The sequence below is a fragment of the Pongo abelii genome, chromosome 4, assembly GCF_028885655.2.
Source record: "Pongo abelii isolate AG06213 chromosome 4, NHGRI_mPonAbe1-v2.0_pri, whole genome shotgun sequence".
Taxonomy (NCBI): Eukaryota; Metazoa; Chordata; class Mammalia; order Primates; family Hominidae; genus Pongo; species Pongo abelii.
The window spans coordinates 78,177,208-78,424,651 of NC_071989.2; the positions used below are offsets into that span (position 1 = coordinate 78,177,208).

General features: G+C 42.7%; 4 protein-coding genes, 2 long non-coding RNA genes, 2 other non-coding genes and 1 pseudogene across 19 annotated transcripts; 6 read left to right on the top strand and 3 right to left on the bottom strand.

The window, feature by feature from the left end:
• The first annotated feature begins 47,776 nt into the window (after positions 1 to 47,776).
• LOC134761486 (uncharacterized) lies at positions 47,777 to 82,109 on the top strand. 2 transcript variants are annotated; one of them, XR_010140158.1, is made up of 4 exons: positions 47,788 to 47,915; positions 48,353 to 48,420; positions 50,487 to 50,586; positions 81,860 to 82,109. It is a non-coding gene; the product is annotated as an uncharacterized LOC134761486 (long non-coding RNA). The 2 variants fall into 2 exon arrangements; XR_010140159.1 differs by lacking the exon at positions 50,487 to 50,586 and having other exon boundaries at positions 47,777 to 47,915.
• On the bottom strand, positions 71,819 to 75,212 carry LOC100447912 (small ubiquitin-related modifier 2-like; annotated as a pseudogene).
• Positions 82,110 to 97,899: 15,790 nt separating the features above from the next.
• SLC30A5 (solute carrier family 30 member 5) lies at positions 97,900 to 133,938 on the top strand. Of its 9 annotated transcripts, XM_024247481.3 has the most exons (16): positions 97,904 to 98,310; positions 104,708 to 104,830; positions 106,884 to 106,950; positions 108,455 to 108,540; positions 112,144 to 112,231; positions 116,967 to 117,054; positions 118,247 to 118,323; positions 119,051 to 119,221; positions 119,740 to 120,028; positions 120,210 to 120,418; positions 121,046 to 121,203; positions 122,236 to 122,365; positions 125,412 to 125,613; positions 126,909 to 127,135; positions 131,674 to 131,802; positions 133,119 to 133,938. In XM_024247481.3, the coding sequence occupies exons 1-16, from the start codon at positions 98,222 to 98,224 to the stop codon at positions 133,287 to 133,289; spliced, it is 2,304 nt and encodes a 767-aa protein (XP_024103249.1). In that variant the 5' UTR covers positions 97,904 to 98,221; the 3' UTR covers positions 133,290 to 133,938. The 9 variants fall into 9 exon arrangements, with proteins under 9 accessions (XP_063580205.1, XP_024103250.1, XP_063580204.1 ...); XM_063724131.1 differs by lacking the exon at positions 104,708 to 104,830 and having other exon boundaries at positions 97,929 to 98,310; XM_054555607.2 differs by lacking the exon at positions 131,674 to 131,802 and having other exon boundaries at positions 97,932 to 98,310.
• Positions 119,049 to 175,087, bottom strand: LOC129059418 (uncharacterized). 2 transcript variants are annotated; one of them, XR_008525293.2, is made up of 5 exons: positions 174,904 to 175,087; positions 173,977 to 174,312; positions 167,471 to 167,535; positions 134,015 to 134,122; positions 119,049 to 119,216 (listed from the first exon to the last, which is right to left on the bottom strand). It is a non-coding gene; the product is annotated as an uncharacterized LOC129059418 (long non-coding RNA). The 2 variants fall into 2 exon arrangements; XR_008525294.2 differs by having other exon boundaries at positions 119,062 to 119,216; positions 174,840 to 175,087.
• On the top strand, positions 168,862 to 168,993 carry LOC112133631 (small nucleolar RNA SNORA76). The gene has a single exon (XR_002915260.2). It is a non-coding gene; the product is annotated as a small nucleolar RNA SNORA76 (small nucleolar RNA).
• Positions 175,088 to 175,148: 61 nt separating the features above from the next.
• Positions 175,149 to 186,094, top strand: CCNB1 (cyclin B1). 2 transcript variants are annotated; one of them, XM_002815614.5, is made up of 9 exons: positions 175,183 to 175,316; positions 175,941 to 176,111; positions 176,206 to 176,376; positions 179,327 to 179,509; positions 182,288 to 182,446; positions 182,912 to 183,148; positions 183,432 to 183,572; positions 185,278 to 185,388; positions 185,571 to 186,094. In XM_002815614.5, the coding sequence occupies exons 1-9, from the start codon at positions 175,296 to 175,298 to the stop codon at positions 185,676 to 185,678; spliced, it is 1,302 nt and encodes a 433-aa protein (XP_002815660.2). In that variant the 5' UTR covers positions 175,183 to 175,295; the 3' UTR covers positions 185,679 to 186,094. The 2 variants fall into 2 exon arrangements, with proteins under 2 accessions (XP_024102789.1, XP_002815660.2); XM_024247021.3 differs by lacking the exon at positions 182,288 to 182,446 and having other exon boundaries at positions 175,149 to 175,316.
• On the bottom strand, positions 183,863 to 183,966 carry LOC112133645 (small nucleolar RNA U13). Its single transcript, XR_002915272.1, has one exon. It is a non-coding gene; the product is annotated as a small nucleolar RNA U13 (small nucleolar RNA).
• A 6,038-nt stretch (positions 186,095 to 192,132) lies between the features above and the next one.
• Positions 192,133 to 217,056, top strand: CENPH (centromere protein H). Its single transcript, XM_002815617.6, has 9 exons — positions 192,133 to 196,684; positions 198,701 to 198,756; positions 201,554 to 201,602; positions 202,626 to 202,700; positions 203,958 to 204,014; positions 209,390 to 209,453; positions 209,804 to 209,855; positions 214,935 to 215,098; positions 216,410 to 217,056. Exons 1-9 carry the CDS (start codon positions 196,374 to 196,376, stop codon positions 216,500 to 216,502), a joined length of 921 nt encoding a protein of 306 aa, XP_002815663.2. The 5' UTR covers positions 192,133 to 196,373; the 3' UTR covers positions 216,503 to 217,056.
• Positions 217,057 to 228,651: 11,595 nt separating this feature from the next.
• Positions 228,652 to 243,528, top strand: KGD4 (alpha-ketoglutarate dehydrogenase subunit 4). Its single transcript, NM_001198740.1, is given in 4 exon segments — positions 228,652 to 228,777; positions 239,715 to 239,778; positions 241,571 to 241,758; positions 242,578 to 243,528. Coding segments are annotated over 4 exon segments (312 nt in total). The 5' UTR covers positions 228,652 to 228,735; the 3' UTR covers positions 242,596 to 243,528.
• The last annotated feature ends 3,916 nt before the right edge of the window (positions 243,529 to 247,444 follow it).

The window sequence follows — 247,444 nt, forward strand, 5'->3', positions numbered from 1 at the left end:
ACTTAGAACATATTACATTCATTTTGTTCTTCCACTGCCACTTGTCACATAACTGTTTATCTTAGTTTTGACGGGGAGAAAAACAAAATGTTTCAGTGTTCCTGTTTGCTTTTCTGTCTTTTTTGCCCCCAAGGCTCTTGATTACAAATGTGGGCTTCAATCTAATTTAGCAGAAGTTTGCATACATTTTGCAGAGCGAGTTACAACTTCTAGGATGTGGTCCTTTGGGGGTCCTGAAGTCCTATTAATCCAATCTGGAAAATCAGTCCCTTTTTTTTTTTTTTTTTTTTTGAGACAGCATCTCACTCTGTTGCCCAAGCTGGACTGCAGTGGTATGATCTCAGCTCACTGCAACCTCTGCCTCCCAGGCTCAAGCGATTCTCATGCCTCAGCCTGTAGGTGGGACTCATGCCTGTAGCTGGGACTACAGACATGTGCCACCATGCCCTGCTAGTTTTTGTTTGTTTAGTAGAGACAGGGTTTCCCAGTGTTGGCCAAGCTGGTCTCAAACTCCTGGCCTCAAGTGATCTGGCCACCTCAGCCTCCCAAAGTGCTGGGATTACAGACATGAGCCACTGCGCCCGGCAAATTTTTGTATATTTAGTAGAGACGCGGTGTCACCATGTTGGCCAGGCTGGCCCTTTTCTGTCTTTATCTCGATTGATTTATCTGCAACATTTCCCCCTATTGACCACTTCCTCCTCCTTGAACCTCTCTCTTACCATGTCTTATGACATTTTATCTTGATTTTTCTCATATTTCTCTTTCTCAACCTAATAACCTTTCCCTTTTTCCATGAACCTCTAAAACATTGTTAGCTCCCAGATCATTGCTCCCTGATCATCATACTCTCATTTATGGTGATCACATCCATTTCTGTCTATATCAATGTACAGTACTGTAAATGTGCAAAACTAAACTCAACTTTTCCTTTAAATCTGGTACTCAGCCTGTTTCTGATTTCAGCGATGACGCCAGCAACCAGTCACCCAAACCAGAAACCTCACAATTGTTCCTGACTTCTAATTTCCCACTAATCCCCATAAACAATAGCTCAACAAAAAATTCCAGCCTGTTTTACCTTCTTGGTGTGTCCTGAATCTTTCACATCCACTCCCTCTTCACTGACACAGCTTCAGTTCAATCCCTAATGTTTCTCTCATTTCTCTATCAGCTTCCCAACTGGTCTCTGTTTTGTCTTTATTCTTCACACTGATGCCGGAATTACCTTCCTGAAATGACTGCACACACACACATACACACACACACACACACACACACACACACACACACAAAATCTAGGACTTGCTTTCTCCTATAAACACTCACAGCCTTCTGTGCATACCATTATCATGACACTTACGCAGTAGTCTAATGCAGGGGTCCCCAACCCCCAGGCCACACAGCAGGAGGTGAGCAGTGGGTGAGTGAACATTACCACTTGAGCTCCATCTCCTGTCAGATCAGCGGGGGCATTAGATTCTCATAGGAACGTGAACCCTACTGTGAAGTGCGCATGCAAGGAATCTAGCTTGCATGTTCCTTATGAGAATCTATTGTCTGATGATCTGTCACTGTATATATTACATGCAATAACATATCCATATATACACATATACATTATGTATTATAATACAATGTAATAATAATAGAAATAAAGTTCACAATAAATGTAATGTGCTTGAATCATCCCAAAACCATTCCCCCGATCCCCATCCATGGAAAAATTGTCTTCCACAAAACCAATACCTAGTGCAGAAAAAGTTGGGGACTGATGGTCTAATGTGTTACATTATTTGTGGTCTTCCCAACTAGACTATCAGTCGGTTGAGTGCAGCTTCCAGGTCTTAGTGAGCTTTGGTGATACCATGCCTAACGTAGCAGATGCTCACTTAACATTTGTTGAATGAATTAACTAGAAAGCACTACTAATATTAAATAAGAAGACTTGAAGAATTGAAAAGGGGAATTTGGAAAGAAATGTAGAAACAAGGCTGCCTCTCTGGTACTCTCCGACGGAGGGTGGAGGAGAGAATGTAACGCACATCTTCCTAACCTTTGTTGCATCATGCATCCTTTTGAGAATCTGATGAAAATTAAGGGATCTCTCCAAAGGAAAAAATGCATCTAAACACATCATACAAAAATCTGTGCACAATTTCAGGGGGTTCTCTCTACAGATGTTCTAAGGATCTATAATTCCAAGATGTCACAGAGGGTGTACGGGATGTACCAGAGATTGTGTCTGAAAATGATAATTTGTACTAGAAAAAAGGAAAGTTTCACTCTATCACACATTATACAAAACTATATATTGGATACAGTAAAGGATTAAGTAATTTTTTTACCAACAAAGTCTTAGGGAAAATATTTTTTATAATCTGGGAGCAGGAAAATTAAGCCATAAAAGAAAAAAGATGGGCAGATTTGTCTACATACACATCTTTACAATATAAAACGCCATGGACAAAGAAAAATGGCTCAGTTGGTTGGGAACAGTGACTCATGTCTGTAATCCTAGTACTTTGGGAGGCTAAGGTGGACCGCTTGAGCTCAGAAGTTGGAGACCAGCCTGGGCAACATGGTGAAACTCTGATGTCTACAAAAAAATACAAAAATTAGTCAGACATGGTGGCACACACCTGTGGTCTCAGCTACTTGGGAGGCTGAAGTGGGAGGATTGCTTGAGCCCAGGAGATGGAGGCTGCAGTGAGCCAAGATCACACCACTGCACTACAGCCTGGGCAACAGAGCAAGACCCTGTCTCAAAAAAAAAAAAAAGAAAAGAAAAGAAAAATGACAAATGTCTAAAGTGTATAAAATATGGGAAATACATAAAATCCAAGTAATTTGTATTTAGAAAATAGTGACTCTAAGTCAATAAAACAAAAAACAATAGAAAAATGCACAATGAAAAAGAACAGACATTTCACAAACAAATGCAAATGGTCAATTAGTAAGGAAAATATGTTTGACATTTACTAATCAAGGAAATATAAAACAATTAAGTCACTCTTCTTTATCCCCCATATTGACAAAAATTATCAAGATTAAACGTATCCAGGGTTGTCAAGGATGTAGGAAAAACAGATACTCTTACACACTGATGGTGAAAATAAAAATGACTATTTTTTTAGAAGACAATTTGGCAGTATCTGTCAATATTGTAAATATACATACAGTTCTACCCAGAAATTTCACTGCCAAGCCTCTCTTCTAGAGAAATGCTTACACCTTTCACAAAGAAGCACAAACAAGGATCTTCACTGCAGTACTGTTTACAGTAGAGAACGTTAAATGTCCACCGAAAGAAGAATAACACTGTGGTTTAAAGAATGAAGTTGATCTATTTGTACTAAGACATATTGCTAAATAGCAAGTGTGCATTATCATCCCAGTTACTTTCCACACTTAAATGCATAATATTTGGCTATGAAAGGTCGATGTACACAGAAAACAGAAAACAGTGGTTACCTCTGGGGAGGGGAGTAAAATTCAGGGGAGATGAGAAATTAGAAAATGTTTACTTTTTTGGCGGGGGGAGACAAGAGTCTTGCTCTGTCACCCAGGCTGAAGTGCAGTGGCATGATATCGGCTGACTGCAGCCTCCACTTCCCAGGTTCAAGTGATTCTCCTGTCTCAGCCTTCCTAGTAGGGGGGATTACAGGTGCACACCACCACACTCAGCTAACTTTTTGTATTTTTAGTACGATGGGGTTTCGCCGTGTTAGCCAGTCTGGTCTTGAACCCCTGACCTCAAGTGATCCACCCACCTCGGCCTCCCAAAGTGCTGGAATTACAGGCGTGAGCCACCACACCTGGCCCAGAAAATGTTCACTTTTTATTCTATATTCTGTTATGTTGTTTGAACATTTTGCAACCAGGCTAGATGGGGGTGGAGCAATCGTTTGAAGGGAACATTACACCATATTGACCAATTCCTCATTCATTCTGGCCTCTGAAATTTCTCACAGTTTTGTCTAACTTCTATTGTTCACTGACACTTCATGTAATCCACAAATTGTGTGTGCCCTCTCTTGGTTCACACCAGAGCCTGCAGGCTCGTATGGGCAGCCATCTCCAGCCTTGCCTTAGGGTCGGAAAGCCACATCACTGGGCAACTGCAGAGTCCTGGTAGCCTCATCAAGAAGCAGGAGACTTTAATGACACCTGAGAAAGCCCTATGCCCGGCTTCTGCCATCTATGTTGTTCTCTTTGAGGATTTTTCAGAAGAATCCATGATTCTGTAAAAATGGGAAAGGTCAGCGACAGATCCATATTCAGTTGTAAATTAAATGGCATTACTTCATGACTTGGCATGTGAGCTGTGAAATAGTCATGTTTATGAGAATGTTCTCTAACCTAATGGGAAACAGAAATGATAAAATAAACCAAATGATAAAATAAACTACAGGAGAGCACTGTGGTAATCTGCCATTAATCCTCGGCATCCTAGGAATTAGCCATGAACTTCATCTCTGGACTTCCTCAGGATAATCAGCTTCTAATCCATGGGAGTTTTTCCCTCATACTTACTATTGCCAGGTTGAGTTTATGACTCTTAGGATACATTTTACAGAGAATGCTTTAAATGCCTAAATAAATGACATTGTCCTGGTCCACCCCACCTACTAATCAGTTAACACTGCAATCTCCTAATAAATTTAAATATATGTATATCTGCCCCGGTTTGTTCCTGTGATCAGACACTTAGACAAGCGTTTCTGATCTACTATCTCTTTCAGTCAGCCAGATATCCTTAAATATTAATATTTGTTCTTTTTTTTTTTTTTGTGAGACGGAGTTTTGCTCTTGTTGCCCAGGCTGGAGTGCAATGACGCGATCTCGGCTCACTGCAAACTCCGCCTCCCAGGTTCAAGCGATTCTCCTGTCTCAGCCTCCCGAGTAGCTGGGATTACAGGCACATGCCACCATGCCCAGCTAATTTCTGTATTTTTAGTAGAGACGGGGTTTCATCATATTGGTCAGGCTAGTCTCGAACTCCTGACCTCAGGTGATCTGCCCACCTCGGCCTCCCAAAATGCTGTGATTACAGGTGTGAGCCACCACCCCTGGCCAATGATTCTTTTTTAAAATCATATTTCGATTTTTATTATTTTCAAAAACCCAGATATGTTTCATGTAAACAAAAAGTATTACAGTAATATATGTGGGGGGGGGGTTATGTCCCAGCATTTAGGGTAATATCAATGTTAGCGTCTTCATTTTATGAAGAGAAGACAGACATGGAAAGGCTTAGGTTCCTGGAATTCACAGGAAAATGAACTTGGAAATCTTACCAGGTTCATTATTCCCTTTGCCTTGTATAGAAATGTTGGTCACACAGGCCTCAAGTGTATTTCCACGGTAATCACCCCAGATAGCCCACAGGCTCAAGCCAGGCCCTGCACCCATACATAGGTGTTCACCAAGATATGTGCTGGGTGTTGGTAAAGTACAGCTGATGCCCCAGGCTAGGAAAAACATAGAACTCTAGGCCTTTCACCTTTGTTTCTTCTCCCAGACCTGGGCCCTTTCGGGGCAGAACACTGAAGGCAGTGCATTAACATAAAGGCAAACAGAAATGTCCATTTTTCCATGTTTAATGCCAGTTGGACAGTTTATTCACCCAGTCTACCCCTGTAAACACAGCTAAACTGTGCCCTGTGGAGAGGCACCTGTGGGTCAGATGAGCACTCCAGGTCCTGTCATGTGTATCCAGGGCTCTCGGGCTACAGAGTAATTCATTCGAATCAGGATCCATTTTGCATGGTACAGCTTTATGTATGCCTCATTGAAGAAGGCTTCTCTGCGCAGTGTATGTTATTATAAGTAATGCACCCACACACCACAGATTTTAATGCATCCTAGAAAGCAAATTACTGGCAACAATAAGTTATAAGACATCCCTGACCGAATGAGTTGGTTATTCATCTGAAGCCCAACAAACTCAGCCTCTATTGGGCCATGAAGGAAAGGGAAAAACATCGACCAATTACATAGATATTCTATAATTGGGGGTTGGAAAGTGACTATATTGAAATACTTTCCTTAGCATAGCTTAACTGCAAAAGGTCTGGGGAGGTCATTTGGTCCAGCTACTGCCTCATCCCGCTACAGACTCCAGGGATCCATTAGCATAGTCCAGCAGAAAGAAAAAGACAGATACCAAGAAAATGTGTGTCTTGTTGCACATTTGACAGCTACGTTTTTCCTAGGGCTACTCCACTGGAAGTAGAACAAGACGTCAAGAATAACTTAGGAGAAGTTTTTTTAAAAACTGTCCTAGGGATATGTAAGAAAGTTGGCTAAGCCAAGAAAAAAAGAAGGAAAGCAACAGAAGGGCCCCCCTCAACCAGCTCAGATCACCCCTCACCTGGCCAATGCAGGCTGCTCAGCCAGCAGATTCCAATGCAGTAGCTGGCAGATGAAGGAGAAAATGGGGACTGGGAGCTATTTTTCTATTTCCATACTTTTAATTATTCTTAATCCATACTCCCTAGATGGCTCAATCACTAACAGGCTGAAGCTATGGTCTGGCATAATACTGGGTTAATTATGCTCTTTGGGTTACAAAGGACAGAAATAAATTCACTTAGGCTACCTCAGGTAATGAGGGTTCACTGGTCAGTTACACATGACAATATATGTGGCTTCTTCTCTCTACCTACATGCCCCCCAACTCTCACCAACCCCTAACCCCCAATCTAGCTGGCTGATCCTCTCCATATTTCTCAGCTCAAATTCCAGAGTGTCTGTTTCACCAGCGTAATTACCTAATTCCCACTGGTCAGAGCTTTCCCTGCCAGACCACCCTTCAAGCTACTTGCCAGCCTATGAACTGGTTGCCCTCGGGTCAGGTGGCTGCCTCTGGTCCAATCAGCAGGTGCCCACTGCACAACGTACAGTTTAGGGCCACTTCCTTTGGCAAGGGGCTGTGTACCAAGGCAGCTTTCCTTAGAAAAGGGTGGTGGGAATTTCAGGTGCATCTCTATGTCAAGTGGCCACCAAATACTTAAGTACAGATAAACGACTGATTTGGAGGTAAGAGTCTTTGTAGGAGCAGGACCAGCTTTGCAGACTTACCACCTGTGCAGTTACACAGGGTCCCTGTGCTCAAAAGGGCCCACACTTGGGTAAATGCTGTGGCCATCTTTAAATATTACATGATTTTTGAACAGGGGACCTGCATTTTCATTTTGCACAGGGATTTGCAAGTTATGCAACTATTCCTGTATAGGACTTATTATTAAATTATAAAAAGTGAAAGGATTTTCATAGAATCAAATAATTTTGGATCCAGTGATTCTTCTAAGATCATCTACTACAAATATTCATTTAACAAATAAGAAAACTGAGGTCAAAGAAAGGATAATTGGCTTAATTTAGATCCAACAGTGAGTACTAGCAATGTCAGACCAGAAACAGATTCTTACCCCTCCAAGTCCAGACTTCTCATTCTTTCATGGGACAGGCTTTCTCCTGGCGACAACTACCTGATGCTGATCCATTTTGCCAGGATATTTGGTAGACTACTTAGAAATCTCATAAAAGAAAGGCTGATGGGCAGGGCGCAATGGCTCACGCCTGTAATCCCAGCACTTTGGGAGGCTGAGGCGGGCGGATCACAAAGTCAAGAGATCCAGACTATCCTGGCCAACATGCTGAAACCCCATCTCTACTAAAAATACAAAAATTAGCTGGGCGTGGTGGTGCGCGCTTCTAGTCCCAGCTACTCGGGAGGCTGAGACAGGAGAATCACTTGAACCTGGGAGGTAGAGGTTGCAGTGAGCCAAGATCACTCCACTGCACTCCAGCCTGGCGACAGAGCAAGACTCCGTCTCAAATGTAAATACATAAATAAATAAATAAAGACTGATGTTAAAACACAAACGTGGATCTTTTCTTGTTCAATCTTACAGCTTGTTTCTTAACCTTTGACTCCCTCAGAACAAACTCCACTGACAATCCCCAGAATCTAAAACAAAAGCTGAGTGGCAGAATGTAAACTAGTAGAATCTCTATGGAGGATCATTTGTAATAGATATCAAAATTACAGTGTTCATACTCCTCAACCCCACAATCCCATTCTAGATATAGTTGCACATATGCAAAAATATGCATGCCTAAGACTATTCATTTTGATGTTATTCATAATAGCAAAAGATTGGAAACAACCTAGATAACCAGATAACCATCCACCGGAGACTAGTTTTTTTTTGTTTATTTGTTGTTGTTGTTGTTGTTTTGAGACAGAGTCTTACTCTGTCGCCAGGCTGGAGTGCAGTGGCATGATCTCAGCTCACAGCAACCTCTGCCTCCCAGGTTCAAGCGATTCTCCTGCCTCAGCCTCCTGAGTAGCTGGGACTACAGGCACATGCCACCATGCCCAGCTATTTTTTTGTATTTTTAGTAGAGACGGGGTTTTACCAAGTTGGCCAGGATGGTCTCGATCTCTTGGTCTCGATCTCTTGACCTCGTGATCTGCCACCTCGGCCTCCCAAAGTGCTGGGATTATAGGCATGAGCCACCGCGCCCGACTGTTTTTTGTTTTTTTGTTTTTTTTTAAAAAAGAGGATGATGCAATAAAATACTATGTAGCTCTTGGGAAAAAAGAAGTTAATCCAGATTTACTGATACAGAACAATTTCCAGTACATCATTTCATGAAAAAGCAAGGTGCAAACCATATACAGTATGCTTCTGTTTGTGAGGGAAGAAGATACATAACCAAATATCCTACAATTATACATACACATAGAGAGAGTGGATATTTGTATATGTATAGAATTTGTCTGGAAGGGCGGGAGATGGTGGCTCACAGCTGTAATCCCAGCGCTTTGGGAGGCCAAGGTGGGCAGATCTCCTGAGGTCAGGAATTCAAGACCAGCCTGGCCAACATGGCAAAAACCCATCTTTACTAAAAATACAAAAATTAACCAGGCATGGTGGCATGTGCCTGTAGTCCCAGCTACTTGGGAGGCTGAGGCAGGAGAATCGCTTGAACCTGGGAGGCAGAAGTTGCAGTGAACCAACATTGTGCCACTGCATGCCAGCCTGGGCGGCAGAGTGAGACTCCGTCTCGAAAAAAGAAAAAAAAGAGAATTTGTCCGGAAGGATATACAATAAAGAGCAACTGTCTCTGAGGAAGGGACATGAGGGACTCAGGAATGGAAATTGGGCAGGGGGCGGGATTTGTATTTGGTGCCTTGTTGTTCCCTTAAAATTTGTACTATGTGCACAAATTATCTCTTCAAAAACTAGTTAAATGAGTGCCTGAAAGAGGACCCCATGACGCTTCCAGTATTGCATCATATCTGCAATAATAAGCAACACACTATTGCTATCATTTTTGCTAACGATTTTGCTGAAATCTTGTATATCGAACTTAGAGACAAAGGAAATTAAACATAGTTAAATTAGACTTTAAAAACCAATTCTCTCCCCCTCCCTGCTCTGCTATAGACAAAAGGAAAAACCTGAAAAGTTTTCAAAACCTGCATAATCCATTGCTTGTTTAGTCATTGGCACAGCTGCGTGATACAATGGAGAAAACGAGAAATGTTCCCAACTCTTCCTTTGGAAATTTGCCAGTATCATCTCCAAAGTATCCTTCAGACGTTATCCACTTATGTTTTTCCAGTGTACCCACCAGCAGAGTTCCTAAGCACTTTAACAAGAGCTGTATTTTGAATCAAAAGCATGAAACGGGATACAAACCTCAATATTGCCCTAGTTTAGCAAAACATTTGCCTCGGGTGACAGCAGAAAAGGAAACTTAGTCCTTCTGATTCCTAGCTAGGAAAGACAGGAAATGTGTTTCCCCCACATATTTTCTTTGTTGCTTCAGTTCCACACATTCTATAGTTATGCAACCCCCATGTGGTGGATCAAAGATGGCTACAAATTCTTTGACACTCCTCTCCTGTGGAGAAGGGATCTGTTTCCATTATTCTTGATTCTGGGCTGTCCTGTGACTGCTTTGACCAATGGAGTATCACAGAATTGGTGCTATGCCAATTCCAACCCTAGTCTCTAAAATAACCAGCAGAGTCCTAAGTGAGCCGCTATGTAAGAGTCCAACTGGCTTTCTAAAGAGAACATGTAGAGATACTCTAAGACTACATTGAGAGGGAGAAGGGCCCAAAGCCTGTCAGCCATTCCTGTCAAGGCACTAGGCATATGAGGGAAGCCATCTTGGATGCTTCAGCCCACACCAGACTGTTAAGTGACTCCAGTCAATGCCATGTGAAGCAGAAGAATCACCCAACCAAGCACTGAGCAAATTCCTGACCAAGGAACTTGTGAGATAATTAAAATGTGGTTTTAAGACACTAAGTTTTGGGGTAGTATGCTATGCTGCAATACACAACCAAGACACCACACTATCAAAAATTAAACACTAGCATCTGCAAACCTTTTATACTCAAAATTCAATCTTTCCTGAAATACCTTAGATTATTGATAGAACAATCTCATGCCAGGCAGACACAGCTACTGCGAGAAGGGGCCAGGTTCAAGTTAAGACAACAGAAGAATTTTCCAGCACCTCCTTTCCAGCCAGAGATAAGTATCCATTGGCCAGTACTACCAGACAGAACTCCAGAGATCATGGCCAGGGAGCCTGGAGTTTCTCAGCTCACACGGGACCACCATTTCTCAGGGTGTCGTTTGACCAGCCCCAACCACTCCAGTACTCTGCCCATGTCCACCAACACCATGTCCACCACCTCATGGGTGTCACATGTGATTATTCCTGGAGGTAGGTTAAGAACCAGACCCTCAGCCAGGTGTGGTAGCTCACACCTGTAATCCCAGGACTTTGGGAGGCTGAGGGAGGCAGTTCACTTGAGGTCAGGAGTTCGAAGTCAGCCTGGCCAACATGGTGAAATCCTATCTCTACTAAAAATACAAAAAATTAGCCAGGCATGGTGGCCTGAGCCTGTAATCTCAGTACTCGGGAGGCTGAGGCAAGAGAATAGCTTGAACCCAGGAGGCGGAGGTTGCCGTGAGCCGAGATCAAGCCACTGCACTCCAGCCTAGGTGACAGAGCAAAACTCTGTCTCAAAAAAAAAAAAAAAAGAACCAGACCCTCTACTCCAGCCCTTGCCCTTTCAGGCTGGGCTGAGGGAAGGAGGGCTAAGTCTTGGAAGGAGAGATTCCTGGATTAACTTCCTCAGCCCACAACGACTGGCAGTTGCCACCCACTCCAGCCATGTGCCTGTTCTCACCCACCCACAGGGTTGCCAAGGCCTGAGGGAGGTGGCACTGGCAGAAACCATAATTAGGGATTTCATCATATACTTTAGCTAGAATTGAGAACAAATTCTTCCTTACAACATGCAAATCTATTGTTCAACTTTCAAATATCCAACTAACTTTCAAACACATTTTTGGGAACCCATTAGATACGTAAGTAAGACACTACCTCTTCTGAACTGTAGACATGGCCTTGAAATTCAGACAAGAGCATTTCCAGGGTTGACACAATAATGGAAGATTCAAAAAACACATGATGAAAGAGAACAAGGAGGTCAGCAAACATGGTCCAGCAAGGTCCAGGTTGCACCAAGGCAAGCATAGACCCAGAAGCTATGAGGGAAGGAAAGGGGGAAGTACAAAGAGGGCCTTCATCCCTCCTGTGTCCCTGGCTTCAAAGGAGTGAATTCCCATTCAATTTCATAAAAGACGTTTCACCATTGCCTATATAGGCAAATTAAAGCAGCAAGTTGACCATCTGAATAATCTATTGTGATAGATCAATGTCTGGATATTACTGGGGGAGAGAGGTGTTTGAGCTTTGAGCTTTTTCTCAAAGGCTAAAGGAACAAATTTTAGGATTTTCCCAAATTATCTCAATAATTTTTTCAACCCTTCACTTCAGACAAAATATTTAAGGAAATGCTATTTCCATAGTATTCTTGGGTCATACCTATAGCTCCACAGCCAAGGGAGGGGCACAGGAGGGAAGAAGGAGGGGTAGAGTCACCCAGATTACCTGTCTGGTTGCTTAGACTGGTCCAATTTCACTAAGAATCACACAAACCTCTTCATTCCTTCTGCTTTGTTCACCTGACCTTTTTCAATTTCTTTTTCCTTTCTCCATTATCCTAAGGGAGTAATCTAGCCACTCTGGCTTTCTTTGCATGCAAAATGTAACAGTTCCTTCTTTCTTCTTTCAGATAAAGGCAGTCTTGGGGAGGGGAAGAGAAAAGCGCCTGGCTTCTTCAAATTAGCTCTGAAATAAAAGTCACTGCCAGATGTTATATAAAAGGTGACGTAATCCTAAAGTACTTCATTACATATGCAGCTCTGCTCTTCAGCCCAGGAGGAGTTTATTACATTTTGTCGATCCCATTTTCTATACCCACATCATTTTTACATAATTTTTCCTGCCTGACAGACATCTTCACATTTTCACAGCAACCCATCAAGATAGCATTACAACAGCACAGGGAACCAGGTTAGCAGTTTACAAATAATGGTGCTAATAAGTCGGATTTGTCCCTGAGATACAAATCAGGAGTAAATGGTCTATGTGTGTGAGAAGCACATCTATTTCAGAATAACAGGGAAGAAAGCAGAGCACCGTTTCAACTGGCACCGTGTTCTTTCAGAATATGTGCCAAACCTATTCGACAGGTAGGAAAATGGGGAAATGTCAATCTAAAGTTATTCTTGCAATTCTTTTCGTTTTCCTAATAAATTCTTGGCTCAGAGTGAAATAGATGACCATGGCAAATGCATTAAGATCAAACTTCCTGCCTTTTTGGATTGCACAAAATTTAGAAGAAAATACACCATTTGTACCAATGAAGTATCTAGCTACTGAGATGCTTTAAGTGCAAACACTGAGACACACTTCCTCCCACTCGCCAGGTGCTAAGCATCCTTCCCTGTCTCCCTGGGCACTCATGGCCCCACTGCCCCCTGATGGTAAAAAGCAGCAGTGCAGGCTGGACCATTCTTCAAGGAGGATTGACAGACTGGAATGGACGGTTCAAAGGCATTTGCCTTAAGGTCAGTGTGAGAGGCCAAAGACACTGAGCTCCTAGTTACTAGTCAGAAACAAACTTATGCGACTCAGAATTCCAGTGGGATAAGAAAATGCCTGTGACTCCCACCCCAAGGAAACATACATAGAAGGAAATTTCATCTTTAGAACCTCCTTCAGCCTTAAGGAAAGATCCCTGTAAAAATGAACTTTGTTTTTAAACAGTAATTATAAACTTAGAGTAATGGAGGTTTTATTATTTTATAAGAGTGGGACTTGAATACAGGAGAAGGGGAGATGTAAAGGCTTCATGGAGGAATTTCGATCCCCTCTCTCCCACTCCCACCCCCTCACTGCCCAAAAAATAAGAGGTACTAGCGACTAGCCCCAAAATAAATGTATCTAATGTCATACTTTTATCCAAAGTCATCACATTCCATAGTTCTACAAGTAGTTTGTTTCAAAGATTCAAATTTTCTTCTCCTTTTTAAAGCAGTTTTTCTTTATATCAAAGTAATTCATGCACATAGTATAAAGAGTCAGACTGTTCTACAGCAGTCCAAGCAGTCCCTACCTCATGTTTCCCGCTCCCAGAAGGCAGATACTTCCAGCTCTTTTAACTGAACCATTTACTTTTTACCTCTATATCTCTAAATGTCATGTTCATGTTGCTGCCTCTTGATTTTTTAGTTTAAGCTTCATATATTGACTTTGCACTGTGGAAGATGACTTCATAAGTACCCGCACACACACATACACAACCCCACCACACATATATACTTCCCAGTATATTATAATTTTGGTAAGAGCAATAATCAATATTTATAGAACTATAACTATTAAATTCTTGACCACAAAGCCGTGTGGTATATCCTGTTCACATTTCCTTTCCTGAACAAGTTTATATTTTCCCTGGAATTAAAAAAACAGTCTTTTCTTCACATGCTATGTTTTATATGTATTATATTAGTTTCCTAGGACTGCCATAACCAAGTACCGCAAACCGGGTGGCTTTAAACAACAGAATTTTATTGTCTTATAGCTCTGGAGACTAAAAGTCTAAAATTAAGGTATCACCAAGGCCATGCCCTCTCTGCAGGCTCTTCCTGCCCCCTTCAGCTTTTGGCATTTGCCAGCAATCCTCACCAGCCCTTGGCTTGCAGATGTGTCACTCCAATCTCTGCCTTGTTACTTGTTATATGGCCTTTTCCTTTTTGTCTTTTTTCCTTTTTTTTTTTAACAGGGTCTCACTCTGTTGCCCAGACTGGAGTGCAGTGGCACGATCATGGCTAACTGCAGCCTCAATTTCCTGGGTTCAAGCCATCCTCCTCCCACCTCAGCCTCCCAAGTAGCTAGGAGTACAGGTACATGCCACCACTTCTAGCTTTTTTTTTTTTTTTTTTTTTTGGAGAGACAGGGTCTCACTATGTTGCCCGGGCTGGTCTCGAACTCCTGGCCTCAAGCAATCCTCCCACCTCAGCCTCCCAAAGTGCTGGGTTTACAGTTGTGAGCCACTGCACCCAGCCTATGTGGACTTTTTCCATGTGTGTGTGTCTTCACATGGCATCTCTTCTCTATGTGTGTCTGTCTCTGTGTCTCTTCTCTTGTTATAAGGACACCAGTCATCTTGGATTAAGGGCGTACTCTACTCTTGTATGACCTCATTTTTAGCTGACTTGTTAATTATGTCTACAAAGACCCTATTTCCAATAAGTCATGTTCCCAGGTACTCAGAGTTAGAACTTCAACATATCTTTAGTTGGAGGTGGCGGGGAGAATACAATTCAGCTCACATTGATCTTCACTAATTTATCCCCAACTCTGAGCAATTGTCTAAGTCTCCTCTGAGTATATTCAAACATTATCTATTTTCTATCAATCAGGTTTCATCTTCTGTGTTAGTTCACTCTCAAACGGGCTTTCTTTTTATAATTGGCTACAACTACAACACATATCCTTTCAGGTTCAAGTGGAAAAACAGGACATGCTTCTCCCTCAGTAGTCTCATGTGATCCCCAGGATCACATGCCAATCTCCAACCAGTCACTATAGGCAGGAGAAGACTGCACGCATGTGACTTAATCCTGAGTTATATGCTCCCTAGATAGAACTGGGCATAAGACCAGCTTTATTTTACTAAATGACCTGATCCTGGAGAAGAAAGGATTCCACAAAGGGTGAATGGATGGATACTGAACACCAAAACTAAATTAACAACCACTACTGCAACCTGTTAGAAAACACTTTAAGAGGGGTCATGTTCTCCCCGAGACTGGAACACAGATTTTGTCCTTCCAGGGAATTTCATAATAATCTCTTCCTTCCAGGAAGTTTGAGGAAGCAAAAAAGATATTGAACAAAAAATACATTCAGATCTACATTTTCTCCATTTTCTGCTTTTATAGAGATTAATCTGATAATATCTGAGGGAAAAAATACATGTCACTTTAGTACATTTTTTCATCCTAAAATGTTTGGAGAGAAGGTACTTATTATCCCAAGTACAAAATGTCATACACACGGAGGGAAATATCCTCTGGTCAAATCCCCATGATTTCAAATAGAATGACGCAGAAAATAAAAAATTCCAGCCAGGCAGGCAATAACCATCCTGTTCATAAAAACGCTCTCCTGCTGAGATGCCACAAGAAGTTTTCCTCAAATGAGCTTTCACATTGCAATCTAGTTGTCCAACATCATCTCTTGCCATCTGGGAAGAGTTTGGGAAACAATGGCCTCATTCCCCTCTCCACCTGATAGCATCTGCCTCTGTGAAGGAGTTCAGAAATGGTGAACTTTGAGTTTTCTTTCCATCCGTTTTCCTTTTTTTTTTTTTTTTTCTGCTTTTGACCTAATTTTTTACATTTTTGAACTACAGATCACAAACTTTAAACACTAACCTTGTTCACTGGAACAGATTGCTTGAATCTAAGAAAAATTAATGATCTTTTCCTGTCAGAGCACTTCGATCAAAGCAAAACAAAGAACATAAGAGCTAAGATGACAAAATCGAAAAGAAAAATAGGGGAAAATGGGAGAGGATGTAGTCAGAAGGAAGCTAGGAAAAGAGAAAGCCAGAGAAACCAAGGAATAAAAAAAAAAAGTGGATATGACTCAGAACCATCTAAAATAAATTTTTTTAAAGTGGAGGGAATAAAAAAGATGAGAAAAACCCTAACCTAGGCTTGAGGACCTGCACTGTGGCCAACTGCTTCACCCCAACCCTGTGCACCTGTCTGGGTGGCTTCTCTGGGCCTCAGTCTTCCCCCACTGGGTGGAGTGAGCCAACACATCTCCTGAGCCCCTCCAGTTCCAAGACACGTGATCGTGAGACCTCCACAAGGGCTATGGAAGAGGTGGGAGCCAGCTACTCAGTTAACACTCACATGGCGGGTGCCTACCCAGGAGGGGCATCATCTGTGTGAGGATGACAATCGAGCAGCCCATTGTAGGGGCTGGCTTTCACACTGCCTTTGCCGATAGAGCTGTCTTCTGCTCTCTGAGATCAGAGGGAGATCTAAGCGCTCGATGTAAAGCTGCCAAACCAGCAGGCCCAAGAGGGGCACTCTAAGAGGAGTATTTCCTAAAAACGCAGCATTGAAAATGACAAATCTTGACATCCCATTCCCAGTTTAAGAAGCAGTGAGCTGCCTATTCCAGGTGATGGTAACAACAAGGCCTAATTCCCAGAGCAATGCCCTCAACCAAATACACCAAAGCAGAGATATAAGCTCTTCTATAACTTATTCTCTCTTCTATTTGCTGCATGTAAGCTCCTGAAATTTTATAAAGTATTGAGTATTGAGAAATTTGGGCCAGCAGTGATTTTCAACCCTGAGACATTCAACTCAGCTAGAGAGTTGTCTCTGTGTGTGTGTGCGTCTGTGTGTGTGTGTGTGTGTGTGTGTTTTATACGGATGTATAGTCCCCTTCCTTATTTAATTGGTCTGATGGGGGATCCAGGCACCAGCCTTTTTTAACCACTTCCCAGGTGATTCTAACACGAGGCTAGTGTGAGAACCACGGGGCAGAGGGATTGCAGTGTTTCCAGGGGGTTCCAAGTAGCAGGCAGAGCCTCAGACACATCTGCTTTACATTTCCATTGTTAAAAACTAATCATACTTAGCAGAAGGGAAATTCCACCCACAATAGCAGTAGATGCTGTGTACTTCGGTCTGGCTTCTCTATCCCTCATAGAACCTGCAGCTGGTACAGACATTCCCCAAGCAAGCAAGGGTCCCAGAAAGCTACCGAATTCTTGCTAAACCAGTGCCATTTTAAACTTAAAGCTGACTTCATCACATCAGAACTTACGCTAATAATCCATGTACCTCCACATAAGGGAATGTATTTCAATGCCAAGCTCTTCAGGTTCTATAACATATTCATCGACAAAGCTACATCTTAGGGTAGTAGAGAAACTAGAGTCAATGCCCATATGTTCCTGAATATTAATCTTTCTCCAGCATTCCTAAAAGTTTGCCTCTCTGTGAAGTTTAAAAGAGCTATATCCAGCCAGGCACAGTGGCTCATGCCTGTAACCCCAGCACTTTGGGAGGCCAAGGTGGGCAGATCACCTGAGGTCAGGAATTCAAGACCAGCCTGGCCAACATGGTGAAACCCTGTCTCTACTAAACATACAAAAATTAGCCAGGCGTGGTGGCGCGTGCCTGTAATCCCAGCTACTTGGGAGGCCGAGGCAGGAGAATCGCTTGAACTTGGGAATTGGAGGTTGCAGTGAGCCAAGACCACACCACTGCACTCCAGCCTGGGTGACAGAATGAAACTGTCTCAAAAAAAAATAAATAAATAAACAAGCTATATCCATTTCTCCTGAGCACTATCTCACAGTGAATTTTTAAAGTAAATTATCTGGCTTCTGTGGCCATCAATTTTCACTTTTTGAAATTTGGCAATGATAATCCTCACTGTAACCTACCAACCACATATTTGGCCCTTACAATGTATCAGGCACTCTAAGCTCTAGTATCTAGAGATGGACTAACCCTACAAAACAAGCACCATTTTTCCAAGTTCTCAATGAGATACCTCATGGCTAGTAACTGTTAGAACTGGGATTTAAATTCAAATCTGCCTGGCTCCAAAAACAACAATCTTTTCACAATGCTCTACTGCCCACAGAAAATCTGTTGGAAGGTCAGTAACACAATGATAAAAGTAAATATTTGTATAGCAAATAACAGCATCACCCCAATGTTCTTTCCTACCCTAAGCCAAAGAAAGGCATTTTTAAATCCCAGCCTTCACATCCTCAATCACGTCAAAGAAAAGTCCGTAAAGCATCCAAGTCCTTTGAGAATGGAAATACTTCCTGGTTAATTTGTGGGGTGTGTTATAAAGTCACTACTAAATTGTTGTGCAATCAGGTCCTATAGACATTGACTCATTATGACCAGTAGAGTGGGAACTGGAAGGTCCAAGAGACAGATGGACATATTTTGCAGTCAAGTAGGAAAGAAAATTATCACCAAGCAATGCCAATTTCTATGCAGGCCAGGCTCTCTGAGAGGGAAAGGAGATTTTGAGCATATGTCAGGAATATTTATTCAGCCACATTCAAAGCCAGATATGCTCAGTACCTACCCTCGCCAAGCTTTCAGTCTAATGGTGGAGTATTAACCAAATAATCTCACAAACATGATTATGTGAAAAGCGCTAGGAAGGAAAAGCACAGTATTTTTTGACAGCATATAACGGAGCACTTGATCTAAATGGAGGGCAAGGAGCAGGCACATATAGCGAAGAAAGCCTTCCCTGAGGAATTTTTATTTTCTCAGTAAGAGTTAACTGTTCCCAAGTTAGCTGATGCTACATTCTGGGTTATGTAACAATGATGGCCAGACATGATCTACTGCCCTACCTCTATCTTCTTCTTCTTCTTCTTCTTCTTTTTTTTTTTTTTTTTTTTTTTTTGATGGAGTCTCACTCCGTCACCCAGGCTGGAGTGCAGTAGTGCAATCTCAGCTCACTGCAACTTCTGCCTCCCAGATTCAGGCAATTCTCCCACCTCAGCCTCCAGAGTAGGTGGGATTACAGGCGTGCGCCATCACACTCAGCTAATTTTTGTCTGTTTAGTAGAGATGAGGTTTCACCACGTTGCCCAGGCTGGTCTTGAACTCCTGGCTTTGAGTGATCCTCCCGCCTTGGCCTCCCAAAGTGCTGTGATTACAGGCATGAGCCACTGCACCTGGCCCCACCTCTGTCTTCAAAGCCATCAAGCAGGCCCATAAGATAATGGACATGAGCCATTCAAGTTGTCCGTAACTCCTGATTTTTCTGGCCTTCTCCTCTTCAAAGGCTTGAGTTTCTAGGTTTTAGTCTTAATGACATGAATCCACACCCCTCGCTTTTCCTGCCCCCACTGTTCTCCTCTTCCTCACTCTTAACACCCAGCCTAACAACTGCATAGCCATAAGCTAATGGCAATTGTCCCATATCTTCAAAGACAAGAATATTAGGGTTCTTGCCAGCCTTTTTGGAACAAAGAAAGTTGACCACAGCTCTCTACAAGCCAAGTGAATTGACTACGTACCTACAACATTTGGTCAGCTACATCCAGCCAGGCTTGTCTCACATAAGCAAAGAAAAACATCATCATAATGTACAAGCCCCTACCTTATTGGGTATGTTATACAAATGCTGGAGGGATATTGTACTTTGAATATTTAAATCCCAGTAGAGTTGGCCGTTCTCACAGAGACAACCCGGACTTAAAGAAGGACTGTCCTTCTCTTCTCAGTTATTAGAGTTATTAGTAGGCAGCAGCCGCCTCGCCATCCCTTCCAGAGTCAGGAAAGGCTGTTATCTGCCTCATGGATTTAGTGAAGCAAATAGAAGTTTGATTTCTTTTCAGATAAAAGAGATGATGCAAATGAGAATTTTATCTTGCATGGAGGAGTGACAAAGTAGGAGAATGAATCCTACTTGATTACAATCTTCCACCATTCTGATTTTATAATTACTGAATGGAATCAATCAGCTTTCAATTGTTACCTTGGTGAAAGATTAAAACATCATTACTTGTCCTACATATTTCACACTTTAGCAAATTTTAATAAACGGAATGCATAAGAAATGGTTATATTATCTTTCATGATATTGGGATGCTAATGACACTTCTATTGATTTTAATTCACATTTGTTGGTCAAAACGAGTCATTCTCCAGTGAGGCATGGCATCCTATAAGCAACACTAACAAATGGAGACCACTGAACATTGAAATGGCCCAAATGAAATCATTAATCAGAAATACCATAAAATGATTGCCAAAAAACTAGAGAGGTCTTATCTTCCTAATGAACATCTTTTACAGTATATTGATTCGTTTGTAAATTTTGCACATTGGTGATTTCACTATTAAAATATTTTTAAATACATATATATAAATAGCATTTCAAAAAGGCAAAATTGGGAGCACATCAATTTATCGATGGAGGGGATCATAGGCACCTCCATATAAAAGGTGAAAACAACTCCTGAAGATCATAGAGTACAAATAACTCTTCCTTAAAACTATTTGAGTCTGGAAAATTTGTAGGCCAATATGGGAAAAGACCACACAGAATTATCAGATAACGTAATACAGAATAAGAATTAAAGGCGTAGGTCTTGTAGTTAGATATCAGGGCTTCAAATAACTTTGGCCACTTTACTTGTGTGTGCCTCAGTCCTCTCATCTGTAAAATAGGGATAAAATAATAATGCCCACTTCAGAGTGCTGTTCTGGGGATGATATGTGATCACATTTCAGCATACTCCAGTCAAACTGCATTTCCACAATTAAAAACAGCATTACATTTCACATGTGTGAAATTTTGATTCTCCCAAATTCTCTGTTTAAATTTTTTCCAATACTTATTCTTCCCAATAGTTAGTAAATTGGACCATACTTCCTAGGAGGCTAATCAACCGTGGGAGAGTCAGGTATGCAGAGTTGAGACCTGCAAGAGGTAAAGAGTAAGGGTGATAAAGAGATGAGAGAGAGCAAACTGTTAAATGCTTGACAATATGAACCTTTACCCCCACAGCCCCCGTCTTTAATAGTCCTATAAAACTCATGATAGGCCAGGCGCGGTGGCTCACAACTATAATCCCAGCACTTTAGGAGGCTGAGGCAGGCGGATCACCTGACGTCGGGAGTTCGAGACCAGCCTGACCAACATGGAGAAACCCCATCTCTACTAAAAATACAAAATTAGCCAGGCATGGTGGCACATGCCCGTAATCCCAGCTACTCGGGAGGCTGAGGCAGAAGAATCACTTGAACCCAGGAGGCAGATGTTGTGGTGAGCCGAGATCCAGCCTGGGCAACAAGAGCGAAACTCCAGCCTGGGCAACAAAAGCGAAACTCGGTCTCGAAAAAAAAAAAAAAAAAGTCATGATAAATGCCCTCTGTGGAATTCCATTTCTTGTAAAAGGTGGAAAAGGCAATGTTTTGCTCTGAGAGAATAAAATACAGACAGCCCTGGAAATACATGAGACTGGAAACTAGGGATCCCAGCTGTATAAGAGCAAGGATCTGCAGAGAGTTGCTGGAAGGGTGCTGGCGGCATGTGGGCTGAGTCTGCTTGACTCTTCAGGAGACAGGCAGTGGAAGGATGACAATGCAAGTCCCAGGTGACACCACCAGGATTTCAATATGAAATCAATCCCTCAAAAGCCCCATTTTCTCAATTTAAGATTCAATGGACTTCCTTTCCATTTGAGTTTTGAAAGAACCTCATGACACAAATTCAACACACTGTTCTTCAAATTCCAGTTAAATTCATTCTGCCATCCTTTTTAATCAGCTTTTTATTATCCCACATCTTCCTTTAAGATTATTTGAAGCTATCAACTATTGAGTTTTTTTAATCAAAGTGCTAGGTCAAAGCATCCCTTGTATCTGATTTAGAAAAACATTATGTAAGCCATTCATGCTTTGACCACAATGATGACAAGTATAGCGGTTATTGTTTATGGAGCACTCATTATGAACCAGGCATCATGCTAATTGCTTTACTTACATTATTATATTTACCTTCACAACATTCAGACAAAGTAGTTTCCGTTATTACAGATGAGAGAACTAAAGATAAGAGAAGTAATTGTCTGAGGTCATAAAGTTAGTGGTGAAACCAGGATTAGTTCATTCCTTTAGCAACTATACATTAGGGATATAATGTATCAAATAAGCCACTTTAAATATATATAGAGAGAGAGAGAGAGATTAAAGAAAAGAGAAATGCAGTAATATTTTTTAAGTATATTATCCACAAGAGCAATGTTCTCAACTAACTGAGAGCAATCACAAATAAATAGAGAGCTTCATATCAAACACCCTGGAGTAGGTTTTATTTTTCAGAATGAACCACATCCATACTTCCTATCTGACATGCCCTTAATGTAATTTTAACTGTGCTCACATCAAGATATGGTGGTCTAGTTTCCCTTCCTTTTATCTAGGAGGGTTTATGACTCTAATGCACGTGACACTATGTACTTCAAAGACTAGGTCATAAAAGGTTCACAGTTTCTACCACGTTCTCTTGGGATGCTGCTCTTGGAACCCAGCTACCATACTATGGCAAAGCCCAACTACCAAGAAGCCAGCTTTAGATGTTCCAGCTGACATCCCCAGCTGAGGTCTCAGCCAATAGTGAGCATCAACCTGTAGACATATGAATGAAAGAGGCTTTGGATTGCTTTAGACCCCAGCAAACAAGTTGTCCCCCAATCTGCAAGTCTTCCCAACTGAGGCCCCATTCATCATGGATGAGCTGTACCCACTGTGCTGACTCAACTCTTCTGAATTTCTGACCTACAGTATCCATGAGCATGATAAAATAGTTGCTGTTTTACAACAAATTTTGGTCATATGTTACACAGCAATAGGATCTGGAACAGCATTCAACAAATATCATTGGTGTTTAGTAATTAAGCACCAAAGAATAAAAACATAAAATTGCAGATAGCCCAGAGAGTCGTGTCCACCTTTTCCTCAACTTTGGCCAAGTTACCCTTAGGTTCTTCCAAACAGAAGAGCCTCTAAAGCTTAATGGAGAGTTTCTGAAATATTCATTAAAATGATTATGGTGGATACTACATTAAAGTAAGAAAAAGGTTTCCGGTATGATACGAAGTGGAAAGAAAGCAGAATACCAATTTTCCTTCATGTTATGATTACTCTAAATGTTATGTATGCACATGGAAAAAAAGTCTAGAAGCCAATATGGAAGCATTAAGATAATTGATCTGGTATTATAGTAAAATCTTATAAATTTTTTTCTCACGACTGACATATAACTTCTGTATTATAGATGGAAAATATGTTAAAATAAAATCATCAGAGAAAGCCATTGGGCAAAGTTTTACTTTCCTCCTGGAAACTCATTCACATGACTGAAAACAACTTTCTTCATTACATGGCGCCTCTCTGCCTCACTTTCTTTTCCCTTAAAATGATGATGATGATAATAATAATAGCACTTATTTCACATGGTTGTTGTGAGAAGTAAGTTAATTTGGTAAAGCCTTAAACAGTGCTTGCTGGGTGTGGTGGTGCACACCTGTAATCCTTGCTCTCCTGGAGGCTGAGGCAGGAGGATTGCTTGAGCCCAAGAGTTCAAGACCAGCCTGGGCAACATAGCAAGACCTTGTTTCAAAAAAAAGCTAGGGGGTGCTGGGGGTCAGGACACATGGAGATTAATAAACGTTAGCTTGTGTTATTCTCTAATTCAACTTCTAATAATATAGATTGAGGTTATCTCTGTTAATTCTGCCTTTAATTCCCAAACCCTACCATCAACAAGCACAAGAGGACGGGACAACTAGGAATCGGGAAATCTTCGTCCTATGTCAGCTAAGGAAAGGAGCTGTGTGACCTTGATCAAGTCTCTTGGCTTCCACTTCCTCAAGTGTAAAATGAAGTTTATGCCTACTTTTCTGAGTTCTTATGAAAAACAACTGATATAAATGTGTAAGAAAATATTTGGTCAAAGTCCAAAACACATGCTGTTTGTCTTTCTTCTTATTTTATCAACTGTATTAGTTTGCTAGGGCTGCCTAACAAAGTACCACAAACTGAATGCTTACACACAGAAATTAGTTGCCTCACAGTTCTGAAGTTTATAAGTTCAAGATCAAGGTTAACAGGGTTGGTAACTTCTGAAGGCTGTGAGGAAGAATCTGTTTCCTGCCTTCTCTTCTTCTAGTGGTTTGTGACCATTTTTGGCATTCTTTGGCTAGTAGACACATCACTCTGATCTCTGCCTTAATGCTTACCTGATGTTCTCCCTGTGTGCCTATTTATGTCCAAATTTCCCTTGATTCTAAGGACACCAGTCATATTGGATTAGGGCCCACTTTACTGACCTCGTTTTAACTTGATTACCTCTGTAAAGATCCTGTCTCCAAATAAGGTCACATTCTGAGGTACGGGGGGTTAGGACTTCAGTATATGAATCTGGGAGGGACACAACTGAACCCATAACATCAAGGAAGACATGAGGATCTAAAATGGGTAGCGAGGTCATTTAGGGAGAGCAGGACACAAATCCAGCAGACGATGACAACTTGCTTGACGTGTAGAGAGAAATGTGTGAAACACGTGTTCTGAAATCCCAGACTGAGCAACTCTGGCTGGATCACTTTACGAACCTCAAATTCAGCCCAGATTCATAAATCCTTGAAGAAAATTCAAGCCAATTTTGGAGTTTCTGACAAGCTCCAGAGGCTGAATGGATCAGGCACAATTTCACTTGGTATTTAGGATTATTGAGTCTAACCTGAAACTTAATGCAAATTCATGGAATACAAACTCCTTACAAATTGAATAGATGCAAATACAAAGGGCTTCTGAGCCATCTGGACTGCACATGCTGAATGTTGGAGGTTTTTCCATCTCAATAACATGGGGGAGGCAGGGGGAACTAGGCTAGCAAGGTCTCTCCATCACCGACTCTGCAATATGGTACATTTACCACTCCTGTGAATTTGCATTATTTCAAATAGTGCAATACACAAAGTAATAATAATAAAGTTTCACTTTGTGACCAAAATTTAAAACATATGAATCTCCTTAAATGTGGAAATTTGTCAAAATTTGCAAAATTTCAAGGGGGCAGGCTGAGAAGTTTGTAAGCTGTGTTTTTGTTACTGCATTGGAAAGTGTCACTTTAACGGGTTACAGAAATACCTGCCATCGTTAATCAACAAGCACTGTTGTGCATGCACAACCACACTTCGGCCAATGGTCTTAGTGGCCATCAGGGTCTTATTTTGAATTTCACAGTGGTTAAGAATTAAAGTCTTTTGAATAGTCTATAACAGTGTCATCCAACAGCTCATGTAAGTGATGGCCCTACTGCTGAAAAACATGCTGGAAAATCAATAGCTGTGGACTGGAAGTTAGATGTGATAAAAAGTTATGAGGAAGGCCAGATATCAGCCTTGATATGCTCTATTGTTAAATTAAGAGGGAGCAGTGTGTAAATGATGTAAGGCTGAGAAAACAAAGGCAGTTAAAGCAAAAATAGACCACAATAGGTGTGGGGCTTTGCACTTTCAAGACACATCCCTCCTACTTTACTTCTATTTCTATGGGAAAATTAACTTGAAATTGTGCAGGGTTCGAATTAGGCAAGGTGTTTAGGAGCATGTCTTTTGAATTAAAGGCCACCATCCCGTATTTTCTTAATAACTTTACTGAAATATATATGCCATAAATATATATATTTATGGCATAAAAATAAATATATGCCATAAGATTCACTCCTTCTACATGTATAATTCAATGATTTTTTAATAAATTTACTTACTTGTGTAACCATCCACATCGTCTATATTTTTTATTTTTTATTTTTTATTTTTTATTTTTTCCAGTTTTTATTTTTATTACGCCAGTAAGATCTCTCAATGCCCATCTACAATTAATCCTCATTCCTTCCTCCAACCCCAAGCAACTACTAATCAACTTTTTCTCTCCTTAGATTTGCTTTTTTGGACTTTTCACACAAATGGAATCCTACAATACGTGGGTTTTCTGTCTGGCTTCTTTCACTTAGCATGATGTTTTTGAGGTTGAGCATCCATGTTATCGCATGTATCAGTATTTTGTTCCTTTTTGTTACTGAATAGCATTCCATTACATGGATCCTGTAGCAGTTTTTTTGTTTGTTTGGTTGTTTTGGTTTGGTTTTTGGCTTAAATTTAGATGGCCCAAAAGTATAGCCACTTCTTACTGTGTGTCAGATGTCGCTATGAAAATGTGTGGTAGATACTAATCAAATATGGCCTCCGACAATTCTTCCCTTCTCTGTATACAGATTGAGAGGTAGAGTCTATTTCTCCTCCCCTAGAATCTGGGCTGGCCCTATCACTTGTCTTGTCCAAAAGGATGTAGCACCAGCTGGTGGGGTACGGTGGCTCATATCTGTAATCCCAGTACTTTGGGAGGCTGAGGAAGGCAGATAGCTTGAACTCAGGAGTTTGAGACCAGCCTGGGCAACATGACAAAACCTCGTCTCCACAAAAAAATTTAAAGAAATTAGCCGGGTGTGGTGGCATATGCCTGTGGTCCCAGTTCCTTGGGAGGCTGAAGTGGGAGGATGGCTTGAGCCCAGGAGGCAGAGGTTGCAGTGAGCCAAGATTGCACCATTGCACTCCAGCCTGGGCAACAGAGCCAGACTCTGTCAAGGGAAGCGAAGGGGAGGGGAGGGGAAGGGAGGGAAGGGAATGGAATTCTGAGACTTCTAAACCCAGACCTTAAGAGAATTGCAAATTCTGCTTCCTCTTCTTAGAAGCCAGCTGTCATGCTGTAATGAAGCTGGGGCTACCCAAAAAAGATATGTTGAAGTCCTAACCTCTGGCACCTATAAATGTGAGCTTATTTGGAAATAGGCTCTTTGCAGATGGAATCAAGTTAAGATGAGGTCACTAGGGTGGGACCTAATCCAGTTTGACTGGCATCCTTATGAGAAAAGGAAAGTCATGTGAAAACAGAAATGCACGGCAAAAATGTCACATAGTGACAGAGGCAGAGATGAGAGTGACACAGCTGCAAACCAAGGAATGCCAAGGACTGCTGGCCACCACCAAAAGCTGGGAGAGAGGCATGAACCAATTCTCCTCCAGAGCCTTTGGAGGGAGCATGGCTCTGTTGACTCCTTGATTTCAGACTTCTGGCCACCATAACTGTGAAAGAATCAATGTCTGTCATTTTAAGCCATCCAGTTTGTGGTGTTTTGTTAAGGCAGCCCTAGAAATTAATACCCCTGTTCAGGAGCTGGGATTTTACTCCAGGCAAGAGAAATGCCTGGAGCTCCAAGCAGGGGTGTGGCATCATTTGATTTGCACATGGAAAATGTATGTGTGTGGTCTCAAGAAGAGCTGATCAAATAAAACAGGGAAGCCAACTGGAGGTATACAATGTTGGCGACCATAACCAGGGTGGTGACAGTGGCCTTGGTAAAAATGCACAGATTTGGAAGATATTTTGGAGACAGATCAGCATGACTTGCTGGTGGATCAGAAGTGAAGAATGAAGGAAAGAGGCCTCAAGGACACATATAGATTTTTGGATGACATCTAAGGTTTTTGCCAATTCTCAAAGCTTATGGCATCCATGAGAACAGTGTTTCTGTGTCTGGAGATGCCATAGATGAATTCCTGGATGATGCCAGGAGTGAATGTGGGTGCATCAAAAAATTTCACCCACCTTGGCCCCACTATTTGGTTCCCACTGTGAGCCAGTGCTGGCTGGTCTCCCTCAGTCCAGCTGCCCAAAAGTAATAAATAATCCCTTCATGTTTGTCTCATCAATAAATACATTTTTTTTTTTCCCCCAAAAAAAAGAGAAGAAGAAGAAGTTGAGGCTAGACTACTGGATAAGATATCACAGGGAGAAAGCTCTGCACAATATGAGGCCATCTTGGATGTTCCAGCTCCAGCCAAGCTCCCAGCTGAACACAGCTGCATGAATGACCACAGCTCCACCACATGGAGCAGAGAAACCACCAAGCTTAGCCCAGTCAACTCACATAATCCTGAGAAATAATGCATGATAGTTGCTTTGACCCACTCCATTTTGGTTGTGTTTATTTGTTTGAGACGGAGTTTTGCTCTTGTTGCCCAGGCTGGAGTGCAATGGTGTGATCTCGGCTCACTGCAACCTCTGCCTCCTGGGTTCAGGCAATTCTCCTGCCTCAGCCTCCCGAGTAGCTGGGATTACAGGCATGTGCCACCACACCTGGCTAATTTTGTATTTTTAGTAAAGACGAGGTTTCTCCATGTTGGTCAGGCTGGTCTCAAACTCCCAACCTCAGGTAATCTGTCCACCTCGGCCTCCCAAAGTGCTGGGATTACAGATGTGAGCCGCTGCATCTGGCCAGCTTTGGTTTTTTATGGTTTGTTATGCAGCAATTGGTGACTGAAACATCATGATTTCACCAGTCTTTCTCCTTCCCTTAATTCTTGTTAATTATGTTCTCTTCTAATTTTTATAGTTTTATTCCATTCTATGGAGATTTCTAATGAACCCTAAATTTAACATCACTTTCTTGGCTGTTTGTGGTACATTGAAGGGTTTTATGTCAATCTGCTTCCTGATATTCATATGCTGAAATCTTGGGACAACATTTTCTAAATGGTCTGAAGAGAATCGCCTGGAGAGCTTTATAAAAATTGATTCTCCATTCTCCCCTCCACGCCCTCGCCGTGATGGATAAGAAACTGGTATCCAGCTGCTCCCAAAGCAGTGTACAAGTTAATTTCATAATCTCACCAAGGAATCTATTTCAATAACTCAATTAAGTATTTCCTGAATTTTGATTAAAGGAAAAAACAGCATGCTAAACCCTATGCATAAAGATACAAAAACTATCAAAATATAACCCTTACCCTCAAAAAGTTTATAATTAGATTACAAAAAAAATACATGGCAATATGTGATTAACATTCAATCAACCCTTGAAGTTGACTAACAAATCGCCCTTCAAGTTTCACCCTCAGCCGGGCCCTTTGAGTTGTCCAACTCTAGGGGGCACCATTCACAAAGAAAACCACTTGAATGGTGCCTCCCTAGAGCTATTTAACAGACTGCATTCAATTGCAAAGATAAAAAGGGCTATGACTATTCCTGCATATCGTTCAAGCGTTGGAACTTGTGGCTCATCTTTGTTGATTCACATTCTCCGCCCAGCACCTGGCACAACACGGGTGCTCAATAAAGCTAAGTCAGTGAACATCACTGAGATGACAAAATTTCTATGGGTTTTGGTGGTCAAGGAAGCCTTCATGAAGGAGAGGAGAGGAGACTGAAGGAGGAGAAGAAACTGAAGTTGGACACTGAAGAAAGGGATGAAGTGAAAGAGGCATCATAGGAGCTAAACAGGCCTAATGAAGCGTTGCTCCCTTCAATGGAGAAGAAATCCTCAATGTGGAACTAGATGAATACACTGATCAGCAAATACCACCGGATTCATGCTTACCCAGGAGCCTTAAAAACTGCCTTCCTCAATTCCAATCATCTGCATGCACCTCAGATAAGATAAAGATACAAAGAGGAAGAAAGTAAGTGCCACCATAACAACACCCCACATGGAAGGGTCTATCTCCTGCTTTGAATAACATAGTTCTCTAGAATCACAGAGTAGGGGAGTCCAAGGACTCTCTTTACAGTTTTGTGTGTGTGTGTGTTTTTTTTTTTTTTTTTTTTTTTTGAGACGGAGTCTTGCTCTGTTGCCCAGGCTGGAGTGCAGTGGCGCGATCTCGGCTCACTGCAAGCTCCGCCTTCCAGGTTCACACTATTCTCCTGCCTCCGCCTCCCGAGTAGCTGGGACTACAGGCGCCTGCCACCACGCCCGGCTAATTTTTTGTATTTTTAGTAGAGACGGGGTTTCACCGTGTTAGCCAGGATGATCTCCTGACCTCGTAATCTGCCCGCCTTGGCTTCCCAAAGTGCTGGGATTACAGGCGTGAGCCACCGCGCCCAGCCTACAGCTCTTTAAATTGGAGTGGCAAGAACTACAGAGCTGCAATATTGAGCTATGTCTCCATCTCATTGTACCTCTGCTGTATTTGAATGGGAGCTCCCAAAAAATGAGACTAATCCTAATTTCTCATCTTCGGATATCATCAGAGTCTGTAGAGGACTTCAGATGGCTGAGAAGCCAAGCGAAGTCTGAAGAAGACATGTGTTTGAAGCAGGAGGCACCCAAAGACGGTCACACAACTTTAGTTGGAGCCCCCAGCACTCGATGGCAAAATATAATGCTTCCATGCTGGTTTGAGAGGATGCTCAGGCATAGGTCAGAAGAAATGCGTTCTTCAGGAAAATATACTAATTAAAATATAAAATACATCCCCCAACATGAACCCTCTGTCAGCAGGCTGATATAGACTGTTACCACGTCGTATCAGTGGCTAGACTGTTAAGTAGATGGATCTAAAGCAAGGGTATCTTATTGACTCATAGGTCTACAGAGCCTTCCTACAAAACCAACAAGTCCCTGAGAAGGAAAAACAAGCATAACTTTCTATTTGTCTAAGACAAAGTACAACTCAGCCATGGGTGACATTCTGTGCAAATGCCATGGACCAATTTCTACAGTGTTCATGAGTCTAGAGTGGGAGGAGTGGGTGGGAGAAGGTGGGCCCTGTGCAATTTGGATACTTCACAAATGTGAAATATTTATTTGTAATTTATTTATTATTTGTCCCAGACAAATGTGACCAGGCCTAAGGTATTACAAACAAATGTTCTAGAGAAAGTTGTTGTGTTAGGCACAGAGGTTGTGACCAGGACACCCACTGGAAGAAATGAAATGGGAAGAGAGAACCAAGAATGTATGGCTTAGCCTCTTCTGGGGATGGTGTCTTTCTTTCAGAGTGGCCCCTTCTTGGGAAGTAGGCATTGTCTTCCACACACAGTAAGCTGCCACCTTGCTGTACTGGCCCAGCCAGATCTGCCCATGACTCTTTCAGTAAGTTTAAGTTTCATTCCCCAGTTACCTCTATTAGGAACAAAGCTGTTCTTCATCAATCTATTCCATGTTTTATTACCCAGGAAAGAGGGGTGTTGTATATGCTCCTTCCAAAGCCCCTAGAATGACCTTCTGGCCCTCCCATGCCTTCTGAGGAAGAATCAGAGAAAAGACTTTGCTCTGTCTAACTTCTGGAAACTGTTGCAATGATCTCAGTGTTGGGTAAAACGAAAAGCTGGAAGAGCCCAAGAAAGGTCAAATTAATTTACTCATGAGAAAGAGTATGGAGCTCATCTGGAAAGAATATGATAGACCTCGGAGGTGAGAGGGAAAAATCAAAGGGCTAGAGTTTACAGAAAAGAGGCTGCAGAGAGACATTGAGAAGCAGCTAGGGTGCTGAGGTGGCCTTCAGGAAGACAGATCTATAAATATGATCACGGGTGGTGCAGTTATCCTTTGGCTCCCTCTCCAAGAGGCATCTGTCTTGATCAACATACGTTGTTTTTCAAGGTGGGTGATTTTTTTAGCCGGACTTGGATTTCCTTTGGATGTCTCAGTATGCTGAGACAGGCGTATAGGACAGCCCTGTTTCACTCAAGTTATAATACATTGAGACTGGCTAAAAAAGATAAAGGAAAGGGAAACATTTCCCAGAGTGCTTTGCAGAACACTGGTACCCACTTAGAGATTTACAATGGATATTAACATTCCAGTCAAGGTTCTGGAAAAATGGTCAGCAAAAGAGCTTATATGTCTTTAATCAGCAGCTCCCAAATGTAATGTGCCACAGAGCTTTTTTCATGTAAAACACCTTGAGAACCCTGGCACAAAGGACAAAACAATAAGATTCAAAATTACTGCTTGGTGATATGAGGAGAGAGCACATTAGATATTATCAAAAGAAAATTATAACATTCATATGTCTGCCTATGAAGAAACTTTTAACTTCAGCTTCAGTTAAAAGTTAACTGTTGGCCAGGCACGATGGCTCGCACCTATAATCCCAGCACTTTGGGAGGCTGAGGCGGATCACCTGAGGTCAGGAGTTCGAGACCAGCCTGACCAACATGGAGAAACCCTGTCTTTACTTAAAATACAAAATTAGCCGGGCATGGTGGCACATGCCTGTAATTCCAGCTACTTGGGAGGCTAAGGCAGGTGAATCACTTGAACCCGGGAGGCGGAGGTTGCAGTGAGCGAAGATCACGCCATTGCACTCCAGCCTGGGCAACAAGAGTCAAATTCCATCTCAAAAAAAAAACAAAGTTAACTGTTTTAATGTTAACTTCAACCAAGAGGAACTCCTGTCATAAAAGAAATTGGAAGGAGAAAAGGAAGTTGGCGGGGAGGGAGGAGGTGACAAGAAATCATCTGCCATGGCCACAAGAGAACGGGAGAGTGCAGCTCTTGCAGAAAAAGAGCTAAAGACACAAGTCTCCTGCTTCTTGGAGAGAAAAGAAGCTTTGCACAGGCAGGGCCAATGGATGCTGCATTAGAGGGAAGCCTTCCATGAAATCAGTAGAGGAAAACACAATACTTAAAGACTGCATAAGCAAAGATTAGAATTGACTAGTAAGGCCTTGGAAGCAAGAAAAGGCTGAGACAAGAACAAGACAATACCTACAGAAGGAAATCCAGACCAGGCCACAACTAGTCACACAAGTTAAATGCTATCCCCAGTTGCTCAGTGAAGTGATCCTGGAAAATAATATGAATAGCAAGGCTGACCTTAGAACTACTGTGTATCATTATAGTTTATTGTATATTGACTGCTGCAGGTGACTATGTTAAATAACCTACATATTCTTCTCATAACAAAGTGCTTTTCTCAACCCCATAAAGTCCTGAGTTAAATAAACCTATTAGGTGAAAATGTGAATAGATCAAGCACTGTAAAAAAATTTTAAAAATTTTAAAAAAGTTGAAAATGTATTTGGCCTAAGAGAGTCGTATTCAATGAGTTCCACCAAACTTTAAGAAACAGGTGATGTTTGGGTGTTTTTCTATTTCCACAAGGCATCAAAAAAAAATGCAGGTAATCTGAGGACCACCATTGGAGAACCACTGTCTTTGTAGAATGCTGCCTTAATGAAGCTTATTTTGATCCGGGTGTGTTTCAGCTATTAGAAAAGGAGGATTCGAACTCTAAACATGGAAGACAGGTAGTCAGGGCAGCATCACAGAAAGGAATTATATGAGGATCTCCTTATCAAAGCGTCCTGGCAAATAGGGCACAATGAGATGCAACAAAATTAGACAGACCAGTCTTCCTGAACATCCAGCTAAAACCAAAGAAGATAATTTGGAGTTGGGCCAGGGTAAGATCCAGAAATTAAGATTTCTCAGTTATTTATAGAGCAGTCATCATATTTGTAAGATGCATATGAGACATATATATGACAAAGGAAGGAGGTGGCTCAGGTCTGTCTATTAGGGATTCCTTCAGCAAAGTCTCAACTGGGATCAAGTCTTGTTCAAAGTAAAGCCTTCTTTCTAAATCCACCTACCTCTGTTAACTATTGTTTTCTTCTCTCTCTTCTCAACTATGCTCTTATTGAAAATCAGCTCCTGGGACATCTCTTGTCTTGTTTCCCATTTTTGTTCCTACCTATGTTTTGCCAGGATTCAGAGGAGCTGGGTTCTAGCCTTGATTAAAATCTTTTTAATTGTGTCATCTTGTTAACATTTTGTTGGTCATCTGTTTACACCTCTTGAATATCAGATCTAGCCCAGATCTGATCCATTCCCCCATATTCATATTAAAATGCACCCCCACCTTCGCCTGTGGAGGGCCATCCTTGCCCCACTCCACGCATTTAGCTCAGGAGTTATTGTCTCCATCCTGGCTAATCAGAGTTAACCACATACTAGGAAAACAGAACTGAGAGATGTCAAGGGAATCTGGGCTCCGATGGTATCAATCGAACATCTCTTTCAAGGCACATTGAAAGCTCACTCTAGTCCTGAACTTTTCAATTCTGTGAGCCAAAACACAGAGACAGAGACAGACAGAGAGACACATACCTTTTATTGTGTAATCCACTTTGAGTTTTCTGTCGCTTGTAACGCATCTTTCTCGGAAGCATGTTTTTCATCAATAAAACAAGGATAATACTTGCTACCAAGTTTCAGTAGGATGTAAGTATTTTGGAAAGTCTAAAGCCTATTCAAATATAAAGTATTATTCCTACTTCCTCTTTTATGCTCTTGCCTGAGTTCCTTGCATACTAATACTTTTAAAGCATAAAACATAACACTATACCAAAAGAACATTTTCATTACCTGATATTCCTCTTCTGTGTTCAGGGACTTTTGATCCCATCTGTTCTACAGAATTTTTTATATAATAGAATTCTTTGAAACCAGACCAGCAAAGTTCTGTTTCAATGAACCATTTGTTCCCTAAGCCACAAAAATAGCTCCCGCAAATAAACCCTACGTTTAAAATGGTGTTTGTGAAAACCTCATTTTACCTGTGATATATGTGAATGTACTTTGGAAATAAATTTGCCTTGTAAATTTGTTGTTGATGTCTAGTAAATTTTCATTACTACTAATTAGTTAAAGTATTAGTTCCTTCTGATTTCTTGATCTTGGGACTTGCTGCTCAAAAAAGGCACTGCCTTTGGGGATCCAGCAATGAAAGATCTTGGGTCTTTATTCAAACAGCAGACGATTTTCTTTTCAATGCTGCTGATTTTACTTCTGTGGTTCTTTTTTCTTCATTTCTGCTTCTCCCTCCTTTTCATGACTCTTTAATTTGGCTTTGAAATTTGATTCTTTGATTTAATCCATCGGCAATATTTATTCCTCATAGCTATTATCAGTGCCTTTGCAGAAAGTCATCTGTTGCCTGAGGAATTAGAAGACAGGGAGATATTAGGGGTTTGAGTTGCACTCTGAAAAATTAGGGAACAGAAGCAATATATTGGTATGTGAATCCTATCTCAATAAAGCTGTTACTTAAAGAGAAAAAAAGCAATGAGTTAATACTGGCCGACCCCTCAAGAACCCATGCAGAATCACAAACTGATCCTCCCCTGGGTTCATCAGCATGAAGGATGATGGCATTCTTTTCTCGATACCCAAATAAAACCCAGCAAACCCTTCTTCAAGTGTTACCAATAAGGCATGTAGAATCACAGTAAGGAGATTTAACTGATAAAGGCATTTTATTTTCCAGCATTTAAATGTACACTTTAAAGAATAAAATCAATTCCAACGTCCCTATTTATACTCTGGTGGTACACATGTGTATATATAGCAAACCAGCCATTAGGAAAGAAGCTTTGCATCTTTCCACATAATCCAAAATAATGGCAAATTATGATGTGGTGATTAAATCAAGACCTTCCATATCAAAAAATATATTGTGGACCGGATCTATTCAAAGCTACCTTCTTTTTCTATTTTTTATATTTTATTCCATCTTCCCAATGTACTTTCCTTATAATTCATTCTCTAGCTCAGCTGGACTTATTGCTACTTAGAATGGCACATACAACAGTGAAAAGATGATGTCATCCTTTAGCCAAATTGCTCTATTATTCCAGAATTGCATGTACTCTCATTCATTTATCTCTGCTGACATCGCTCCACAGGAAGGTTTTCCAGGGCAGATGTGTGCTCCCTTGGCAACAAAAGTGGTGGAGATTGCGCATCCATTTTAAAATCCTGAAACGTAGATTTTAGTAAATCTCGACTTTTTAAAAATGTATTGTGATTAAAGGAGGCATCAGTTGTTGTCCCCAAACCTGTTCTGATTAAAAACCTCAAAGAATCTTGAATGTGAAACAACCTTCAAAATTTATTCTCATTATACAAATATTTTCTTCATTTAAAGGCACGTTTTAAACGCTGAATTTAAGAAGAATTTTGCAGATTAAAGTGGTCTATTTTGCAAGTATGTGCATATATGCTAAGAAATAACTATACACTTTAGTGAACATTTGATAAGGAGTCGGGGGAAAAATTAGTGAAAGATTATTATGCAGGATTCCATTCAAGTGTGCCAGAACAGCTTTAAAATCAAATGCAAGCATTAGAGATAGGAAGAGACTTTAGGAAGAGGAAGACAAGCAATTGCAGAAATTGTATAAAACAGAAAAGGCAACGGAGGAAGTAAGAGTGAAGAGAAAATCCAGGAAAAATAGGGCTGGATACAGTGGTTCATAGTTGTAATCCCAACACTTTGGGAGACTGAGGCAAGAGGATCGCTTGAGGCCAGGAGTTCAAGACCAGCCTGGGCAACATAGTGAAACCCCAACTCTACAAAAAATTTAAAAATTAGCCAGGTGTGGTGGCACACACCTGTGGTCCCAGCTACTCAGGAGGCTGAGGCAGGAGGATGGCTTGAGCCCAGGAGTTCAAGGCTGCAGTGAGCCATGATCACACCACTGCACTCCAGCCTGGGTGACAGAGCAAGATTCTGTCTCTTTAAAAAAAAAAAAAATGTGGGGAGGTAGTTTTTAAAAATACATTTTCTTATGTTTTAATCTTTTTAGAATGTAATCCATGCACACAGCAAAAATTCCAATAGCACAAAAGGATATACAAAGAATAGGAATCTCTTTCCCACTCCTGACTCCAAACCCCTAGAATTCATCCCCCATCCAAGGCAAACACTGTTACCATTTTCTTGTTCTCTTCATTTTTGTGTGTGTACCACAGACCACTTCAGTATCTGATAAAGCTTATGGATCCCCCTCTCAGAATAATGTTTGAAAATATGTAAGCTAAAGTGCAGAGGATTACAAAAGAAACCAATTTGCCTGTAATACAGTTCTATCTGTGAATCCCTTAGGGATCCATGGACTCCAGGATAAGAGCATCTACTCTTAGATTCCCATGCATGTACAAGCATATATAGTACAGTATCCTTCCTGTAGTATGCCATCTGCAGGGGGTGCTGCTGTAGCTCGGCCTAGATCCCCTGTAGAAGCAAGTGCACCCATCTCTTGGCTGTTATGAGTGTTAGCAGCTAATGGTTCACAGTTGCCCCCTTCTATAGAGAATTCTCCATCCTGCGGCACATTGTAACCAGCACAGGGGTATAAAAGGTTGGACAGCTTTATGGTGCAATTCATGCTCCAGAGCTCCCTGTGGGATGAGGCTAACACTGATATCCACTGAGATCATCTCTTGCTTACCTTTTATCCACTACTCTATGCTGTTCCCACCCCATCTCCTGGGAGCAACCTCTCCTAAAAACACAAGAATCCCTGTCTCAGTCTTTGCTTCCAGAGATCTCAGCCTAAGACATTTACTCACTGTTTCTTACCTTGCTTTTTTTATTTATTAATTTCTTGGAAATAATTCCATATCTGTACATTGGAATTGTTGTATTCTTTTAACTGTTGCATTCTTTTAACAGCCCCAATACTATTGTATTCTTTTAACTATTGCATTCTTTTAACAGCCACATACTATTCCATTAAATGGATTTACCATAATTAATTTAGCTCATCTCCAACAGAGCCATTTCCAATAGTTCCTCTCTGGAAACTTACAAATCTAATTTTTACACATCTAAATGCAATTACCTGTACCACCTTGCCACATTTTAAGTATCTAACTAGTTGCTAAGGACCCTTTCTCTAACCTCATGAGCTACAAAACTTTAGTGATTTGCTTTCTTTTTAGGATAAAGCTTTATTCTCAGAACAATTTATCTTTATATTTGACAAACTGTGAAGACCCAGCTGGCTCTTGGCCCCTGCATCTCTTAATCCCCACAGCCCAAGCCTCGGAGCATCAGATCAAGGATTGAGCAATGGGCCAATCTCCATTCTAAACTGAAGAAAAACAAGGACCTGCAAATGCTTAACTTGGACCCTGAAATCTCTGGGCCTCATCACTTGCCTCCCTGCTGGTAAGAGGAGTAGATGGGCCTCTTGATTCTGCTAGGAAACTGCTAGATCTCTTGCTCTGTCACACACCCCTCCTAATGGCAAACATTAATCCCCAGGGACAGCACAGTATAAACCCATAAAGGGAAGAGAAACAATGTCCTATCTGCCCACACCCTGAAAAGCAGTTTTGGCTGGACGCGGTGGTTCACACCTGTAATCCCAGCACTTTGGAAGGCCCAGGCGGGCAGATCAGTTGAGGTCAGGAGTTGGAGACCAGCCTGGCCAACATGGTGAAACCATGCCTCTACTGAAAATACAAAAAAAAAAAAAATTAGCCAGATGTGGTGGCACATGCCTGTCATCCCAGCTACTTGGGAGGCTGAGGTGGGAGGATCACTTGAACCCAGGAGGCAGAGGTTGCAGTGAGCCGAGATTGCCACTGCACTCCAGCCTGGGAGACAGAGCAAGACTCCATCTCAAAAAAAAAAAAAAAATTAAAAATTTTTTTAAAAAAGCAGTTTCACCCCACCGTATAGTACTTGCCAAAGGTATTTGTTTCAGGCTGGCCCGCACCTTTTGAAAAGCCTTCCTATGTTTAAGAACTTCCCACAGTTTAAATTCCACTTCCCCAATACTGAAATCAGCACTTACCTCCCCTGTCTTGCAGGTGACTCACACTTTGCACAACTATCAAAAAGAGAGGAACACAAATAGGCAGGTGCTGCTTGGAATTCATTTCCTGGCCAAGAAGGAACAGAGTGACCAACGGAGCCTGGGCTGAAGGTAGGGTGTCCACGGAATTGGTCCGATGGTATAAGTTCTGTTACTTGCATCAGAGAACTCAGGCTGAGAACTTCCTACACATTCATTTCTCTTTCCCTCACAGGCTCCTCTCTCCTCCAACCATAAAAAGATACTCAATTTCAATCAAAATCAGAGAAATGCAAAAGAAATCAAGAGAAATATCATTTTCTACCAATAGATTGGCAGAGGAAAACATTTGCTGTAGTGAATGGGGGAGAGATATGAATGATTAATGGGTCCTAAAAAATAGTTTGAATGAATGAATAAGGCCTAGTATTTGATAGCACAACAGGGTGACTATTGGTAATAATAATTTAAGTGCACATTTTAAAACAGCTAAAAGAGTATAATTGGATTGTTTGTAACACAAGGGATAAGTGCCTGAGGGGATGGATATTCCATTTTCCACGATGTGATTATTATGCATTGCATGCCTGCATCAAAACATCTCACGTACCCCATAAATATAGACACCTACTACATACCCACAAAAATTATAATAAATTACTTAAAAATTATTTAAATCATAAGCCAATAAAAAGAAAACATTTGATGTGCTACAACGGTGAGAACATGGTAAAGTATACTGCTAGTGGAAGAATAAAGTAGTACAACCTCTACGAAAAGAATTTGGCCATAACAATCAAGTAGGAAATGCAAAATCCTTGACCCAGCAATTCTACTAATAGGAATTTATCAGCTGGGCGCCGTGGCTCACGCCTGTAATCCCAACACTTTGGAGGCCGAGGTGGGTGGATCACCTGAGGTCAAGAGTTCAAGACCAGCTTAGTCAACATGGTGAAACAGTGTCTCTACTAAAAATACAAAAAAAAAAAAAAATTAGCCACGTGAGGTGGCAAGCACCTGTAATCCCAGCTATGTGAGAGGCTGAGGCAGGAGAATCGTTTGAACACTGGAGGCGGAGGTTGCAGCGAACCGAGACGGCGCCACTGTACTCTAGCCTGGGCAACAGAGTGAGACTCTGTCTCAAAAAAAAAAAAAAAAAAAAAAAAGAATTCATCCTATAGCTCAGAGGCAAGCAAAGTTTTGCAAAAGGACCAAATAGTAAATGTTTTAGGCTTCCAGGCCATACATCACTATTACAACTACTCAACCCTGCTATTGTAGCATGAAAGGAGCCATAGACAACAGGCAAACAAATGGGCATAGCTGTGTTCCAACAAAACTTTATTTTTTTTTAATGGCAGGTTGAATTTGACCCACAGGCTATACTTTGCCAACCTCTGCTAGGTATCCTAGCACATATAAACAAAAACATGTATACATATAATTATTGTATTCAACACAGCAATAGCCTAACAGCGGCAACCATCTTGATGTCCATTAAGAGAGGACTAGACAAGTAAATTATGGCACCTCTATTCAATGGAATACTTGCCGTCACTAAAAAGAAGGAGGTAGCTCTATGTGCACTGATAAGGGTTGGTATTCAAAATACATCAAATTTTTTTAAAAAGCAAGTACAGAACAGGGTACAGTATGCCTCCATTTTTATTGAAAATTTATATGTGCATATGTACATATTTGCTCATCTAAGCATAGCATGTATCTGAAGGACAAAGAGATTGGGGAGGGGAATTGGATGGCTGGGGGACAGAGGCATGAAGGCTTTTTTTTTTCCACTATGCCCTTTTGTGCCGTTTGAATTTTATACCACGTGCTTTACCAATGAATGACAAATAAATATAATTTAATGTTTTAAATGCATATGTTCTTGCAGTAGTGTTTTTAGATTACCAAGTATAGATATAAAAATTAATTGGAGCTCTGGACAGCAGACTATCTATTTCCAAAGTCCTCTCCCATGCCCAGAGGCCATGTGGAATCCATCAAAGAACATCATAGTGGGAATCGGGAGACCTGGCTTCAAGCCCAGGCTGTTACCCACTCTCTGCGCTGCCTGGGGCCAGCCACCTCATCTCTCTGAACATCTCTTTCCTCCTCTGTAAAATGGAGGCAGTAGTACTTGTGAGCTGTGTTATATAAAATAATATTACTGTTATTGGGGAAATCCCAACGCCTCTGGACCTATTTCTTGATCTGCAAAATCAGAAAGTTGGACAAAATGAGACTTTTGACTCCCCTGTCAATAAACAAAATTGTTATTTGTAAGAACTCAGGCAAAATCAAACTTGGTAAGCAAGTAAGGACTCTTTTTGCTTATCTCTAGAAAGTAATCTCCAAGTCCAAAAAGAAAATAGGAGACATGTTTGGACTCAGACATCAAGTCCAACCTGGAGGTGGAGAAAAGCTGCCTTCCTCCAAGGACACCACTTCTTCTTTCCTCAACCCAGCTGACCCAGTGATTGTCAGCCAGGCAACATTTTTTGAGCTACCACTGGGTACAGAACACACTCTGTAGGAAAAAATTTAGGAAATATCACTCATAAAGAGGGATACACTAATAGAGTCAAATAATAGACTCATGAAGGCCAGTGGGACAAATGAATGAAAAGAACGGGTGAGAGGGGCCATTCAGGGAGGGTCCTCTGCCCTGACCTGACTTCTGGTCTCTGCTAAGAGCCATCGTGTGTGTTGTTTCAGGGACTCCAGGGAGATGACAGGACAGTAACAAGGAAAAGCAGTGTTGCACTATTCTCTTCTCTTTTTTTTTCTTTTTCTTTTTTTTTTTCTTTTTCTTTTTTTTTTGGACACAGGGTCCCGCTCTGTTGCCCAGGCTGGAGTGTGGTGTCAAGATCACAGCTCACTGCAGGCTCAACCTCCCCTGGCTCGGGTGATCTTCCCACCTCAGCCTCTTAAGTAGCTGGGATCACAGGTGTGCCACCCTGCCTGGCTAATTTTGTATTTTTTGTAGAGGTGGAGTTTCACCACTTTGCCCAGGCTGGTCTTGAACTCCTGGGCTCAAGGGATCCACCTGCCTCAGCCTCCCAAACTGTCCTCTTATTTCTGAGAATTAACAACAGGAACAGGTTATTGTTAAACAAAAGTTTGGGATGAGTAAAACTGACAGGAAATAGCATACATGTTGAATTATAAGGTGGCAAATGTGAAATCCATTTTCAGACAAAGCCGATTGGATGAGAATGTGCTGATATGACAAGGGGCAGAGCTCTCAGCAACGTGTCCACTGGTGGAAAACTCTTTCCTTTCCTTCCTCACTTCTGTGGGCTTGGGTGTAACTCTCCAGACCCTTTGAAAGTAATGTGGCAAAGACTCTTTGTGTTCCTGGCTCTAAAGAACTTTTTACACCCGAATAAACCGGTTTTGCTCCCTCAATCTTAAAATGAAGGCAGCCAGTCAAATCTAAAATCATAGACTCTCCCTGGCAATACAGAGAGCATGGCAAGGGTATAGTCCCAAAAATGATGGGATGGGGCAAGGGCGGGGAATGCGGTACCCTAAGTAAGCAGAAAAAGAGGGCGGGATTTCAAGTGCGAATTTAAAAATACACTTTCTCGGCCGGGCGCGGTGGCTCACGCCTGTAATCCCAGCACTTTGGGAGGCTGAGGCGGGCGGATCACGAGGGCAGGAGATCAAGACCATCCTGGATAACACGGTGAAACCCCATCTCTACTAAAAATACAAAAAAATAGCCGGGCGTGGTGGCAGGCGCCTGTAGTCCCAGCTACTCAGGAGGCTGAGGCAGGAGAATGGCGTGAACCTGGGAGGCGGAGTTTGCAGTGAGCCAACCAGCCTGGATGACAGAGCAAGACTCCGTCTCAAAAAAAAAAAAAAAAAAAAAAAAAATACACTTTCTCTTTGAGAGGTGGGAGACAAATGTTTATTTAGGATTTGGTAACAATTTTGGTGGAGTATGGGAACAAGAAGAAATAGGATAAAAAAGGGAAGAGAAAAAAAGAAAATGAGGCTGGGTGTGGTGGCTCATGCCTGTAATCCCAGAGCTTTGGGAGGCCAAGGAGGGTGGATCATGGGGTCAGGAGTTCGAGACCAGTGAATCCCTGTCTCTACTAAAAATACAAAAAATTAGCTGGGCGTGGTGGCAGGCGCCTGTAATCCCAGCTACTCAGAAGGCTGAGGCAGGAGAATCACTTGAACCCAGGAAGCAGAGGTTGCAGTGAGCTGAGACTGTGCCACTGCACTCCAGCCTGGGCAACGAAGCGAGACTCCGTCTCAGAAAAAAAAAAAGGAAAATGAATGAGTGAATTCAGTATAAGAAAAATTTGCTACGTGCCCACTCTTTGGGCTGCTTCATGAGAAGGAATCTCCTGAAGGGGAATTTTGTGCTAGAGAAGAACAGGCAAGCCTTGATGGGGCTGGGGCCTGAGGGAGAGCATTTGAAGGACCAGCACCCGAGAGTGTGAGAAGGGGACCCAGTGGGATGGCCTTTTTGTTCCCTCACAGTCTCAGTCCCCTCAGACTCCCTAGGGCAGCAGTCCCCAACCCTTTTGGCACCAGGGACTGGTTTCATGGAAGACAATTTTTCCACAGATGGGGGCAGGGGGGTGGTTTCAGGATAATTCAAGAACATTACATTTATTGTGCGCTTTATTTCTATTATTATTACATTGTAATATATAATGAAATAATTATACAACTCACCATAATGTAGAATCAGTGGGAGCCCTGAGCTTGTTTTCCTGCAACCAGATGGTCCCATCTGGTTGTGATGGGAGACAGTGACAGATCATCAGGCATTCTCACAAGGAGCACACAACCTAGATGTCTCGCATGCATGGTTCACAATAGGGCTCGCACTCCTACGAGAATCTAATGCCACCACTGATCTGACAGGAGGCGGAGCTCAGGAGGTAATGTGTGCAATGGTGAGCGGCTATAAGTACATACAGATGAAGCTTTGCCTGCTTGCCAGACACTCACAACCTGCTGTCCAGCCGGTTCCTAAATTAGCTTATTTCCACCATACCAAACCATGGCCCAGGGGCTGGAGACCCGTGCCCTATGAGGAACTGTTACTATGAATTAGGCTTAGTCTTTTTTTTTGAGACAGAGTTTCACTCTGTCACCCAGGCTGGAGTGCAGTGGTGCAATCTCGGCTCTCTGCAAGCTCTGCCTCCCCTCATGGGTTCACACCATTCTCCTGCCTCAGCCTCCAGAGTAGCTGGGACTACAGGCACCTGCCACCGAGCCTGGCTGATTTTTTGCATTTTTAGTAGAGACAGGGTTTCACTGTGTTAGCCAGGATGGTCTCGATCTCCTGACCTCGTGATCCACCCACCTTGGCCTCCCAAAGTGCTAGGATTACAGGCATGAGCCACTGCGCTCGGCCTAGTCTTAGTCTTTCAGCCTGTGTTTTGCTGCATATATACGTATCTGCAAATAAAAGATACTCTTCTTTGTGTGTTAATTTCTACCCAACTTGGAAAAAATAGTAGCATCTAGTATACATCTTTCTGCAACTTGCTTTTTCAAAAAAAAAAAAAACCTCATTGCCTCCTAATATATATTGATTGAGTTCATTCATTTCAACCACTTTGCATCATTTCATCATATAAACATACCTTGATTATTTATACATTCCCCTTTTCGTGGGCATTAGCGTATTTCTAATTTTCATATTTTGCAAGCAGTGCCATAATGTACATCCTTTTCCATGTCTCTTAGTGCATGTATGCAAAAAGTTCTAGACCAGTGAATACCTAGAACTGGAATTGTTGGATCCTGTGGCATGCTTACTTTCAACTTTACAAAATATTGCCAAATTATTTTCCAAAGTGGTTGCACCATCTAGGCACAGTGGTTCACACCTGTAATCCCAGTGCTTTGGGAGGACAAGGTGGGATGATCACTCGAGGCCGGGAGTTTGAGGCTTGCCTGGGATACATAGCAAGATCCCATCTCAATTTTAAAAATAATAAAAATATAAAATATATGTAAATAAACAAAGTGTATGTACTAATTTACACTTGTACCCACTCCCCAAAGACTATTCTATGACTTTTTTTACTTTTGCCCTTATAATGCATATGAAGTGCTATCTTGTTTTAGTTTGCATTTTCCAGATTACTAGTGAGGTTGTGCATCTTTTCATATACATTTTCCATCTGTGACTTGCCTATTTATACCCTTTGCCCATTTTTCTGCTTTATTTTTTGTCTGTTCCATATTGATTTGTAGGAGTTCCTTATATATTCTAGAAATTATTCCTGTGTTTCATATACCTGTTTTTTGTCCAACAGTTTGGAAACCAAAATATCAGTAATCATTTCTGGAATATAGCATTCAGTTATATAGGCATTAATATCAGAAAAAATACCACTTGGTTTTCTAATCTAAAAAATTCATAAAATAGTTTCTATCTTTGACTCTGATACACCAAAAATTTTACAAAGTGTCAGTTACTGGACCGTCCAAGAATAGTTTATCACATGGTCCAAAAAAAACTTAATACAATAGAAGAACTTTCTCTCACACTTGTTTTAAACTTCCTGTATCAGTCCAGTTCTCTCCACCTCAAGGAACAAAAACAGATGGCACACACGAATTAGGAAAATTGGAGGAGGTTTTATTTACAGAGGGACTTATTACAAAGGGGTGAGTGGGAATAGCAGAGCCATAAGATATAGTGGCAGTAGAACTGTATAGGAATAGGGTAAAAGAGAGCTTGCCAGAACCCAAAAAGAAAATGGCATAGAGCAGGCCACCTAGACAAGAGCAGTGACATTCTGTTGAGAGACACAGCAACTTGTGTCAACCTCACAGGAAGGAACCAAGGAAATATATGCCCTGACCCCATGCTCCTCTCTCTCTCCCTCCCATCTGCGGAAAGCCAGAAGGCATAGGTGCCTTTGCTGTGATCCACACAGGACAGCCTCCCAGAACAGAAAATTATGGATAAAGGTGGAAAATGAATCTAAAAGGTCAAATTGAAGAAATTCAGCAAGCTTGCCTAGCCAAATAACTTCAGATTCTATACCACACAAAAGAAAGTCAGATAAACTTTTAAATGTAAAGAGTGACTTAAAGCACTTTTCTGGGCACGGCGGCTCACCCCTGTAATCCCAGCACTTTGGAAGGCTGAGGTGTATGGATCACCTGAAGTCAGGAGTTTGAGATCAGCCTGGCCAACATGGTGAAACCTCGTCTCTACCAAAAATACAAAAACTATCCCAGCATGGTGGTTCATGCTACTTAGGAGGCTGAGGCAGGAGAATCACTTGAAATCGAGAGGCGGAGGTTGCAGTGAGCCAAGATCATGCCACTGCACTCCAGCCTGGGCAATAGAGCGAGACTCCATCTCAAAAAGAAATTTTTTTAAAAAGAGCACTTTCTGGAATTATACAAGACTAGTGAAAGATGGATAATAGAGGCAGATATCACTTTATATCCTATTTTCTATCTTTCATTTCTGCCAAGGAGAAAGATTACTGGCCAGAAAATAATACAACAAGCATCCAGATGAGAGATCTAAAAATCCAAACTGGTGGAAAGATCATAAGAAAGCATCTGGGTTCTCTACATCAATGCAAACCTCCTGGCCCCAACAAATTACATCCTAGCCTACACCTAGAAGAGATTGGTGACAAAATGAGCTGCTGTTCATTATCACAAAAGAATTCTAGAAACTGGGGCAGGAATCAATAGTGCAATTCTCAGGCAGGTTGTCTAACACCACCTTGAACACGGAGAGAAGAAAGGGGAGCATTTAATTGTGCATAAGATTCAGATAGGGAAAGTCATGACTAATGAATTAACAGGACTTCTGTTTTTATCCAAACTCTGCCAGACTGACAAATCAGAAGAAGCTGTCAAAACGCAGCATCACCATTTGAACTCAGCATTTGACAGAGACTTTTACCTTGTGAACAAGACAGAAGAATGTGGCCCAGATGATCACAAAGGTAGGTGCTAATTATGAATCAATGTCAGCCCAGAGTTTCTAGTGTAAAAGAATTCTGTTTGCAGTCTTGTCCTGTTCATTGAGTAAATAGCTGAGTGTACAGTTGGCTTGCTAATGCACTTCTCTGACTGCTGGGAAAGGTAGCCAATATATTTAATATGGCAGAGTGAAGATCCAAAGGCTCTAACGATAAGCCAAACTTAATAAAAATTTTAACTGAAATAAATGTAAAGCCCTACGCTTACATTTTTTTCATGCATAAGAACAGAATCAGGTCCGGGCGTGGTGGCTCACACCTGTAATCCCAGCACTTTGAGAGGCCGAGGTGGGCGGATCACCTGAGAACGGGAGTTCAAGACCAGCCCAACCAACATGGAGAAACCCCATCTCTACTAAAAATACAAAAAAAAAATTAGCCGGGCATGGTGGCGCATGTGTTTAATCCCGGCTACTCGGGAGGCTGAGGCAGGAGAATCGCTTGAACCCGGGAGGCGGAGGTTGTGGTGAGCCGAGATTGCACCATTGCACTCCAGCCTGGGCAACAAGAGTGGAAACTCCGTCTCAAAAAAAAAAGAACAGAATCAGAAAAACATGACTAGGCCCCTAATTAAACATGGTGGGGTTTATTTCTTTCTTGTTTTATTTCTTCTGTCCTCCCAAACCTATCAAAATGATAATAGATTAACTTTTGACAAAAGTAAAACTCAAAAAAAAAAGAGAATGAGAGAGGAGAAATAGAAGACAGGAGATGTGAGCAATAATTTGAAACACAGAAAGTGCATAGTAACTGATTTAGCAGAGCCTACCGTCAATGGGTCTGCAAAGAGGAATTCCAGTGAAAGTGAAGCCAATTCACTCCCAAGAACCCTGGAAAGACCTAGCACTAGGTTCTGTCCAGGTGCTGCAGAAAGGAGTGGTGAAGCACTGAGTGAAAAGTAATAGTGTGTGAAAGTATTCATACTAATAGAATGAGCTGCTTAGTGAGGGTGTGTTTTCATTCACTGAAGATGTTTGAGCAGAATTAAACACTAATCAAATATGTTATAAAAGTGATTCAAATGTTGGGCACAAACTTGACTCCAATGACTTTTAAAGCCCCATCACTCTGAAATCCTATGATTCTAGAATTCATAGTTACTTATAAAATTGTGTAGACAGGACTTCAACAGGTTTTAGGTACTTCCGGATGTATTTTTATCAGTGTCCAATAGGTGGCGCTGTGGTATAAGATGAGATTCAGCAAATGGCTGCCCTTACTGGATTCTCCTGTGCCCTACCGAGTGTCTAATAACAAGTAACAGCTAGAATGTTTGATTTTTTTTAAATCGGAAATCTAAACCCAGAGATTCAGAACACCTAGGTTTCATAGTTCTTGTGGCGCATGAGCCTTTGTGTGATTTAGTTTGTCATCCTTCTCTGTCCTTCCGTCTTTTTCCTATCCAAGTTGTGGCACTTCAATGTGTTTGTCGTTCTCGGACAGCAAAGTAAGTCAAACGCGAAACAACTCCTCCTTCACATCCCGGATGTCCTGCCTCATTGCGTGTACCCTTTATGTCAGGGGTCTGAGTGTGTGGGGCTCTACAAGCGTTATCTCCCTTGATTTAAAAAATAATAATAAATAAAAACAAGACAAAACAAAGAACTTATTGTTCCAGCACAAGTTTAGATCAGTATCGATCAGGAATACGATTGTCTCCGGCTGTCCTCCCTTTTCTGCTGATTAGGAGATTCATGCTTCGCTTGTTTTTGTTGTTTTTGTTTTCCTTTTGATTTATTAAATGAATTCCTTCATATCATAGCCAAGTCCAATACACTCTGCTTCCTAAAAGCTAATTACTTGATATCTAGCTGTTCTTGACAAATTTTGCCACTCATCAAAGTTGTAAAACTTGGTTTCTTTATTTCCCTTTATCCGCTTCAGATTTACAAGGTTCCTGGGGAATTTCTGATCCTCATCAAGTAATGTCTCCATCAACTCCACATATTCAGGTAATTCTACTCCCACATTCAAGACTCAAATCCAGGAAAATTTCCTAACATGAGGCATCTGTAAAGCTGTCCAATTCACCCTCTTGGCATAACCTGTCCCGCAGGGTTTTTCAACTTAATGATTTTTTTTTTTTTTTCATTTTGGCTAAATGCCATTAGTCCACCCAGAAAGCAAGACTGGCTTTTTTTTTTTTTTTTTTAAACGGAGGTTTCACTCTTGTCGCCCAGGCTGGAGTGCAGTGGCACCATCTCAGCTCGCTGCAACCTCCGCCTTCCGGGTTCAAGCAATTCTCCTCCCTCAGCCTCCCAAGTAGCTGAGATTACAGGCACGTGCCACCACTCATAGCTAATTTTTGTATTTTTAGTAAAGACGGGGTTTCACCATGTTGCGTGTTGGCCAGGCTGGTCTGAAACTCCTGACCTCAAGTGATCTGCCTGCCTCAGCCTCCCAAAGTGCTGGGATTACAGACGTGAGCCATTGCACCAGCCAAGACTGCCTTTTTTAAATACTTGAGTCTAGTCTAACTGACAAGAAATGTTAGTGAGTTGAGTTGGGGGGAAAGGGCCCATACTCACAATGCAAAACAGTAACAAACCCCAAACAACAATAGCAACAACAACAAAAAACCATCATTCTTTCCATGACCAGATTTTCAATAGTAATTGCATCTTTGCACCTTGTGTAAGTACACATCCTAGCAGCCTTGCTCAGTTATATATCTGATTGGCTCTGGTTGTTTTGCTTGGTTTTCTAAAATGTCCTCTGTACTAATCTGATCTGAACTCATATTTTCCATCAGTTCTATACCAACTTTCTAGACTTGATCTTTCTCTCGTTCTCTGGAAAGAACAGAAATATTTAGAGCAGTTAATAAGCACTTGTGGAAATCTCTCTGAGTTGTTTGTCTCACAGAAGGAAGAGTTACACCTGGCTAATTAGTCCTCCAACTACATTGTTTCTATAGTTTCAAAACGTTCTCACATTTCCAACATCATTGGTGTAAGTGAACACCCACCCACCCCAAATCACAAAATAAAAAACTTTCAAAGGAATATTACGCATTTGTCATACAGATTCTCATATGTTTATTTTAAATTTATTATGTTCATAACATATTTAGTCTGTTAAGTAGCTTATAAGGTTGGGTTGGAAGTAGTGCTCTTAGTGGTCCTTGTAATCTCCTATCAGGCAAATTGCAGAGCCTATTGAAAAGGAAAGATTTTCAACTTTGTGGGTTCAAATTCTACATACAAGCCCCTACTCAAGCCACATTCATTTATGTTGTGATGAAGCTGTGTACTTGGAGACCCTGGAACTGCCCAATGGGTTCACCTTGCCCGCTGCCTAGACAGAGCGAATTTATCAAGACAGGGGAATTGCAGTAGAGAAAGAGTAATTCACACAGAGCCGGCTGTGCAGGACACCAGAGTTTTATTATTACTCAAATCAGTCGCCGTGAGCATTCGGGTATCAGAGTTTTTAAGGACAGCTTAGTGAGTTGGGGGAAGCCAGTGAGCCAGGAGTGCTGATTGGTTAAGTAGGAGATGAAATCATAGGGCACTGAAGCTGTCCTCTTGCGCTGAGTCAGTTCCTGGGTGGGGGCCACAAGATCAGATGAACCAGTTTATCGATCTCGGTGGTTCCAGCTGATCCATCAAGTGCAGGATCTGCAAAATGTCTCAAGCACTGGTCTTAGGATCAGTTTAGGAAGGATCAGAATCTTGTAGCCTCCAGCTGCATGACTCCAAAACCATAATTTCTAATCTTGTGGCTCATTTCTTAGTCCTACAGAGGCAGTCTAGTCCCCACACAAGAAAGAGTTTTGTTTTGGGAAAGGGCTATTATTGTCTTTGTTTTAAACTATAAGTTCCTCCCAAAGTTAGTTCAGCCTATGCCCAGGAGGGAGAAAGGACAGCTTAAAGGTTAGAACCAAGATAGAGCCAGTTAGATCTCTTTCACTGTCTGTCATAATTTTGCAAAGGCAGTTTCAAACCTAAGGATGAGGCACACCAGTGTCTCTGTAACTCAAGCATCTTAAACATAGATGTGGTTTGCCTCCCACCAGGACAAAGGAGAAGCTTTCTAAAGCTGATGAAAGAGCTGCTCAAGAGAGCATACAAGTGCAGTGGCTCACACCTGTAATCCCAGCACTTTGGAAGGCCAAGGTGAGCAGATCACTTGAGGTCAGGAGTTTGAGACCAGCCTGGCCAACATAGTAAAACCCCGTCTCCACTAAAAATACAAAATTAGTCGGGCCTAGTGGCACATGCCTGCAATCCGAGGGAGGCCTAAGGCAGGAGAATCACTTGAAGCCAGGAGACAGAGGTTGCTTGCCCCGGGAGACAGAGGTTTCAGTGAGCCAAGATCATGCCACACTGCACTCTAGCCTGGGCGACAAGAGTGAAACTCTATCTCAAAAAAAAAAAAACATACAAGTTTTTGGTTTCTAAAGCAAAACAATAATAATCAACTTGAGCCTATACTTGCTTCAAGAAAATTTTCAGTGAGATTTAAAACAAATAACAGCCACAAAAAAAAAAAAAAAAAAAAAAAAAAAAAAAAAAAAACCCTGACTAGGCGTCTATGAGATTATACCAGCTAAAGTATGCCTTAGCTCAGGCTGCCATAGCAAAATATCATAGGCTGAAGAGAAACAATGGAAATCTACTCTCTCGCAGTTCTGGACACAGTTCCCAGAACTGGAAGGTGCAATGCTGCCGTAGCAACAAATAAACCCAGGTTACCATGCTGACTCTTCAGCTGCTGTGTTCATTGACCCACTACCATCATGGTGACTCAGCAACTTTCTTTCTCTGCTCCTCCAGCTCCACTGCTACCAACCTCTTTGATATCAACTTTGAGTATCTTTTCTCTACCTCACAACCAATATAACTTCTGCTAGTCCATGGCTTTTACAGCCTGTTGCATTTGTGTACTGCATCTCTGGAGAGCCCAGATCTGCTTCCATTACCAATTGTCTGCCTCTTGTCCTTTATTGATCGCCAGTACAAATTCTTAAGAGAGAAAACCTGATTGAGTTAGCAAGTAACTATAGGCTTCCTCACAGGCCTCCAGCCCAGTGGTTCTCAAATGTGAGCATGGAATCACCTGGAAGGCTTCTTAAAACACAGATTGCTGCCAGGAGTGGTGGCTCACGCCTGTAATTCCAGCACTTTGGGAGGCCAAGGCAGGCAGATCACTTGAGGTCAGGAGTTCGAGACCAGCCTGGCCAAGATGGTGAAATCCCATCTTTACTAAAAATACAAAAATTAGCCAGGCATGGTGGTGCGCACCTATAATCCCAGCTACTCGGGAGGCTGATCAGGAGAATCGCTTGAACCTGGGAGGCAGAGGTTGCAGTGGGCCGAGATTGCACCATGGCAGCACTCCAGCCTGGATGACAGAGTGATTCTCTGTCTCAAGAAAAAAAAAAGAAAGAAAGAAAGAAAAAACACACAGATTGCTATGCACTACCCTCAGAAGTTCTAATTCAGCAGATCTCCAGCAGAGTCCGATCACCCATATTGCTATACATTTCCAGGTGATGCCGATGTTTCTGATCTTGAGACCACACTTTGAAAACCACTGCTCTAGCCTGTAGGTGAATGGTCCTCGGGTAAGATGTCCATCAGCCGTAGGCCGGGGAATATGTGATGTGGTTGTGGATGTGGCCACCTATGGATAAGGATAATAAGCCTTCCAGGGGATTCCATGCTCACATTTGAGAATCACTGGGCTGGAGGCCTGTGAGGAAGCCTATAGTTACTTGCTAACTCAATCAGGTTTTCTCTGTCAAGAATTTGCACTGGTGATCAATAAAAGACAAGAGGCAGGAATTGGTAATAGAAGCAGATCTGGGCTCTCCAGAGATACAGCCAACAAATCCAAGAGGCTGTAGAAGTGTCCATTTCCCTCAACAAAAGGCTCTGGACATAAACATTTTAATATGGCCTGTGGACAGGCAAGCTGTTGTCTGACATTTTCCCTATTCTGTCTTTTACTATGAGAGGTCCACCAGGCTTTCACTGAGTGCCTACTACATGCCAAGCTTTCATTGTGCTAAGCATTGGAGATATAAAACTCAGCCATTTTAACTTGTAATCACGGAGGACTTAGCTAGATAAATTTTAATGACTTGTAAAAATTAAGATAAATGTTTTGGTTCCCTTTTAAATAGAAAGACACATCAAAAGATAACTACAGAAATTCTCAAAAGTTTCCACTCAAATCGTGTTGTGATAAAAATAGAAGTGTGAGGGGTGCATAAGTAAGAAAAGCACATTCAAAAAATAATTCAGTTAAAAGAATTAGTTATGAACTACTCAGAATGTTTAACACAGAGCAAACCAACGTATATTATGTTGAAAATAAACTAGCCTCGGTGCTCTCAAAATCCAGATTCATGCAAAGAAGTAAAACCAGCATTTCTGAAAAGGAAGAGGTATTCAGCAGATCTGCTAGAGGCAGGAAATAAGCCAAATGTATACTGAATTTTTAGTAAAGGCTAAAAACCTGCTTCCATCCCTAAGTCATTCAGGTTCCATTGCACACCCTTCCCATCTCTGAATTTTGGCGTTTGCCCTACCTAAATTCAGGGTGGATTGTGTTGTATTATATCGTCCTCTAGTGGTTTCAAAAATTTCTTGTCTCCCTTCTCTACAGGCAGTGCCTATCACAGGGCCACACAGATACTTGATGTGAATGAATGTTAAATGGACTGATGGATGACATAGGTCCTACATCCTACTCGATGACTGAGATTGGGTGACACAACCTATGTCAGCTTCACTAGGAGAATGAGCATACAAGTATTTTAGGCTCAAGCTACTTATGCCATCATTGATTGTTCTTAAAAATAGACAACGAGCCCGGGTGCAGTGGCTCACACCAGTAATCCCAGCACTTTGGGAGGCCTAGGCAGGCGTATCACCTGAGGTCAGGAGTTCAAGACCAGCCTGGCCAACATGGTGAAACCCCGTCTCTATTAAAAATACAAAAAAATTATCTGGGCATGGTGGCAGTTGCCTGTAATCCCAGCTACTCAGGAGGCTGAGGCAGGAGAATTGCTTGACCTGGAAGGCAGATGTTGCAGTGAGCTGAGATCACGCCACTGCACTCCAGCCTGGGCAACAAGAATGAAACTCCATCTTAAAAATATAAATATATATATATATTCTGTGAGCTAATTGTTGTTGTTGTTGTTGCCAGCTTGGTATATTATGCTTTTTGGTTTAGGTGTTTTTTGTGTGTGGATTTTTTTTTCACTTTATGTATTTGTTCAACAAGTGTTTATTGCTTCCACTATGTGCAAGGGACCCTGATGGTGAGTTTGGGGAGCAACTGAGGTGCAAACGGGATATATCCTTGCCCTCAAAGTGCTTACAGCATAGGAAGAAACCAGAGTAAACACAGATTCCACTCCAGCAATGTTTCAGGGTGCCCCAAGAGAGTAATGGTTTTAAAAGTTCAGAGAAGGGAGAGGTTGCCTCTGAAATAATTATCTCTGGACATATGACACCTGTCTCTCTTTCCTAAATGAAGACCACTCAACAGCAAACAAATCACAGGATGTCAGCATGACAGAGCTGATGTCATAGTCTACACTGAAGCTGTAACTAAGTTCAAGAGTCCATTCCTGTTCTTCAAGTAACAAAAATGCTACTAGATTTCAACACAGAAATAATATTCACTCAGTATTTACTGACTTTAAAATACCTTACCAGTTACCATGAGGAAAGAAGAAAAATAGCTAAGATATTGACTCTGACATGAAGGAAATTATTACATAGTGGGAGAAAGTTGCTTAGGATTAGTAATTAAGCAATGTATCAGAACTGAGATCTTATGATTCTCCAATTTAAACTCAGCTATTTGTTAAAGTTTATTGAAATAATTTATAACATATCTAGGTGTTAGTATTGGAACTGGAGGTAGAAAAAAGTTTTATCTTCTTTGCTGGAAAGAAATTTGCAAAACGTTTGTTGATAAAGGAATGGTATAGGCAGAATATAAAGTTTTCCTACAAGTTGGTAATAAAAAGACAAACCACCTAATCAAAAGTTAGATGAAATACTCAAACAGACATTTCTCAAAAGAAGACATAAAAAGGTGAGCACGTTTTCATGTGCTTATTGGCCATTTCTATTAGTCATCAGGGAAATGCAAAGTAAATGAGATACCACTATCCACCTATCAGAATGGCTTACAATTAAAAAGATTGATAGCACCAGCTGTGATGCAGATATAGAAAGTCAGAACTCTCAGACATTGTTGGTAGGCTTGTAAAATGATATGACTATTTTGGGAAAAGGCCTGACATGTTCTTATAAAGCTAAACAGACACCTACGCTGTGATGTCACAATTCTACTCCTAGATATTTAACAAAGGAAAAAAAATACTGTCTAGCCAAATGTGGTGGCTCCTGCCTGTAACCCCAGCTACTTGGGCACCTGAGGCAGGAGGATCCCTGGAGGCCAGGTGTTTAACAGCCTGGGCAACATAGCAAGACCCTATCTCTACAAAAAAAAAATGTTTAATTAGCTGGATGTAGTGGTGCACACCTGCAGTCCTAGATATTCAAGTGGCTGAGGCAGGAGGACTGCTTGAGCCCAGGAGTTCAAGGTCATAGTGAGCTATGATTATGCTACTGCACTCCCGCCTGGATGACAGAGAGTGACCTCATTTCTTTTTTTTTTTTTTTCTTCTGTAAATTATGAATAACCTTGGAAGAGACCTTGTTTATTTAAAAAAAAAAAAAAAAGCCTGTCTTTCCCCTAAACTGTATTCATCAATAAGGGAATAATAAACTGTGCTACATTTACACAGTAAAGAAACAGTAACAAAATACACATCAACAAAAAATAGTAAACTATTGATATAGCAGCATATAGCAGCAACATTGATACATCCCAAAAACATTATGTTGAGTGAAATGAGTCTTACTCAAAAGAGAACACATTATAAGATTCCGTTTATATGAACTTCTAGGACAGTCAAATCTACTCTGTGGTAGAAGAAAAAATGAAAACAGTTGTTTCTTCTTTTGGGTGAGTGCTATCACCTGAATGTGTGTGTTCCCTCAAAATTCATATGTTGAAACCTAATCACCAACGCAATAGTATTAAGAGATGGGGTCTTTGGAAGGTGAGTAGGACAGGAAGGAGGAGCCCTCATCAATAGGATTTGGGCTCTTAGAAAAGAGACCCAGCCTGGCATTGTGGCTCATGCCTGTAATCCTAAAACTTTGGGAGACATGGATCACTTGAGCTCAGGAGTTCGAGACCAGCCTGGGCAACATGACGAAACCCCATCTCTACAAAAAAGTACAAAAATTAGCCAGGTGTGGTGGTGTGCTCCTGTAGTCCCAGCTACTTGGGGACTAGGGCAGGAGAATAGCTTGAACCTGGGAGGTCAAGGCTGCAGTGAGCTGAGATCATGCCACTGCACTCCAGCCTGGGTGACAAAGTGAGACCCTGTCTCAAAAAAAAGAGAGACCCAAGAGAGCTGCCTTGCCCCTTCCACCATGTGAGGTTGCAACAAGAAGTGCCATCTAAGAACCAGGAATCAGGCCCTCATCAGTCACTGAATCTGCCAGAGCCTTGATCTTGGACTTCCCAGCCTCCAGAACTATAAGGGACAAATTTCTGTTGTTTATAAACCTCTAGTTTGTGATATTTTGTTATAGCAGCCTGAATGCACAAGGACAGTAGGGGTGGAGATTGACTGAGATGGGACATGAAGGAACTTTTTGAGTTGATGATAATGTCCCATGTCTTGCTGGGAGTTTGGTTACAAATATATATGTATTTGTCAAAACTTGATAAATGTACACATAAGATAGTGTATTTCATTTTAGATAAATTTTATATCAAAAGAAAAATCTACAAATATTAAACTTCACTTAGTAGTATACATGCTGAAGTATTTAGGGAAAGTGTATTGATATCTACAATTAACTCTGAAATGCATCAGAAAATATAACGGAGTGCTGTGAGTGGGGCTTGTGGGTTAAAAATATACATGATGGAACAATTAATGAGTAGATGAACAGACATGACCAAACAAGCATGATACTATGTTAATAGAATCTGTGTCCTGGGTATGTAGATGGATGTTCATTGTAATTCATCATAAAATTGTAAAATTCTTTTTACTTTGCTGTAGGTTTGGAAATTTTTATAACAAAATGTTGAAAATATATATATAATCAATAGACTTCAAAGTGGAGCATAACGGTATAAATACTGAAATAAGTGTGTCTACAAAAATTTATTTATTTATTTATTTCGAAACAGAGTCTTGCTCTGTGGCCCGGATTGGAGTGCAGTGGCATGATCTTGGCTCACTGCAACCTCCGCCTCCTGGGTTCAAGCAACTTTCCTGCCTCAGCCTCCCAAATAGGTGGGATCACAGGCTCACGCCACCATGTCCGGCTAGTTTTTGTATTTTTTGTAGAGACAGTGTTTCACCATGTTGGCCAGGCTAGTCTTAAACTCCTGACCTCAGGTAATCAACCCGCCTCAGCCTCCCAAAGTGCTGTGATTACAGGCATGAGCCACTGTGCCTGGCCTACAGAAATATTTTTAAAATATGGTTGTAGTCAGCATTATTACCATGATATTCTACTTTTTAAAAAATCTGTCATTATTTTACACTGTTCTATGTTTGTTCATTGTCTTTATATTTATCCTTTTAAATGACTGCATAGTTATACACCAATGTCACTATGCCAAAATCAACTTAACTATGCCTCTACAGTAGATGTTCACTATAGCAGAGGCAGGAGGAAAAGCCCTAGAATAGAGGCCAGATGTTTGGGGTTCCGGTCCTCCTCATCTCAGTCTCTGCTGGTTACTCTCTGTCTGATCCTTGCTGGGCAGGTTCTCTATCTCACCTGTCCTCAGTCTTTTCCTGTGTTAACTGAGGTACCAAGATTAAAAGAAATCTACAGCCCCTGCCAGCTCTGCACTTGGTGCTTTTATAAGGGTGATTTGTAGTTTTTACTTTGTTATGAATAAAACCATTATGAATAATTTTAGAGAGTTACTTGTCAAATTGTAAAAATAATAATATTGGCTGAGTGACATAAGATTCAGAAAAATAAGAAAATGTTTAAAAACTTAAAACAAAAAAAACTAATCACCCATAAGCACTCTACCCAAAGATTATAATTGTCAACATTCCAGTGTATCTTCTTCTACATTAGATTTGCAGTGAGCCATGATTGCACCACTGCACTCCACTGTATGTATTTTCAAACACACAGCAAAGTTCAAAGAACTTTAGAATGAATTACAATGGGGCCGGGTGCGGTGGCTCATGCCTGTAATCCCAGCACTTTGGGAGGCCGAGGAGGGTGGATCATGAGGTCAGGAGTACAAGACCAGCCTGGCCAACATGGTGGCACCCTGTCTCTACTAAAAATATTTTTTAAAAAAATTAGCTAGGCCTGGTGGCGTGCACCTGTAATCCCAGCTACTCGGGAGGCTGAGGCACGAGAATCGCTTGAATCCTGGAGGTGGAGGTTGCAGTGAGCCAAGATCGCGCCTCTGCACTCCAGCCTGGGCAACAGAGCAAGACTCCATCTCAGGGAAAAAAAAAAGAATGAATTACAATAAACATCCATCCACATACCCATGACCTAGATTCTATTAACATAATATTATACTTGTTTTGTCATATCTGTTCATCTACCCATTAATGGCTCCATCATATATATTTTTAACCCAGAAGCCCCACTCACACTGCTACATATTTTTGATGCATTTTAATTTTTGTTTTTCTTTTTGAGACAGGGTCTCATTCTGTCACGGAGGCTGGAGTGCAATGATGCAATAATGGCTCACTGCAGCCTCGAACTCCCGGGCTCAGGTGATCCTCCCACCTCAGCTTCCCAAGTAGCTTGGACTACACTTAGGTGCCACCATACCTGGCTAACTTTTTTTATTTTTTGTAGAGACAGGGATCTCACTCTGTTGCCCAGGCTGATCTTGAACTCTTGGCATCAGTGATCATCCTGCCTTGGCCTCCCAAAGTGTTGGGATTTACAGGTGTGAGCAACTGTGCCCAGCCTGATTTGTCAATTTTTTAATGTGTTAGTTTGAAATTTCTTAGAAAAAATACCTTACACAGGTTGGGTTCTCCAGGAGCACAGTGATTTGGGATCTGCATGCAATATATTTATTCAAAATCAACACCCATAGAAGGAAGGGAGAAGGAAGCAAGATTGGGCAGATGGAAAAGTGGAATGCCAATGCAGGCCTGGTGAAGTCTCAGCCACAGGATGTGCTATGGAGTATGTATGATGGAACAGAATTGCTGTGCATTAAGACAAAATAACCAGGCCTTGTAACATGGCTTCAATCAGTCATTGGTTGTGGGCTACCCCAGGAAGCTGAGGCAAGCCCTGAAGAAGGTGACAGTTGGGGGCTGTGAGCTAACAACCAGACAAGCTCCCCCTGGAAGTGGGATCCATGACACACATCTCTGTGTCCACCATGGCATATTTTGTTTTGATTTGCATTTCTTTCACTATTAGTGAAGTTTTAAAATATTTATAGATTAAAATGCATATTGAATCATGCTTTAAAACACTTTCAATCTAATGTACAACCCCTTCCCCAACAAGGGGCTGTTGAATTATTCCATTCCTTGAAGTGCCTTCAAGCCCTAGTGCAGTTTAGGCAGCAAAGATAGTGATGAGGTTGGATAGGGAGGGAAGGATTGAACCCAATTGAGGAGAGAGGTTGGAACTTTATGTACTGGCAATAAGACAGTCACCTAATGTCGCTGAATAGGGGGATGTCATGATGAAATTCTGGCCTATCACAGTGATTCTAGCAAAAGATGTCAGCACCACAATCCAGCCCTAAACAACACTCAGACAACTCTTCTTGAGCAAGACTTGACCTTTCTGACTTTCTGAGAGTTTGACCTTTCAGAGTTCTTCCATATCCAATTCTCACTGGAAAACCACCCAACCATGGTGAATAAGTTAAGGTTAAAGATTATGGTAAGCAGCGCTGGGCACAGTGGCTCACGCCTGTAATCCCAGCACTTTGGGAGGCTAAGGCAGGCGGACCACGAGGTCAGGAGTTCAAGACCAGCCTTACCAAAATGGTGAAACCCCATCTCTAGTAAAAATACAAAAATTAGCCGGGTGTGATGACGGGCACCTGTAATCCCAGCTACTCAGGAGGCTGAGGCAGGAGAATCACTTGAACCCGGGAGGCGGAGGCTGCAGTGAGCCAAGATCGTGCCATTGCACTCCAGCCTGGGTGCCAGAGTGAGACTCCGTCTCAAAAAAAAAAAAAAAAAAAAAAAAAGATTATGGTAAGCAGCAACAAGTGATGGATCAGAAAATAAATAAGACATGTCTGGGCGTGGCGGCCCACACCTGTAACCCCAGCACTTTGAGAGACCAAGGCAGGCCAATTACCTGAAGTCAGGAGTTCCAGACCACCCTGGCCAACATGGCAAAACCCTGTCTCTACTAAAAATACAAAAATTAGCTGGGCGTGGTGGCAGGTGCCTGTAATCCCAGCTATTCAGGAGGCTGAGGCAGGAGAATCACTTGAATCTGGGAGGCAGAAGTTTCAGTGAACCAAGATCTCAGCATTGCACTCAAGCCTGGGCAATAGAGCAAGACTGTCTCAAAAAAAAAAAAAAGAGAAAAGAAAGAAAAAGGAAAAAGAAGAAAACAGTGTAGAAGCTATACCTGAACATGGTCCAGGCAAGAGCCCCACAGCTGGAATTAGAGTCTAAGGAGGCCGAGTGCAGTGGCTCATGCCTGTAATCCCAGCACTCTGGGAGGCCAAGGCAGGCAGATCACCTGAGGTCAGGAGTTTGAGACCAGCCTGGCCAACATGGCGAAACCCCATCTCTACAAAAATACAAAAATTAGCTGGGCATGATGGCAGGTGCCTGTAATCTCAGCTACTCGGGAGACTGAGGCGGGAGAATCACTTGAACCCAGGAGGTGGAGATTGCAGTGAGCCAAGATTGTGCCATTGCACTCCAGCCTGGGCGACTGAGCAAGACTCTGTCTCAAAAAAAAAAAAAAGTTGTTAATTGTTATAAGTACATAATAGGTATATATTTTTATGGGGTGCATAAGATATTTTGATACAGCATACAATGAGTAATAATCACATTAAAGTAAATGGAGTATCCATCAGCTTGAACATTTATCATTTCTGTATGTTACAAACATTTCAATTATAGCTTTTTAGTTATTTTATTTTATTTTTATGTACTTTTTTTTTTTTTTTTTGAAACGGAGTTTCACTCTTTTTGCCCAGGCTGGAGTGCAATGGCTCGATCTCAGCTCATTGCAACTCCCACCTTCCAGGTTCAAGCAATTCTCCTGCCTCAGCCTCCCGAGTAGCTGGGGGTATAGGCAAGCACCACCACTCCCGGCTAATTTTTTTGTATTTTTAGTAGAGACGGGGTTTCACTATGTTGGTCAGGCTGGTCACAAACTCCTGATCTCAGGTGATCTACCCGCCTCAGCCTCCTAAAGTGCTGGGATTACAGGCTTGAGCCACCGCATCTGGCCCAGTTTTTAGTTATTTAAAATGTACAGGCTGGGCACGGTGGCTCATGCCTGTAATCCCAGCATTTTGGGAGGCTGAGGCAGGTGGATCACCTGTGGTCAGGAGTTTGAGACCAGCCTGACCAACATGGCAAAACCCCGTCTCCACTAAAAATACAAAATTATCCGGGTATGGTGGTACACACCTGTAATCCCAGCTACTCAGGAGGCTGAGGCAGGAGAATCGCCTGAACCCAGGAGAAGGAGGTTGCAGTGAGCCGAGATTGCACCATTGCACTCCAGCCTGGGCAACAAGAGTGAAACTCCATCTCAAAAAAAGTACAATAAATTATTGCTGACTATAGACACCCTGTTGTGCTATCAAATACTAAATATTATATTCATTCTATGTAACTGTATTTTTGTGCCCACTAACCATCTCCACTTCTGCCCACTCCCAACTATCCTTCCCACCCTCTGGTAACCATCCTTCTACTCTCAGTCTCCATGAGTTCAATTTTTTAAATTTTGAGCTCCCACAATTAAGTGAGAACTTGCAAAGTTTGTCTGTCTGTTCCTGGCTTATTTCACTTAAGATAATGTCCTCCAGTTCCATCCATGTTGTTGCAAATGACTAGATCTCATTCTTTTATATGGCTAAATAGTACTCCATTGTGGCCGGGTGCGGTGGCTCACACCTGTAATCCCAGCACTTTGGGAGGCCAAGGCAGGTGGATCACGAGATCAGGAGTTCAAGACCAGCCTGGCGAAGATGGTGAAACCCCGTCTCCACTAAAAATACAAAAAATTAGCCAGGCGTGGTGGTGGGCACCTGTAATCACAGCTACTCAGGAGGCTAAGGCAGAGAATTGCTTGAACCCGGGAGGCGGAGGTTGCAGTGAGCCGAGATCATGCCACTGCACTCCACCCTGGGTGACAGAATGCGACTCTATCTAAAAAAAAAAAAAAAAAAAGGAGGCCGTGCAGTGGTTCACCCCTGTAATCCCAGCACTTTGGGAGGCCAAGGCAGGCATATCACGAGGCCAACAAGGTGAAACCCCGTCTCTACTAAAAATCCAAAAATCAGCTGGGCTTGGTGGCGTGCCCTGGAGTCCCAGCTACTTGGGAGGCTGAGGCAGGAGAATCGCTTGAACCCAGGAGGCAGAGGTTGCAGTGAGTCGAGATCATGCCACTGCACTCCAGCCTCAGTGACAGAGCAAGACTCTCTCTCAAAAAAAAAAAGTACTCCATTGTATATATGTACCACATTTTCTTTATCCATTCATCCATTGATGAACACAGGTTGCTTCCAAATCTTGGCTATTGTAAACAGTGCTGCAATAAACATGGAGTGCAGATACCTCCTCAACATGCTGATTTCATTTCCTTTGGATAAATACCCAGTAGTGGGATTCTTGGATCATATGGTACCTCTATTTTTAGTTTTTCGTTGAACCTCCAAACTCTTCTCCATAATAGCTGCACTAATTTACATTCCCACCAAGAGTTCCTTTTTTTCACATTCTCACCAGCATTCATTATTGCCTGTATATTGCTTAAATACAATTTTTACTGGGGTGAGATGATATCTCATCATAGTTTTGATTTGCATCTCTTTGATGCTCAGTGATGTTGAGAACCTTCTCATATACCCGTTTGCCATTTGTATGTCTTCTTTTGAGAAATGTCTATTCAGATCTTTTGCCCTTTTTTAATCAGATTAATAGATTTTTTTCATGTAGAGTTGTTTGAGCTCCTCATATATTCTGGTTATTAATGCCTTGTCAGATGGATAGTTTGCAAATATTTTCTCCCATTCTGTGGGTTGTCTCTTCACTTTGTTGATTGTTTCCTTTGCTGTGCAAAAGTTTTTAACTTGATGTGATCCCATTTGTCCAGTTTGGCTTTGGTTGCCCCTTGCTTTGGGATATTGCTCAAGAAAGCTGTGCTCAGACCAATGTCCTGCAGTTTCCCTGATGTTTTCTTTTAGTAGTTTCATCATTTGAAGTCTTAGATTTAGGTCTTTAATCCATTTTGATTTTATTTTTTTATATGGTAAGAGATAGGGGTCTAGTTTCATTCTTCTGCATATGGATATCCAGTTTGCCCAGCATCATTTATTAAAAAGACTGTCCTTTTGCCAACATATGGTCTTGGCACCTTTGTCAAAAAAGAGTTCACTGTAGATGCAGGGATTTGTTTCTGAGTTATTTATTCTGTTCCATTGGTCGTGTGTCTGTTTTTATACAACTGCCATGCTGTTTTTATTACTGTAGCTCTGTAGTATAATTTGAAGTCAGATAATGTGAGTCTTCCAGTTTTTCTCAGGATGGCTTTGGCTATTCTGGGTCTTTTGAGGTTCCACATAAATTTTAGGATTAATTTTTCTATTTCTGTGAAGAATGTCATTGGTATTTTGATAGAGATTATATCAAATCTGAGGATTGCTTTGGGTAGTATGAATGTTTTAACCATATTGATTCTTCCAATTCATGAATGTGGAATGTCGTTCCATTTTTTTGTGTCCTGTTCAATTTCTTGCAACAATGTATTATAGTTTTCATTGTAGACATCTTTCTCTGCTTTCATTAAGTTTATGTGTAGGCATCTTATTTTATTTTTAGCTATTGTAAATGGGATTAATTCTTGATTTCTTTTTCAGATTGTCCACTGTTCACATATAGAAGTCCTACTGATTTTTGTGTTGATTTTGTATCCTACAATTTTACTAAATTTATTAGTTCTAATAGTTTAGTGGTGAAGTCTTTAGGTTTTTCCAAATATAAGATTATCTCAGCAAACAAGGATAATTTGACTTCTTCCTTTCCAATTTGGATGCCTTTTATTTCTCTTATCTGACTGCTATAGGTAGGACTTCCAGTACTATGTTAAATAACAGTAGTGAAAGTGGGTACACTGGTCTTATTCCAGATCTTAGAGGAAAGGCTTTCGGTTTTTGCCTGTTCAGTATGATACTAGCTACGGGTCTGTCATATATGGCTTTTACTGTGTTAAGGTATCTTCCTTCTATTCCCAGTTTTTTCTTTTTCTTAGGGATGTTAGATTTTATCAAATGCATTTTCCAGCATCAATGGAAATGATCATATGGTTTTTATCTTTAATTCTGTTGATATGATATATCACATCGATTGATTTGCATATGTTGAATCATCCTTGCTCTCTAGAATAAATCCCACTTGGTCATGATAAATGATCTTTTAAATGCATTGTTGAATTTAATTTGCTGGTATTTTGTTGAGGGTCTTTATATCAATGTTCATCAAGGATATTGGACTGTAGTTTTCTTTTTTTGATGCATCTTTGTCTGATGTTGGTATCGGGGTAATACCAGCCTCATAGGATGAGTATGGACTTATTTTCTCCTCCTCTATTTTTCAGAATAGCTTGAATAAGATTGGTATTAGTCCTTCTTTAAATGTTTGGTAAAATTCATCAGTCAAGCCATCAGGTCCCAGGTTTTTCTTTGCTGGGAAACTTTTTATTACGGCTTCAATCTCATTACTTGTTACTGGTCTCTTCATGTTTGAGATTTCTTCATAGTTCAGTCTTGGTAGGTTGTATGTATCTAGGAATTTATCCATTTCATCTAGGTTTTCCAATTTACTGGCGTATAGTTGCACATAACAGCCTCTAATGATCCTTTGAATTTCTGCAGTAATCCATTCTAATGTCTCCTTTTCATCTCCAATTTTATTTATTTGGGTCTTCTCTCTTTTTTTCTTAGTTAGTCTGGCTAACGGTTTGTCAATTTTCTTGATCTTTTCAAAAAACCAACTTTTTGTTTCATTGATCTTTTGTATTTTCTTCATTTCAATTTCATTTATTTCTGCTCTGATCTTTATTATTTATTTTCTTCTAAATCTTGGGTTTGGTTTGCTCTTGCTTTTCTAATTCTTTAAGACAGTGGTTCCCAACCTTTTTGGCACCAGGGACCAGTTTCATGGAAGACGATTTTTCCGTGGACAGCAGGGGTTGACGGGGGATGGTTTTAGGATGAAACTATTCCACCTCAGAACATCAGGCATTAGATTCTTATAAAAAGCACGCAACCTAGATCTCTTGAATGCACAGTTAACAGTAGGGTTCGTGCTCCTATGAGAAACTAATGCCACCACTGATCTGACAAGAGGTGGAACTCAGGTGGTAGTGTTCACTTACCCACCCGCCACTCACCTCCTGCTGTGCAGCCTGGTTCCTAACAGGCCATGGACCAGTACCAGTCCATGGCCAGGGGGTTGCGGATCCCTGCTTTAAGATGCATTATTTGGTTGTTTATTTGAAGTTTTGCTACTTTTTTATGTAGGTGCTCATTGCTATAAAGTTTTGTCTTAACACTGTACCCCATATGGTTTGCTATGCTGTGTTTCCATTTTCATTTGTTTCAAGAAATTTTTTATTTCTTCATTGACCCACTGGTCATTCAGGAGCATATTGTTTAATTTTCTTTCAAGTGTTTGTACAGTTTCCAAAGTTCCTCCTGTTATTGATTTCTAGTTTTATTCCACAGTGGTCAGAAAAGACACTTGATATGATTTCAATTTTTTTGATTTTTTGAGGACTTGTTTTGTGGCCTAACATATGGTTTATCCTTGAGAACAATCCATGTGCTGAGAAGAATATGTGTTCTGTAGCTATTGTAAGAAATGTTAGGTGAATATCTATTAAGTCCATTTGGTCTATAGTGCAGATTAAGTCTGATATTTGTTGATTTTCTGTCTGGATAATCTGTACAATGCTGAAAGTGGGGTGTTGAAGTCTCCAACTATTATTGTATTGGGGTCTATTTGACTCTCTAGCTCTTGTAATATTTGCTTGTTATATCTGGGTGCTCCAGTGTTGGATGCTTATATATTTGTAATTGTTATATGCTCTTGCTTAATTGACCCTTTGTCATTATATAATGACTTTCTTCATCTCTTTTTATAGTTTTGTCTGGAAATCTATTTTCTCTGATATAAATATAGCTACTCCTGCTTTTTTGGTTTCCATTTGCATAGAATACCTTTTTCTATCCCTTTATTTTCAGTCTATATGTGTCTTCTTAGGTGAAGTATGTTTCTTGTAGACCACAAATCATTGAGTCTTGTTTTTTTATCCATTCAGCCACTCTCTGTCTTTTGATTGGAGAGTTTAGTCCACTTACATTCAATGTTATTATTGATGAGTAAAGATTTACTCCTGCCATTTTGTTATTTGTTTTCTAGTTGTTTTGTGGTCTTCTCTCCCTTCTTTCTTTCCTTACCGTCCTCTTTTTAGTGAAGGTGATTTTTTCTGGTGATGTATCTTAATTTTTTCTTTTTACTTTCTGTGTATGCATTGTGTGTATGTATTTTTAATTTAAGGTTACCATGAGGCTTGCAAGTAATGTCTTATAACCCATTATTTTAAACTAATGGCAACTTAAAACTAATCGTGGCCAGGCGCAATGGCTCATGCCTGTAATCCCAGCACTTTAGGAGGCCGAGGTGGGTGGATCACCTGAGGTCAGGAGTTCCAGACCAGCCTGACCAACATGGAGAAACCCCATCTCTACTAAAAATACAAAATTAGCAAGGTGTGGTGGCGCATGCCTATAATCCCAGCTACTCGGGAGGCTGAGGCAGGAAAATCACTTGAACCTGGGAGGCGGAGTTTGCCGTGAGCTGAGATCGCGCCATTGGACTCCAGCCTGGGCAACAAGAGCAAAACTCTGTCTCAAAAAAAAAAAAAAAAAAAAAAAAGAAAAAAGCTAATTGTATAAACTAACCAACAAGCAAAGAGAAAACAAATAAAAACCTCTAGACTTTTAACTTCTTCCCCCAACTTTTAACTTTTTGTTATTTCTATTCAATTCTTTTTTCTGTCTTTTTTTTTTTTTTTTTTTGAGACAATCTTGTTCTGTTGCCCAGGCTAGAGTGCAGTGGCGCAATCTCGGCTCACTGCAACCTCTGCCTACCAGGTTCAAGTAATTCTCGTGCCTTACCCTCCCATGAAGCTGGGATTACAGGTGCATGCCTCCATGCCCAACTAATTTTTGTATTTTTAGTAGAGATGAGGTTTTGCCATGTTGGCCAGACTGGTCTCAAACTCCTGGGCTCAAGTAATCCAGCTGCCTTGGCCTCCGAAAGTGCTGGAATTACAGGCGTGAGCTACTGTGCCCAGCCTCTATTCGTATCTTTTTTTTTTCTTTGAGACGGAGTCTTGCCCTGTCGCCCAGGCTAGAGTGTAATGGTGTGATCTCAGCTCACTGCAACCTCCGCCTCCCGGGTTTAAGTGATTCTCCTGCCTCAGCCTGCCAAGTAGCTAGGATTACAGGCACGCTGCCACCACGCCCAGCTAATTTTTTGTATCTTTAGTGGAGACCGGGTTTCATCATGTTGGCCAGGCTGGTCTCAAACTCCTGACCCTGTGATCCACCCGCCTCAGCCTCCCAAAGTGCTGGGACTACAGACGTGAGCCACCACATCTGGCCCTCCTCTATTCATATCTTATTGTAATGTCTGTGTCTTGAAAAGTTGCTGTAATTTTTATTTTTGATTGGTTCATCTTTTCATCTTTCTACTTAAGATATGAGTAGCTTATACACCACAATTACAATGTTGCAATACTCTGTGTTCTTCTGCGTACTTACTATTACCAGTTAATTTTGTACCTTCAGATTATTTATTTATTTATTTATTTTTGAGGCGGAGTCTTGCTCTGTCACCCAGGCTGGAATGCAATAGCAGGATCTCGGCCTCACTGCAACCTCCGCCTCCCAGGTTCAAGCAATTCTCATACCTTAGCCTCCCAAGTAGCTGGGATTACAGGTGCGTGCCACCACTCTCGGCTAATTTTTGTGTTTTTAGTAGAGATAGGGTTTTGCCATGTTGCCCAATCTGGTCTTGAACTCATGACCTCAGGTGATCCACCTGCCTTGGCCTCCCAAAGTGCTGGGATTACAGGCCCTTCAGATGATTTCTTATTGCTCACTAACATCCTTTCCTTTCTAATTGAAGAACTCCCTTTAGCATTTCTCTCTTGTGGAACAGGTCTGCTATTGATGAAATCCCTCAGCTTTCATTTGCCTGGAAAAGTCTTTATTTTTCCTTCATGTAAGCTAGTATTAGGCTACATTCTTAAATATGTTTTTTGAGGAATATATATATATATTTGTGTTGGGTATCATAGGAGTAAAATTTTCTGTATTATGGAGTATGTATGTTCAACTTTATCAATACTTTCAAACAGTTTGCAGTGCTATAAGCAATACACAGGAGTTCCAGTTTGTTCCACATCTTAGACAACACTTAGTATTGTCTGGCTTTTAAATTTTACTTGCTTTTGTAGTTGTGATGTCACATTGTAGTTTTAGTTAGCATTTCTTGAATGTCTAATGAACTTGGACAATTTTTTAATATTTTTGTTGGCCATTAGGCTAGTTTCTATGTAAAGTGCCTATTCTTTTGCTCGTTTTTCTATTTTTCTATTGAGTGATTGACTTATATGTTTGTTTTCTTACTGATTCGTGGGGTTTATTTATACACTTTGAATATGAGTCCTTTTGGGGGATTATGTGTTGTAAATATTTTGTCCTACTGTTTGAATTGCCTTTTCACCCTTTTAGTCATGCCCTTAAATGAATAAAAGTTTTTAGTTCTAATATAGCCCAATCTATCATCATTTTTTTTTTTTTGAGATAGAATTTTGCTCTCGTTGCCTAGCCTGGAATGCAATGGCATGATCTCGGCTCACCACAAACTCCGCCTCCCAGGTTCAAGCAATTCTCCTACCTCAGCCTCCCGAGTAGCTGGGATTACAGGTGCCCGCCACCACACCTGGCTAATTTTTTGTATTTTTAGTAGATACCGGGTTTCACTATGTGGCCCAGCCTGGTCTTGAACTCCTGACCTCGTGATCCACCCACCTCAGCCTCCCAAAGTGCTGGGATTACAGGCGTGAGCCACCACACCCGGCCTCCTATTTTTAACTTCTGAAAACCTATTTTGTCTTACATTTCAATTTAGATTGTAATCCTCTAGAATTTGTTTTAATGTAAGGAAATGGTTTATTACTTAAAGTATCTTAGCAAAATAAAAGCATCAATTTTATGCCATAATTAAATTTTTTTTTAATTGACATAACATTTTATGGGTGATTTTTTTTGGGGGGGGGGAACAGAATCTTGCTCTGTCACCCAGGCTGGAGTGCAGTGGCACAATCTTGGCTCACTGCAACCTCTGCCTCCAGGGTTCAAGCGATTCTCATCTCTCAGCCTCCCAAGTAGCTGAGGGATTACAGGCACATGCCACCACACCTGGCTAATTTTTGTATTTTTAGTAGACACAGAGTTTCACTATGTTGGCCAGGCTATTCTCAAACTCCTGGCCTCAACTGATCTACCAGCCATAGCATCCCAAAGTGCTAGGATTACAGGCATGAGCCACCACTCCTGGCCATTCTGTGTTTTATCATGTACAACATGATTAAAATTCTTTTTTAAGGTATGATGTAAGAGTAGGGATCAAGATTCTTTTTTTTCTGAAAGATTTATAATTGCTTCAAAGCAGCTTATATTTTTAAAAAGCTTGTCTTCCACTTTATCATAAGTTAAGTGATCATTCATATGTGATCAATTTCTGGACTCTCAATTCTATGCCTCTGGTCTGTTCATACACACACACACACACACACACACACACACACACACATTTTTTTTTTTTTTTTTTGAGATGAAGTCTCACTCTGTCGCCCAGGCTGGAGTGCAGTGGCGCGATCTCAGCTCACTGCAACCTCCATCTCCCAGGTTTAAGCAATTCTGCCTCAGCCTCCTGAGTAGCTGGAATTACAAGCATGCACCACCATGCCCGGCTAATTTTTTTTTTTTTTTTTTTTTTGTATTTTTAGTAGAAACGGGGTTTTACCATTTTGGCCAGGCTAGTCTCGAACTCCTGACCTCAAGTGATCCGCCCACCTCAGCCTCCCAAAGTTCTGGGATTACAAGTCTGAGCCACCACACCTGGCCTCCATATATTCTTGTAATAATGCCACACTTGTAAATCTAACATTATAATAAGCATTGTGTCTGATAGTGTCAGTCCTATAGCTCTGTTCTTCAAGATTGTTTTCGCTATGCTTGTCCTTTACATTTCCACATGCATTTTATTTTTTTCTGCTAATAGTCATTTATATAACTTTGTTAATCTTTGTTTAGTATCAGTATCAATCTATCAGAAACACCAAGTAGCTTTATTTCCTCCTTGAAATGTTACTTCTAGCAGGACTATTTATGTGTTTTTTTCTAAGTCTCAATTTTCTATTTAATATTTCTCAGAAGAAAGAACACAGCTCATTTTAAATAAGAAGTTTACTTGAACAAGACACTTGAAGAGAAAACTATCTAGAATTCTTTTTTTTTAAGAGTAATTTATCCCTACTTAAAGACAGATTGCCCTATATGTAACTGCTACATACAAAAAAGTTATAAAATTGTCCTTGGTTTTACAATGATAAATGAAAAACATTACAATTCTTTAACTGAACAAGGTATGCCAGGATTTTTTTTCTTTTTTCTCTCTCTTTTTTTTTTTTTTTTTTTTTTTTTTTGAGACAGAGTCTTGCTCTGTCGCCAGGCTGAAGTGCAGTGGCATGATCTCGGCTCACTGCAACCTCCGCCTCCCGGGTTCAAGCAATTCTCCTGCCTCAGCCTCCCAAGTAGCTGGGATTACAGGCGCCCGCCACCATGCCCAGCTAATTTTTGTATTTTTAGTAAAGACGGGGTTTCAGCATGTTGGCCAGGATGGTCTCAATCTCTTGACCTCGTAATCCGCCCGCCTCAGCCTCCCAAAGTGCTGGGATTACAGGCATGAGTCACCAAACCCGGCGAAAGGATTTTTATGTTGTTGTTTTTTGTTAAAATAGTGAGAGGAAAATAACTTACTGGAATATAAAGATAAGAGCTGAATGAGCATGCCACTAATGGAGAAAGGGGATATTTTCACAGAATGAGTATTTCTCCCATCCCATTTCCACTTGATGTCAATCAAAACATACCATTGGCTGTTTAGTTTTAAAAAATGTGATATTCGCCGGGCCTGGTGGCTCATCCCTGTAATCCCAACATTTTGGGAGGCCGAGGCAGGCGGATCACTAGGTCAGGAGATCGAGACCATCCTGGCTAACACGGTGAAACTCCGTCTCTACTAAAAATACAAAAAATTAGCCGGGCGTGGTGGCGGGCGCCTGTAGTCCCAGCTACTCAGGAGGCTGAGGCAGGAGAATGGCGTGAACCCAGGAGGCGGAGTTTGCAGTGAGCCGAGATCGCGCCACTGCACTCCAGCCTGGGTGACAGAGCGAGACTCAGTCTCAAAAAAAAAAGCGATATGCTTGTGCATATATACCAGTTACTTTATGTACAATAAAGGAACAGGGAAGAGGGAAATGAAAGAACAGAGAAAACTATACTGTAGTAGTCAGGATGTGTTGGAAACAAATTGCAGTTTTCTAATTGAGAAAGTAATCTTGATCTTTAAAGAATAGAGTTCTGACTGGGCACAGTGGCTCATGCCTGTGGTCCCAGCACTTTGGGAGGCTGAGGCGGGTGGATCACCTGAGGTCAGGAGTTCAAGACCAGCCTGACCAACATGGTGAAACCCCATCTCTATTCAAAATACAAAAATTAGCCGGGCATGGTAGTGGGCACCTGTAATCCCAACTACTCGGGAGGCTGAGACAGGAGAATCGCTTGAACCCGGGAGGCGGAGGTTGTGGTGAGCCAAGATCACGCCACTGCACTCCAGCCTGGGCAACAGAGCAAGACTCTGTCTCAAAAATAAATAAATAAAATAAAGAACAGAGTTCCAGAGTAAAGAAGCAGTTTCCTTTTTCAGTAGACGCCTCCCATCTGCTGTTGGAACGCATCAATTCTATCTTCATCCCACATTTCCAACTGTGCAGGTGTGTCTACTTCATTGATTGGTTGCCCATCAAATCAGAATCTAATCTGCTTCATTGACAATCCCTGTCATTCACAATAGGCTTTCATTAGTTTACTAAATGGTGTATGCCTCTTAATCTTAAACTGCACCACAGAACCATCCTGCCCCAACACCTTCAAATTAATATGTTCCTTGTTCTCATTCTTGACTCCTTCTTTGGGCTTTCATTAGCCATAGCAAGCACTAGTCTCCTCAGCTGCTGCTTCACAAAAGAGGCACCAAGTCCACACCAAACGAGCACACAAGCAGCCCCAGGAGCAGCAGAAGAAGGAAGCAGCAGTGGTGGATGAGGGCTCCATATGCATTTTAGAGTCAGCTTAACATTCACCAAACACATATTCTCATACAAAACTGCTGGGATTTTACCTTAGCTTTCATTGAATCCATATGTCAATTCAGGGGTTTGTCATCTTTATAATTGTGCTTTCCAATCCATGAAGATGACATATCCCTCCATTTATTTAGGGTTGGTTTTGAAGTTTCGTTTTTTGGTTTTTTGTGTGTGGGTTTTTTTTTTTTTTCATTAGTTTGTTTGTTTGTTTTTGAGATAGGGTCTTGCTCTGTCACCCAGGCTGGAGTGCAGCGGCATGATCTCAACTCACTGCAACCAGCACCTCCCAAGCAAAAGCAATCCTTCTGCTTCAGCCTTTTGAGTAGTTGGGACTACAGGTGTATGCCACCATGCACAGCTAATTTTTGTATTTTTCGTAGATGGGTTCTCATCATGTTGCCCAGGCTGGTCTCAAACTCCTGGCCTCAAGCAATCCGCCTGCCTCAGCCTCCCAAAGTGATGGAATTACAGGCATAAGCCACCATGCCTAGCCTTATTTAGGTTTTGTATAATTTTGTCTCAATAGTGGATATTTTCTAGTTATATTTTTGTTTGTGTTTTTCATTTTTATTTTAGGTTCAGGGGTACCGGTGCAGGTTTTTTATATAGGCAAACTCATGTCATGGGAGTTTGATGTACAGATTATTTCATCATCCAGGTACTAGGTCTAATACCCAACAGACACTTTTTCTTATCCTCTCCCTGCTTCCACCCTCCATCCTTAAATAGGCCCCAGTGTCTGTTGTTCCCCTCTTTGTGTCTGCATCTCTTCATTTTCTTAGTGGTATCCTTTGAAGCATAAGATTTAAATTTTGATGAAGTCTAATTTACCTATTTTTTCTCTTGTTGCTTGTATTTTTGATGTTATATCTAAGAAATCATTGCCTAATCTAAGGCCAAAAATATTTATACCTATGTTTTCTTCTAACAGTTTTATGGTTGGTGTGGTTTGAATGTTTATGTTCCCCCAAAATTTATTTGTTGAAATCCTAGTCTTCAAGGATACACACATAGTCAGCCCTCTGTATCTGTGGGTTCCACATCTGTGGATTCAACCAACCATGGATGAAAAATGTTTAGAAAAAAATTGCCTCTGTACTGAACATGCACACTTTTTTTCTTGTAATTATTCCCTAGACAATACAGTATAACAACTATTTACAGAGCATTTACATTGTATTAGGTATTCTAAGTCATCCAGAGATGAATTAAAGTGTAAGGGAGGGTGTGCATAGGTTATATGCAAATACTATACCACTTTATATCAGCAATTTAAGCATCCATGGATTTTGGTATGCATGGGAGGTCCTAGAACCAATCATCCTGCCAACAGATACCAAAGGATGACTGTATATGTATAAATATATGTACATGTACATGTGCATGCACACATGTACACACACACATAGATGCAATGAGTACACCAGCAGCAATGAGCATACCAGACACTAAGACTTTGGTTTTAAATACTATTCTCCTCAAAAGGAACCAGAACTCCTTGAAGAAATGGCTGACTTCGGGGCTAAAGCAGAGAAAGCATATAATACACCTAGAACATATTGTACCATAAAGTATGGTAATTCTCAAAGGATCATGAGGATGTGTCAAAATGACACAAGAGCCAGCCAAGGGGTTCCCACTGGCTAACTCTGGGATAATTTGAGCGTCAAAATAATGACATAATTATAGCAATTTCTTATAACCCATTAAATAGGAACCTATGAGCCCATACTAATATCAATTAATAGATAAATATTCCTCAGAAGTATTGACAACATAAAATAGAAATTACAAACAAAATATATTTTTTTCCTGGATGACAGAGGGAGACTCCATCTCAAAAAATATAATAAAATAAACAAAAAAAATTTTTAAAGTCAAAAAATTAATAGACAAATAAATGAGAGCAGAGGGATGGAAAAGCTTTCCTTTACAATAGGTCAACTAATAAATGTGGAAGAAATAATAGAAAGAATGATTATCTTTTTTTTTTTTTTTTAGGCTGGGTCTCACTCTGTCACCCAAACTGGAGTGCAGTGGCGCGATCATAGCTCACTGCAACCTCCAACTCCTGGGCTTAAGCAATCCTCCCACCTCAGCCTCCCAAGTAGCTGGGACTACAAGCACATGCCACTGCTCCTGGCTAATTTTTGTATTTTTTGTAGAGACAGGGTTTTGCCATATCGCCCAGGCTGGTCTCAAACTCCTGAGCTCAAGTGACTGCCCTCCTCAGCCTCCCAAAGTGCTGGGATTACAGGTGTGAGCTACCATGCCCAGCCAATGATTATCATTTGATAACATTTACAGTAATAATCGTTTTGGCAAAAGAACAAATAAAATGGTACTTATATAAATAGGTAAAGTCCAGGCAACATTGAGACCCCCATCTCTAAAAAAAAATTAACTTAAATAATTAGCTGAGTGCAATGTGGTGGCTGGCACCTGTAGTCCCAGCTACTTGGGAGACTGAGGCAAGAGAATCGCTTGAGCCCAGGAGTTCAAAGCTGTAGTGAGCTATGATCTCACCACTGAATTCCAGCCTGGGTGACACAGCAAGACCCTGTCTCAAAAAATAAATAAATAGGCTGGCCACGGTGGCTCACGCCTGTAATCCCAGGACTCAGGAATTCAAGACCAGCCTGACAAACATGGAGAAACCCCTACGAAAAATACAAAATTAGCCAGGCATGGTGGCACATGCCTGTAATCCCAGCTACTCGGGAAGCTGAGGCAGGAGAATTGCTTGAACCCAGGAGACAGAGGTTGCGGTGAGCCAAGATTCACCATTGCACTCCAGCCTGGGCAATAAGAGTGAAACTCTGTCTCAAAAAAATAAAAAATAAATAAATAAAATAAATGCATTATCAGTAACAATATTTTTATGTAGTCTCAAAGTATCTCAAGACAAAAATACTTACTAACCTTACATTGCAAAATCTGGCAGACATCATCGTACCAAATGATGACAGTTAATTTCACCAGTGATGAGACAAATCAACATCATATGCCTTCTGAGATGATGCATTAAGAAGAACACAGCTGGCTGAGCTTGGTGGCTCATGCCTGTAATCCCAGCACTTTGGGAGGCCGAGGCAGGTGGATCACTTGAGGTCAGGAGTTAGAGACCAGCCTGGCCAACGTGGTGAAACCTCATCTCTACTAAAAATACAAAAATTAGCTGAGCATGGTGGCACAAGCCTGTAATCCCATCTACTCAGGAGGCTGAGACAGGAGAATCGTTTGAACCCAGGAGACGGAGGTTGCAGTGAGCTGAGATCGCACCACTGCACTCTAGCCTGGGCAACAGTGCGGGACTCCATCTCAAAAAAAAAAAAAAAAAGAACACGACATCACTTCTGCAGTATTTCTGCCAAAATGATTATCCTAAATCCAATCGTGAGGAAACATCAAACACAATCTGATGGACTTTCTGCAAAATAACCGACCTGTCCTCTTCAAAATTCCAGGTCATGAAAGAAAGAAGAGACTAGGAACTGTTGCAGATAGAAGGAAACAAATGAGACACGGCAATTAAATGCAACACGTGATCCTGTATTGGATCCTGAATCTGTAAATAACTTTATTGGGAAAAATCAGTAAAATTTGAATGAAGTTTGTGGATTAGAAGGTGCTATGGTGGCCGGGCACGGTGGCTCACGCCTGTAATCCCAGCACTTTGGGAGGCTGAGGCAGGTGGATCACCTGAGGTCAGGAGTTTGAGACCAGCCTGGCCAACATGGTGAAACCCGGTCTCTACTAAAAATACAAAAAATTAGCCAGGCATGGTGGCAGGCATCTGTAATCCCAGCTACTTGGGAGGCTGAGGCAGGAGAATTGCTTGAACCTTGGAGAAGGAGGTTGCAGTGAGCTAAGATCATGCCATTGCACTCCAGCCCAGGCAACAAGAGTGAAACTCCATCTCAAAAAAAAAAAAAAAAAAAGAAAGTGCTATGGTATCAATGATAATTTCCCGATTTTCATGGGCATTCTGTGATTACATAGAAGAGTATCCTTATTTTTATGAAACAGACACTAAAGTATTTAAGGGTGATTGGCATCATGTCTGTAACTTATTCTCAGATGGTTCTGGAAAAAGAAATAATCTGTATCTATACAGAGAGAAAAAGAATAATAAGGCAGATATGGTAAGTTACTAACGATTAGGGAATCAGGTGGAGGGAACACAGGAGTTCTCTACAGTATTCTTGAAACTGTCTTAAGGTTTTTAATTATGCCCACTTTAATAGCTGTAAATTATTTCTTATAACTCTATTTTATAAATCCCCGGCATCTATTTAATTCAAGATCAGAATAAAATAAGAGCATGAAGGTAATGAGAAATAAGTCAGTCACGAAGAGAACTTATAAAGGTAAATAAGAGCTATTCACTAAATATACTAAGCCCTATGAATCTTAGGTTCAATTCTTTTTTCTTTTTTTTCTTTTTTTTTTTTTTTTTTTTTTTTGAGATGGAGTCTTGCTCTGTTGCCCAGGCTGGAGTGCAGTGGTGAGATCTCAGTTCACTGCAACCTCTGCCTCCTGGGTTCAAGCGATTCTCCTGCCTCAGCCTCCTGGATAGCTGGGACTACAGACGCACGCCACCATGGCCGGCTAATTTTTGTATTTTTAGTAGAGACAGGGTTTCACCATATTGGCCAGGCTGGTCTCGAACTCCTGACCTCGTGATCCGCCTGCCTCGACCTCCCAAAGTGCTGGGATTACAGGAGTGAGTCACCACACCCAGCCCTTGGGTTCTATTTTTTAATTACATATGAAATTTTAGTATTAAAGAGCCAGAAGGCGCTTGAAAAGTCTATTTCCTCAAAAGTCTTTTCGTCATATATGTTTACATTAGGATGAAGAATAGAAAGGGGCTGAGCACTGTGAGAAGCCAGGAAATGAGGTCCCATGAAGAGAGACATGTTTTCCAAGGAAAAGGACAAGGGAAGTCCACTCGCCATGGAAGAAAGTGCCACACGGCATGCTAGAAAGGCCGAGGACAGCAGAGGGATGGATGGAGGTGGGGGATACAGGTTGCTGCCAGGAAGTGGATGTGAGATGGGCCCCACCCTATTTTGTACCTCAGGCCTGCCAAGCCGGGATCCTTCTGCCCAGCCAGGCTCTGGGCAAGGAAGAGGGGTTCTGGGAGGCAGTCCCAAACACGAAGGGTGAAGGAAGATGGCAGTGCCGAGGCTTTGGGAGGGGAGCCACAGGCAGGAATTGGAATTGGGGCCTGGTTTCCCCATGGCAGAGTTCATCCAGGTCCAGGATCTGCCCTCTCTTGGCATTGACTGGCCAAGCCAGTCCTGGGCCCGGAACCACGTGCCAGGAAACCCAACACTGTTCGGCCCCAGCCCGCAACTTCCAGCAGCTAGGAGCAAACAGGACTTGTGGAGGAGGCAGTGGATCTCCAGAGCCCAGCAGCAGGGAGGCTACTTCCCGGGAGAGGGCAGCGGCACAGGAGAAGGCCTGGCCGCCGACAGGGGTCCTACTCCACTCCGGGACCCTGCCCATCTGTGGCCATGCTCCCACCAGCAGCCTGTCACCTCCCATCCCTCCCGCTGGTGACAGGCACCGGGGTACCGTGCCCAGCCCCCGGGCACCTCCCCAGGGCTGCCATGTGGCAGAGGAAGCCGGTGAACTGACGCTCGGCTGCAGCCAGGCAGGCCTAAGCTCTGTTGCCCCGCCGCATCCCAGCTACACCCGCAGGCCTGGATGCCAACCAGCTGGCGTTGGTGCCCGCGGTGCCTTCCAGCTCCTTCCTGTCCTAGAGGAGCTGCATCTGTCCTGTAATATCCTCGCCCGCCTCTTAGGGGCAGCCTTCTCGGTCCTGACGGGCACGGTGCACCACCTCGACCTCTCTGAAAAGCTGGCCTGGGTGCCCGTGGAGGCCTTCGTGGGGCTGCAGATCCAAGTGAACCAATCCGCCAACCCGTGAAACTGGGACTATGCCCTCCAGGGAGTGCTCAGGCTGGTGAGGCTGGCGCCGGGCACCAGGACAGGCATCCTGTGTGACCCCAGAACCCGACCAGACCTCGGTGGGGCGGGAGCTTCTGCTGCTGGCAGGGGAGGAAGAGCTGTGTGGGGTGGGGCATGGCCCAGCGGAGCACCAAGGTGACCCCTGCCGTTGGGGGGTGGCTGACCTGGTGCATTATGTGTGGCAGAACCGAGATGAAACCTGGCGCACCCTCAAGCGTCCCCTGCTGCCAGTGCATCCGGAGGACGACTCCAACCTTAGCACAGTGGTCCGATAACCAAGGGTGTTCCTGGGGCCACACCACACACTCCTCCTCCTGCGCCCTCTCCCTTCCTCTGACCACCCACCTTGTCCCTTCGTCTGACCCCCTCGGCTTCCTGTGCAGCCTCACCCCAGCCCCCTAAATACCTGTCCTCTCTCCTCTCTGTCTCTCTCTCTCACACACACACACACACTCACACACACAGACACACACACACACACCATCTCTGGTGCCTGGATTTATCTGGTGCTCCAACTTACTTAAAAAATGGGAAGGACTTTGGACAGAAAAGAGGGAGGGACCCTAGATGAAAGGTTGTGGAGGCGTCAAGGAAAATATACAACTTGAAATGTCTGGGCAGTGGCAAGACCAGCCTCAGGGCTGGAAGAGAGGATGCAAAGAGGGACGGGGAGGTGGTGAGACCAAGCTGCAGGTGGGGTCCAAAGTCGGGGTGTGGCCAGATTTAAAAGGACACTGTGGGCTCCGCCTCTCTTCTCCCTTTGCCTCTACTGAAAGACTCCTCCTTGCTTCTTGCCTCTGTCTTGCCCACAGGCCCCTCTTCCTGCACTCTGTTGGAGACCTCCCATCTCAGACTCCCTGCTTCCTTCTCCAGACACTCCTTATCTCTCTGCGCCCTCCTTTTTGCACTGACAGAGTTCCTGAGCTCCTTCCTGTGTGGAAAATGTGGTCTCCTCTATGACTGAGGTGGTGACGGGTAACTGGAGAGAGCTGGGGGAAGGGGGTAGACGCCAGAACATCACTGGAGAAATCAATAAAGTCACCTTTATGAAGAAGGAAGAAAGGATCAAGAATAAAGTACTATGGGCCAGGCGCGGTGGCTCACACCTGTAATCCCAGCACTTTGGGAGGTTGAGGCAGGCAGATCACCTGAGGCCAGGAGTTTCAGATCAGCCAGGCCAACATGGCAAAACTCCATCTCTACTAAAAATACAAAAATTAATCAGGCTTAGGGGCACGCGCCTGTAATCCCAACTACTCAGGAGGCTGAGGCAGGAGAATCGCCAGAACCCAGGAGGCAGAGGTTGCAGTGAGGCGAGACTGTGCCACTGCACTCCAGCCTGGGCAACAAAGAGAGAGTCCATCTCAAAAAAAAAAAAAAAAAAATGAATAAAGTACTATGATCCCAAGATGATTATGTATCAGAGTTTTTCTGGAGTTCATGTATATAAGTTTCATTTTATTTCAATTCTTTATAAAACAAATCAAGCAAAAAAAGTCTAGAAAAGACATTATGGGCCGGGCACTGTGGCTCACGCCTGTAATCCCAGCACTTTGGGAGGCCGAGACAGGTGGATCACCTGAGGTCAGGAGTTCAAGACCAGCCTGACCAACATGGAGAAACCCGTCTTTACTAAAAATACAAAAAATTAGCCGGGCATGGTGGTGCATGCCTGTAATCCCAGCTACTTGGGAGGCTGAGGCAGGAGAATCACTTGAACCTGGGAGACAGAGGTTGCGGTGAGCCGAGATCTCTCTATTGCACTCCAGCCTGGGCGACAAGAGTGAAACTCCGTCTCATAGAAAAAGAAAGAAAGAAAATACATTAGGTAGGCCGGGTGCGGTGGCTCACGCCTGCAATCCCAGCACTTTGGGAGGCCGAGACAGGCAGATCACGAGGTCAGGAGATCGAGACCATCCTGGCTAACACGGTGAAACCCCATCGCTACTAAAAATACAAAAAATTAGCCGGGCGTGGTGGCGGGCACCTGTAGTCCCAGCTACTCAGGAGGCTGAGGCAGGAGAATGGCGTGCACCCGGGAGGCGGAGCTTGCAGTGAGCTGAGATTGAGCCACTGCACTCCAGCCTGGACGACAGAGCGAGACTCCGTCTCAAAAAAAAAAAAAAGAAAGAAGGAAAATACATTAGGTAATATAATGAACACCCACTCAGTCTAAAATAAAACATTTCTAAACGCAATAGACTCCCCTCCCTACCACATTCCCAGTACGATATCTTTAATTTAGCATTTGTCATTCTCTTTTATGTATTTACACTTTTACTACACAAGTATCTATTTCTTAACAAAAGACAGTATTGTTTGGCATGATTTCTGACTTTCCAGAAATTGTATAATACTGTATATGTCCTTCCAAGCTTATTTTTCTCACTCAAGTTTTCTTTGGTGGGAAGGGGGGGTTTGTTTGTTTGCTTTCTGAAAATTCCTAAGTCTTATCACTCAAGTTTAATATTTATTTAGCTTAATACACATAATTTTAATTCACTCATTTTATCTGCTATATAGTGTTCCATGATATGAATATATAATTTTTCATCGTGTATCATACTGATGAGCATTTTTTTTTTTTTTTTTAGACAGAGTCTCGCTCTGTCACCCAGGCTGGAGTGCAGTGGTGAGATCTCAGCTCACTGCAAGCTCCGCCTCCTGGGTTCATGCCATTCTCCTGCCTCAGCCTCCCGAGTAGCTGGGACTACAGGCACCTGCCACCACACCCAGCTAACTTTTTGCATTTTTAGTAGAGACGGGGATTCACCATGTTAGCCAGGACAGTCTGGATCTCCTGACCTCATGATCCGCCCGCCTTGGCCTCCCAAAGTGCTGGGATTACAGGCGTGAGCCACCACGCCCGGCCTTGATGAGCATTTAAATTGTTACCCCATCTATTCTATTACCATCAATGCCAAAATGAACCCCAAATCTGACTCCTTGTGTTGATATGCAAGTATTTCTCTAGGCCAGTGGCCCTCAAATTTTAGAAAGCATCAGAATCACCTGAGAGTTTTATTAAACAATAGACTGTTGAATCCTACCCCCAGAGTTTCTAATTCATTTCTAACAAGTCCTTAAGCGATGTTGATGCTGTAGGCCTGAAGAACGCACTTTAGAACAACTGCCCTAGGATGTTCATCCTGGAGTAAAATTGCTATCAAATAATTGTGCATCTTCAACTTTACTAAATGATGCCAAATTGCTCTGCAAAGGAATTTTAATGATGTGCTCTCCCAAAGAAGTCAGTTCGCTTTCTCATGTCTGAAACCACCTTTGCACAATTGTGACTGAGACAGTGAAAGAGATCTAACTTAATCGACTTCATCTTGCTTCTAACCTCCAGGCTGTCCTTGTTCATTCCTGGGCATAAGCTGAACTAACTTTGGGAGAAACTTAGTTTATAGTTTATAGTTTGGAACAAGGACCATAACAGCCCTTTCCCAAAGCAGACCTCCTTCTTGCCTGGGGACTAGACTGCCTTTGTAAGACTAACATTAGCCACAAGATTAGAAATTATGGTTTAGGGGTCATGCAGCTGGAGGCTGAAAGATTCTAAGATTCTGACCCTCCCTAAACTGCTCCTAAGATCAGTACTTGAGATATTTTGCAGACCCTGCACTTGATGGATCAGCTGGCACCACCCAGATCAATAAACTGGCTCATCTGATCTTGTGGCCCCCACCCAGAAACTGACTCAGCTCCAGATGACAGCTTTGACTCCTTATGATTTCATCCTTGACCAATCAGCACTCCTGGCTTACTGGCTTCTCCCCACCAAGTTGTCCTTAAAAACTCTGCTCCTCAAATGCTCAGGAAGACAGCTTTGAATTAATAATAAAATTCCAGTCTCTCGCACAACCAGTTCTGCCTAAATTACTCTTTCTCTATTGCAGTTGCCCTGTCTTGAGAAATCGGCTCTGTCTAGGCAGTGGGCAAAGTCCACGCCACATTTGATGTCATAACACTTCAAAAGTGTTGCCAATCCAAAGAATACGGAATTGTATTTCACTGTGGTTTCCATTTGAAGTTCCCTGTTACTAATGGGATTGAGCATCTTTTTATATGGCTGAAGCCATTCAGGCTAAATTATACTGTCTCTTAACTGTTCATTCCTTTGCCTATTTGCTATTAGGGTGTTTGACTTTAATTTATTTCAAAAGACAAAATTACAGGCTGGGCACAGTGGCTCAGGCCTGTAATCCTAGCACTTTGGGAGGCCAAGGCAGGTGGGTAACCTGAGGTCAGTTTAATACCAGGCTGGCCAACCTAGTGAAACCCCATATCTACTAAAAATACAAAAATTAGCCGAGTGTGGTGGCAGGTGCCTATATTCCCAGCTACCTGGAAGCCTGAGGCAAGAGAATTGCTTGAACCTGGCAGGAGCAGAAGTTACAGTGAGCCGAGATCGCACCACTTCACTCCAGCCCGGGTAACAGAGTGAAACTCCATCTCAAAACAAACCAAAAAAAAGACAAAATTACAACAAATTTAGTTTAAAAATCCAATTGGCTTTTATTTGTGATTGTAGAATCAGGCAACACCTCACTGTATGAAATAGAATGGGTGTTCTGGTAGACAGAGCAGAGGAGATTGGCTTTGTAGGCCAAAAAAGGCTGAAGAAAACAGAAACAGAGACCAAAAGGTAAATTGGCCATTTCATAATTACTTTCCTTCTAGGGTTAAAAACAGAGGGGACTGGCCAGGTGCAGTGGCTCACCCCTGTAATCCCAGCACTTTGGGAGGCTACGGTGGGTGGATCACAATGTCAGGAGATCGAGACCAAACTGGCCAACATGGTAAAACCCCGTCTCTACTAAAAATACAAAAATTAGCTGGGCATGGTGGCACACGCCTGTAGTCCCAGCTACTCGGGAGGCTGAGGCAGGAGAATTGCTTGAACCCAGGAGGTGGAGGTTGCAGTGAGCTGAGATCATGCCACTGCTGCCACTGCATTCCAGCCTGGGCAACAGAGCGAGACTCAGTCTCAAAAAAAAAAAAAACAGAGGGGACTTCCTTATTATGCTGACTCAGGTTGACTGGAATCTCCCGTGTTTTAGAAAACTGGCCCATTTCAAAGTTTGGTTTGATTACGTGGCACTTAGCGTAAGTGACTCCATTCTGGTTTGGGCTGCTGGGGCCTAGGGCAGGAGGCTATCCCAAAACAATGGCCTCCTATAAACCTTACTCAACACTTACATAGTTATAGTTACTAAACCATCATCTTTGGAACATAATGAGGAAAGGCTGGGTGCAGTGACTCACACCTGTAAGCGCAGCACTTTGAGAGGCTGAGGCAGGTGGGTCACCTGAGGTCAAGAGTTCGAGACCAGCCTGGCCAACATGGTGAAACCCTGTCTTTACTAAAAATACAAAAATTAGCCATGCGTGGTGGTACCTGCCTGTAATCCCAGCTACTTGGGAGGCTGAGGCAGGAGGATTGCTTGAACCCAGGAGGCAGAGGTTGCAATGAGCCTAGATTGTGCCATTGTACTCCAGCCTGGGCTTCAGAGAGAGACTGTCTCAAAAAAAAAAAAGAAAGAAAAAAGAAAAAAAGAACATAATGAGGAAAATGCATGTCTAGCACATTTTTCAGAAAATTCAAGATATACATTTATACTGAATTTACTATAATACAGAAATTTTTGTGTTCTGTTAACCTAAAAGGGCAAAGCTGAGGCAAACTTTAGAGAATTAATTTGGGCCAAGGTTGAGGACTGCAGCATGGGGCATACTTCCAGGTTGCTTTGGAGAGTACTCTGGGAAACAAAGGACAGGCTCAAACCCACGTTATCAGGAGGGTGCAATTACTAAAGTTGTTTGTCAGGAAGTCTCCTTGGTTTACAGAAATAACATTGGTTAGCGATCGACTATCCATTGTTGAACTACAGTCTAGCGCCCCACATAGCAAGTGGCTTCAAGAGGGGAGTGACTGCTGTTACAGTTTAAATGCCTCTCTGGGCCTGGATAATTTAAAGAGGCTTGCCTTCCTCAGATTAAAAGATGTTTTTTTCTTTCTCAGTTATAGTAGGAGAAAAAAGAATACAAAATTATACATGTACCACAATATACAAACTAAAATTCCAAAACACTATCCTTAGAAAACAGACTAAAAGGAAATATACTATTATTGCATGAGCAGTTTAGAGATAGATTTCTTATTTTATGGCTTTAAGTGTGTATACTTTCTTCCAATTTTTTATATTTTCAGTTCTTTTATAAAATAATGCAGTTTCATATTCCATGGAGATTCAGTGTCAAGCCAATACAAAAAACAAAAATCATGTATGCAATATTACCCCAAACATCCCTTAAATTGGGCCGTCTCAGCCAGGCACAGTGGCTCATGCCTGTAATCCCAGCACTTTGGGAGTCCAAGGCAGGCAGATCACCTGAGGTCAGGAGTTCTAGACCAGCCTGGACAAAATGGCAAAACCCCATGTCTACTAAAAATACAAAATTAGCTGGTGGTGCAGGCCTGTAATCCCAGCTACTCGGGAGGCTGAGGCAGGAGAATCGCTTGAACCCAGGAGGCGGAGGTTGCAGTGAGCCCAGATTGCACTACTACACTCCAGCCTGGGCAACAGAGCCAGACTCCATCTCAAAAAAAAAAAAAAAAAAAAAAAAAAATTGAGCCATCTTTCAGAAAGTCCAATAGTGATTTAATAAATGTTCAGGGTAATTTTGCAACATGGCCTATTTTTTTCCCCTATCATTGGAATTGTTGCTATTTGTTTGATTGAGCACCAGACAGAACAATAGAAAAGCAACTATCTACATGTATTTCTTTTTAGACTCACACTTAACTCTGGTAAGATGATGTTATCAGAGGCACCCAGGAACTAGGACCAACAAACTAGGGACCAAGGAAAAGCAGATTTACACATCCCATCTCATGCTCAGCCTACAGTTCACTGAGAGGAATGTTAGGTAGAATCATGCACCATTTACATTGCCACTTTCTCCCTCTCTTATTTTTGTGGGGTTGAGTTAATATGGTTGAGTTTGCATATGGTAAATTTGTATGTGATGAGACTCCTTTGTACATAATTCATTTATAATAGAAAAAAACCTCTTTTTTAGAAGGAACAGATTTCTTGAATATATAAAGATCTACACACTTTCTGTTTTCATCATTCATTTACTCTTTCAGCAAGTATTGTATCTGCAATTTTTTTTTTTGAGATGAAGTCTCACTCTGTTGCCCAGGTTGGAGTACAGTGGTGTGATTTTGGCTCACTGCAACCTCCACCTCCCAGGTTCAAGTGATTCCCTAGCCTCAGCCTCCTGAGCAGCTGGGATTAGAGGCCTGCACCACCATGCCATGCTAATTTTGTACTTTTAGTAGAGATGGGGTTTCACCATGTTGGCCAGCCTGGTCTCAAACTCCTGACCTCCAGGGATCCACCCGCCTCAGCCTCCCAAAGTGCTGAGATTACACGCATGAGCTATCACGCCCAGCAATTTTTAATAGAGGAGATAGAAGGAAGAAGTAAAATAGTCTCTGTCCCTACTCTCATGGAGCATAATCAACTGATCTATCAGTAAAATGAATAAAAAACTACCCTGTGATAAAGAAGAAGTACACAGTAGCTTAATAACATATAAAAGTAATATTTTATCTTCATTGAGGGTTTTAGAAAGGCTCCCTGAGAAAGTGATTACCGAGCTGGGTGAGAAGTGTGGTGGATACTGTGATGTGTGACCAGCAATGGTGCTGGAGCCAGATCATATTGCCTTATGGGTGCCAATAGTTGAATTGTTAGGAATTTTGAGACAGGTTTTAAACAACCGTTATTAAATATTATGTAAGGTTATATTAAAAACACAAATCAATAATACTCAAAACTCATCACTTCCTAATTATTTTTTACTACACTTTACTATTATCTATGCTTTCGAGGTTATCTATTGTGCATCTTTTCCCAATTCCACATTCACTGATATCACAGTTGGTAGCTTGAAACTGGCCATGATGGGGGTATGTACACCATGGAAATTGGCAAACACTATAAAATGGGGCTTTTTCTCCCAAAGAGCTGGTTGTTAAACGCTTACCAACATACTACTGAGACAGCCAAGTGTAAAGAGGCTCCTGGAGAAACTCTGACCAGCCTATGCACACTGGAGTAGAGCCACAGAAGTTCACACCCTTTACAACAGGAGGAGCCTGGCCCCTCCTCCTCCTGGGTGGAACCTGGGATTCAATCTGTAAGGTGGGAAGCCTATATACTAGCAGGAGTCTCCCTCTGCTGAGAGTCCCTGTTTCTGTTTTTTTTTTCTTTGTGACCAATGAATTCTACTTTTCTCAGTGTCTGCAAGCCTAACCTTTCATGGTCATGTGACAAGAATCTTGTTTTTAGCTGAACTAAGAAGGAAGTCCTACAACACTACTGTGCACAACCCAAATCCTCCTTCAAAGAAAGATCTCTTGCCCTGCGGGGAATGTGGTCAGCAGATGATCTTTCGCTATAGGTACCTTTAGAGATTCCTTACGTGCAAAGAATCATCCTTCCAAGGTTGATGTACATCTCATGAATGACTGAAGTGGGAGTATAAAGGTCCAGTCATTTCAACCGAATGTAAGATACCTGAAATCATTTTAGCTCCAAAGTTCTCCATGAGGCTTTTGTTGGACTGTGCTACTTCTTGACTTCTCCCTCTGCCAAAATATGCTTTCTTTCCCTCTCTTTCCCAGTTGTTGGTTCCAAAAGTACCCTTTTCCGCACTAAACTCCATGTGAGTCTGCTTCTGGAGAACTCAACCTGCAAGAAAAAGGATAAGGAGGGTGTTAATGAGAAAATGTTACCGTAGGGAGTGTTAAAAGAAAGGCTTTAGCCAAATTAAATTCAGAAGAATTTAATTGAGCAAAGAACGATTCATGAATTGTGCTGCCTCCCGAGCCAGAGTAGGCTCAGAGACTCCAGCACAGCCACGTGGTGGAAGATTTATGGACAGAAAATGGAAAGTGGCACACAGAAAACGGAAGTGAGGCACAGAAAAAGCCAAATTGGTTACAGCTCGGTGTTTGCCTTATTTGAACACAGTTTGAACAGTTGGCCACCTTTGACTGGTCAAAACTTGGCACAAGAGTAGGTTACAATCTGTTTACAACTAACTCCATTTGGGTAATAGTTCGTGATGTACAGAGAAACTTTTAGGCTGACCTTAAAATATGTAAGGAGGCAGCTTTAGGCTAAACTTGATTTAACAGGAGTGTTCTAGGGCATGGAAAACTATCTGAACAATGTCTTGTATTGGAAGACAAAATAGCACAATTGAGGAAAGTACTAAAGGGCTAGTGGAACCCAGAGAGCAGGAAACAGTTTAATGTGAAATGAAACTGAAAAGGTAATTTGGGGCAAAACCATGTAGGATGTTATTGGCCATGATAATGATTTGAGTTTGTCAAAAGGATAATGGAAAGCTACCGGAAGGCTGGGGTGGAGTGTTATGCGGCAGGCAATGCATTGTAAGATTTGCATTTGGAAATATTACTATTACTATGGCAGAATGTGGAGAATAGACTGGATTTAAAGAAAGTGTAAACTTGGAAGGTTAGCTAGGAGATGACTGTAGTGGAAAAGATCATGGCAGCCTAGACTTGATAGTGATGGAGATGAAAATTTTGGGATTGATTTGAGAAACACTTAGAAGGTAAAAAATGATGCAACCTGGTAATAGATTACAAGAAAGGGGAGGTGTTAAGGATAATAACTAAGTTTTTGGCTCTCCTTCTCCCTCTCCCTCTCCCTCTCCCTCTCCCTCTCCCTCTCTGTCTCCCCTTTCTTCAGTCTCCTTCTCCTTCTTTTTTCGGTCTCCCTCTGTTGTCAAAGCTGGACTGTACTGCCGTGATCTCGGCTCGCTGCAACCTCCCTGCCTCGGGCTCCTGTGATTCTCCTGCCTCGGCCTGCCGAGTGCCTGGGATTGCAGGCGTGCGCCGCCACACCTGACTGGTTTTTGTATTTTTGGTGGAGACGGGGTTTCGCCGTGTTGACCGGGCTGGCCTCCAGTGATCTGCCTGCTTCGGCCTCCGGAGGTGCTGGGATTGCAGACGGAGTCTCGCTCACTCAATGCTCAATGTTGCCCAGGCTGGAGTGCAGTGGCATGATCTCGGCTCGCTACAACCTCCACCTCCCAGCCGCCAGCCTTGGCCTCCTGAAGTGCTAAGATTACAGCCTCTGCCCCACCGCCACCCCGTCTAGGAAGTGAGGAACGTCTCTGCCTGGCCGCCCGTCGTCTGGGATGTGAGGAGGCCATCTGCCCAGCCACCCCATCTGGGAAGGGAGGAGCACCTCTGCCCGGTCGCCCCGTCTGGGAAGTGAGGAGCGCCTCTGCCCGGCTGCCCCGTCTGGGAGGTGAGGAGCGCCTCTGCCCGGCCGCCCTGTCTGGGAGGTGTACCCAACAGCTCCGAAGAGACAGCGACCATCGGGAGCGGGCCATGAGGACAATGGCGGTTTTGTTGAAAAGAAGGGGGGGAAGTGTGGGGAAAGGAAGGAGAGATCAGATTGTTGCTGTGTCTGTGTAGAAAGAGGTGGGCATAGGAGACTCCATTTTGTTCTGACTAGGAGAAATTCTTCTGCCTTGGGATGCTGTTGATCTATGACCTTTTCCCCCAGCCCCGTGCTCTCTGAAACATGTGCTGTGTCAACTCAGGGTTAAATGGATTAAGGGCGGTGCAAGATGTGCTTTGTTAAACAGATGCTTGAAGGCAGCATGCTCTTTAAGAGTCATCACCACTCCCTAATCTCAAGTACCCAGGGGCACAAACACTGCAGAAGGCCGCAGGGTCCTCTGCCTAGGAAAACCAGAGACCTTTGTTCATGTGTTTATCTCCTGACCTTCTCTCCACTATTATCCTATGACCCTGCCATATCCCCCTCTCCGAGAAACACCCAAGAATGATCAATAAATACTTCACTAAAAAAAAAGTAAAAAAAATAAAATAAATAACTAAGTTTTTGATTTGCTAAACTGGATAAATGGCACCATCCAATGAGATAGAAGAGGGTTAGGTTTGGAGGAAAGATCATAAGTTTATTTTAGGACACAAAGAACTCGAGTTTCCTTTGAGACAATCAAACGCAGTATTCTGGAAGCCAAGGAAAGAGAATGTTTCAAGCAGGACAGAGAGATCAATTATGTTGAAAGCTGTACAGAAATGAGATAATACACAGCTGAAAGTAGGTAGGCCCCTTATCTACGGTTTTGCTTTCCACAATTTCAGTTACCTGTGATCAACCACAGTCTGAAAATATTAAATGACAAATTCCAGAAATAAACAATTCATAAGAGTTTTTTTCGTTTTTGGTTTGTTGGTTTGTTTGTTTTTGAGACAGAGTCTTGCTCTGTCACCCAGGCTGGAGTGCAACGGCACGATCTTGGCTCACTGCAACCTCCACCTCCAGGGTTCAAGCAATTCTCCTGCCTCAGCCTCCCAAGTAGCTGGGATTACAGGTGCTTGCCACCACACCTGGCTAATTTTTTCTTTTTTTTTTTTTGAGATGGAGTTTTGCCCTTGCTGCCCAGGCTGGAGTGCAATGGCACGATCTCGGCTCACCACAACCTCAGCCTCGTGGGTTCAAGCAATTCTCCTGTCTCAGCCCCCGAGTAGCTGGGATTACAGGCATGTGCCACTACGCCTGGCTAATTTTGTATTTTTAGTAGAGACAGGGTTTCTCCATGTTGGTCAGGCTGGTCTTGAACCCCCAACTCAGGTGATCCACCCTTCTCGGCCTCCCAAAGTGCTGCGATTACAGGTGTAAGCCACTGTGCCTGGCCTGTTTTTGTTTTTTGTTTTTTTTTTTAAGACAGAGTCTTGCTCTGTCACCCAGGCTGGAGTGCAGTGTCATGATCTCAGCTCTCTACAACCTCCGCCTCCTGGACTCAGGTGATCCTCCCACCTCAGCCAGCCTCCCGAGTAACAGGGACTACAGGTGCACACCACCACAACCCCCTGGCTAATTTTTGTATTTCTTGTAAAGACAAGGTTTTGCCATGTTGCCCAGGCTGGTCTCGAACTCCTGGGCTCAAGCGATCTGCCTGCCTCAGCCTCCAAGAGTGCTGGGATTATAAGCATAAGCCACTATGCCCAGACAATTCATAAGCTTTAAATTGAGCACAGTTCCAAGTAGTGTGATGAAATCTGACACTGTACCACTCCAGCCCAGCTGGGACATGAATTCTCCATTTTTCCAGCATAGCTGTACACAGTTCCTGTCCATGAGACACTTATTAGCCCTGTCCGTTATCAGTTTGACTGTCACAGTATTGCAGTGCTTACATTCAAGTCACCCTTACTTTACTTAAAAATGACCCCATTGCACTAGAGTAGTGGTGCTGGCAATTTGGAAATGCCAAAGAGAAGCCATAAAGTGCTTCCTTTAAGTGAAAAGTTGAAAGTTCTCAACTTAATAGGGAAAGAAAAAAATTGTATCTCAAGGTTGCTAAGGTCTACAGTAAGAACAAATCTCTCTGTGAAATTGTGAATGGTATATCATTATAATTATTCCATTATTATTTATTGTTGTTAATCTCTTACTGTGCCTAATTTATAAACTTTATCATAGATATGTACATATAGGAAAAAATATAGTATCTGTAGGGTTTGGTACTCTCCATGGTTTCAGACATCCACTGGGGGCTTGGAACATTTGCCCCACAGATAAGTGAGGACTACTGTGTCCTGCTGCTTCAGGGAAGTGATGAGTATAGAAGCCAGCTTGGAATGGGTTCAGAGTTGAACAGGAAGAAAGAAAAGAGAGGCACTTTTACTTCTACCACAAAAACAACTGTAAGAAATGTACTTATATTTGGCCTAAAAGAAAAATGTACCAGGCCCGGCCGGGAGCAGTAGCTCATGCCTGTAATCCCAGCACTTTGGGAGGCCAAGGCAGGTGGATCACCTGAGGTCAGGAGTTCGAGACCAACCTGACCCACATGGAGAAACTCTGTCTCTACTAAAAATACAAAATTAGCCAGGCTTGGTGGCGCATGCCTGTAATCCCAGCTACTTGGAAAGGCTGAGGCAGGAGAAATACTTGAACCTGAGAGGTGGAGGTTGTGGTGAGCCAAGATTGTGCCATTGCACTCCAGCCTGGGCAACAAGAGCAAAACTCCGTCTCAAAAAAATAAAAAGTTTAAAAAAAGAAAAATGTACCAGGCCCAATGGCTCATGCCTATAATCCCAGGACTTTGGGAGGCCAAGACAGGAGTATTGCTTGAGCCCAGGAGTTCAAGACCAACCTGGGCAACATTGCAAGACCCTGTCTTTACAAAAAAAATACAAAAATTAGCCAGGCATGTGTAGCAGGACGAGCCACAGACAAAACCCCTCAGAGACCAAGTTAAAGAAGGAAGGGCTTTATTCAGCCGGGAGCATCAGCAAGACTCACATCTTAAAAACCGAGGTCAGGCCAGGCACGGTGGCTCATGCCTGTAATCCCAGCACTTTGGGAGGCCAAGGCGTGCAGATCATGAGGTCAGGAGATCAAGACCATCCTGGCTAACACAGTGAAACCCCATCTCTATTAAAAATACAAAAAAAAAATTAGCTGGGCGTGGTGGCAGGCACCTGTAGTCCCAGCTACTCAGGAGGCTGAGGCAGGAGAATGGTGTGAACCCCGGGAGGCAGAGCTTGCAGTGAGCCGAGATCACGCCACTGCACTCCAGCCTGGGCAACAGAGCAGGACTCTGTCTCAAAAAAAAAAAAAAAAAAAACAAGCTCCCCAAGCGAGCAATTCCTGCCCCTTTTAAGGGCTTACAACTCTAAGGGGGTCCATGTGAGAGGATTGTGATCGATTGAGCAAGCAGGGGGTACGTGACTGGGGGCTGCATGCACTGGTAATAAGAATGGAACAGATCAGGACAGGGATTTTCATGATGCTTTTCCATACAATGTCTGAAATCTATAGATAACATAACCGGTTAGGTCAGGGGTCGATCTTTAACCAGGCCCAGGGCGTGGCGCCGGGCTGTCCGCCTGTGGATTTCATTTCTGCCTTTCAGTTTTTACTTCTTTCTTTGGAGGCAGAAATTGGGCATAAGACAATGTGAGGGGTGGTCTCCTCCCTTATTTCTCCCTTTGAGAACCTCACTCATTAGTGGGAGTTTTCACTTTCATCCTCACTACCCATGTCTTCTTGTAAGACAGATCGATAGTAATTCATATAGTACACTTGTGCTGAAGCATTTTGGTGAACTAAGGTAGCGATGAAGCTTTTTATCATTTGAAGAAGTACAGGTAGCAAACAAGGGAGCAGTAAGCAGGTTCCTATTACTATTATAACTCCCATTATAAGAGTTTTAAATCCTCCTAGTGCTGGAAACCATTTTCCAAACATGGCCCCAGGATCAAATCCATGCCACACTTGCATGGGCACATGTGCCAGTTTTGTCATATCTCTAATTATGTCTTTAACTACTTGCTCTTGGTCATCTATGCGTAGACAGCAATTAGTAAGGTTAAATTTCCCACAGACCCCTCCTTCAGCTGCTAGCAAGTAGTCAAGAGCCAATCTATTTTGATAGATAGCATTTCTCATCTGGGTTTCTTGCTGGGCCAGAATAGTCAAGACTCTGCCGATTTTGTTAGTGATTATTTCTAAGACAACTTGTAACTGTATGTTTGGTTAAGTGTGTAAATGGGGGTCCGGTATCCCCACGAGCCATCTTGTGCCCAAGTAGCAGGCCCATAATATTGTATGATTTTCTCAGGGGGCCATTTATCATCTTTTTAATTTCTTACAGCTATGCTTGTCTTTTTGCAGGAAGCATAGATGGGGAAGCCCAGGAGTTCGCCTGTCTTTATGGGCAGTAGGAAGAAAGCTGGTTTAATAGTGCCAATAACACAACTACCTGCCCACTGGTCGGGTAATTTGGCATAAGCTCTATGCCCACATAACCAGTATAATCCAGTGGGGGCTGTCCAGTCCCGGTGGGACTCCAGGTGGGTCCACACAGTTTGCAACTTTGGGAATTTACTAAATAGATTCCTTTCTGTGTGATTTGAACTCCACCAAGTGACTTTTTGTGGTACCATTATACAGTTTCTGTCCCAGACAACTAAGTTGTCCTACAGGGTGAGTGAATTCTTTTCCTTTTCTAGCTATGCAATATTGTCCAATAATTGAGGCTTTTCTGACCCAGAAATTATCAGGGTAATTCTTTTGAGCCTGGAATTTATCAGGAACCGGGTCTGTAGGAACTAATTCTTGGGTTTCCCATGGCCATTGATCTCCCATTACAGTTTCTCTATACACATAACATGAAGTGACATTGAGAGACTGGGCTACATGCTCGGCTAATTGCAAAAACAAATTTCTTGTTTTTCCTGGAATTTCTGGTACTGGCACATTTAGTCCATCATAGAAAGTTTGAAACACTGGCTCAAGAGAGCGTTCGTAAACTTCTCCTCGAACTAAGATATTTACCTGAGGATCCAGTCTGGCCCCATCAATTCCTAAGGTCACATGCTCCCCTTTTTTCCAGCAAGGATCAAGGGGATTGGTTATTACTAGCTCTAGGGGGTTACATTGTCCCTCAGTAAAGTAAGGGCCATTTTTTCCTTTTCGAAGGTGGACTGGATCCTTTTTATTTTTTATCCAAGTGGCCCAAATGACACAAAACCAGTATCCACATTTATTTCCACACAGTCCTAATTCATGACAAATGTACTTATTTTCGGTCATATAGCCTTTTTCCCAATTAAAAGAGCCACATGCCCTCCCTAACTTATTGCTATTAATGACTTCTGGGTGGGGCCACAGAAGTGGTACTTGGATCCAGGTGAAGCTATGGTCCACCTGGACCCATCAGTCTTCAGATATGCCACACACACACAAAAAAAAAACAGAAAAAAAACTGAAAAGATGTCTCAAAAGGCCAATCTCAGGTTCTACAAGAATGATGTTATCTGCAGGAGTAATTAGGTAAGTTGTGGCCTCTGGAATACTGTCTAGCACTCCGTGATGTCTACACCTTAGCAGAATTCAGCCTCCTCTCATTCTCCTAGCCTGAGGGTCTCTCAATAGCTTTACAAAGGTAATTGAGTTTGGGGGAAGGGCCACTATCATTTAAACTATAAATGTCTCCCAAAGTTAACTTGGCCCAAGCCCAAGAATGATTAAGGGCAGTTTGAAAGCTAAAGGCAAGACAGGGTTTGATTAGATCAGATCTCTTTTGCCATAATTTTCTCACTGTTATAATTTTTGCAAAGGTGGTTTCAGTAATAAAGTTCCAGTAGGCAGACTGTGAGACCTCATTTTTTTTTATGCTACTAAAGGTCTTTGTGTGTACTCAAATTAGAGTATTGTAAGTTAATTATAATTTATACTGCTCAAAACCCCATTTTCATCTCCAAATAATCCCCAAATTTCCCAGAGTAATAATAATATTTAACATCTATTGAGTGACATTTTATACTATTCATAGTGCTACAGTAAAGGCATCCAGATCCAGACCTCAAGACAGGGTTCTTGGAGCTCATGAAAGAAAGAATTCAGGGCCAGGCCTGGTGGCTCATGCCTGTAATCCCAGCACTTTGGGAGGCCGAGGCAGGTGGATCACCTGAGATCGGGAGTTCGAGACCAGCCTGACCAACATGGAGAAACCCTGTCTCTACTAAAAATACAAAATTAGCTGGGCGTGGTGGCGCATGCCTGTAGTCCCAGCTACTGGGGGAGCTAAGGCAGGAGAATCGCTTGAACCTGGGAGGTGGAGGTTGCAGTGAGCCAAGATCGTGCCATTGCACTCCAGCCTGGGCAACAAGAGCAAAACTCCGTCTCAAAAAAAAAAAAATTCAGGGCAAGTCCATAAAGTGAAAGCAAGTTATTAGGAAAGTAAAGGAATAAAGAATAAAGAATGGCTACTCCATAGACATCTCTTAGACTGTCTTAACTGTCTGGGAATACAGCCCAGTAGGCCTCAGCCTTATTTTACCCAGCTCCTATTCAAGATGGAGTTGCCCTGGTACAAATGCCTCTGACAACAGTTCTGTTAGTCCAAACTGCACCATTTTGTAAGCTCCCCACTATTTTGCAGACCTTGGTCAAAGTGAAACATTTCATAGGGGTTCAGGGCTGTAAGAAACATCCTGTCTAACCACTTGACCACAAGGCAGACGAAGGCCCAAATAAAGAAACATCCCTATCATATCTTGCTGGGCAAAGTTCCAAGGAACACCACGATGACATCTGCCAGAACAAGGGCCAGAACTGCCTCATCACAGGAACATCTTATCAATATCCTGCTGGGCAGCAATCCATACTGCCCAGACTCCTACCGCCCATACCTATAAATACCCCCAGCCTGTAAGCAGTGGTGGGCTCTGGCATTAGGCTGGTCCCCCACTTCTGTAGGTTTTATGCTGGACATAAAGCCTGCATTTACTGTCGAGCCGCCCTCTTTCTGTGCGTGTGTGTGTGTGTGTGTGTGTCTTTCTTTAACCCTCGTGTTCCCTTCAAAACCTAACAAGTTCTAGAGACTTTTCACTTAACACATGTATAATCCTCCCAATAACCGTACAATATAAATATTACTACTCCTACTTTGCAGATAAGAAAACTGTGGCACAGAAAGGCCAACAAACTGACCCAAGATCCCACAATTACTAAGTGGCAGAGTTGGGATTCAAACCAAGACTGACACAGGAGCCCACATTCCTAAATTTTTAGCAACAGAAAAATAACCTTTATAATACCCAGTCCGACTTGTCAGAGGCGTTTGACCCAGAGTGCCTCCATCTTGAATAGGGGCTGGGTAAAATAAGGCGGAGACTTACTTGGCTGCATTCCCAGGAGGTTGGGCATTATTATTATTATTTTTTTTTTTTTTTGAGACGGAGTTTCACTCTTGTTGCCCAGGCTGGAGTGCAATGGCACGATCTCAGCTCACTGCAACCTCCATCTCCGGGTTCCAGTGATTCTCCTCCTCAGCCTCCCCAGTAGCTGGTAGTACAGGTATGAACCACCGCACCCGACTAATTTCGTATTTTTAGTAGAGACAGGGTTTCGCCATGTTGGTCAGGCTGGTCTCAAACTCCTGACCTCAGGTGATCCACCCGCCTCGGCCTCCCAAGTGCTGGGACTACGGGCATGAGCCACTGCGCCCTCTGCCTATGGAGTAGCCATTCTTTTATTCCTTTACTTTCTTAATAAACTTGCTTTCACTTTATTGTATGGACTTGCCTCGAATTCTTTCTTGCGTGAGATCCAAGCTCTCCTCGGGTCTGGATGGGGACCCCTTTTCAGGTAACACTACCTGACCTGTTTTTACAGATGTGCCTGGATTATACAGTTTCACAGGCAGAATTTAAAGGAAATCAATGCTTTCCTTTTCAAAAAGGAGACAAAACAGTTCGCAGCAACACTTAACAAAATCCTCTTCCTTCTCCTATGTTCTGTCCTCACACACTAGAGGATTCCAGGGCCTCTAGCAACGACGGTTACCAGTACTCCAGGCCCCACACAAAAAGCCACAAAAGCAGTCACCTTCCTCCGTTACTTTATTTGATAGATGACCCCAGGCTCCCTGTGGCAAAGAAGAATCCTTTCTTTTTCTTTTTTTTTTTTTTCCAGAGACGGTCTTGCTCTGTTGCCCAGGCTGGAGCGCAGTAGCATGATCATGCCTTATTGCAACCTTGACCTCCCATGTTCAAGCGATCCTTCCGCCTCTCCCTCCTGAGTGGCTGGGACCACAGGCATATGCCACGCCTGGCTAATTGTTTTTGTATTTTTTGTAGAGACAGGGTTTTGCCATGTTGCCCAGGATAAGAATGTTTCTTTAGAAATCTGGAAATTGCCTTTAGGTTCCCTCAGGAGTAGGAGAGAAGGCCATGAAGGTTCGCACGTGGTCACTCCTAGAAAATTGCCCTGGGATAGTTTGCTGATGAGGCAAATTTTGGTCAATACTAGTTTCTCCTCTCCAAAGTCCATCAAAGGCATTGTTCAAAAGAAATGGCCGTACCACTATTTGTAATCGATTCTCTACAGCTTCAAAAATAGTTATCTCTGGTTGGGGGAAGGGACGTGAACTTTTAAGACTTCGGGCCTTCTCATCACAAAAATGATCCATATTCACAAAAACTTAGAGGCAGAGGGTATGTTAACCTAGATTAAGAATCTCTAGGCCGAGTGCGGTGGCTCACTCCTGTAATCCCAGCACTTTGGGAGGCCGAGGTGGGTGGATCACCTGAGGTCAGGAGTTCGAGACCAGCCTGACTAACATGGAGAAAGCCCCGTCTCTACTAAAAATACAAAATTAGCCAGGTGTGGTGGCACATGCCTGTAATCCCAGCTACTTGAGAGGCTGAGGCAGGAGAATCGCTTGAACCCGGGAGGTGGAAGTTGCGGTGAGCCGAGATCGCGCCATTGCACGCCAGCCTGGGCAACAGGAGCGAAACTCCATCTCAAAAAAAAAAAAAAAAAAAAAGAATCCCTAACGCAGAGGAAAAGATTGGTGAGCTTTGTTTAATCACACACGCTGTACATTTTCCACGCCCTCTCCCTCTGCGCTACAGGAATCCGCTGTACTTCTGACGGCCCATAGGTGGCACTGCAGGGACAGGTAAGTGCACCGGGAGCGCCAACCGGAGAGGCCGATAGGAGGCGGGGCTTCAATGCGACACAACGTGGCGGGAGGAGCCTAAGGGACGAGGAAAGGCGAGTGTTCTGCTTGCGCAGACGCAAGGCTGGGCACTCCCCCGGGAGTGGGGGTTGCTGGGCCTGATGACGTGGCATGGCAACGTCCCTACTGCCGCTGCCTCCCGGGAACCTGGCGCCGCCGGAACTGCTCGCGGCCTAGTCCAGAAGCGCGTGTGCTAGTGAGCAGGAGTGGGCGACGGCGGCCCGGCCTGCAGGAACCCGACGGGGTCTCTGCCATGGGGGAGTGACGCGCCTGCGCCCGCTGTTCCGCGGCAGCGGCGAGACATGAGGAGACCCCGCGGCAGGGGTAGCGGCGGCGGCTCGTGAGCCCTGGGATGGAGGAGAAATACGGCGGGGACGTGCTGGCCGGCCCCGGCGGCGGCGGCGGCGGCGGCCTCGGGCCGGTGGACGTACCCAGCGCTCGGTAAGGGACCGATCTGGAAGGCAGCAACCGGCCGGGTCGCTCAGGATGCAACTTCCCCGGCCTCCCTCCGGTCTCCGCTGACAGGCCGGGACGTCCCGGGGTCGGCGCGCCCTCTCCCTCTGCCTGCCTCCCTGCCCGCAGGCTGCCTCCGGGCTCCCCGGGCTCTTCGGGTGCCCGCTGCAGAATGAAGGCGCTAAAGCCAGAAAGCTTCTGCTTGAATTTCTGGGTTACAAGGCAGACAGTCAGTCTTAGAACTGCCCGCCAGTTCACGTGAGAGGTTTTTCTGATCTGTGAGAAGCCTTTCTCTTGGCTGTTTCTCCCTGAAATAGTCTGGTGACTACTTAACCTTTCTGACGTTTCCCTGCATAAATTAGGGGAAGGTGTCACCATCATCTCTCTTCAGGCGACGAAACCAAAGTACATACGTGAACTTGGATGTTTAGATTAACTGAGCACATCGAGGGTCCAGCCTCATTTTCTTTTTTTATTTTGTTCTTAAATAAGAAATGTGTCCTCGTTGTCAAAAAAATCTAAACAGCACAGCAATTCATAGAGTAAAAAGTGAAAATTCCCACTTCCTCTCTCCAATTCTCCCACCAACCCGAAAAGTAAGGGACCAACAGGTGCAGCGACCACTTTCTAGTGTGTCCTTCCTAAGTTCTGAGATAGTGTCGAAAATGCACAAAATATAGCCCTGCAATTTGGCTGGAACTGGTGTTCATTGCCTCCATTTTTAACGAGTTCTTCCCATTCTGGAATAAATACTTTCTTTGATATTTAAAGAAAGTGATAAATGTGATAAAATCTTTAGAACTGTAGTAGTAGCATTATAACGTAACTTTTTTTTTTTTTTTTTTTTGAGATGGAGTTTCGCTCTTGTTGCCCAGGCTGGAGTGCAATGGTGCGATCTCCGCTCACGACAACCTCCGCCTCCCAGGTTCAAAAGATTCTCCTGCCTCAGCCTCCCGAGGAGCTGGGGTTACAGACATACGCCACCACCCCTGGCTAATGTTTTGTATTTTTAGTAGAGACGAGGTTTCTCCATGTTGGTGTGGCTGGTCTTGAGCTCCCGACCTCGTGATCGGCCTGCCTCAGCCTCCCAAAGTGCTGGGATTACAGGCATGAGCCACCGCACCCGCCCAACATAAGCATTTTTTATGAAAAGGGAAGAACACCACGTAGGACAGAACTTAAACCAACTGCATTTTTGTAGCATAAATTTAATTTTCTAATCTATTTTGAGCATCTCATTTTGTAAATAACAGCATATCAGATGTTAATTCTTGAGACATGACAACTAAATGCAATAGGCAATTCTGGTCTGATTTGGTAGTAGGGGAAAAGTGCTTTAAAGGATGTCACTGGGTCAACTGACAAAATTGGACTATGGACAGTAGATTAGATCAAAGTATCATATCAGGCCGGTCGCAGTGGCTCACGCCTGTAATCCCAACACTTTGGGAGGCCGAGGCAGGTGGATCACCTGAGGTCAGGGGTTCGAGACCAGCCTGGCCAACATGGTGAAACCCCATCTCTACTAAAAATACAAAAAAAAAAAAAAATTAGTTGGACGTGGTATGCGCCTGTAATCCCAGCCACTCAGGAAGCTGAGGCAGGATAACGGGAGAATGGCTTGAACCCAGGAGGCAGAGGTTGCAGTGAGCCGAGATCGCACCACTGCACTCCAGCCTGGGTGACAGAGCGAGACTCCGTCTCAAAAAAAAAGCATATTACTTAAATTTCCTGAAGTAGACAGCTCTGCTGGTTTTATAAGAGAATGTCCATGTTCTTGGGAAAAACAAGTATTTAAGGATAAAGAAGGATGAAGTATGTAACTTACTCTCAAATAGTCCAGGGGAAAAAAATATCTGTGTGTGCATTCAGAGAGAGAGAGAATAATAAATCACACGGGACGATACATTAACAATTACGGGGTCCAGGTAAAGGATATACTACTCTTGTAACTTTTACGTAAACTGGAAATTATTTTTAAATGAGTAGTTTAAAAGTGTTATTTATTCAAGAGTGTAAAGAGTGTATTGTCTCAGGTAGGGAAATGTGGTAAACAATCCTTTGCTATTTTATTTGTACTATTTACTTAGCAGAGTTGCCCTTCTATTGTAGTTTATTGCAGAATCAAATTCAACTCATGACTGGTTGAATTTTGATGGATTCCACATTGCAAGAGTAAAGGAAGGATGAGGTCCTGGCTGGAAAATGTGGAAATTAAAAAGAAGTTTCCCCTCTTAACTCTGCCTACCATTCTCTCATTTAACTCCAGTATCCCAAAAGCCAGGCGTCAACCTTCCGGAAGGACCCTTCTGGAAAACTTACCAAATCTCCAGCAATTGTCTAGGTATAAAGTAAATGTAGGCTAAAGCAGGAGGATCACTTGAGCCCTAGAGTTTGAGACCAGCCCTAGTAACATAGTGAGATCCCTGTCTCTACAAAATATAAAAATTAGCCAGGCACAGTGGCAGTGCCCTGTAGTTCCAGCTACTTGGGAGGCTAAGGCAGAAGGATCACTTGAGCCCAGGTGGTCAAGGCTGCAGTGAGCTATGATCCCATAACTGCACTGCAGCCTGGGTGACAGTGCAAAACCCTGCCCCGCCTTTCCCCTCCAAAAAAACTCCAAAAAAAACCCTACAAAAAAACCAACAACAACAAAAAAATAAAGTAAATGTATATGTACTAGAAAAAAATAGAACACAAAAAACACCCTTAGAGATTTTAGTTGTTTCTTCCCTTCCTTTCTTCTCTTTTTCTTTTTCTTTTTTTTTCTTTGAGACGGAGTCTCGCTATGTCGCCCAGGCTGGAGTGCAGTGGCGCGATCTCGGCTCACTGCAAGCTCCGCCTCCCTGGTTCGCACCATTCTCCTGCCTCAGCCTCCGGAGTAGCTGGGACTACAGACGCCAGCCACTGCACCCGGCTAATTTTTTGTATTTTTAGTAGAGACGGGGTTTCACCGTGGTTAGCCAGGATGGTCTCAATCTCCTGACCTTGTGATCCGCCTGCCTCGGCCTCCCAAGGTGCTGGTATTACAGGCATGAGCCACCGCGCCCCGCTCTTTCTTCTCTCCTTCCCTTCCTTCATTCCTTCCTTTCTTCCCCTTCCCTTTCTTTCTCTTCTTTCTGACAAGTTCAGTTCCTCTGTTGCCCAAGATGGAGTGCAGTAAAATAATCATGGCTCACTGCAGTCTCAAACTCCTGGGCTTAAGCAATCCTTCCACCTCAGCCTCCCCAGTATGTGAGACTGCAGATGTGCACCATCATGCCCAGTTCATTCTTTAATTTGTAGTAGAGATGAGGTCTTGCTGTGTTGCCCAGGTTGATCTCCAACTCCTGGGCTCAAGCAGTCATCCCACTTCAGCCTCCCAAAGTGCTGGCTTTACGGGCGTGAGCTACCATGCCTGGATTCTTTGATTTTTAAAGTTCCAATTAATGAACTGTTGGGCTAAAGATGAAAAACCAGGCTAAGTAACCTATATTGATAAGCCGACATTCCTAGTTCATGTTATGAAGGAAAAACAATGGCGTCGATTTATCAGGAAGTGGAGACGGGAGAGGAGAGGAAAGGGAGGCTAATTTTTAAAAACTTTTTGGAGAGACGGGGTCTCGCTGTATTGCCCAGGTTGGTCTTGAACTCCTGGACTCAAGTAATCATTCTGCCTAGATTTCCCAGGCATGAGCCACCATGCCTGGCCCATCCCCCCACACTCCCAATTTATAAACCATTATTTCCCATTAACTAGTCTTGTCAAAGGTTATCACTGGACTTTTCTGTGAAGGTTTAGAAAATTCCCTGGTTCTCGCCAGGCGCGGTGGCTCATGCCTGTAATCCTAGCACTTTGGGAGGCCAAGGTGGGTGGATCACCTGAGGTCAGAAGTATTAGACCAGCCTGGCCAATCAACATGGTGAAAACCTGTCTACTAAAAATACAAAAATTAGCCTGACATGGTGGCAGCCATCTGTAATCCCAGCTACTCAGGAGGCTGAGGCAGGAGAATTGCTTGAACCCGGGGGTTCAATCAAAGAAAATTCCCTGGTTCTCTAATCCTGGAATTACTGAAATCTGGATTTAGGTTCAAACCTGCCTCTTGGGCTTTGCCTACTGCGGTAGCTCAACAGTTCTCTGGCTAAAAAATAAAAATCAGTGTGTAATTCAAGTTCAATTCATTCAATAAATACTCAAGTATCTACTGTGTAGAAGGCACTAAACATGGGGTTTTAAACAACTCAGACTACCAGCTCATTTATTAGTTGTGTGACCTTGGGCAAATTACTTTTCTATGACTCAGTTTTGTGAAACAAGGATACCACTTCTTAGTTTGTAGGACTGTTCTAAGAATTAAATGAAATGATGTATTCAAAGCACTTGGAACATAGCAGGTGCTCAACAAATGTTAACTGTGACCCTCTGCCCTTCCCCACAAAGAGGACTTAAACCAAAATAAACCTTTGTTTAAAATAATCCATATTTGTGAATTTAGGCATTAAAAATACCCACAATTAAAGGACTTGTCAACTAGTTTTTGTTGCAGATTATAACTAGTATTTGATTTTTGGTCTGTATAAAGTAAAACTCTTGCAACCTGGAATCCATCAAAATTCAACCAGTCCTGAGTTGCATTTGATTGATTCTGCAATAAACTACAATAGAAGGGTAACTCTGCTAAGTAAATAGTACAAATAAAATAGCAAAGGATTGTTTACCACATTTCCCTACCTGAGACAGTACACTCTTGAATAAATAACACTTTTAAACTACTCATTTAAAAATAATTTCCTGTTTACGTAAAAGTCACAAGAGTAGTATATTCTTTGCCTGGACTCCGTAATTGTTAATGTATCGTCCTGTGTAATTTATTATTCTCTCTCTCTCTGAATGCACACACACAGGTATTTTTTTCCCCTGGACTATTTGAGAATAAGTTACATACTTCATGTTTCTTTATCCTTAAATACTTGTTTTTCCTAAAAACATGGACATTCTCTTATAAAGCCAGCAGAGTTGTCTGCTTCATGAAATTTAAGTGACCTCGCCAGAGGCTAAGACTCGTGACTCCTATAGTGGTTGAGGAGAGATAGTTGCCTGCCTGCTGGGTGGGAACCTGGGGATCTGATTACTTGGAAGACTTCCTAGAGATCCTCGTCTTTTCAGCTTCTCATTCCCCTCCTGAGGTGTTTCCAATTCCTGAGCCTTTTTAAAGGACTCTAGGTCCAGTCAATTGACCTTTCAACCACAACTCTCACTGTAGTCACTTAACAAGGCCGAGGAGGCGCAAACCAAAGGCATTTACCATTCTTCCGTTTCTTGCTATATTGTGGTCTTTTCATTTCATAACAGAATTTAGTTTTTATTTTGTTCTCATTTGTTTGGAGGAGTTATTAAGTTAGAAAGCAGATAACAAAATAGTCCAGCAACTCAATCAACAAAATTTTCATTTTTCGTTGGGCATTTTTTGTTAAAGTAAACTGTATCTATACATAATCATTCATATACATTGAAAAGAAACCAGAAGTATGTATACCAAAATGTTGTGGTTGGTTGGTTGGTTTTGAGACAGAGTCTCGCTCTGTTACCTAGGCTGAAGTGCAGTGGTGCAATTTCGACTCACTGCAACCTCTGCCTCCCGGGTTCAAGCGATTCTCTTGCCTCAGCCTCCCAGGTGGCTGGAATTACAGGCACCCGCCACCACGCCCAGCTAATTTTTGTATTTTAGTAGAGGTGACTTTTCGCCATGTTGGCCTGGTCTTGAGTTCCAGACTTCAGGTGATCCACCTACTTCAGCCTCCCAAAGTGCTGGGATTACAGGCATGAGCGCCCAGCCTGTTTGTTTGTATTTTGAGACAGGGTCTCACTCTGTCGCCCAGGCTGGAGTGCAGTGACATAAACACAGCTCACTGCAACCTCAACCTTCCGGGCTCAGGTGATCCTCCCCACCTTAGCCTCCCGAGTGGCTGAGACTGTTGCCACGCGCCATAATGCCCAGCTAATTCTTTGTATTTTTTGTAGAGATAGGCTTTTGCCATGTTGCCAAGGCTGATCTCAAGCTACTGCACCTGGCCCCAAAATGTTAACAGTAGGGCGCGGTGGCTCACACCTGTAATCCTAGCCCTTTGGGAGACCAAGGCTGGAGGATCGCTTGACCGAAGAAGTTCGAGACCAGCCTGGGCAACACATTGAGACCCCGTCTCTATGATTAAAAAAAAAAAAAAAAAAGTCAACAGTAGTTTTCACGTGGATGGTGAGTTGTTTGGGGACTTTGTTTTGTTTCATTTTGTGTTTATGTATATTTCTATGGTTTCTGTAATGACCTCTTGTTTAAAAAACCAGATTGATGAGTTGCTTGTAATTTCAGTGATACTAAAAATTGTTTCTGCTTTTATTTTTCAGATTAACAAAATATATTGTGTTACTATGTTTCACTAAATTTTTGAAGGCTGTGGGACTTTTCGAATCATATGATCTCCTAAAAGCTGTTCACATTGTTCAGTTCATTTTTATATTAAAACTTGGGTGAGTGTGTGGGGGTTTTTTTCTTGATATTTTTTATTTCTTTGAAAATCCTGTTTTAACAGAGTATCTTTAAAAAACTTTACATACAATATTTTGTTTGTTCCTCCTGACAAGTATTTGATAAATTTTTTTAACTGGGAGTATACTTAAGATTAGAGGTACAAAGAGACTGCAAAGAAAACGGATTGTTGTGCTCTAATCACTTGCCTAAACACAGACTTTGATGAGATTTTTGCAAATTTAGTTTTTGGGCTATTTATTATTATTATTATTCACTGCGTAATCCTTTCTTAGTACAGAGTCCTCATACAGTATGAACATTAAATTATTCTACTTATAAGAAATGCTTTTTTTTTTTCTTTTTTGAGACACAGTCTCACTCTGTCACCAGGGTGGAGTGCAGTGACGCGATCTTGGCTCATTGCAAGATCACTGCCTCCTGGGTTCAAGCTATTCTTCTGCCTCAGCCTCCTGAGTAGCTGGGACTACAGGCGCTCACCACCATGCCCAGCTAATTTTTGTATTTTTAATAGAGACAGGGTTTCACCATGTTGGCCAGGATGGTCTCAATCTCTTGACCTTGTGATCTGCCCGCCTCAGCCTCCCAAAGTGCTGGGATTACAGGCATGAGCCACCACACCCAGCCTACATATAAGAAATTCTAAATAAAGATTTCCTGGATCTTGAGATAGTGACCACCCTCTGTGTTAATAAAAACCTGTTAAAGATTCTTGGGAGTCAGCTGGGCACGGTGGCTCACGCCTGTAATCCCAGCATGCCTGAGGTCAGGAGTTGGAGACCAGCCTGGCCAATATGTCGAAACCCCGTCTCTACTAAAAATACAGAAATTAGTGACGCATGGTGTCATGTGCCTGTAATCCCAGCTACAAGGGGGGCTGAGGCAGGAGGATTGCTTGAACCTGGGAGGCAGAGGTTGCAGTGAGCTGAGATCATGCCACTGCACTCCAGCCTGGGCAACAGAGCGAGACTCCATTTAAAAAAAAAAAACACTCTTCAGAGTATAATTTTGGTAAGTTGGGAAAGAGATTATTATTGACTAAGAAATATTAAGCATCAGTTACGTGCTTTTTTTTTTTTTTTTTTTTTTGAGACAGTCTGGCTAGGTTGCCCAGGCTGGAGTGCAGTAGCAATTCTGTCTCAGCCTCCTGAGTAGCTAGGATTACAGGTGTGTCCCACCATGGCCAGCTAATTTTTTTGTGTTTTTTTTAGTAGACACGGGGTTTTGCCGTGTTGGCCAGGCTGGCCTCCAACTCCTGACCTCAGGTGATCCACCCACCTTGGCCACCCAAAGTGCTGGGATTACAAGCTTGAGCCACCATGCCTGGCCAAGTTGTGTGCATTTTTATGTAACTATTTTCGCAATGTGAAAGGTAGGGATATATAATTAGTAATTTCTTCATTTTCATTATACTATTTCAAGATTTATGACTGAATTTTAGAGAAAATAGGAATTCTCTTCTTTGATATTTTAAGATATAAAAAAAAATTGTGACTCCTTTATTTTTGTGGCTTGTTAGCTGGTTCTGAAGACAGTTAGAAAATAAGAGTTCTCGGCCAGGTGTGGTAGCTCATGCCTGTTTTCCCAGCAGTTTGGGAGGCCGAGGCAGGCGGATCACTTGAGGTCAGGAGTTCGAGACCAGCCTGGCCAACATGTTGAAACCCCATCTCTACTAAAAATACGAAAAATTGGCTGGGCGTGGTGGCACATGCCTGTAATCTCTGCTACTGAGGAGGCTGAGGCAGGAGAATCGCTTGAACCCGGGAGGCAGAGGTTGCAGTGAGCCAAGATCGTGCCACTGCACTGCAGCCTGGTGACAGAGCAAGACTCCATCTCAAAAAAAAAAAAAAGTTATCAAAATTTTGCAATAGGAGTTTTACTAAAATATGTATAATTAATTCTCCAGTATGATTTATTCAGAGGATAACACTTCAAGTTCTGGCATATTTGTTTAAAATAAGTGTCTTTACTTAAAACTATATCTTGTGTTTAATGTGGATTAATATTAATATATTAATGTTTCAATATTTACAGGACTGCATTTTTTATGGTTTTGTTTCAAAAGCCATTTTCTTCTGGGAAAACTATTACCAAACACCAGGTAAGATTTTTGCAGAATATTTTATTCCTAGCAGCTTCTCGTTTAGTGGGCCAGGAGGCAATGCTTATTTTTTATAATGGGTACTTAATGAATGATTTAAGTATGCCACAGAACAATTTTAGAGTTAACTTGCTCTTGTCTTTTCAGAATGGAGACTTTAAATCATAAAGTACTAAGATCATGAAATGTTTTTAAAAAAACAAGAGGGTAAAAAAAATTATAAAGCATTCATATAATTGTTTTCTTCAGTACACACTTCTTATTCTGAAAGATTTACAAATTGGACATGAAAGCATGCCCAAGAGCCTAGTACAAATGTCACTGGAAAGCTGACAAAGCATAGGGGTTAAGAGTGTGATTTCTGGAGTCAGACAAAGTCATGTTCTGTCTGTCCTCCTTACTGACCTTTAATTTGGGCAAGTTACTTGATTTCTCTCTACCTTAATTTGCTCACTGTAAAATGGAGATAATAGTAACTTCCTAACAGAACTGTGAGGAAGAAATGAATTAATACTTATGAAGTTCTTAGAATGATGCCTCATCATCATTGTGACAATGTGACACCCTCATGATCATTGTCACTGTTCTCTTTAGGCAGCTGTGATTCAAACTAGAAATGTCCTACATTTTGCATAATCATCTCACATCATCACTTCTTTGGGCAGCAGTTATACCATAGTACATGTTTGCTTTATGCCATGACTTACAAACCTGCATCATAATTTTTTTATTAGAAAGATGAATTTAAGTACTTCTGTTTCAGAGACCAAGAACATTTTTTAAAATAGGATTAATAGTCTAAACCCCATTTTAACTTTTTTCTCTCCTTTCAGATAATTGGATCACTAAAAATTCCTGGTAGAAAAGAATTTAAAGACAAAAAGTTAAATGATCCTAGGAAACTAGTGAGAAACTGAGAAATCATAAAATTGTACTCTGAAGAAAAAGATTTCAAAATCTACCAGCAGACAAGAATATAGATAATGGAAAACAGAATACTGTCCTTTTTTTTTTTTTCTTTTTTTGAGAAAGAGTCTTGCTCCATCGCCCAGGCTGCAGTGCGGTGACATGATTTCGGCTCACTGCAACCTCTGCCTCCCAGGTTCAAGCGATTCTCCTGCCTCAGCCTCCTGAGTAGCTGGGATTACAGGCATCTGCCACCACACCCAGCTCATTTTTGTATTTTTAGTAAAGACGGGGCTTCATTCACCATATTGGCCAGCCTGGTCTTGAACTCCTGACCTCAGGTGATCTGCCCGCCTTGGCCTCACAAAGTGCTAGGATTACAGGCATGAGCCACAGCACCCAGCCCAGAATAAGAATACTGTCTTGGAAATCTAGACTTAGTCAAGGGATCTTATGTTTTCTATTTAATTTCAAAATATGTAATTATTTCACCTTTAAAATATTTGTTATTATTATCTTTCTGTATTTTATTTAAAATTTGGATATATAGCAAAATATATGTGACTGAAATTTTTAATTTTTTTGTTTCCATTTATAGTGGATCAAAATATTTAAACATGCAGTTGCTGGGTGTATTATTTCACTCTTGTGGTTTTTTGGCCTCACTCTTTGTGGACCACTAAGGTAAATAAAAATGCGTATTTTGAATGTGTGTTTGTATTTCTTCATTTTGAATATTATTTTTGTTCCACTGTGTTTTATGTCAAATATTTATCTGTGCAAATGTGTCTAGCACTTTTATAGCATCAGAGAGAATTCAACAAATAGAACAAACCTGTTTAGTTTCTGGACTAGTTCTTTGGTGAATACCATTAATATATTTATTCATGATTTGTCATAGATATTTTACTAGTTAGAATTCCAAGTTTCAGAAAATTTTTAGCATAAATGGCTTTTTAATCATTTATTCGTGATCCCTGTTAACAGCTTAGAAGCTATAATAAAAGGTCTGAAGTGTTAAATAAAATTAGCCAATAAGGAGAACAAAATCTCTAAAAGCATTCATTTTTTGCACAATTTTGCAAATACTCTCATAAATAAATGTCTCAGAAGTAGTATATCAATTATCAGATTAAATGCGTGGTAATAAAGTAAACTACTCCCATTTCATATTTCCCTAGATCTATATAGATTAGTCTTTTTCTGCAAGTGGACTGGTTTGAGGAAATGCTTAGGGGCCATTGATAGGAATTCTATCACACAGCTGTGTATGAGCATTCTTTTAACATTTCCCCATCTGTAAAGGATTTTACTTAGTGAATAAGTATAAGAAAAAATGCCTTGCCGTGAGAATGAGAGGTAAGGAGTGAAATGAAGAATGTTCTTGGCCAGCACTGTGGTTCACGCCTGTAATGCTAGCACTTTGGGAGGCCAAGGGGTGGATCATTTGAAGTTAGGAGTTGGAGACCACCCTAGCCAACATAGCAAAACCCTGCCTTTATTAAAAAATATACAAAAATTAGACAGAAATCACTTGAACTCAGGAGGCGAAGGTTGCAGTGAGCTGAGATCACACCACTGCACTGCAGCCTGGGCAACAGAGCGAGACTCCGTCTCAAAAAAAAAAAAAAAATGTTCTAAAGCAGAGAGATCCCCCACCCCCTGGCTACAGACCAGTATGGGTTCGTAACCCATTAGGAACCAGGCCACAGAGCAGGAGGTGAGCCACGGGGGAGCAAACATTACTGCGTGAGCTCTACCTCCTGTCAGATCAGCAATGGCATTAGATTCTCATAGGAGCACGAACCCTATTGTGAACTGTGCATGGGAGGGATCTAGGTTGCATGCTCCTTATGAGAATCTAATGTCTGATGATCTGAGGTGGAACAGTTTCGTCCTGAAACATCCCCCCACCACTGCTGTCTGGAAAAATTGTCTTCCAGGAAACCAGACCCTGGTGCCAAAAAGGTTGGGGACCACTGTTCTAAAGGATCTCACTCAGAATAGTGGGGTAGACAGAGTGGAAAGTGAAGGGTGAGAAATGTGGAAATGCTTTGTGAAAAGTCCTTTCCCCTCTCATGGCCAATAGAATAGCTTCTGGATTGGGATCCCTTTGACTTGTTTGTCATGTACTTTGTCAGATGCAGAGTAGGTATAATTGGAAATGTCATATCGCTAGCCACAGTAGCAGTTGCAGCTTGGAGGGCTGAGAAAGCTAGCTGAATTTCCTAGCTTGGGAAGAGGTTTTTCACCTTATGCTTGAATATGATTGAATATGATTGAGTGCTGCTATTGCTTATCATCTGCAATATTTTAAATTTGTTATTCATGAAATTATGTTTTGGTTCCTGTGTTACTATATCACTGTCCTTTTGTGTTACAATAAGGAGGGAAAGAGGAAGTACTTACATTTTTACTTGGTTCCCTATTTTGTCATCTTGCTCCTGACCTTATCACTACCAACACTGCCCTCTCATTCTTATACTAAAACCATCATGCAGTTTCTCAATTGCAAAAATTTTAATCCCAGCACTTTGGGAGGCCAAGGTGGGCAGATAGCTTGAGCCCAGAAGTTCGAGACCAGCCTGGACAACATGGCAAAAATGCCATCTCTACAAAAAATTAGCCAGGCATGGTGCTGCGTGCCTGTAATCCCAGCTACCTAGAAGGCTGAGGTGGAAGCTTAACCTTAGCATACTTTACTCTTTTGTAAAAACAGCTTAAAACATAAACACATTGTACAACTGTACAAAAATATTTTCTTTCTTTATATCCTTATTCTATAAGCTTTTTTCTGTTTTTAATTTTTTTTCAACTTTTTTTTTTGGAGACAAGATCTTGCTCTGTCATTCAGGCTAGAGTATATGGCACAATCTTGGCTCACTGCAACCTCCATCTCCTTGGCTCAAGGGATCCTCCCACCTCAGCCTCACCAGTAGCTGGGACTCCAGGTGCCTACCACCACACCTGGCTAACTTTTGTATCTTTTTTGATAGCAGGTTTCGCCATGTTGCCTAGGCTGGTCTCAAACTGCTGGGCTCAAGGATCCACCCTTCTCGCCCTCCCAAAGTGCCGAGATTACAGGCATGAGCCACTGCTCCTAGCACTTTTTTGTTAAAAACCAAGACATGCACACATTAGCCTATACCTACACAGGGTCAGGATTATCAATATTACTGTCTTCCGCCTCCACATCTTGTCCCACTAGAAAGTTTTCAGGGGCAGTAACATGCAAGGAATTGTCATCTCCTATGATAACAATGCCTTCTTCTGGGATACCTGCCTGAAGCTATTTTACAGTTAACCTTTTTTTTGTTTTTGACACCACTATTTGAAGTCAAAGGATATAGTTACCTTTATTTTTAACAAGCAAAAGTACATTCTAAAATAATTAATAGTATAGTATAGTGAATACATAAACCAGTAGCACAGTCATTTATTATCAAGTCTTATGTTCTGTATATAATTGTATGTACTGTATTATATGACTGGCAGTGCAGTAGGCTTGTTTACACCAGCATCACCAGAAACACATGAGTAATGCATTAACGCTAGGTGACTGGAATTTCTCAGCTCCATTATAATCTTATGGGACCACCATCGTATATATGTGGTCTATCATTGACCAAAATAATGTTATGCAGCACATGGGTATATGTTGCCTGTACTTTTTTTTTTTTTTTTTTTTTGAGATGGAGTCTCACTCTGTTGCCAGGCTGGCGTGCAGTGGCCCGATCTTGGCTTACTGCAACCTCGGCCTCCCGAGTTCAAGTGATTCTCCTGCCTCAGCCTCCCGAGTAGCTGGGATTACAGGCGCGTGCCACCACGCCCAGCCAATTTTTGTATTTTTAGTAGAGACAGGGTTTCACCATGTTGGCCAGAGTGGTCTCGATCCCTTGACCTCGTGATCTGCCTGCCTCGGCCTCCCAAAGTGCTGGAATTATAGGCGTGAGCCACCATACCCAGCCACATTGCCTGTATTTTTTTGGCGTACTGCAAACAGTGCTGGTATGAGCAACCTTGTAAGTGTTACCTGATACATACCTGTACAAGAATAAGAAATCTGTATGATGTAATTCTATGAGTGGTATGATTGGATATTTGTAGCTTCAATCTTTCTAAGGTAGATAATGTCAAACTATTTTCTAAAGCAGTTGTACCTATTTATTTTTCTTATGTTTTGTGAAATCAAGGGGAAATGTTTTTCTTTCTCTAACTCTAGTTGAATTCATGCATCTTGATAAAGATAAATTACATTTCATGAATGATAATGTTTTATTTTTGTAGGACTTTGCTGCTGTTTGAACACAGTGATATTGTTGTCATTTCACTACTCAGTGTTTTGTTCACCAGTTCTGGAGGAGGACCAGCAAAGGTAGAATTTTCCATTATCAGTTACTTGGAAATGGAAAGTATGTATGTCATATATTATCCAAAGGAATAAAATCTTATCTTTCACCATTTAAAAGAATGCAGGGAGGCTGAGCGCAATGGCTCACGCCTGTAATCCCAACACTGTGGGAGGCTGAGGCGGGCAGATTACATGAGGTCAGGAGCTTGAGACCAGCCTAGCCAACATAGTGAAATCCCATCTCTACAAAAAATGCAAAAATTAGCTGGGCATGGTGGTGGGCACCTGTGATCCTAGCTACTCTGGAGGCTGAGGCATGAGAACTGCTTGAACCTGGGAGGCGGAGGTTACAGTGAGCTGAGATCACGCCACTACACTCCAACCTGGGCAATAGAGTGAGACTCAGCCTCAAAAAAAAAAAAAAAAAAAAAAAAAATCCAGAGCTTTTTCTGCTAGTTTTACATTTTTCTTACAATTTTTTTTGTTTTTGAAGAATTCTATAAGTTTACAAAAATAGATATTTGTGAAAATATAATCCATAGTTGGAGAAATTTCTTAACATGGAAACAGTGGAAAATGATTTTGAAATGTTTATAGATTCCTAGGAAGTTGCTAAAATAGTACATAGAGGACCCTCACCCTTCATTTAGTTTCCCCCAAAGGTAACTTCTTAACCAACTCAAGTACACTATCAAAACCAGTCAATTAGACCTAGGATTTCACATCACAATAGGGTGACTATGATCAATAATAATTTAATCATACATTTAAAATAACTAAAAGAGTATAATTGAATTATTTGTAACACAAAGGCTAAATGCTCGAGGGGATGGATACCCCAATTTACCTGATGTGATTATATACATTGCATGCCTATATGAAAACACCTCATGTACCCTATAAATACATATACCTACTATGTGCCCACAAAAATTAAAATCAAAAATTAAAAAAAAAAAAAAACACACAGGAAATTGACATTGGTGCAATCCATAGACCTTACTCAGATTTCACCAATTTTACGTACGATAATGTGTGTATGTATGTATGTATGCATGTAGGTCTATGAAATTTTGTCATGTGTAGATTTGTGTAACCATCATTACAAGCAAGATATAGAACTGACGCATCATCACAATGATCTCTTTCATGTTGTACTCATGCACCTTTCCCCCAAACCCCCTACTCATTCTTAACCCCATAAATCATTTTTGAAAAATAACTAAAAACTTGTTAAATTTAAATTATGATGAACATTTATCTAACATTTTGCCACCTAAGCACTCCTATTCATCCTAAGCGATTCAAGTATTATCCTTTTGTTAAATGAGTTACCAATCTACAATTCCAAACTGTTAGAACTATATAGTGTTTCTGTTTTACCAAATTAAACACCTCCTTGCTGGGTCCTACTTGCAGACCCTGGCTGAACGACAAATGCACTCAGACACAGGTATTTAGTGAAGGAGTGGGCTAGGGAACCAGGCCACTTACAGACCCTAAGGAGGGTGCTGTAAAGAGTCAGCAGCTGCGGCCCTGACAAGCTGGCACTGTGGGCATTTATTCAGTATAGATTTAATGACAAAGGCCTTGAATCAACACGCTTTGTGGGTAAATAACATTGCTGACCCCCTACATAGAGAGCAGTCTTGAGTGCAAATGATCAAAGGTCGGTTTTAGGACAACATGAGTAAACGAGCTATTTAGATAAACTCCTCTACATTCCCTTGTATCTACACCTTAAGCTTTTAGGCTTCTGATGAGAGAATCTGGCTGCCTTCAGCCAAAATATCTTTCAAAACTTGCAAAATCCCCCAGCCTTCCAAGAAGGTTTGCTTCTATTCCTATAATTTCTCCCACCACTGTGACTGATCTCCCACACTTCCTGTGCATGGTGCATTTTCCTAGACATAAAGGAAAGGATAAAGACAAATAAGGTATAATAGTCCCTATTCTGAAAGGGACTTTCAAGTAAAGTAATGGAGGGAGATGAATGAAGTAATGAAGTGAACAAAGTAACATGCCAAGTAGAGCAGAGTAAAAGAATACTCTGCCTGTAGACTTCAAACTGGCTCATTAGTATTAAAGCATGGGCCACTATTTAATCCTTCTCCCTCACTAATAGAGTACTCCAAAATAAATTTCAAGTGGATTGAAGAGCTTTGTGAGTTTACAAAATAGACATTTGTAAAAACATAGAATAAAATACATAGATGGAGAAAATTCTGAGCATAAAAACAGTGGAAAAAATCACAAAGGGAAAACTTACTATATTTGGCTTCATAATGATTATAAACTTAACGTATAACAGAAATCAGTGTGTATACAAAAAACTAACAACAAAAATTGCCAGAAATAAGTTTTACATTTCTTTCAAAGTATAAGTCACCCATTTCAGTTTAAAAAATGCTTAAGATCCTTGGCAGGAAATCAGCAAAAAACTGGGAATGACAACTCACAAAAGAAATAAAAATGACTTGAAAACATTTAAAAAAAAAGTTTTCCTCCTTAAGTAACTAGAAATGAGAGTGTTCTCATTAGTCTGAGAAATGGATCAGGGCATCAGTCCAGGACTTGATGATTGTTTTTTCTTTTTTTTTTTGAGATGGAGTCTCACTGGGTTGCCCAGGCTGGAGTGCAGTGGCACCATCTTGGCTCACTGCAGCCTCCACCTCCCAGGTTCAAGCAATTCTCCTGCCACAGCCTCCCGAGTAGCTGAGATTACAGGCACATGCCACTACACTCAGCTAATTTTTGTATTTTTAGTAGAGACAAGGTTTCACTATGTTGGCCAGGCTGGTGTTGAACTCCTGACCTTGTGATCTGCCCGCCTTGGCCTCCAAAAGTGCTGAGATTACAGGCATGAACCACCACACCCGGCCTTTTTTTTCTTTCTTTTTTTTTTTTTTGAGACAGAGTTTCACTCTGTCACCCAGGCTGGCTTGCAGTGGCACGATCTCAGCTCACTGCAACCTCTGCTGCCCAGGTTCAAGCAATTCTCCTGCCTCAGCCTCCTGAGTAGCTGGAATTACAGGCACCTGCCACCGTGCCTGGCTGATTTTTGTACTTTTAGTAGAGACGGGGTTTCACCATATTGGTCAGGCTGGTCTTGAACTCCTGACCTCATGATCTACCCGCCTCGGCCTCCCAAAGTGCTGGGATTACAGGCATGAGCCACCGCGCTCGGCCTTTTTTTCTTAATTATGAGACTGAAGCATTACAAAATTCTCAGTTGCCTTCGTTAACGAAAAGATTATGTTCTCTGTATTTGATTGTTGTTGATGTTGCCATATCCTAACTCAGTGAAAACTTAAGAAATTTAAAAGTACATGGTTTTTCTTATGTGTAGCATATTGAATTTTGTTGTAATACCACACTAACAGAGAATTTATCCATTATAGTGGTAATCATAGAATGAATAGAAGAGTATTCTCACTTTGCATTGTAAACTTTAATAGAAGTATTGTATTATACTTCCATTATAGGTATATATAATACACTTAATGTATCTATATATAATAGGTGTTCTACAAGTATATGTATCATTACAAGACATGTTATACCTGTAAATTTGTAAATATAGAATGTATAGTAATGCTATTTAGCCAGGCACAGTGGCTCATGCCTGTAATCCTAGGACTTTGGGAGACCGAGGCAGGTGGATCACGAGGTCAATAGATCAAGACCACTCTGACCACCCTGACCAACATGGTAAAACCCCGTCTGTACTAAAAATGCAAAAATTAGCCAATCGTGGTGATGTGCACCTGTAATCCCAGCTATTCAGGAGTCTGAGGGAGGAGAGTCACTTGAACCTGGGAGATGGAGGTTGCAGTGAGCTGAGATCATGCCATTGCACTCCAGCCTGGGCAACAGAGTGAGACTCTCCTCAAAAAAAAAAAAAAAAAAAAAAAAAAGGAATGTATAATAATGCTATTTAGATTGCTCTTGAAGCTACCATTCTGAAATATTTACATAAACTAAGCTAATATGTCCTTTCTATAATTTTCTTTTATGAAAACCTTTTTCCTCAGCCCGGACAACATGGCTAGACCTGGTCTCTACAAATAAAAAATTAACCAGGCATGGTGGCACATGCCTGTGGTCCCAGCTATTTGGTAGGCTGAGGCAAGAAGATCACTTGAGCCCAGGAATTGGAGGCTGCAGTGAGCTGTGTTCACGCCACTGTACTCCAGCCTGGGCCACAGCGAGATCTGTCTGAAAAAAAAAAAAAAAAAAAATTTCCCTGGAATGAGAACATAAATTTTAAGTTTATCAGCTTTTTAAGTCCTTCATACTTTACTAGATCTTAGAAATGACTTTGCTGGTTTTACCGTGCCCTCTGGATTATTTTTCTCTAGAGGAGTAGTATCTAGAATATTCTCTATTCCTTGCATATTGTAGAGTGAAATAAGTTCCTACTAGTTATTCTTTAGCTACTTGGGCTTTTCAACCAGAAGTAAAGTAGCATTTAGGAAGGCTGGTTCTGTAAACAGTACCAATTTGTGCATAGTAATATGCCTAGCCATGTTAGCAAAGAGATAATCAGTGTTATCATTAGTTTATATCTCTTTGATATCTTACTGCTAATACTGTAAGCTTATATAAGAGCTTTAATGTCAGATGTTTTTTCAGTTTTTTAATGCATTTTTGTAAATGCTTACTTGAGAAAACGTTTTTCTTTAGTGTTTATGTAGTTACGGTCTTAAAAATCAACCCTTGAAAAAGTCATCCTTGATGTTACTTTCTTTATTTTCAGACAAGGGGAGCTGCTTTTTTCATTATTGCTGTGATCTGTTTATTGCTTTTTGACAATGATGATCTCATGGCTAAAATGGCTGAACACCGTATCCTTTTGGAATAGATCAGAGTTGTTTCAAGTCTTGCGGAAAACTAGAAGGCTGGAACAATGGAAAAAGAAAGGATGAGTGAATTAAACTGATCAATGATGAATTAAACTTTCATAGATTAATGTAGATATTCTAAATCAGTATTCAAATAATGAACAAACTCATTATAAGTTAAATATTTTATAGCATCTCTGTACCACCTACAGTACCCTAAATTTTCAGAAATGTAGGGACATTGAAAGAATATTTTGGAATGTCCTGGTGCTGGGAAAAAAAAAAGGTGATTTGCCACTCAACATAATGTTTGCTCCCTTATGATTTAACAATTAAAAGGCTCATAAATGAAAAACCTTTAGTATCTTCTTGCCTGAAAGAAAAAGTTCAAATTCCCTTACCTAGTATTCATTGTCTTGCTCTAAATTATCTCTAGCTCAGCCCCAACTCTTCTCTTATAGAAATCCAACTTTCTAGTCAAATATATCTACTCATTTTACTCTACAAACATGCCTTTTTTTCTATTTTCTATTCATACATCCTTACCCACTCCATCCAGCAGAACTCCAAGCACCAGTTTTTATTCTTCTATTACTGATACTCACTGCTCTAAAACTTATTAGTAAACAAATAATAATTTTCTTTGTTACAGTGAGGGAGAAGTGTATGACTTTGGAAAAGCTCCAGGTTGCTTGTGATACAACCTCTATTCCCCACCCTCTTTTGCTTGCCACTTACTTTGCTAAGACTTATGTGGTCAGTGACTTAGAAGACAGATTTAGGACTCATTTTACATGTCAGTCTTAAAGGGCAACCTTAATTCCACTGGACAGGAGTGGTCCAGGGAGATTCCTTGCTCTTGTACCTTTGTCGTACTTAAAGTATGTATGCAATATGTCTTTTAGAAGTTAACTACTAAAATCTGGCAAGTTTATCTTAAGCACTATTATAATTGTTTTGGAGACAATAAAAGAAATACAGGCATTCCAATTTATAAATGAGGTCCTGGAATTAAATGTTAGATTGTTTTATTTTGTTTTGTTTTTAAGTGAAACATGTTATTGAAAGTAATTAAGTTTGGGGCCTCCAGATCAGTCTATATGCAATCCAAAATAATGTAACTAAAATTTCAGGAGAACTTCAGGTGTCAAAGAGTGACTTTTGGAATTTTTTTCCTTTACTTCAACTCACTTAGCTGAAGGACATCATGACAGTGCTCTAACTCATATGCTTTACACAGCCATTGCCTTCTTAGGTGTGGCAGATCACAAGGTATGATTTCTTTGTTCCTAACAGGATCAAAAGATTCTGAAAAGTTGTAGCAACTATAACTATAAAGGTACATTTAAAATAAATTATCAGCTGGGCCCAGTGGCTCACACCTGAAATCCCAGCACTTTGGGAGGCTGAGGCAGGTGGATCACCTGAGGTCGGGAGTTCAAGACCAGCCTGACCGACGTAGAAAAACCCCATCTCTACTAAAAATACAAAATTAGCCGGGCATGGTGGCACGTGCCTGCAATCCCAGCTCCTCAGGAGGCTGAGGCAGTAGAATCACTTGAACCCCAGAGGCCGAGGTTGCGGTGAGCCAAGGTCGCGCTATTGCACTCCAGCCTGGGCAACAAAAGCGAAACTCTGTCTCAAAAAAAAATAAAATAAAATAATTATCAGTAAGTTATAACATTGCCTGCCATTTAAGTAGTTAAGTAATTGAGTATATGGGAAAAATATACTAGTTCCATTTCTTTAAATATTATGTTAGCATGGTGTGGTGGTGTGTGCCGGTAGTCCCAGCTACTTGGGAGGCTGAGACAGGAGGATCTCTTTGATCACAGGAGTTTGAGGCTACAGTGAGCTGTGATCATGCCACTATACTTCAGCCTGAGTGACAGAGCAAGACCCCGTCTCTGGGGAAAAAAAAAAAAAAAAATCATGTATTTAACGATTGACTATTGAACTGTGTGTGTTTCTAATGAGACTTATCTAATTTTACTCACAGGGTGGAGTATTATTGCTAGTACTGGCTTTGTGTTGTAAAGTTGGTTTTCATACAGCTTCCAGAAAGCTCTCTATCGACGTTGGTGGAGCTAAACGTCTTCAAGCTTTATCTCATCTTGTTTCTGTGCTTCTCTTGTGCCCATGGGTCATTGTTCTTTCTGTTACAACTGAGGTAAGATAAGAGCAAGAATTTATTGGTATTAAATTGCTAGTAAAATGAATTGCTATTAAATTTTTAGTTCACTATATTCAAAAAATTATATTTTAATTTGAGGTTGAAAGTGGCTTAAATTGTCTTTGCTTTTTCTTTGTAGTTTTTTAAACAAAATTTGGAGTTAATTTTATTGTTTATAGAAAATACAAATTAAATGCTATTACATTTACATATCCCTCACATTCCTATGGCCCAAAGGAATCCTTTGAAGAAGCAGCAATTAACCATGTGTTAGGCTTAAAGATTGTGTGTCGCCTAGTGTTTATCGAATGATTACACAATAGTGCTTTTGTTTTTTAAAACTTTGGAGAATACTGAGAATATGTACCAGTATCTTAATAGCTTTTATATGTTGGCATATTATGAATCATATTGAATCATGCGATTTTTATTTTTTAAAAGATTAACAGAAACATCTTGTAAGATGTGAACTTTATACATGTATAGTCTTGACAATTCTTTTTTTTAATTTCTAGAGTAAAGTCGAGTCTTGGTTTTCTCTCATTATGCCTTTTGCAACGGTTATCTTTTTTGTCATGATCCTGGATTTCTATGTGGATTCCATTTGTTCAGTCAAAATGGAAGTTTCCAAATGTGCTCGTTATGGATCCTTTCCCATTTTTATTAGTGCTCTCCTTTTTGGAAATTTTTGGACACATCCAATAACAGACCAGCTTCGGGCTATGAACAAAGCAGCACACCAGGAGAGCACTGAACACGTCCTGTCTGGAGGAGTGGTAGTGAGTGCTATATTCTTCATTTTGTGTAAGCATTTTCCCCCTTGTTTTTATTTTAACAAATTTCTATTTATGGATTTTGATGGTCACATCATTTACTTAATTTGGGAAATTCTTCAGTGCTTGCATTTAGTGCCGACAGTTACTGTGTTGGTTTTGGTAGCTTAAACTTCTAAAATTTAAACAATATTGTTTTTTTCTCTTTGTAGCTGCCAATATCTTATCATCTCCCTCTAAGAGAGGACAAAAAGGTACCCTTATTGGATATTCTCCTGAAGGAACACCTCTTTATAACTTCATGGGTGATGCTTTTCAGCATAGCTCTCAATCGATCCCTAGGTTTATTAAGGAATCACTAAAACAAATTCTTGAGGAGAGTGACTCTAGGCAGATCTTTTACTTCTTGTGCTTGAATCTGGTAAGATTTTAAATGTTAATTGACATATCCTAAAAGCATAATATTTTAATTTTGACAGTTCTGGTATAAGTTTAGTACTTCCCAAATTTCTGATGATAAGATGGGCTAAAATTTAAATTTTTCATAAGTATAATAGCAAGATTATGAAATCATATTCAGACTCCTTAGGCAATCCTTAAGGCATGTGCCACCATGCCCAGCCACTTAAGCAAACAGTTTGTGAGGCATTTTAGAAGCATTGATTTAGTGTGTTCCTTCAAATCAGTAAATATAGTAGCATTTAAAGAGTTCTAATAACTTATAGGATCTCACTATTAGCAATCGGTGTTATAAATCACCTATTGCTAACATTTTATAACCTAGTTTATTATTATAGACATATAAAAAAAACCATTTTTAAATAGTTTGTAAAATGGATTTGTCTTAGTTTTTTACAATTTAATAGTTTGTAAAATGGATTTCTCTTAGTTTTTACAATTTGTGTGAAATAGGGTTTCTAATGTAAGTGGCAGTTAAATAACTAAACAATTATAGCAGATCTTCAAGTAAATTTGGGTAATTAAGGGTTAAAATCCTCCTAATTGAAACAGTTCCCAACATACTCCTTTTTGTGTGTGACATTTTTAGCTTTTTACCTTTGTGGAATTATTCTACGGCGTGCTGACCAATAGTCTGGGCCTGATCTCGGATGGATTCCACATGCTTTTTGACTGCTCTGCTTTAGTCATGGGACTTTTTGCTGCCCTGATGAGTAGGTGGAAAGCCACTCGGATTTTCTCCTATGGGTAGGTACATTGACTATCGAGGTGGTATATCTTAAGTGCAAATTCCATCTTAAGGAACAGAATTATATTACTTATATTACTTTTAATACAAATAATTTCCAAATCTTCATTTTTAGAAAATGTGAAGTAAATAAGGGGATGTGAATCAGGCATTTGATAAATACTGGATGGAATTAAGCTCAAAGATTATGCTCCCTTGGCCGAGCACGGTGGCTCACGCCTGTAATCCTAGCACTTTGGGAGGCCAAGGCAGGCAGATCACCTGAGGTCAGGCAGCCTGGCCAACATGGTGAAACCTCGTCTCTACTAAAAATACAAAAATTAGCCGGGTATGGTGGCACGCACCTGTAGCCCCAGCTACTCGGGAGGTTGAGGTAGGAGAATCGCTTGAACCTAGAAGGCAGAGGTTGCAGTGAGCCAAGATCGTGCCACTGCACTCCAGCCTGGGCAACAGAGTGAGACTACGTCTCAAAAAAAAAAAAAGAGAGGGCCAGGTGCAGTGGCTCATGCCTGTAATCCCAGCACTTTGGGAGGCCGAGGCGGGCAGATCACAGGGTCAGGAGCTCGAGACCATTCTGGCTAACACGGTGAAACCCCATCTCTACTAAAAATACAAAAAAAATTAGTCGGGCATGGTGGCGGGCACCTCTAGTCCCAGCTACTCGGGAGGCTGAGGCAGGAGAATGGTGTGAACCCGAGAGGCGGAGCTTGCAGTGAGCCAAGATCATGCCACTGCACTCCAGCCTGGGTGACAGAGCGAGACTCCGTCTCAAAAAAAAAAAAAAAAAACACAGAGAGTAAAGAAGGACTTTGATGAATATATAACATTTTAACAAATAGATATATATATATACACACGTGTATATATATGAAGGACCTTCCAGGCATTAATATGATATTTAAAATATTGCTAATTTTCTATTATTAATCACTTAGTAGTATGAAAATTTGGACTTGTTTCCTCATTTATAAAGTTTATACTTTAAAAATATTTGTCATTTTCCTTTTCTGAAAAATGTTCTATGTTTTTAGGTACGGCCGAATAGAAATTCTGTCTGGATTTATTAATGGACTTTTTCTAATAGTAATAGCGTTTTTTGTGTTTATGGAGTCAGTGGCTAGATTGATTGATCCTCCAGAATTAGACACTCACATGTTAACAGTAAGTCTTTTTATTTTCCTATTTGGATTTCTAGTCATACTTACATAGTTTTTTCTATCCTAAAGTTTAACTGTTTGCAGTTATTGCTCTAAGAAGGTTTTATTTTATTTTTTACTTATATCAACATAACTTCCTATCTTGCTGTTTACATTTATACTGCTCCCTCTTAGAAATTCTCTTTTTTTTTTTTTTTTTTGAGACAGAGTCTCTGTTTTCCAGGCTGGAGTGTAGTGGCATGATCTCAGCTCACTGTGGCCTCCACCTCCCAGGCTCAAGCGATTCTCGTGCCTCAGCCTCCCGAGTAGCTGGGATTACAGGCATGTGCCACCATGCCCAGCTAATTTTTGTATATTTTGTAGAGATAGAGTTTCGCCATGTTGGCCAGGCTGGTCTCGAACTACTGACCTCAAGCAATCCTCCCACGTTGGCATCCCAAAGTGCTGGGATTACAGGCATGAGCCACTGGGCCTGGCCAGCTATAGCAACTTTTAATGTTCTCCCTGTACCACCAAAGCTTTACATGTGCTGTTTCTTGTAGTTGGCATTTCCTTTCCTTACTTCAGCCTCCATCAAGATTTTGCTTATGTGAAATACTTTTTTTTTTTTTTTTTTTCCAAGCAAGTCTCCTGTCTCAGCCTCCCGAGTAGCTGGGACTACAGGCGCCTGCTACCACGCCTGGCTAATTTTTGGAAATACTTTTAATCCCCCTCTTCTCTCCACAAGTTTGTTAGATTCCTTTTCTCAGTATTCTCATTATGTTTTGTGCATTCCTCTTTTAGCAACATTGAGTTGCAGTTGTTTAATTTGTCATTCTTCCACAATTAAGATATATAAGTATCTTCAGGACCTGAATTACGTATTATTAACTCTTAAGTTCAGTTCTAGCACCTGGCTTGTCGTAGGAAATCAGTTGTTAAATGACAGAAAGCAGCTCTGGATCTTGCTGGTGGAAGCATACATGAGTAAAAATGTTTCTAGAATACAGTTTGGAAAAATAGACTTTTTTGGATTTTTTAGTGCTTGTATCCTTTGACATTTAATATTTATTATACATGAACATTCACACAAACATATAGAAGTACATGACTCTGGCCGGGTGCGGTGGCTCACGCCTGTAATCCCAGCACTTTGGGAGGCCGAGGTGGTTGGATCACCTGAGGTCAGGAGTTTGAGACCAGTCTGGTCAACATAGTGAAACCCCATCTCTACTAAAAATACAAAAATTAGCCGGGCGTGATGGCGCACACCTGTAATCCCAGCTAGTTGGGAGGCTGAGGCAGGAGAATCACTTCAACCACGAGGCAGAGGCTTTAGTGAGCCCAGGTTGCACCACTGTACTCCAGCCTGGGTGACAGAGAGACTCTGCCTCAAAAAAAAAAAAAAAAAAAAAAAAGTAGTACATGATTCATTGTACCCTTATTTATAATAGTGAAGAAATGGAAACAATTCACTGTCCACCAGTGAAAAAAGTAATTAAATAAATTTGTTATCTATATAATAGAATACTATGGAGCTATTGAAAAGAATGAGATATATCTGTATATACTGGCCTGAAAATATTTACAAGATGTACTAGTGAAAAACAAATTGCAGGCCATGCATGGTGGCGGGCGCCTGTAATCCCAGCTGCTTGGGTGGCTGAGGCAGGAGAATTGCTTGAACCTGGGAGGCGGAGGTTGCAATAAGCCGAGATCATGCCACTGCACTCCAGCCTGGGCAACAGAGCAAAACTCTGTTTCAAAATGAAAAAAAAAAAAATTGTAAAATAGCATTATGATTACATTGTTGGTTTTAAAGGGTGTTCTGTGTATGTATGTTAGTACACAGATGGAAAATACACCATTTTAAGCATGACTAACCCTTGGTGGTAGAATTATAGGGGACTTTCATCTTCTACATTTTTATGTTCCTGATAAAATACACAATATGAAGTATTTTTTTAGTAGGGGAGAAGGAGTACTTATGAGATGATGGAGTCTCTGTAAGCAGTACTTGGTTTCATTCAAAGTCATTAACCATCTACAAGCTTATAAAGCCTAATGAAATTTTAAAATCTGGAGTCAAATGGTCCGAATCAGGAAGAAGTAAATAACCTCCCTACACATTTAATAAAGTAAATCTCTTACTACTTTTGGAAAGTAATTAAAAGTATTTGTCCTTCTCATATTTATATTTTCCTTTTATAAAACAAATGGATTGCTTTAAATTGTAGATGTAGGCAAATTAACACCCTGAGCTACTACTATTCAAGATCATTTTGTAAGAGCAGATAATCAAGGAAAAGTAACTTTGTTTATCCTTTGGAGTATTATTGTGGCACCATTAAATTAAAGTAATTTCATTCACTTTGTTAAGAAAAAAATGAGAGGCCAGGCATAGTGGCTCATGCCTGTAATCCCATAATCCCAACACTTTTGGAGGCCAAGGCGGGAAGATCGCTTGAGCCCAGGAGTTTGAGGACAGCCTGGGCAACATAGACCCTGTCTCTACCAAAGAAAAAAATTTGTTTTTAATTTAAATAAATGCGAGATTACTATTGTATGTTTCCTTTTTATTATACTTGTTTTACTTTGGAAAATTTTACTGTGTTTAAGACATAATAAGACCATATTTGGAATCTGCTCATTAATAAATTATAATTGTTGGCATATAAACTGTTCAAATTTACCTAGTAATATAAAGATTTCAGGTACAGTGTATGCTTGCCCTAGTAAGCAGTACTTTCAAACTCTTCAATAAACAAAACAAAACTTTGCATCATTTATTTATACATAAACCATAAACCAAGTACATACCATTCTTAATTGAAATAAGTCCACATTCCTCTACTTACCAATTCTGCTTGATATTTGAAAGTTAAAATGTTTCTTCTAAAATGTTCTAAAATTCACATTTTTAAAATTTTGGACTTATTGAAACTTAGGTTTTACTGTGAATACTTTCAAAACTGTAAACAGAAAAACATATATAGCTATATAATAACTTTTAAATAACAAGTCTATTTTTAAATTACTAATTTAAAGGTTTTTTTTCTCCCTTTTGCTAGCCAGTCTCAGTTGGAGGGCTGATAGTAAACCTTATTGGTATCTGTGCCTTTAGCCATGCCCATAGCCATGCCCATGGAGCTTCTCAAGGAAGCTGTCACTCATCTGATCACAGCCATTCACATCATATGCATGGACACAGTGACCATGGGCATGGTCACAGCCACGGATCTGCGGGTGGAGGCATGAATGCTAACATGAGGGGTGAGTCCGTGCAAAATATTATCCTACTTTTCGACTGTGTTCTAAATCAACCCTCTGTGTTTATTTGTATTAAGTTTTGGGCTTCTGGTATGATAAGATTTTTAAAAAGCAATCTGTGACTAAAAGAAAGGTCTGAAGCTATCACTATAGAAAATACTCTTACCTGAATACACATAAAATTAAATATTATTCAGCCTTTAAAAAGAGGGACATTCTGGCTGGGAGCATGGTGGTTCACGCCTGTTAATCTCAGCAATTTGGGAGGCTGAGGCAGGAGTACCACCTGAGGACAGGAGTTCAAGACCAGCCTGGCCAATATGGTGAAACCCTGTCTCTACTAAAAATACAAAAATTAGCCGGACATGGTGGCAGGTGCTTGTAATCCCAGCTACTCAGGAGGCCGAGGCAGGAGAATCGCTTACAAGTGTGAGCCACCATGCCTGGCCGTCACAGAAAATTTTTTAAAAAGAAAATGAGGCCGGGAACAGTGGCTCACATCTGTAATCCTAGCACTTTGGGAGGCCAAGGTGGGTGAATCACCTGAGGTCGGGAGTTCAAGACCAGTCTCTCCAACATGGTGAAACCGTGTGTCTACTAGAAATACGTAACTTAGCCGGTTGTGGTGGCAGGCGCCTGTAGTCTCAGCTACTCAGGAGGCTGAGACACGAGAATCACTTGAACCTGGGAGATGGAAGTTGCAGTGAGCCGAGATTATGCCACTTTACTCCAGCCTGGGCAACAGAGTGAGACTCTGTATCCAAAAAAAAAATGAAAATATATTTGTTCTTAAATGTTAGTTTTTAAATGATTATAATTATAGAGTCCTTTTCATAGTGACAGCTGAATAGATATTAGTTGCAAGGTAAACACAGTGTGCTATTATGAACCTTCATTACAAAAAGGAAATTCTTACTCCTTTTTTAGAAATTTTTATTGCACTATAAAAAAAATGGAGGAAGTACTAATCATTTATTATGCTGAATTGTTTATTCTGATTGCTTAATATAAGTAACGTGGGTAATGTCAAAACTTGCCTCAAGTATGATTTTTGGGAAGCCTTTCCAGACAAAGTACACCATAAAATTCGGCACGCTGTGTCGTGAGTGCCTATGTCCTTATATTTTTACCACTGTATTCTGAATTGCTTGAGGGCAGTGACCATGTTTTAGGCATTTTGAAGTACTAGCCAGTAGCAGAGTATGTGGTGCACAGTAGGTATCCAGTAATATTGGTAGAATGTATTAAAAAACTAGACGTGCCTTAATTTTTAATGTTCTTATATATTTTATTTGTAGGTGTATTTCTACATGTTTTGGCAGATACACTTGGCAGCATTGGTGTGATTGTATCCACAATTCTTATAGAGCAGTTTGGATGGTTCATCGCTGACCCACTCTGTTCTCTTTTTATTGCTATATTAATATTTCTCAGTGTTGTTCCACTGATTAAAGATGCCTGCCAGGTTCTACTCTTGAGATTGCCACCAGAATATGAAAAAGAACTACATATTGCTTTAGAAAAGGTACTGTATGTAATTTCTTCACTACTTTCTTCCTTGAAAATCACATTTTTGAAGTCTTTGTTGGAAGTAAAACAGACAACCAAATAAACAATAAAACAAAACAAGGCCAAAAAAGAAATATAAAACAGCATTTAAAATTTAATAAGTTGACCTAACAAGAAATATGCAAGATATAAATGAGAAAAGTACAGTTTTACTTAAAGGACATAAAACAGTGACCGAATAGATGGATGAGATTTTCTTGGATGAGAAGACTCTTTATTATAATGATGTTGATTTTATTTTATTTAGATTTCAATTTAGTTGCCTTCATTGGATATTTTTGTTTATGGTTTGTGATGTTCTAAAATTATTTGGAACTTACTTCGAAGAGTTAGTGCTTGAGAATAAGAAAACATATATAAACTTACAGAATTAATTAATAGGATCCTACTTTGCAATTATAAAGTAACAGAATTAAGTGACAAAACTAACAGTTTGGATCGAGACCATCCTGGCTAACAAGGTGAAACCCCGTCTCTACTAAAAATACAAAAAATTAGCCGGGCGTGGTGGCGGGCACCTGTAGTCCCAGCTACTCAGGAGGCTGAGGCAGGAGAATGGCGTGAACCCAGGAGGCAGAGCTTGCAGTGAGCCGAGACCACACCACTGCACTCCAGCCTGGGTGACAGAGCGAGACTCCATCTCAAAAAAAAAAAAAAACTAACAGTTGGGTCCTTGCACAAGAATAAAGACATAAATCAACTTTTAAAAAAATAATAAGTTCTCGTTCTTGTGACCTAGGATTGTTTCCTGGACAGCACACACACAAAAAAATATATAGTAATAATAATAATAGGTTGTCTGTAAAAGAAGAAATAATAAAAAATGAAAATAAATGAGGAATTATGGTATGTAGTGTAAAAGAAGAAATAAAAATAGGTTGTCCAGAAACAGACCCAGGAGTTTATGGAATTCAGTATATAGCAAAGATGGTATTTTAGATCACTGGAGAGAAATAGTTGACCTAAATAACCAACTTTCGGTTAATTACTTCTTTACTTGGTGGGGAAAAAAAAGCTATATCTCTATACCATGTTATATGAAAATACATTTCCAGTGGATTAAATATGTAAATGACAAAATTATGAAACTACTAAATAGAAAAATATTTTTGTTTGTTTTTTGAGACAGTCTTGCTCTGTTGCCAGGCTGGAGTGGAGGGGCGCAATCCCAGCTCACTGCAACCTCTGCCTCCCAGGTTCAAGCGATTCTCCTGCCTCAGCCTCCCAAGTTGCTGGGATTACAGGCCTACCACACCCAGCTAATTTTTGTATTTTAGTAGAGACGGGGTTTCGCCATGTTGGCCAGGCTGGTCTTGAACTCCTGACCTCAAGCTATCCACCCACCTTGGCCTCCCAAAGTGCTGGGATTACAGGTGTGAGCCACTGCACCCGGCCAGAAAAATATTTTTATAATCACAAAGATAGGGAAAGACTTTTTAATATACTTGAAACCAGAAGCCAAAAAGGGAGGATAAAATTTACAAATTTGACCAGTTGAAAATTGCCAGTTGGTGGAAGATTTCATTAACAAGTATAAAACATAAAAGGCAGACCAGGAAAAAACATTTGCAGCACATATAAACAGGCAAAGGCTTACTGTCCATAATTCTTTAAGTCAAGAAAAAGACAATCTTAGCTGTGCATGGTGGCTCATGCCTATAATCCAGCACTTTGGGAGGCTGAGGTGGGCAGATCACCTGAGGCCAGGAGTTCAAGGTCAGCCTGGCCAACATGGTAAAAGCCCATCTCTACTAAAAATACAAAAATTAGGGTCGGGCGCGGTGGCTCACGCCTGTAATCTCAGCACTTTGGGAGGCTGAGGCAGGCAGATCACAAGGTCAGGCGATTGAGACCATCCTGGCTAACATGGTGAAACCCCATCTCTACTAAAAATATAAAAAATTAGCCGGGCATGGTGGCGGGCACCTGTAATCCAAGCTACTCAGGAGGCTGAGTCAGTAGAATCGCTTGAACCCAGGAGGTGGAGGTTGCAGTGAGCTGAGATCACGCCATGGCACTTCAGCCCGGGCAACAGAGCAAGACTCCGTCCTTCCCCACAAAAAAAAAAAAAAAAAAAAAAAAAAAAAAATTAGGCCTGGCACAGTGGCTCAGGCCTGTAATCCCAGCACTTTGGGAGGCCAAGGCTGGCGGATCACAAGGTCAGGAGATTGAGACCATCCTGGCTAACATGATGAAACCCTGTCTCTACTAAAAAAATACAAAAAATTAGCCAGGCGCGGTGGTGGGCACCTGTAGTTCCAGCTCCTCGGGAGGCTGAGGCAGGAGAGTGGCATGAACCTAGGAAGCGGAGCTTGCAGTGAGCCATGAACCTGGGAGGCGGAGCTTGCAGTGAGCCGAGATCACGCCACTGCACTCCAGCCCGGGCCACAGAGCGAGACTCCATCTTAAAAAAAAAAAAAAAAAAAAATTAGCTGGGTGTAGTAGTAGCGCACACCTGTAATCCCAGCTACCTGAGTGGCTGAAGCATGAGAATCGCTTGAACCCAGGAGGCAGAGGTTGCAGTGAGCCAAAAATCACACCACTGTACTCCAGCCTGGGCGACAGAGCAAGACTGTCTCAAAGGAAAAAACAGTCACGTAGAAAAATAAGATGAGAGTATAAACCAACAATTCCTAGAAATAAACAAATATAAAATAGACTCTCTTTCACCTTGTGGTTTACTACATCATATTAAAGTAATTGGGATCTGCTGATGAAAAGATGGCATCTTGAATATTTAAGTTCTATCATCTTAACCCATTGTTTTCATAAATAAAATTAGTAAAGTTCTCTCACCTCACAGTTAGTGGATAGTAGTACATCATGGGGTTTTTTTAAGTTTTTGTTTGTTTGTTTTGTTTTTAAATAGAGCTGGGGTTTCTCCATGTTGCCCAGGCTGGTCTTGAAATCCTGAGCTCAAGCCTCGGCCTTCCAAAGTGAGGGATTATGGGCGTGAGCCACCGAGCCTGGCCTAAAGTATTTTTTATTTCAATAATAATATATGTCCCTTGCAGGCTGGGTGCGGTGGCTCACACCTGTAATCCCAGCACTTTGGGAGGCCGAGGCGGGTGGATCACAAGGTCAGGAGTTTGAGACCAGCCTGGTCAATATGGTGAAACCCCATCTCTACTAAAACTACAAAAAATACAAAAATTAGCTGGGCGTGGTGGCACGTGCCTGTAGTCCCAGCTATTCAGGAGGCTGAGGCAGAAGAATCCCTTGAACCCAGGAGGCAGAGGTTGCAGTGAGCCGAGATCACACCACTGCACTCCAGCCTGGGCGACAGAGTGAGACTCTGTCTTAAAAAAACAAACAAACAAACAAAAAATATATATATATATCTCCATTGCAGAAAACTTCAAAATACAGAAAAGTGCAGAAAAGAAAAAAAAAATCACATAATTTTACCACCTGGAAAGAAATACTTTTTGTTTCCTTCCCATTCTATAAAAAACCATGTAAAGAAACATTTTTACAAGTTGTTTCCATATTAAAATTTTTGAAAATAAAAATGGCAAAAAACTTTCGTAGTTTTTTATAAATTTTCTTCCCACTTAATAATGTCATGTTGATTAATATTCTAATACATTGTTAATGACTGCATTATTACATTGTATGGGTAGTTGATAATTTATTTAACCAATCCTCTGTTGTTGAACATTGAGGATATCTTTTGAATGTGTTATCTCTATATAACAAATAATGTGTGTATGAATGTATCCGTGTAAAGGAGAACTTGTAGTTCATTGAATGTGTCTAGGTCATGGTTAAAATAGGCAGAGTTGTGCTGTATCAGGGAAAATAAGGGTACTGCTATTGATAAGAGCCCATTTTAGGTATAACAATAACTGTAACAGCTGAGCACAGTGGCTTATGCCTGTAATCCTAGCATTTTGAGAGGCCAAGGTGGGCGGATTGCCTGAACTCAGGAGTTCGAGACCAACCCCATCTCTACTAAAATACAAAAAAAAAAAAAAAAAATTAGGCAGGCATGGTGGCGTGCGCCTGTAGTTCCAGCTACTCGGGAGGCTGAGGCAGGAGAATTGCTTGAACCTGGGAGGCAGAGGTTGCAGTGAGCCGAGATGGTGCCACTGCACTCCAGCCTGCGACAGAGCAAGACTCCGTCTCAAAAAAAAAACAAAAATGAACAAAATAAAGATACCTGTAACACCCATTTGCCTTCCTACTCAGAGCTGCCATACTAGCATCATTCCTAGGTGAGATTTTTTTTTCCCCCCACACATCTGTAGCCTCCAGAAATAGATCAGAATATTTTAGGCACCTTTACTTTAAGCTAATTTCCCATCTCCTATTCCTTCCTGCTTCTGGCGTCTCATTATGGCTGTTTTTTTGTTTGTTTTGTTTTGTATTTTAAAGACCTTAATAGTGATCCTGGACCAAGGAATCTGTGTGTTTACTCTGTCAGAAAGCATCTCCATTGTGTTGTGTAAAGTAGCCTGTATGACCATTTATGTCACCTCTTTTATTTGACAGATACAGAAAATTGAAGGATTAATATCATACCGAGACCCTCATTTTTGGCGTCATTCTGCTAGTATTGTGGCCGGAACAATTCACATACAGGTGACATCTGATGTGCTAGAACAAAGAATAGTACAGCAGGTAATCTTTGTTTTTAAAGTAATTTCAATTGAGATCATTCATACCCAAAATTGTACACCTCATAAGTTATATGGCTCAGTAGTCATTTACTATTCAAAAATATCAATCTTCCAACTCTTTTTTTTTTTTTTTTGAGACAGGGTCTCACTCTGTTGCCCAGGCTGGAGTGCAGTGGCGTGATCTCGGCCCACTGCAACCTCCACCTCCTGGGTTCAAGCAGTCTCCCTGCTTCAGCCTCCCAAGTCGCTGGGATTATAGGCACCCGTCACCATGCCCGCCTATTTTTTTTTTTTTTTGTATTTTTAGTAGAGACGGGGTTTCACCATGTTGGCCAGTCTAGTCTCAAACTCCTGACCTCAGGTGATCCGCCCGCCTCGACCTCCCAAAGTGCTGGGTTTATAGGCAAGCCATCATGCCCGGCCTAATCTTCCAACTCTGTAACGGTAATATAACTTACTTTTTACATCTAGATTTGTTTTATATCTAAAAATTGCTAAAATAAACGAAGTTTTGTGTTTAGAGGATAAGCTTTAATTAATGTAAAAAAATTCATTTATGAATTTGATTCATCTTGGTTCCCAGTAGATTATCAAAAAATAAGTTATTATAAATATATTCCTAAATTAGTAATAATCAACTTGGCAGGGTATATGCTATGTTTGGAGATAGAGGTCAGAACAGTTACTAAAGCCCTGTTCTAGATGTGCCAAATTGGAAACAATGGCTGTTTTCCTTTTCTACTGTGAATGTCAAATCAGTAATTTACTGACCTAAAAGAGTCTAATATTTTAACTAACTAAATGATGAACATTACTTTGAAGATTTATCTTGGACTACTGTAACTGTTTGTTTGTTTGTTTGTTTGTTTATTCATTCATTTTAGAGACAAGATCTCACTATGTTGCCTAGGCTGGTCTCAAACTCCTGGGCTCAAGCGATCCTCCTGCCTCAGCCTCCCTGGGCCACTGTGCCTGCCCTGTAACTATTTTAAAAATGTGACACAGGTTTAATATTCCTTATCTAAAATGCTTGGAACCAGAAGTGTTTTCGATTTGGGATTTTTTTTTTTTTAATACTCGCATTACACTTACCAGTTGAGCATCCCTAATCTGAAAATCCAAATCCAAAATGCTCCAATGAGCATTTCCTTTTAACACCATCTTGGCACTCACAAAGTGTCAGATTTTAGAGCATCTCAGATTTCGTATTTTCAGATTAAAGATACTCAACCCGTATCAACTATGTACAGCATATTAAGACGTGTGTACTAAATGCATTACTCTAAATGCTTCAAAATATCTGGATTTTTATAACAGGTTACAGGAATACTTAAAGATGCTGGAGTAAACAATTTAACAATTCAAGTGGAAAAGGAGGCATACTTTCAACATATGTCTGGCCTAAGTACTGGATTTCATGATGTTCTGGCTATGACAAAACAAATGGAATCCATGAAATACTGCAAAGATGGTACTTACATCATGTGAGATAACTCAAGAATTACCCCTGGAGAATGAACAATGAAGATTAAATGACTCAGTATTTGTAATACTGCCAGAAGGATAAAAATTACACATTAACTGTACAGAAACAGAGTTCCCTACTACTGGATCAAGGAATCTTTCTTAAAGGAAATTTAAATACAGAATGAAGCATTAATGGTACAAGTGGAGTAATTATTTAAATTATGTGTATAAAAGGAATCAAATTTTGAGTAAACATGATGTATTACATCATCTTCAAAAATAGATATGATGGATTCTAGTGAAGACCAAAATTACTTCTGTTTACTTTCTATCAGGAAGCATCTCCATTGTAAATATGTATTTACATGTTTATTACAAAGACCCAAATGAAAAATTTTTAGTCCACTTTTTGCATAGCCTAAGGATAAAATAGGAATAAAAGTTCTATATTTATGAATTTTCTGTATATAAAACTGGTTTCTAATTATAACTTAAGTCCATTAAGTAAAATCTGTATTGCCACTTTAAATGTAAACTAAATTATTTGGGAGAAACTTCAACCACTGATATGAGATAAGCAGTGAGAATAGGGAAGTGTATAACATCACAGTTTTTGATGTATTACAAAAGTCAACCACTCTATAAAATAAATTTTTTTTACTTTTGGTAATATTTGCAAATGAATAATTAATTTATTAGGGTAAAGAACTTATACTAAGTTGTGTCCATGTTATTCATTTACTTACCATGTTTCTTTAAAGTAGAATATTTCCTTTCTTGTTATGTATTTGACATTCCAAGCTGCTTATCAAGCTGGTATCCAAGCAGTGGTAAGCTTTCATCCTTTCTTAGCTCTATAATGTTGTGAAACAGCCAGTTAAGAACATCGTAAATAATTGTCAACTCACAGTTGAATTCTCTGCCTATGTAGGTAACTTTTTTCTAATTTCTGGAACATATAGATTTATAAGAAATATCAAAGAATAGGTAGTTATTTCAAAGTTTAATAAGTAAAACTTATTCATAAATATTTGAGCACCATGAAATCAAAATACCCTATAACTACTTTCTATAGTCATATCTAATTTATATTTTTTTCATTTCCAGTTGTAACTAGATATGTAGTAAAGTCTGAAAAGACTTTACGATAAATAGATAATAACATGCAGTTTTATCAGCACCAAAGAATGTTGTCCAAAAGAAACTTTTTAATACCTGTCTTTATTTATAACCATCTGAATATTTTCATTCTTATATTAAGAATTTTGATAAGTAGGTTGAATTTAGTATGAGTACTATTTTCTTATATATACCACAATGGCAAACATGTATTATAAATCATATTTTTGTCTTACCAATTTTAATATATGAGAAGTTTTAGAAACTTGTTGTAAGTTATTTTTATATTCCTTGTCTTTTGCATATTTTTTGGCCAAAATCTTCAATACATATTAAAATTTTTGAGTGGTGGGAAAATAATTGCATATTGATGTTTTAATGCAATTTTTATACATTAAAAAAATTAGGTAGATAGGTGCAATAAATATTACACCAAAGTTAAAATTATCATTTCCCTTAGAAGACATACAAACAGCAAAAAAATTAATGTGATTGTGAGATATTAGAGTGAGAGAGAGCGGGGGCTGAAGGTTAAGGAGGTACAATTATAAAGTATGGAAACTCTAATATTGAAAGCACCAGGGTACTGTATTTCAGCTCATGCAAATCATGCAACTAGGCCAGGTGCAGTGTCTCATGCCTGAAATCCTGGCACTTTGGGAGGCTAAAGTGAAAGGATAGCTTGAGCCCAGGAGTTTGAGAACAGCCTGAGCAACAGCAAGATTCCATCTCTACAAAAATTTTTAAAAATTAGCTGGGGCATGGTGGCACACACCCCTTGGGAGGCTGAGGCAGGAGGATTGCTTGAGCCTAGGAGGCCAAGGCTGCAGTGAGCCATGATGGCACCACTGCTCTCCAGCCTGGGTGACACAGCAAGATTTTATCTCAAAAAAAAAAAAAAAAAAAAAAAATTTCATGCAACTTCAGGCAAATCAGCCTTTCTAAGGTATCTTTTTTTTTTTCCTCATACATAAACTATATAAAACCTCAAATCTACAGCACAGGATGTGGGAACAAAAGGTATAATGTATGTGAAAATGCAGTGGAAGTTGAAAAAGGCTAAATAGGCTGGGCACGGTGGCTCACACCTGTAATCCCAGGACTTTGGGAGGCCGAGGCGGGCGGATCACGAGGCCAGGAGATCAAGACCATCCTGGCTAACATGGTGAAACCCCATCTCTACTAAAAATACAAAAAATTAGCCAGACGTGGTGGCAGGCGCCTGTAGTCCCAGCTACTCGGCAGGCTGAGGCAGGAGAATGGCGTTAACCTGGGAGGCGGAGCTGGCAGGCAGCCGAGATAGCGCCACTGCACTCTAGCCTGGGTGACAGAGCAAGACTCCATCTCAAAAAAAAAAAAAGAAAAAGGCTAAATACGAAGAATTGTTACTTTTTAAGCCTGCTTAAAGGTAGCCATCATTAACTTGTCTCTTTTTTTCTATAAATCAGCATCTCAAGAGATTAATTAGATGTTTAACGTATAAATAAGTTAAAAATAATGCCCAAAATAGAAGCCTGTTTTGAGGGAGGGGAGTTTGGATTTTTTTTTCAGAGACAAGGTCTCACTCTGTTGCCCAGGCTGGAGTGCAATGACATGATCATTGCTCACTGCAGCCTTGAACTCCTGAGCTCAAGCAATCCTCCCACCTCAGCCTCTCCAGTAGGTAGGACTGCAGGTGCACACTACCACACCGAGGTAAGTTATTGTTTGTAGAGACAAGGTCTCACCATGTTGCCCATGCAAGTCTCGGAACTCCTAGGCTCAAGTGATCTTCCCACCTCTTCTTCCCAAAGTATTAGGATTATAGGCGTGAGGCACTGCACCCGGCCCAGAAGCCTGTCTAATAGTTCATTTGCCCCAGGAAAGGTGATGGTGGTTATTTACCACACCTATTAATTTATCTTCCTTCCCTTTCTCTCCAACCATTGTTTTCTATTATTACCAATTTGGGAGCTCATGATGTAGACTTAGAATACATTTTGCATCTTTTATAATATAAATTTATTGTTTCTTTAACATGATAACCGATCAAGGCCCAGCACAGTGGCTTACACCTATAATCCCAGCACTTTGGGAAGCTGAGGCAGGAGGATCACCTAAGCCCAGGAGTTCGAGACCAGCCGGAGCAACATAGAGAGATCCCCATCTCTAAAAAAACAGAAATAACTGATCAAACTTTAAACTTTTCTAATTTCATCAGAAAAATAAGCTGCATAATTAGATATCTCTGCATAATTAGATATCTCTAACCAAAGGATCCTGGTTTTACTTTAGATTATGATTCTCCCCTAAAATGTCTACTATAGTAATGCAGAGATGTGTGTTTTTACTAGTTAATAGTCACATGGTCCAAAGTTCAGAAGAGTAAATGGCATAAAGACTTCCACTTCTTTCAGTCACGTACACAGCTCTCCTCTCTAGAAATGACTATTCTTGTCAGTTTTTAGACTATCTTTCAAGATATTATATGCATATACAAGAAAAAACGTGTATTATTTTTCACTTCGAAATTATTCCATAATTAAAACAGTAAAAAGCATTCTTTTTTTAGCTGCCTAATAACTCCATTGATGGATTTTTTTTTTAAGATTGGTTCTAATCTTTTTCTATTCTAGACAATACTAATATGAATAGCCTTATACAGACATCATTTTGCATGTGTCCAAATAAATATGTAGGATAAGTTCCTACAAGTGGAACTTCAGAGTCAAAGGGTTTGGAATGTTTATAAATTTGAAAAATATTATTAAATTTTAATCCATTGAGATTGTAACAGCTTACCCTCCTGTAAGCAATGTTAGATGTCTTAAAATGGAAATAGAGAAACATTTCTTATGGCCTTAATGAGTAGCAAATTAAATATGCAGAGAGATTATATTTAGATGGTTGAGCTCAGTAATAAAGCCACAAAGTTCATTTCATTTTAGAGTGATTTTCCAGAAGGAAAATTTTCTGGTAAATTATTTAATTAATTAAATGGTAAATTACCAAACTTTTTCTTTTTTTTTTTTTTTTTTTTGAGACAGAGTCTTGCTCTATCACACAGGCTGGAGTGCAGTGGTGTGATCTCTGCTAATTGCAACCTCTACATCCCAGGTTCAACTGATTCTCCTGCCTCAGCCTCCTGAGTAGCTGGGACTACAGGCATGTGCCCACCACACCCAGCTAATTTTGTATTTTTAGTAGAGACATCATGTTGGCCAGGCTGGTCTGGAACTCCTATCCTCAGGCAATCAGCCTGCCTCAGCCTCCCAAAGTGCTGGGATTACAGGCGTGAGCCACCGTACCCGGCCCTTTTTCTGTCTTATTCCTTATATCCACAGCACATTTCTGACACAGACGTTCAAAGATGGTTATCATATGTAGTGCATATAGAAACGCTGTTCTGTTACATATTTTCTTTCCTGATATTTTTATTAAGGTGTTTTTAACATAGAATAAACTGCCTGGGCGTGGTGGCTCACACCTGTAATCCTAGCACTTTGAGAGGCTGAGGCGGGTGGATCACGATGTCAGGAGATTGAGACCATCCTGGCCAACATGGTGAAACCCTGTCTCTACAAAAAATAGAAAAAAAATTAGCTGGGCTGGGTGTGGTGGCTCACGCCTGTAATCCCAGAGCTTTGGGAGGCCAAGGTGGGTGGATCATGAGGTCAGGAGTTCGAGACTAGCCTGACCAACATGGTGAAACCCCATCTCTACTTAAAAAAAAAACACAAAAATTAGCCAGGCCTGGTGGCATGCACCTGTAATCCCAGCTACTCAGGAGACTGAGACAGGAGAATCGCTTGAACCTGGGAGGTGGAGGTTGCAGGAGCCAAGATCATGCCATTGCACTCCAGCCTGGGGCAATAGAGTGACACTCCGTCTCAAAAAAAAAAAAAAAAATTAGCTGGGCGTGGTGGTGCGTGCCTGTAATCCCAGCTACTTGAGAGGCTGAGGCAGGAAAATCACTTGAACCAGGGAGTCAGAGGTTGCAGTGAGCTGAGATGGCGCCACTGCACTCTAGCCTGGCAACAGAGCAATACTCTGTCTCAAAAAAAAAAAAAAAAGGAAAAGAAAATCATAGAATAAACTACACAGATCTTAAGTGCTCAGTTCAGTGAAGTGGTGAGGACATGGAGCAACTGGAACTCACTGCTAAAATTAAATAATACATGCACCCTGTGACCCAGCATTTTCACTCCTAGGTATTTACCCAATATGAAGCATGTGTTTACAAAAAGACTTGTACAAGAATATGTATTCATAATAGCAAAAAAAACTAGAAACAACCCAAATGTCCATCAATAAGAGAATGGATAAGTCAATTGTAGTGTATTCATAATGGAATAATAAGCAGTAAAAAATAAAATTACCATTATAATTTAGAAGAATCTCAAAAACATGTTAAGTGAAAGAAGGCAGACATAAGAGAGTTCATGCTGTATTCATTTCATTTATATGAAGTCCAGAGGGCACGGTGGCTCACATCTGTAATCCCAGCACTTTGGGAGGCCAAGGTGGGCAGATTGCTTGAGCTCAGGAGTTCAAGACCAGCCTGGGCCACATGGCAAAACCCCATCTCTAAAAAAATACAAAAATTACCCAGTCATGGTGGCATGCACCTGTGGTCCCATCATTTGGGAAGCTGAGATAGGAGGATCACTCTTGAGCCCAGGTTGAGGCTATACAGGAAGCTATGATTGCACCACTGCACTCTAGCCTGGGAGGCAGAGTGAGACCCTGTCTCAAAATTTTTTTTTTTCGAATTCATGTATATGAAGTCCAAGAACAGATAAGACTAATACATACTGATAGAGCACAGAAAGTGGGTTTGCATTAGTTTTCTGTTGCTGTTGTAACAAATTACCACAAACTTAGCGGCTTAACATGCATTTTCAACCTCAGAAGGCTGATTAGTAAAAAAATTTTTTTAAAAAAACACCAATGCATTGCCTTACAGTTCTGTAGGTCACAAGTCCAGTATGAGGCTCAGTGGGCCAAATTCAGGGTGTCAGCTGGCTGCGTTTCTTTCTGGAGGATCTACAGGAGAATCTGTTTCCTTGGTCATTAAGGTTGTCGGCTGAATTTAGTCCTTATAGACATAAAAACATGGTCCCTGTTTCTTCACTGGTGTTCCCAACTTCTAGAGGCCACCTGCATTCCTTGCTTGTGGCCCCTTTCCTCCATCTTCACAACTAGCAAGAGTGGGTCACGTAGTTCTCATGCTTCAGATCTCTCCTCCCTCTTCCTTCACCGCTGCACCTCTCTGACCTGTTCTGCTTTCCTCTTCTGCTTATAAGGACTCATGCCATTGCACTGGGCCCACCCAGGTAATCCAGGATATCCTCCCCATCTCAAGGTCTTCAAAGTTCCATTTGCCAGGTAAGGTAACATATTCACAGGTTCCAGGCATTAGGGCATGGACATCTTTGGAAGGTCCTTACTCTAGTCATCTTGGGAGGATAACAGATTTGTTGTAAAGGGGCAGGGAGGATCTTTTTGGAGTGATAGAAATGTTCTGTATCTTGATCAGGGTGGTGGTTACACACGTGTATACAATTGTCAAGTCTTAAATTATAATTTCTACATGATTGCATTTTCTTTTTCAAGTATTTTTTATTTTGCTTTTAATTATTTAGAAGCTACTTTGTGCTAGGCACTGTATTAAGCACTTTATGTAATCATCTTGTGCTTTTTTTTTTTTTCTCCTAGCACACTGATATTATCACATATTAAGTTTGCTTTAGGCCGGGCACTGTGGCTCATGCCTGTAATCTCAGCACTCTGGGAGGCCGAGGCAGGCTGATCACTTGAGGCCAGGAGTTCGAGACCAGCCTGCCCAACATGGCAAAACCCTGTCTTTACAAAAAATACAAAAATTAACCAGGCGTGGTGGTTCATGCCTGCAGTCCCAACTACTTGAGAGGCTGAGGCGGGAGGATTGCTTGAGCCCAGGAGGTGGAGGTTTCAGTGAGCCGAGATCACTCCACTGCGCTCTAGCCTGGGTGACAGAGCAAGACCCTGTCTCAAAAAAAAAAAAAATTTCCGTTAGCTAGTCAAGTTCGATAATGCAGTAAAGTCAACTAGACTCATTCAGGTACATATTATTCCACTTTATGGTTATTTACTATTTGAATTTAAAACCCAAGGTTTCTCCCTGCAACAAACTTTAATAAATAGATGTATTACTATTCACACAGTTACAGACAGCCTATTTAAGAAAATAATACAATCATTTATGGCTTTTTGTGTTTTATTTATGTTTTTATGTATTAGTTTTTAGAGTCTCGCTCTGTCGCCAGGCTGGAGTGCAGTGGTGCAATCTCGGCTCACTGTAACCTGCACCTCCTGGGTTCAAACGATTCTCCTGCCTCAGCCTCCTGAGTAGCTGGGACTACAGGTGCGTGCCACCACGCCCAGCTAATTTTTGTATTTTTATTTTAGTAGAGACAGAGTTTCACCATGTTGGCCAGGATGGTCTCGATCTCGACCTTGTGATCCATCTGCCCACCTCAGCCTCCCAAAGTGCTGGGATTACAGACATCAGCCACCGTGCCCGGCCTGTGTTTTATTTTTAATTATAATTCTTTTCTTCTGTTATAGCAATTTATGGCTTTTGAAACAATAAATTAACTCATAACAAATACTGAAGGCCTTTATACTAAATACACTGCACTAGGAGCTAGGGATAAAGTCATCAGTAATACAAAGTCCTGCCCTAATGGAGCTTACTTCTAATGTAGAAGACAAGACCAGTATGTAATAAAATGTAGTAAGTGCTATGAAGAAAAGCAATAACTTCCTGAACTTTTGCCATGTTCCAGATAGACACTGTTCTAAACAATAAATATGTGTAATTATTATTTCCATTTTACTGATGCGGAAACTGAGGCAGGAAAAGGTTAATTAACCTGCCCCAAATCATACACGTTGTAAGTGGGAAAGCCCCCTTTCTCAACTAGGCACTCTGGATTCAGGGTTGAGACTCAACTAAAACAGGGTTCAAGGACAGAGTTATAGAGGTGCCAGAGAGTGGTTGAAAAGGATTTCTATGGAAGAAGACTTCAGCACTGCATTGAAGTCAGGAGGCAAACAATCTCCAGGATTCTAAACCATCTTCTACTAACAGCTACTATTCTAGACTGAGAGAACATCAAATGAAATGCAAGGACATTTGAGACAGGAGGTGCTTAGCATGATTAAAAAAAAAAAAAAAAAAGCAAGAGGCCGGTGATAGCAGCAAACTTAGACAGACAGCACGTTGAGAACTTGGAAAGTCTGTGGATGGCTCCAAATAAGGTACTGACTTGAGCCAATATGTTTCAAAAGGATCAGGGTAGGAGAGCAAGAGTAGAATCTAGGGGACAGTTGGAAGGCTTTTGCTGAAGCTGAAGTGAGACAGGATGGTGACTTGAACTAAGTAACATATTCATGGCCCCTTATTTGTAAGCTTGAAAGACGAATCAGATACAAACCCTACCTTCAATATGCTTGTTACAGTAGGGAAGAGAAGACATAAGTAACTCAGAGATTAGAGATTTGATGCCATAAGCAAATAGCAAACTTCAGAATGTGGAGGTTACTTTTATTTTATGAGTTGGTCTTGCTCTGTTGCCAGGCTGGAGTACGGTGGCGTGATTATGGCTCACTGCAGCCTTGAACCCTTGGGCTCAAGTGATCCTCCCGCCTCAGCCTCCCTATAGTAGCTGGGACTACGCCCGGCTATTTTTTTATTTTTTGTTGAAACAGGTTCTATGTTGTCCAGGTTGTTCTCAAACTCCCAGGCTCCAGCGATCCTCCCACCTCAGCCTCCCAAAAAGCTGGGATTACAGGAATGAGCCATTAAGCCAGGCAGAGGTTACTTTTAGCTGAAGAGAAGAGGGCAAGGCTTCAAAGAGGAAGTGGCATTTGATAGACCTAGGGGACTGGTAAGCTTACCATGGAAGTCTGATGGTAAAGGGATTCATTCCACCTGGAGTGAACCATGTAAACCCGCTGGCAGTTCAGTTTTGCATCATCTTGGCCTTCAGACATGGGATAAATAGGCCTACAGTCAGGAAGCTTAGGAGCAGGGATTTGAGGGTATTTGAATACCGGGTTAAAGATCTATTACTCTCTGGCCTAGCACGGCGACTCACACCTGTAATCCCAGCACTACGGAAGGCCGAGTCGTGTGGATTATCTGAGGTGAGGAGTTCAAGAGCAGCCTGGCCAACATGGTGAAACCCCGTCTCTACTAAAAATCAAAAAATTAGCCAGACATGGTGGCAGGATTACAGGATCTAGGGGATAGCTACTCGGGGTGGGTTGGGGGAAGAGGGGTGGAGGACTGAGGCAGGAGAATCGCTTGAACACGGGAGGCAGAGGTTGCAGTGAGCCAAGAAGTGAGACTTCTGTCTAAAAAAAAAAAAAAAAAAAAAAAAAACTATTACTCTCACAGAGGTTACTGTGAGCCAAGATTGTGCCACTGTACTCCAGCCTGGGCAAAGAGTGAAATTCCATCTCAAAAAATAAAATAAAATAAAATAAAAATAAGATCTATTATTCTTCTCTCTTTATTGTTTGTTACGAGTTAACCATAGACATGTTAGGTAACCATAAGGGGGTTAGTTGTCTAACCCTGTAAAAAAGCATCAGGTAAATTATACTTACACTTTACAAATGCCTTACTTCAAGTAGACTTTCCTGTTGTTGGTTGCCTCGATTTTCCTTAAGAACAGGATAGGCTTGCCTAATATGAAAGACTGCAATTGATACAGTGGGATGGGCTGGCCTAGGAATAAGACTCCCCACCATAGTAGTGATCTAACTGCCAGTGTCTTATTCCCTCATTTTAAGTCATGGGGTTTGGATTCAGTAAATATAAGGTGGATCCCTTGTAGTCCCATGAAATCAAGGGAATAGTCCCAAATTAATCTATGGGGACTGTTTTGTTAAAGGTATCTATTTAGTCAACGGATGCGTTAAAGGCCTAACATATGTAAAGCAGTGTGTAGTATGCAAAAGAGGTATGATATGGTTTCTACCCTCACAGGAAAGCACTGTTTATTGAGCATATACAAATATGTAAAAATAGAGGGCATGAAGAGATGCATGCTGAAAGAAGGGCAAAAGTAATATTGTTTTGTGTTCAGAAGAGGACAAGAACCCCTTCTCCTGGAAGATTAGAAAAACCTTTATGGAGGAGATGGCATACACTGTTGATAATCAGAAAAAAGCAATGGATTAAGCTATGATTATGAAGATTGACTCAACCATATGCTGGCTCCATGGCAATTCAACTTAAACTCAGAGCTTCAAGTTCCTCAACTATGCACACTAGTTTTTGGATCAGCACCATTCACCTCTTCCCACCCTTGACCCCACCAAATAGCAGATTGTAAAGCACAGGTAAGCACCAGTGTAAGGCTATTAAATTGTGCTTGCAAGTCTCCTCTGTTACTGAATCCCATGTTACTCAGCCCCAGCCTTGGAACTTCGGACTGCTGTACCTTCCAGGAAGACTACTCACTGTGCGAACAGAGTAGCATCAGATACACTAGGAGTGGACTGTGGAAGAGAACCCTTACTTCAATTTCCAGGTCCAGTAGAAGGCCCTCAATCTCCGCCACTTTTCTTTCAGGCCTTCTCTTTTATTACTTGCCCTCTCTGTTCATTTCCTTTTAGCTGCCTCTGTCTTCTTGCCATCACTTAACTAAGCAAATTGAAGGCCCTACGAGGATTAAACTTAAGCCTTGTAATGGAAGATTTCTCAAATATGTAAGATATTTACTTGTGAAATACTGCACCTCAGGGGACATAACTTATGTCCCAGAGCAGTCTCTGTAGAAAGAGAAACAAGTTCCCCTTGCTGGAGCACTATAATTAACCGCAATAAACAGAGCCTCCATGCAAAGGAGGCTTTTTTGCGTAAGAATCAATTCAAGAAAAATTTAAATACATACAGACCACATTCTAAATATAACAAAACTAGTTTTCACTAGCTTCTCAAGTGCTGATTCCAAAACACTCTTACCTCTAAGCCAATTTGCATATTCTCCATGCCCACACACATGCGTACACTGGGATGGGAGTAGGGTCATATATGTCTTGAAGCTTCATGCCTCAATACAATATTCTGTTACTTGATTTTTTCTCTAAAGATTTAGAGATTCTTGGCCAAGCTTGGTGGCTCATGCCTTTAATCCCAACATTTTGGAAGACCGAGGAAGGAGGATCCCTTGTTTCTAGGGGTTCAAGACCAGCCTGGGCAACATACTGAGATCTCCAACTCTATTAAAAAATAAAAATATATATACTTATTTTTTTTTAAGACAGAGTTTTGCTCTGTCGCCCAGGCTGGAGTGCAGTGGCGCAATCTTGGCTCGCTGCAACCTCTGCCTCTCAGGTTCAAGCAATTCTCCTGCCTCAGCCTCCCAAGCAACTGGGATTACAGGCATGTGCCACCACGTCTGGCTAATTTTTCTATTTTTAGTAGAGACGGGGTTTCATTATGTTGACCAGGCTGGTCTTGAACTCCTGACCTCAGGTGATCCGCCAGTATTGGCCTCCCAAAGTGTTAGAATTGCAAGCATGAGCCACCAGGCCTGGCCAAAAATAATTTTGTTTTAAAAGTTAGAAAAATGATTTAAAGACTCTTTTAGAATCTAAGTACGCTCACATTTTCATAGAATATTCTTATTTATTTAAAAATTAATTTTTTTTGTAATAGAGATGTGGTCTCACTATGTTGCCCAGGCTGGTCTCAAACTCCTGAGCTCGAGTGATCCTCCCACCTTGGCCCCCCAAAGTGCTAGGATTACAGGCATGGGGCCACTGCTTCCAGCCCACAGAATATTCTTAAATGATACTCAGGAAACCTTTTTCTTTTTTTGATTAAAATAGAGACAGGGTCTCACTATGTTGCCCAGGCTGGTCTGGAACTCCTGGCCTCAACTGATCCTCCTACCTCAGCCTCCTAAAGTGCTGGGATTACAGGCATGAGCCACTGTGCCCAGCTCCCAAGAAACTTTTAATATATTTTCCTTTGTGGAGGAGGACTTTTTATTGTATAACCTCCTCGATCATTATAAACAGCATCTAAAACCTAAATTTTTTAAAATTTCAACTTTTATAATAGATTAAAGGGTATGTGTGCAGGTTGGTTACATGGGTAAATTGTGTGATGCTGAGGCTTGAGGTCCCAACTATCCCATCACTCAGGCAGTAAGCATAGTGCTCAACAGGTGGTTCTTCAGCCCACATCCCACTCCCTCCCCATCTAGTGATCCCCGGTGTCTCTTTTTCTTTACGTTCACGTGTATTCATTGTTTAGCTCCTGCTTAGAAATGAGAACATGCAGTATTTGGTTTTCTATTCTTGCATTAGATCACTTAAGATAATGGCCTTCAACTCCATCCATGTTGCTGCAAAGGATATTATTCTTCTTTTTTATGGCTGCATAGTATTTCATGGTATATATGTACCACATTTTCTTTATTCAATCCACTGTTGATGGGCACCTAGATTGATTCCATGACTTTGCTATAGTAAACAGTGCTGCGATAAGCATATGAATCCAGGTGTCTTCTTTTTTTAAGTTTTTTGTTTGTTGGTTTTTTCTGAGACAGTCTCACTGTGTCGCGCAGGCGGTAATGCAGTGGCATGATCACGGCTCACAGCAACCTCTGCCTCTCAGGTTCAAGAGATTCTCCTGCCTCAGCCTCCCAAGTAGGTGGAATTACAGGCACCATGCCTGGCTAATTTTTTTGTTTTGTTTTGTTTTGTTTTGTTTTGATTTGTTTTGTTTTGATTTTTAGTAGAGATGGGGTTTCACCATGTTGGTCAGGCTGGTCTCGAACTCTTGACCTCAAATGATCTGCTCACCTCATCCTCCCAAAGTGTTGGGATTACAGGCATGAGCCAGGTGTCTTCTTTTTTCTTTTTTTTTTGGAGACAGAGTCTCGCTCTGTTGCCCAGGCTGGAATGCAATGGCACAATCTCAGCTCGCTGCAAACTCTGTCTCCCAGGTTCAAGCGATTCTTTTGCCTCAGCCTTCCAAAGAGCTGGGATTACAGGTGTGCACCACCACATCCAGCTAATTTTTTTATTTTTAGTAGAGACGAGGTTTCACCATGTTGGCCAGGCTAGTCTCGAACTCCTGACCTCAAGTGATCCACCCACCTCAGCCTCCCAAAGTGCTTGGATTATAGGCGTGAGCCACCTCGCCCAGTTAAGCCAGGCATCTTTTTGATAAAACAACTTCTGTTCCTTTGGGTAGACACCCAGTAGTAGGATTCCAGGGTAGAATGATAGTTTTATTTTTAGTTATTTGAGAAATCTCCATACTGTTTTCCACAGGATTTAACAAATTTACATTCCTATCAACAGTGTATAAGCATTCAATTTTCTCTGCATCCTTGCCAACAACTGTTATTTTTTGACTTTTTAATAATAGCCATTCTGACCAGTGTGAGACAGTATCTCCATTTGGTTTTAATTTGCATTTCTCTGATGTAAATCATAACCTTTTGTTAAACCAATATTCAGTGTTTCCAATATTATGACTATAAATTGCCACAATGCCCTATGTACCATATTATGATTATATTTCTATTTTCCACATTAACTTCTAGTTTGTTCCAGGTTTAATATGGCCTTGTTTTTTTTGTTTGTTTGGTTTTGGTTTTGTTTTTGTTTTTTGTTTTTTTTTTTTTGAGACAGAGTCTCGCTCTGTCGCCAGGCTGGAGTGCAGTGGTGCGATCCCAGCTCACTGCAACCTCAGCCTCCTGGGTTCAAGTGATTATCCTGCCTCAGCCTCCCGAGTAGCTAGGAATACAGGCATGCACCACCACACCCAGCTAATTTTTGTATTTTTAGTAGAGACAGGGTTTCACCATGTTGGCCAGGATGGTCTCGATCTCCTGATCTCGTGATCCACCCGCCTGGGCCTCCCAAAGTGCTGGGATTACAGGCGTGAGCCACTATGCCCGGCCATGGCCTTGTTTTTTATCATTTGCCTAGTTTTATAAATTTCTTCTCAGTCTGTTCCAATACATCAGCTACCAATTTTATTTATTTATTTTTTGCTTGGAGACGTCCCTCTTAGAGCCTACCGTCCTTGTCATTCTACTTCAGCCTTCACTGATTGATCTCTGGGTCTGTTGATGGACCCTGACGTTGCTTCCAAATCTTAGTTATTGTAAATAGTGCTACAATAAACATGAGAGTGAAGATATCTCTTCAATATACTGACAGCCTTTCTTTTGGGTATATACCTAGCAGGGGAATTGCTGGATCATATGGGAGCTCTATTTTTAGTTTTTTGATGAACCTCCAAACTGTTCTCCATAGTGGTTGTACTAATGCACATTCACATCTACAGTGGACAAGGGTTCCCTTTTCTCCACATCCTCGCCAGTGTTTGTTATTGCCTGTCTTCTGGCTATAAGCCTTTTTTTTTTTTTTTCTTTTTTTTTGAGACAAGGTCTCACTCTGTCACCCAAGCTGGAGTGCAGTGGCACGATCTCAGCTCACTGCATGCAGCCACTGCCTCCTGGGTTCCAGCAATTCTCCTGCCTCAGCCTCTTAAGTAGCTGGGATTACAGGTGCGTGCCACCACGCCCAGCTAATTTTTGTATTATTAGTAGAGACAGGGTTTTGACATGTTGGCCACACTGGTCTCGATCTCCTCAACTCAAGTGATCCGCCTGCCTCAGCCTTCCCAAGTGCTGGGATTACAGGCATGAGCCTGGCCAATAGAAGCCATTTTAACTGAAGTGAGATGATATCTCATTGCAGTTTTGATTTGCATTTCTCTGATGCTCAATGCTGTTGAGCTCCTTTCCTAAACGTGTTTGCCACTTGTATGTCTTTTGAGAAATGTCTATTCAGCTCTTTTGCCCATTTTTAAATCAGATTATTAGATTTTTTACTATAGAGTTGTTTGAGCTCCTTACATATTCTGGTTAGTAATCCTTTGTCAAATGGATAGTTTGCAAATATTTTCTCCCACTCTGTGGGTTTCTCTTCACTTTGTTGATTGTTTCTTTTGCTCGGCAGAAGCTTTTTAACTTGATGTAATCCTACTTGTACATTTTGGCTTTGGCTGCCTGTGTTGTGGTATGTTACTCAAGAACTCTGCCCAGTCCGGTGATCCTAGAGAGTTTCCCCAGTGTGTTCTTTTAGTAGTTTCATAGTTTAGAAGTCTTAGATTTAAATCACTAATACATTTTTATTTGATTTTCATAGATGGCAAGAGATAGGGGTCTAGTTTCATTCTTATGCATATGGATATCCAGTTTTCCTAGCATCATTTATGGCAGAGACTGTCCTTTCCCCATTGTATGTTATTGGCACCTCTGTTGAATATAAGTTCACTGTAGATGTACAGATTTGTTTCTGGGTTCTCTATTCTGTTCATTGGTCTATGTGTCTGTTTTTATGCCAGTGCCATGCTGTTTTGGTTATTGTAGCTCTGTAGTATATTTTGAAGTCAGGTAATGTGATTCTTCCACTTCTGTTCTTTTTGCTCACAATAGCTTTGGCTATTCTGAGTCTTTTGTGATTCCACATAAATTTTAGGATTCATTTTTTTCTACTCTGTGAAGAATGTCATTGTTATATTGATAGGAATTGCACTGAATCTGTAGGCTGTTTTAGGTTGTACGGGCATTTTAACAATACTGATTCTTGCAATCCATGAACATGAAATATTTTTCCATTTTTTTTGTGTCTTCTTTAATTTCTTTCACCAGTGATTATAGTTTTCATTGTAGGGATCTTTCACTTCTTTGGTTAATTTCTAGGTTTTGAATTTTATTTGTAGCTAATGTGCATGGAATTACATTCTCAATTTCTTTTTCAGATAGTTCACTGTTGGCATATAAAAATACTACTAATTTTCAGCTGGGCACAGTGGCTCACGCCTGTACTTCTAGCACTTTGGGAGGCCGAGGCAGGCAGATCACATGAGGCCAGGAGTTCAAGATCAGACTAGCTAACATGGTGAAACCCTGTCTCTACTAAAAATACAAAAATTAGCTGGCCATGCATATCTATAGTCCCAGCTACTTGGGAGACTGAGGCAGGAGAATTTCTTGAACCCAGGAGGCAGAGGCTGCAGTGAGCTGAGATTGGGCCACTGCACTTCAGCCTGGGGAACAAAGCAAGACTCTGCCTCAAAAAAAAAAAAAAAAAAAAAATAGGCCGAGTGCAGTGGCTCACGCCTGTAATTCCAGCACTTTGGGAGGCCAAGGTGGGCGAATTACCTGAGGTCAGGAGTTTGAGACCAGCCTGGCCAACATAGTGAAACCCAGTCTCTACTAAAAATACAAAAATTAGCCAGGTGTGGTGGCACACAACTGTAATCCCAGCTATTCGGGAGGCTGAGGCACAAGAATCACTTTAACCCAGGAGATGGAGGTTACAGTGAGCCGAGATTGTGCCACTGCACTCCAGCCTGGATGATAGAGTGAGACTGTGTCTCAAAAAAAAAAAAAAAAAAAAAAAAAAAACCTACTGATTTTTGTATAATTTTTTTTTTTTAATTTTTATAGAAGACAGGGGTTTCTCCATATTGTCCAGGCTGGTCTCAAACTCCTGGACTCACGCAATCCTCCAGTCTTAGCCTCCCAAATTGCTGGGATTACAAGTGTGAGCTACCATGCCTGGCCTCATATGATAATTTTGTATCCTGCAGCTTTACTGAATTTATTGATCAGTTCTAATAGTTTTTTGGTGGAGTCTTTAGGTTTTTCCAAATATAAGATCATATCATCTACAAACAACAATAATTCGACTTCTCCCTTTCCAATTTGAATGCCCTTTATTTCTTTCTCTTGTCTGATTGTTGTGCCTACGACTCTCAGTACTATGTTGAATAACAGTGGTGAAAGTGGAAATCTTTGGTGTGTTCCAGATCTAAAGAAAGGCTTTCAGTTTTTCCCCATTCAGTATGATACTAGCTGTGGGTCTGCCATATATGGCCTTTTTTTTTTTTTTTTTTTTTTTTTTGAGATGGAGTTTCGCACTTCTTGCCCAGACTGGAGTACAATGGCACGATCTCAGCCCACTGCAACCTCGGCCTCCCGGGTTCAAGCGATTCTCCTGCCTCAGCCTCCTGAGTAGCTGGGATTACAGGTATGCACCACCACGCCTGGCTAATTTTTTGTATTTTTAGTAGAAACGGGGTTTCACTATGTTGGCCAGGCTGGTCTCGAACTCCTGACCTCAGGTGATCCGCCTGCCTTGGCCTCCCAAAGTGCTGGGATTACAGGCGTGAGCCACTGCACCAGGCCCATATATAGCTTTTATTATGTTGAGGTATGTTCTTTCTACACCCAGTTTTTTAAGATTTTTTATCATGAAGGGATGTTGAATTTTTTTTTTTTTTTTTTGAGACAGAGTTTTGCTCTGTTGCCCAGGCTAGAGTGCAGTGGCGCGATCTCAGCTCACTGCCAGCTCCACCTCCCGGGTTCATGCCATTCTCCTGCCTCAGCCTCCCGAGTAGCTGGAACTACAGGCACCTGCCACCATGCTCAGCTAATTTTTTGTATTTTTAGTAGAGATGGGGTTTCAGCATGTTAGCCAGGATGGTCTCAATCTCCTGACCTCATGATCTGCCCTCCTCAGCCTCCCAAAGTGCTGGGATTACAGGCGTGAGCCACTGTGCCCAGCCAGGATGTTGAAATTTATCAAATGCTTTTTCAGCATCAATAGAAATAATCATGTGGTTTTTGTGGCTCATTCTGTTGATATAATGTATCACATTCATCGATTTGCATATGTTGAGCCATCCTTGCATCCCTGAGATAAATCCTACTTGGTCATGATGATTGATCTTTTTAATGTATTGTTGAATTCAGTTTGCTAGTATTTTGTTTAGGATTTTTGCATCAATGTTCATCAGATATATTGGCCTGTAGTTTTCTTTTTTGATGTGTCTTTGCCTGGTTTTGGTATGAGTGTAATACTGGCCTCGAAGAACTTTTCAGAATAGTTTGAATAAAATTGAAATTAGTTCTTCTTTAAATGTTTGGTTAAATTCAGCAGTGAAGCCATCAGGTCCCAGGCTTTTTTTGCTGGGAGACTTTTTGTTACAGCTTCAATCTCATTACTTGTTATTAGTCTCTTCAGGTTTTGAATTTCTTCATGGTTCAATTTTGGTAGGTTGCATGAGTGTCTAGGAATTTATCCATTTCTTCTAGATTTTCCAATTTACTGGTATATAGTTGCTCACAGCATATAGTTGCTCTAATGGTCCTTTGAATTTCTGCAGTATTGGTTGTAATGTCTCCCTTTTCATCTCTGATTTTATTTATTTGGGTCTTCTGTCTTTTTTTCGCAGTCTGGCTAATGGTTTTTCATTTTTCTTTATCTTTTAAAAAACAATTTTTGTTTCATTGATCTTTTGTATTTTCTTGGTTTCAACTTCATTTATTTCTGCTCTGATCTTTATTGGTTCTTTTCTTCTACTAACTTTGGGTTTGGTTTCCTCTTGCTTTTCTAATTCTTCAAGCTTCATCATTAAGTTATTTATTTGAAGTTTTTCTTCTTTTATATATATATAAATATATAAATACATAATGCTTCACGAATTTGCATGTCATTCTTCTTTTCTTTCTTTCTTTTTTTTTTTTTTTTTTGAGACGGAGTCTAGCTCTGTTGCCAGGCTGGAGTTCAGTGGCGTGATCTCGTCTCACTGCAACCTCCATCTCCTGGGTTCAAGCGATTCTCCCACCTCAGCCTCCCAAGTAGCTGGGATTACAAGCACGTGCCGCCACACCCAGCTAATTTTTGTATTTTTAGTACAGATGGGGTTTCATCATGTTGGCCAGGATGGTCTCTATCTCCTGACCTCATGATCCGCCCACCTCAGCCTCCCAAAGTGCTGGGATTACAGGCGTCAGCCACCGCACCCAGCCTTTTCTTCTCTTTTGATATAGGTACTTACAGCTACAAACTTCCCTCTTAGTACTGCTTTTGCTGTATCCGATAGGTTTTGGTATGTTGTGTTTCCATTATCAATTCTTTCAAGAAATTTCTCAATTTCTTTCTTAATATCTTCATTGATCCACTGGTCATTTAGGAGCATATTGCTTAACTTTCTTTTGCTGGAGTACAATGGCGCAATCCCAGCTCACGGCAACCTCCACCTCCTGGGTTCAAGCAATTCTCCTGCCTCAGCCTCCCAAGCAGCTGGGATTACAGGTGCCCGCCACCACGCCTGGCCAATTTTTGTATTTTTAATAGAGACGAGGTTTCACCATGTTGGCCAGAATGGTCTCAAACTCCTGACCTCAGGTGATCCGCCTGCCTTGGCCTCCCAAATTGCTGGGATTACAGGCGTGAGCCACCGCGCCCGGCAATATTGCTTAACTTTCATGTATTTGTATAGTTTCCAAAAATCCTTATTACTGATTTCTATTTTTACTCCAGTACTTGATATTATGTCAGTTTTTTAAATGTTTTTTGTTGTTGTTGTTGTTGTTTTTGAGGTGGAGTCTCGCTCTGTGGCCTAGGCTGGAGGGCAGTGATGCGATCTCGGCTCACTGCAAGCTCCGCCTCCCAGGTTCACGCCATTCTCCTGCCTCAGCGTCCCAAGTAGCTGGGACTACAGGCGCCCACCACCACGCCCGGCTAATTTTTTTTGTATTTTTAGTAGAGACAGGGTTTCACCATGTTAGCCAGGATGGTCTTGATCTCCTGACCTCGTGATCCGCCCACCTCGGCCTCCCAAAGTGCTGGGATTACAGGTGTGAGCCACCGCACCCGACCTTTTGAATGTTTTAAGATTTGTTTTGTGGCCTAACATATGGTCTGTCCTTGAAAAGATACATGTGCTGAGGGGAAGAATGTATATTCTGCAGCTGTTAGATGAAATGTTAGGTAAATATTATTACGTCCACTGTCTATGGTGTAGATTCAGTCCAAAGTTTCTTTGTTGTATTTTTGTCTGGATGATCTGTCCAATGCTGAAAGTGGGGTGCTGACATCTCCAGCTACTATTGTATTGGGGTCTATCTCTCTTTTCAGTTCTAATAAAATTTGCTTTATATGTATCTGGGTGCTCTAGTGTTGGGTACATATATATTTACAATTATCATATCATTTGCTGAATTGACCCCTTTATCATTATATAATGACCTTGTCTCTTTTTATTATTTTTATTTTACTTTATTTTATTTTTTTTGAGACAGAGTCTCACTATGTCACCCAGGCTGGAGTGCAGTGGTGCAATCTCGGCTCACTGAAACATCTGCCTCCCAGGTTCAAGTGATTCTCCTGCCTCAGCCTCCTGAGTAGCTAGGATTACAGGCGCCCACCACCACGCCTGGCTAATTTTTGCATTTTTTTTAGTAGAGACGGGGTTTCCCCATGTTGGCCAGGCTGGTCTCGAACTCCTGACCTCAGGTGATCCACCCACCTTGGCCTCCAAAAGTGTTGGGATTACAGGCATGAGCCACCGTGCCTGGCCCTTTGTCTTTTCATAGTTTTTGCCTTGAAATCTGTTATGTCTGATATTAGTATAGCTACTCCTACTCTTTCTTGGTTTCCATTGGCATGGAATATCTTTTTCCCTCCATTTATTTTCGGTCTATGGGTGTCTTTACAGGTGAATTGTGTTTCTTGGAGGCAATAGATCTTTGGGTCTTGTTTTTTTAATCCATTCAGCCACTCTGGGTCTTGACTAGAGAGTCTAGTCCATTTGCATTCAATGTTATTTATAAGTAAGAACTTATTTTTCCATTTTGTTACTTTCTGAATCTTTTGTGGTCTTCTCTTCCTTCTTCCTTCTTGTCTTCCTTTTAGTGAAGGCGATTTTCTCTAGTCATATGTTGAATTTCTTGCTTTTTACTTTTCGTGTTTATGTTGTATGTTTTTAGATTTGAGGTTAGCATGAGGCATGCTAATAATACCTTAAAAACCCATTATTTTAAACTGATTATAACACAGAACATAAACAAACTAACAAGCAAAAAGAAAACTAGGGCCGGGCGCGGTGGCTCACACCTGTAATCCCAGCACTTTGGGAGGCCAAGGCGGGCAGATCACAAGGTCAGGAGATCGAGACAATCCTGACTAACACGGTGAAACCCTGTCTTTACTAAAAATACAAAAAATTAGCCGGGCGTGGTGGCACACACCTGTAGTCCCAGCTATTCAGGAGGCTGAGGCAGGAGAATGGCATGAACCCGGGAGGCGGAGCTTGCAGTGAGCCGAGATGGCGCCACTGCATTCTGGTCTGGGCGACAGAGCAAGACTCTGTCTCAAAAAAAAAAAGAAAAAAAAAGAAAAAAGAAAACTCTATACTTTAGCTTTGTCTCCCCACTTTTTAACTTTTTGCTATTTCTAGTCATATCTTACTGTACTATGTCTTGAAAATTTGTTGCAGTTATTTTTGATCAGTCTTTTCATCTTTCTACTTGAGAAATGAGTAGTTTACATACCACAATTGCAGTGTTATATTATTCTGTATTTTTCTGTGTATTTACTATTACCAGTGAGTTTTGTAACTTCCGATCATTTCTTTTGTTGTTGTTGCTGTTGCTGAGACAGGGTCTTGCTTTGTCGCCAAGGCTGTAGAGCAGTGGCACGATCATAGCTCACTGCAGCCTTGAACTCTCAGGTTCAAGCATTCTTCCCACCTCAGCCTCCCAAGTAGCTGGGACTACAGGTATGTGCCACCACGCCCAGCTAACTCTTTTAACTTTTTTGTACAGATGAGGTCTCACTATGTTGCCCAGGCTGGTCTCAAACTCTTGAGCTCAAGCGATCCTCTCTCTTCAGCCTCTCACAGTGCTGGGATCACAGGCATGAGCCACTGCACCCAGTTCCTTCAGATGATTTCTTATTGCTCATTAACATCTTTTTCTTTTAGACTGAAGAACTCCCTTTAGCATTTCTTGTAGGACAGGTGTGGTGTTGATGAAAAATCCCTCAGCTTTTGTTTATTTGGGAAAGGCTATTTCTCTTTCATGTTTGAAGGATGTCTTTTGCTGGATATACTATTTCTAGGGTAAAAGGTTTCTTCCTTCTGCACTTAAATATGTCATGCCACTCTCTCCTGACCTATAAATTTTCCACTGAAAATTCTGCTGCCAGATGAATTAGAGCTCCATTGTATGTTATTAATATTTGTTTCTTTTCTCTTGCTGCTTTTAGGATTCTTTCTTTATCCTTGACCTTTGAGAGTTTATTAAATGCCTTGAGGTAGTCTTTGGGTTAAATTCTTGGTGTTCTACAACTTTCTTTTTTGTTTGTTTGTTTTTTGGGGTTTTTTTTCTTTTTCTTTTTTTTCTCTTTTCTACAATCTTCTTTTTCTTTTTTTTTGAGATGAAGTCTCACTCTTGTCCCCCAGGCTGGAGTGCAATGGCGTGATCTCAGCTCACTGCAACCTCTGCCTCCCAGGTTCAAGTGATTCTCCTGCCTCAGCCTCCCAAATAGCTGGGATTACAGGCGCCTGCCACCAGGCCCAGCTAATCTTTGTATTTTTAATAGAGACAGGGTTTCACCATGTTGGCCAGGCTGGTCTCGAACTCCTGACCTTAGGTGATCTGCCCGCCTCGGCCTCCTAAAGCGCTGGGATTACAGGCGTGAGCCACCACGCCCGGCCTTACAATCTTCTTATACTTGAATATTGATATCTTTCTCTAGGTTTGGGAAGTTCTCTGTTACTATCCCTTTGAATAAACTTTCTACCCCTATCTCTCTCTCTCTCTACCTCCTAAGGCCAAAAACTCTTAGATTTGCCCTTTTGAGACTGTCTTCTAGATCTTTTTTTTTTGAGATGGAGTCTCGCTCTGTCACCAAGGCTGGAGTGCAGTGGCGCAATCTCAGCTCACTGAAAGCTGCGCCTCCCGGGTTCATGCCATTCTCCAGCCTCAGCCTCCCAACTAGCTGGGACTACAGGTGCCCGCCACCACGCCCGGCTAATTTTTTGTATTTTTAGTAGAGACGGGGTTTCACCTTGTTAGCCAGGATGATCTCGATCTCCTGACCTTGTGATCTACCCGTCTTGGCCTCCCAAAGTGCTGGGATTACAGGCATGAGCCACCGCGCCCGGCCTGTCTTCTAGATCTTCTAGGCATGCTTTACTTTTTAAAATTCCTTTTTCTTTTGTCTCCTCTGTGTATTTTCAAATAACCTGTCTTCAATCTCACTAATTCTTTCTTCTGCTTAATCAATTCTGCTGCTAAGCAACTCTGACACATTTCTAAGTATGTCAATTGCATTTTTCAACTCCAGAATTTCTGCTTGATTCTTTTTAATTATTTCAATCTCTTTGTTAAATTTATCTAATAGGGCCAGGCATGGTGGTTCACGCCTGTAATCCCAGCAGTTTGGGAGGCTGAGGTGGGTGGCAGATCACCTGAGGTCAGGAGTTTGAGACCAGCCTGGCCAACATGGCGAAACCCTGTCTCTACTAAAAATACAAAAATTAGCCAGGCGTGGTGGCAGGTGACTGTAATTCCAGCTGCTCGGTGGGAGCCTGAGGCATGAGACTCACTTGAACCCGGGAGGCGGAGGTTGCAATGAACTGAGATCACGCCACTGCACTCTAGCCTGGGGGATAGAGCGAGAGACTGTCTCCAAAAAATAAAAATAAATAAATAAATTTACCTAATAGGATTATGAATTCGTTTTCTGTGTTATCTTGAGTTTCTTTGAATTTCCTCAAAACAGCTACTTTGGATTCTGTCTGAAAGGTCACTTATCTCTGTCTCTCTGGGACTGGCCCCTGGTGCCTTATTTAGTTAATTTGGTGAGGGTATGTTTTCCTAAATGGTCTAGAAGCTTGTGGATGTTTGTCAGTGTCTGTGTATTGAAGACTTAGGTATTTTTTGCAGTCTTCACAGTCTGGGCTTGTTTGTACCTGCCCTTCTTGGAAAGGCTTCCCAAAGGGCCTTGCGTGTTGTGATCTAAGTTTTTGGTTACTGCAACCATATCTGCATTAGAGGACACCCCAAGCCCAGTAATGCTGTAGATCTTGCAGATTCATGAAGGTACCACCTTGGTGGTCTTGGTTAAAATCCAGAAGAATTCTCTGCATTACCAGGAGGAGATTCTTGTTCTCTTTCCTTACTTTCTCCCAAATAAATGGAGTCTCTCGCTCTCTCTGCTGAGCTGCCTGGAGTTGGGAGAATAGGTGACACAAGGATCCCTGTGGCCACCACCACTAGGACTGCTCTGGGTCACATCTGAAGCCAGCACAATACTAGGTCTTGCCCAAAGCCTGCTGCAACCACTACCTGACTTCTGCCTATGTTCGCTCAAGGCCCGAGGCCTCTACAATCAGCAGGTGGTGAAGCCAGCCAGGCTTGTGTCCTTCCCTTCAGGGCAATGAGTTACCCCAGGCCCCAGGCAGGTCCAGAGATGTTGTCTGGTAGCAGGGCCTGGAGTTGGAAACCTTCGAAATCTACCTGGTGCTCTATTCTACTGCAGCTAAGCTGGCACTGAAACCACGAAACAAAGCTCTTCTCACTCTTCCCTCCCTTTCCCCAGGCAGAGGAGTCTCTCCCCATGTCCACCACCACAGGCCCACAGACAGTACTGCCAGGGTACTGACGAAGTTCACTTAAGGCCCAAGGACTCTTCAATCAGCTTGTGGTGAATGCTGCCAGGCCTGGGACTCATGCTTTAGGGCAGTGGGCTCCCCTCTGGCCCGGGGTAGGTCCAAAAATGCTGTTCAAGAGCCAAGGCCTGGAATCAAGGACCCCAAGAGCCCACTCAGTGCTCTTCCCCACTGTGGCTAAGCTGGTACTTAAGCTGATTTTTGGTTCTTATGAAGTTTTTTTTGTGTAAGACAGTTGTCAAATTTGGCGTTCCTTCAGGGAGGACAATAGGTGGAGGCTTCTATTCAGCCATCTTGTTCCTCCTCCTATCCCAAGGCATTAAAATATTGATTAGGGCCAGGCACGGTGGCTCACACCTGTAATTCCAACACTTTGGGAGGCTTAGGCAGGCAGATCACCTGAGGTCAGGAGTTTGAGAGCAGCCTGTCCAACAAAGCGAAACTCCGTCTCTACTAAAAATACAAAAATTAGCCAAGTGTGATGGCGCAGGCCTGTAATCCCAGCTACTTAGGAGGCTGAGGCAGGAGAATCACTTGAACCCAGGAGGCAGAGGTTGTAGTTAGCTGAGATCGTGCCACTGCACTCCACCCTAGATGACAGCAAGACTCTGTCTCAAAAATAAAATAAAATAAATAATAATATAAAATAAAATATTGAGCCCAGGTGCAGTGGCTTATACCTGTAATCCCAGCACTTTGGGAGGCTGAGGTGGGTGGATCACAAGGTCAGGAGTTCGAGACCAGCCTGGCCAACATGGTGAAAACCCATCTCTACGAAAAATACAAAAATCAGCCAGGCATGGTGGCACGCTCCTGTAGTCCCAGCTACTCAGGAGGCTGAGGCAGGAGAATTGCTTGAACCCAGGAGGCAGAGGTTGCAGTGAGCCCAAAGATCACACCATTGCCTGGTCAACAGAGTGAGACTCGGTCTCAAAAAATAATAATATATTGATTAAGGCTGGGTATGGTGGTTCACACCTGTAACACCAGCACATTGGGAAGCTGAGGCAGGATTGCTTGAACCTAAGAGTTCCAAAGCAGCCTGGGCAACATATTGAGAACTCATCTCTACAAAAAATTAAAAAATTAGATGTGGTGACTCACACCTATAGTCCCACCTACTTGGGAGGCTGAGGTGGGAGGACTGCTTGAGCCCAGGAGGTCAAGGCTGCAGTGAGCCGTGACTGTACCACTGCACTCCAGCCTGTGTGATAAAGACCCTGTCTCAAAAAAAAAAAAAAAGAAAAAGAAAAAAACAGGCCAGGCTCACACCTGTAATCCCAGCACTTTGGGAGGCTGAGGTGTGCAGATCATGGGATCACGAGGTCAGGAGATGGAGACTATCCTGGCTAACACAGTGAAACCCCATCTCTACTAAAAATACAAAAAAATTAGCCAGGCATGGTGGCGGGAGCCTGTAGTCCCAGCTACTTGGGAGGCTGAGGCAGGAGAATGGCATGAACCCAGGAGGCAGAGCTTGCAGTGAGCTGAGATTGTGCCCACTGCACTCCAGCCTGGGCGACAGAGCAAGACTCCATCTCAAAAAAAAAAAAAAAAAAACACATATTGGCCAGGCATAATGGCTCACACCTGTAATCTCAGCACTTTGGGAGGCCAAGGCAGGTAGATCGCTTGAGCTCAGGAATTTGAGACCAGCCTGGGCAACATGGTGAAACACCATCTCTACAAAATACAAAAATGAGTGGGGTGTGGTAGTACTTGCCTGTAGTCCAAGCTACTTGGGGGGCTGAGGTGGGAGGATGGCTTGAGACTGACAGGTCGAGGCTGCAGAGAAGCCATGTTCGTACCTCTGCACTGTAGCTTGGGCCACAGAGTGAGACTCTGTCCGCCTCTCTCTCTTTCTTTCTCTCTCCAGGGGACACCCCAAGCCCAGTAATGCTATAGATCTATATATATCTATATATATAGAATAGGCCAGGTATACTGACTTGTGCCTGTAATCCCAGCTATTTGAGAGGCTAAGATATACATACATATAGATTAGGCCAAGCATAGTAACTCATGCCTGTAATCCCAGCTATTCGGGAGGCTAAGACAGGAGGATCACTTAAACCCAGGAGTTTAAGACCAACCTGGGCAGTATAGCAAGATCCTCTCTCTCTCTCTATCTATCTCTTTATATATATATGTATTAGAAGCTCTGTGTCAGTGTGCAAGCATGTCAAGTGGTGAACTTCAGTATAAGGGTAACCAAATGGTGGCCCAGTCATTTCATGGGGACCTTTCCTAACCATCAATATTTTTAGAACTTTTTCTGTTGGGCTGATCCATTCCCCAGAAACCATTCTCTTACCTCACTTAGAAGGGTATAAGTCCAGCTGCCAGCCTTTTGGGGACTGGGTGGGAGAAGGCGACTGGAGGTCTTACCATTTGGTATGCACAATTTTACTTAAAGCCCCTCTCAGCTTGCCTGGTCTCCTGAAATCCAGAACCCCTTTAGTTCAGCCACTCCAGAACATAAACCTCTAGTCATCTGCCAGGACCAAGGAGAGGTTGTGCTCTTACTGCACTCAGCTGAGCAGGATGGAATCAACCAATTCTTTTCTTTTTTAAATTATTTTTTATATTTTAAAAATATTTTCATCCAGCTAAAAATGTCAACAACCAATTCTTTTTGTTGTTTTTGTTTTTTGTTTTTTGTTTTGAAACAGGGTCTCACTCTGTCACCCAGGCTGGGGTACAGTAGCATGATGATAGCTCACTGCAGCCTCAACTTCCCAGGCTCAAGTAATCCTCCCGCATCAGCCTCTTGAATAGCTGGGACTACAGGCGCCCACCACCATGCTCGGCTAATTTTTTTTTTTTTTTTTTTCTGAAACAGGGTCTCACTATGTTGCCTAGGTCTCAAACTCTTGGGCTCAAATGATCCTCCCTCCACAGCCTCCCAAAGTTCTGGGATTACAGGTGTGAGCCACCGTACCTGGCCATCATGCATCTTTTAAAAACCATTGTTTTGGCAGAGCTTGAGGAAGTAACCAAGATACGTGTGTATTAGTCTGTCATGTTAAATCACTAGTCCCTCTGTGAAACACTGCCTTCTCTTTTCTGAGATACCACAATCAGTTCTCCTGCCTCTCTGGTGTTCTTGCCCAATATTCTTAGATGGCTTTTCTTCCTCCACTCCGTCTTTAAATATAGAAGGCCCAGACCTTGCTTCTGGGCATCTACTCTTCTGTATGTTCCTTCCCTAGATGATCTCATCTGTGTCAGGCATAAAAGGCCCTCTACAGCAAAAAGGGATTATATCTCCCATCCTGACCTCTGTCTGGTAGACTAGTAGACCTCACCTCTTGTATATCTTTTTTTTGAGACAGGGTCTTACTCTGTCGCTCAGGCTGGAGTACAGTGGTATGATCATGGCTCACTGCAGCCCCAACCACCTTAGCTCAAATGATCCTCCTGTCTCAGCTTCCCAAGTAGCCAGCATCACAGGTGCATGCCTCCACACCAGGCTAATTTTTTAAGGAATTTTTTGTAGAGATGAGGTCTCACTATGTTGCCCTGGCTGGGTCCTGTATATCTCTAAGCATTCCAAATACAGCAGAATTCTTTCTTTCTTTCTTTCTTTTTTTTTTTTTTTTTTGAGAGGGAGTCTCACTCTGTCACCCAGGTTGGAATGCAGTGGCACGATCTCAGCTCACTGCAAACTCTGCCTCCCAGATTCAAGCGATTCTCCTGCCTCAGCCTCCCAAGTACCTGGGATTACAGGCGCCCACCACCACACCTGGCTAATTTTTGTTTTTTTAGTAGAGATGGAGTTTCACCATGTTGGCCAGGCTGGTCTCAAACTCCTGACCTCAGGTGATCCACCCACCTCGGCCTCCCAAAGTGCTGGGATTATAGGCGTGAGCTACCACGCCTGGCCTCAGAATTCATAATATCCTATCCAAAACCTGCTACCCTCTAAAAGGTGGTCCTCTCTTGGTCTTTTCTATTTCATCTACTCAAGCCAAAACCCAGGAGTCATCCTTGATTCCTATTTCTCTCACTCAAGCATGCAAATCATTAAGACCTAGCAATTCCACTTCCACAACATATGCTGGCTCATCCCTTTCTGTCCATCTCTAATAGTCCATCGAAGCCGTCATCTTTCCTGGTCTCTTACAATAGCCTCTTTCTGGCCCCCTTGCTTCTCTTCTCCTCCCACCTCTCCTTCATCCTCCCCTTACCCCATATATTCTCCCCATAGTGGCTAAGGTAATCTTTTTGTTCGTTTGTTATTATTTTTACCTTATTTTCATATAATTTGCCCTTTGCCATTCTTTTTTTTTTTTTTTTTTTTTTTTAAACAGGGTCTTGTTCCGTCACCCAAGCTGGAGTTGGAGTGCAGGGGCGTGATCCTGGCTCACTGCAGCCTTGACCTCCCAGGCTCAAGCAATCCTCCCACCTCTGCCTCCTAAGTAGCTGGGATTACAGGTGTGCACTACCACACCTGGCTAATTTTTGTATTTTTTGTAGAGACAGGGTTTCACCATGTTGCCCAGGCTAACCTTGAACTCCTGGGCTCAAGACATCCACCTGCCTCAACCTCCCAAAGTGCTGTAATCACAGGCGTGAGCCACTGCACCCAGCTTTACTTTATCATTCTTATATTACTTTTAACCGTTCTTTTCTTTCTTTTTTTTTTTTCATATTTACCCTATTTTTTTTCTTTTTCAACTTTTATTTTAGAATTGGGGGTACATGTGCAGATTTGTTACAAAGGTATATTGCATGATGCTTCAGTTTCTGATTGAAAGATAAACCAGATCATGTCCCACCTTGGCTTAACCCCTGCAAAGGCTTCCAGTGCACTTATCATAGCCCAGACTCCTTACCTTGGTTTACTGTACCTGTATAATCCTACTCTTTCCAACATCTTCAACCGCATCTCTACTACTTCTCCTCTATACTCTAGCCACACTAGCTTTTCTGAATATGACAAGCTCATTTCTATCTTTGTTTTTCTTGGAGTACTTCCTTTACCTGGGATGTTCTCCTTATTGTTATTTAAGCCTCAGTTTAAATGTCACCTCCTCAGAGAGACAATTCCTGACCAAAGTCTAAAGTAGTTACCAAACCACTCTATTTGTGTCACTTTCTTTTAATGTTCTGCCCACCACTTAGTTTTACCTGGTTTGTTCCCTCTACTTACTTATTCACTTGTTTAGCCTCTCCGACTGGAGTGTAAGCTTCATGAGAGCGGGGATCTGATCTGTTATATTCAGAGCAATACCCTTAGCATCTAGAGCAGTAACCGGTATGAAGTTGACATTATTAACTTGGTCAGGAGAGGGAACATTGAATATTAATAGTTCCCTGAGGAGAAAAGTCAGGAGTTTTTGTTTGTTTGGTTGGTTGTTGTCATTGTTGTTGTTGTTGTTGTTGTTTGAGCTGGAGTCTTGCTCTGTTGCCCAGGCTGGAGTACAGTGGCGCGATCTTGGCTCATTGCAACCTCCACCTCCCGGATTCAAGCGATTCTCCTGCCTCAGCCTCCCGAGTAGCTGGGATTACAGGCGTGCACCACCACACCCAGCTTATTTTTGTATTTTAGTAGAGACGGGGTTTAACCATGTTGGCCAGGCTGGTCTCAAACTCTTGATCTCAAGTGATCCACCTGCCTTGGCCTCTCAAAGTGCTGGGATTACAGGCGTGAGGCACAGCACTTGGCCAGAAGTTTTAAGTGTTATAAAGAGAGCAGGTAATCCATAGTGGTTATGCTAATTAAGCACTGATAATTAGCATTCTGAGTAGAAATGAGTCTATGTATGAGTATGTACATAGTTGATGGTATTTCTCAAGCTCAGCACTATTGGCACTATTGACATCTTGGGCTGGATAATTCTTTGTGTATGGTGGGTGGCCGTGAGGGATGTCCTGTGCATCACAAGATGTTTAGCAGCATCTCTAGTTTCTACCCACTAGATGCCATCCCAGTTGGGAAAACTCAGAATGTCTCTAGACATAACCAAATGTCTCTCATGGGACAAAACATTTCTCAGTTGAGAACTACTTGATTAAAAGATGTTCTGGCTGGGCACAGTGACTCATGTCTGAAATCCCAGCACTTTGGGAGGCCAAGGTGGGCGGATCACCGGAGGTCAGGAGTTTGAGACCAGCCTGGCCAACATGGCGAAACCCCATCTCTACTAAAAATACAAAAATTAGCCAGGCATGGCGGTGGGCACCTGTAATCCCACCTACTCAGGAGGCTGAGGCAGCAGAATCACTTGAACCTGGGAGGCGGTGGTTGCAGTGAGCCGAGATTGCGCCACGGCACTCCAGGGTAGGCGACAGAGTGTGACTCCGTCTCAAAAAAAATAAAAAATAAAAAATAAAAGATAAAAGATGTTCCATTTTGCATTAGTCAAAAATGAGTCTTCACTTTGGTCTAGTAAAAGCCTGGCGTCCGAGGGTCATTCAAAGTTCATGATATTTTATCAGCTTCAGTAGTTAGAGCCTATGGCAATGAAGCAATAGTTTCGATAATTCCTAAGCAAGTGCTATTGTAAGTGAAAAATTAATTTTTATAGTCCCTCTTCCTGAGACAACAGGATGACCTCACAAAGGGTCAACACATGATCAGGTTCTGAAATCTTAGCTACCATCTTAGATTCTTTCAGATGTCATTCTCACAAGATTCCATTTTGTTTATCAGAGTAATCTTAATTTTTTGTTGTAGAATTGCTGAATGCATAAAACAAGATGGTGGCTGCACAACAACTGGCACTTCAAAACCTGCGTACGGGCCGGGCGCGGTGGCCCACGCCTTAATCCCAGCACTTTGGGAGGCCAAGGTGGGCGGATCACTTGAGGCCAGGAGTCAGAGACCAGCCTGGGCAACATGGTGAAACCCTGTCTCTACTAAAAACACAAAAATTAGTTGGGTGTGGTGGCGCCTGCCTGTAATTCCAGATACTCAGGTGGCTGAGGCACGAAAATCGCTTGAACCCAGAAGGCGGAGGTTGTAGTGAGCTGAGATCACATTACTGTACTCTGGTCTGGGCAACAGAGGGAGACTGTCTCAAAAAAATAAACTAAAATACCTTTTAAAAACTACAACGTGCTAACAAAAAATAAACAAGCAAATAAGTAAAATAAAATTTCATGGCCGGGTGCTATGGCTCACGTCTGTAATCCCAGCACTTTGGGAGGCCGAGGCAGGTGGATCACCTGAGGTCAGGAGTTCGAGACCAGCTTTGCCAACATGGCAAAACCCCATCTCTACTAAAAATACACATGTGGTGGCGCATGCCTATAATCCCCGCTGCTGGGGAGGCTGAGGCATGAGAATCACTTGAACCTGGGAAGCAGAGGTTGCAGTGAGCTGAAATTGTGCCACTGCACTCCAGCCTGGGCAACAGAATGAGACTCTGTCTCAAAGAAAAAAAAAATTCAGCAGATGAAGGGTGGGCAAGTATTTTAAAAATAAAATAAAAAAACCTGCTAACAGCCGGGTGCAGTGACTCACGCCTGTAATCCCAGCACTTTGGGAGGCCGAGGCGGGCAGATCCACTGAGGTCAGGAGTTCGAGACCAGCCTGCCCAACATGGTGAAACCCCATCTCTACTACAAATACAAAAATTAGCCGGCTGTGGCAGCAGACGCCTGTAATCCCAGCTACTCGGGAGGCTGAGGCAGGAGAATCGCTTGAACCGGGAAGTGAAGGTTGCAGTGAGCCGAGATCGCACCATTGCACTCCAGCCTGGGCCACAAGAATGAGACTTCATCTAAAAAAAAAATACCTGCTAACAATAACTTGACAACAGCAACCATTAGCAACAACTTAAATAATGTTTACAGTATATCCAAAATCAGCAAAAGCCCAAATCCTGCTAAAAGATTCCACAGATTAGTCTGGGCAACATGGCGAGAACCTGTCTCCACAAAAGGTTTAAAAATTAGCTGGGCATAGTGTTGCACGCCTGCAGTGCCAGCTACTTAGGAGGCTGAGGCAGGAGGATTGCTTAAGCCTGGGAGGTCCAGGCTGCAGTGTGCTGTGGTTTCACCACTGCCCTCCAGCCTGGGTGACAGACCCTGCCTCAAAAAAAGAAAAAAGAAATAAAAGAAAAAAAATTCCACAGATTGGTTTTCCCCACCTTGACTTGGATTGGCTTAGTTCTTGGATTTTATTTAATTTAATCGTCCCACCTCAGCCTCCTGAGTAGCTGAGACTACTCAGGCATTGTATCACCATGCCTAGCTAATTTTTATTTTTTGTAGAGACAGGGTCTCACTACATTTCCCAGGCTGGTCTGGAACTCCTGGGCTCAAGCAATCCTCCCACCTCGGCCTACCGAAGTGCTGAGATTACAGGCATGAAGCACCGTGCATGCCCAGCCTATTCTTGGATTTTACACTGAGATCTCTTGATTTAGTCTGAAGTGCTTCTCCAAATGCAACAGCTGTTAGTAGTTGGTATTAAGCACCACCTTGTTTAGTCAGTAAATAACCTAAAGTGATTCTGTTGTCCAGCATGATTGCAGCAAATGAATTAAAGCTTTTTTTGTTCAGCAAGTATAGCAGACAATCTTGTCTACACAATTTCATTTGCCAATTCCACTGTAAAGGGCGGTTTCTAACACAGCATTCTAAACTAGGCACCTCCAATGCAAGGCTGAGACGTGTACATGAAGGAATGGAAACCATTGTGTCTGACTGCTAATTGAAGATTTGTATTTCAACAGGCATAGGGTTGACAGAACATTCAGTCATCTGAAAGACTAGCAATATGATTAAATTCCCAAAATGGCATATAAACCACTTCCAGAGGCCTCATTCCTTCTTCTCGTCAAGACCTACATTAACAGTAACATTACTGACCGGGCTGGGTGGCTCACGCCTGTAATCCCATCACTTCGGGAGGCCGAGGCAGGTGGATCACAAGGTCAAGAGATCGAGACCATCCTGGCCAACATGGTGAAACCCCGTCTCTACTAAAAATACAAAAATTAGCCGGGCGTGGTGGCGTGCGCCTGTAGTCCCAGCTACTCGGGAGGCTGAGGCAGGAGAATCGCTTGAACTCAGGAGGCGGAGGTTGCAGTGAGCTGAGATTGCACCATTGCACTCCAGCCTGGCCATAGAGTAAGACTCCATCTCAAAACAAACAAACAAACAAAAAACCAGTAACATTACGTTAGCATAAGGGACACAACCCGTAATTTTGGTAAATTTTGTAGGTATGCTTCCAAGTGTCTAAGAGTCATTTAAACCAAATATGCAGTTAATCCAATCAAACTGAATGTAAACCTGTAGCCCAATTTCATAAGCACCAATCTTGATTGGAATGTCTTGAATTAAGCAATCTGCTTCCATAAAGTCATCTACTCCTAGAACCAAAAAGTTCCTGGGATTCCTGACTCAATTACCTGAGTTCTGACATGCGTGTATACAATGGGTAACAATGTGAGCTAAAACTGAGAAGCCTGCTCCCATAGCTGTATTCTCAGTAATAGCAACAACTAAGACTAACTAACCCTTTGAAGCTTTTTAATTTCCTTTCTTTTTTTCCTTTTTCTTGCTCTTCAAGAGTTTGACAACATACCTTTGAAGTTTTGTGATGTTTCTTCCAGAAGACAATTTTGGATCTGTCGCTTGTAACTGGAGCATCTAGGCAAATACAAGGAGAAAAAAGTCAGAGGTCTCTTGTGGTTAATAAAACTTAATGGCTGTAGTTGATTTACTACAATAATAATAATAGAATGGAAAAAGCTAGAATCCTCTGTTAAAGTATACTACATATCAATTTATAAGTATTTAGTCAATAAGAACATAATACGGGCCCAGTGCAGTGGCTCATGCCTGTAATCCCAACACTTTGGGAGGCCAAGGCAAGAGGCTTGCTGGAGGCCCAGAATTTAAGACCAGCATGGGCAACATAGCAAGACCTCATCTCTACAAAAAATGGAACACAATATGGATCAACTGTGAGAGTATTGACAACTGCTAGTTTAATTAATTTTTTTTTTTTAAAGATGGAGTCTAAGGCCAGGCACGGTGGCTCACAGCTGTAATACCAGCGCTTTGGGAGGCTGAGGCGGGCAGATCACGAGGTCAGGAGTTCGACACCAGCCTGGTCAACATAGTGAAACCCTATCTCTACTAAAAATACAAAAAAATTAGCTGGGCGTGGTGGTGGGCGCCTGTAATCCCAGCTACTCAGGAGGCTGAGGCAAGAGAATCGCTTGAACCCAGGAGTCGGAGGTTGCAGTGAGCTGAGATTACACTATTGCACTCCACTCTGGGTGACAGAACAGGACTACATCTCAAAAAAAAAAAAAAAAAAATTGAGATTGAGTCTAGCTATCGCACCCGGGCTGGAGTATAGTGGCACCATCTCAACTCACTGCAACCTCCGCCTCCTGGGTTCAAGCAATTCTCCCTGCCTCAGCCTCCCTAGTAGCTGGGATTACAGGCACCCGCCACCAAGCCCGGCTAATTTTTGTATTTTTTAGTAGAGATGGGGTTTTGCCATATTGGCCAGGCTGGTCTTGAACTCCTGACGTCAGGAGATCCACACGCCTCGGCCTCCTAAAGTGCTGGGATTACAGGCGTGAGCCACTGCACCCAGACGAGTTCCCTTAATTTATACCACAAAGTATATTATGATATCAATTCACAAGGGTATTTAATCATAGAAACAAAAATTTTTCTTAAAACCAGTTGAGGCTCACGCCTGTAATCCCAGCACTTTGGGAGGCTGAGGCGGGTGGATCACTTGAGGTCAGGAGATCGAGACCAGCCTAGCCAACATGGCGAAACCTCGTCTCTACTAAAAATTAGCCAGGCATGGTGTGTGTGCCTGTAATCCCAGCTACTCTGGAGGCTGAGGCAGGAGAATCGCTTGAACCGGGAGGTGGAGGTTGCAGTGAGCCGAGATCGTGCCACTGCACTCCTGCCTGGGCGACAGAGTGAAACTCCGTCTCAGAAAAAAAAAAGCTGCCTTTGTACCCCACCGCGCCTCTGCCTGGTGTCTGGGGTCAGGCTGCAGCGCCAGAGCACATGCTTGCGCATAAATAGGGCAGCCTGGCCCCCCGCGGATGGTCCTTTTAACCGCGAGCAACAAGGAGGCGAAAAAGAAAATTGATAGTTAATGTGTCCGCTTTTTTTTTTTTTTTTTTGAGACTGAGCCTGGCTCTGTTGCCCAGGCTGGAGTGCAGTGGCACGATCTCCACTCACTGGACAACCTCTGCCTCCCAGGTTCAAGCAATTCTGCTGCCTCAGCCTCCCAAGTAGCTGGAACTACAGGCGTGCACTAGAATGCCTGGCTAATTTTTTTGTATTTTTAGTAGACAGGGGTCTTGCCATGTTGGCCAGGCTAGTTTCGAACTCCTGACCTCAGGTGATCCGCCCACCTCAGCCTCCCAAAGTGCTGGGATTGCAGGCCTGAGCCACCACACCTGGCCTATAGTTAATGATTCAACTTTTATAAATGAATATAAATATGTCTCTCAAACTTAAAGTATATTTTCACTAAAAAAAAATAGCAAAATAGGGCTGGGTGTGATGGCTTATGCCTGTAATCCCCAGCACTTTGGTAGGCCAAAATGGGAGGATCACTTGAGGCCAGGAGTTCAAGACCAGCCTGGTCAATATAGTGAGCCCCTATCTCTATTTAAAAAAAAAAAAAAAATTAAATAAATAAAAGAGAAAAGCAAAATAGAGCTCTTGAATTGTCCATTTAAAAAAATATTCTGGGTTTGGCAGATAAAATAGCTCTGACAAAAGTTTTGGATTAGTTAAAATCTAGAAAATGCCAAGCAAATCTAATTATTTTCATTATCTCTTATAAGATGAAGTAGTAAATCTTTGTAGTTTCCTTGAAATACAATGGAAACCCAGGAAATGCCTAAGGCATTTAAAGGGTGTAAAAGTCATCTTAATTATTTCGTAATTCCAAATATATAGCCTGAATTTGAAGAAAGGAATATCAAAAAGACTTGTCAGAACAGAAATTCACAATAGCAAAGACTTGGAACCAAGCCAAATGTCCACCAATGATAGACTGGATTAAGAAAATGTGGCGCTGGGCACGATGGCTCACACCTATAATCCCAGCACTTTGGGAGGCCGAGGCGGGCAGATCACGTAAGCTCTGGAGTTCGAGACCAGCCTGACCAACATGGAGAAACCCCGTCTCTACTAAAAAAAATACAAAGCTAGCCAGGGGTGGTAGCACATGGCTGTAATCCCAGCTACCTGGGAGGCTGAGGCAGGAGAATGACTTGCCATTGCACTCCAGTCTGGGCAGCAATAGTGAAACTCCACCTAAAAAAAAAAAAAAAAAAAAAAAAGTGGCACATATACACCGTGGAATATTATGCAGCCATAAAAAAGGATGCGTTCATGTCCTTTGCAGGGACATGGATGAAGCTGTAAACTATCATTCTCAGCAAACTATCACATGGACAGAAAACCAAACACCACACGGTCTCACTCATAGGTGGGAACTGAACCATGAGAACACTTGGACACAGGGTGGGGAACATCACACACCAGGGCCTGTCAGCGGGGTGGAGGGCTGAAGGAGGGATAGCGTTAGGAGAAACACCTAATGTAAATGACGAGTTGATGGGTGCAGCAAACCAACATGGCACATGCATACCTATGTAACAAATCTACACATTATGCACATGTACCCTAGAACTTAAAGTATAATACAAAAATTTTAAAATTTAAAAAAAAGATCACAGTGAATGGGCACAAAAGTACTATTAGATAGAAGGAATAAGATCTAGTGTTCCGTAGCCTAGATCTGGCCTAGGGTGACTATAGTTAACAATAATTTATTGTATATATTTATATATTTCCTTTTTTTTTTTTGAGAAACAGTCCGCTCTGTCGCCCAGGCTGGAATGCAGTGGCGCGATCTCGAATCACTGCAACCTCCGCCTCCGAGGTTCAAGTGATTCTCCTGCCTTAGGCTCCCGAGTAGCAGGAATTACAGGCTTGTGCCACCATGCCTGGCTAATTTTTGTATATTTTGTAGAGATGGGGTTTCGCCATGTTGGCCAGGCTGGTCTTGAACTCCTGAGCTCAAGCAATCCCTGAGCTCAAGCAATCCTTGAGCTCCTTACAGGCATGAGCCACCATGCTCGGCCTTTTTTAAATTTTTTTTTTGAGACAAGGTCTTGCTCTGTCACCCCGGTTGGAGTGCAGCGGTACAATCACAGCTCACTGCAGCCTCAACCTCTCAGACTCAAGCGATCCTCCCACCTCAGCCTCCTGAGTAACTAGGACTACAGGTACACACCACCAATCCCAGCTAATTTTTGTATTTTTTGTAGAGATGGGGTTTGCCAGGTTGCCTGGGCTGATCTCGGACCCCTGGTCTCAAATGATACTCCTGCTTTGGCCTCCCAAAGTGCCGGGATTATAGGCATGAGCCACCATACCCAGTCTGTATATTTCAAAATAACTAAGGGAGTGGAGTTGGAACATTTCTAACATAAATAAATGATAAATGTTTGAGGAGATAAATATCCCAATTACTCTGATTTGATCATTACACATTGCATGCTTGTATCAAAATATAACATGTACCCCATAAATATGTACAACTATTATGTATGCATAAAAATTAAAAATAAACATGACAAAATGTACTATTAAGAATATTAGTCAAAAAAACAAATAAAAACAACAAAAGAAGAAAAAAGAAATAACAAACAAAAATAAATAAAAAGAAGAATATTAGTCTGAGGCCAGGTGCGGTGGCTCTGGTGAACCCAGAGATTAAGGCTGCAGTAAGTCATGTTTGCACCCCTGCACACTAGCTGGGTAATAGAGACCCTGTCTCAAAACAAAAATAAAACTGGGCAAAGGCTGGGCAAAGTGGCTCATGCCTATAATATTCCCAGTGCGGCCGGGCGTGGTGGCTCATGCCTGTAATCCCAGCACTTTGGGAGGCCAAGGCGGGCAAATCACAAGGTCAGGAGTTTGAGACCAGTCTGGCCAATATGATGAAACCCAGTCTCTACCAAAAATACAAAAATTAGCCAGGGTGGTGGCGGGCGCCTGTAGTCCCAGCTACTTGGGAGGCTGAGGCAGGAGAATCACTTGAACTCGGGAGGCAGAGGTTGCAGTGAGCCGAGATCGAGCCACTGCACTCTAGCCTGGGTGACAGAGCGAGACTCCATCCCAAAAAAAAAAAAAAAAATACATATATATATATATATATTCCCAGTGCTTTGTGAGGCCAAGAGTTTAAGATGAGCCTTGGAAACATAGTGAGATCCCATCTCTACAAAAAATAAAAAATAAAAAAATTAGCTGGGCACAGTGGCTCACACCTATAGTCCTAGCTACTTGGGAAGCTGAGGCAGAATTGCCTGAGCTCAGGAGTTTGAGGTTACAGTGAGCTATGATCACACCAGTGCACTCCAGCATGGGTAACATAGTGAGACCCTATCTCAAAAAACAAAACAAAATAAAAACTAGGCAAAATACCTGAACAGATACCTCACCAGATAAGTTATACAGATTATAATCACAGAAAAAGATACTCAATATCATATGTCATTAGAGAATTGCAAATCAAAAAACAGTGAGTTACCACTACATACCTAATAGGATGGCTACAATTTTTTTAAAAACTGACAACACCAAATGCTTGTGAGGATTGCTGATGGGAATGCAAAATGGTAGAGCAGCTTTGGAAGACAGTTTGGCGGTTTCTTACAAAAGTAAACATACGCTTACTATATGATCCAACAGTCTTGCTCCTTGGTATTCACCCAAATGAGTTTAAAACTTATGTCCACTCGGCCGGGCACAGTGGCTCACGCCTGTAATCCCAGCACTTTGGGAGGCCGAGGAGGACGGATCACGACGTCAGGAGATCGAGACCATCCTGGCTAACATGGTGAAACCTCGTCTGTACTAAAAAATACAAAAAATTAGCCAGGCCTGGTGGCGGGCGCCTGTAGTCCCAGCTACTTGGGAGGCTGAGGCAGGAGAATGGCGTGAACCCAGGAGGCGGAGCTTGCAGTGAGCCGAGATGGCGCCACTGCACTCCAGCCTGGGCGACAGAGCAAGACTCCGTCTCAAAAAACAAACAAACAAACAAAAAACAAAAATAACTTATGTCCACTCAAAAATCTGCACACAGATGTTAGTAGCAGTTATATTCATACCAAAACTTGGAAGCAATCAAGATGTCACTTAGTAGGTGACTGAATAAATAAACTACTACATCCAGACAATGCAATATTATTCAGGGCTAAAATAAAATGAGATCCCAACCCATGAAAAAAACATGGAAGAACCTTAAATGCATATTTGAGTAAAAGAAACCATTCTGACCGTCAGGTGCAGTGGCTCACGCCTTCAATACCAGCACTTTGGGAGGTTGGGGCGGGTGGACATTATACGTCATTATATATTTGTCAAAACCCGTAGAAGACACAACACCTACAGTGAACCTTAATGTAAACTATGGACTTTGGGTAATACCGTGGTGTCAATGTAGGTTAACAGATTATAATAAAAGTACAACTTTATGTGGGGTGTCAATAGTGGGGAAGGCAGGTGAAATGCTCTGTACTTTCTGCTAAGTTTTGCTGCGAACCTAAAACTGCTCTAAAAAATAAAGCATATAAAAGGAAAAATTTGGCCGGGCGCGGTGGCTCACGCCTGTAATCGCAGCACTTTGGGAAGCCGAGGCGGGCGATCGAGATCGAGACCATCCTGGCTAACATGGTGAAACCCCGTCTCTACCAAAAATACAAAAAATTAGCCGGGCGTTGTGGCGGGCGCCTGTCGTCCCAGCTACTCAGGAGGCTGAGGCAGAAGAATGGAGTGAACCCTGGAGGCGGAGGTTGCAGTGAGTCGAGATCGCACCACTGCACTCCAGCCTGGGCGACAGATCGAGACTCCGTCTCAAAAAAAAAAAGAAAAAAATTTTTTTTAAGCTGGAACACAGAGGATAAGCAATCCTGCTTCGCCCCTTGCCTCTCGCTCCTGCATGGGGCGAGGCAGGATTGATCAAACCCAGAAAGACTGAGTGAGGATGGATGTTGAACACAGAACTGAAGGATGAATGGGAGTTACCTGAATAGAACCCAGGGGCTTGAGTGCAAGAAGAGGCAGGCATTCCAGGCAGAGGAGAGCAAGGGTAAGGGCCCCACGGCAGGCATTCGAGTAGGAGGGTAGAACTATGATGACAGAAGACTCAGTAACGATCCAAAGAAACCAAATGATTGGGCGCCTTCTTTCGGATCCGTGACTTCCAGCGCCAAGAGTCTCTATTGGCTCTTATACCGTTGCTCTATGAGATAGCAATGTTTTTGTCCTTCAGCCTCCCCTCCGATTGCTGAGCTCCTGGTGTGTTTTGAGGAGTAGAAGGCAAAAAGAACCCTCTTGTTTTTCTTTGGATCTAGAGAGAATCTGAGCAAATGACAAAGCAAATGGGGTAAAATGTCTTTTTGTTTAGTTTTTCCTGATCATCCCATGAGAGGCAAATACATGTTAAGGATAGCTGAATCTGAGTAAAGGGTAGAGAAATGTTCCTTACAAGATTTTTGTTGGCAACTGGTCTAAGTATGAAATTATTTCCAAATAGAAAGCTAAAACAAACAAAACAATTGGCCTTGGGAAACTGGCCAATCTTGAAGTAATCAAGTAATATTGTTAAGGGACAATCAGTGTTGTGAAAACAACACGGACACACCCTCTCCCTCCCCCTCAAAAAAATCCCTAAATTCAGTTCCCCCGTTGCTAATGTGTGATCCTGGCAAAGTCATCTAAGTCGCTGAGCTTCAGTTCCTCCACCCCAGAGAGTTGTTGCAACGATCAAATTAAAGAATGTCTTTCATGAACTATATTATTGCTGCTACCGTAGAAATGGAAAGTGTACAACACTAGATCCAAAACTACTTTTGACACTTCTGAGACTGTGGCTGCGCCTCTGTCACCTTCCAAAGGCCACTAGGCCTTTCCTGAGCTGGCATTGGCAGCGCACACTCTTGCCCGGCTAACCTTTCCAGGTGGGCGGCGCACTGCCTGCTCGGCTCTCCAGGTGGCCGCCGCAGCTGCCCGAGAGCGCAGGCGCAGAGGCAGACCACGTGAGCGCGTGGCCAGGCCTTCCGGCCTAGCCTCCCTGTGGCCCCGCCCCTCTCGAACGCCTTCGCGGGATCGCCCTGGAAACGCATTCTCCGGGACCGGCAGCCGCCAATGGGAAGGGAGTGAGTGCCACGAACAGGCCAATAAGGAGGGAGCAGTGCGGGGTTTAAACCTGAGGCTAGGCTGGCTCTTCCCAGCGTGCTGCGGAGGAACGGCTGTTGGTCTCTGCTGGGTGTAGGTCTTTGGCTGGTCGGGGCTCCGGTGTTCCGCTTCTCCCTGCTGAGCTGCTGTCTGGTGAAGAGGAAGCCATGGCGCTCCGAGTCACCAGGGTGAGCCGCTTAGGACTGCGAACTAACGCGGCCTTCTTCGCTGCTGCCTGCTCGCCCTGCCTCGCCTGCGGGAGCCCCCCGTGCGGGAGAGGGCCGCCGGAGCGATTTGGGGAGGAAGGTGGGAGGGGAGTCACCAAGAAAGCGCCGAGGTGGGCCCAGGCCTGGTGAGGGAGTGTGGGGGACGATGGATGGAAGGAGGAAGGTGAGAAAGAGAAGTGGACTGTTATTGGATAAATGTTTGGGGGAGGTGGAGAGTCGACTTGGAACCTTTTGAAAAAGTGATAGAGGGTCCCTGAGTGGGCCCGCCAGCAACTTTGTAACCTCCTTCCCAGAGAGAAGATGTCTGCAATTGGAGGCTTTTTCGGTTTCCTTTCAAATGTAAATTCTCGGTATTTTAGGGCTAGCCAGGACTAATCAAGGAATCTCTCAATTGGTAAATACAGAGGTCGGCAGAAACTGACTTGTCACGGCCGCAGAGTAGACTCTGGGACCCATGTTTTCCCTCGGAACCCATTTTTAGTCGGCTTTCCTTCTGGGAACTTCTCCTTGTGCCCCACCTTAATTAACCCTTGACTTACTCGAGCCTTCGTGGATCAGCTCTTAAAGTGGTCTTGCTTCTTTCAGAACTCGAAAATTAATGCTGAAAATAAGGCGAAGATCAGCATGGCAGGCGCAAAGCGCGTTCCTACGGCCCCTGCTGCAACCTCCAAGCCCGGACTGAGGCCAAGAACAGCTCTTGGGGACATTGGTAACAAAGTCAGTGAACAACTGCAGGCCAAAATGCCTATGAAGAAGGTAACTCTCTTCCTGACCTAACTTCTGTAAGAGCCCGCCTTCCAACTGTGGCCTTTGATGCAGAAACATTTCATTCTCTCTGTTTCATCTACAGGAAGCAAAACCTTCAGCTACTGGAAAAATCATTGATAAAAAACTACCAAAACCTCTTGAAAAGGTACCTATGCTGGTGCCAGTGCCAGTGTCTGAGCCAGTGCCAGAGCCAGAACCTGAGCCAGAACCTGAGCCTGTTAAAGAAGAAAAACTTTCGCCTGAGCCTATTTTGGTAAACTTATTCTTACCATTGTAGAGTCTGTTGATTATTTCTTGTCCCTTATTTCACTGATACATGCAAGAGCATTCAAATGAATAGTAATATTAATACCATTTATTGAGTGCTTAGCATGAGGCAAGCTCTGCCTAACATTTTACATGCATTAACTCACATAATCTTTACACGTACTCTCTGAGGTATTGTCACCTCTACTATTTAAATCATGGCTTTAGAGAGGTTATGTCAGGGTCACACAGGTAAGTGGCCCATATGGGATTCAAGCTCAGGCTGTCTGGCTTCAGAATCTATGCTTTTAATTGTTAACTGTCTTATATTCTTTCGTTAATGATATTAAATAGTAGCTGCCTGAGCCAAAGGCTTTGTTGTCCAAGTACAAGCCATCTCTGCAGAATTTATCGGCGTAAACATAGAATGTTCTCTTGAATTTTTTTACTGCCGCATATGGCTACTAAATAATAAGCCTGTAACATTGGAATATGCAAAGGAGTAAAACAAGAAGAAGGCAACTTTTCAGGGAGTGGTTAAGAAGATGAATGAACACTTAGCCTCAAAAACAATAACTTTATTAAATATAAGTTATGTAAATGTATTCTATGATAGACCTACCTGTGAAGGAAAAGTAGGTCATGTAGAGGAGGCTGCTTTGATGAAATTGCAATGAACTGCATTCTGAAGCTCTGTTTTTTTAAACTTAGTTAAAACCAGTTGGGAAAATTATCTAAAAAAAATTTTTTTGAGACAGAGTCTGGCTCTGTTGCCCAGGCTGGAGTGCAGTGGCGTGATCTCGGCTCACTGCAACCTCTGCCTCCCAGGTTCAAGCAATTTTCCTGCCTCAGCCTCCCTAATAGCTGGGATTACAGACGCACGCCACCACGCCCAGCTAATTTTCATATTTTTAGTATAGATGGGGTTTCACCATGTTAGTGAACTCCTGACCTCATGATCCGCCCGCCTCGGCCTCCGATAGTGCTGGGGTTACAGGCATTAGCCACAGCGCCCAGCCAGTTTAGCTTCTTATATCTAAGGATAAGACATTGAAAGCTATTGCTTTAGTGTTGAATTTCTGGGCATAGCATATGAAACATGTAGCTAGCACAGTCTTTGGGCATATCAGATTACATGAGGCTTTCTTGAAAGGCCCATACTGATTCTTACCTTTGCTTTCCCGCTTAGTAAGAATGCCTTCTCCACCCTGTCTTTCATTTAGCTAATAACCTTTTCATCCTTGAAAACAGCTCAAGCATCAACTCCTGAAGCTTTCCCAAACTTCCCCCATCTCCACCCCTGTTCCTAGAATCAGTCTTTTTTTTTTCTTTTTTCCTTTGAGACAGTCTCACTCTGTTGCCCAGACTGGAATGCAGTGGTGCCATCTTGGCTCACCACAACCTCTGCCTCCCGAGTTCAGTGATTCTTCTGCTTCAGCCTCCCAAGTAGCTGGGGCTACAGGCACGTGCCACCATGCCTGGCTAATTTTTGTATTTTTAGTAGAGATGGGGTTTCACTATGTTGGCCAGGCTGGTCTCGAACTCTTGATCTCGTGATCCACCCGCCTCAGCCTCCCAAAGTGCTGGGATTACAGGTGTGAGCCACCATGCCCAGCCTTAGTCTTATTTTTGTTTATTTTTTTTTTTCCCCCGAGACGGAGTCTTGCTCTGTCACCTAGGCTGGAGTGCAGTGGCGCGATCTTGGCTCACTGCAACCTCTACCTCCTGGGTTCAAGCAATTCTCTTGCCTCAGCCTCCTGAGTAGCTGGGATTACAGGCGCCAGCTACCACACCCAGCTAATTTTTTTATTTTTTATTTATTTTTTATTTTTTTATTTTTAGTAGAGATGGAGTTTCACGATGTTGGCCAGGCTGGTCTCGAACTCCTGACCTCGTGATCTGCCTGCCTCAGCCTTCCAAAGTGCTGGGATTACAAGCGTGAGCCACCATGCCCGACCTTATTTCTTTACTTTGTCTACTAAATTCAGAGTCCTTTGAGGATGCCATGAAGTCAATGCCTCGTAGAGTTTGACTTCAAGAAGGTGCTCAATAAATGTTTGAACAACGGGATAAAGGGAGCTTGAAGGAAATGGTTAATGGTGGTGAGGTTAGTTAATCCTTAGTAGTCAGGATAGAATTTGTGTTCTTTGAGTAGTGAGAAGCAGTTTATATTATGAAATAAAGACTAAAGACTGAATTGTCATTTATTTGGACTAACTTCACATGTTGCTGATAAAGATTAATTACTTCTCAGTTTCCTTTGCAGCAAAGTCTAGAATGTGAATTTATTTGCTTCCAACTTTAAACTGACTCACTCTAAGTTGGCATTTCACTGTTTTTTTTTTTTTGCCCAGGCTGGAGTAGAATGGCGCAATCATAGCTTACTGTATCCTCAAACTCCTGGGCTCAAGTGATCCTCCTGCCTTGGCCTCCTGAGTAGTTAGGACTGTAGGCAGCTGCCTTCATGCCCAGCTAATTTTTTGTAGAGATAAGTTATTGCTATATTGCCCAGGCTGGTCTGGAACTCATGGTCTCAAAGGATCCTCCCACCTCAGCCACCCAAAGTACTGGGATTACAGGCTTGAGCTATTATGCCCAACCTCATTCTTTTTAATTGAAGAATTAAATGATCACTTTTTTTCTTTTTTAACAGAGACAGGGTTTTGCTATGTTGCCCAGGCTGGTCTTGAACTCCTATCCTCAACCTCAGCCTCTCAAAGTGCTGAGATTAAAGGTGTGAGCCACCGCGCCCAACCCAAATGATCACTTTTGATGTTAATCACTTCCTAAAAAGAGATGGAATAAATCTGAAAAGATACTTTTCCTTTAAGGAAATGAATTGTATGTCGATTCAGCAGAATACTATCTTGAGTTGGTACCAATAACCTGAACTTCATGCCCAAACTATAGTGCTTACTTCTATTTGCTATTGTTTCAAGATATCTCTTTGTTTCAAGGTTGATACTCCCTCTCCAAGCCCAATGGAAACATCTGGATGTGCCCCTGCAGAAGAAGACCTGTGTCAGGCTTTCTCTGATGTAATTCTTGCAGTAAATGATGTGGATGCAGAAGATGGAGCCGATCCAAACCTTTGTAGTGAATATGTGAAAGATATTTATGCTTATCTGAGACAACTTGAGGTAAGTATTCTCATTAGTTTTTTTTCTAAACTGCATCTAACTTTATGAAAGTATTTTCCATCAACAGTTTATAATAATACAAGCAGGACGTGGGCAGCATTTCTTAAGAGATCGCACTTTCAAATTCTCCTTCATGGAATACCTATAATAAAAAGTCACTAAATAAACCAATGGAGTCTATTTGTCACTTTGTGCAGGGAAGTTCGAAGTTAGGGTGGATACTACTATCGCTTTCTAAAGGAAAATCCACAGATTGAATTTGATATGTATATATGCGATCTCCACCACGTTTGGAATGGTTAAGTCCCAAACTCTGCATTTTAGGTGATCATGGGTCAGGAAGTGGATGAGGATGTAGAATATACTCAAAGACTACAGCCACCCCTAACACAAGGCATTTTGTGTTAGTGTGGCTGATGTGCATCCAGTTGTTGGTGAAATTATTTGTGCCCAAAAGGAGTACACTCAAAAGCTACTTTTTGGTTCACTTCAATTTGATCCCACTTTTGAAACTTTCTATTAATGGCGTTTGCCCTTTCCCTACAAATACAAGCATTCTTTATGGCAGCATAAACATAGTAACATAAACTATACTGTTACCATATTTACTTAGTTTTTTTTTGTTTTTTTTTTTTTTTTGAGACGGAGTCTCACACTGTCGCCCAGGCTAGAGGGCAGTGGTGTGGTCTGGGCTCACTGCAGTCTCCGTCTCCTGGGTTCAAGCAATTCTCCTGCCTCAGCCTCCCAAGTAGTTGGGGTTGCAAGCACACACCACCATGCCTGGCTAATTTTTTGTATTCTTATTTGGTTTTGGCTTTTTTGAGACAGGGTCTTGCTCTGTTGCCCAGGCTGGAGTGCAGTGGTGCAATCTCAGCTCAATGCAGTCTCCGCCTCAGGTCAAGTGATTCTCATGGCTCAGCCTCCCGAGCAGCTGGGATTACAGGTGCCCACCACAACACCCAGCTAATTTTTGTACTTTTAGTAGAGATGAGGTATCACCATATTGGCCAGGCTGGTCTCGAACTCCTGACCTTAGATGATCCACCCATCCCGGCCTCCCAAAGTGCTGGGATTACAGGCATGAGCAACCGCACCCAGCCCCCAGTTGTTTTTAGTGCATTGTCTTATGTTGTCACTGACATGTTCATCTCTTGCCTGCTCCTTTTTGGCCTCTCCTTTTTCTATAGGATTCTTCTGCAAGACTTCTTTGCCAGGAGCAGCCTTCTGCTTTAAGTTTCCCATCTTTCTAGTGCTTTTTAAAGTTGTGTTCTAACTTTGGAGGATTCAACTTAGTAAATGTGCTGTTTCTTTTTTTTTTTTTTTGAGACAGAGTCTCGCTCTGTCACCCAGGCTGGTGTGCAGTGGCACAATCTCGGCTCACTGCAAGCCCCGCCTCCCGGGTTCACGCCATTCTCCTGCCTCAGCCTCCTGAGTAGCTGGGACTACAGGCGTCTGCCACCACGCCCGGCGAATTTTTTATATTTTTAGTAGAGACGGAGTTTCACTATGTTAGCCAGGATGGTCTCAATCTCCTGACCTCATGATCCACCCGCCTCGGCCTCCCAAAGTGCTGGGATTACAGGTGTGAGCCACCGCACCCAGCCTGTAAATGTGCTGTTTCTTGATGCTTCGTTCTTGTTCTGTGCAAGGCCATATATGCAAAGCAACCCCTCAAGTGGCAGAGGAGCTGAGAAACCAAGGAATTAGGCAGATAAATGGAGTTTGCTGGTATTGGGTGACTGATTAGGGGGAATTTACAGACATAAGTGTGGTCTTTGATGGCTGTAAGATGTAGATCTCTGCACTGTAACCCCTCGTACCCATGGCTTGAGTACATATACATTTTCTTGGGGAAAGTATACATGCTCTAGAATCAATGTGTGGGTGGCTGACAGAATGCTGCAGGCATCACAGCCTATAATGTATACAATAGTATCAAGGGCTGTTTGGAGGAAAGGCCAAACTTAAAGTGAATAGGCAGAAGTCACATTGGATTAGCATTTAAAATAAAGTCACTCTTGTCCCCACAGTTCTTAGCTATGTTGCTGTTGGGGTTTAACCCAGGAGCAGGCAGGAGTGTTGTAGTACATGGGTTCCAGCTGCCCTGGGAGTTACTGATATTTTTTCTACATAAAGCTCAGGTTCTAAGTTTAGAGGTTTAAGTGAAAAGATCTGAGATGATAGTATAGTATCTTTATTTGGAAGGGAGTGGACCAGCAGCAGTTGTGGTGAAGAATATCGTTAAGACCTGACAATATAAAAAAGCTGTCATACTGTCCCATCTAATATTTGCCTTTTTTTTTTCTTTTTTTGTTGGGGAGACAGTCTCACTCTGTCACCCAGGCTGGAGTGCAGTGGTGCAATCTCGGCTCCCTGCAACCTCCACCTCCCAGGTTCAAGCAATTCTCCTGCCTCAGCCTCCCAAGTAGCTGGGACTACAGGTGTGTGCAACCATGCCCAGCTAATTTTTGTATTTTTAATAAAGACAGGTTTTGCCTTGTTGGCCAGGCTGGTCTCGAACTCCTGGCCTCAAGCAATCTGCCAACTTCAGCCTCCCAAAGTGCTGGGATTACAGGCGTGAGCCACCACGCCGGCCTTCATGTTTGCTTTCTTTCTTGGTGATGGTGTTGTTTGTGGTGACCATATGAATAATTGAATTAAGAACTGATATAGATTATAAATGCCCCAGTGCTACTGTAGGAACTGACTGATCTTTCTGTACATAAATGTGTCACATGAAGTCATATTTCTAAGAATAATCAGCATTTTCTTTTGCAGGAAGAGCAAGCAGTCAGACCAAAATACCTACTGGGTCGGGAAGTCACTGGAAACATGAGAGCCATCCTAATTGACTGGCTAGTACAGGTTCAAATGAAATTCAGGTTGTTGCAGGAGACCATGTACATGACTGTCTCCATTATTGATCGGTTCATGCAGGTGAGCATTTCAGTAAGAGTTTTCCCTTCTAGGATTCTAGCCAAGTCATAAGAAACTGACATTTTCAGGCCATTCCGGGCGCAGTGGCTCATGCCTGTAATCCCAGCGGGCGGGTGGATCACAAGGTTAGGAGATTGAGACCATCCTGGCTAACGCAGTAAAACCCTGTCTCTACTAAAAATACAAAAAATTAGCCGGGCGTGGTGGCGGGCGCCTGTAGTCCCAGCTACTGGAGGCAGAGGTTGCAGTGAGCTGAGATCGTGCCATTGCACTCCAGCCTGGGCGACAGAGCGAGACTCAAAAAAAAAAAAAGAAAGAAACCGACTTTTTCAACTAAAATCTTTCTTGGGGGATATGGTGTCATTAATTAAGATTTTGCTATGGGAGAATGTCTTTCTACCTTCATCACAGCTCTGTGTCTCCTTTTCAAACATTTTATTCACCCTGTTGAAATTCCCATTGCAGAATAATTGTGTGCCCAAGAAGATGCTGCAGCTGGTTGGTGTCACTGCCATGTTTATTGCAAGCAAATATGAAGAAATGTACCCTCCAGAAATTGGTGACTTTGCTTTTGTGACTGACAACACTTACACTAAGCACCAAATCAGACAGATGGAAATGAAGATTCTAAGAGCTTTAAACTTTGGTCTGGGTCGGCCTCTACCTTTGCACTTCCTTCGGAGAGCATCTAAGATTGGAGAGGTACAGGTTTCTTGAGAAACCTCTCCGTGTGGGTACATTAGGGGGAACACTGCTGCTGACCAAGCACGTTGAATTCAACTGACCTGGATTATACCTAACTACATGGGGAAGAGATAAAGTTGTTCTTTATTTCTAGTCAGGCTGCATGTTAATATTAGGGCTTTCCATGGGCATTTGAGAGTTTGTAGACAAACATTTGTAGTTAAAGATATATATGGGCATGCAGGTTAGTGCCAAAGGAAAATTTTCTGAAAGAAACTCAGTAACATGGGTTTTGTTTCAGGTTGATGTCGAGCAACATACTTTGGCCAAATACCTGATGGAACTAACTATGTTGGACTATGACATGGTGCACTTTCCTCCTTCTCAAATTGCAGCAGGAGCTTTTTGCTTAGCACTGAAAATTCTGGATAATGGTGAATGGGTAAGCTGTGTCCCACATAACTCCTAAGCTTTTAAATTGTAAAGAGTGTTTGACTAAATACAGAACTTTTGTTATTAAAAGGCAATTCAAGTGGTTCACAAATATGGGATCTACTGAAGGAATAGTTAAAAAAGATGTCTTAGAATGTTTCCACATCTTTTTGTTTTTGAGACAAGGTCTCGCTCTGTCGCCCAGGCTGGAGTGCAATGGTGCAGTCTTGGCCCACTGCAACATCAGCCTCCAGAGTAGCTGGGATTACAGGTGCCTGTCTAGTTTTTAAATTTTTTTCATGTCAGACGGGTAATATGTCTACATTGTAACAAGGTTTGAGGGTGGCACATTTCACACGTTCACATGAACACCAAATCATCACACTTATGAACTACAAAAGAGTCGCCCACCAGCCTGGGCAACATAGCAAATCCTCATCTTTACAAAAAATATATAAAAATATATATATATATACAGGCACACGCCTGTGGCCCAGCTACTCTGGAGGCTGAGCTTTGTATTTTTTGTAGACATGGGGTCTCTATATTACCCAGGCTGGTCTTGAAACTCTGGGCTCAAGCGATCCACCCACCTCCACTTACCAAAGTGTTGGAATTACAGGCGTGAGCCATTGCAACCAGTCGAGTGTTTCCATTTCTTTGCCTGATTTCAACTTTATTCCCTTTGAGAAAGGTGGAGCAACTTTTACTCCTTACAGATGGAGAAACTTGAAGGTCAAATGACATACTAGTAGTTCATTCATATTCATTGATTCAACAAATGCTTCTCCTATTCTCCTATGTGACAGGCACTACCCTAGGTCTTTTTTTTTTTTTTTTGAGACAGAGTCTCACTCTGTTGCCCAGGCTGGAGTGCAGTGGCGCGATCTCGGCTCACTGCAACCTCCGCCTCCTGGGTTCACGCCATTCTCCTGACTCAGCCTCCCGAGTAGCTGGGACTACAGGCGCCTGCCACCACGCCCGGCTAATTTTTTATATATATATTTTTTTAGAGATGGGTTTTCACCGTGTTAGCCAGGATGGTCTCGATCTCCTGACCTCGTGATCCTCCCACCTTGACCTCCCAAAGTGCTGGGATTGCAGGCGTGAGCCACCGTGCCTGGCCTACCCTAGGTCTCAAGAATAGAACTATGCAGCCGGATGCAGTGGCTTACACCTGTAATCCCAGCACTTTGGGAGGCAGAGGTGGGCAGATCACGAGCTCAAAAGTTCAAGACCGGCCTGGACCAACATGGTGAAACCCTATCTCTACTAAAAATACAAAAATTAGCCAGGCGTGGCAGTGCGCGCCTATAATCCCAGCTACTCAGGAGGCTGAGGCAGGAGAATCACTTGAACCTGGGGGCGGAGGTTGCAGTGAGCCGAGATCATACCATGCACTCCAGCCTGGAGCGAGACTCCATCTCAAAAAAAAAAAAAAAAAAGAATTACAAAGTTGGCCTCAAGGAAGTGGAGTCTAGTTTTAGGGTGGGCAAGTCAGCAATTACAAAAGTGCAATTAGCTTTGAGCAGAGGTTCCTATAGAAGCATGAGAGCACCTAGGAAAGGAGTCTTTAGCTTTGTCTTAAATTTCAATTATATTAATTAGTTATACAGTACCCATCCCTTCCCCACTCCTGAATAACATCTGACATCTAGAAACTTTATGAAAATCATTATTGATTGAGCATTGTTAACATTAACTTGTTGCCTTAGACACCAACTCTACAGCATTACCTGTCATATACTGAAGAATCTCTTCTTCCAGTTATGCAGCACCTGGCTAAGAATATAGTCATGGTAAATCAAGGACTTACAAAGCACATGGTGAGTCAATATAGTGGCATTGTAAGATGTTGAAAAGTGTAATAATTCAAACTTAATGCCTGCAAATGCCTGGTTTATTTTTAATGAGTTAATGTTTTAAATGAATACCTGTATCATTGCATCTTGTGATTTTTTTTTTTTTTTTTTTTTGCCTCTTTAATTGCTATCCTTTTGTCTTCCAGACTGTCAAGAACAAGTATGCCACATCGAAGCATGCTAAGATCAGCACTCTACCACAGCTGAATTCTGCACTAGTTCAAGATTTAGCCAAGGCTGTGGCAAAGGTGTAACTTGTAAACTTGAGTTGGAGTACTATATTTACAAATAAAATTGGCACCATGTGCCATCTGTACATATTACTGTTGCATTTACTTTTAATAAAGCTTGTGGCCCCTTTTACTTTTTTATAGCTTAACTAATTTGAATGTGGTTACTTCCTACTGTAGGGTAGCAGAAAAGTTGTCTTAAAAGGTATGGTGGGAATATTTTTAAAAACTCCTTTTGGTTTACCTGGGGATCCAATTGATGTATATGTTTATATACTGGGTTCTTGTTTTATATACCTGGCTTTTACTTTATTAATATGAGTTACTGAAGGTGATGGAGGTATTTGAAAATTTTACTTCCATAGGACATACTGCATGTAAGCCAAGTCATGGAGAATCTACTGCATAGTTCTATTTTAAAGTAAAAGTCTACCACCGAATCCCTAGTCCCCGTTTTCTGTTTCTTCTTGTGATTGCTGCCATAATTCTAAGTTATTTACTTTTACCACTATTTAAGTTATCAACTTTAGCTAGTATCTTCAAGCTTTCACTTTGATAAATGAGAACTTTATATTCTAAGCCAGTTTTCATTTTGGTGTTTTGTTTTGGTTAATAAAACAATACTCAAATACAAAAGGTATCTTTTTTAAAAAGTTAATTTACTGCTTCCTTAGGCTCTTTCTAAATCCCACCCACCTGAAGGACATCAATTATGGATTTATCCTTCATGCCTTGTATAAATACAGATGTGCATATTTTTTAAAAATATGGTTCATTCTATATACATAATAATTACTTTCAACATACATAAGCCTACCTGTATTTGTGCATTATATTACGTGGTACAGATAAATAGTCATGTGCCCCATGAACATTTTGGTCAAAGATAGACTACAGATACAATGGTGGTCCCATAAGATTATGATGCCATATTTTTACTGTACCTCTTCTTGTGCCTAGATACACAAATAGTGACTTGTGTTATAATTGCCTGCAGTATTCAATAACATGGTGTATAGGTTTGTAGCCTAGGAGCTATAAGCTATACTATATAGCCTAGGAGTGCAGTAGGGTATGCCATCTAGATTTGTGTGAGTACACTGATGTTTGAACAATAAAATCACCTAATGATACGTTTTTCAAATCATATCCCAATCCTTAAGCAACACATGACTAATGGATTCAACCATTTCCCCTGTTCATTCAGATTGCTTTTTCTTTTTGCCCCTACAATTTTGTTGATAATACTGTTTTTTGGGGCTTTTGTTTTTTTTTGTTTTTTTTTTGAGACAAGAGTCTCACTCTGTCACCAGGCTGGAGTGCAATGACGCGATCTCAGCTCACTGCAACCTCTGCTTCCCAGGTTCAAGCGATTCTCCTGCCTCAGCCTCCTGAGTAGCTGAGATTACAGGCATGCGCCACCGCGCCCAGCTAATTTTGTATTTTTAGTAGAGACGCGGTTTCACCATGTTGGTCAGGCTGGTCTTGAACTCCCGACCTCAGGTGATCTACCCGCCTCAGCTTCCGAAAGTGCTGGGATTAAAGGCGTGAGCCACCACACCTGGCCAATATACTGTTTTATACCATGCTTTTTTGTGTGTATTCTAGGTTCCCTAAAGCAAACATGCATTTTAAATTTTGATAGAACCAGATGACGTACAAAAGTGCCTGTTTTCTCTGCATTATTAAAACTGAAGGTAATCAGTCTTTCATTTCTATGACTCCAACTGGCAAAAAATATTTGCCATTTTAACTTTTTTTTTTTTGAGACAGAGTCAAAAAGTGCCAGTTTTCTCTGCATTATTAAAACCGAAGGTAATCAGTCTTTTATTTCTATGACTCCAACTGGCAAAAGATATTTGCCACGTTAACTTTTTTTTTTTTTTTTTTTTTTGAGACGGAGGCTCACACTCACCCAGGCTGGAGTGCAATGGCATGATCTCGGCTCACTGCAACCTCCGCCTCCCAGGTTCAAGCGATTCTCCTGCCTCAGCCTCCCAAGTAGCTGGGATTACAGGCACATGCCACCACACCCGGCTAATTTTTTTGTATTTTTAGTAGAAACGGGATTTCACCGTGTTAGCCAGGATGGTCTCAATCTCCAGACTTCGTGATCGCCCACCTCAGCCTCCCAAAGTGCTAGGATTACAGGCGTGAGCCACCGAGCCTGGCCCTCAGTAGGCAATTTTTATATGTGGTATAAAGTCAAATTCTTACAGATGGATACCCGCTTATGCCAGTGCCATGACTGAAACCCTCCTTGTCCAACTTGAAATATCTTCAATGCCCATCTATTCTTCCTTGATCTTGTTTTTTCCTGTGATAATACAATAGTATTTACCAGTTAATCAGTTAAGATGAGGCTTACCAAATATATGGGGGTACTACCGAACACTTTTCTATAAAAACTTTAAAATTGTGTACAGTTACCAAAAAGTTCCTTTGAGTTTTGTTGTTGTTGATGTTTTGTTTTTTGAGAGGGAGTCTCGTTCTGTTGCCCAGACTGGAGTGCAGTGGCGCGATCTCAGCCCACTGCAACCTCTGCCTCCCTGGTTCAAGTGATTCTCCTGCCTCAGCCTCCGGAGTAGCTGGGACTACAGGCACGGGCCACCATGCCTGGCTAATTTTTTTGTATTTTTAGTAGAGACAGGGTTTCACCACGTTGGCAGTTTGGTCTCAAACTTTTGACCTCAGGTGATCCGCCCGCCTCAGCCTCCCAAAGTGCTGGGATTACAGGCGTGACCCACCGCACCCGACCCTCCTTTGAGATTTTGACTATACATTATGTACTAGCTTGGGATAGACTGACATATTACCTTACCATCTAGAAACTATCAATCCTTGTTGCATGCCCTTCAATAACGTTGGAATATAATTGTATAATTCTACAACTTTTTAAAATTTATGGGTGGATTTATGCCTTTTGCCTTTTGTCGTTATTGTGAATAGGATATATTTCCCACTTCTGTTTCTTTTTTTCTTCATCTCCCTAGTAGTGTATTCCACTCCTGTTTTGTTTTAAATAGAGACAATGTCTCACTCTGTCGCCCAGGGTGGAGTACAGTGGTGCAATCATAATGCACTGCAGCCCTGAACTCCAGCTATCCTACCACCTCAGCTTTCTAGGTAGCTATGACTACAGGTGGGCTAACCACATTTGGCTAATATTTTATTTTTTCCTTTTTTGTGTAGAGATGGGGTCTCACTATGTTGTCCAAGCTGGTCTCAAACTCCTGGCCTCAAGTGACTCTCCCACTTCAGCCTCTTAAAGCACCGGGATTATAGACGTGAGCCAACGCGCCTGACCCCCCACTTCTATTTTTAATTTCTTATCCAGTTGACATCAGTTTTCCTTCTTTAATATTTTTGTTGTTGTTGTTGTTGTTGAGACGGAGTCTAGCTCTGTTGCCCAAGCTGGAGTGCAGGTGGCGCGATCTCGGCTCACTGCAAGCTCCGTCCCCTGGGTTCACACCATTCACCTGCCTCAGCCTCCCGAGTAGCTGGGACTATGGGTGCCCGCCACCACGCCCAGCTAATTTTTTGTATTTTTAGTAGAGACGGGGTTTCACTGTGCCAGCCAGGATGATCTCGATCTCCTGACCTCATGATCCACCCGGCAGTGGCCCCCCAAAATGCTGAGATTACAGGTGTGAGCCACCGCCCCCGGCCCTTCTTGAGTGTTTTTTATTGGAGAATTTTCTAGTCCTTAAATCCAAAAGTTTCACCTATTTTATAATATTAGAATCTCTGAAATAATCAGTGATAATAAATGGTTTCCTGTTGCTGAATTGATGTCACACAGTAACAGAAACTATAAAGACCAATTAAATAGCAAAAAATATCAAATGATAAAAATACTATGTCATGTTTATTTTTTAAATTTTGATTCCATGCTGTGCTCAAACTGTGGAGTTTTTAATAGGCAAGGTTGTGGAATTCCATTAACGTTTTCAGCATGTGACATCATTTTGCCTTCTCTCTTTCGATACAGTATTCCACATTAAAGATTTCCTATTGTGTCCAAAATTGGTTCCTTCTGGTGGGTTCTTGGTCTCGTTGACTTCAAGAATGAAGCCACGGACCCTCGCGGTGAGTGTTACAGTTCTTAAAGATGGTGTGTCCGGAGTTTATTCCTTCTGATGTTCAGGTGTGTCCGGAATTTCTTCCTTCTGGTGGGTTCGTGTTCTCGCTGACTTCAGGAGTGAAGCCGCAGTCCTTCGACCTTTGCAGTGAGTGTTACAGAGTGTTACAGCTCATAAAGACAGCACTGTTCGTTCCTCCCGGTGGGTTCATGGTCTCGCTGGCTTCAGGCGTGAAGCTGCAGACCTTCCCGTGAGTGTTACAGCTCATAAAGGCAGTACAGACCCAAAGAGTGAGCAGCAGCAGGATTTAACTGCAAAAAGCAAAACTGCAAAGAGCAAAACAACAAACATTCCACAGCATAGAGTGGAACCCACACCGCTGCTGGTGCAAGTGGCCAGCTTTTATTCCCTAATTTGGCCCCGCCCACATCCTGCTGATTGGTCCATTTTACAGAGTGCTGATTGGTCCATCTTACAGAGTGCTTATTGGTCCATTTTTACAGAGTGCTGATTGGTGTGTTTACAAACCTTTCTAGACACAGGGCACTGATTGGTGCGTTTTTACAAAGTGCTGATTGGTGCATTTACAAATCTTTAGTTAGACACAGAGTGCTCATTGGTGTGTTTACAAACCTTTAGGTAGACAGAAAAGTTCTCCAAGTCCCTTACCTGATTAGCTAGACAGAGAAGCACAGCTGGCTTCATCTCTCACTATGGTGGAATGAATTCTTGCTTATGGTATATACATTTAGTTTGCTAATATTTCACTTACAAATTTTTGCAGCTCGGGCCAGGCGTGGTGGCTCACGCCTGTAATCCCAGCACTTTAGGAGGCCAAGACGGGCGGATCACGAGGTCAGGAGATAGAGACCATCCTGGCTAACACTGTGAAACCCCGTCTCTACTAAAAATACAAAAAAATTAGCCGGGTGTGGTGGTGGGCACCTGTGGTCCCAGCTACTTGGGAGGCTGAGGCAGGAGAATGGCATGAACCCGGGAGGCGGAGCTTGTAGTGAGCTGTGATTGCGCCACTGCACTCCAGCCTGGGCGACAGAGGGAGACTCCATCTCGAAAAAAAAAAAAAATTTTTTTTTAGCTCATGGAAAATTTGCTTGATTTTTGTTGCTACTGTTGTCTCGTGATTTATTTTACTAGCCTTAAGGTAGATTAGCGAGGGTTTCATCTTTTTTTTTTTTCTTTTTTTGAGACGCAATCTTGCTCCGTCGTCAGGCGGGAATGCAGTGGCACGATCTTGGCTCACTGCCTCCCGGGTTCAAGTGATTCTCATGCCTCAGCCTCCCGAGTAGCTGGGACTACAGGCGCATGCCACCACGCCCGGCTAATTTTTTTAATTTTTATTTTAGTAGAGACAGGGTTTCACCATGTTGGCCAGGATGGTCTCTATCTCCTGACCTCATGTTCTGCCTGCCTTGGCCTCCCAAAGTGCTGGGATTACAGGTGTGAGCCACTGCGCCTGGCCGGTTTCTTTCTTTCTCTTTTTTTTTTGAGAGGGAGTTTCGCTCTTGTTGCCCAGGCTGGAGTGCAATGGTGCAATCTGGGCTCACGGCAACCCCTGCCTCCTGGGTTCAAGGGATTCTCCTGCCTCAGCCTCCCGAGTAGCTGGGATTACAGGCATGCACCACCATGCCCGTTAATTTTGTATTTTTAGCAGAGACAGGGTGTCTTCATGTTGGTCAGGCTGGTCTCAAACTCCCGACCTCAGGTGATCGGGCCTCCCAAAGTGTTGGGACTACAGGCGTGAGCCATCACACCCGGCCAGTTTCATCTTTTTAAAGCCTTAAATCATTTGAAGTACCCATTCATTCGTTGGAAACTAGCTAAATTAAACAGTAAAGTCCTTTGTCCTGGAGCTATTAAATATAATAGGCCAGTCACAGTAGCTCACACCTGTAATCCCAGCACTTTGCAAGGCTGAGGTGGGTGTACTGCTTGAGACCAGGAGCTCAAGACCAGCCTGGGCAACATGGCGAAATCTCATCTATACAAAAATTAGCCAGGCGTACTGGAGTGCACCTGTGATTCCAGCTACCCCGGAGGCTGAGGTGGGAGAATCCCTGAGCCAGGGAAGTCAAGACTACAGTGAGCCAAGATCGCACGACTGCACTCCAGCCTGGGTGTGGGAGTGAGACCCTGTCCCAAAAAATAAAATGGTAGATATTCCATGCTTTTTTGGTCTCCTCTAAAAATTTTTCTCTCTGTATGATATAATCACTCTTTTAGAGATGTTCCCCTGGCCCCCACCCCCACCCCGCAGCACTAATAGAAAATCATGTCCATGTTTGGTGGCTCATGCCTATAATCCCAGCACTTTGGGATGCTGAGACAGGAGGATTGCTTGAGGCCAGGAGTTCAAGACTGACCTGGGCAACATAGTGAGACCCTGTCTCTAAAAAAATATAAAAAATCGAATCTTAGCACTTTAGGAGGCCTAGTCAGGAGGATTGCTTGAGCCCAGGAATCTGAGACCAGCCTGGGCAACATGGTGAGACCCTGTCTGTATTAGAAAAAATATATATAAAATTTAAAAAATTAGCCCGGCAGTCATGGTGGTATGTGCCTGTAGGCGCAATCTTGGCTCACTGCAACCTCCCCCTCCCAGATTCAAGCGATTCTCCTGCCTCAGCCTCCTGAGTAGCTGGGATTACAGGCATGTGCCACTACGCCTGGCTAATTTTTGTATTTTTAGTAGAGATGGGGTTTCACCATGTTGGTCAGGCTGGTCTCGAACTCCTGACCTCATGATCCGCCCACCGTGGCCTCCTAAAGTGCTGGGATTAAAGGCGTGAGTCACCGCACCTGGCCAGTCAATATCTTTTGAGATTTTATTTATTTATTTATTTATTTATTATTTGTCAGACAGCTTGATGTTGGGTGTTTTTTTTAAGAATTTTCAATACTTGCCTCCTCAGAAGAAAGGATTTGACTGAGGGGCATAAGGCAGAAGGAAAAACCCAGGCAAGTTTCAGAGCAGTAGTGAAAGTTTATTAAAAAGCCTCAGAACAGTAAGGAAAGGAAGGAAAGTAAAGAAAAGAAGGAAAGGTATGTGCTTTCCTTGGTTGATAAACCAAGTGTGCCTGGTGATTTTTAATGTTACTGAAGATGTGGCATGTTAAAAAGGCATCTTTCTGCTAGCACAGTGGCTCACATCTGTAATCCTATGATTGTTTTTGTTTTAAATCTTGGCCAGGCTGATCTCGAACTCCTGGGCTCGACAGATCCTCTTGCCTCAGCCTCCCAAAGTGCTGGGATTACTGGCATAAGCCACCACACCCAGCAGTGTAATCCCAGTGTTTTGGGAGGCCAGGGTAGGAGGATCAATTGAGGCCAGGAGTTTAAGAACAGCCTGGGCAACAGAGCAAGACACTGTCTCTACAGAAATTAGCCAGGCATGGTGGCCCATGGTTCAACCTGAGTGAGACCATGACTCTAAAAAAAAAAAAAAAACCAAAACCCTGCCACAATCCTATCACACTAAGAAAATTGGTAACTTAATATCTAATATGCAGAACATATTCAAATTTCCTCAGTTGTTCCAAAAATGTATTAGGGCTTTTATTTTTTTTCCTTTTCCAATCCAAGATTCAATCATGGTTTGTTTTTCCATATAGAACAACAACTGCCCTGTTTTCTGTGTTTCAGGACATAGACATGAATTGTCTTGTAGAATGTTCCTCATTCTGGATTTCTTGTCTCATGTTTTCAGCACAGTTAAGTTCAGGTTACACATTTGGCAATATAGGTGATATGTACAACTCATGCATTATACTAGAATCAGACATCAGATTGTTACACCATTTTTGATACCAATTTTGACCATCTGGTTAAGGTGGTAACCACTAGCTATAACATTCCTATGAAGTGCTGGTCTCTAGTTTTAGCACTCATTAATTATACTTTCCTGACATTTATCTCCCTGGGAGTGGTATGATGGTAGTTTTCTAATTCTATCATCTCTTTTATCTTTATTATTGACTTTCTAATGGATAGCTCCCTACCCACACCCACCCTTTCCCCCCACCCCCGGAGACAGGGTCTCACTCTATCACCCAGGCTGGAGTGCAGTGGTGCTATCTTGGCTCACTGCAACTTCAGCCTCCCTGGTTGAAGCGATTTTCCTGTCTCAGCCTCCCAAGTAGCTGGGATTACAAGCGTGTGCCCCTGTGTCCGATTAATTTTTGTATTTTTAGTAGAGATGGGATTTTGCGATGTTGGCCATACTGGCCTCAAACTCCTGGCCTCAAGTGATCTGCCTGCCTCGCCTTCCCAAAGTGCTAGGATTATAGGCATGAGCCACCGTGCTGGGCCTTACACCCACCCTTTTTTGTTTTACTGTGAATTTTTTTTTTAAGTGCGTTTTATGACCCTTTATGGTGGTGGTTCTCAAAGTGTCCTCCTAAATAAGCAAGAGCAACTTTACTGGGAACTTGTTACAAATGCAAATCAATCCTGGAGACACCCAGAAATGTGTTTTAACAAGGTCTCCTCCGAATTCTCACGTTGGATAACCATTGCATTATTATTTTTATAAAAAAATTTTTGAGACAGTCTTTTTTGTATTTTTAGTAGAGATGGGGTTTCACCATGTTGGCCAGGCTGGACTCAAACTACTGACCTCAGATGATCTGCTCATTTTGGCCTCCCAAAGTGGTGGGATTACAGGCGTGAGCGACTGCACATTACATTATTTTTGTCCCAAATGTGAGCAGTGGAGACACCTGATAGGCAACTGCTTAAAAGGATAAGGTTGTTGTGAGACAGTGGAAGGCATCCACTAAGTGGTAAAGTGAAAAACAATGGGATCATCCTTTTTGTAAAACAAAATGAAAGGAAACAAGAAAATGTTCCATAAGTTTACATGTAGGAATAGCAAACCTAATGCCTTATTTTACATCCCGTGCTTTTTTTTTTTTGAGACAGGGTCTCACTCTGTCACCCAGGATGGAGAGCAGTGGTGCGATCATAGGTCACTGCAGTCCTCAACGGCTGGGGCCCAAGTGATCCTCCCACCTCAGCCTCCTGAGTAGCTGGGACCACAGGTCTAAGTCACCACACCTGTTTTTTTTCTTTTTTTAAGTAGAAACGAGGTCTCACTATGCTGCCCAGGCTGTTCTGACTTCAAGCGATCCTTCCGCTTTGGCTTCCCAAAGTGCTGGGATTACAGGAGTGGGCCATCGCCACCAGTCCATTCTGTGTCTTTTGAATTGTTTTGTTTGTTTGTTTGTTTGTTTGCTTTTCGAGACGGAATCTTGCTCTGTTGCCCAGGCTGGAGTGCATATCTGGTGTGATCTCGGCTCACCGCAACCTCTGCCTCCTGGGGTCAAAGGATTCTCCTGCCTCAGCCTCCCGAGTAGCTGGGATTACAGGTGCCCACCACCACGCCTGGCTAATTTTGTATTTTTAGTAGAGACGGGATTTCTCCATGTTGGTCCGGCTGGTCTCCAACTCCTGACCTCGAGATCCTCCCCCCTCGGCTTCCCAAAGTGCTGGGATTATAGGTGTGAACCACATCGCCTGGCTTTTTTTTTTTTTTTTTTTGAGACGGAGTTTCACTTTGTCGCCCAGGCTGGAGTGCAGTGGCGCGATCTCAGCTCACTGCAACCTCCGCCCCCCCGGGTTCAAGCGATTCTCCTGCCTCAGCCTCCCGAGTAGCTGGGATTACAGGCGCCCGCCACCACACTCAGCTAACTTTTGTATTTTTAGTAGAGACGGCGTTTCACCATGTTGGCCAGGCTGGTCTCGAACTCCTGACTTCAGGTGATCCACCCGCCTCAGCCCCCAAAGTGCTGGGAGTACAGGGGTGAGCCACCACGCCCGGCGAGTTTAACTTTTATCAGGAGCCGTATTACATTGACAATGGAGAGGAAGAAAACAGCACAGTATGATCAAGTTTAACTAGGGGGTAATTAGCTGTAAAAGAACTCTGGACTCTTGTTCAAAGAGGTTCAAGCTGCTGTGCTTGTGCGGCAAGGGCAGTGTCCAAATGAAAAACTACAAATCAGTCATCCGTCCTTCATTTTCTCCATTCCCCCCACTCACTACACAGCTAACAAAGCTCAAAGGTACCCTGCAGACACTCAAAACTTGAAGGCACGCAACTCTCAGTTACGAGTGGTGGCAATCATAATGACAGAATGAAGTACCAATGCAAGAAACTGAAAGCGTGTGGATGTCTCCAGGCTGGAAGTCTGGGTTCGAAATGTCTGCAATGCCTCGCATTTGTGGCCCGTGGGTATCCCTGATCTTCAGAAGCCACTGGTTTATCCGCCAAACGAAGGGTATGTACCTCATGGGCTCAGGTCAAAAAAGTCTTCTAAACAACTCTCTAATGTTGATCTTTCACAGCCTGCCGGGCACACCCATCTTCAAAGGCAGCGGACGGAAAAGAAGTGCCAAGATGGATGGACATATGGCTGTCGCCGCACTCCCGTGTCCAAGCGCCAAAGCCGAATGACCACTTAGGTCTGGAGATATTTCCCCTCCAGGCTGCTGTTCCCGGGAGATGTCCCAACGTCTCTAGTCCAGCCCCTAACTCAGCACTCTACACATCCGACTGTTAACGAAAGCTATTCCAACTTTTTACCAGCCGTCTGCAGTTATTTTCACCACTAGAACCCAGATGAAAGAGGAGCGCGTAGTAACCGCGGCAACCGAAAAACCAGGCGGAAAGGGTGGGGCCCTGGGCGGAAGGGGCGGGGCTCTCGGGCCTTTTCCCGGCGTCCATTTAGCGGCGGGAAAAGCGACCGTTTCTGAGCGCGTTTGTCTGCTGAGTGGTAGCCTTTCCCCTCAACCAGCAATGGAGGGGCAGCCCCAGATGCAAGACGCCGACGGGCCCGCGGACTCCGGAGGGGAAGGCCGGGCAGGTGGGCCACCGCAGGTCGCCGGCGCCCAGGCGGCGCGCAGCGAGGACCGCATGACCCTGCTCCTCAGGTTGTTCCCTTTGGCCTCCTCAGCCGGGGCCAAGTGGGCGTTGTGGCCCGGAACTCCGCCCTTGCTCAGAAGGGCTACGGTTCGAATTCACGCTCGGTCACGTCAGGTCTCCGTGATTGCCTCATTCACTTAAACTGTTGAAGCTCTTTCTTCATCAGCGAAAAGGAGAGAAAAATGACCCCCTGGAGAGAGGTTACAAGGGTTAAATGAGATAGTCTAGTAAAGTGTTGAGCACAGTGCCCCGGGCCCTTAGAAGCTGTAATTTCTCCTCCTGTTTCCCCGCCCTCCCCCCTACCTCCCTGGTTTACAGACAAATTGAATGCCAGAGCTAAACTGGAAGGAAGGTGCCCCTACCATTTGTTTTAGAACTACGACCCTTTGTAACCCAGAAGCTTTATATGTTATAAATTCTACTAAGCGGACGGTGTTTATACTTTTCCACTAAGCGGTTGCTGGGGAAGATTCGATGAGAAGGGACATTCGTCTTCTAAACTAGTGAGCAGGAGAAGGTCCTGGGCCAAATCTGCCTAACTGCCTATTTTTGTGTGACCACTCAAGCTAAGAATAGTTTTTATGTTTAAGTGTTGCAGGGAAAAGATCATAAAAATATTTCATAATACGTGAACTCTATTAGAAATTCAAGTTTCAGTTTCCATGAACAGTTTTATTGGAGTACAACTTTCCTGCCACAAGGGTGGAATTGAGTAGCTAAAACAGAGACCATGTGACTCACAAACCCTAAAAAATTTACTGTCAGGTCCTTTACAGAAAAAAATTTGCGGTCCTCTGTTCTATATCATAACAGAGGTAGTTTTAAAAAAATCATTATTGGCTGAGCGCGGTGGCTCACGCCTGTAATCCCAACACTGGGAGGCCGAGGCAGACGGATCACCTTAAGTCAGGAGTTCAAGACCAGCCTGGCCAACCATGGCCAACATGGTGAAACCCCGTCTCTACTAAAAATACAAAAATTAGCTGGGCGTGGTGGCGGGCGCCTGTAATCCCAGCTACTCGGGAGGCTGAGGCAAGAGAATTGATTGAACCCGGGAGGCAGAGGTTGCAGTGAGCCGAAGATTGTGCCGTTGCACTCCAGCCTGGGCAACAGAGCGAGACTCTTGACTCAAAAAAATTTAATTACCATTTTTTTCTTTCTTAAATGTTTTGAAAAATGAAAAGATATCTATTTCTTTTTTATTGTTTTTTCCTCCTCACCCTTGCTGTCGTCTTAAATTACGATTTGCTCATAGTTTTTCTACTTATGTATGATTTTTGGATTTATAGAACAACTGAAAAACTATATGAATTAGTAATCTAAGGATTAGTATCTTTGTTATTTTTCTGTATCTCCTGATAAAAATCTGTGTTTGTAAATACAGTGGTTTGGGGTTTAATCATTTTGGTCTATTCTTTGTATAGCATCCTCAGTTCAGTCTGGCCTATTAAAAATAATCTTAAACGGCCAGGTGTGGTGGCTCACTCCTGTAATCCCAGCACTTTAGGAGGCCGAGGCGGGTGGATCACAAGGTCAGGAGATCAAGACCATCCCAGCTAACACCGTGAAACCCCATCTCTACTAAAAATACAAAAATTAGCCGGGCATGGTGGCAGGCGCCTGTAGTCCCAGCCGCTTGGGAGGCTGAGGCAGGAGAATGGCGTGAACCCGGGAGGCGGAGCTTGCGGTGAGCCGAGGTTGCGCCACTGCACTCCAGCCTGGGCGAGAGTGCAAGACTCCGTCTCAAAAAAAAAAATCTTAAACACCAATTTTTTAACTTTTCCTGACAGATGCTGTTTTCCCAGTGTATTCCATTTTGTGTCTTCCTCTGAGGCCTTGAAGTTCTTTATACCCATTTTAAATAAAATGAGGCCAAATTAGAAGTTTGTAATTAGGAGTTTAATTATTTATATTTATTTTGTTGTATCAGCTTCTGAAAAAGAATGAGTTGGTTCGTTATATGGTAATGAGTAAAACCTTAATCAATAAATATGTGACTTTATATTCTCTTTATCTGTTTTCAGGCTGAGAGCACAGACAAAACAACAACTCTTAGAATATAAATCAATGGTTGATGCAAGTAAGTATTTTCATTTTCAAATTCGGATTTTGTTGTTTGTTTGTTTATTTTTTTGAGACAGGGTCTTGCTGTCACCCAGGCTGTAATGCAGTGGCGCAGTCTCTGGTTTACTGCAGCCTCAGCCTCCTGGGCTCCAGCAATCCTCCCACCTCAGTCTCCCAAGTAACTGAGACCACAGGCACATGCTACTGCGCCCGGCTAATTTTCTGTATTTTTTTGTAGACACAGGGTTATGCCACCACACCTGGCCTCAAAATAAGATTTTGTGAGTTTGATGATTAACAGTACTCGAGTGAAAATAAAATTAACTTTACCAAAAATTGTTTATATATGTTCTAGTGTAGCAAAACTGGTAAACATGCAAGATATTTATGAAGTATGCTAAGTGTGCTGAAGGAAACAAAGGCATGATAAGAGGGAGGGGCTTCTTTTCATAGGGATGGCTTCTCTAAGAAGATGATTTTAGAGCTCAGATCCAAATGAGAAGAAAGAGTTTACATTCCAATAGTCTTTTTGTTCTCTGTATAGCTAGTACCATTTTTAAGGGATTGTGACATCCAAAAACTAGGTTTAGTTAACACTGTAGAATTTCTGTACCTAGGAGACGACAGATGTAAGGCAGGCCACAGGAAGTTTAGTTGTAGCCTTTGAAAGAAGATGTTTATCTAAAATTGACTATCTGCTCTTTTAGAGGCCAAGACAAGAAGATCACTTGAAGCTAAGAGTTTGAGATTAGCCTGGGAAACAAAGTGAGACCTCGTCCCTACAAAAATAAAAAAAAACCTAGCCAGATATGGTGATACATACCTGTAGTCCCAGCTGGGACTCACTGCAGCATCCAACTCCTGGGCTCAAGTGATTGAGTCACTGTACTGTACTCCACTCCACCGGGCAACAGAGTGAGACTGTCAAGCAATCAACAGAGAAATAAGTATTGATTCTTTTACCATTTAAAATATATATATATGGCTGGGCTTGGTAGCTCACGCCTGTAATCCCAGCACTTTGGGAGACCGAGGCGGGCGGATCACCTGAGGTCAGGAGTTCGAGACCAGCCTGACCAACGTGGAGAAACCCCGTCTCTACTAAAAATACAAAATTAGCCGGGCGTGGTGGTGCATGCCTATAATCCCAGCTACTCGGGAGGCTGAGGCAGGAGAATCGCTTGAACCTGGGAGGTGGAGGTTGCAGTGACCCGAGATCACGCCATTGCACTCTGGCCTGGGCAACAAGAGCAAAACTCCGTCTCAAAAACAAACAAACAAAAATATATATATACACACACACATATACGTATATGTATATATATATATGTATATGTGTATATGTATATATGTATATGTATATATATATGACTGAGACTTTATTGGTTAAAGGATTGTTTTTTACAATAAAGGCATCTATTTTAAGGGTACAATTTGATGAGTTTTGACAAATTTCTAAATCTGTATAATCACTACCACAATCAAGATACAGAACATTTTCGGCTGAGCATGGTGGATCAATCTGTAATCCCAGCACTTTGAGGGGCCAAGGCGAGAGGATTGCTTGAGCCCAGGGCAACCAGCCTGGGAAACATAGCGAGACCCCCATCTCTAAGAAAAACAAATTGGCCGGATGTGGTACCATATGCCTGTAGTCCCACCCAGCTGAGGTGGGAGGATTGCTTAAGCCTGGGATATCAAGGCTGCAGTGAGCCGAGGTCACACCACTACACTACAGCCTGGGTGACAGTGACAGAAGGAGACCCTGTCTCCCCAAAAAAAAGATACAGAGCATTTTCTTTTTTTCTTTTTTCTGTTTTTTTTTTTGTTTTTTTTTTTTTTTGAGACGGAGTTTTGTTCTGTCGCCCAGGCTAGAGTGCAGCAGCGTGATCTCAGCTCACTGCAACCTCCGCCTCCCGGATTCACTGCCTCAGCCTCTCAAGTAGCTGGGATTACAGGCGCCTGCCACCATGGCTGGCTAATTTTTGTATTTTTAGTAGAGACGGGTTTCACCATGTTGGCCAGGCTGGTCTCTTAACTCCTGACCTCGGGTGATCCACCTGCCTTGGCCTCCCAAAGTACTGGGATTACAGGCATGAGCCATCACACCCCTGGCCACACGTGGCTTTTTAAAGCTAATTAAAATGAAATAAAATTTAAAATCAAGTGCATATCAAATGCTCAGTTGCCACATGTAGCCAGTGGCTATCCTATGGGATAGCATAGATAGGAAACATTTCCATCATCACAGGAAGTTCTAGGCTTTTTTCTGTTCCACTGAGGTATTTGTTGATCCCTACACAAGTGCCACATTATCTTTGTTGGTTGGTGTTTTTTTTTTTTTTGAGATGATCTCACTCAGCCACCCAGGCTGGAGTGCAGTAGCAAGATTTTGGCTCACTGCAACCCCAACCTCGTGGGCTCAAGCGATCCTCCCACCTCAGCCTCCCGAGTAGCTGGGACTACAGGCATGCACTATTGTGCCTGGCTAATTTTCAGTAGAGACAGTTTCACTATGTCGCCCAGGCTGGTCTCAAAAGGTTAGTCATCATTGAGATGGGCTGTAAATGTAAAATACAGACAGAATAATGTGAAATATGTCATTAGTAATGTTAAACTGACTGCACATTGAAATAATATTTTTGATCTATTGGGTTAAATAAGTATATTAAAATTAAATTTCACTGTTTCTTTTCTGTAATATGAAAACGACATTTTAAATGATGCCTTTTGCCCTTGTGGCTTACATTATATTCCTTTTGGACAGCACCTTTCTAAAATGTTAGTAACTTCAAAAAATTATTTATTTGCAGGTGAAGAAAAAACTCCAGAACAAATTATGCAAGAAAAGCAAATCGAAGCGTATGTTATATTTAAAAATTTTGTTTATGGTCTTTACTAAGATTTAATCATATTTTCTATTATTTTGTTGTTAGATGGAGTCTCACTATCATGCAGGCTGGAGTGCAGTGGTGTGATCATAGTTCATCGAAGCCACAACCTCCTGGGTTCAAGGGATCCACTGGCCTCAGCCTCCTGAGTAGCTGGAACTACAGGGTCATTGTACCACACCTGACTTTCTTTTTTTTTTTTTTTTTTTTTTTTAAATATTTTGGGGCCAGGCACAGTGACTCATGCCTGTAATCCCAGCACTTTGAGAAGCCAAGGTGGGTGGATCACCCGAGGTCGGGAGTTCGAAACCAGCCTGACCAACATGGAGAAACCCCATCTCTACTAAAAATACAAAATTAGCCGGGCGTGATGGCGCATGCCTATAATCCCAGCTACTCGGGAGGCTGAGGCAGGAGAATTGCTTGAACCCAGGAGGCAGAGGTTGCGGTGAGCCAAGATCACGCCATTGCACTCCAACCTGGGCAATGAGCGAAACTCCGCCTCAAAAAAATATATATATTTTGTAGAGATGGGGCCTCATTTTGTTGCCCAGGCTGTTCTCAAATTCCTGGCCTCAAGTAATCCTCCACCTTGGCCTGCTGAAGTTCTGGGATTGTGGGCAAGAGCCACTGAGCCTGGTCATAATCTCATTTTTCTATGCTATAACATTGTTTTTATTTTTCCTTTCCTTTATTTTTCCAAATAACTTGTGATGCATATATTGGGAAGTTGTTAATTTGGGATGGAGATTTATATGTACACAAGTGATCACATTGGAACTTTCTGGCCTCCCTTTTTATAAGATACTAAGTGAAGTAGCTCAGGGGCATTAGTTTACCAAATGTGTAAATACACATTGGTATATTGAGCCTGTAGAATACTTGTATTTAGATAGAGGTGTTTTACTTTTTTAAGGGCTTATTTTATACATTTATTTCAATAATGTCTTTTTCTGGTATTGCTGAAATTCTTTTGCTCATGTTTCTTTGATAGTAAAATTGAAGACCTGGAAAATGAAATTGAAGAGGTGAAAATTGCCTTTGAGATAAAAAAGCTTGCATTAGACAGGTAATTATTACATTTTAAATATAAGCATTGTGAACTGACTGCAAAATGGGTATGAGGGGAAAGTGGAGGGAATCTTTTAACTGGGCTGAGTGAATTAGTCAAGCACAGTGATGATTAGATAATGGTCACATAAAATTTTTATTTTATTTTATTATTTTTTAATTTGACAAGGTCTCACTCTTGCCCACACTGGAGTACAGCGACATGATCACTGCTCACTGTAGCCTCAACCTCCTAGGCTCAAGCAATCCTCCTGCCTCAGCCTCTAGAGCAGCTGGGACTACAGGCATGCAAAACCACGCTTGGCTAATTTTTTTTATTTTTTACGGATATGGGGTCTCACTGTGCCCAGGCTGGTCTTGAACTCCTAGGCTCAAGCGATCTTCTTGCCTCAGCCTCCCCAAAATGCTGGGATAACACAAGCCCAGCCTGGTCACACAGATTTTGAGCCCTGAGAGAAAATCTGCATTACAGATGCTCCTCAATTTGCAATGGGTTTAGGTCCTGATAAACCCATTGTAAGTTGAAAATATGGTAAGTGAAAAATGCATTTAATACACCTAACCTGGCCGGGCGCGATGGCTCACGCCTGTAATCCCAGCACTTCGGGAGGCCGAGGTGGGTGGATCACCTGAGGTCAGGAGTTCAAGACCAGCCTGACCAACAATGCAAAACCCTGTCTCTACTAAAAATAGAAAAATTAGCCAGCTGTGGTGGTGTGTGCCTGTAATCCCAGCTACTAGGGAGGCTGAGGCAGGAGAATCACTTAAACCCAGGAGGCAGAGGTTGCAGTGAGCCAAGATCATGCCACTGTGCACTCCATTGTGGGTGACAGAGCAAGATTCCCTCTCAAAAAACAAAAAAAAAGTTTTAAAGTTTATAGTCGTATATGGTTTTGTGTTCCCTAAGTCCTTCATTTCAGGCCCATCCTGATCTTTTTAGTGCCTTAATCCTTCCACTGGCTTTGCACAAAAGTAGATGGTTCAGAGAACTCATTCAGCTCAGGCCAGGTTTCAGATTCACCTGGCGCCTCATTCTGGCAGTGTATACCCACACGCAACAGCCCTATCCATCTTGGTGTTATTTCATATTTCTGTGTTTTATTTCTCAAAGTATTTCTCTTGTAATAATATTTTAAAACCCACTTCTGTTTTATGTATATTTGAAGGGAAATCAGTCTTTGTCATGTTTTGAATTTTTTTAATGTACCACAAATGTTATCCATGTTTTATAATGCAAGCTTTTTCCCTCTCATAGGATGAGACTTTCAACTGCACTTAAAAAAAACCTGGAGAAAATTAGCACCCAGTCTAGGTATGATTTTTTTTTTCTCTGGATTCGGTAAGGATAGGATCTGCATAGTGACTTTAGTTTTGTGAATTTTAAAAAATTATTACTGCCAACTACCTTTATCTGGGGAATAAGGAAAGTGATGAAATTTTTGTAGGTCCTCCCCAGAATTACAGCAACTTTTATAGTTCTAATTATATTTTGTTCCATATGGATTGTAACTGTAAGAAGCAGAAGAGTTTATCCAGAAGATTGGAAAATTTTAAGGGAAAGCTTTAAAAGTTCATTTTCTTCAGTATTTACTATAAATCAGGAACAGGGCTATCTCATTTAATCCATCCAAAACACAGTGAGATAGGAAATATACTCCTCATTTTTTATTGATAGAAATGAGCTTGTTCAGATCAAACAATTTCCCAAGGGATATAATATACAGACTAGCAGGTCTCAGCAAACTGTCACAAGGACAAAAAACCAAACACCGCATGTTCTGACTCATAGGTGGGAATTGAACAATGAGAAAACATGGACACAGGAAGGGGAACATCACACACTGGGGACTGTTGTGGGGTGGGGGGAGGGGAGGGATAGCATTAGGAGATATACCTAATGCTAAATGACGAGTTAATGGGTGCAGCACACCAACATCGCACATGTATACATATGTAACAAACCTGCACGTTGTGCACATGTACCCTAAAACTTAAAGTATAATAATAATAAAATTTAAAAATAAATAAATAAAAAATAAAAATTATTATGAGCCAAAAAAAAAGACTAGCAGGTCAGGTCCTCTGTATCCTGGTGTCTGGCCTCAGAGGTCTTACCTATGATTTTTTTTTTTTTTTTTTTTTTTGAGACGGAGTCTTGCTCTGTCGCCCAGGCTGGAGTGGAGTGCAGTGGCGCGATCTCGGCTCACTGTAACCTCCGCCTCCCGGGTTCATGCCATTCTCCTGCCTCAGCCTCCCGAGCAGCTGAGCCTACAGGCGCCCACCACCACGCCCAGCTAATTTTTTGTATTTTTAGTAGAGATGGGGTTTCACTGTGTTAGCCAGGATGGTCTCAATCTTCTGACCTCGTGATCCACCCGCCTCGGCCTCCCAAAGTCCTGGGATTACAGGTGTGAGCCACCTTGCCTGGCCTCTTACTTATGATCTTATCTCCCAAAGCTCTTGTGATAAAATATCCCCTTCCCTTGAGCACCAGAAAAATTCCCGCATGGGTATAAGCACTTTTTTTTTTTTGGAGACGGAATCTTGCTCTGTCACTCAGACTGGAGTGCAGCTCACTCTAACCTCCACCTCTCCAGTTCAAGCAATTCTCGTGCCTCAGCCTCCTGAATAGCTGGGATTACAGGCACCTGCTACAACTCCCAGGTAATTTTTGTATTTTTAGTAGAGACGGGGTTTCACTATGTTGGCCATGCTGGTCTGATCTAGGCACTTCTATCTTGAGTATCTTAGCCCACACTGATAACACGTTTTCCCCATATTCCAGCTAAATCCAGGATTACATAAATCCAAAAATCTGAATTTGAACACTCATAACTTTTTCTCTCCCATAAAAGGAGAGTTTAGCTTGGGTACAGAGGCTCATGCCTGTAATCCCAGCACTTTGGGAGCCTGAGGCAGGAGGATAGCTTGAGCCCAGGCATTTGAGATCAGCCTGGGCAACATAGGGAGGCCTCATCTCTACAAAAAATTTTTAAAAATTAGCCAGGCGTGGTGGAGCCACCAGTAGTCCTTGCTACTCCAGAGGCTGAGGGGAGAGGATCAGCCTCCTGCCTTGATTGTAGGAAGTCATGGGGCTGCAGTAAGCTGTGATCTTGCCACAGCACCTTAGCCTGGGCAATAGTGAGACCCCATCTCAAAAAAAAAAAAAAAAAAAAGACATTCTTGAGTTAAAGGTGTGGGGTGCAGGACAGCAGGACAGATTCATCACATTGTTACTAAATGTCAGGGCTTTGGTCTAGGTCCTGTTGCTTGCTGCACAGAAATGTAATCACTGACATGGGTGTTGTCAGGAAGAAGGCTTTGAGTACTGTAGCCAAAGAGGGGAGATCAGTCTCATCTCCTAGATGGACTAAAATTAAGGAGGTGTTTTGTTTTGTTTTGTTGAGACAGGGCCTCACTCTGTTGCTCAGGCTGGAGTGCAGTGGCGTGATCCTAGCTCACTGCCACCTTCACCTCCCAGGTTCAAGTGATCCACCTCAGCCTCCCAAGTAGCTGGGACTACAGGTGCCCACCACCGTGCCTGGCTAATTTTTGTATTTTTTGTAGAGTTGGGGTTTTGCCATGTTGCCCAGGCTGGTCGCGAACTCCTGAGCTCAAAGGGATCCACCTGCGTTGGCCTTCCAAAGTGCTGAGATTACAGGTGTGAACCACCACACCCTGCCAAATTAAGGGTTTATATAGCAGGGAAGATATGTACCCATGTATGGGAAGACAGGAATTAGGGAGGGATAAGGAAGAGGTGTTAGTCAATAGGAAGCAGGTTAGGCAATTGTGATGGGTGAGGGGTCTAATGTCTTATTGTCCAGAGGGTGTGATCTTGTAAGTTTCAGTTCCTTGATACTATCTGGGAGTCCTGATGGTTGGTTTCCTGAGAAAGGAACTCAGATAAGACAATTGTAACTTTCTCAAGCTTTAAGACCGGGAGGGTCAGTTTCTATGTTTATTCAAAAGAAATCATAAACATCAGTTCTGTGGGACAATTGGGCCAGTTTCACTGTTGACACCAAAAAACAACAGAAGGGTCAGGCCGGTGCGGTGGCTCACGCCTGTAATCCCAGCACTTTGGGAGGCCGAGGCAGGCGGATCATCTGAGGTCAGAAGTTCAAGACCAGCCTGGCCAACATGGTAAAACCCCATCTCTACTAAAAATGCAAAAATTAGCCAGGCGTGGTGGCAGGTACCTGTAATCCCAGCTACTCGGGAGGCTGAGGCAGGAAAATCGCTTGAACCCAGGAGGCGAAGATTTATCAGTGAGCTGAGATTGTGCCACTGCACTCCATCCTGGGCAACAGAGTGAGACTCTGTCTCAAAAAAAAAACAAAAACAAAAACAGAAAGGTCAAATAGGCTGAGGCAGTGTTTTATTAGCACATTTTAAAGTTTATAACTGTTAAAAAAAAATTAATTGGGATGCAACTGGAATGCCATTAGGCAGAACCATCTTTAGCCTTGAGCTCCATCACCTTGGGATTCCTATGTAAGCCTGATGTAAACAGTAAAATGGAACTTAAGCTTACCCAATGAGAAACTGCCAACTAACTTCTAACTAGAGATGATCCACTTTAACCAACCAATTATATTTTGTCTTCTGTGAACACCTTATAAAAGCTTCCTCACTCAACTCCCACAGTAGAGCACTAAACAGCTTACAATCCTGTGCTGCCAGATGCATGAATTGTCTTCTCGAATAAACTTGTTAGATTTTAATATGCCTAAATTTATCTTTTAAGACAACCAAATATAGCTGTAAATAGTAGAAAAATGAGTTCAGCTCTCCCAGGTTTGTGCAGATTCCCCTTTTGACCTTCTCAGTTAGTTGCTTCTACAGTGTTTTTCACACCTGGCTGATTATCAGAATAATGTCTATTATAATGATCACATTGTTGGTCCTATCCCAAACTTTCTGAATCAGCATATCTTTTTTTTTTTTTTTTGAGACGGAATCTTGCTCTGTCACCCAGGCTGGAGTGTAGTGTCACGATCTTCTTGGCTCACTGCAACCTCTGCCTCCCAGGTTCAAGCGATTCTCCTGCCTCAGCCTCCTGAGTAGCTGGGATTACAGGCACACACCATCACACCTGGCTAATTTTTGTATTTTTAGTAGAGATGGGGTTTTGCCATGTTGGCCAGGCTAATCTCGAACTTCTGACTTCAAGGGATCCACTGTACCTGACTTTTTTTTTTTTTTTAATAGAGATGTGGTCTTGCTGTATTGCCCAGGTCTCAAACTCCTGAGCTCAAGCAGTCCTCCTGCCTCAGCCTCCAAAAGTGCTGGGATTACAGGCATGAGCCACTGAACCAGCATATCTGAAGGTCAGGAACTAGGAATCCTTACTTAACGAGCCTCCCAAATGACTGTGGCACTCTGAAGTATGAGAGCCACTGCTCTGCCCAGTCTTACTCCATACCGTTTTGCTCCAGCCATACCAAACTACTTGATCTAGGTAATTACTTTATATCCTTATTCCACCCTGTGCATAACTCTGGTTCATATTTGTTACTGCACTACAGTGTAATTGTGAATTTATTTTTCTCCACTAGATTCTTTCCTCTGAAAACACATACTGTGTTTTATTTTATTTTACATTCTTGGCACCTGGCATAGTTCTTGAAAGCATGTAGTAAGTACTCAAAAATATTTGTTAAAGAAGTAAAAAGCAGTTTGTTCCTTGAAACTATTCTGTATGCTGCAATAATGGTGGATACATGTAATTATACATATGTCAAAACCCAAAGAATGGGTGGGGCCTCAGTAGCTCATGTCTATAATCCTACCACTTTGGGAGGCTGAAGAGGGAGGATTGCTTCAACCCTGGAGTTCCAGACCAGTCTGGGCAACATAGGGAGACCCCGTCTCTACAAAAAATTTAAAAATTAGTGGGACATGGTAGTGTATGCCTATAATCCCAGCTGCTTCTGAGGCTGAGGCAGGATGATCGCTTGAGCCCAGGAGGTTGAGGTTGCAGGAAGCTGTGATTGTGCCACTGCACTCCAGCCTGGGTAGCAGAGCGAGACCCTGTCACAAAAAACAAACCCATAGGATATACACAAGCAAGAGTGAACCTTGATGTAAAATCCGGACTTTGGGTAACAATGATGTGTCGATATAGGTTTGTTGATTGTAACAAATGTGCCACTTTGGTGTGGGGGATGTTGATAATGGGAGAGGCTATGCAAGTGTCAGGGGTAGGGTGTATATGAGAAATCTCTGTACCTTCCACTCAGTTTTGCTGTGAAACTAAAATTGCTCTAAAAAATACATTCAAAACAAAAGCAGCTTGTTAAAATTGCTCTAAAAAATACATTCAAAACAAAAACTAAAATTGCTCTAAAAAATAAATTCAAAACAAAAGCAGCTTGTTAGGAAGTTATTAGGGTGTTTCCTCTCTAAATAGGAAATTTTTAGAAATGTTCCCACATTTTTAAATTTGATATTCTTCAATGTCTGTGACCAAACATTTTTCTAGGGAAATGCATATCTAGTTTTAACAGAAATTTAGTTTACATCAAACTTTTCCAGATTTATTTTGTTAAACTGACTTTTTATCCAAATGTACGGTGGATTTAATGAAAGTAAGTTTTCACTCATTGATTCCTTCATTAATGACAGTTATTATTTTTAATTAAGTTACAAATAACCTTAATCATCTTTTTGTTTCCTTTTCAGTGTGCTCATGGATAACATGAAACACCTATTAGAGCTAAATAAATTAATAATGAAATCACAGCAGGTAAACTTACACATTAGGCTGATTATGCATTCTCATGATTTTACTCTCAACTTCTTGCTGGTAACTGTATTGTATATGATTAAATAGGATTGTCCAAAGGGAATGCTATGATTGGAATACGCTGTCCTTGAGTTCTCTCTTTTTTTCAAAATTCTATTATTTCTGACTAATGTTGAACGTTATCTACTTGTAATTTAAGTTACTGTCTTCCTTTTGCTGTCTGGAAATAGAGGAATTGAAAACTGGAACTTTAGATAACTAAGGCTAGTAGATAAACTCAGTGATTTAAGTATTACAGGTTTGTCCTTACATACAGTAATGTGCTTTAACTTTTTTATTTTTAATAACAGGAATCTTGGGATTTAGAGGAAAAACTGCTTGATATTAGAAAGAAGAGATTGCGTATGTAGAACACTTTTTTTTGGCAGAACACATTTTGCTTACTTTATAGATTGATAAGGCCAGATCTCTTAGCCACCGAGAAATTTCCTAATTTCTGACTTTCAAAATTCCTTAAAATTTTTGACATGGCAGCTTAAAAAGTGATATAAAGTACATTTTGTTCTATTTATTCTCATTGTTTTAGAACTTTATTTTCGTTTTTTGTTTGCTTTTTCTGAGACATAGTCTTGCTCTATCACCCAAGTGGAATGCAGTGACTTGATCTTGGCTCACTGCAACCTCTGCCTCCCAAATTCAAGTGATTCTCCTGCGTCAGCCTCCTGAATAGCTGGAACTACAGGCACCCACCACCATGCCTGGCTAATTTTTGTATTTTTATGTTCAAAAAAATTTTTTAATATGGTATTTTTTTTGGAGACAGAATCTCACTCTGTCGCCCATGCTGGAGTGCAGTGGCACAATCTCGGCTCACTGCATCCTCCGCCTCCTGGGTTTCAGCAATTCTTGTGCCTCAGCCTCCAGAGTAGCTGAGATTACAGGCGTGTCCTACCACACCCGGCTAGTTTTTGTATTTTTTTAGTAGAGATGGGATTTCACCATGTTGGCCAGGCTGGTCTTGAACTCCTGACCTCAGATGATCCACCTGCCTCGGCCTCTCAAAGTGCTGGTTACAGGCGTGAGCCACTGCACGTGGCCAAATTTTTGTATTTTTTAGTAGGGACGGGGTTTCACCATGTTGGTTAGGCTGGTCTCAAACTCCTGACCTCAAGTGATCCGCCTGCCTTGGCCTCCCAAAGTGCTGGGATTACAGGTGTGAGCCATAGTGCTGTGCCTCATTAGTTTAGAACTTTAAATCACAAAATTAATACATTCTTAGAAGGGGAAAAATAAAAGGATGTAGTAAATTATAATGCAAAAGTCATGCCTCTTTTCTGTGTGACCACAGTTTGGTATTTATCGTTCTAGACTTTTCCATGTCCATATAAACATTTATTTTATACATATATATAATTTCTAAATGATCAAATGATATATAGGGATCTACAGCCTTTTCACTTAATTTATCATGACATGAGATGGTTTTTTGCATTGAAACTGTTGAAATGTTTATTTCAAAGGCAATACACACTGTAGAACATTTGGAAACAAAGGTATGCAAAGGAAAAGTTAAATTTTTTTTATTTTCCATCAAAAGATAATCAGTCTTCAAACCTTATTTCAGATAAGTGTCTTGTTCTGTCACCCAGGCTGGAGTGCAGTGGCGTGATCATAGTTCTTTGCAGTTCACTGCAGCTTTGTACTCCTGGGCTCAAGCCATCCTCCCACCTCAGCTCCCAAGTAGCTGGGAATACAAGTGCACTCCACCACGCCCAGCTAACTTTTTTGTTTTTTGTTGACATCGAATCTTGCTGTGTTACCCAGGTTTGTCTTGAACTTCTGCCCTCAACGATCCTCCTGCCTTGGCCTCCCAAAGTGCTAGGATTACAAGCATGAGCTACCACACCTAGCCTGTATTTTTTTTTTTTTTTTTTTTGTGTGAGACGCTGTTTCGCTCTGTCGCCCAGGCTGGAGTGCAGTGGTGCAATCTCGGCTCACTGCAACGTCTGCTTCCCGGGTTGAAGAAATTCTCTGCCTCAGCTTCCTGAGTAGCTGGGATTACATGCGCCAACCAGCATGCCTGGCAAATTTTTTGTATTTTTAGTAGAGACAGGGTTTCACTATCTTGGCCAGGCTGGTCTTGAACTCCTGATCTCGTGATTCATCCACCTCTGCCTCCCAAAGTGTTGGGATTACAGGTATGAGCCATCGCACCCAGCCATTTTTTTTTTTTTTTTTTTTTTTGAGATGGAGTCTCCCTCTGTCGCCCAGGCTGGAGTGCAGTGGTGCAATCTCAGCTCATTGCAAGCTCCACCTCCTGGATTCAAGTGATTCTTCTGTCTCAGCCTTCTCAATAGCTGGGACTACAGGCGCCCGCCACCACGCCCGGCTAATTTTTTGTATTTTTAGTAGAGACGGTGTTTCACCGTGTTAGCCAGGATGGTCTTGATCTCCTGACCTCGTGATCCACCCACCTCAGCCTCCCAAAGTGCTGAGATTACAGGCGTGAGCCACATCGCCCGGCCAACCTTTTTTTGTTTGTTTTTGTTTTGAAATAGTTTCGCTCTGTTGTCCAAGCTGGAGTGCAGTGGCGCGATCTTGGCTTTCTGCAACCTCTGTCTCCTGGATTCAAGCCATTCTTCTGCCTCAGCCTCCCGAGTAGCTGGGATTACAGGCGTGCCACCACGCCTGGCTAATTGTTGTATTTTTAGTAGATACAGGGTTTCACCATGTTGTCCAGGCTGGTCTTGAACTCCTCACCTCAAGGTGTTCTCCCCGCCTCTGCCTCCCAAAGTGCTGGGATTATAGGCGTAAGCCACTGTGACCGGCGTCTTTGTTTTTTGAGACAGGGTCTTGTTCTGTTATTCAGGCTGGAGGCACACTCATGGCTCACTACAGCCTCGACTTCCTGGACTTAAGCAATCCTTTCACCTCAGCATCCCTGATAGTTGGGACTACAGGTGCATGCCACCATGCCTGGCTAATTGTTTTTTTTCTGCAGACATCTTTTTTTTTTTTTTTTGAGACGGAGTCTCGCTCTGTCGCCCAGGCTGGAGTGCAGTGGCACTATCTCAGCTCACTGCAAGCTCCACCTCCCGGGTTCACACCATTCTTCTGCCGCAGCCTCTTGAGTAGCTGGGACTACAGGCACCCGCCACCACGCCCGGCTAATTTTTTTGTATTTTTAGTAGAGACCAGGTTTCACTGTATTAGCCAGGATGGTCTCCATCTCCTGACCTCATGATCCGCCCTCCTCGACCTCCCAAAGTGCTGGGATTACAGGCATGAGCCACCACGCCCGGCCTTTTTTTCTGTAGATTTCTTAAATTTATTTTTCTGTAGAGACAGGATTCATTCACCATGTTACACAGGCTGGTATAGAACTCCTGGGCTCAGATGATCTGCCCACCTTGGCCTCCCAAAGTGCTGGGATTACAGATGGAATCCCGTGATCCACTGTGCCCGGCCAGATTTGTTGGTTGGGTTTTTTTTTTTTTTTTAAATACAGAATTTCTCTCTTGTTGCCCAGGCTGGAGTGCAATGGTGTGATCTTGGCTCACCGCACCTCCGCCTCCCAGGTTCGAGCGATTCTCCTGCCTCAGCCTCCCAAGTAGCTGGGATTACAAGCGCCCGCCACCACTCCCAGCTAATTTTGTCTTTTTAGTAGAGACGGGGTTTCTCCATGTTGGTCAGGCTGGTCTCGAACTCCCTACCACCCACCTCGGCCTCCCAAAGTGCTGGGATAGGCATGAGCCACCGTGCCCAGCCGGTTTTTGTTTGTTTGTTTGTTTGTTTTGAGATGGAGTTTCACTCTTGTCACCCAGGCTGGAGTGCAGTGGCGTGATCTCGGCTCACTACAACCCCTGCCTCCCAGGTTCAAGCAGTTCTCCTACCTCAGCCTCCTGAGTAGCTGGGATTACATGGGATTACAGGCGCCTGCCACCATGCCCCGCTGATTTATATTTTTAGTAGAGACGGGTTTCACCATGTTGGCCAGGTTGGTCTCCAACTCCTGACCTCAGGTGATCCACCCTTCTCAGACTCCCACAGTGCTGATAACAGGCATGAGTCACTGCACCCTGCTCAGATTTGTCATTTGTAAACATTATATAGATTTACCTGTTAGCAAATAATCTCAGGGTCAGTAGTAGTATTGGTCATCTTGTCTACTCCCCCCACGTTTTTTTAAGTAGAATCAGGGTCTTGCTATGTTTCCCAGGGTGGTCTTGAACTTCTGGCGATCTTCCTGCCTCAGCCTTCCAAAGTGTTGGAATTACAAGAATGAGCCACCCATGGTCAGGCTATACCCTTTTGATGATTCATTTTCTCCACTGCATTCCAACTTCCTTTAATATACATTAATGTTGAAGAACAGGCCCCTGAAATACATCCGTTTATATTTCCAAGTAGTTTAATTCTTAGACTATTTCCAGTAATACAAAAAATGGTTGATGATGTTTATCCCTGGAGAGGGGAATCTTAACTTTTTTTTTTTCCCTGAGACAGAGTTTCACTCTTGTTGCCAGGCTGGAGTGCAATGGTGCAATCTCAGCTTACTGCAACCTCTGCCTCTGGGTTCAAGTGATTCTCCTGCCTCAGCGTCCTGAGTAGCTGAAATTATAGGCAAATGCCACCATGCCCAGCTAATTTTTGTATTTTTCATAGAGATGTGGTTTCGCCATGTTGGTGGGGCTGGTCTCGAACTCCTGACCTCAGGTGATCCTCCCACCTCGGCCTCCCAAAGTGCTGGGATTACAGCCACTGCGCCCGGCCTAGGAATCTTACTTTTCATTTAAAATTAATCTTATTTGGCCAGGCACGGTGGCTCACACCTGTAATCCCAGCACTTTGGGAGGCCAAGGCGGGTGGATCACTTGAGGTCAGGAGTTGGAGACTAGCCCAGCCAACATGGCAAAACCCCCATCTATACTAAAAATGCAAACATTAGCCAGGTGTGGTGGTGGGCGCCTGTAATCCCAGCTGTTCAGGACGCTGAGGCAGGAGAATCACTTGAACCCCCGGGAGGCGGAGGCTGCAGTGAGCCGAGATCGCACCACTGCACTCCAGCCTAGGCAACAGTGAGACTCCATCTCAAAAAAATAATAATAAAATAAATGTTTATATGTTTCATTTTTGTAATTTAAGAGGGAAAAAATATATGTATTTCGTACCTATTTTGGCAACCTAAAATAAGCCCTCGTTACATGATGCCACTTGAAACATCTGTAGACGGCTGTTACTGTCATACAGAAATACCTGGAACATTTCACTAAGGGCATTGCTAAGTACAAAATTAAAATATTGTTATTTTGCCCCAGGAGGTCATTTTCAGATCGTAATAAAATTGCAACCTAAAATGCTGCTTATTAAAATTTTTCTCTTGACTAAAATAACCAAGAAGTGATCTGCTTCATAATTTTTCAAGATCCTTGTTTGTAGAGGTATTATATATGGTATATTATTTTATTTTTAACCTAACAGAATTAAAACAAGCTTCAGAAAGTAAGCTTTTAGAAATACAGACTGAAAAGAACAAACAGAAGATTGATTTGGACAGTATGGAAAACTCAGAGAGGATAAAGATCATACGACAAAACCTACAGATGGAGATAAAAATTACTACCGTTATTCAACATGTGTTCCAGGTAACATTTATATAAACTAGCAAGAGTTTCACTCTTGTTGCTCAGGCTGGAGTGAAGTGGCTCGATCTCAGCTCACTGCAACCCCCGCCTCCTGGTTCAAGCAATTCTCCTGTCTCAGCCCCCTGAGTAGCTGGGATTACAGGCGTCCACCACCATGCCTGGCTAGTTTTTTAATTTTTAGTAGAGATGATGTTTCATCATGTTGGCTAGGCTGGTCTCAAACCCCTCACCTTAGGTGATCCGTCCGCCTCAGCCTCCCAAAGTGCTAGGATTACAGGCGTGAGCCACTGCGTCTGGCCAACTATTTGATAATGCTATTATACAGTATTGACTTAACTTTCAGCTAGTTTTTGATCTTGATGAAATCAATGTTTAATATTGGTCTGTTTGTATATATCTGGAATGTGTGTATACTTAATGTTTAAGGTCTTGATTTTTCTTTTTTCTTTTTTTCAGACGGAGTCTTGCTCTGTAGCCCAGGCTGGACCTCCTCCTGGGTTCAAGCGATTCTCCTGCCTCAGCCTCCTGAGTAGCTGGGATTATAGGCATCTGCCACCACACCTGGCTAATTTTTGTATTTTTGGTAGAGATGGGGTTTCGCCATGTTGGCCAGGCTGGTCTCGAACTCCGACCTCAGGTGATCCACCTGTCTCAGCCTCCCAAAGTGCCGGGATTACAGGCTTGAGCCACCGCACCCAGCACGCTGCAAGTATTTTTAACAAGTAAAACCTATCCATGGAAACTGATGAGGCATAAAAAATTATTGTAAACATTGTAAATATTCCCTAACATTATGGAGATCAAGGCTAAAGCCTTACTAAAAGTGGAAATAAAAGTAGAAGAATGCTGCTGGGTGTGGTGGCTTATGCCTGTAATCCCAGCAGTTTGGGAGGCCAAGGCGGGCGGATCACGAGGTTAGGAGTTTGAGGCCAGCCTGGCCAAGAGACTAGCTGAGCCAATGTGGTGAAACTCTGTCTCTACTAAAAATACAAAAATTAGCCGGGCGTGGTGGTGGGCGCCTGTAATCCCAGCTACTCGGGAGGCTGAGGCAGGAGAATTGCTTGAACCCAGGAGGGGGAGGTTGCAGTGAGCTGAAGACTGCACCATTGCACTCCATCCTGGGTGACACAGAGCAAGACTCCTACTCAAAAAAAAAATAGAAGAATGTATTATCATTTTTTTCTTATGATCACAGAGCTACACATGTAGTAAATGTTAATTACTTGATAAGATTCATGAAAAATGATATTCTAAAATCTTGTTAAATTTTTAAAGTACTTGTAACTTTAAAACAATTTTTTTTCTTTACAGAACCTTATTTTGGGGAGTAAAGTCAATTGGGCAGAGGATCCTGCCCTTAAGGAAATTGTTCTGCAGCTTGAGAAGAATGTCGACATGATGTAATAAGAATTCATTTCTGACATATTTTACATTTCTGGCAATCTCAACTCTTATTTGGAATACTTCTGTGCATTTGTCTGTCCACTGTAATTTTAGAAAAGCATATCCATAACGTTTACAGTTGTACAGTTGTACAGTTGTGGTTAGTTATTTGTAGTGGGATTGAAAGTAATTTTTTTCTTTTTATATTTCTATATTTAGTTTTTTTTTTTTTTTTTGAGATGGAGTCTCGCTTTATCGCCCAGACTGGAGTGCAGTGGCACTATCTCGGCTCACTGCAACCTCTGCCTCCCGGGTTCAAGCAGTTCTGCCTCAGCCTCCCAAGTAGTTGTGACTAAAGGTGCACGCTGCCATGCCCAGCTAATTTTTTGTATTTTAGTAGAGACTGGGTTTCACCGTGTTGCCCAGGCTGGTCTCAGAACTCCTGAGCTCAGGCAATCCACTGCCTTGGCCTACCAAAGTGCTAGGATTACAGACGTAAGCCACCGAGCCTGGTCTAGTTTGCATTTTTTTTTCTATCAGTTTTATAAGTTAAGAAATAAAAGGAATTAATGTTACTCTGTCTTTTTTTTTTAATTGGTGCCCTTTACAAACAGTAGTACTCTATCTTAGTCATTATAAAATTGAACATTTTTACAGCTAATGTAGTATTTTCAACTTTTTTTTTTTTTCCCCTTGAGATAGAGGCTCGCTCTGTCACCCAGGCTGGAATGCACTAGTGCGATTTCAGCTCACTGCAACTTCCATCTCCTGGGTTCAAGCAATTCTCATGCCTAAGCTCCCTGAGTAGCTGAGATTACAGTTGTGGCCCACCATGCCCAGCTAATTTTTTGTATTTTCAGTTGAGACGGTGGTTTCACCATGTTGGTCAGGCAGGTCTTGAGCTCCTGACCTCAAATTATCTGCCCACCTCAGCCTCCCAGACTGCTAGGATTACAGGCATGAGCCACTGCACCCGGCCTCAACATTCTTTTTAGAAGGACTTGAAACTTGAAATGATGCTAGCATTTGTTTGTGTTCTTTTCTTTTTTTTTTTTTTTTTGAGACGGAGTCTGGCTCTTTTGCCCAGGTTAGAGGGCAGTATGGCACGATCTCAGCTCACTGCAACCTCCACCTCCTGCATTCAAGCAATTATCCTGCCTCAGCCTCCCTAGTAGCTGGGACCTGTACAGGCACGTGCTACCACGCCTGGCTAATTTTGTGTTTTTGATAGAGATGGGATTTTGCCATGTTGCCCAGGCTGGTCCTTAACCTCTTGAGCTCAAGCAGTCCACCCACCTTGGCCTCCCAAAGTGCTGGAATTACAGGTGTGAGCCACCTCACCTGGCCAAGTTCCTTCTTAAGGATCAATTCTGAGAGAGAAATTGTATTAGCTTTTCCTAACATCATGCTGAATAATAACCCCAAATCTCAGTGGCTTATAACAGACATGTCTGTTTTGGATCTGTCCTTCAGCTGATAATTCTAGGATTCAGGCTGAGGGAACAACCACAATCTGAAACGTTCTCATGGCACAGGGCAGGAGCTTATGATGTCAAGTCCAATTATACCAGTATGATTAAAGTTTCTGTTTGAAAGAGGCCAACATTGACAAAACCCGACGTCATTGAGGCAGGAAAGTATACTTCTCCCATTGCAGGGGAGTGGTGGATTTCAGAGTTGGAGAAAGAAAGTGGGCATTTTACTGAAAGAATACAATTTATTAAACTCAGCTATCTTGGTCATAAATATGACCAAGAATCCTTTCTGCATCCTTTCATGCAGAATGCAGAAATACATGCAGAATACAGAAAGGATTCTGCATTCTGCATGCAAAAGACACTTCCCAAGGAAGACAAGAAATAAGCTAATAGTGTCATCCAATTGTTACATTTTTTTCAAAGTTCAGTCTTTAATATCAGGTCCAGATGTGGCCCTTCATCTAGAGACCTGTGAACTGAAAAGACAAATTATATCACCTCACACATCCAGCAAGCAATAGTGGAATAGGTCTGCAGTCTGTAGCAATTTTTTTTTTTTTTGGTAGAGATAGGGTCTCACTTTGTTGCCGTGGCTGGTCTCGAACTCCTGGGTTAAAGCCATCTACCCACCTCAGCCTCCTATGGTGCTGGAATTACAGGTGTGAGCTAGCACACTCAGCCAAAATCTTAAGTATTACTTGGCAAATGATAGGAGATTCCCCTTCCTAGAGGATAGGGAATGACATTGATGAGGCTCCTGTGTTGTTTTCTGGAGGCACTTCATCCAGATTCTTCACTCTGCCTGTGGGGAGGTTCTACCTTTTTCTTTTTTTTTTTTTTTTTTTTTTTTTTTTTTAATACATTTAATGCTTGGTATTGTGAACATGCAGAAGAAAGAAAATAAGATTACAAAATGAAATAAGAGCTAGAATTAAAAGCCGACATACAGGAAATGTTCTCAACTGTGCAAGTGATTAACAGCCAGATGTTCCCCTACGATTCCAAACGTGAGTCCCCAGTGCGCAGTTCCAGCCCCAACTCTGCTGGAGTCTCAGAGAAAATGTAGAGTAACAAAAGCAGCCAAGACCTGTGTGGCGTCAGCGCTTATTTCTCCTTGAGTATTGTCTGGTGGATGTGAATCACTAAGAACACATGCATTCCTCAAGTTTTAGGAGATAAATAAGGTGGAAAAAAATAAATCTTAGGGATTTGCTTCAATTCTTTTTTTTTTTTTTTTTTTTAATTTATGAAGAATTTATTGATGATTCTTGGGTGTTTCTGGGAGAGGGGGATATGGCAGGGTCATAGGATAATAGTGGAGAGAAGGTCAGGAAATAAACACATGAACAAAGGTCTCTGGTTTTCCTAGGCAGAGGTCCCTGCGGCCTTCTGCAGTGTTTGTGCCCCTGAGTACTTGAGATTAGGGAGTGGTGATGACTCTTAAAGAGCATGCTGCCTTCAAGCATCTGTTTAACAAAGCACATCTTGCACCGCCCTTAATCCATTTAACCCTGAGTTGACACAGCATATGTTTCAGAGAGCAGGGGGCTGGGGGAAAGGCCATAGATCAACAGCATCCCAAGGCAGAAGAATTTCTCCTAGTCAGAACAAAATGGAGTCTCCTATGCCCACCTCTTTCTACACAGACACAGCAACAATCTGATCTCTCCTTCCTTTCCCCACACTTCCTCCTCTTCTCTTCAACAAAACCGCCATCGTCCTCATGGCCCGCTCCCGATGGTCGCTGTCTCTTCGGAGCTGTTGGGTACACCTCCCAGACAGGGCAGCCGGGCAGAGGCGCTCCTCACCTCCCAGACAGGGCGGCCGGGCAGAGGCGCTCCTCGCTTCCCAGACGGGGCCGCCCGGGCAGAGACGCTCCTCGCTTCCCAGACGGGGCCGCCAGGGCAGAGACGCTCCTTACTTCCCAGACGGGGCCGCCCGGGCAGAGGCGCTCCTCACTTCCTCCCAGACCGGGTGGCAGCCGGGCAGAGGCGCTCCTCACCTCCCAGACGGGGCGGCCGGGCAGAGGCGCTCCTCACTTCCCAGACCGGGCGGCCGGGCAGAGGCGCTCCTCACTTCCCAGACGGGGCGGCCGGGCAGAGACGCTCCTCACTTCCTCCCAGACGGGGTGGCGGCCAGGCAGAGGCGCTCCTCACCTCCCAGACAGGGAGGCCGGGCAGAGGCGCTCCTCACTTCCCAGACGGGGTGGTGGCCAGGCAGAGGTGCTCCTCACTTCCCATATGGGGTGGCGGCCGGGCAGAGGCGCTCCTCACTTCCCAGATGGGGCAGCCGGGCAGAGGCGCTCCTCACTTCCTCCCAGACGGGGTGGCGGCCAGGCAGAGGCACTCCTCACCTCCCAGACGGGGCGGCCGGGCAGAGGTGCTCCTCATCTCCCAGATGGGGCAGCCGGGCATAGGTGCTCCTCACTTCCTCCCAGACGGGGTGGCAGCCGGGCAGAGGCACTCCTCACCTCCCAGACGGGGCGGCTGGGCAGAGGCGCTCCTCACTTCCCATACGGGGTGGCGGCCGGGCAGAGGCGCTCCTCACTTCCTCCCAGACGGGGTGGCAGCCAGACAGAGGCGCTCCTCACTTTCCAGACGGGGTGGCCGGGCAGAGGCGCTCCTCACTTCCCAGACGGGGTGGCCAGGCAGAGGCACTCCTCACCTCCCAGACGGGGTGGCAGCCGGGCAGAGGCACTCCTCACCTCCCAGACGGGGCGGCTGGGCAGAGGCGCTCCTCACTTCCCATACGGGGTGGCGGCCGGGCAGAGGCGCTCCTCACTTCCTCCCAGACGGGGTGGCGGCCAGACAGAGGCGCTCCTCACTTTCCAGACGGGGTGGCCGGGCAGAGGCGCTCCTCACTTCCCAGACGGGGTGGCCAGGCAGAGGCACTCCTCACCTCCCAGACGGGGCGGCCGGGCAGAGGCGCTCCTCCCTTCCCATACGGGGTGGCAGCCGGGCAGAGGCGCTCCTCACTTCCCAGATGGGGCAGCCGGGCAGAGGCGCTCCTCACTTCCTCCCAGACGGGGTGGCGGCCAGGCAGAGGCGCTCCTCACTTCCCAGACGGGGCGGCCGGGCAGAGGTGCTCCTCACTTCCTCCCAGACGGGGTGGCGGCCAGGCAGAGGCGCTCCTCACCTCCCAGACGGGGCGGCCGGGCAGAGGCGCTCCTCCCTTCCCAGACGGAGTGGCCAGGCAGAGGCACTCCTCACCTCCCAGAGTGGGCGGCCGGGCAGAGGCGCTCCTCACTTCCCAGAGTGGGCGGCCGGGCAGAGGCGCTCCTCACTTCCCATAGGGGGTGGCAGCCAGGCAGAGGCGCTCCTCACTTCCCAGATGGGGCAGCTGGGCAGAGGTGCTCCTCACTTCCTCCCAGACGGGGTGGCGGCCAGGCAGAGGCGCTCCTCACCTCCCAGACGGGGCGGCCGGGCAGAGGCGCTCCTCACCTCCCAGACGGGGCGGCCGGGCAGAGGCGCTCCTCACTTCCCAGAGTGGGCGGCCGGGCAGAGGCGCTCCCCACTTCCCAGAGTGGGCGGCCGGGCAGAGGCGCTCCTCACTTCCCATAGGGGGTGGCAGCCGGGCAGAGGCGCTCCTCACTTCCCAGATGGGGCAGCTGGGCAGAGGCGCTCCTCACTTCCCATAGGGGGTGGCAGCCGGGCAGAGGCGCTCCTCACTTCCCAGACGGGGCTGCCGGGCAGAGGCGCTCCTCACTTCCCATAGGGGGTGGCAGCCGGGCAGAGGCGCTCCTCACTTCCCAGACGGGGCTGCCGGGCAGAGGCGCTCCTCACTTCCCATAGGGGGTGGCAGCCGGGCAGAGGCGCTCCTCACTTCCCAGATGGGGCAGCTGGGCAGAGGCGCTCCTCACTTCCTCCCAGACGGGGTGGCGGCCAGGCAGAGGCGCTCCTCACCTCCCAGACGGGGCGACCAGGCAGAGGCACTCCTCACCTCCCAGACGGGGCGGCCGGGCAGAGGTGCTCCTCATCTCCCAGACGGGGCAGCCGGGCAGAGGCGCTCCTCACTTCCTCCCAGACGGGGTGGCAGCCGGGCAGAGGCGCTCCTCACCTCCCAGACGGGGTGGCAGCCGGGCAGAGGCGCTCCTCACATCCCAGACGATGGGCGGCCGGGCAGAGGCGCTCCTCACTTCCCAGATAGGGCGGCCGGGCAGAGGGGCTCCTCACATCCCAGACGATGGGCGGCCAGGCAGAGATGCTCCTCACTTCCTAGACGGGGTGGCGGCGGGGCAGAGGCTGTAATCTTAGCACTTTAAGAGGCCAAGGCAGGAGGCTGGTAGGTGGAGGTTGCAGCGAGCCGAGATCACACCACTGCACTCCAGCCTGAGCACCATTGAGCATTGAGTTAGCGAGACTCCGTCTGCAATCCCAGCACCTCGGGAGGCCGAGGCAAGCAGATCACTCGAGGCCAGGAGCTGGAGACCAGCCCGGTCAACACGGCGAAACCCCGTCTCCACCAAAAATACAAAAACCATTCAGGCGTGGCGGTGCGCGGCTGCAATCCCAGGCACTCGGCAGGCCGAGGCAGGAGAGGCACAGGAGCCCGAGGCAGGGAGGTTGCAGCGAGCCGAGATCATGGCAGTACAGTCCAGCTTCGATAACAGCGGGAGACCGAAAAAAGGAGAGGGAGACCGAAGAAAGGGGAGAGGGAGAGGGAGAGGGAGAGGGAGAGGGAGAGGGAGAGGGAGAGGGAGAGGGAGAGGGAGAGCGAACAGTCTCTTATTTAGTGACAGTTAATTCTTTGTCCTCCTCCCTCTCCTAATAACATGAAAACTCCATGAGGTAAAAACTGGTGTCCATTTTGTTCACTATTGTATCTCCACTGCCTAGAATAGTGCCCTGGCACAGAAAGGTACTTAAGTAATGTTTGGTGAAAGAAAGAAAAAAGAAAGAGAGAGGAGGAGGGGGATAGAGGTGAAGAGGGGGGGAGGGAGAGGGAGGAAGGGAGGAAGGGGAGAAGGAAGGGAGGGAGAGAGGGAAGAAGAAAGGGACAGAGGGAGGGAGGGAAGGAAGGAAGGAGGGAGGGAGGGAGAAGAAAGGAAGGAAGGAGGGGAGGGAGGGAAGGAAGGAAGCGGTTCTACCTTTTTCATTATCAATGTCGGCCATATCTCTGAAGAGGGCATTAGAGAGTATGTCCTTCTGAGCAGCTTTCTGAAGTTGGGGACACAAAGATCTTTTTACGTCTACAACAGTCACAGTCTTGGTTTTGTTTTTGTTTTTTTGAGACGGAGTCTCACTGTGTTTCCCAGGCTGAAGTGCAATGGTGCCATCTCAGCTCACTGCAACCTCCACATCTCAGGTTCAAGGGATTCTCCTGCCTCAACCTCCTGAGTAGCTGGGACTACAGGTGCACATCACCATGTCTGGCTTTTTTTTTTTTTTTTTTTTTTTTTTTTGAGACAGAGTCTCACTCTGTTTCCCAGGCTGGAATGCAGTGGCACAGTCTCAATCTTAGCTCACTGCAACCTCTGCCTCCTGGGTTCAAGCCATTCTCCTGCCTCAGCCTCCCAAGTAGCTGGAATTATAATCAGGCATGTGGCACCATGCCCGGCTAATTTTTGTAGTTTTAGTAGAGACGGTTTCACCATGTTGGCCGGACTGGTCTCAAACTCCTGACCTCCTGACCTCAGCTAAGCCATCTGGCTTGGCCTCCCAAAGTGCTGGGATTACAGGTGTAAGCCACCATGCCTGGCCCGGCTAATTTTTTTGTATTTTTAGTAGACATGGGGTTTTACCATGTTGGCCAGGCTGGTCTCAAACTCCTGATCTCAAGTGATCTGCCTGCCTCAGCCTCCCAACGTGCTGAGATTACAGGCATGAGCCACTGTCCCCAGGCTTCTAGTAGATATATTATCTATTTATGTGGTTTTTTTCTTTATATGGAGTAGATATATTTTCTAAGGCCAGAAAACCTACCCATGGATTATATTCTACAAAAAGGACAGAAGAACTAACCTGCTAAGATGACATCGTATCACTAACAAACTCAGTGATCTGGGCATGGTGGTACGTGCCTGTAGTCCCAGCTGCTCAGGAGGCTAGGGCAGAAGAACTGCTTGAACCTGGGGAGTTTGAGGCTGCAATGAGCTATAATGGTGCCAGTGTGCTCCACCTTGGGTGACAGAGTGAGACCCTGTCTCAAAAAAAAAAAAACTGGGTGCGGTGGTTCACGCCGGTAATCCCAGCACTTTTGGGAGGCTGAGGTGGGCAGATCATAAGGTCAGGAGATTGAGACCATCCTGGCTAATATGGTGAAACCTCGTCTCTACTAAAAATACAAAAAATTAGCCAGGTATGGTGGTGGGCGCCTGTAGTCCCAGCTACTCCGGAGGCTGAGGCAGGAGAATGGCGTGAAACTGGGAGGCGGAGCTTGCAGTGAGCCGAGATCGCGCCACTGCACTCCAGCCTGGGTGACAGCGAGACTCCATCTCAAAAAACCTCAGTGGTAGTTATCCGCTATCTAAGGCTAACAATAAAAGGCTGTTACAGAGCTGTATGGCAGGGCCACCCCTGAGACTCCAGACCTGTAGAGCCATCAGCATGCAACACCTGCCTGAGAGAGCCCAGGTACCTCTCTTCAACTGCTGAGAGCTGCTGGGTTGGAACTGTGCCCAGCAAAACCATGGAGTAGGGCTGCCCCGGGGCTTTGGGGGTCCAACCCCCAGCCCAATGCATCCAGAAGGCAAGATACTGAGTCAATTATTCTCAAGCTTCAAGAGTTAATGTTTGCCCTGTTGGGTTTTTAACTTACTTGGGACCTATTACTCCTTTCTTCTTTCCTATTTCTCCCTCTTGGAATGAGAATGTCAGTCCTATTCCTGACCTATCATTGTGTTTTGGAAGCACATGTATTTGATTTCACAGGCTCACAGCTGGAGGAGAAGTTGCCTCAGGATGAGTCATGCCTTGAGTCTCATCCATATCTGATTTAGGTGAGACTCTGGACTTTATAGTTTTGAGTTGGTGCTGGAATGAGTTGAGACTTTTGGGGCTACTGGGATGGATAAATGTATTTTTGGGTTTTTTTGTTTGTCTTTTGAGACAGTGTCTCCCTTTGTCCCCCAGGCTGAAGTGCAATGGTACGATCTTGGCTCACTGTGAACAACTTCCGCCTCCCAGGTTCAAGCAATTCTCATGCCTTGGCTTCCAAGTAGCTGGGATTATAGGCATACACCACCACGCTCAGCTAATTTTTTTATTTTTAGTAGAGACAGGGTTTCACCATGTTGGCCAGGCTGGCCTGGAATTCGTGACCTCCAGTGATCCATCTGCCTCAGCCTCCCAAAGTGCTGGGATTACAGGTGTGAGCAACAAGCGTCCGATAAATGTATTTTGCATGTGAGTAGGACATAAATTTGGGGGTCCAAAGGCAGTAAGCTATGGTCTGTGTCCTTCAAAATTCATCTGTTGAAAATTGCTAATGTGACAATACGAAAAGGTAGGGCCTCCAGGAAATGATTAAATCGTGAGTATAGAGCCGTCATGGATGAGATTAAGGCCCTTAAAAAAAGGTTTGAGGGCCAGGCACAATGGCTCACACCTGTAATCCCAGCACTTTGGACGACCAAAGTGGGCCGATCACCTGAGGTCAGGAGTTCGAAGCCAGCCCGTCTAACATGGCAAAACCCTGTCTCTACTAAAAATACAAAAATTAGCTGGGTGTGGTGGAGGGCGCCTGTAATCCTAGCTACTTTGGAGGCTGCAACAGGAGAATTGCTTGAACCCAGGAGATGGAGGTTGCAGTGAGCCGAGATTGTGCCACTGCACTCCAGCCTGGGTGACAGAACAAGACTCTGTCTCAAAAAAAAAAAAAAAAAAGGTTTGAGGGAATGGGTTCCTTCTCTTCTGCCCTTCTGCCATGTGAGGACACAATGTTAAACCCCTTGGATGAAGCAGTGTTCAAAGCACCATCTTGGAAGAAAAGACTGAGCCCTCACAAAACACTGAAACTGGTGGTACTTTGATCTTAGACTTTTGAGCCCCCTGAACATAAGAAATAAATTTCTGTTATTATAAATTACCCAAACTAAGGTATTTTGTTACAGTAGCACACATGGACTAACAGAGGAGCTAATCAACATTTATAGAATACTCCACCAAACAACAGCAGAACACTTTCTTTTCAAGTGCTTACAGAACATAAACAACATAGACCATATCCTGGATGACAAAATAAATATCAACAAATATAAAAGAATTGAAATTATACAGACTGTGTTCTGACTACAAGGGAATCAAATGAGAATCAGTAACAGTCAGATAACAGGAAAATTTCCAAATACTTGGAAACTGAACACACTTAAATGAGGCATAGGTCAAAGAAGGAGTCTCAAATGAAAATTTTTAAAAAAGCATTGAACTGGGCCAGGTGCAGTGACTCACACCTGTAATTCCAGCACTTTGGGAGGCCAAGGCGGGCGGATCACCTGAGGTCAGGAGTTTGAGATCAGCCTGGCTAACACGGAGAAATCCTGTCTCTACTAAAAATATAAAAATTAGCTGGGCGTGGTGGTGGGCACTTGTAATCCCAGCCACTCGGGAGGATGAGGCAGAGAATCACTTGAACCCAGGAGGCAGAGGTTGCAGTGAGCTGAGATCATGCCACTGCATCCAGCCTGGGTGTCACAGCGAGACTGTCTCAAAAAAAAAAGAATTATCGGCTGGACACGGTGGCTCACACCTGTAATCCCAGCACTTTGGGAGGCTGAGGCGGGCAGATCACGAGGTCAGGAGATCGAGACCATCCTGGCTAACATGATGAAACCCCATCTCTACTAAAAATACAAAAAAAAGCCTGGTGTGGTGGCGGGTGCCTGTAGTCCCAGCTACCTGGGAGGCTGAGGTGGGAGAATGGTGTGAACCAGGGAGGCGGGGCTTGCAGTGAGCCAAGATGGCACCACTGCACTCCATCCTGGGTGACAGAGCAAGACTCTGTCTCAAAAAAAAAAAAAAAAAAAGAATTATCACAGATGAATGGATAAGCAAAATGTGGTATACACATATAATGGGATATTTTTCAGCCTTAAAAAAGAAAGAAATTCTGACACATTCTATAACATGAATGAACTTTGAAGACATGCTAAGTGAAACAAGCTAATTACAAAAGGACAAATACTGTTATGGTTCCACGTACATTAAGTACCTACAGTAGTCAAATTCATAGAAAGTAAAATGATAGTTGTCAGAGGCTGAGGGAAGGAGGAATAAGTTTTTGTTTAATGGGTACAGTTTCTGAAGATGGTAACAATTGCCCAACAATGTGAATGTACTTAATGTGACTGAACTGCACATTTGAAAATAATTAAAATAGGGCCAGGCGCAGTGGCTCACACCTGTAATACCAGCACTTAGGGAGGCAGAGGTGGGTGGATCACTTGAGGCCAGGAGTTGGAGATTAGTCTAGCCAATATGGTGAAACTCTGTCTCTACCAAAAATACAAAAATTAGCCAGGCGTGGTGGCGGGCGTCTGTAATCCCAGCTACTGGGGAGGCTGAGGCTGGAGAATTGCTTGAATCCAGGAGGCGAAGGTTGCAGTGACTTGAGATCACGCCACAGCACTCCAGGCTGGGCAACAGAGCGAGACTCCATCTCAAAAAAAAAAAAAAAAAAAAACCACAAAAACAAAACAAAACAAAACGGGTTAATGGCCTCTCTACAGACACTGAATCCCAATAGACCATACCTGGGTTCAGTAATTTATATTTCTAAAAAGATCCCAAGACTTAGAAATCACTGATGTATATCATCAAACACATTGGTCAAGCTTACAATACTATATATGACCTAAGCATTATCACAGAACGTAATGTAACTGTTTTTTTTTGAGACGGAGTCTCCCTCTGTCGCTCAGGCTGGAGTGCAGTGGCACACTCTCGGCTTACTGCAACCTCTGCCTTCTGGGTTCAAGCAATTCTCCTGCCTCACCTCCTGAGTAGCTGGGACTACAGGCGCCCGCCACCACGCCCGGCTAATTTTTGTATTTTTAGTAGAGACAGGGTTTTACTATGTTGGCCAGTCTGGTGTCGAACTCCTGACCTCAAGTGATCTGCCCGCCTCAGCCCCCCAAAGTGCTGGGATTATAGGCGTGAGCTATAGCGCCCCGCCCGTAATGTAACTTTGGGGGAAAGATATGGGTGGCTTACGTTTCAAATATTTCTGAATTTTTGAGTTAACTTGAAGCAAAGGCCCAGCAGTTCAATATCAGGAGTAATAAACGGTAAAGAAAACAGAAACAAATTACAATCAAGCAATGCCAATCAGCAAGAGAGTGTGACATGGCCCTTTTAAAGCCAGAGTCAGCTCTTGTGAGCTTGCCACTAACTCCCGTTTTAACAAAATTATTCATTTTAGGAAACCGCAAGGGTTTTTTTTTGTTTTTCTTTAATTTTTTTAATCTTTGCAAGAGCTGTCAGATCAGAAGCTTGTATTATTTATTTGGCTCCAGATAAAATTTTGAACTATATCGAAATTATAAACTGGCTTTCTGGAAAGGAAATGGTCCTAGACAATTTATAGGCTAATGAGCAGAGACCCACTTTAACAAAATTTTGTCCCCAAAACGAAACAATAGAACACACGTGGGTGGATCCTAGTAGGGAGAAGGGGTGGGCGGGGTCAGGCACAGGGGGCGGAGCCAGCCCCACGGCGGAGGAGAGCCCAGTCCGGTCTCCGCCTCCGTGACGTCCTGGGAAGCGCCGCCCACAGCTGCCCGGCACTCCAGTGATCGCCGCGGCTCGCTCGCGCCCCGGAAACTGCCCTTTCTCGGGGGTCATGATGGGCAGCAAGATGGCGTCTGCCAGTAGGGTCGTTCAGGTAAAGCAATTTGTCGCGTTTCCGCATCTTGGGCGGTAGGGACGGTGCTGACTGTGGCGACGGCGTCGGGGAGTAAAGGCGGTGACAGAGGCTGAGCGGTGACCGCGCCTCTGCGGAGGGCCAGTGACGGCGCCCGCGGGTGTGTGTGAGGATGGGACTTTGAGCCTGTTGGACCGGGCAGTGAGGTGGGTCCGGCGCCGAGGGTTCGAGCCTTGCGGCAAGCGTGCAGCATCTTGGCAGGTAGGTCCTGTACCTACTGCCGGGATACCCGGCTCCTCCGCCAGGACCTTGTTAGTCTTAGGCGTGTGCGGGTGAGGCGGCCCTGGCGGTAGCCTGGCCAATCGCCGTCTAGGATTGGCTGTGGTGCCCCCGATCAGCCAATCGGGAGGAAGGCGGTAGCGGGGCGTGGAAGGAAGCGAACCCTGGATCTGACCCAGTGTCCCTTCAAGGTCTCGGGAATGGTCGGGCAACTAGCCCCGCGTACTGCGTCCTCGCCGGAGCGGGTTCTCCCCAACCTCTTCAAGCGTCTGGCTACAGGCCAGATGAGGGAAATAGAAAAATGTTATTTAAGTTTAATTAGTATGTGTGTGTGTGTATATTAATGGGTATGTGTGTGTGTCTGTGTGTATAAGCGTTGGTTTCACAAGCCTGTTTTCCCCTGGTTTAGATAGACAGCTAAAGTAACTTTGTTAATCCACCTATCAGCTACTAACTCCTGATAGCCTTTTTATTTGTTTCTTCAGCTGTTGTTCTAACTTAGGTAAAATTATTATATAATTTTATATAAAAGTGGAACACAACCTCCACTTTTGTGGTTGGTTTACATAGTCTTTGAACCCTGAAACTATATTATTTTATAATTGACTTTTATCTTTGATATGAGAAGTACATTCCGCTTTATATAAGTACATCTCTTAAAAGATCTTTTTCTAAATTCCTGAAATTGTTGTCTGAATGATAATCCTAGATCCCAGTCTTTGGTCCCATTGCAATGAATGATCCTTACTTATTCAGTGGGTAGTTATTGAGCATCAACTAGTTAAAGATTCTGTAAGGACTGAGAGACTATCTGACAAAGGTCTGTTATCCATGATATATAACCATATGTATCAATAATATATAACAATTTAAAAATGGGTAAAAGACTTGGCATGTTGCACAAAAGACACCCAAATGAGCAATGAACATTTTAAAAGGTGCTCAATATCATTACTTGCCAGGAAAATAAAAATTAAAACCATGAGGTCCTACACATCCACCAAAATGACTAAAATTTAGACGTCAGTGGTGATGAGAATGTGAAGCGTCTGAAACCCTCAATATTGCTGGTGGGAATATAAAATGTTATAGCCACTTTGGAAAGCTGTCAGTCTCTAATAGTTAAGCATGTATCTACCGTATGACCCAGCAATTCTACTCACAGGTTTATTGCCCAAGAGAAATGAATGCACATACTGCCTCTGTACCTAAATGTTCATAGAAAAAAAAGAGTTACTGGCAAAGAACTGGGGTCCAGAGCTGAGGGGTTCCAGCCTGGCAGCAAGAGTGTGGCATCTCAGCAGGCAGGTACTGTACATACTGCCCTGGGGTCGCTGGCTCTATTTCTGATAGCCCCCAAACCACAAACAATCTGTATGTCTGTCTTTTGCATAAACAAATTGTGGTAGTTTGTTAAAATAGTACAGTCCAAAGCAATACTAACAGCTGATGTATGCAAACAAATGAAGAAACTGTGAGATATACAGTAAGGAATGGTCTGTGCCCTTCTAACATAGGAACAAAGACCTGTACTCACCTATTTAGAATTCAAACCAGGTTCGTGACTGCGCTCTAAAAAAAAGAAAAATAAAAAGAGAGAATACAACCAATATGGTAATATAATATCACTTGAGCCTAGGAGTTTGACGCTGCAGTGAACCACAATCACCCCACTGCACCCCAGCCTGTGTAACAGAGCAAGACCTGGTCTCAAAAAATAAATAATAAAGTATGTGCTAATATTATGTAATAATTACATATAACATTAGCAAAATTTGTTGAGTATCTCTGTGACAGGCCTATAAAGCTAGGACTACAGTGCCAGTAAGAGATAGAGTTTAGGCCAGGCTCACTGGTGTATGCCTGTAATCCCAACACTTTGGTAGTTTGAGGCAGGAGGATGGCTTGAGCCCAGGAGTTCAAGACCAGCCTGGGCAACATAGCAAGACCCCATCTCTATAAAAATTTTAAAAAATTAGCTGAGCATGGTGATGTGCACCTGTGGTCCCAGCTACTCAGGAGGCTGAGGTGGGAAGATTGAGCCCGGGTGATCAAGGCTGCAGTGAGCCATAATCATGTCACTGCATTCCAGCCTGGACAGTAGAGCTAGACCCTGACTCAAAAAAAAAAAAAACCAAAAAACATAGAGCTTAGAATTTGGTTGTTGATCCATATCTTGAAGGAAGAGAAGAGTGCCAAAAGACTGATTGGTACAAACTGATGGGAAGTCACAAAGCGTGGTCTCAGAACATTAAGTAAAGACAAAGCCGGCTGGGCACGGTGGCTCACACCTGTACTCCCAACACTTTGGGAAGCCAAGGTGGGAAGATTGCTTGAGCCAGGAGTTCAAGATTAGCCTAGGCAACATAGCAAGACCCCATCTCTATAAAAATTAGCCAGGCAGGAGGGGTAGTGTGTGGGTGTGTACCTGTAGTAGTAGCTACTTAGGAGGCTGAGGTGGAAAGATCACTTGAGCCTGGGAGTTTGACGCTGCAGTGAACCACGATCACTCCACTGCACCCCAGCCTGTGTAACAGAGCAAGACCTGGTCTCAAAAATAAATAATAAAGTAAAACATTTTCAGACTAACAAATGAAAATCCAGTGCCGTGCTATTTATAAGAGGCATAGCTAAAACTAAGATTTAGAAAGGTAAAAATAAAGAGATAGTCAACGGATCTTTGACAAAACGAGCAAAGGGAATACAATGGAGAAAAGATAGTCTTTTCAACATGGTGCTGAAAAAATTGGATATCCATCTAGACACAGACCTCACGTTCTTCACAAAAATTAACTCAAAATGGATCGTAGACCTAAATGCAAAATGCAAAACTATAAAACCCTTAGAATATAACATAGGAGAAAATAAAAATAACCTTAGGTTTAAGAATGACTTTTTAGATATAACACCAAAGGCATGATCCGTGAAAAATTAATTGATAAGCTAGACTTCATTAAAATAAAAAATTCTGCTCTGTGAGACACTGTCAAAAAAAGACAAGCCACATATTGGGAGAAAATACTTTCAAAAGACATATCTGATAAAAGACTATTATAGAAAACATAAGGCTGGGCACGGTGACTCATGCCTGTAATCCCAGCACTTTGGGAGACCAAGGCGGGCAGATCACCTGAGGTCAGGAGTTCGAGACCAGCCTGGCCAACATGGCGAAACCCCATATCTACTAAAAGTACAAAAATTAGCTGGGCATGGTGGCGGGTGCCTATAATCCCAGCTACAGGAGGCCGAGGCAGGAGAATCGCTTGAACCTGGGAGGTGGAGGTTGCAGTGAGCTCACTGCACCCAGCCTGGGTGACAGAGCAAGACTCCGTCTCAAAAAAAAAAAAAAAAAGAAAACAGAAGAACTCAACAATAAGAAAATAAATAAAAATAAATGACTGAATTTTAAAATGGGCAAAACAGCTGAACAGACACCTCATCAAAGAAAATACATTTTGGGAGGCTGAAGTGGGTGGATTGCTGGAGCCCAGGAGTTCAAGACCAGCCTGGCCAACATGGTGAAACCCTGTCTCTACAAAAAATACAAAAGTTAACTGGGTGTGGTGGTGTACCCCTGTAGTCCCAGCTACTTGGGAGGCTGAAGTGGGAGGATTGCTTTAAGTGGGAGGATTGCTTGAGCCTGGGAGGTTGAGGTTGCAGTGAGCTGAGATCACACCACTGCACTCCAGTCTGGGCAACAGAGTGTAACCCTGTCTCAAAAAAAAAAAAAAAAAAAGAAAAATGATATATTTAGATGACATATAAAATAGGTGTCATGAATGACACCTAGGTCTAATGAAAAGAAACTCAGCCAGGCATGGTGGCTCATGCCTGTAATCTCAGTACTTTGGGAGGCCGAGGTGGACGGATCACCTGAGGTCAGGAGTTCGAGACCAGCCTAGCCAACATGGCAAAACCCCATCTCTACTAAAAGTACAAAAATTAGCCAGGTGTGGTGGTGTGCACCTGTAATCCCAGCTACTTCGGAGGCTGAGGCAGGAGAACTGCTTGAACCTGGGAGGCGGAGGTTGCAGTGAGCCGAGATCATGCCATTGCACTCCAGGGGTGACAGAGTGAGACTCCATCTCAAAAAAAAAAAAAAAAAAAATCTTAGATGGATAGTTTGACCTTTTCTAGAATGTCGTATGGTTGCAATCATACAGTGGGAGCCTTTTCAGGTTGGCTTCTTAGTTATCCAACTAATATACAGTTGGAGTTATTTGTTTGTCATATTTGTATTTAGAATCTAAAAAGACAATTGAGAAGGGGAAATTTTTGTTTTGTTTTGTTTGAGACAGGGTCTCACTTTGTCACACAGACGAGTGTGGTGGCATGATCATGGCTCACTGCAGCCTTGACCTCCCGAGGTTCAAGTGATCCTCCTGCCTCAGCCCCCCAAATAGCTGGGACTGAAAGTGTGCAGCACCTCTGGCAGCTAAGTTTTTGGTATTTTTTGTAGACACATCATGTTGCCCAGGCTGGTTTCAAACTCCTGAGCTCAAGAAATCCACCTGCCTCAGACTCCCAAAATGCTGAGATTACAGGTGTGAGTCACCACACCCAATCAAGAAGGGGAAATGTGAGCATAAGCTAAATATCAGATGATAGTAGGAATTATTGTTAGTTAAGTGTGGCAAAAGTATTGGGGCTCACCTGAACAAAAACTAGGATGAACTAAGGTGTCTACCATGATTATATTTGGAATCTCGTTAGTTAATAAAGTGACTTTTTTTTTTTTTTGAGACAGGATCTTGCTGTTGTCTAGGCTGCAGTGCAGTAGCATGATCTTGGCTGATTTACTGTAGCCTTAACCTCTCGGGCTCAAGTGATCTTCCCACCTAAGCGTCCCAAGTAGCTGGGACTACAGGCCCACGCCACCATGCCCAGCTAACTTTTTAAATTTTTAGTAGAGACAGGGTCTGACTATATTGCCCAGGCTGGTCTCGAACTCCTGGGCTCAAGTGATCCTCCTGCCTCAGCCTCTCAAAGTGCTGGGATTACATGCATGAGCCACTGAGCCTGGCTTCACTGCTTTCAAATTGGAAAAAAAAAAGGTATTGGAGTTATGATTCAACAAAAATTCTGTTTGTCAGTAATGTGTGGAAGGTATTAACAGATGAGATGGGATTAAATGTATGGGATTTGTTTAATCAGGGAAGGGATGATGAAATAAGATTGACTATATTATTGTTGAAGTTGTGTGATGAATATATCAGGGTTTATTTTATTTTATTTATTTATTTATTATTAATTTTTTTTTGAGATGGGGTCTCGTTCTGTCGCCCAGGCTGGAGTGCAGTGGCGCCATCTCGGCTCACTGCAAGCTTCGCCTCCTGGGTTCACGCCATTCTCCTGCCTCAGCCTCCCAAGTAGCTGGGACTATAGGTGCCCGCCACCATGCCTGGCTAATTTTTGTATTTTTAGTAGAGATGGGGTTTCACCATGTTAGCCAGGATGGTCTCAAACTCCTGACCTCATGATCCGCCCACCTCGGCCTCCCAGAGTGCTGGGATTACAGGCGTGAGCCACTGCGCCCAGCCCATATCAGGGTTTATTTTATACCATTCTACTTTTTTGCATTTAAAACACTTTCTAGGGCTGGGTGCAGTGGCTCATGCCTGTAATCCCTGTACTTTGGGCGGCCAAGGCAGGAGGATTGCTTAAGCCCAAGAGTTCAAGACCCGCCTAAGGAACATAGGGAGATCCCATCTCCACAAAAAATTTTAAAAATTAGCCAGGCGTGGTGGTGCACACTTGTAGTCCCAGTTACTTTGGAGGCTAAGGTGGGACGATCACTTGAGCCTGGGAGGTTGAGGCTGTAATGAGCTGTGATCATACCACTGCACTAGGTGACAAGAGCAAGACCCTATCTCCAAATAAAAATTTTTTTTGTTAAAAGGTAGGGATACCAAACAGTGGGAATTTAATTTATAAGACCATATTATTATTATTATTGTTTTTGTTTGTTTGTTTGTTTGTTTTGAGATGGAGTCTTGCTCTGTCGCCCAAGCTGGAGTGCAGTGGTACGATCTTGGCTCACCGCAACCTCCGCCTCCTGAGTTCAAGTGATTTCTCATGCCCCAGCCTCCTGAGTAGCTGGGATTACAGGCATGCACCACCACACTCAGCTAATTTTTGTATTTTTAATAGAGACGGGGTTTCACCATGTTGACCAGGTTGGTCTTGAACTCCTGACCTCAAGTGATCCGCCCGCTTCGGCCTTCCAAAGTGCTGGGATTACAGGCGTGAGACACCGTGCCTGGCCTATAAGGCCATATTAAATCATGTTTTTAAGTATATAAAAGCAGTGTTGCAAATGATTCCTTCTCTGCAGTGTATGTACATTTGTATAAGTATATAATACATATTTACATGCCTATACAGTTAGACCTGACTTACAAATGGTTTATTCACTTATTTGGCAACTGTTACTTGGGCATTTACCATGTAACAGGAATGCTACTGCAGAAGTGCTTAGTTTTCTGTCTCTGACTGTCCAGGAGCTTAATGCTCTCCTATAATCATTGGCTAACTTATCTGTCCTCTGAAAACATAAGGAGAGTTTTTAACTCAGACTTTGGAATTTGGGAGAGGTTCTTAGAGAAGAGTGACATTTGAGCTGTTGTAAAGGATAAGCCGTCAGAAGGATAGGCATGGAAGTGGAACGGGATGGGAGGGAGATTTCATGGCAGAGGATGTAAGCTCTAGATGGAATGAGGATAAATAGGATGAATTGGGGAAAGGAAAAATACTTCAGAATACTTGGAGCAGTGGGTACATAAGAGATTAGGGGAGAAAGGCTGGCAAAGTAAGGACTGGCCAGATCACAATGGGTGTTGTGAGTGCCAAATAAGAGTTTGAACTTTATCCTGAAAGCTGTGGAACATTTTTCAAACTTCTTTTTTTTTTTCTTTTAAGTTGTAGAGAGGGAGTCTCATCTTCTTGTTCAGGCTTGTCTCAAACTCCTGGGCTCAAGCCATCTTCCCAAAGTGCTGGGATTACAGGCATGAGCCACTGACCTCAGCCAGTTTTCAAACTTTTAAATAGGGGAGTGACAATAGGATAGATAGAACATTCTCTTAAGAAGCTTAGCTATGAAAGTGAAGAAACAGTTAATAGAGAAGTTTTTTTTTTTTTGAGACAGAGCCTCTCTCTGTCACTCAGGCTGGAGTGCAGTGGCTCGATCTCGGACTTCCACCTCCATGGTTCAAGCAATTCTCTGCCTTAGCCTTCCGAGTAGCTGGGATTACAGGCGCCCACCGTCACACCCGGCTAATGTTTTTATTTTTTTAGTAGAGACGGGGTTTCACCGTCTTAGCCAGGCTGGTCTTGAATTCATGACCTCATGATCCACCCGCCTTGGCCTCCCAAAGTGCTGGGTTGACAGGCGTGAGCCACAGTGTGCAGCTTTTTTGTTTTGGTTTTTTTTTGTGTGTTTTTTGAGACAAAGTCTTGCTCTTTCACCTAGGCTGGCGTGCAGTGGCACGATCTCAGCTCACTGCAACCTCTGCCTCCCAGGTTCAAGCGATTCTCCTGCCTCAGCCTCTCGAGTACCTGGGACTATAGGTGTGTGCCACCACACCTGGCTACTTTTTTTGTATTTTTAGTGGAGACAGGGTTTCTCCATGTTAGCCAGAATGGTCTCGATCTCCTGACCTCATGATCCACCCACCTTGGCCTCTCAAAGTGCTGGCATTACAGGTGTGAGCCACCATGCCCAGCTGAGAAGTTTTTTAGCATGGAATACTTGAGCATGATTTTATGGTGAGGGAGAGAACACATTCCAGCATTTTCTCACAGCCACAGAATTACAGTGGTGAATTTTTAGGCCAATCCCATACCTATTTGCTTCTGTGCCCATATAAAATGCATAATATGTACTACAAATATATAAATATATTGCAGATAAACACACCTCAGTCTCATTCGTTACATAGCAATTTATGGATTAGTTGAAAATAGTACTTTGTTCATTAGATTCTTAGCACTGTATATTCAGAAGATTTCATATTGACAGGTCCATTTAAGGTCCTTTATACCACTATCTGGAATTTTACGGACAAAAATGTTAATACTTTTCAAACATCTGTTATAAAAACAGTATTCCAAAAATATGTATTCCAGGCCAGGCATGGTGGCTCACGCCTGTAATCCCAGCACTTTGGGAGGCCATTCGAAACCAGCTTGGCCAACATGGTGAAACCCTGTCTCTACTAAAAATATAAAAATTAGCTGGGCGTGGTGGTGGGCACCTGTAATCCCAGCTACTCGGGAGGCTGAAGCAGGAGAATCACTTTAACTCTTGAGGCGGAGGTTGCAGTGAGCCGTGATTGTGGCACTGTACTCCAGTCTGAGTGACAGAGCAAGACTCAGTCTCAAAAAAAAAAAAAAAAAAAGTATTCCTATGGGTATAGGAAAAAGACTAAAATAAAGTGCTATCAAATGTTTTAATTTGGGCCGGGCGTGGTGGCCCACGCCTATAATCCCAGCACTTTGGGAAGCCGAAGCAGGTGGATCATTTGAGGTCAGGAGTTCAAGACCAGCCTGGGTAAAATGGGGAAACTCCATATCTACTAAAAATACAAAAATTAGCGGGGTGTGGTGGCGCAGGCCTGTAATCCTGGCTACTTAGGAGGCTGAGGCAGGAGAATTGCTTGAACCTGGGAGGCGGAGGTTGCAGTGAACAGAGATTACGCCACTACATTCCAGCCTGGGTGACAGAGGGATACGCCATCTCAAAAAAAAAAAAAAGTCTTTTATTTGTTTTACGTGGGTCTTGGGATTATAGTGTTTTCTTCTTTGTGCTTTTCTGTGTTCTTCCAAATGTTTTACACAGAATTTGTGTTACTTTTGCAGTCAAAGTATTCTTTAATTTTCTAATTTTCAAAATGATTGTTTTTTCTTACCTGTTAGGTATTAATATAGTAGGGAAATAACACTCAAAACAAGTCAGGAGGCCAGGTGTAGTGGTTCATGCCTGAAATCCTAGCACTTTGGGAGGCTAAGGTAAGAAGATTGCTTGTACCTAGGAGCAGGAGGCGGAGGGTGCGGTAAGGCCACATCATGCCAGTGCACTCCATCCTGGGCAACAAGCCAGACCCTGTCTCAACAAAAAACTTAAAAAGTCAGTAAATTTCCGCCGGGTGCGGTGGCTCACACCTGTAATCCCAGCACTTTAGGAGGCCAAGGTGGGCGGATCATGAGGTCAGGAGATTGAGACCATCTTGGCTAACACGGTGAAACCCCGTCTCTACTAAAAGTGAAAAAAATTAGCTGGGTGTGGTGGCACATGCCTATAGTCCCAGCTACTCGGGAGGCTGAGGCAGGAGAATCGCTTGAACCCAGGAGGCGGAGGTTCCAGTGAGCTGAGATCGTGCCACTGCACTCCAGCCTGGGCGACAGAGTGAAACTCCGTCTGAAAAAAGAAAAAAAAAAAAGGCAGTAAATTTCCAATGTATTTTGTTTGAGATGGGATCTCACTCTGTTGCCCAGGCTGGAGTGCAGTGGCAAGATCTGAGCTCACTGCAACCTCTGCCTCCTTGATTCAAGTGATCCTCCCACCTCAGCCTCCCAAGTAGCTGGAACTACAGGCACATAGCACCACATTTTTTTTTTTTTTTTTTTTTTGAGACGGAGTCTTGCTCTGTGGTCAGACTGAAGTGTGGTCGCACTATCTCTGCTCACTGCAACCTCTGCCTCCTGCGTTCAAGCGATTCTCCTGTCTTAGCCTCCTGAGTAGCTGGGATTACAGGTGCGTACTACCACCGTGCCCTGCTAATTTTTGTATTTTTAGTAGATATGAGGTTTCACCCTTTTGGTCAGGCTGCTCTCGAACTCCTGACCTCGTGATCCACCCGCCTCGGCCTTCCAAAGTGCTGGGATTACAGACATGAGCCACCATGCTCAGCCACCTTTTTTTTTTTTTTTTTTTTTAAGATGGAGTCTCACTCTGTAGCCCAGGCTAGAGCGCAGTGGCACGATCTCAGCTCACTGCAACCTCTGCCTCCAGAGTCCCAGTTCAAGCAATTCTCCTGCCTCAGCCTCCCAAGTAGCTAGGATTACAGGCACACACCACCACGCCCAGCTAATTTTTGTATTTTTAGTAGAGATGGGGTTTCACCATGTTGGCCAGGCTGGTCTTGAACTCCTGACCTCGTGATCCACCCGCCTTGGCCTCCCAAAGTGTTGGGATTACAGGCATGAGCCATCACACTGGGCCTTGGTTTTCTTTTTTTTTTTGTTTTAATTTTTGGTAGAGATGGGGTTTCACCATGTTGCCCAGGCTGGTCTCAAACTCCTGCACTCACGCAATCTGCCCGCCTGGGCCTCCCAAAATGTTGGGATTATAGACATAAGCCACTGTGCCCAGCCAGCTTTCATTCTTACCAATCTATAAGTCATGCAACATAAACTCTATATCATCTCCTCCATTGGGTTGCTTTGAAGTGAAGTACACCTTCGATAGTACAATGAAAGTCTTGTGATATATAAAGTACAAAGTTGTGTTTACCAGGTAGACAAGTTAATAATTCATAGACCAGCTTTCCTGGTTGGGGACGAGTATAATTTAAAGTTGCTGTAAAATAGTAATTTTAACAACGGTATCTACTTATGAGGTTTAGTAGATCATTTCTTTTAGTTAATGAGATTGTTTTTCATGCATATTATTTTTCATTTAGGTAGTCAAACCACACACTCCATTAATAAGGTTTCCTGACAGAAGAGACAATCCTAAACCCAATGGTGAGTTGTATTTTATTTAAATTTCTTTTAAAATTGTGTACATGAATATTTATAAATGAGTATTTTTTTATAGGCAATATTTCTCATTTTAAAATCAGTTAAGACTATTGTAGCTTAGATCAAAATAGTGCCTTATGTAGCATGCAAGTAGAACTTATGGCTGGGCACGGTGGCTCACACCTGTAATCCAAGCACTTTGGGAGGCCGAGGCAGGCGGATCACCTGAGGTCAGGAGTTTAAGACCAGCCTGGCCAACATGGTGAAACCCTGTCTCTACTAAAAAATACAAAAAATTAGCCAGGTGTGGTGGCAGGCTCCTATAGTCCCAGCTACTCGGGAGGCTGAGGTGTAGAATTGCTTGAACCCAGGAGGCGGAGATTGCAGTGAGCCAAGATCATGCCACTGCACTCCAGCCTGGGTGACAGGGCAAGACTTTGTCTCAAAAAAAAAAATTTATTACCTCTATTTTATTTTATTTTTTGAGACAGGGTCTTGCTCTGTCGCCCAGGCTGGAGTGCAGTGGTGCTATCTTGGCACACTGCAGTCTCCCCCTCCCGGGTTAAAGCAATTCTCGTGCTTCAGCCTCCTTAGTAGCTGGGATTACAGGCATACACCAGCATGCCTGGCTAATTTTTGTATTTTTAGTAGAGACAGGGTCTCACCATGTTGCCTAGGCTGGTCTCGACTCCTGATCTCAGGTGATCTGCCTGCCTCCGCCTCCCAAAGTGCTGGGATTACAGGCGTGAGCCACTCACCTGGCCTTTATTACCCCTACTTTAAAAGGTAGTGACTCAACAGAAGATGTCTCTGAATTTCTAGTGAGTTTATATGGGCAAAATTTTGTCCTACCTTTATTCTCTCCTATCCTTTAGAAGATTCTCCCATGCTTACATTTGCAGAGACTGGGAAAATAATAACCATTCCTGTTTCTCTCCTCACCAACCATCTTTTCTTTCATTCATTCATTTATCTATTCATCTAGTCAGTAAATATTTTTTGGGTTGCCTTAATCCTTAGCATTTATTCAAAATTAATGGGAGAAGATTCTGAAAGGGTTGTTTTTCTGTGATTCCCGCCCTTTTTTAAAAAAACCAGATCCTCTGTGCCTCTCTTGATCTTTAATTCAGGCAATTTTAACACATTTTATAGGTATATTTTTAACTTATTGTAACTATTGAAGAATTAAGATGTTTAAACAAGTGTAAAGATATTGAGAAAACTACCCTCATTTACATTTACTGACTTTCTTATTCCTTATTGTAAGATATTACCTGTAAACTCCACCATGTTTTGGCCTATGAGGGGTTATGTGACATAAGTTTAAGTAGTGTAGGTTCCCCTAAAGGGTTGAATTCCACTAACTAGAAATTTCATTATTTTACATTTTTGTAATTCATTTACTTAAGACTGCCCCTTAGCTGGGTGCAGTGGCACATGCCTATAGTCCTGACTACTCACAGGCTGAGGTGGGATGGCAGGCAGGATGCTTGCTTGAGCCCAGGAGTTCAAGATCAGCCTGCGCAATAAAGCAAGACCCCATCTCTAAACAATAAATATATGAAAATTTTAAAGCTACCTCCTTATTTGTTTTTAAAAACCTTTATGAAATTATATATAGCCAACTGAGTTACTCTACAATATTTACCTTTTGGAATTATAATACTTCAAGAGTTATTTGAAGAATGACTTCATTTCAAGAATGACTTGATTATTTGATAGTATTTTAAGACTCAGTATTTTGACATCTGAACAATTTCTCTAATAAGGTCTTTTTTTTTTTTTTTAATTTCAGTATCAGAAGCTTTGAGATCAGCAGGGCTACCATCTCACTCTTCTGTAATTTCACAACATTCTAAGGGAAGTAAATCACCAGATTTGCTGATGTATCAGGGTCCACCAGACACTGCAGAAATAATAAAAACATTACCTCAGAAATACAGAAGGAAACTTGTGTCTCAAGAAGAAATTGAATTTATCCAAGTATGTCGTTGCTCTTTATCCCAAGACTACGCAAAACACCATAACATTTGGGCTTTGGGGATTTCATTTGCTGTTTTACATGCTATTCCTATTGTCTTGTCAGAGTGTAGTCAGAGCTAAGATAGGATGAGCAGGTAGGCCAAGACTATGAGAAAGAAACCATAGTCGAATCCCTCTGTAAATATGTGTGATATATCAATATCAATAGATATAATCACATAAAAAACAGTTCTTTGGGGTCCTCAATAATTTTTCAGAGTGTAAAGAGCTTCTGATACCAAGAAATTTAAGGACAGGTCAACCTTGAGTCCCTTCCAGGTCTGAAATTATGTTTATAAGAATTGATAAGAGGGCTGGCCATGGTGGCTTACGCCTGTAATCCCAGCACTTTGGGAGGCCAAGGCAGGTGGGTCACCTGAGGTCAGGACTTGGAAACCAGCCTGGCCAATGTGGTGAAACCCCGTCTCTACTAAAAATACAAAAATTAGCTGGGTGTGGTGGCGGGCGCCTGTAATCCCAGCTACTCGGGAGGCTGAGGCAGGAGAATCTCTTCAACCCGGGAGGCGGAGGTTGCAGTGAGCCAAGGTCGCGCCACTGCACTCTAGCTTGGGCAAGAGTGAAACTCCGGAAACTCCATCGCAAAAAAAAAAAAAAAAAAAAAATTGATATGAGTACCCAAAAGTTTTGACTAATTCAAAACTATTTTTTAAAAACCAAAGATTACTTACTGAAGATTGTATAAATTTGTAAAATTGCCATCAAAACATTTCCTGGGTGAATTTAACATCTAATCTTACTGCTTTATTTTTTCCTTTTCAGCGTGGAGGTCCTGAATAACCATGGTGGCTGCTGTTTGTCATCAGACAATAGAATTGTCTTTACAATAAAGGACTTCCAAAATGACAGATGAGAAACTGTATATTAAACACCTTTAATAAATATTATGAAAAAAATGAAATATAGAAAATTTAGATGGACACTTGTATTTCCTAATTTATGTATCTTGGTCAGCTTCTCCACAAGCTTACCTAATTGTTTATATACTTTATACTTATTAAAGTATACATTTTTAAATGTTAGCCTATTAATTTACTCTTGATTATCAAACATTACCAGTGTTGAACTATTAAAAGCACACAATGTATAGTAAACTATCATAGGATTCCCATAATTTCACTTTACTTTCTGTTTAGACAAGGAAAAATTTATCAGTTAGAATTGCTGTTTTAGGGACATGATTTTCCTGAAATTGGGTGAGGATCAGTGAAATAATTACTCTATTACTTGTTAATTCTCTGTTCTCTAATGTTTTTTCATTCACAAGTTTACTGGAGTATAACTGGCTTAGTAAGTATGTCCTACTCTGAATGGTAAAAATATAGTCAAGCTAAAATAGGTGACTATAAAGATAGAGATCATACAAAAGATTCCAAAGAAAGTCAAAAAGTGTAAAATGGAAAATAAATAAGAGATCAAAATGAATATAGCATAGGAATAAAGATTTCACTAGAAATTGCAATTTATTATGTTTCGGAGGTTGTAAGGAAGTCTTGTTCTTCGGTTTATTTTACTGTTTTGTGATCTTGTATGAAAATCCTGATAACCATTAACTTTCTCAAACTTAATGTGTGAAAGCCTCATAAAATCAACATAAATATTTACTTATTAAGCAGTTTATGAAACTTTAATGGGGCTCCTCTTGTGCCAAGGGTATGTATATTGTGAAGTAAAGCCTCACAAAGCTAAATACATTCTCTTCCATACCTTTAATGATTTCTAGAATATGCTTTAAAGAAGTCCTCCCTGAGAGTTAAGGGTAGGTCATGAGCAAGAAATAGAATTGGTTTTGAGTATGCTTCTGTATTTACTCAGTTGCCTGTGGGTTAATTTTTACTTATTTCTACTACTCCACAGAGTTGATCTACTTCTCTTATACATTTTTTGCTGTGGCCTAGTGTAAATGTTGTTCAGCACAAATATGAGATAGGGATTGGAGTTTGATGCTGGCAATAAGCTGTTCAGGTGACTCATTGAAAAACATGATTCAGGCCAGATGCAGTGGCTCATGCTTTGTAATACCAGCACTTTGGGGAACCAAGGCAGGTTGATCACCTGAGATCAGGAGTTCATGACCAGCCTGGCCGACAGGTGAAACCCCACCTCTACTAAAAATACAAAAATTAGCCAGGCAATGTGGCACACACCTGTAATCTCAGCTACAGGGAAGCTGAGGCCAGAGAATCACTTGAATCCAGGAGGCAGAGGTTGCAGTGAGCCAACATTGTGCCACTGCATTCTAGCCTGGTCAACAGAGCGAGACTCCATCCAAAAAAAAAAAGAAAAGAAAAGAAAAACATATTTCTTTTTTTTATTATTTAAAAATTTATTGCCAGGCACGGTGGCTCACGTCTGTAATCCCAGCACTTTGGGAGGTCAAGGCAGGTGGACCACCTGATGTCAGGAGTTCAAGACCAGCCTGGTCAACATGGTGAAACCCCATCTCTACTAAAAATACAAAAATTAGCTGGGCATGGTGGCAGGCACCTGTAATCCCAGCTACTCAGGAGGCTGAGGCAGGAGAATTGCTTGAACCCAGGAAGTGGAAGTTGCAGTGAGTGGAGGTCACACCACTGCACTCCAGCCTAGGCGACAGAGCGAGACTCTGTCTAAAAAAAAACAATTATTTGGGAAAATTACTTTAGCAAAAGAAAGCCCAGGGCCGGGCCGGGTGTGGGGGCTCATGTCTGTAATCCCAGCACTTTGGGAGGCCGAGGCGGGCGGATCACCTGAGATCAGGAGTTCAGGACCAGCCTAGCCAACATGGTGAAACCCCATCTCTACTAAAAATACAAAAAATTAGCTGGGCGTGGCGGCGGGCGCCTGTAATCCCAGCTACTCAGGAAGCTGAGGCAGGAGAATTGCTTGAACCTGGGAGCCGGAGGTTGCGGTGAGCCGAGATTGCACCACTGCACTCCAGCCTCTCCAGCCTGGACAATAAGAGAAAAACTCCGTCTCAAAAAAAAAAAAAAAAAAGCCCAGGGCCACTACTTTGCTTTCAGAAATAAATTCAGATTCAGGTAGTAAAGAGTGGTATGAGTAATACTGTGAGCCAACAGTTAGAAATCCTAATACCAAACTGTGGCTGTATATCTGAGGGCAATCTTTACTACAGCTGCTGCCGTGAAAGTCAGAATGAAGAAAATCTGTCACTGTTACAGAATTTGTGACTATAGGTATGGCAAAAGGTATGCCAGTGGGAATTCCTATCACAGGATGAGCTCCCAAGGAGAGTATTATAGACTTCTGGTGAGGCTTACAGTCAAATAGCCTGTATTTTCATTTAGAGGTTAGGCACTTAAATATATGTAATCAGCAAATTGCTTAATTTGTCCAAGTTTCCGTTTTTCTTTCCAGTACTACACAGTGTGATAGGCAGGATCAAATTAGTGTATTATCTATTACTTTGTAACAAATTACCCCAAAATTAAGTGGCTAAACTCTTAATTTCTCTGGTTTCTCTGGGTCAGGAATTCAGAAGCAGCTTCACTGGGCAGTTTTGACTTAGTGCCTAATGCAGTTGCAATTAGAAGCCACTGAGGCTACAGTCATCTGAAGGCTTGGCTGAGGCTGGCTGATCCACCTCCAAGATGGCTCACTCACAGAGCTGACAAGCTGATGCTGGCTGTTGGCAAGAGGCCTTAGTTTCTCTCCACATGGTTGCCTGAGTGAATTCATGACATGGCTGGCTTTCACCGGAGCAAATAATCCAAGCATGCCAGTCAACAGCATCCTTTTATGTTCTAGCCTCATAAATCACACTTCAGCCATATTCTGTTGGTCACATAGAACAGCCTGTTTCATTGTGGGAGAAGACTACAAAACAGGGTTAATACCGGAAGGCAAGGATCATCATGGCCATCTTACAAGCTGGCTAATACAGATACATGGAAGTGCTTTAAACTGAAAAATGCTTTGCAAATGTGTAATGCTATTTTCTTTTGGTTCAAAGTGCTCAAATGATATTTTATATATACAGTATCTCACTGTCTCAGAATATCATCTAAACGCTGTCTTCATTATCTTAAATGTCCCAGAATGGGAATTTACTTGTCAGCAGCATGCTGTAATATACTGATTATCAACTCATACGCCATGGCACACTTGGCGACCTCAAGTCTCACAACGGTATCATCAAATTTAGCTCACTAGCTTCTCTCTCTCTCTCTCTCTTTTCTTCCTTTCTTTCTTTCTTTCGATGGAGTTTTCACTCTTGTCACCCAGGCTGGAGTCCAATGGTGCGATCTCTGCTCACTGCAACCTCCGCCTCGCGGGTTCAAGTGATTCTTCTGCCTCAGCCTCCCTAGTAGCTGGGATTACAGGTGCCTGCCACCACACCCAGCTAATTTTTGTATTTTTAGTGGAGATGGGGTTTCACCATGTTGGCCAGGCTGGTTTGGAACTCCTGACTTAAGGTGATCCACCTGCCTCGGCATCCCAAAGTGCTTGATTACAGGTGTGAGCCACTGCACCCTGCCGCTCACTAGCTTATTTCTACAAGTGAGGTTAAATTATTATTTCAGTGATACCTGTCAGAAGAAACTATGACAACAGCATTACTAGGTATGACTTGCCTCAAGAGAGATGGTGTGTTTTCTGCAATGTGTGAGTTTTGCCTAGACCCAAGTAATGACAAGGGACTGAAAGATAATGGCTAACATATAGTAAACACTTAACTGTCAAACATTATTCTAAGGGCTTTGCAGGTGTGAGGTCATTTAGGCCTTGGAACAATCTTTTGAGTAGATCCTATTAGGGACGAAGAAACTGGAAACAAAGTTAAGTAATTTACCCTAGTTGTATCTAGTGGCCGAATACTGATAGGGCCACTATTCAAATGCAAGCAGTCTGATTCCAGAGTTAAAAAAAATAACTAAATTATTGGCCTTGGTATTTTGCTACTTTCTTCAACATATCTCTGAAACTTAGGATTTTCAACTCTTAGAAATATCAAATGTAGGCTGGGCGGGGTGGCTTACGCTTACAAATACCAGCACTTTGGGAGGCCGAGGAGGGTGGATCACCTGAGGTCAGGAGATTGAGACCAGCTGGCCAACATGGTGAAACCCCGTCTCTACTAAAAATACAAAAATTAGCTGGGTGTGGTGGAGCAGGCCAGTAATCCCAGCTAATCGGGAAGCTGAGGCAGGAGAATCGCTTGAACCTCGGAGGCAGAGCTTGCAGTGAGCTCAGATCGGGCTAGTGTACTCCAGCCTGAGCAACAGAGTGAGACTGTCTCAAAAAAAAAAAAAAAAAAAAAGGCAGGGGGAGGGGGGGCACATTTCCATGTTGACGGCTGCTCTGGCTCAGAACCTTTTAATTATCCACTAGTAGAGCCATCTGGATTACTGCAATAGTTCTCTAATAGGCCTTCTTTCTTTTTCTTGTCCCTCAAAATCTTTAATATAGTCTCCCAACAGCAAGAGTGAACCTTTTAAAAGCGAGTCAGGTCATATCACTTGTCTGCTCCAATCCCTCCAGTGGGTTTTCAGTGATGCCTTTCTTGTACCACCCTATTTAAAACCTCGATCCCTGCCCCTGCCCTGATTTGTTATCCTTTATCTGCTTTATTATCTCTATAGCACTTATCACCTATGTATCATAACACATATTTGACTTGTTTTTTATC

Bases quoted from the DNA above. Each gene is read 5' to 3' on its own strand.
- SLC30A5 (XM_024247481.3), top strand. From the start codon at position 98,222: ATGGAGGAGAAATACGGCGGGGACGTGCTGGCCGGCCCCGGCGGCGGC. The intron at 104,831-106,883 runs GTGAGTGTGTGG...CAATATTTACAG, and splicing joins ATTTTTATATTAAAACTTGG to GACTGCATTTTTTATGGTTT. The intron at 127,136-131,673 runs GTACTGTATGTA...TTTATTTGACAG, and splicing joins TACATATTGCTTTAGAAAAG to ATACAGAAAATTGAAGGATT.
- CCNB1 (XM_002815614.5), top strand. From the start codon at position 175,296: ATGGCGCTCCGAGTCACCAGG. The intron at 182,447-182,911 runs GTGAGCATTTCA...TTCCCATTGCAG, and splicing joins TTATTGATCGGTTCATGCAG to AATAATTGTGTGCCCAAGAA. The intron at 185,389-185,570 runs GTGAGTCAATAT...TTTGTCTTCCAG, and splicing joins AAGGACTTACAAAGCACATG to ACTGTCAAGAACAAGTATGC.
- CENPH (XM_002815617.6), top strand. From the start codon at position 196,374: ATGAAAGAGGAGCGCGTAGTAACCGCGGCAACCGAAAAACCAGGCGGA. The intron at 196,685-198,700 runs GTTGTTCCCTTT...ATCTGTTTTCAG, and splicing joins CGCATGACCCTGCTCCTCAG to GCTGAGAGCACAGACAAAAC. The intron at 209,454-209,803 runs GTAAACTTACAC...TTTTAATAACAG, and splicing joins TAATAATGAAATCACAGCAG to GAATCTTGGGATTTAGAGGA.